This window comes from Myotis nattereri, assembly GCF_964212035.1.
Source record: "Myotis nattereri genome assembly, chromosome: 4".
Taxonomy (NCBI): Eukaryota; Metazoa; Chordata; class Mammalia; order Chiroptera; family Vespertilionidae; genus Myotis; species Myotis nattereri.
This window is the reverse complement of record NC_138079.1, coordinates 5,121,818-5,382,453: the sequence shown is the minus strand read 5'-3', so window position 1 is coordinate 5,382,453 and position 260,636 is coordinate 5,121,818. Positions and strand designations below refer to the sequence as shown.

Sequence of the window (260,636 nt, the reverse complement as noted above, 5' to 3'; positions counted from 1 at the left end):
TCTAGAATGGTGATATTCTGGAAATATTAATTACTGCTCCCTCCCTGCCCTGCCCACGTGTCTTCCTTCTCCTTTTTGCCCTTATTCCTTTCTCTTCGTAGAAGAGCTAGGCATTCTGAACTCTTGGCTCAGGGTGTTAGCCTAGTTAGCTAATTATTGATGGGCAAGGAAGCAAAGGGGGAGCCAGACATTATTGAGCATATTCACCTGGGAAGCGGAGGCCTGTTTTCTTCACCAGGAAGCTAGAGCTCCACACAAAGTGCATGGGTATTAGAGCATTGCCCAGCCAACTCTCCCCCCTTCCCCTCCTGGATTGTGGGGGTGTGGGGATGAGGAGAAGCAGGGGTAGGTAAGTACATGCACAATAAAGTCAAAATGGCACAGGGAGAGGTGCTTGACCATAGAGGCCTGTCAGTTTAACATGGGAAAGGGATCATTAGCCAGGGGTGGACCCCATCAGAAGTCCGAGAAAGTTTGGGAAGTTGATTGGTCATTTTGAAAAAACTCCTGGTTAAATTCTCAGATGAACAAAGAATCTCTCTCTCTCTCTCTCTCTCTCTCTCTCTCTCTCTCTCTCTCTCCCTCCCTCCCTCCCTCCCTCCCTCCCTCCCTCTCCCCCTCACTCATGAGAGCTCCAAAGGACGATGAAGCAAATATTCTAGATGCTGGCCCTTGCCTTGGCCTTGCTGAAGGCAAGATTGGCTTTTTCCCTGGCAGGAGGGAAGGGCCGTCACAAATAAATCACCTTGTCACCACACCACAGTCTCCCACGTGCAGATCCTTGAAATGGTTTTCTCTCAACCCCATGGAAGATCTATTTTCCACCCACAACAAGGGCAGGAAGGCGCTAGTTGAAAACACTGAAGAAAGTATCTCCTGGCTTTTGAATTGCAAAAGCCTGAGCCGTGAAGACAGTAAAGAGAAGAAGGCATGAAGAGAGTCACAAAAGTACTCTCACCTTCTCTGTACCCTCATATATCCCACTGCCCCTCCCTCCCTCCAGCAAAGGGTTTGTACTGGGGAGGAGAGAGTGGTGAGAAGGGAGGAAGGATAGGAAAAGAGGGCATGTCCCCAAGGCTCAGAGGGAGCAGCTCAGAGATGGAGCCCTTGCAGCAACCGGTCTTCCAATCCCTGGGATCTCTTCGCAAGATAACCCAGGGCCTCATCTCTCCACTATGGGGACCCTAGACACCACCATAACCCAGAGCGCTACCAGCCGTCCTTCCCATGGGGCCAGGGAAGATTTTACTTCAACATGGCCATCAATTTCCCCTCTGACTGCCCGCAGGGACAATGCTCTATTATGGCCTGGCTTTTGCCACAATGAAGTTTTGGGTGAGTGCGAAATGCAGAGAAGACACAAAGTACAGCCTTGGACATTCGGATAGGACTGGAAAGAGGAAGAAGAAATTCCCTGAACTTGAGTCAGGTCTGAGGGAGGAAAGGGGAAGCAATTTGAGTTGAGTAGCTGTTGGTCAATATTAACTTGGAAATATTAATGATCTCGTTTGCTCCTAAGACTTCATTAGGAAACCTAAATAAAGACGAGCAAACTAAGCTCCCTGAGCTTCTTTATAAAAAATTATTTCCATTTAAGATCCCTTTGGAAAAAAGTGAAATCCCACCAAACCGAGAGAAGAGAATTTGCAACAAGGTGTTGAGGATAGAGAGTTAGTTTTGGTAGTTTGTGTCTTTCCAGGAATTTGTCCATCATCTAGGTGGCCTGCTCTTTCATCCCTGATGTAGTAATTTGAATCTTTCCTCTTTTTCTAGATCAGTCTAGTTAAGGGTTTGTGTAAGTTTTTGACATTTTCAAATGTCTTTCTAATGTACCATAGGTATATATTTTTAAAGAAAATCATAAAAAGGAGAGAAGTTGGGAGGGAAATATCTTAGTGAGAATACTCCTTAAAGCCTCATTCTGATATCTGACTGGGGAAAGTATTACTAACGAAAGATTCACATTTTAGTATTCTAGAATGATTAGCTAGAATCACAGCACAAATACAAGAAGAAATGAGTCATAGTTCAGATGAAGTGATTGGAAGAATTAGATGTTGTTCATGGTAGCTACATGGTAGAAAGCATATCTGACTTACGATGGGACAAGATCAGTGTGTGGCCGGTTTTCCAAGGGCCTTGTGAGAGGCCTGAGTGGTCACATGTGGCTAAGAAATAGGTTTGAGTGTTGGTGGGCAGTTGGCTTCCTCTATCTAAACTAATAAAAGAGAAACATGCAAATTGGTGTCACTCCGCTACACCCACCAGCCAATCAGGATGAGTATGCAAATTAACCCAACAAAGCTGGCAGTTAATTTGCATATGCAGGGGTGAAGTGAAGACTGAAGATGACTGAGGACTGAAGAGGCATGGCTTCTCCACTGCGGCTGAACCAAAGGCCTGGGTCCCGGGTACTGGAGGAAAACCAGTGTCGGCAGCCAGGGGAAGGAAGGCTTATTGCACGAATCTTCGTGCAACGGGCCTCTAGTCTTAGAATAAAATGGCTGTTGTGTATCTGTGGAGGAAGCAGGGGCATGGATTCAGAGAGCTTGAGTAGCCAGAGAAGGGGCGAGGGACCACGGAGAGAGACCCTGGCCTGAACTGATGTGAGAACTGTCAAATGACATAAGGTTTGGGTAAACAGACTCTTAGGCTGTGTGATGGTGAATTGAACCATGTAATAGCTCTGCTCCAAAGTCCCAAGACATTGGCAATAAATTTTATATTAGTTATCAGTGCCTTCACTGTGGGTTTGTGTGTGTGTTTAGTGTGACTAATTTTAGACTGGCTTAAAGAAGGAACAAGACTGTGAGAGGTGTTTGATGGTTTTCATACCTCTGGGCCTCTGAGCTGGTCCTCAAGGGGACACTGGGACAGGGTAGCAATGGCACCACCTTCTTCCACCATAATTAGTACATGTCCCTGGTTAAATTTTCAATATATTGCCAACTCCCCTTTTAAAATTTCACTTTGAAGACAAAATTTCACTCTTCTGATGAAAAAACATGGGACTAGATGATCTGTAAGTTCATTTTTATGGAGTGACAGAATAAATATGACTAGATTAAATAAAGGAACTAGAAGAGAGCTGATCTTTGGAATTTTCTAGCAGTTTTCATTTTTTATTTTTATAAACAACAGGTGAAGGAGAAATAGTTGGGGCAGTGAAAACTCAAGAAGTGACAATTTACAATCTTAAAGAGGCAAAGTTTACCTTTGCAATGTATGAATCCTGTCTCTCAATTCTGTGGGACTTTTTTCTTTGTCTGATAGAAGCTTTGGCACTGCCTTTATTTTTCCATCTGCTTCCTTTGCATATTTTTTCTTGTTATTCAAAGTGAAGCTCCGGAGGTTATAGCAATATCAGTACATAATTAAAATGACCTAAGAAGGTGAAGTTCAGCCATCCTCTCTTCTTTTTCTGTTTAATATATTCTGTCCTGGGCTGTGTGAAAAGAGAGAGGAGAGACAATGACAATCTTGTGTCACAGAGCTTCCCTTACCTGACTACTCAGATTAACCAATTGTCTCTGTTTCCTTTACACAAGCTGCTGATACTTCAGGCCCACTGATCACCTAGGCATGCTGCTCTGACCAGTGGGACTGTTTATTTACAAAAGATAACTTTCATGGGTCTGCAAACTTATTTTTCCCAGATGTATTTGTTATTGTAATTACCCATGTTAGTTCAATACTACATAAACTGATGATCTATCCATATAATAAAAAGTCATTATTTCTATAAAGTCACATTTGAATTATTTTAAAGTTGATTTACTCATTACATTGAAATATGGTCATCAAACTAGGTGTGTAACAATTGTTAAGGATTGGTAAGAAAAAAAATCATCTACATGTAAAGGCATTCTTTACTCAGTTTCACAAGTATCCTTAGTTTATTGGCTAATTAAGAACAATTAACTGGAAATTATTGGAAAAAGCCTTCTGAAGACACGTAAAAAATAACACCAAACTCCAATTAGAGGACATTAACTAAAAAACACACACAAACAAAACCCTTAGTCTTCTATCAAGGCAGATAAATGGACATTAATTTGTCAAACATGCTTAGATTATGATTTTTAATGATTTTGCTCTTTATTCTATTATTTTTAGCTAACCGACCGACTCCTACTTCTGCTAGGAGAACTTCTCCAGTAACAGCTTTGGTGTTCCTTAGCCAGTGCAGGATTGTTGTGCTATGTATGCCTTACTTTAACAATTTTAAATGGTGGTATTATTCCCATGTTAAATTACCTAAAACTTAGAGGGGTTAAAAGACTCACTCAAAATTACATAACTAGAGTGTTCATAGCAAGAAATAAATAAATGAATACACTGCAGATCACATCAGAGTGGCGGAGAGAGCCTGCCTGGGGAAGCCCTCCCCTGAGTCTGTGTTCTAATTTAAAAAGTGCACAGAATGATGCTTTTGCCGAGACATGAACCTGAAAGCATGTAGCAGGAAATGGACATATAACAAGTATTCAGCAAATGTGGCTATTATTGTGGTAGGCAGTTAGGCAAGACATCAGCAGGGCACGGACGATGGGCCAGGTACTGAAGGTCACAGGGGGGAAAGGCCTGAGTGCCTAGCAAAGGAGAATTGTAGGTGGGACCTCGTTCCCAGGGTGACCTTTCTTCCCCTAGTGAATGCTGGTCATGCAGTTTGGATGCCCCACCCTTGTCCTCCCTAGAGATAACATCGAGGCGTCAATTGTATTTCAGCTCCAGGCCCAGAAAAGCAGCAAAACCAGACACGCCAGGATGCCATGGTTGACCTCTGGACCAGCTGCATTGGATAATGAACACCAGCCAATCAGTGGAGACCTAGACCCTGAAGGGAACACCTGGAAAACTGCTGAATATTTGATTGAGATCTTCCCCTGGGACCTCCCCTAAAATCTCCCCCTAAAAACCCTTAGGATGGAGGACCCAGCATGCTCTCCCTCCAGGGAGCAGGCATGAGTCTTTCCTCCCCACCCTGTCTTTAAGATGCTTTTAAGAACTTCTAAGCTCCAAGGGCCCTTCCTTTACCTCTATAACTTGTTTCCTAAGCCCATTTTTTTCTCAAAAGTCTTGCAATTAGCAATGGCTCCTCAAAGAGCCAAGATGATAACCCATTTTTTTTTCTATGAATTACTTTTGTGATTTTCCAAATAAATGTTCTGTTATAATTTGAGTCTTGGCTCTGAATTCTTCTTTTTCTCTCGGAATTCTTTCCTAGCCAGAACCCAAGTACTGAGGTTGCTGAACCCAGGTCCGGTCTGACCCCACTGGTCTAACACCAGGTGCTGTTCTTGCCACCACCAGCATAATCATTAGATCTGCGTTAGATCTGCGTTCTTTTTTGTCCTCAGCACCTCTGTTGGTTCTGCTATTGGTTTCCTTTGTTTGATTCCATGCCAACCTGGGCTCCTTCTACTCAATCCCCAAAGTCAGGCAATTCAAAATAAAAGCAGGCAAGTTCATCTTTGGAGGTCAGTCGCACAATGCACCGTGCCTTCCCTGTTAGACCAGTCTCCTGTCCTGGTGCTATGTGGATGCAGCCCTTGAGCATTGTCTCCCAAGTTAACCGGGTCCCAGGAGGTTAGAGAAGGGCAGCTGGGGAGGAAGGAACAGGCTGCTTGCTCTCTGAAATAATTTAAAAAACTCTTCTTACTGATGGAGAATATGAGTTCAATAGTCTTCTCTGCATTCCCTACATTTCTCTTTTCTTCTTACTTTATGTGCGTTTTTATTTGCCCTTCATTTGGCAAAAAAAAAAAAAAAAAAAAAAAAAAAAAGATGTTGGCTTATTGTCAGTTTTCCTGTATAGAGATAAAAGATTTTTGGTGTTTTTTGTTTCCTCTCTGTTCCCATCAATTTTGGTTCACAATTGTTCAGAATGTCTTCTCCTTTTTGGTCACCAAGATGATAACCCATCGTTGTGTTTCACATTCGCAAATGAACTAAGAAATGGGATCCAAAGTGGTATTTCACTATATTTAAAGTAATAGTTTTTTGGAAATTTAAAATTTCATCACTTGGAAAATTAAATTAAAAAATGTAGTCAAGATGATATATCAGAATGTTAGAAGTATGTTAATGCTAACCACTGACTCCAGACAAAAACGTCAACTTGAATAGTGTCATTTCAACAGTTTAGTCATAAAACATCACTTTCAGTCTTTCTCTGATTAACACTGAAAAAAATAACAACCCAAAAAACCAAAGCCACTACTCCTTTCCCTCAACTTTCTAGGTAGATGCTTGGCGATTACAAGAAATGTTTGTTTACGAAGCAATTGAGGGAATGACTATGATACAAAGTAAGAATCCATTATGAATGCCGGCAGGCAATTAGGCAGTGTTATGAGCATAGCTGAGAGGGGTGTGGAATCCTGAGTACATTTTTCAAAAGAAAGTCTGAGAGTTCTGAATGGTGAATGGAAAAAAGCCCCAGGCAGGAGAGAGAAATACAGCTCATAATAGGAAAAGGACCAGGTAAAACCAATTCATGGGAAGACCGCATTGCAGTGACGAAAGGGCACCCCTCAAAAGGCTTGCAATTAGCAAGGGCTCCTCAAAGGGCCAAGTGAATAAATGCATTTGCAAGGGGCCCACTATCCTTCATCATCATCATCATCCTCATCATCACCACCATCATTGCAAACGCATGCTGAGCATTTGTTTTATCTCATTTAATTATTTCAACAAACTTACTTAGTAGGAAACTAAGCCTTTGGGATTTTAAATAGGAATCTCCACAGAGTGATGCTGCTATTTTAAGGGGGATGCAGGTCTGTGTGATTCCAAACCCATGCTCTCAACTGCTATACTAATCTGACCCAAAGAACAAAATTTAAAGACGATATACCGTGTGAAGGGGGAGCAGAATTTGCCACTCCAAAATATGCCTTTTGGGATATAGACTATTTTAAGGCAATTATTTTTAAGAAACACAAGACTCAGGGAAAACCTTAGCCTTTCTCCCTAACTGCCTATGAGGAACTTAGATAGAGGAGCTGCCCCAGGAAGGGCGATGTCATCATAGTTAACTACAGTGTAATAGGAGCTCGTGTGTGATAACAGGAACCATTCAAAGCCCTCTGTGTGCCCCAGTGTTCGGATGGCCCAGCAAACATGTATTTACCAAACGCTTTTCATCTCCAGGTGAATTGCCTTCCTGTCTTTTGAAATCCCAAGCCTCAGCTGCAGATGGATTCTAAGCCTCAACTGCCCAGTGTTTCCTCAGGGCTCACATTCTCGTACATACTTATTAAATTTGGTTCTTTCCCCCTGTTGATCTGTCTCATGTTAATTTGAGTATTAGCCGGACCAGAAGAACTTGGAAAGGTGGAAAAGCATTTCTTCTTCTTCTACACTTGGCTAGGCCTTCTGTAAGGAGCAGGTACCCACTTCAGCTGTTTCTCTGCTGCAGTTCCCATAGCCTCCTGGGGGCTCGTGCAAATGAGGACACTGCTTATTAGTCAATGTCCTGCACTAAGTGAGGGGTCCCTGGAAGGAAGGGACAATGTCTTGTCCATTTCTGTATCACCATCATAGCACCAGCGACAGGGGCAGAACTAGAATGCTGGGGAACCAGCTGGAATTGTAAGAAATATGAATCAGGCTCTGTTAACTGTGAGTGCTTTGTTCTGATTAAAGAAGGCACATTCTAAGCTGGCTGGCAGCTGCACTCAGGACCTGGGAGCTCACCTGGAAATCAGCCCTTCCTCCCCATTGGAGCAGCCTATTATCATGGAAAGATGAACAACTTTGTTGCAGAAACCAGAGCCCTTTGAAGACCCCAACCCTTGCATATCACTAAGATCCCCAGCCCTTTGGCATACCTGCAGGCCTTTGCAAATCTCCAGCCTGCTTACCTGTTAACTGCCCATTTAGCATACCCTTTAACTACTTCCCCATGTGCCCAATATAAGCAGCTGGCTTATGGTGGGCTGCAGAGCAGATTTTTGTGGATGACCTGCTGCTCTCCCATGCTGCTGGCAGTATTGGCATAAATACTCATATATGATGCAACCCTATCTCTGCTTAATTGGCTCAAGTAGTGACAGGCAGCCTGGACCCATTGACTGTCCGGTTACACCAGGTATACTGTATTGAGAAGATGAATGCATGGTTGATTATTTTTAGCATTGATTGCAAAGTATGAGTCATGGAATCATAACTGTATGAAACGTCATTACAAGTTTTCCAGTTTAATTCCTCATAAATGTTCGCTGAGTAAAGAAAGCTTGAAAGTTAATTCCTTCATGCAGTGATTTAGGCTCACTTTTCTTTTGTTGAGGTCAGGACACATCAAGAATTGCAATACATGGGTGTTCAGAAGAGCCTTCACATACGTGGAGACCATTGGTAGGTCATATGCAAATCTCAAATCCTGTCCGAAGGCTTCTCAATGTCTGTTCAAGTTCTGCTGCTGCTTAGTCTAAGATCACAGAATGGGAGTTGGGGTGCCAGTAAATGCCTGCCAGCCCCAACTCCCTTGAAAGCGCTACCACATTTGCTAAAATTCGGAAAATACTCCCACACCTTCCATGAGGACAATGTTATTTCAATGAAACTTACAAGGAAAGAAGAACCTTCTAGGTTCTCAGGGACAGAGTAGCTTCTTATTTAAATTTTAAATGAGCCGACTTCAAGTTTAAAAAGAAGATTGAATTCGTTTATCAACCAGGCTTAAAATGCCCTCATAATTCTTATTTTGACTCTCAATGAAAACGAGCCAGTGTTCTAAGCATGCTTTTTGCACCCATCTTCCTTCTTCTCTGGTCTCTTCCCTTGTTTTGCTGCAGATGACACACGATTGGCTTAGTCCAGGCTGGCTGCAACTATTCCCATCTTGGTTATCTTGCTGTGAGTTCCGATATTAAAGAAGCAAGGTCTTAACCATTGCAGGCACCGTCTTGATGTTTCTTGATGATTTACCAACTTGCTTGCCGAACAACAAAAAAGGTGTTCAGGTAGAAACCTTTATAGAGATTAGGTTTTCCTGTTTACATGGTTTAGGCAATAGTTCTATCTTGACACCCTGGCTTTTATTTTTGTGATGCACCAGAAGTTGACGTTGTCTTAGCCACTTTGAAGCCGGGCTGTGTTCTGAGACTGACTTCAAACAAGTAGGATTAGATCTTGTTTTCCAGGCAATAAAAACAAAGTAAAAGCCGTGAGCCAATTTTGAATAGAAATTCAAAGGATTCTGCACCTTCCTCTTCTGTTTGGTTTCTGAAATCCAGTTTAACCCCTTTCTTTCAATAGACCTGCTACCTTTTGAGCAGGTAGCCAACGTACGGTGTAACTCAGCACTTCGGGCCAGAACCATGTTGATATCAGTTTTTGCTTACAGATGAAAATTGTTCTTGAACAAATTGTGGGAACAAAGAGCTTTGTTTAATCTGACACTCTGCTTGTGGTTTATAGGTGTTAAAAACATTTCCCCAATAAGAGAACACCCGAAATACATGCAATTAGCATCTTGGCAATTATTTAATGAAAATGGATGAATGTATGTTTTTCATCTGGATGATTCTAGAACTTGCAGACACTAGACCCTCCGAAAGCTTACTCTTGTGCCAGCTTGAGGTGTATTTCCATATGTCCTAAATAGAATATTTTATGTACAGAAAGGTCAGTATAACAAATGTGATACCAAGGTAATAGTTTACATGATACAGCCCCCTTGCTCCCCGTGCAAAAGAAAAACTGCCAAATAATTTGATCCAGTCCTGAAAACAGCTTTTAATCTAGAGGTCCAAAATGATTCATTCAAATATGAGTCATTCTAGTAAGATGAATCAAACTGGTCACTTTAGGGAGATAAGAGCTGACTAAGGGAGCAGTTTGGGTCTTAAGGCTAGTTCTTAATAAATCATTAAGAACACTGAAGGAGAAAAAAGGGGAACCTGGAAAGAGATATCTCTATCTGAAGAACAGGGTAGGATAGGGTTTTGTGGTAGCATTTTCTCTAATGTTGCTCCTGCCTGATTGAAGAAGTGTTTCCATAATGATTTTAATTCATGTTCCCTCTCAATACATGTTTCAGAGAAGGCTTATATAATTGGAAATAGGTCAGCCAGTGTTGGTAAGTGATTTGCAATTGGGCAACACATTCCCGTCAAAGTAGGGCAGGTCAGTGCCCTGCGAAGCACGATTCTACTTGTGTAAGTAGGAGTTCATTTTTTCACAATCAAAAGCTACGTAACATTTGAAAACAAAAGGAAAAAAGGTAGAGTTACAGAGCCCTCTTTCCACAGTGATGAACTATGAGTTGCAATCCAGCCAATGGAACTGAGAACCACAGTAACAGTAAAAATTACCTTTAAAGCAAAGTATCATTACTATGGCACCCAATACTTCCGAATTCTGGTAAATTAGGCACCCTTAGAGGCATGCTTCATTAGGAATCATCAATAAATAAAACACTTCCAGGATCAATACGTGATTGAAAAATAAAACAAAAAACCTGAGAGGGTGTGATTAAGAAAGGAGCTTCCTTTGCTTATAATTGCTTTAGAATCAGCAACATTTATATGTGAATTTGATATGGTTCTTATTTCATGCAATTCACCAACTCGAGATGACATTAATTGTAAAGTTCATTCCAGCTTCAGAGAGGCTCACTTTCGGGGAAGCCAAGTCCATCGTGTGGAAATGGCCTTGCATCAGGATGTCTTTTTTTCACTCTAGTTCCTATAAACACATGCCTTTAATATTTGTAATCAGTAGAATTATACTGCTGAGAGAGTATTATGCTGCTTACTCTCATCCTGAACTCGGAAAGGATTCCCTATTAAAGCAGACAATTACTATGTACCATGCTACGAAGTTATGAGGGGTGTGTGTGGAGGGGTGGGGCAGTCAAACAGCAAAACATAAGACTTTGGTGTTTTGTCTTATGTCTCATCCTGGGTGTCCCTCCCTATCCACATGTAGGATCACCCTACATGTCCTGCAGGACTGTTTAGCTGCATTCCGGGAACCAGCGACAGGTCTGAATTCCCAATGGACCTTACCTTAAGGTGCTGGGGAGGAGTCAGGATGGGCCATCATCTCCCTGGTGCCTTCTTGTCCCAGAGAGGCTGCTGCCTTGCCAGGGAGGTGGGGCTGAACACTTACTGCCCAGTGCCAGTTCAATATTGGTCTGGAAGGGGAAGTTCTGATGGGTCAGAGGTTATCGTTTTTCCAGATGCCTTGGTGATGCCCCCACCATCTTATTCACACAGGCTTGTCTACTTGGTGGAGGTGAGAGGGACGTGATGCGATTTGCCCAGGAAGACTAAATGTTTACACCTGGTTGGAACCAGAAGCCCCGAGAACACCAACTCTTTCTGACCCGCCTTAACAAACCACAAGTAAACAGTATGTTAACCTCCGACACTGTTGTGAGAAAAGTTAATGAAGGTGACACGAAAAAATGAGGCAAGGGAGATGGTCTGCTTCTCTTTCATGGTTAGAACTTTCTCCTTTGGGTAAGAAACTTCTCAGAAAAGAAAGAAGCAGACAGCAGATGTTTTGGATAGCTGGACATCTAGATATCTCATACTTTTCAATTTCCCATAAAAATAAACATTTTGGGTGACGTAACTGAATGTATTAGATTACATATATTTTCAGGTCAAATAACTTTGCCATTGAAGTCAAATTAAAATCTGTATTTTAAAAGGAGAAGGAGCTGGGAACCTATATTGTGCTCCATTTCTGAAATGGTTATAGCATTGCTTCAGACTACAAAACCAGGACTGTGGCTTGGAAACAAACTTTGATATTATCTGAAAGTCTTAAAAAAATGCAAGTGCGGCTGTATTTTTTTCTAGCTGTTCTGCTGTGTGTGTATTTTAAGTGTCTGATTGTGCTCAGATGTGGGTAAGTGGTGGGGAGGAAAAAATAATGTTTCTTAACTCTGCGGATAAAAGGATTTTAAATTTGGTGCATTTCACGTACTTGGGTCATCTGCCCTACATTCTGCCCCGTGATGTGGGGTAAATACTGCTAACTTGGTGTTTATTTCTTTGGAGGAAAACAAGCTTTGAAGGGAGCTGTTGTGGACAGGTGGTGATTACTGAGCTCCATAAAGGGGAATTGGTGATACCTCTCAATGAGGACCTCGGGGGCAGGGGATTCAGTCACAGTTACGGTGCCTACCCTTATGAGCAATTGATTTGGGGAACCCACCTCCTGTCCTCCCTGGTCATTATTGAGATACCAATCTTCACTCTGATTTTGTTTTTTCTGCTGAAAACAACCAAACTAGGAGATATCATGTAGTCACCAATGAGCTAAGCCTGGATTCTCACACATTCATACCACAATCATTATAAGGAAATTAAGAGAGGAAGACCATGTTCTGAGAACATTGGGGGGGGGGGGATGTCTCACATTTTATCTTAAAATATATGTGTAATTTGTTTTTGATGTCATACATAGGTGTTTGTTTAATATAAAATAGAGTTTTTCCAGTTTCTTTATATATAAACTACTTACATATACAATAATACTATCATACATGCTATTTTAACACAATTTTCCCCTCATTTTTGCATTTGTTTGCCCTTTTCACCCACAATCACATCCTGCCACCGAAATCTAGGCTAATAACTTAGTGTGTGTCTTCTCATTTTTCTACATCGTATAGAATCATATATAGCAGCACACACACATGTATATACACATAGAACACATGGTACACACATACATATGCATGTAGTTTTTGTTTTTTATTTTAAAAAATGGAATCATATAATACATGCTTTCCTGAATCTGGCTTTACTCACTCAACATACCTTGTGGAAATGTCTCTAAATCAACAACTTACCTCTGAAGTTTCTCTCTCTGTATATTTTTCCTTTTTTGTTTATTTTTTCATCTTTTTAAAATTTTCTTTTATTTTTTTTAATGATGACATAGTGTCCCCTGACCTGCATATATCATAATTAACTCAATCATTTCCTCTAGGAGGGCCATTTTCCTCCATCTGTTTCCACTGATCTTCAAGAATGGGATTGTTGGGTTGAAGACTTCAAGTATTTAGACTTTTAATAAATGTTGTAAGATTTCTTTCCGAAAAACATGTATTAATTCACACTTCTCCCAACATGTATTAGAGTAATGTAATTTTCAAGATGCTTGTTATTCAATGTATGCTCCATGGACCAGCAGCCTTAGCTTCTTCACCTGGGAGCTTGTTAGAAATTCAGGGTCTTAGCTGGACTCAGGACAAAAGATTTACTGAATCCCAATCTGCATTTTAATAAGATCCCTGGGTGACTCACATGTACTTTATCATTTTGAAATCAATGTTTTAAATCATTTGCAATCTGTGTAAAAGTGAGAGGGGGTGTATTTGTCAAGTATCCTCTCTGGAAGGATAATTAGGAAATTAGTCATAGCAGTTGACTGTTATGTGGAGCATTGTGGGACTGGCAGACAGCTCTGGGGTGGAAATTTGCTTTTCACCGTATATGTGTGTAACCTTTGTACATTTCCATGTGCATTATTTGTTTAAAAGTTGTTAAGAGCAACTGCTTGAAAATACAATGATTACTTTCCACCCTCAAGTCTACAGGGAGGTGGCAGCCCTGTGGCTCCAGGGGTTTCTATGGTTTGTTTGTTTTTTTTTGACAAGTAAACAACCATAAGCAACATTTTATTGAAAAATGATAAGATAGCAGGACTTTACATTTTAAAAACTTAGTGAAAAACATCTTAGCAAAATCTGTTTCCAGAAGGATGTGGCACCCAAAATGCACATTTCATTAAACAATTGAATATAAGAAGTGTCCCCAAAGTCAGAAGTGATGCTTTGGTATATCACTGGGCAGGCTCTCTCTTTAGTGAAGAGAAGCTAGCACAGGCAGCTGATGATGGTGACCAGAGAATGATTGCTGTTAAGTGGCAGGACGATGCTAAGCAAGAATCATGGGGGAGAAAGGAGAACCTGGCATCAAATTCCGGTTAAGGGAGTGGTTCTTAAGTTCTAGAATATACATTTAATTTCTTCTGCCATAATTACTTAAATAGGATGGACATTATTTTTAGGGTTAATTAGGGGAGCACACACCCGTTAAAGCATCTTCACAGAAAAGGACTTGGTCTGTCCTGGGAGTTAGTATATCACACTTTAAATTCTAGTTTGGGAAGCCTGGTGAGGCCTTCTCTAAGCAGCCCAGCTTACTTTTTGAGGATATGAAAATGTAATGATGTCAGTGGGGGTTATCTGATAAGGGAACATTTGGCAGGGCAAATGTCAAATGACAGAGTGAGTCAATGCCATTGGGCACCTCCCAACTATTTCTGCGACACCCCCATAGTGTGAAAACCGTGATCACCATCCCAAGTAACAGGAAACACACTGCGGCCATGACACTGTACTGAATCTAGCTGCTCTAGCTTCTTCTGTGCTCGGGGTACACTTTATCTCAGGATTTTACTTCTGCATACGGGCTTCTGAGTCCCAGACTGAGTTCCTGCTATACCCACAGCAGAAACTCCCAATTCATGAGAAGTAGTGGTTTCTTTCTGGTCTTCTCCATGGTCTAGGAAAACACCAAGTACCTAAATAAGATGGTCATGGCCAACCAGCTACCATCTAATCAACTCTTGAGGAACTTCCAGGGACAGGGACCAGCCAGCTGTACAGTCACTGGCTCCCACCTGGGTTCAGGCACTTCTTGCTCTCTCTCGCATGCAGACGGAATTAATTTCCCCTGTCCTCTGTGGGAAAGAGCAGCACGTATCACCTTCCAGGGAAGTTGAGGGAAAGGGGGCTGTTCTCCATTCTCAGGTCCCTGCAGCTCAGCTGGGAGGATCTCTGGGTATTGGGCGGGTGCTGGGGCAGGTGGGGAACCAGAGGACGAGAGGAGATCCAGGAAGTGCTTTTACCCAGAGTTCCCCTAGAATCAGTTAAGAGGTTTTCATAAAGTCTTATTTTCCTAAAGAGGAAAGGGGGTGGCAGTGCAAAGGAACAGGATGATGGGTGGGCATAGGAAACACATCTGACCAAGCTCTTCCACCTCTGGGAGTTTCTGCCAGGGGAAGCGGGTGTCTTATGAAGTGAGTCTGCAGTCACTTGGGAAGTAGATCCACCAGCTGTGGTTTGGGAACGACAGTTTGATCATAATTGATATGTGAGTTTTGAGTAAACGCGCCACCTCGGTAGCTTTGCCCTGTTTCTAGTCATAGGAGGAGGGGTGGCTACAGGAAGCGGTGCTGGCTTTTCCATTTCAATTCAGCCTTGCAGATAACATTGAGAGTTAGGTACAAGGTAGGTGCACTGCGATTCAGCCTCCTTCTGCAAAGGGACGCGTGGGCAAGAGCATCAGCAGATTGTGCAATGCGGTCATGTGCTTATTCTTGGACTTGGCCTAGTTCACCACTTCCAGGTTCCTTCAAGGCTCAGCCTTGTCCCACGCGATGTGCAAATCTCTCTTCTATCCTCCTGTGTCTAACGTGGATGGGACTCGTGGGTGATAAGAAATGGGCTGTAGACAGGGTTGTGCCTTTGATCTTGGTCTAGCTGTGCACCCTAGCCTCCTGGGGCTCAAATGTCTGACAGTCTAGGAATTGATGAGCAACAGCTGGAGAGCCCTGGTTGCTGCCTGCCTTCCTTCTTCAGGTTGTTTTTTGGTTTTGTCCTCAAGGCTTGAGTGTCCAGGTATGCTGGGTGGGGCCACATCAGGGCTGAGGAACATGGCTGGGCGGTTTGTGCACTGCAAAAATGCAACCAGTTGAGAGGAAAAAGGGAAAGGAACTCTCTTAGCTGATCTGCTGTGCCCTGCCACGTGCTGAGTGTCTGGAGGAAGGGACGTCTCCCCGAGTGTGTCCGTGGAGAGTCATGTGAAGGTGCTAGATGAGCGAGTGGTGACCCTGGGCACAAGGCTTGAACTGTGAGCACTGGGTTTGGCAGCCTAATCTTGCTGCCATGACCAGTCCTTCTGACTTGCTGGGAGTGACCCCTTTGGAAAACCTGATAGTGCAAAAGCATGAATACAGTCACTTGGCTCACACAGAGTTGGCCCACGGAGGGTTTAAAAGTATTGAATTAGCTGTCAATATTTACAGTTTAAGACATTTTGCATAAAGACCAGAATTTCTGGCTTCCCATGGTATTGCCATTGCCTGTGACATTGGGTGGCAGCCAGTTAGGGTGTGACAGTCCTCGCTTTGCCCAGTGGCCTCGCTAACACCAAGGATAAAGGGTAATCGCTGTTTATCATTGTACTTGGGCTTGTTTTCTTCAGTAAAATTAAGAAAAAAAGTGAAGTCTATCCTGTACTCTCTCTTTTTTAATCCCCACCTTGAGATATTTTCCCATTGCTGTAGGATAGAGTAGAAGGGAGGGAGGGAGTGGGGAGAGAGAGAGAGAGGAGAGAGAAACATCAATGTGAGAGAGACACATCAATTGGTTGCTTCCCACACATGCCCAGCCTGGGGCGGGGCATGGAACCTGCACACTTCGGTGTGCAGACTGAGGCTCTAACCACCCACCAGTGCTGGCCAGGACTATCCTGTGCTCTCTTTTAAAATTAAAGACAGACTGAGAAGCCAGTTTAAAAAAACACACAAAACAAAAACCTGACCAGCTAAGTACTTACAAAATGCCTGTCCAGTCCCTCTAGCATTTGTGTTTGCAGCCTGTGCTCTTATGGTCAAATCATCTCATAACCACGCCATCGAGGAAATGGGAGGAAATCCATTGAAAGCACATGAGTCTTCATTTGGCCATTACATTAAGCCACGGGGCTCACAGAAGAACTTGGCTTATTATGACTCCTCTGCAGTAGAGGGCTTACCCTGGGAAGTGTATTCTGGGGACTCATCTGTTCCAAACGTCCCCAGTCTAGAGTGTTTGTCAGGATAAAGGGTTTAGACTTGCCTGCTGACCTGGGAGGCCAGATGGTGAGTGGGCTGCATGCAGCCAAGTCAAAGGTCAAACAGCGGGAGACTGTGATTAGACAGGAGGAGACCCACATGGGGGTGGGGAGAACAGACACATTAGGAACACAGGGAAGGCCAACCAGGTGGCCACAAAAGGCGGGGTCTGTCTGTCAATGGAGTCAGATCCAATAAGCCAAGGCCCTGCTGGCAAAGTGCTGCCAGGGCAAAGGCGAGGCTCCAGGGCATTGAAGAGGCTGGTCTGTAGCTGAGGGGAGTGAGTGGGACTTTCCTCACGAGGTTATACCTTGTGATGCCCCTGCCTGACCCACAGTGGCAGGTGAAGAGCCCACATCTGGAGACAGATCCTTTCCCTCCCGGTAGGAGTCCTAGCCTCTTACTAGCTGTGTAGTTAGGTGGATCCCTTACCCCCTCACGCCTTTTGCTATCTAATGAGGGTAGTAATATACCGACCTTATACGGTTGCCTGGAGGTGAGAATTAAATGAGACAGTTCTTGGAAAGTGTGTAGAACAGTAGCTGGACATGTCAAATACCCAAGAAGTACGTATTGCTACCCACTGGCTACCTCTCTCACCGCCCATAGAAAATGTAATATTTAGGAACATGGGACTCAGCTTGGAGGAAGTTGCCCTTTGGGAGAAAGAGCAGCAGCATAGTTTCACAAGTGGCACCTGGCATTTTAAAGAAAATTTCCATATGGCACCATGGGCGAGCTTTATGAGGGGCAGCCAAATTCAGCAGGGAATTGCCCACATCTCCTGCAGCAAGAGAAAGCTCAGTGGTGTGTCCTCTAGTCCAAGGCACTGTTCCTGTAGACTCTTTGCAAGAATGGTGGCAAAGGCTCTCCTTGACTTAGAGGGACTTTACCATGAACTGGGCACAAACAGGGAGGCTGGCGGAAGCAGCAGCAGCCCTCAACCTTCGGGGTGCACGGTGAAGTCTGCCGTAGGCGAGGAGGATGCTGTGGTTTCGGCCTGGTTTGTGGGGGCACAGCAAGGTGAGGCTGTTCAGACAGGGCTTGGTGTCGCTGTCTCCCTGTGGTTAGCCTGAAGTGAGCAAAGACACAGCAGTGCTGGCTCGGAGCTCAAGTGCTCCAGGCGCTGCTTTGAGCCCGCATGGCCCTCTGGGGGCTTTGATCTGCAGCCACAGACTCTGGTGGCCTCTCTTTCCAGATTTGTTTTGACACAGGCTTGAAAACAACATGTTACTCTGTCCTTATGCTGACAATCTGAGAGTGAACGTGCTTACAGATTTGTTTATCCCTCTGTCACCAGCATCCTTGGTGATGCCACCAGTAACAGAGGACACCAGCTAAGCCTGTGTCAGAGAACATGACAGGAACACCATGGGAGACCACAGGAGCTATTCCATCAGGACACACACATTTGATATTCAGACAAATGTGCCGGTACAGTAGGAAAGGCAGATTAAGTTGGGCAAGGTGTAGGGGTAGAATTAGGGCACCTTTTTTTAAGAATATGAAATGGGTAGGGAGTTGAGAGGGGCCTAGAGGGAGCCCAGATGGTAGGGGCCACTGGGCTGACCTATTCGGGGGTTAGACCAGGTTCCAGGTCCTAAAAGCATGTTCATTGGCTTCCATGAGTCAGTCAGTCTCTAGCAGATGTGACTTCACTCACCTCTCGTCTCTAGAGCCGCAGGGGGGGAGAGTCAGAAAGAAGGAATGTGACCCCCCTTCTACCTGTACACACACAATCCTAAAAGGTTAAAATCAGTTCTCTCTATAGATTTAACATGAGAGATATATTTAAGATTATAGGAACAACTTTACTGCAAAAAGTTCCTCTCCACCTCCTAGAATTCCTGTTAAAAGGAGACATCCCTCTCCATTCATCAATTCTTTCCATAATTAATGAACATCTAACAAGTACCAAGGGCTGTGCTGAGTGGTGCTGTGTAGAGAGAGCCTGAGAAGGCACATGGGCATTTCTTTAATTACTGCCAGCTGAAGCCAGTGATGTTGGCAAAGCCACGTCCTGGAAACACGCTTTGCCAAAAGGCAGGAGTGTTGTCAGCTTGACCTTCAGCCCAGGTGCCAGGGGGTGGGTTTTGTTATTTAAATCCAGCCAAGCACCAGGAATGAATACAACTTGGGCCCACCCAAAAATGTGCATAATCTCCTTTGTCTTGACTTTTAGTAAAACTTCCTGTTTTTTGCTGTATAAAATAAACACTGTGTTGGCTGTATTGGCTCTGGGTCCCTGTCCCGGTCAGAAGACAGTGGTCCTACCCGGCCTCAGCTTTTTTCTTCCATCTCTGTGTCTGTCTCTTTCTTTCATTTTCTCAATCCCCAGGCGCCCCTACTCAGTAACTGGACTGCTCTCTAGCCGCGCTGGACTCGGAGAAGAGAGAGAGACATATTTACAGTACTGTGTGAACTTGAGTGTAAGGAAAAGATAAGCATAGAGTCAGATTCTAAATAACATGCTAACATGTAATTTGGCGAGCTGGCACCGCCATGGCATACTCAGCTCCAGGGTGCCTTATGTGCCACGCCAGCTCAGCCAGGTTCAGTGACCCTGAGAGGGGGCCGTGAAGGATGGAGAAAAGACAGACAAGAGAATGAGCTGGGTCTGGGTGGGACACTGCTCCCGGATGGAGAGAGAGCGCCCCGGACTATAAGTCGTGTCTTTATTTTATAGCCAGATTCCACAAGGCAAAGTAAAGGCGTGGTCAAGATGTTTACAACATTCTCGTGGGTTTTGATCCTACTCAACTACATGCACCTGAACTCTATTAAGCCCATATCACTCAGGCACGTAGGGCCACGTGTTCAGACCATAGGTTCAAGCTTACACCGATAGCTGTTGGCTATAATTGTGCTGAGAGGGCCCTGCCCTCGAAGCTTGGACTTGCACATGGCAATGAGAGGACTGTGCCCTCTCATTAGTCTGAGGCTTGAACCTGTCCAAATACTGGAGCCGCTCTCCACAATGTAATTTATTTGACAGCAAGGGACCAGAGGAAGGTTTTTAAGTAGAAGTGTGACATGCTTAAGCAGAGTTCTGGGAAGGTTATTCGGGAGCAGTGTAGAGGCTGGGCTGGGGTAGAAAATGCGGGCGGGGTGGGGGGGGGGGTTGGAAGAAGATGCAGGAGGATCTTTCAAGGTTCTACTACAAGTGTCCAGATGAAAGCTGTTAAGGGCTTTTAAAATAAGGTGGACACTGTGGGAAGTGAAAGGAGAGGAGAGATGAGAGAGACATTTATAAGGAGAAATCAATAAGACTTGGGTGTGGAGAGGGGGGGGCAGAGAATGAGGAGGCAGGGACTCACTGAAGGTTTGAATTTGGGAGACCAGAAGACCCATAAGCGATGCCCTTAATACAGGACTGGAAGGTAGGAGGAGGGGGTCTCCCCAGAGAACCTCAGAGATAGATGGAGCCATAAAGTCATCCACCAAATGCCCCATCCAATGTCTGCATCCCTTCTGATCCCATTGTAATCCCCCTTAGGGAACCACAGGCTGGCTTGGGCAGGGCAACAGCTAAGTGGCTGAAGACTAGTATTGGTCTCCATGGGTGGGAACTCTAGTGCAGGCAACTATGGGGTGCTCAAACAGTGGGCTAAGCCGAGCCAAAGTGCTCTAAAGAAAGGGGAGACCCACACACCATGGACACCCAGCTGAAAGGGCCCTTTGGGGAGGTGGAAGTTGGAGTAGCAGAGCTGAGAAGCTGATTCAGTAGAGAGAATATTGCAGTAGGAGCAGGACAAAGAGGTCAAGTTCTGGGCTCCTGTCATGGCTGCCAACTTCCCTGCCACCTGGTGTCCTGCCCCTCTCAGAAAACTTTCAGAAACAGGGAGCTTGGAGCTCCATGGGTTCAGCTGAAATCTGTCTTGCTGCAACCTTCACCGTAGTTTTGCTTCATCCCCTGGGGCTGCAGAAAAGAGACTTCATCTGGACAGCTTTGCAAATGGCTGGGATGGAAACCTCTCCAGTCAAGGCCCCGGCTGAGGGATTTTGAGTTCCCTCACTTCTGAAGGGATAGATCAGCTCGTCTGCATTTACGGAGTGTGCACATATGAGAGTGTGTGGCCAGGAGCCACACATGGAGTATCATCAGAGGCCTGGCTACCAGGGGTGGAGGAAAAGCTGTGTCTCCCTTCCTACCCGGAACTTGAGGACATTGGATTCTTTAGGGCCTGAACCACAGCAGACTAGATGAATTTACTGGGAACAAGCCTTGTGTTTTTATTGTGAAAGACTGCTAAGCCATACTTCCTCCATCCCGTGCTTTGAAATTGGCTATTTGTACCTTTATTGAGCAAACTGGGTAGGAGGAAGGCTTTGGGGATTATTACAAGGTTTCTAGTCTGTGTCTATTATTTACCAACTGTGTGACTTTGGGCAAGTTACACAATCTCTTGAAAATGTCATTTTCATTATATGTCAATGGCAAGCTGCTAGTAAGCATTTCGCAGAGTGGTGAGAAGTGAAAATTGAATGCCTGGGGTGGCTCTCGGCACACTGCCTGCCTCCTGGTAAACCCTCGGCAGTATTTGCTATTATTATCTATTTTTGCCTATTAGTAATATCTTAACTTGGTCATTGGGTCCTCTTTCTCTTATTAAACATAATTTAATTCAAATCTCTTCCAACATTGTGTCAACCATAATTATAATTTGCATGGATTCTGTATCTTCCTTTGAATTTCTTCGATGTTTTCTGTCACAGAGGTGAATAAGACAGACATAGTCAGTATCTCCTATAGCTGACAGTCCACTGAGGAAGAGACACACTAAATTATTCATGTGATAAGTCTTCTGTGCTTGCTGAAGACACTCCACTCCAATACAAATTCGCTTGTCTTTTCCCCCCACTCAGTCTGTATTGTTTACCTTGTTCCTGAGGATATATGAGGATACCAAAAGTGATCCAGTAGCATGCCATACTGATTTCCAGAGGAGAGTCACTAGGATAAGAGACCTCAGATCCATCTCACAAAAGCAACAGATGGAGGGGAGAGAGGGGGGAAGAAAAGAGGAGAGAGAGAGAGAGAGAGAGAGAGAGAGAGAGAGAGAGAGAGAGAGAGATGCTGAAGAGGGTGACAATTTGGTGGGTGAGCTTGATGAAGATGGAGAGAAGGCAGCCGTAGTTGACATAAACTTCCAATGAGGACAATGTTATGCTGGAAGGAGGTGGCTTTTTAAGCACTTCTTGCCGACAGCTCCTGGACCATGATTTGGAGGAAATGGTGACTCCCTTGCAGGTTTTCCCCAGGAATTCATCTAAAATATCAATCTTTATTATAGATGAAGAAATGGGTCTTTGATTTAAATGGCCATTGCGAGTCAGGTGTGAAGAGGGTGGAGACCTATTTAGGGAAAGAAAGAGAAGAGAAGGAAAATCCAAAGAGGGTTTCACTTTTTGGGAAAAAGCTGTCAATGCGCTACTGTAGGTCTTTGGTAAAAGATGAACTTCAGGAGAGCAGAGGGCATCCTTATGCCTCTGTTCCTTTCTCTGGAATAACTAGAATTATTTGACAATAACTAGAATGACATGTGAATCAGCTAAATTGTAATTGTGAAATCCCTGGTAGAGTTTCTTCTGCATTTCCCACCCAAGCATGCTTCTGAGTCATTAATCTTCATCTCAAAGACAAAGTTTTGGGAACGAAGCCTTGGGAAAAGCTTAGTCCATAAGCAGCAAATTTAGGAAATATGTCACTTCCTGGAAATAGACTATAATTAACACCTACAATAGAGACTGCTCATTGTTTTAGTGAGCAATCCAAATATGATATTTCCACACATTTTACACAAATGCATCAACACAGTTTAAAGCTGGTTATTATTTTACTCTTAGGTTCTGGGGCATAGCAATAAAGAAAATAACACAAAATCCCTTGCTTCCTGGCACTGACAACCTAGTGGAATGACAGACAAACAAAAGAGTAAATGTATAGTTTGCCAGCTGTTGATAAGTTCAATGGGAAAAAATCAAAGTGGGGGTGAGCCGTGTCGGGGTGGTGAGTCATTTCTATTGTGTATTATGTGTTGAGGGAAGGCCTTACTGGCAAAGTGTCTTTAGAACAGAGACCTGAAGGAAGTCAGGGACCAAGCCCAGATATTTGGGAGAAAGTCCTTCCAAGCAGAGAGAGAAAATAAAATAAAAAAAAAGCCAAGGTCGGAGGCAGGGGCATGCCTGGTGTGTTCCAGAATCAACAAGGTGGAACGGGCAGGAGGGAGAACAGCAAGAGATGAGGTCAGAGAGGTAGCAAGGGGTGAGATCAAGGTGAGGACTTGGACTAGACGCTGAGTGAGGTGGAGGCCAGTGGCGGATCGGAGCAGAGGGGTGACGTGACCTGACTTGCATTATTATAAACGGCTCCTCTGCTGGCTGTGGACATGCGCTTGTGATAACTATGACCTATCCATGTGGTGATCCAGTGGACGGCAAAGGAGAAGGGTGCCAGGAAGATGGGAATGGAAACTTCGGCACTAGCTTCTGTAATACCCGTACGTTATGGAAATAGAGGGGGCATCCAGGGATTGACTGTGGACAGAAAACACTGAACCCTGGAGACACAACAGTTTGGAGACCCAACAACATCTGTAAGAGGAGGGTCCAGCAAGATATCCTCAGAAGGAGTAGCCAGTGAGGAAACCCAGAGGGTGTTTCATAGGAGCCCAGCCACTGAGAATATATTATCACTCACTGAAAAAACAACAACAAAAATTTCTTGAGATAAGTATCATTGAATCGATTGATTTGCTAATTTATACAACTAAAAAGATGCAATTGTACATCCATCTCTGCAGGAAAGTATAATAATAATATTTCATCCTATTCTATGATGAAAGAATTATGACTAGACTACAGGAGCATGAGTGTACCAGCAGCTGATGAAGTAGCCTTCTCCTTGGCTAGTGGGATGAGCCTTGGACTTTACAGCACACGGAGCAAGAACCACAAAACGTCCACAGCAGCAAGGCCCTGGTGTGGAGCTTTGGGGGAATTTTGACTGCATCTGCCTCCTCTAGACACTTCTCATAGGGATTGCTCATGTGTGGATTTTTTTTTGGAATATCTTGTTCTGGTGCCTTCTATTTTTCAGAATCCCTTCAAAATGCATTCCTTCTCACTTTGAATTTTTGCTCAGAAATTTAAGATTTATTACAGAATATTGTCTGAGTTAAAGAAGCCCCCCTCATAACCTGGTAGGGGTCATTTCTACACTTACAACAGAAACATACATGACAAACACGGTGTTTGCATTGGATGTTGAAGGATTCATTGCCGAATTGTAACAATCACACTCTTTTGCTTTCATTTCCTGTCCTCTGTCAGTCTTGAGGGAGATCTCTCTTCATCACTTCCTTGTATATGCTCACTCCTTAGCAGAATCACTTTAATATCCTAAGAGAAGAGATTTAAAGGGAAGTTGTAAACATTTACCAATGACAGGATTAATGATCACCTAATACGTGGCAGTGATTAAAGAGTAAGGAGGTTTTTATTGTTTTCCTTTGATAAAATTGTTCTCTATTTAGTTTGAATCCTCTCCTGCTTTCCCTCATTTCATAGTGGAATTGTCCCATTAGCTTAAATCACGTTTATAAAAGCAATTACACGGAGTTTGGCACATAATGGGTAAGCCAAAAGATTATTTCCCTATTAATGAATAAAAAGCAGTACTCACTTTCTATTAAAGGAAAATCCTAATGCTACATTAATCATGTCTCCAGACTTGTAGACTTTTAGAACAGCAGATTACTGAGAAGGTGGGGATTGCCTCATTTCTTCACTTTTTTTTTAATACCAAGGATAGAAGGATCTGTTTTTTACCCACTTAAAATGCCCAGCTTGCTTACATTTTAAATCACAGATACTTTACCAATCTACTTGTAAATTATTATTATACTTGTGATTTTAAAAAAAATCTTTATTGTTGAAACTATTACATAGTTTTCCTTTTCTCCCCCCCCCCCCCTTCTAGCCTGCCCCCACTCCCTACCCCATGTTTTCACTACCCTATTGTTAAAAATAAACTTAACATACTCTCACAATGTACCAGGGATACAAACACTTGTGGAAAATATAGAATTATGTTTATGCGGTTTCTAGTTTGCTCCCCCCTCCCCTACACACACAGATTTAGGGAAGTTTCTTTTCTTTAGAGCTGAGTTCCAAAGGTTTCAGTTTGACTGTGGCCACTTCACTCACAAAGACATGAGCTAGTTCAGCCGAGTGACACACACGCAGGCTGCTTCTACATGTCACTGCCAGGAATCGTAGCGAATCGTTGTCTTGAGGAACGCTTCTTTGAAAACACAGATCTTCTCCAGTCAAAGGCCGACCTTCAGTGCACCGAGTGAAGAACTGAGAGAAGTCCACCAGCCAAGGACTCTGAATAACTTTAAATAGTGCATGTACCGACTGTCAGCTCGGGGGCTTAGGGATGAGCTGACCTGTGGCTCTCTGACCCTCCGTAGCATGGGGAGAATTGAAAACTCCAGATACTTAAACCAACCTGGGCTACGTTTATAGCTGAAATCGCAGGCCATCATGTTCAGGAGCAGTTAATTGAGAAAAGCTTGAGAGTCTGGAAATGTTTGACCTGGGAGCTTTGAAAGCATGAGGCACTGAAGCAGCCGTCACGTTTTGTTATAAAGGTAAAGGAGAGGTGGAGCCTATTTTAAAATCAGGTGCCTTGAAGACAAAAGAGCACGAGAGTCCCATCTAGTCACACTTACAGTTATAGGAATTTGGTCCTCATGTGATTGGGTCTTCACAGAAATTCTCTTCCGATTTTAACACAAGCAGATTTATCGTTATCTCCTGTTGAAAGGGAGCCTTAACTTTAAGGCTCTATGTTCCATTTAGAGCAGCGGTTCTCAACCTGTGGGTCACGATCCCTTTGGCGGTCGAACGACCCTTTCACAGGGGTCGCCTAAGACCATCCTGCATATCAGATATTTACATGACGATTCATCACAGTAGCAACATTACAGTTATGAAGTAGCAACGAAAAATAATTTTATGGTTGGGCCACAACATGAGGAACTGTATTTAAAGGACCAGAAAGTTGAGAACCACTGATTTAGAGGTTAGTTAAAAGAAATTTACATATAATCAGCATGTGTTCATGATAAGAAATGACATCTGTTAGGTTTGTAGAAAATCGTGTGTTCGCTTGTATTTTAAATATATTTGTCAGAGGAAATTAATGGACTCTACTCGCTAATAACCAAGTCACAATGCTCTCATTGGTCTTGTCACATTTCACCAAAGCATTTTCTTAATAATTTAGGAACCTTTCTTGAAGATAACCTTTTCGTAGCAGATTTATGAAAGTAGAAGTGAAATAAGTGACTCTACTTGAACAACTATAAAATCCAACATAAAAATATGGATTTTCCATGTAGATATTTTCCACAGGGTTGTTCCAGGGTTTGAACCTTTGTCTCCAGGGCCCTGCACCAGGGACCGCTTTCCTTCTTTCCAGAGCGGACACTGAATTCAAGAGGTGACATGTCAGCTTATTAGTCCTCCCACACATAGCGTTTACACAGCTCAGAAATATTTCCTGTGCAATTACCATCATACCCACTGATAATAATAGCTAGTGGCTAACATTTATTGAGCGATCTATAGCTGCCAACCACCTTTATATCTCTATATTAAGTAATTTAATCCATACAAGAACCCTGTGAGGTATGTGTGATAATTAACCCTGTTTTACAGATGGGAAACCAAGGCATCATGAGGTCACTTGCCCAAGATCACACATTTGTTGGTACGAACCCGACACATGGATTGGGTTCATCAGTGTGGTCCCGAGCGTGCTCTCCTAACCACAAAGCCAGGCCACCCCCAGCAGGAGCAAAATAAAACACACGAAAGTAATTATGCATCCTTGGTTTCTAAATATGCACTTTTAAACGCTGCTGCTCTCAAACACAAACCTTGTAAACGGAGTTGTTGCCCAACAGAGCTGTTAGGCAACAACCTTCGCTTCCCACTGTTGATAAGAGCAAACACTGTAAAAACCACACTCGAGCTTGTGCTCTATTATCTTGAGAGATCTTCACATAACACCACTGTGGGTAAAGTTCATGTTAAAATGCGATCTATTTACCTGCACATGGATATCTGGAGCAAAAATGATGGCAAGGCCTGTGCCTGCGTCTTCAGAGTCTTCTTTCTTTTCCTTTCTGTCTTCCTTTCCTCCCTCCCTCCCTCCTTTCTTCCTTTATTTCTCCCTCCCTCCTTTCTCTTTCTTCTTTTCTTTTCTCTTCCTTTCTTTCTTTCTTTCTTTCTTTCTTTCTTTCTTTCTTTCTTTCTTTCTTTCTTTCTTTTTCTTTCTTTCTCCCTTCCTTCCTCCCTCCCTCCCTTCCTTCTTTCCTTCCTTCCTTCCTTCCTCTCTTTCTCTCCCTCTCTCTTTCTTTCTTTTTCTTTCTTCTTTCTTTCTTTCTTTCTTTCTTTCTTTCTTTCTTTCTTTCTTTCTCTCTCTCTCTCTCTCTCTCTCTCTCTCTCTCTCTCTCTTTCTTTCTTTCTTTCTTTCCTTTTTCTCTTTTCTATTATTCTTCCCTTCTTCCTTCCCTCCCTCCTGTTTCTCTTTTCTTCCTTCCTCTCTCCCTTCCTCCCTCCCTCTCGCTGCCCCTCTCTCCTTCGTTCCCTCCCCTCCCTTCTTATTCTCTCTCTCTCTTTCTTTTTTTGCTTAGTGAAACTGAGAATAGAGCATGTTACTGGAAAGGAGACTTCTTTCATTTTAGAATAACAGAATTAAGCCTTTTCAGGTGGCAGGCTCAACTCCCCTTGATTCGCAGTCATGAGTGAGTCCTGATGGTGGTGGCCCACTGACTCTCCTTAGATGCCTCAGTGGCGTGACAGGGACGAGATGTGAAGGTCAAGGGGAGGAGAGGCGAGGAAGCTGACTCAGCAGAAGCACTCTGGCAGCGAGGGAATGAGACTGAACAGACTGACGACTGGCTGACAGACACACTCTCTTTCTGCTATTGGAGCGTCAGGCCATCCTGGTGCCAGAAGCCAAGTCACTGGGGTCAGACACCCTCAGCCAGGGAGACTGGGGAAGGTGCAGAGGTAGTTTGGGGGTCAATACATCGAGGTGCTCCTGGAATACAGTGGGTAAGGCCCCAACTGTTAGATTGCTGCCACACGGGAGACAGCCCTGCGCAAAGAGGAACCATGTCATCCAAGATGCCAGCAGGACTTCAGTGGAGGTGACTGCAAACTGATGAAACTCCCTCCAAATGAGGAAAAAACCGCCTTAAAAACAGCCTCCTGGCGGCCAGCTCCCAGGAGTGCGGGCACCGCCCAGCGGCTGGTTCTCCAAGGCAGCACTGCGCGGCCTTGTTCTTTCCTCTGCCAAGTGCCGACCAGCATCTTCAGCATCTTCTCTGCCAGTTACCCACCGCGGTGGCCAGTCATTCGGCGAGAGTAGGCGTGATTGCAAGTGGTCCTGACGTCGCGGGGAGTTTTCCTCCCATCCGGGACACCTGTGGTATCATTTTATGCTCCTACTTATTCTCGGCAATAGAAGATGAATGCTATTGTCCACAAGGCCAAGGCGTTTTGAAAAACCTTTTTGCTGGTTCAAAATAGGACTGCTCCCTGAAATGTGGACGGAACACGTGGGATGAAATGCAGTCTGAAGTCACGGGCTTCTGGAACCCACTGTACCCAGAAGGATGGCTAACAAGACGGAAAAAGGGGGACAGATCCCCACAGCTGATGACTCCCCACCCAGTGTGTGACACTCACTCACCTGTCTCTCACTGCTCCTTTATCTAGTCCTGGTGTGCTCCGTCCCCACTAATTCTAGGGGTGTCCTGACTTATGCCCTCCTAACCTGAAGTGGGGAAGAAAGCTGCCCTGTACTAACGAAGGAATAAAATAGAAGATGCTGAAAGGGACATGCGACATACTAGTTTCAGTGCAAACAGCAGATGCTTGTGGAATGTGTGAATAACTTGGAATAACGGCCAACTGTGTTTCCAAATATCTCAGACCTATTTACTAGTAAAGAAAGAGACACAAATAATTCTTAAAAGAGTCCTGTAAGATGTAGAGGCATAATGGCATGCTATGGTTAAGACAAAGAAACACGTAGGGACGAGAAATTAATACCCTTTCACATCCTGGCTCAGAAGCCTATATTCTCTCCCCATCGTGTTTCAAATCAAATCTGAACTTCTCCGGGTGACCTCTGGGGTCTTTGCTACCTGGCCCGATCTAACTGCTCTGATCTTACTGCTCCGATCTTACTGCTCCGAGGGCATCACTAAGCCCTTCACCAATGCCCGTCAGCCCGTCAGGCTGCTGTTCCTGCTCCTCCACACCGTTGCCCAGGCCTCGCCTCTCACCTGGGAGGCTGCCCCCGCTCCACCCCACAGCAAAAGCCAGGCGGACACCCGCTCCTCTCCCTCCACTTTCCCAAACCCTGGCCATCTTTGAGGACTCGCTGTCTAGCACACACATACAGAAAGCCCTATGTTTTGAATTCCTCTAATTGTGCGCTTGGGTGCTTCGCCTTACGTCATTCTCATGTGGTTCCTGCACGAAAAAGTTCCATGCAAACAGAAGTGTATTGCTCAGGAGCAGCAGCTGAGCTGGGTGCTCATGGTCCTTCTATGACAGGCGTCAGTGGTGAGTGCTGGGTGTTGACTAGTAATCACAACAGCCGTCATTTCTGTAGCGCTTGCCACGCGTCAGATACCATGGCAAGCGCTTCCGATGCATAATCTCATTGACTCCTCGCCACGACCCTTTAAACAGGAAGGGCTGCTATCCTCACTGAACAGACGAAACAGCCAGGACCAAGAGAGAGTTAAAGTCAGGTTCCAGGGAGTGGCAGACCCCAGACTCAGTCCCATGACTTTCTGATTCCAGAGCCTGTGTTCTTAAATGTTATAATCATGCTTTACTGCTAGCTCATTAGAGATCCACTTCAATTATTACAAATATAGGTAGTAACCTTTGTATGAGAAAGGACCACCAATTTAGATACAAAGATATTTAAGTTTGGATCGTCCCATTCCTGGGCGTAGGTAGTTATCACCGAGAAGTGAAGAGAAATGCATCTATATCACCTGTATTTTACCAAAGCTAAAGTGCTTGTATCTTAAGCTCAGCAAACGTGTTTTAGTCCAATAAACAACTAGCAGGAGCCAAATAGGAGAACTTCACGCATGTGAGAGGGTCGCAGCAACCTGCCACACCCTGGAAGGGGTCAGCCTCTGTCCTACCCTTGCTGCTGGCGAGCTGGGACTGGCCACGGTGGGGGTACATTCAGCATGTGGGTTGAAACTTGCTTGGTTACTGAGTGAGCTCTGAGGTGCAGCTCTTCCTTTCGTCCTTCCTTTCTTCTGCTGGTTTGGTCCAGTCTTTATGGGTTTCGTCCTCAGTTTCCCCATCCTGAATAATGTTTCCCGGATGGAACTGGCACCCGATCTGTCTCAGGCACTGTGACCATGTGTATTACATAGACAATGTGTACCATGGATATGTCAGCACTTGGCTGGGGATCGTGGTTTCACTTCTCTTCGGCAAGGGGGGATTTATTCTCCACACTTTACAATCACAGGCTCGGTCATTAGGTGGCGGGAATTATCCAGAACACAAATGCTGGCATCCATCTGGCTTTAACTATCATCTACCCCCAGCCTTCTGTTGTAGATCCAAGGTAATCCTGTGGTCCTGCTGAGGCAGATCCACAGCACCCTATTGTTTCTAGTTCCATCCATAGCATCGAGAGTACTATCCCTAGTATTTCTAGTATTATCTATAGTACTGAGAGCATTATCCCTTCTAGTTCTAGTACTATCTATAGTGTGAGAACACTATCCCTAATATTTTTAGTGTTAGACATAGTACTGAGAGTACTACCCCTAGTATCTCTAGTACTACCTGTAGTACTGAGAGTTCTATCCCTAGTATTTCTAGTACTATCTATAGCACCGAGAATATTATCTCTAGTATTTCTAGTACCATCCATTATACTGAGAGTACTACCCCTAGTATATCTAGTACTGTCCATAGCACTGAGTACTACCCCTAGTATTTCTAGTGCTATTCCTAGCATTTCCAGTACTATCCATAGCGCTGAGAGTACTAACTCTAGTATTTCTAGTACTACCCATAGCACTGAGAGTACTATCCCTGGTATCTCTAGTACTATTCATAACACTGAGAATACTACCCCTAGTGTTTCTAGTACAACCCATAGCACTGAGAGTACTACCCCTAGTGTTTCTAGTCTATCCATTACACTGAGAGTATTATCCCTAGCATTTCTATTATTTATAGCATTGAGAGTACTACCCCTAGTATCTCCAGTACTATCTATAGTATTAAGAGACCCCTAGTACAGATAGCTATCTGCACTGTGCCTGGCCTGCTGCCCTGGGGGATTGTAGGCTGGCTTATCTGGCCGGATGCCATTCCAAGCTCAGCTTCCCCAGACCCTGTCTGGCTGAGTCCAGCTTCTCCCCGCTTCCTGCTAGTCCACATCTGAATGCCCCACTACGCTCCAACCTGAGCTCAGCCGAATGAGGATGCCTTTGGGTGATACTCACAGGAATCCTATAGCCGGGATAACTGGAAATCAGGTCTTGAATAAAAGGATGCTTCAAAAGAACAGAGACTTCTATCGGCTCCAGATTCTTGGCACCCAGGTCCTCAAATACTTTTATGAAGTTCTTAAGAAAGATAAAATTAGTTAATCTTACAATTCTGCAAATGTTAAAAAGTATTTCTTACTTAATAAATTCCATAAAAATATGCTTCGACTTGGGGCCACTTTTCTTAGGCACAGGTTGCTTCCTTTACCAACCTCTAAGTAGGCGTTCTCGGCCCTCAGGTGGTGGGCAAATCTGTTGGCGTTCTGGGCTTTGTTTTGTGCTCGGAACACTTGGAGCAGTGTTTCCAGAGAAATCTTTTCCATGTTGATATTTTCAGGAATTTCTGGTTCCCTTCCCTCCCTTTCCTCTATGAATTTCCTGTACGCACTTAGGAAGGCCTCCTCTGGTTCAGAATAGTTCTGCAGTGGACTCTCGTCAGTAAAGAAGTAGGTCTGCACAAATAAATGAAGAGAACATGAAGTCAGACTGAATTCTTCCCAGGAACAGAGGCATTTAAAAAGCACCAACTCTGTCACCGATTTTTTACGCCATGGAATGATAGTGTCTACTACAAGCTAGCTCCACAAAGTCAAGAAGAGAATATGTTGGCCAAACTGAAAATCACGTCCAAATCCTAGCCCAATTCTGTTGGTAATTAAATCTAACTGGGGGGAGGGAGGGGGGCGAGAGAGAGAGAGAGAGAGAGGAAGAATTTTCTATCAGGTGAAGATTTTGGAATTAAGCACATCTATTCATCCGTCCATCCATCCATCCATCCTCTTCTCCATTTTGAACAGCTGAAGTGCTACATGGCATAACTGTGAAGCTGGCCTTGTCTCCACCTAGGAAGCCTGGGGATCATCACAGTGGCTGACCATCAACAGTTGCCCAGGGTAGTGAAATGCACGGAGAGGTGTGAAACCGCCTGCTGAGCGAGTGAAGAGTGAATGAATTCCTATTCAGATGCAGCAAAGGTGCTGGGTGGACACATAAAGACAGAGCCTGTGGGCGAGCCAGTGACTAGTCAGGTGAGAGCGGCGGGTGATACCAGAATTAAAGCGAGAAGGAACCTGGTCTCTCCGCACTATCTCCATGGAGAGGAACCAGCCTTTCCAAGGCCTGGCACGAACAGCATGGATAAATGATTTTTCAATTTTAGCTAAAGGGTAACAGTTGAATCCTTAACTGATTAGAGTCAGAGGATGCTCTTAAAATTTTTGTGGTTTTTGCTCTCTAGGGTGTTGGGACAGAATGGAACCAGTGGTTCAGAGGGAGGGGAGAGGGGAGCGAGGCTGAGATTGGGACCAGAGCGACTAGCTTGGCCTCCCGGCAGGACTGCAGGGTGTGTAGAGGGGACCTTCTCCAACACACATCTTGGAAAGACCACGGGTTTTAATGGAGGTGCGTGACCAAAGCCAGGAGGCGGGAGAGGAGAAGAGCCAGTGTGTCTGAATGAGCAATTATTAGAGGCATCAAAATTCTGTGTGCGTCACTTTGTCATCGTATTGTGGCCCTGGCAAATGCTATGTCACACTCCGAACGCTCAGAGGCAGCCCTGGAGGCCTCCCAGCAGATGCGTCTCCGGAATGGTGCCAGACCACGCGTTCCTATATCCAATCAGTTCATTCCCGCATCTCAGGGCGGAGCAGGTCACTAACAGGACCAATGTGGGCAAAGCATCAAAGAGCCAAATGGAATAAAAATGTGTGTATTCCCAACCCCAGGGCCTCCAAGGCTCTGCCAAGATGCTTTAACACGACTTGCAAACTCTGGGAGATTCAAGCGCATCGGTTACTCATTTCCAACATCAAAACCCCACACCGCATGGGTCAGAATGAACCATTTTCCAACGTGTCAACTTCCTTCAGGTTTCACTGGGATGAGGGCGTACTCATTCGTGCTCTGCTCTTGAACGTCTTTTAAATTACCCAAGAGGAAGGGGGGTCTCATTGGTAGGACTGTGCCACACCAACCGGAACAGCCTGCGTCTCAGAAGCAGAGTCAGAAAAGCTGAAACATCCGGGAGGTTTCTAGTTGTTTATGGGGAAAGCAAAAGCAGCTCTGATTCAGTGCCTTGGGAGTGGCTGTGAGTCTGCTGGAGGTGTGATTTCTGAGTAGGCTCATTTTGGCTTCCTGAGATGAGGTTGCCCAGGAAACTAAGAACACAGTTGGAAAGGGCAAAGGAACAGAGCCGCATCATCGGATGCAGGATGGCAGGACAGGGGTGAGCAAGAATGAGGGAGGTGGGTGGATCCTGTATGTCAAACCTCCTAGGGTTTACTCCAGCCAGGAACAGGCTGGTCCGTGTGGTGTGGGACACGTGCATTCCATGCCTGGCTCGTCTCCGGGTCGCTCTGCTGTTCCCTGGTTGTGGGTCAGTTCAGGTGCAGCGTCCTTGGGTTTTCAAAGAGCTCTTGAGAGAAGCCCTCCAGGGGAGAGCTGCTTCCTGGGTGGGGCAGTAGCTGACTCTGAATGGGTGATTCAGGGGTAGAGGGGATTCCACCCTGATAGCTGGCTTGGCTGCTACCCACCACGGCAGCTGTCTGTTGCTGTAGCAATAGCTCTAGCAAGGGCATCCTTTTTCCTGGTCTCTGGTTCCTTGTAGCCTCATGGCTCCTGTTTTTACCTCTGCCTGAAATAGCTGCTGTCTTCTGCTTTACCTTGGAGACTGGGGTCTATTCTTTCCCCTCTCTCTCCCTCCCTTCTTTCCTGCCATGTCTACAAACAGTTGAACACTTGCGATGTGGCAGCTACTTTGGGGTAACATGTTGTCCCCAAATCAAAGTAGAAATAACTTAGCAAAAGGGTTCCATGGATAAGCAACTGCCTTCCTGAATAACGAGCTCTCCTTCTTGCCTCTTTTGCGCCCCCTGCAGTCTGACCTCAACACCGCAGCCTGGGAGGGCCACACATTGTCCGTCAGACGGCCACACTCCAATGACTTCTGGTACCATCTCTTGGTGGGGCCTGCCAAGCCCTCTGAGCTCTCCCCCCACTTTCCTTTCCAACCACTCCTCCAGCTCACTGCTCTCCACTACAATGGTTGACTCTCTGTTGCTGGGCATACACTAGGCGTGACCCACTTTAGCTGCTTTCGCATTTACAGCTGTCTTCACTTGAAATGCTCTTCTCTCAGAGATCAGCCAGGCTCCCCACCTTCTCTGGGCCTCTGTTTATATTCTCTCCACAGAGAGACCACCGAGGAAGAACAGAAAGACAACAACATTCCGTCATGAGATTCACAGATCTATCCTCCAAAGATCAGGGCAAGCCTAAAAAGTCATGTCAATGGATACCTAATAAGGACATTAATTAGTACCCTGGCCTGGGGCTTTTTCACCGGAAAAAGCCCAGCAATGCCAATGCCTTAGAAATCTAAGGGGAACGTGGGGTCTTGTTAGATATTAAGCTTCTCTGTCCCAGGATGCAGGAGACACAAAGCACCTGGGTTTTCAGGTGGCTGGGCTTCGGCCTGAAACACTACCAGCGTCACAGACACGTGGGGTGTGTCTAAAGTCTGGGTGGGTGTTACATAGGGTTTCCATAAAGCCTTCAAATAGATTGGGCTGGCCCCAGCTCTTTCTCATTTATCAGGATAAGCACCTCATGCAAAAGAAAGGCTGTCCTTTACGGAGAAAACTTGGATTCTGCCAAGAAACTTTGAGCGATTTTTGACAACTACAAAAGCATTTTTTTTTGGGGGGGGGGGACACAGTGGAGTCCGATTGAATAAGGCTGATTGAAGACCTAGTACGTGCAACTTGGTTGTGTTAGTTACCCAGGAAAATACGGAAAGGCAAAGAACACAGTCCTCGTTAGAAGCGTAGGACTTGCTGGCATCCCCCTCCAGACCCCAGGGCTGCCCCATTTCTGAACTCAATTACCTTTTCTGCGGTAAGCGAAACCAATTCGATTGGCTGGAAGATGTGCGTCCCAACGGCCACGCTGAGGGCCCTGTAGACCCCTTCTTCAGCGTTTGAGTGGCAAGCAAAGTAAAGCAGCATCTGTGTGTAGTCAAGCAAGGGTGGCTCCTTCTCAGGGTCGGCGAAGAGCCTAAAGAAAAACTGCCACACAAAGGATTTCAGCCAAACGTAAGATGCACGCACTCCGGTTGTCCATGCACTCTGTGGACAGGCCACGCGGACGCCCTTGCCCAGCAGCCGTGGAAAACGGTCACTTTCTGGGGACAGAATCAGTAAAACTAACCTATAGTGCAGTGATGGCGAACCTTCTGAGCTCAGCGAGCCAGCATTTTGAAAAACCCTAACTTAACTCTGGTGCCGTGTCACATATAGAAATTTTTTCATCTTTGCAACCATAGTAAAACAAAGACTTATATTTTTGATATTTATTTTATATATTTAAATGCCATTTCACAAAGAAAAATCAACCAAAAAAATGAGTTTGCGTGTCACCTCTGACACGCGTGTCATAGGTTCGCCATCACTTAATAGTGAATGGTATTAAATGAAGAATATGCTAAATAAAATTTACAAACCCCATAAAAAGTAGGGCTTGGAATTCTAATGGCAAAGAAAACTGTATGCTAATCAATGGTATGAACATATTTAGGGAAAAAATGTGCTAATCAAATGGGGGGACCACATGTTAAGCAGGAAAAGGGAACCCAAGAGCAAGGACCCTCAGTCTGGGCTCAGCACCACCATGAGTCCTGACCATAAAGCTTCCGGTACACCCCTCCCTGTGTGGAGTGGGGAGAGGAGGAACGAACAATGCCCAAAGCCACTGGGACTCTCGCCATTAAAATCTTGAAACGGGCCCACCTTGCTCTGGACTTCGTACTGAATCTGCTGACAGTGACGTGACTTCTCCCCACAGGGGCTCACCTCCAGGGAGAGAGTGCGCTACCCACTGAGCATCCGTTGTTTGCTAAGCCTCCCTCTCATGCTGCGGACCAAGGGGGCAGCTGGCTCTATGCACAGTGTCTCGTGCATTTGGCAGCACGAGGAGCTGGTACGTGGGAACCTAACATCCTCTGGGGCCCTGCAAAGCTGAGGCCATGCCTGAGACCCACAGGCCACACCTAAGACCTATTGGACCTGTCTGGGGAGGTGACTGGCTCTTCTCAAACACGTGCATATGGTGACCTGGAGAATCTGTTCGAAGTACAGACTCTAATGGAGCCGATGGTTTGGAGCAGCCTGAGGTCCCGCCCGGGTAGCAAGCTCCCAGGGGGCTCCAGTGCTGGGGCCTGGCCTGCGCTGTGCAGAGCGAGGGCCTCGATCCGAGATACCATGCTGTTCTCTATCACCAACAATCCCTACAACTGTGGGCACATCTCCTGAGACATATTAGTACATGAAGACGGAAAAGGAAATTTCTGATATTTGGCAAATCTAATAAACATGTAAATAAAAATAATGTTTATAGGAAAATGCATAAAATTGGTTACTCTAACAAAGCAGAGAAGAAGCAGAGTTTGATGGGATCTGTAAGTTCATTCATTCAGCCACCCTTTCTCAACCGTTTGCTGAGTGTCGCTGTCAGCCAGGCCTGAAGCCAGGCTGAGACGCTGAGAAACGCCCTCTGATGCTGAGGCACCTTCGGTTTCTCAGGGGTCATGATCCCGCTCGTGGGTTCATCCAGGATCACGCATGTCCCTCTCCTCATCCCTTGCCTTTGAGCTACTTCAGGGGTTCCCAGAAGGACGAGGAGTGCAGGGGGCTGACCATTTCCTGCTTTGCTGCTACTCGGCCCCGGGGGCGACCCACACCCTTTGCCTTCTGGCTCTAGCGGCTGGGTGAGCAACTAAAAGGCTCTGCCCTCGACTGATATTTCTTTTTCTTTTTAAAAATTCAATTTTTAAAATTGAATTTATTGGGGTGACATTGGTTCACAAAACCATACAGGTTTCAAGTATACAACTCAACAACGCAGCATCTGCACATGCATCGCGCGCCCTTCGCTCCCAGCAGGGTCTCTTTCTGCCCCACACATCCTCCCCTCCCCCTGCCCCCACCCCCACCCCCTTTCCCTCTGGCCATGACCACACTGTTGTCTGTGTCTGTATGGGTTATGCATATGTGTTTTTTTGTATGTGTGTTTTTTCTTTTTTTTTTGCTTAATTCCTTCACCTTCTTTCATCCAGTCCCCTAACCACCCTCTCTTCTGACAGCTGTCCGTCTGCTGCATACAGCCAGGTCTCTGGATCTATTTTGCTCAACCGTTTATTTTGTTCATTAGATTCCACATATGAGTGAGATCATGTGGTGTTTGTCTGACATTTCTAAAAACTTCTGTCTGGAAAGGAAGGTGCTATCCAGTCTGCTGGTTTCTTGACAAGTAATGAAGGACCTGTTCATGTCTCTGCAGATTTGTTCACAAAATCGTTCAGAGACGGCCTCGCGAAGCTTTACAGAACTGATCTCAGTCCCCCAGGGCCCTGTTGTAAAAAACACCAACAACCCAAACAAAAAGCTGCCCCTGAAACTGCCACCTGTCTCGGGCTCCTGGTAATTCCGGGGTGTCTCTCCTCCCTGCTCTCCTGCTCGCATTTAGCAGACATGCTCATAATATGTCATTCAATGGAAGGAAATCGCTCCCTTTGAGGTTATAACTGGAGTCATGTTCAATTTTGCTTGGCAATTCTGGACTCGTGGTCGGCTGGAAATGGAATAATCGAGCTACACAGCTTGCTGTGGTGTCTAAATCTACCCTCCAGCCCTTCTCCTAGCTTATTGAGTTTGGCATATTTCCATATTTTCAACATTTACACTGAAGTCAGAGTCATTTTTAGATTTTAAGGTATTGCTTTCTATTGTGGCCTCAGGAATAGAAGGTAATAGCATGACTCTATTATTATCATCAGTGTTACCACTATCATTATAGTACTATTATGAATAGTTACTCTTGATATTTTAGATAATAATGAAAATCCAATGGGCCATGGCCAATGCCATATATGCAAACTGTCGGTATGTTATGCCATGTTAGTCAAAATCAGAAATGAACAAAAACATATACAGGTAAAATGACCGTTTTCATCCTAAGCTTTTTGAATTGCAAGGGCACTTAGAGACGGATGTGGTGAGTAACTCACTAGCTTGTTTGACAGATGAGAGGGAAGCCAGCGAGGTGGTGGAACTTGTCCAAGGTCCCCTAGACCAGTGGTTCTCAACCTTCCTAATGCTGCCACCCTTTAATACAGCTCCTCATGTTGTGGCGACGCCCAATTTCATTGTTACAAATTGAACATAACTAAAACATAATGATTAATCACAAAAACAATATGTAATTATATATGTGTTTTCTGATGGTCTTAGGCGACCCCTGTGAAAGGGTCGTTCGACCCCCAAAGGGGTCGCGACCCACAGGTTGAGAACCGCTGACCTAGAGGGTCAACAGTGAAATTCTACCTAAGAGTGGGCCTGTCTCCTCCCCAGGGCTCCTCTGTGCTGCCACTTAGAGAGTGTTCATCTTCCCCTGGGGGTGGAGCAGAGGAACTGGAGGGTGGCAGTGGTGTCTAAAACAAATTACACAAGTGGAACAAAAGACAAAGGAATTGATCAGTGTCAAAATACTCAATTTTAAAAAAATTCTCACTCAAGGATATGTTTTTATTGGAGAGAGAGAGAGAGCGAGAGGAGAGAGAGAGAGAGAAATATTGATGTCAGAGAGAAATATAGATCAGTTGCCTCCCTTACACACCTCTTCTGGGGATCAAACCCACAGCCTAGGTATATGCCCTGATAGGAAATCAAACCTGCAACATTTCGGTTATGAGATGACGCTCCAACCAACTGAGCCACTCAGCCAGGGCAAAGTGTTAGTTTTTTTTTTTTTAAGATCTTAGTAATTACCTGTATGAGATGCTCCAGCCTATGGAATGGCAGCGGTTCAAGAGGATTTTCTGGAATTTTTAGTTCTTCATCCTCTGTAAACCACAGACCAGCCTATACAGAAAATAAAAATTATTAATGTAGCATGCTGAGATACAATTATTCCGCTCAAAGCCACAGAGACTGCACCCACCTTGTGCAGGTGCCTGAAGTGGGCTGGAGAAACCTTGGAGATGCAGAAGCAAATACTAGAACTAACATTTGCATATATTTTGATCATTTGTAATTTTTATTTTTAAAAATGTAATCCTGTATAATAAAAGCCTAATATGCAATGTGTCCCCTTGACCAGGAATTCAACCAGGAGTTTGACTGGGGGTGGGGCCAGCGGCAGCATTGGTAAGTGGCCAGGGGAAGGGACCTCCCGTCCCCGAGGCCGGCAGCGGCAGTGGTGACAGGCGGTCTCTAGGGACCCTACTTGTGCACAAATTTTGTGCACTGGGCCTCTAGTAATGTCTATAATACATCAGTTGCAGTAGTACACATGTATAATTTACAAATGAAAATCCACAAATTAGGGATGCTAGCTGTGTCTGAACTTGGAATATGCGATGAGGCTTGAAGGTTACTGCCTAGATTTTGCTCACACAGCAATATTCTGGAGGGGACTGCTGCACCAGTGACAGTAGCTCGCATTCCACTCGCCCTGTCTGAGTTGCTGTCTGTTCTCAGAGCCCATTGTTGGTTCTGGAAAGTCTTTGTTGAGTAACTGACTGACTGACTGACTCAAGAGCTCAAAGGTCTACTTTTTACTGACCTTGCTGTTTCTCAGCCCGTATCTAACACCTATTATGAAATCCCTGGATTCCCATTTGGCGATGCCTTGCTCATCCCTCCCTTCCCACGGTTGCCATACTGGTGTAGAACCTCATTACTCCATCACATACTCCCCCCCTGCCCCCCGTCACCTCGGAGCTGGTTATGTGTCCAGTCTCCCTCTGATTTGTTTCAGCTTGTACCTTGCAACCATATCAACCCTCTCACAACTTTAATCTTGTCAAATCAGTTTCTGCTCAGACCGCTTTCTACTTTCTTTTTGACACATCTTCACAAATCTTAATGTAACCTTGAAATGATAAAACTGATTCAAGTAACCTCTCTGCATGTCTGACAATATGTAAAGTATATAAAACTGGGCACCCAACAATATAAACTTCACTCTACCTGGCATCCAATAGACAGTCACTAGGCATGCAAGAGAAGCTAGGAAACATGACCTGCAGCCAGGAGAAACATCAACCAATAGGAAGGAACACAGAAATGACACAGATGATAGAATGAACAGACAAGGTTATATTCACTTAGCGATTCTAAACATATTTCATTTGTTCAAGGATGTGGAGGAAAACATGCATATAATGAAGCAAGAAATGAAAGAAATTAATAGACCAAACATGAGCTTCTAGGGATAAAAAGTACAATACCTGAAAGGAAACATCCACGGGATGGTGTTAACAGTAGAGTCAACGTGGCAGAGGAAAGGTCAGTGAACTTGAAGACACAGAAATAGAAATGAAGATGAAATAAAGAACAGAGAAAGAAGACTGGAAAAAATGAGCCAAGCATCAGTACCTGTGGGACAATAAACATATGACTGGATTTTGAGAAAGCAGAGGGTGCAGAAAATAATATTTGGGAAAATATCCTGAAATTTCTCCAAATTAAACAAAAAACTGAAAAACCCATAGATTCAAGAAGTTCAATGAACCCCAAGCAGAAAAATCACTACATGGAGGAACATAACAATCAAATTGCTGAATACATGTAACAAAGAGGAAATAGTAAAAGAAGCCAGCGGGGGAATGAGGAAACAGGGCTAGGATCCCTCCACTTTCCTCCCTCACTCAACCAACTCTCAACTCCATATCCGATGGTTTCAGTGCACAGGAATCTTCCTTGATTTTTAAAACCAATGGTTCATTTAGATTAGTTTTCCAAACGTTTATAGCATTTCAGAAACTACAAAACTGTTTCAAATGTTCCACACTTGCCCTGGCCAGTGTGGCTCAGCTGGTGGGAGCATTGTCCCTTGCACCAAAAGGTCGCCGATTCGATCCCCAGTCAGAGCACACGCCTAGGTTGCAGGCTGGGTCTCAGGTCGGGACACATGTGGGAGGCCACTGATCGGTGGTCTCTCTCTCGTGTTTCTCTCCCTTCCTCTCTCCAAAACAATAATATAAAAACAACACCATATCCTTGGGTGAGGATTAAAAAAAAGTTTCACACACAAGAGGGCCACATTAGAAAGAACAAAAATAACCTAAATGGAAAACAACTGATGGTGTTAAAATAGTCGGTCATCCGTGAAAACTTTCACACTATGAAATGCTGACCTGAACCTGCATAGCAAGCAGGGCTGAAATGGATAAATCGAGGTTCAGGCCGCCACCCCCTGCCGCCCTGGCGAGTGAGGTGATTTCTCCTTGAAACATGGAAATGCCCTTGGAACTCTCTTGCTAGCTAGAATATGGCCAAAGGATTTTTTTCTTTCAGTGCTTTTCCTTAGAAAATAAATAATTATTGCACCACTGGGATCCTGGGACGCCTGACTCAAGAAGCCTGCAATACCACCACGCTCCCCGAGAGCAGGGGTGAGAGCTGAACACCAGAGAACTGCACACGAGAGTGGCCACACATGCACGCGAGACAGAGGCAAGCGTGTGACGGCGGCTGCAGGGCTGCGGGGAGCACAGGGGAACGGGCTTTCATGCTCGCATGCAAGGCTGAGCAAGGCGCGGGCCCTGACCTCACACGCCTCGCGCCTCCTCCATCGTGAGAGCCGGGAAATCAGCACACTCTCTCATGTGGCTGCTGTGGTGAACTCACAATTAGTCAGAAGAAAAGAAAACGACAGACAAAATAAACAGCGGAGGAGAGAGCCTTCCTCGCCCCGAAAACTTCACCTCAGCAGTGGGCTTAGAGTCTTAGACTATTGCCCCGTTGACATGACAACATGGCATTGCCATAAACCTTACAAAGTTTTGCCCTAGAAGCTGTTTAGACTTTTCCTATAGAAGAACTGTTTTTGCTGAGCTGGGGAGGCTGGAAACCTGTAAAAGTCATGACGGGGGATGGTCCAGGGCCTGTCCAGGGGGCCTGGCTGTTCCGGGGCCCCCGAGGAGTGGGAACTGTGGGGGCAAGAGGAGAGGGCAGAGCAGAAATCAGCTGCTCCCGGAACACGGGCGGGGTCCCAGCAAGTATTTCCGAGTCTCTCTCAGGCAGCAGCCAGCTCTCTCTAAGAAGCTCGCGCCTTTGGTAAAGCAGCTTGCTGGGTTTGGCTCAGGACTTCGGTAAAAGTCGCTAACACCCTTCGCTGGTCTCACGTTTGCGAAAAAGGATGTTTAAATTGATATCCTGTGTTAATGGGCGCGCACTGTAACCAGTGAAGGCGGGTGATTGCACCGTGCCCGCTTTTAAAGGTCTTGAGCCAAAGAGAAAAATCACCTTCACAAGTTGTAAGCCCGGGCCAGCTTGTTCAGAATTCATAAATGGCTCTACTTGGGACGTAAGCCAGCGCCTGGCCACCCGAGTGCTGAGCGCTGGTTTGATCAGCCCTGGGGGACTCTTCTTACCATGTAAGGGCTGTTACCTCCGGCTCAGTTGGGAGGCGTGAGGAAAGAAAGCGGGAGGGGTGACCTTTCAGGGGTGGCCTGCACTTGAGAGACAGGCCTCTAGGGGGTATCACCCACTTTCAAAATGAGCACCTTCCCAGCATGAACCTCTTTTGTGTCTGCCAGCAGCGTGACTGGTCAGCAACAGGGGGATTCAGTGAGGGGGCAGGCAATGAGCAGCGCAGGCCCTTCTCGGTTATGGGGTTTCCCTCCTTCCCTCACTCACACTTCTCAAAAATGAGTTGTTTTTTCTTATGTTCACTTTCGGAAGGCCTCACCATTCCCTCACTCTCTGCGATCCAGATTCTGCCTCTGCCAGAATTGCTCTGGTAAAGGTCCCCAGTCACATCGGACTTCTTAGGTGGAAAGTGGGCTGGGCTTAGTGCCCCTGGGCGTCGATAGCCACCTGCATATACTGCTCGTAAGTGACGGTGCCGGACTGCTCCTCGTCCACGGCCTTGAACCTCCGCAGGGTCTCCAGCAGCTGCTCCTCCAGAGGGATGGGCCATGGCAGCGAGGTCGCCAACAGGAATTTCCGCCAGTCCACCATCTCCGAGTCGACTGTTAATATAGATGTTAACTCCTGAAACTAGAAGAAAACAGGAGATGCCGTTGGAATGTTTGTGTGATTCTAGAGCAGGGGTCCTCAAACTTTTTAAACAGGGGGCCAGTTCACTGTCCCTCCGACCGTTGGAGGGCCGGACTATAGTTTAAAAAAAAACTATGAACAAATTCCTATGCACACTGCACATATCTTCTTTTGAAGTAAAAAAACAAAACGGGAACAAATACAATATTTGTATTTGCATGTGGCCCTTGGGCCGTAGTTTGAGGATCCCTGTTCTAGGGTGATGCTCTATCTGCGCATGTGTCTTGATAAGAGATTCGGGTAAAGGAAGTAGGATTTCAGCCCCTCTGCACCAGGCAGTCAGTACCTAGAGAGCGTTTCATCTTTCGCTTCTTTGACATTTGGGTTTCTGCCTACTGTTACGTGATAAATTTATACACGTGTCCCCAGTTGATTTCGCACATTTTCAATAGAGGCGGGAGAAAAGTGAGATAGGGGCTGTGCAAGGCATACAGCCTGTAGGGAAATACTCCTTAACCGCTATGTCTTCTGATACATTCTTGAGAAACAGAGGAAGATGAAAAGCAGGAACTGCCAGAATCATCTGCTTTGACTAGTCAGGACCGTCCCATCAGGTAGCAATGGACACAAGCTTAGGGGCTGAGCCTCATGGGCTCAATCATTAACCCTCATGGGCTAATCTACTGACTGTGAGCACCCCTATTCCTTCTCCAATACCGAGCATGTGTCTTACATTCATCCATGCCATCATTCGATTGTTATTGGTTGCCTACTAAATGTCAGATACGGTGTGAGTAACTGGTTATTCTTGAAATGATTGATTTATTGATCAAATAAAATTTCTCAGAGCTTTGAAACCCAAACAAAACAGATGCTTACTTCAGGTTGAGTGAGGTGCATCCAGCTGCTGGGAAGGCTGTTGGTTCCGAGGTTCAGCGTCACCAAGTCAAGAAGAATGTCAGTAAATGGTTTCGTTCCTATGATGCCTATAACACAATGAAAAATATTTTTTTCAGTTATGTGACGGGGAATCACTTTACTATTATGATGTAAAACAATAACCTTTAGAAAAACAGAAGACATTTTGAAAGCATAAACATAACGATCACTTTCTTGATGCTCTCCCATTATTTCTTTCCTGGGACTTCATATTTTAGTTGGGAGGGTTGTTTGTTTTTTTTAAACCTTTTACTCAGAATCGGTTGAATTTTTAAGAATACTTAAACTTTCCTATTATACAGTAGGATGCAAGAGTAAAATATTGCAGAAAATATGGGACAAAGGTGTTTCAAAGGCATGCAGATAAATCACCACAATGATCAAGGTAACACATTTATCCTCACTTCACTCTTTAGATCAGAATATATTTGTTTTATAAATGTAGGGATATTTGAATTATTAAATGATTAGATTGAAATTATTAACTCAATCATAAAATTGGCTCACTATTTCAAAATAGAATTTTTAAAAGATCACTACTAACTTTTTAAATGCTTTGCTCTTATATACTAATCTACTTTACCCTGTCCAGCAAAGATATTTGCTTAGTCAGTTTCTCATTTCAAATTGTACGTACATGCATTTAAAAGAAATAGGAAAGCAAAATAAGTGAATCTGCTTCAAGAATGTCTAACTCCCATAGCAGAGGTTCCTGCTAGAGCTGAAGAGACTCCTACACGTATTGGGTATCTTTCAGGTCCAGAATGTATGGCTAGTCTTTTTTAGAAATAGAAAGAATGAAAACTGTGGACATAGCATTTCAAATTTTTTGCTTTACTACTAAGTTTTTAGCATTTATAAAAGTCTAAACTAAACTTTATCATCTCCTTTAACCTTTAGGAGCATGCAGTAACTCATGCAAAATTTCAGTGGTTCAAACCAAATCGACAATTTTGAGATTTAGATGGTAACTTTCTGGGGAGCAAGAGCAGAATGTGTTTTTCTTTGATATGACTGGCCATCCAGCGGGTTGTTCAGAAATAAATTCTTTATCTTTTTTTAATCAAATCTGAATACTCAATTTTATAGAGATGAGAATACTTTTCAAGGTAGTAGAATTTTCAGTAAAACTATCTTTACATGGGGTCACATTGGTTTTCAGGTAAGTTAGAATAAATCATTCATGTTCCTCACTATAAAACCATAATAAAACCTCTTTTGAAACCATGAAGAGGCTTGAAATACTTACAAATTCTGGTAGATGTAGAAAATATTTCCACTGTCTCTAATAGCCATGGTGCAAGCAAAGTGTTGTAAGATAATACATTTTTTATTGGTTTTTTTTTTAGAGGGGAAGGAGAGGAGAGAGGAGAAAGGGAGGAAAGCAGAGTGGGCAGAGAGAGAGAGAGAGAGAGAGAGAGAGAGAGAGAGAGATGTGAGAGAGAAACATTGATTGCTTGCCTCCCAAACGGGTAGCCTTGACCTGGGGATTGAACACACAACCTTTTGGTGCACAGGAGGACACTCCAACCAACTGAACCACAATACTTCTAATTACATAGGAACTCTTTACCTGGGGACATTAGCGTGAACTGTAAAAAAGCTATTTTAATATTTGTCCTGTTACTTAGATGACCAAGACATATAGTGATATGATCTGTACACATAACTCTCAGAAAGATGACATCAAAATAACACCATTGCTTAGAAATATACACCTCCACCCAAAGACTGTGAAGGAATGTGTGGATATACAAGTAGAGTCAGAGTGTTATTGGAAAACCAGTTTTTGGATTTTTGCTTTGTATGTCTGGGAGATACCAAATGCCTTTTGTCTTTGATGCGAAGACCAGTGCTGGCTTTACTTTTATATTTCAGGCTTGAAAATAATTTTTTTGTGTCTGCTATGATCAAAGATGAAGTCAACATTCGTCATATTACTGGTCACTTCCATCATGGCGTCCTGAGTTGGATGAGCAATCCGAATTAGGTCTTGTGTCCCCAGCTGAAGATAGTGTTCTCATATTCCATAAATGGTTAGCTTTCCTGGGGTCAACGTTATTAATGTCTGGAGAATTCATTTGAATAGTCAGGAGATCTGACATGCCATCAGCCTTGACCTTGGCATGCCTCTGTGACTTGGTGCATTGCATCTGACGAAAGCCCCACTGAGTTTGCCGGGAGGGTCAGTACGAGGTCCACTGCGGTCAGGCTACTTGGATATCTGTGTAAGCAAACCGAAGTCACAACATCTCAGGTCCATTTGCGGATGTCCTGTAACCTAGCAGGGAAAGCGAGAAATGTGAAAGATTGATACTCCCAAATTTACCCTAATATTTATTTGTAAGGATCAGCATATTTGCTGATGCTCACCCAGCATAAGTCTCTAATTTCAGCACGCTCCCCTCAGTGGGCACTTCATCGATTTGTACATTGGCAGCTGCCAATGCTGGTCCACAGTGTGCCGTCAGGATGGCCACCTCTTTATCTTCGAATTCTGCCATCAATATGCAAATGGAAAGTTACTGATATAAAAAGCACTCACACAGACGATCAAAGAACCGCAGGCTCAGCGTCAGGGCATATCGGTTACCGTGATTGATCTTTGCGGGCCACGATTGAAAGCTTCCAGTCACAGCTGCCTCCACCACATCTTGGCTGGCATCTCTGAAACAGCCTCGCAGCCTCGTGATAAGATGTGTCAAAACCATGTTTCTCACACCAGAAAAGTTTCCTTTTCCTTTGAGGCAGTGACCATGAAAGTCTGCAACTGAAGCCGCCCCAGTTCTCTTGGCCTGGGCCGGGGAGAAACAAAATGCTCCACATCAACCATTAAATGGAAAAGCCCCTGGCAAATGATTTCCCAAGACATCATCCCCGACTCCTCACCTCATCTGATACGTTCGGAGCATTTCCCGTGGCGACTCCAAGGTAGCAAATACACCTGCGATTGAAGACTTTTCATTTTGGCTGACATGGGACAGAATGCTAGGCTCATTAACGACATCCACCAGGCCATGAACACATCTAACAGTGTCTGCTCAGAGAAGGAACTCTGGAAGTTCTTTGGCTTTCTCATGACCGGTATGACTTCTGCCTTCACCCGTCTGTACCACAGGTTGGGAATAAAAGAGTGGTCTATCTTTCTCAAAATTATTATTTCGAACTGCTCAATAAAAATATTTTCTATTATTCTGAAAAACTAAAACAGTGGGTTAGTTCCGAATTACTCACTGAACGCAGTTGCTGGACAATTGCAGGGTGTCCCTTGGAAAGGCCTGGAGGGCTGCCTGTAATCCTGCAGCCATGCCTGCCCCCGACCCCAGGAGGCATCACAGGATGGAGGCAAAGGCCTCTGAACGCAGTTACCGGGGAGCTCTTGCGTAGCGGTGAACTTGATAGAAGTGACAGGTGCTGTGGAGGAGGTCTCTGACACCGTTGTACGGGGGAACGTTCTGGAACTCCGCCTCATGAGAGAGTTCACGGTGATGTGCTGAGCAATACACAGCGAGCACACGTCGCTGGATTGCTCTTAAAAGCAGGGCCACCCAGCTGTTTTCTCCCTCGGAGCCAGAGGCACCATCGCTTCCAGAACCAACCAGCTTCCTTGCCCAGTCTTGGCCCGACAGCCTAAGCTGAAGACTGCTCTCTAGAATTTTCTCACTGGCAGTTTTGATGGCCAGAGGATCCTTTCTTTCTACTGTTGGTACCCCAACGAGCTGGCAGTGCACCTTCCGTGTGCAAACTGCCCATGGACCAGGTCAGCGTCCTCCATCGCTCCGGCTGAGAGCCCTTCCCTGAGGACAGAGAAAAGCTGACTTCTCTCTAGTTCCTCTCTTCAATCCCCCGAGTTCTACTTTAGCAATAAGATACGTAAATGTTCTTGCTGATTTGTTAGCTCAGAACACAGGGCCAATATCGACACCCTTCGTATCATCCAACTTGCACATCCAAATAAAATCTTGGAGGGGCCGTCCGGTCTTGGTGACAGCATGGCAGGATCGGAATAAGTTCCGGACTCTCCCCAGGGTTCCTTGGCTCGTGGTCCCCGCCGGCCGCTCCGCGGAGGCTCTGTTCACCGGAGGACCGTCTGCTGCTCCCGTCAGCGGAGCCCCGGCATGAGCCGTGCCGAGAGGCTGCGCTCCGAGAAACCCAGCCCTAACGCTGTCAGTGCCGTGGAAGAAACTCACTTGATTTCCCCTCGATTACACTCCATGGTTACGACACAGGCCACGGAACCTAAGGTTTAGGATCTCATCATATACAAGCCAGGGGTCTTTTTCTTTCTTTCTTTCTTTTTTAGCCAGATTTTCAAAAATTGATTGTTCTTCTTTGGAAGGTAGTGGTCAAGAGTCCATGTTTTTCTTTGTGTTTTGGTGACTTGACTCAGATGGTCTGCAGGGTCCCTGCCTTTAAAACAGCTCCACATTGTTATGTTAGTGTCCGCCAAAGTCTAACCCCAGTTTTGCTTAATACCTGCCCCCCCCCCCCCCTTCCTCATCGTTTCTGGAAAAGATCAAAGTGCGTGCTTACTACTTACCAGGCATGCTGGTTAGTGCTTTCATTGGCTTTTATAATTTAATCCTTATAATACAGCCTCTTTACTGTATAGTGAAGAAAATGGACTAATTACTATTGTCACCGTTTTCTGGGTAACGGAACCAAGGCACAGAGTTGCTGAATCTGTGCAGTGTCAGAGCGCTCGCAGCGGTGGAGCTGGGCCTCACTAGCGGGCAGCCCTTCCCCACGGCCCTCACAGTTACTCGCTTCATTATGACGGGGTTCTCATAAGGGCAAAGGGGGCTGCTCTTCACTCTGGAATCCATTTCTCCATGTGTTACAGGGACACTGCATTTGCTATCATTTCCTTTCCATGGTGAGAAGAAAGAACGACAGGGCATGCACAGCAGCGTGTCTGCAGGATCGGATGTGGGCCCTGCCGGTGAGCCTCAGCGGTTGAATGTCGACCCGTGAACCAGGAGGTCAAGGTTCAATTCCTGGTGAGGGCACATGCCTGGGTTGTGGGCTCGATCCCCAGTAGGGTGTGTGCAGGAGGCAGCTGTTCAACGATTCTCTCTCATCATTGATGTCTCTCTCCCTCTCTCTCTCTCTCTCTCTCTCTCTCTCTCTCTCTCTCCCTCCCTCTCCATTTCTCTTTCAGAAATGAATTAAAAAAACAAAGCCTGCCTTGGATGTATCTTGTCTCCGGCATCTCCAGCAGCCACGCAGCCACCTTGTTACAAAAGGGCGTCAGGCTTTGAGACCGGTCAGGTGGTTTTGTAAAGCAGCTGGGATTCATGCCTCTTGTTTTCCTTCCCCGCAAAGGTCTAATTTGTGATGATTTGTCAGAGGGGGAGTGTATACTTACCCAGATGGAAGCACACAAAAATTAAAATTACACAAAACAAAACCCTACAATACCAGCTTCTCTGAAGGCAGAGAGCCCAGCCCACATACCCATCTCCTCAGAGGCAACAAGCCAGGTGCCCTGGCTCCCGCCTCCGGGCTGGCCGAGGCTTTGTGGATGGAGTAGCCCCAGCTGCTCTCCTGGTCGCCTCCTCCTTTAATCCCTGCTCCTCATCCCTCGGCTCCACATGCCTTTGGTAACCCTCCTCTTTCGTGCCCTTTGTCAGCCACTTGAGACTTCACGACTTGACCACAGCCTCTTTGTGGTCCTCACCTCCTGCCTCTTGCCCCAGCTGGTCTGTGTGCTGTTCCCTAAATATGTCATGCCACCTCCAAATCTCAATGTCTGCCCCATGTCCCCGGTGCCTGGCATGCCCTGCCCCGCTTCTCTTCCTGGAAGCTCCTGTCCAGGCGTCTCCGGCCAGCGAACCCCTGTGCTGACCCACATGGGCGGCCATGACTGCTTCCTCCCTTGAGTTCCTGTAAGACCAAGGAGCTGAATGGGCGCGCTTAGCCACCACAGCCTGAGCTCTGACATGGTGCCCTCTGAGACAGTCCCTGATCTAAGGGTCTCCCAGAGGGGTTTGCGGAGGGCTGCTTGTCAGTTCTCAGAGCAATGCGAGGGGCCTTGGACCACTGAACGCTGCCTCTCCTGAGGAAGGAGTGAGGGTCAGATTTGCTGGACCTGTTCTCCCCAGATCACCTCTCAGCAGAAGCCCAAAAGCTCTGAACTGCATCTCTGCAGGCATTACGCAGAGTACGGACAGGCTTACGAGATAAAGGAGTTCTTATGGTTTAAATGGGGACAGAAGGCATTGCTAAAGTGTTCTAGTTTCTACAGACTCCAAATTGCTTCCACTGGATAAGGGCTGTCTTTCTGATGTGCTTGGCACTTGCTGTTTAGAGACAGGCTGTACCGACCCAGAGCCTACTGTCATACAAAAATGAGTGTTTTTGTTTGGGATGCTTATGGTCCCTGGGGAGCCACATACCCCATGGTTTAATTCTACCAGGTAATGTAATTTTTTTCTGGATGTGTTCTAGGGTAATGTTGCAGGTGCTAATAGGATATGTGCACCTTCAGGGTGCTGAGCTAAGATTTTGAATAATAATAAGAAGAATAGTTTACATCAATATTGTATAATGCTCTATATTTTCTAATACTATACTACTGTACTTATGTAATTAAATGTTTTATGTTACACTTAAATTGTACATTCTAGGTACCAGACACTTTCTAAGCAGTTTATGTATATCAATTACTTTAATACTCATAATAACCCCATTAGTTATTCATTTTACAGATGAGGAAAGTGAGATAGAGAGGTTAACTAGCCCAAGATCATATTGCAACATTTGACAAGAGCGGATTTGAAAAGAGCTGTCAGACTGCTCTTACCCATCGGTGAATCTTCTTACCCATCCAGCCATGCTAGCATGGCATAGCTTCTGATGCCATGTCAATATTGGCTTTTGTTATAATTCAGAAAAAACTCACTAAATCCCCTCTCTGTTGGGAGTATGCGCGTGGGAAGGATGCCTGAGACAGTCGATGGGACAAATGTCTTGCTGATTCAGGGGCTGCTTCTTACTTAAGCTTCTCTTAAGATACTAAAGGGTGCATGCCACCAGGCAGCAAGAAAATGCTAGCATGAAGGTTGTTTCATTGCATTTAGCATGACCTTGTATGATTATCACACATAAGGTCATTTTCCCCAGCCTATTTATGACAAACATATTAAGAAATGATATGTCATATCTAATTACTACCTTTACCAACGGAGACTTGGAATCGTCACAAGCAGCAGGATTTGACCAGGAAGGGATTGTTGACTATAAGCATTAGAGAATATGATACATTTTCCATTTTCCATTATCTTTAGTAAGAACTATTTTTTAAAATTGATTTTTTAGAGAGGGAGGGAGAGAGACAAAGAGAGAGAGAGAAACATCCGTCAGTTGCCTCTTGTACTTGCCCCATCTGGGGGTTGAACCCACAACCTAGGTATGTGCCCTGACCAGGAATTGAACTCATGACCTTCCAGTGCATGGGATGATCCTCCAACCAACTGAGCCACACTGGCCAGGGCTAGTAAGATCCAGTAGATCAGCTAATACTCAGCAGAAAACCCCTTAAGCTTTAGTTCTTGCCATTTATGTACAGAGAGTAACTACTCACAAGTACTTAAAGTATCAGTCACTTGTTTTAATCAAAGATTATCTATTTCCTTCTATAATTTTATTTATGTAGAATAATATTAACACCATTAAGTTACGCTTTATAACTATTTTCGTCATTCATGTAAATTTGGTAAAAATATTCTTACTGCAGGTCTAGTAACATAATGGCTGTTATGTGCAAATATGTATGCTTTTTTTGCCTAGAAAAAGAAATCCATCTGTTCATTTTATTTTTTATATTTTAGTGAGCTTGAAGTTTGCATTTGAAATATCCTGGGATGCTCTGGCATATATAAAATAGTGTAAGAAAAAGCTCCTATTTCTCTTAGCTTAGAAATAATAACAATTTTAAAATTCTATAGCAGGAAGTTCTGTCGGATCACACATCTAGAAATGTACCACCTTCTGACAATTGCTCCACAGTTTCAAATCTGTTATTATTCCCACTGAGATTGTCTTTTGATATCGTAGAGTTGTAGGGTAAATACAATGGAAAGTATCATAAAATATTGTTTTCTAACTTTTGGAAGGAATGTGACAAAGGATGTCATTGAAAAGCTAGAAAGGCATATATCATTTAAGGCACTGAACAACAGTGACAGGAATGTAGAGGGAAGGTGAAAGTCAGAGAACGCTTTTCGGGGCTGGGTGTGAGGGGGAGAAGGAGTGGGTGGCAATTGTTGGACTTGCTCAGGGTAGGGGTGGGAGCAATGCCAATATTGGCAGCCTGACTTGAAGGTGTCATGAGAGAACCTCTAATTCTGTGACTCTGGGGCACAGGAAGTGGAATAACTATTGTTTGCCTTCCCTTTATAACATTAGCAAAAACAACAGCACAGAAGATTACTTCTGTTGGTAGACTACCCAAATGCTGTGCGAAGTATTTTACACATGTAATTAAGAAGCAAAATATCCAATAGATATTTTCCCCCCAAATGGTACACTTGAGTTAATAATAAAGAAATGGGATTGAACTGCTTGCTCATAGACCGTAACTCATTTTGAACCATCAACATCCATAAGTCCCTCAGTATTATACAGCCTCGGAAATTCTGCATGAAGCACAACCAGCATCTGTAAACCGGGGTTAAGTCCCCAGCTCCGGTGGGTGGAGGTGGCTCCCCAGACAGAGGAGGCCTCCCCATCCGTTCGCCTGCAGCTCATGCAGATGGGGAAGGAGCAGCAGAGCAGGGTCCTGCCCTTTCCTGAAACACCCCAACTCATGCCTCATATACACACACTTCCTAGTAACTGTTCCCCAACTTTAAATCCCGCCCCCCCCAGTAACCTTGCCATGAAATCACTCTTCACTTCTTTCAGTTCCTCCCTCCAACTTGTAGTTGCACAAAATTTTGCCTGACCAACCTCCCTACACACTGATTCTCCTTCGCTTTTCATTCTTGAGTATGTTTATAAAGTTCATATTCTGTTCCAGAAAGAACCTAAATAGACGTTTAGGTCTCCTTCTTGTTCGCTTGCCTATGCAAATTTCACTCCAAGTCCCCAGGGCAAATGCTTTTCCTCTCACACCTACTTTGTTAAAAATATAACTCCCTCCTTCCCCCCTCGCTGCTTCCCTGTCTTCCTTCTCCCTTCCTTCCCCTTTCTACCGTACTTTGAAAGCTGCTGTACTCTACCATACTCTGAAAATAGATAACTCTATCAGTTGACATCTTTTAATCCCAAGGGTCTCTAGACTTAATCTGAGACATACACATGTCAAGTTATAGCTTCTTTTTTGTTATTTATTTTTAAACTTTTGGTTGAAATACAAACTCTGGTTTTGAGGTTGGATCTAAGAATGCATTATGGTTATCACCATAGCTACTAAGGTCCCTTCCGAAAGGGATTAAGAGTGGTTGATAATCTTCAATATCCACTTCCACAAACTCACAATCCCTGTACAAAGCCTAAAGCAGAAGCACACACGAAGCCGTCTCTCAATTGCTGATTGGAGCACGGCTCAAATTTACCAACTCACCGGCCAGGAATGATGATCACCACACGGCCGAAGAGTTGGTCACTGTTTTTCTTCCATTTGTTAAATTCGGATCGATGTTGTATGAAGCAAATAAGAGATGGACTACAACAAAGCCAGGGCTCATTTGGGGGCCGTGCAATCCCGGAGGGCTGATTTCGCTTGTGGGCAAGTGCTCACCATCCTGGCGAATCCTGACCTTCTTTATGCTCTTTACATAGCCATCGTCTTTCTTACCTTTGGGTGCTATATCTGAGAACTGTTCTCGCAGAGTGTCCAGCTGCTCGATGGTCAGGGTGCCATTCTCCTCCCTCTCCACGGGCGGAGGGCGGACCGGAGGAGGTGGGTCGGGGAAGACTTTTATGTCGCCATTAATGAAGAAGCCGTCCTGGTCTAAGTAAAGTTCGTTCTGAATTTTCGTAGCCGTTTCAATGTGATAGCGAGCTATCTCAGTTAGTTTCTCCACACTGAAAGTGGAAAAAATGAAGAGGGTTACTGCCAGCGAAGATCCCATGAAGTGAACACTGCCTGCTTATTCGATACACACAGAAAGTTATGATATTCTATGGCTAAGTTAGACAATTCAATACGCAAATTTAAAAATTCTAACTCCTCCTCAAATCCATTTCTGAAGAGGCAGGGTATAGATAAATAAACGCAGACTAGAATCAAATTACATGCTTGTGGTAGAGCTTACAGCCACGTGTTTTATATAAAGCTAAACAAGAAGGGATATTAAATATGGTTATATTTGTATTAGAAGATATTTTATTACATAAGCGAGATATGTCAAGTGATATATTTCATTCTAAGTATGAACCAGAATCTATACTAATAATAGAGGAATATGCAAATTGTCCAGGATGCCATCACATAATGAGCAATCAGGATGGGGGCAGGGCTGCGGTGGAGAGCTATCAGCACACCTGCACCGGGGGTCCAAAGGGTGCGGAGAGGAAGGAGGAGTACATAGGCAGTTAGGGGGATCAGGCCAGGAGGGGAGGGCAGTTAGGGGGATCAGGCCATCAGGGGAGCAGTTAGGACATCAGGCAGGCAGGCAGGTGAGCGATTAGGAGCCAGTGGTTCCAGATTGCGAGAAGGATCCCGGATTGGAGAGGGTGCAGGCCGGGCTGAGGGACATCGCCCCTGCTCCCCCCCCCCACCCCCACCCCCTGCCCCATGCACGAATTTCATGCACTGGGCCTCTAGTATGGTTATATGCCAGAAAAAAAAAACACACTTGTAATATATGACTGTTGGAATAACATGCTCATTTGGAATCAGGATAAATTATTAAGGGAATCAAATTTATATAAGCATATATAAACTGAAGGATAAGTAGTGATAGTTAGGGACTACTGTGGTCGCTGGGCTGAGCTCATTCCAGGCCACTCCCTAGCCATGGGTACTTGGGTTTCTTACTGAATTCTCTTAATACCCTTATCTTTTCTATGGGGCCAATCACACACAACTCCATACCTCATGGCTATAAAAGCAAAATCACATAGGGCATGGATTTAAGCTGCATTGGGGATTATAGTTACAGCTCTATTAAAGGCCAAAAAAGTTTTATACGTAAGTACTATCTCACTGTATTACTGGGAGGATTTTGTTCATAGCTTGCAACACAGATTGAACAAAATAGAAAAAAATGCATGTTTAATCTGTTCTTACAAAATTTAGGAATACCAAAACATTCACATACTGAAATTGTTAAAAAGTAGTATGAATTGCTTTCTTTCCAATGATACCCTTCACTTTAACTCCATGTTGGTGAGTGTCCATAGAGTGTGTTGTCTAATTAGTTTGGACTTGATGGTGTTAGTGTGCGGAGGGGCAAAGGAGGGCATTGGATGGCTGAGCCTACAACTGTTGAGTGGGAGGGACTCCAAATGCAGTCAGAGAGCAAGCCATGAGCAGGATATCATAGTAAGCAGGCCATCTGGTAAAAGGTTACCAAGAGCAACCTTAGCAAGAATGGGAGGGGAAAATGCTAGAAAAATGAAAAATGGGATTTGAAGTTCCAAGGATTCTGAAAGCTCTATTTTATTTATAATCTCTGAAGGATTTTTGCAATAACCAAAATAGAAAGTTCAGCTGAGCAGCCCTACGTTTCAACTTCTTGTGGCCACATTCAGAGATCAGAGATATGCAGATATATAATATGCACCTGAGAAATATGAGTAGATCTGATAAAAATAAAGAGCATTTACGTGTGATGGCTCATGGGTGAGAGCTCTGACTCCTCAGAATGAAGATGATGGGCTTTCATTGCTAAAGGACAGGCAGAGCACAGACCTGAGCATCAGTGCTCTGAGATGCTGATGAGTAACTGACTTGGCTGTTCAGTGAAATCATTGTAAGCATTACTACAGCAAGGTTACCAATGGAGTGAGTGTGTGTGTGTGTGTGTGTGTGTGTGAGTGCGTGAGTGTGTGTGTGTGTGTATGTGTGTGTGTGTATGTGTGTGTGTTACCATGAAGCAACAGATATAAACAGCTGGGATAAATATTTTACAACAGAACTTTCATTATGAGACAAGGATTGGAGAAAACAAGCCATAACAACCATCTCTTTTGCCTCTGAGAGTACTTGCCATCTGTATCCAGGACTTGCCATATGTATGTAGCAACTTCCAAATGTTTAGTTAATATTTGCTGCCAACTCTCGTGTATCAGAATCTATATCTAGTAGGAGCCTGGGAAATACTCCAGTTGGAGCGCTTCCTTTTACAGATGAAGCGGGCCCTACAGCGATTAGGCACGCTGCTCACTTGTGGACAAAGTGGGAGCCCAGGTCTCCTGAGGGCTATTTTCTCGCTGCCCAGATGGTACTTTACTCCTTTTTAGGGGAGAATTAAGAGGATGAGACTCACTGCCCCTCACAAGCAGCGAGAGTCTGGAAAGCCTTTGGAACCCAACAGAAAAGCAGAGCATAGCATTACCCTTCCCAGGGGACCAGCATGACGAGTAAAACATGTCATGACTTCTCAGCCTTCCATTAATTGGCCCTGACTAGTAATAAGCCTGGCATTAGAAAGATATGAAACATTACCTTACTTCTGAAAGATATCTAAAGATTACCTATACTCTTACCTTGTAAACTAAGGTCCTCATTGAGTAGTGGGAAAGCCAGGCTCTTCAATTATGTGCAAGACTGGATATTGCAATACAACCCTTTGAAATGTGATTTACCATTTGAAAAAAAGAGTCAATACAAAGATACTGTGATTGTCTAAAAGGTCAAAATTTCTATTTGTAAATGTAATTTGCATTTGTATACACCTTAAATTCTTGTCAATTTTGGTCTTCAGAAGTTACCGAAGTGTATTTTTAAAGAGTCCTGCAGTACTTTACCTGGCCATTTCACGCAAGTACCTCTCACCAAGCCACTTTTCCAGGAGTTTATATACATCAACGACCTTTGTTACTAGATCTTCAAGGTGAGCCAATGCTTTAATCTTTATTAGTTCAAGTCGGAACTGGGTGGCTATCTCTATTTAAAAAGAGGAATAAGTATTTTTTAAAATGTATTATTTGTACATGCATATTCTGATTATTTGAAGTCAAATTTTAAACCAATCATGCTTCGATTTGTGAAACTTTAGACACACATTTAATCTAAAAATATGGATAATACCTCATTGAATATCTCATTGAAAAGCAGATGTGGTAGAGTCACTTGACAGTTTATTTAAACCCAAACTGTAGAGCTTTACATTTATTACACCTCAGAATAATATACTCTTCGACAAATCGGAATGGAAAAACACAAATAGATAATGTCCTAATTTCTAAAGGGCGAGTCTATTGATTTGGGATGACAGTGCCATTGTCTTTCTCAGCACTGGGAAAACTAGGGTCAAGTTCATGGGTCCCAGTCTACCAGTTCAGCTCAAGCATTAATTCACCTCCTAGGAAGTCTTTCTTGACTTTCCTCCCCCCGCCCCCAATGCTCCCTTTGTCCTGTAAACCAACTTTCAATATCACAACATATTGGGTTTTAATTTTGTTAGTTTTGTGTTTGTGTATATACGAATGTGTTCCCGGCAGCTGTTATAGCGCTGGCATATCGTGGAAACCCAATAGACATTTATTGTGTGAACAAGCGAATTAACCACAGCAGGGCTCATGTATGAATGAACTGAAAGGTGAAGTAGACTGAACTACTGAAAGCAGAGGTGGAGATGGGCAGTGGGAGAGAAGATGTGTCCTGCCTTTCCTGACCCCACAGATCTTTCCATGTTCAACTTACTTCCTATGTTCAATTCACCTGCTGGGAAGGTCTTGGAATTATGGAAGCAGATGGTAGTGGGATGGGGGGAAAGGAGAAGAGGAGAGAAGCAAGGGATGGAAAACATCAATAATAGTTAATGGTCATTGAGCAGTTAATGTGTCCTAGCTGACCTAATAATGTAATGTTATTATTTTGTCAACTACTATATTTACCATAGTTCCTTTCCAATTAGAATACTTTTGCTCATTTTCCTGATCTTTTCAAGTCCCACTTAGCAATGCATTATAAGACAACTCAAGGGGCCCAGAGGAGACTGTCTTGTAGAGTCATTGCTATTCAGAGAGGAGGCCCTTGGACATTATTGATCCACGACTTGCTTTCCTATGGGCTTTGGTCCCAATAATTCACTTTCAGGGCCTGTTCAACTTTGGGTAGGTTTTATTTTTCTAATGAGATGCCTAAGTAATTCTTACTAGAATACCAAGCCATCTACCTAGCCTTCTTTCCATCTGTAAAATCACACCAACTCTAGAATATTCTGTGTTTCTATTCTTTGAGATTATACATTATTCCTACTCTCCAACCCCTTCCCAAAGTCTCATTGTTGTTGTTGTTCTTTGAGATCCTAGCAGACAATTATACAACCGTCAAATCTGGTCTTCCTATGGTCACATGAAAACAACCAACTGAGTGCTGTGCTTTTCAGTTTGCTTTGTGTCCCTGAAGACACAGTTTGAGCTGGCGGTGGGCTACTTGCCTACTGGTCTATTTTCTACTGACAAGGATCATCTTACTTCTTTCTAATTGTTACCTTCAAATTGCAGGGCAGCAATATGTTCCTCCTTTATTTTGACTCTCAGTTCATTCTTCTTCTCCATTTCGAGCATATCCTCTGGGGACAGCGCTACCGGAGTGGCCTCTGCTGTAGGTGGCGATTTGCCTGAGAGGCCAATGAAACCCAGTAAGCTAACAATAGACAAGTGTGCACACATGGTACTTGGACAAAATGAGTATAAAGTAAAATGTGTAGAGCTATAACCCTCTAGCAGTGGTTCTCAACCTTCCTCATGCCGCGACCCTCTAATACAGTTCCTCATGTTGTGGGGACCCCCAACCATAAAATTATTTTCGTTGCTACTTCATCACTGTAATTTTGCTACTGTTATGAATTGTCATGTAAATATCTGATATGCTAGTGTTTTCCAATGGTTGCTACCCACAGGTTGAGAACCGCTGCTGTGACTTAGAAAGGAGAAAACCCTGGTCCTGGGAGTGTGAGTGTGAAATATTGGTAGTATCTCCCTGAGAACTCTCCACGTGGCATCTGGGCTGGACACAGATAAAAATGCCCTGTTTGTGTGGCATGATGGGAAAATGAGGTTGTGAGGCAAGTGCAGACATGGTTACGGACCAACTCCAAAGAGGTTGCAATTCAGAGTATGGGGACAGAAATTGGCAAACCTCAGTGCACCGTGGATGCCATTAGCCACCTGTAGAAGAACAGCTCTATAAAGTTTACTTACATTAGCCAAGTGTTTCCAAGGTCTTCATCAAGAAAAGACCAGAGGATCATATGGCTGAAAGGTAGCTGATGGTCAAGAATCTGTAGTCTACTTAATTACCTTGCAACTGTCACTTAACTACAAGTACTTCAGTGATTGCATAAGAACATTAGAACCTGAGAGTTTGTCAGTATGGGAGAATTTGACAGTGTGATTCTTAGTTGTGGGCCCAGTTTACATAATTCTACTAAGTTCAGTAAGTAGTTCCTGGAGGACCTCCCGCAAGGGGTTTAAATCTTTTGAAGAAGACATCAGTGTAAACAAAGAAATTGTAATAAGATGTATCGATAACAACAGTGGAGCTATGTATAAGTTACCGGTGAAAGAGAGCTGCTTCATCTGCGTCTCTGTTTTATCATCTGTGAAATGAAGAGACGGGATGTGACTAGTGATTCCATGAGAGTAATTTGAAGCATTTCCTTCAAGTGTTGCTTATATCTTCTCTTTTCATCATCTGAGATGAACTGGTGTGTCCTTTATCGTGGTGCTACTCTTCCATTTGTGTCAAGTGCCACCACCCACACCCCTCCCTCCCGCCCATGGCTGCTTAAATGGACTCCATTGGGAAGTGTTTCCCTGCCCCTCAGATGGAGTGGGGTGACCTTGTACCTCCCCTCCCGAAGAACAATGAGATGCCAAATGCCCATCTCTGCTGCTAGACTCCAGTCCCATGGGGCGAGGGGCCATGCTCTGGTTTCTCTAGAATTCACTGTTGTGTCCCCAGCACCCATGGGAGTGTGTTTTACATAGCGGGTGCCTAACGCACATTATGAGCAACTGCTGAGTGGAGTGACTGTGTGCATGTGCGTCCATCCCCTCCTCTCTTGCCCCACGTCCCTGCAGAAGTGCACACGAGGAAGCATTCAGAGCGGGAGGTAATGCTGTGGCAGGGCTCATCCCCAAGGTGAAGGGGAGGTCTCTCCCGACCCGAGTTTTCTTTCCTCTTGACTCTCCAGGAGGCCTCGAGGAGAGAAGGACTTGCTTGAAAAAAACCTGAAACCTGAATTAAACCTTAAAGGCACATACACAGAATTAGCTTTTCACTTTCTCTTGGTTACTGCAGTGACTGTCAGCCACTTGGCACACACTTTTCAGACCAGAGTGTCATCTTGGAGTTCTGCTAGCATGTTCAAAACGGCCGCTGGGGTTAATTCTACCCTGGATATGCATGGCTGCTTGGATAAACAAGTTAGGTAGCACTGGCACTCAGTATGGTTTACCAACCGGAACCTCAGTTCCCAGGAGCCTGGGCCTCTAAGTTAAACCTATGGACCTCATTTAGCGGCTTAGAGGCTAGTGTGCGTGGTGAAATGCTGGGTTTCCACCATGTGAGGCTTAAGCAGCCACAGTTCTGGGTGCCCAATCCATGAATACCTTTCTCTTTTTTTAATGAAGGTTTTTTCTTGGGCGGTTCCTTTTTGGCTTTTTTGTTAGCGTTCGTCTGAGGAGATTTTTCTTTGGTTTCTGCTGGCTGGTTTTCTTTCTCCTCGTCCAGGAGCCTCTGATGAATTTCCGCAGCCACCTGGTTGTAAAGAGCAATATTTCAGTGAAATATGGGAACCTTTTAGCTTTAGTCCTCAGGTGAAGTCACCACAAACCACCATGGCCTGTGCTCAGGCTTTCCAGCGCGCACTGCGGCCTTCTAATGGATGGAAACCTGGCCAGGTCCCCAGAGGCAGCTCCCTGTGGTCTGTGGAGGCCGCTCACCTTCCCAAGCCCTGCCTGCAGTGGGTGCATCCTATGTCTCCTCATTGCCGCCTCCAGACCATGACAGCTCCCTGCTTATGCAAAAGTCCCCTTTGAAAAAAATCTCAGACCCTATGGACCTACCTACCCCTGTCCTCCCAAGTTCCTAGTATTTCTTGGCCTTCAATCAGGGGCATTCCCCTATATCAGGGTCTCTCAATATACATTTTATTATTATTATTGACCCCCTTTGGAATTTTTTTTTAAGATTTTTAAATTGACTTTTATAGAGAGAGGAAGGGAAAGGGGGGGGGGAGAGAGAGAAAGAGAGAGAGAGAGAGAGAGAGAGAGAGAGAGAGAGAGAGAGAGAGAGAGAGAAACATCAATGTGAAGTCAAAACATCATTTGGCTGCCTCCTGCACGCCTCCTACTGGCAATTGAGCCTGCAACCCTGGGCATATATCCTGACTGGGAATTGAACCAGCGACCTTTCTGTGCACGGGATGGTGCCCAACCAACTGAGCCACACTGGCCAGGGCTACTCCCTTTGGATTTTGAAAAATAGTTTTCCCATCACACACCCCGCCCACCCCCACCCCCCCATGATGTTTTAATACTGCAGGAGAGATTGTATCTGTCTCTGTATTTTATGCATATCTTTGTTTTATGCAGAAAATGGGTTAGAACTTTTCATGCTCCCCAAGTAGTTTTGGGAAGCACATGCTCTGTATGTATTAGGCTCCTGGACACTTGAATCCTGATCTCCATTCTACTCGAAGACCAGACGGCGCCCAGGAAGGTGCAGTGCTTGTGAGGCGGGCCTGACCTGCAGGCTCACCTCACTGCTGCTTCTTAGCTTCCTCGACTCAGGAAACTCTCAGTTTCTCTTCATCTCAGCAAACCTCTCCTTTCATTCTCACACGTATCTGGCTTTGAGAGATTTGTTGTGTGGCCACCCCACACTGGCTGATGAATGGGGAGGGCCGGGCGCTGCCAGGACCCGCCTCGCCTGTCCTCTCAGGCTGGCGCTGTGCTTCAGGCAGCGGGAAAAGCTTGTCTCAAGGCTTGGACAGCTGGGGCTGTGCCTACAGTTAGGAAGATTGGACCTTTTTAAAGGAGTCCAAGGGGCCCTGGAGAGGTGAAGGGCATTTCTGGGTGTCACCCTGAGAAATGAGAGCTGAGGAAAGACCCCCTGGAGGCAGGAGCCACATGTGATTCAACTTTAAAATCTTAAGAAGGCAACTGGTGAGGAAATGGCGGTCCACGGGAATTCATTTGTTTACTAAAGTGCTAAGCATGTCCAAACCTGACATTGTTGCTGCGGGTGGGTGGTGGGGGTTATTGGGTGAGGGGCCAGAAGGAGAAAGAAGAAGTTGGATGGAGGTGAATAGAGAGATAAGGCACAATCTCTGTCCTCAAAGAAGCTTAGTCATGGGGGCCAGATAGACCAGTCTATTCCGGCCTTCTCCAAATCCCTGCTGCACTCCATACCCTGTGGCTTGGCATATAACTGTCCCCAGCTGTTCCATGAGCGCGAAGTGTCACTCCACCCTCCGCGGGGGCTGGGAGGCTCCTGAGAGCCGGGCCAGTCCTACTTCTTGGCATTCTCCCTATGGCACTGTGCTATGCTCAGAAAGGGTGGCCAGAAAATGCTTGTTAGTTGATGGAATTTCTTTTAAGATAATCATATTCCATAGAATACACCCATAGCTTCTTCAGTATCAGCAGAACTTTGGAGGGATACAGAAAGGTTTCAAAGAGCAAGCAGGTATGTTTTTAAATCAGATGTTCTTTTGAAAAAAATGGACTTCATGATATATACTGTACTTCCAAATTCTTGGTAAAAGCTGAACGCAGGCTTGTTAACATTCCACCCTAAATTGCAAGCAATTCATTTTTTGAATCTGTTCTTGCAAAGCACCAAGTTAGCAATTTCCTTTAAAATTGGATTTTTCTCCCTTGTCAACAACCTTGTGTTGGTGGTGATGATGATGATGGTAATTATCATCATCTTAATTTTTCTACTCACATCTTTCAAAGACCTTTGGGTCTTTCTCAAACAACAACAACAACAACAACAACACACACACACACACACACACACACACACAACAACAACAACAACAAACCACATAATTCACAATCTATTCAGCAGTCTAGCTTGTAAGGCTGAAGAAACTCTGGAAATAATGCCTTGGCATCCTGGGCATTAAATAGGACTTGTTTCTTTGAAATCATTGCATACCTGCTAATTAGAAGGAAGTTTTCCTAAAAATTAGCACAGCATGCTAAACGAACAGCTCCTGGTAAGACTGCTGCATGGAAGAAAGCCTGTGTTACAGTGTTCTCTTTTCAGGGCACTAATCTCAGCTGGTATTGTTTTCCCTGCAACAGTTAACTGACTCACCTGGAACTGTCTCATCTCCGAGCCACACTGGCCAGGGCTACTCCCTTTGGATTTTTAGAAATAGTTTTCCCATCACACCCCTCCCTCCATGACGTTTTTATACTGTAGGAGAGATTGTATCTGTCTATGTATTTTATGCATATCTTTGTTTTATGCAGAAAATGGGTAAGAACTTTCCATGCTCCCCAAGTAGTTTTGGGAAGCACATGCCCTGTATGGACTGGGCTCCTGGACACTTGAATCCCGAGCTTCATTCTACTCGAAGACCAGACGTCGCCCAGGAAGGTGCAGTGCTTGTGAGGCGGGCCTGTCCTGCAGGCTCACCTCACTGCTGCTTCTTAGCTTCCTCGACTCAGGAAACTCAGTTTCTCTTCATCTCAGCAAACCTCTCCTTTCCTTGAGGAACTCACAATCTCCTTAAGGTCATGTGACATCAAAGTCATACATGCCTCTTAGAAACATAAAAGCAGGATTCGAAATAATTATGAATAATATTAATCCGCAAACAATCCTGTCTCCTGTGCTTTCTGTGTGTTTTTTCAAGCTCCACAAGGAAAGTAGTCCGATTTTGAATATCTTAACAAAATGATCTGTTACACTTAAAATTTCCAAAACACTTTCATATACATGATTTCATGAAATCTTTTCAACCATCCGAGAAAGAGAAGGTAGGTAGAATGTCTTCCATGTTATACATTGAAGGAATAGAAGACTCAGACTTTCCTAAAATCACATGTCTTCATTGGCTTCATCAAGACGGGTAGCCAGTGCTCTTTGTGCTGTAGCATATTCTCTTTCTAAGAGTGTTTTACAAATGTAAAATGTCTACGTGTCATATTTTAAAATGTCATTTCCCCCAGGTAACTTTAATGGGACTCACAAGACTTGCAAATTATGTTTATGCAGCTCCATTAGCAATAAAAATAATAATTCATAATTTTTTTTCCTAGAACTCCTAGCTCTAGCTCTGGTTTCCTACTTTCTGGTGCTTGATAGCTTTTGTGGTTTTTGTGGTGATCACCACTGTTATTGCCAGCATCACTAATATTCACATCAGTGTTATCGGTATGGAAACAGCAGCAGTTAGGGCTTAGGGCCATGTTAGATGTGGGCATTATCTAGGTGTAGGCTATATAACCGTTTTAGAATCTAGTTAGTATTCAAGAAAATAAAAAAATTAAAATTAAAACAATGATCTAGATCAGTGATGGCGAACCTTTTGAGCTCCGCGTGTCAGCATTTTAAAAAACCCTAACTTAACTCTGGTGCCGGGTCACATATAGAAATTTTTTGATATTTGCAACCATAGTAAAACAAAGACTTATATTTTTGATATTTATTTTATATATTTAAATGCCACTTAACAAAGAAAAATCAACCAAAAAAAATGAGTTCGCGTGTCACCTCTGACACGCGTGTCATAGGTTCGCCATCACTGATCTAGATAATAAGAGCCAAATGAATGGGAGAGGCAATAACTGTTAAAAGAATTGGAAGAGCACAGGTCATAGAAGACTAGGACTTCCGAAAACAGGCAACCAACTGGTCAGGAATCAAGGTATAAACTAGTGCTGAAGACTTAAAGAAAGTGTAGAATTCATGTGAAAAAAGGAAGGAAAAACAAAGTCTAGGAAAGAGAAATGGCATTAGCCAAGGCATTGAAATGGTTAATGCCCATTGAAAATATAGGGTGCGCTATCTAGTCAGTTTACTAGAGGGTTTGAATGGGAGAATAATCCCCTCAAAAATAATGAGGAAAAAAATAAAGTTAAGGGGAAAAAACACAAAGTAAAATGAATTAATGAAGTTGGAAGTTAGTTCTTTGAAAAGACTGATATAATTGATAAAGTTCTGGGTAAGCTGATCAAGGAAGGGGGAAGGCACAAAGATATTATCAAATAGATAATATACTGTGTTATAGTAACACAAACATAAAAATATATTTTAAAGAACTTCATGCTAATACTTTTGAAAATGTAGAAATGGAAAAATTTCTAGCAAAACAAAACTTACCAAAACCAACCCATGTTTTTTCCCAAGAAGACGCAAAAATAGAATTACCCTATATCTAAATGGATCCCTGTGTGGAGGGAGCAACAGAAACTCTTCATACAAACTTTCTACAAACTTCCTATAAGCCTAGGTGTCTAATTGGCAAATGCTACCAAACATTTCAAGGAGAAAAAATTCTAACTTCCACAAAAATTTTAAAAAAAGCTATATCCCAGCTCAACTTATGAGGCTAGTATTACCTGGATGCTGAAATTACTTGTTCAAAAATTTAAAAATCCAAAACAGGTTATTAGGAAGACAAATTTAGCAATGTGCAAGAAGGGCGAGGCTTCATTACAATGCTGGACTTATTCCAGGGATGCGATGTCAGTTTAACATTATAAAATTGATCAACATATTTCACATTAGCATAAAATGGAGAAAAAAGTCACGTGATAATCTCGATAGATGCAGCAAAAGCATTAACTAGCACAACTCATTTAAAAACCTTCATAGTAAGCTAGAAATGAAAAAGTTTCATAGCCTGATAAGTGCTATGAAAAAATAGCTACAACCAACATTTTCCTAACTCTTGACAAGCTGATGTGAAAACTTGTATGGAAAGGCAGAAAGCCTAGCAAAGCCAAAATGCTCTTGACCAATGATGGCAAGGTGGGAAGATGATTTGCTCATCCAGATAACAAATCAGTGTACAATATCGTGTGGTTTGGGTACAAGGATAGGCAGATAGAGCAATGCAGTTGACATAATTTGTGATATGTGGTGGCAAGGATGACACTGCAGGAAAATGGGGAAAGGCGCTCACGTTGCCTCTGAAAGCGGAAGCACTGTGTATACCACTGACATGGAAGACAGCACATATGCCCAGACACATGCCTCACAATGATGGGTGCACGTGCACATTAGGGGACAAGGTCAAGAATGTTCACAGCAGCAGTAGCCACAATGACATCCAAAAGGGAGCCCACATGTGTGCCTGGTTAAACTGTGATCTACTTGTATAATGCAGTGCTATACAGTGACGGCGCTGAACAGAACGCAGCTATGCTCAACCGGATGGGCTGAATATCACAAATACTTCTGAGCAAAAGAAGACACAAAGAGGCAGAAGGTAGGAGTCCATTTATTTAAAGCTCAAAAGCAAGCAAAGCTAAACTATGCTGCTTAGAGGTATAGACTTGGGGAATAAAAGAAAATCAAGGAAATGATTGCAAAGCAGGCAGGACGGAGGCTCCTGTTTGCAGGGATGAAGGGGTGAGGGCTGGGAAGGGGCACATGAAGGACTTGGCGGGTGTAGATCTTCTCCTTTCTCCCCATTGGGGGTCCCAGGAGCATGTAATCTGGACATGCAATTATAGTTCATGTACCTTTCTCATGTGTGTCAAAACGCACACTGAGTGGTTTTAAAAGGAAGCAAGACAATGGCAAGAGTTTACAACCCCTTTTGAAGGCAGGAAACAAGTAGGAGAACAAAAGAGAGGGGCAGGGGACAGAAGGGTGACACGGAGGCTGCTGTGGGACAAGGGCCAGAGAAAAGAACCCAGAAGGCAGACTGGCCAGGAGGGACTCAGAAAATGCCCAACCGGAAGCACTGATCGCTCGCCAAGAGAGACTGTCATGCAAGATCCTCTTCTACCACTTCCACAAAATCTTTTGGAAAGTTGGCCCTGCTTTCTGTTGGAATGGGCTAGTTCAGGGAAAACCGGAGAAGGCTTGGCACAGAACAAAGATGGAAACTGCATCGGTGGGCCCAGGGCTGGAGGATGAGGGAACAACGTAGACTGAGTTAAACTCCATGTGTGCCTTCTGTGGGGGTCGCAGCCTCGAACTAGATTACAGTGACCTGTATGCTCTTCCTTTCTCCTTTGATTAGGTGCAGGCTCAGTGCAGGCAGGACTATCATTACTTCACCTCCCAGGGAAGGAGAAGAGGACATGAACTCTGATGTCATACAGACCCAGAATCAAATCTCATGTTGACACTTACCTGATGAGTGACCTTGGGCAAGTTTCTTAATCTCACTAGACCTTGGTTTATCAATGTAAAGAGGATAGTGATACTCACCCCATAGGTTGCTTGTATAAAATGCCTAGCAGAGGTTATAAACTAGGGGCCTAACGGGCAGATGTGTAGTTCTCTTGTCTCTGTAAATCTTTAAAAATTTGACTTAATTTATAACATGTTAACATCTGTAGGTGTCATATAAAAATATGAATTTCTAACTTTTCTTGTAAAATTGAAAATCTGGTCATACCAGGCTTCACCCTTCAATGGAAAGTTGGTTCGGACCGAGTAGCCCATGCCTCTTGAGACAAAGGTGTGATTTCCACTTGGCCATAGTCCCACCCTTCCCTATTGCCTCACACTTGACCCACTTCATTGACACTTCTGATTGGCCCTGTACTTGGAACCCTGCCTGGCTCAGCATAAAAAATAACCTAAATGTTGGTTCATTCCTTTTTTGAGCACATATATTTGCTGTTTTAATTGTTTCATTTTATATTTCTTTCAGAAGAAAAAGTGGAGATATTGTATACAATGCTTGCAAACATGGTGTAAATTTTTTATTCATAACGACCAATATTGGCATTTAATGAGTGGGTATTACTGACATATGTAAACAAGCACAGCTTACCATGTGGGATATTGCTAAGGAAGCCTGCTGCCAGGTGTCCATTATCAACTTCTCATCTGTCTCGAAGTTGAACTCTACTTTCTCTAGCGAGTAATCAGTCTTGCCCTTCAGTATGGCTTTTGCTTTTGGTTTGGATACAGGTACGTCCGTAGAAATGGATACTCGAGAAACTAGAGGAATTCTTTGGAAAACAAACAAAAAATATAAAGACTTTAACAGAGTTTTATTTTCCATTCCCATGTTACTCTGTGAATTTTGTTGTCTTGCTTTACATCTCCACTTTCAAAGTTTTCCTGGTAGAGCTCTTTAAATACAGAAAAGACGACAGAAGACTGCGTTCACATCTTTGTGGTCTAGGGCGTCTTGAAAAGGAAAACAAGAGGAAACGGGAAGCAGACAATGACAAGACATCATTTTCAGGGTGTGTTCTTAGTAACTGCGAGGAGGGGGGTTAGACGATGGCAAGGAAATGCAACTTTGAAATTTATGCAGGGCATCCACTTCCAGCCAGGAGCAAGTCACCCACAGGAAACAGCGAACCATGCGGATCGGGCCTCGCGTCTTTCAGCTGACTCGCATCTGGCTTTCTGAGGCGGACGGTTAGAAAGCCGGGTGTGGCAGGGGTGGGGGGTCTGCGAGGGGTTCCAGGGGGCAGCCACGTTCCAGCGGTGAGTGGGGAGGAGTTCCAGCAGCCTCCCCACTCTTTTTTTTTTCTTTTTTTAAGTTGAGCAGCTTTTTTTTTTTTTTAAATTGATTTTTTTACAGAGAGGAAGGGAGAGGGATAGAGAGTTAGAAACATCCATGAGAGAGAAACATCGATCAGCTGCCTCCTGCACATCTCCTACTGGGGATGTGCCCGCAACCAAGGCACATGTCCTTGACCGGAATCGAACCTGGGACCCTTCAGTCCGCAGGCCGACGCTCTGTCCACTGAGCCGAACCGGTTAGGGCAGCCTCCCCACTCTTGCACCAGCGTGGCCAAGGCTGTCTCCTGTTCTGCAAAGTGATGTGGGAACACGGAGCTACATCTCCCTCTCCCTTCTGGCAACTGTATGGCTTCCATGTAGCACGTTCAGAGCCGCAGGGGAACAGTCCATCACCTCAGGGTCCCAGGATCTCAAAGACCAGCAGCGGCAGGAGAGAGCCTCGGGCAGGATGCTCGCTGGGCCTGGGGTCCTCTGGGTGAGAGTGAGCAGAGCTTTCGGCCTGGGCAAGGGGTGGGGAGAGAGGCGCTCCGAGGGTGCCTCTGCTGAGGCTGTGGAGGGGAGTCAGGAGCGAAAGGAGAACACGCATTGGGTTTGGCAGTCCAGCTGCTGGGGGCCAGAGCAGTGATGCAGACGGCGGATTGTGAGCCCCAGCAAACAATTAGCTGGCCTTGTTGTTTCTGCGTTGCTAATCCCCGCCTGAGGACATCTTCCCATTGATTTTTAGAGAGAGTGGAAGAGAGACGGAAAGACAGAGAGAAATATTGATGTGAGAGAAACACATCGATTAGTTGCCTCATGCACACACCCTGACCAGGGCCCTGGCTGGGGAGAAGCCTGCAATGAAGGTATGTGCCTTTGACCGGAATCGAACCCGGGACCCTTAGGTCTGCAAGCCGTTGCCCTATCCACTGAGCCAAACCGGCTAGGGCTTAAAGACATTTTGCTGTCTGTTCATAGCTTCTCAGGGTTTGGGATCTTGCCCCTCCCAGTCCCCACCTATTGGGTCTATAAAATATTTTTTATAAAACTTTTGTATTTCACACAAGTGTTTGGCTGAAAATATAGTTTTTGTCCCACCCTTACCACCAACTTGGTTTTCTTACTGGCAGGAATCTGATGTTAGACCATTAATGTCTTTTATTAACATCATAATCACAGATGACTGGGTCTTTACTATTTCTCAGTTTTCTTACCTGTAACAGAAGACTCATAACCCCTTCCATTTTCATGTACATAATATGATACATACACACACACACACACAGAGCAGCCCGAGATTTCGATGAAGCAGCAGAGGCTCACAATCCCTTACTAGAAACCCTTTGTTCTCAGAATTCAGAGTTCATACACACTATATCATTTCTATTATTCACAGCAGAGTCTGTGGAAACATTCCCTAACAAAACACACGCTCCCTTTGCAGCAAAAATGAGTAAATATTCACCATTAGTTGGATAAATAATGCATATCAATAGTCCTAAGTTGAAGTTAGAAAAAAATGTTCAGTTTTTAGAGCTTTTTTGGATTTTGGATTTGCAGATACAGGAGAGTCGTTTTTATAAGTGGTATTTGATTTAAAGTCTTAAAGCGTTATGTTCAGACAAATTACAGTGTGACATAATAATCTGTCTTACCTAAATTGGCTTTCCAAAATCTCTCTATTATCCAGTTGGACCAATGGGAGGCGAGTAAATTTCTTATTGTCTTCTACTGGGATTTTGCCTTCCATTCCCTTGTAATAATCTTGAAGGAGTCTCCTTGTATCTTGAAAACGGTTCAGTTCTGCCTTTAATAGCAAATATAATGTCAATACCGCCCCCACACAAAAAAACCCCAAGCTGATCTGTGCGTACTTTCTATATAAGCTCTGTGAGCAAGGGTGGGGGAAAAAGGAGACATATGTAATACTCTTTGTAATACTTTAAGCAATAAAATAATTAAAAAATAAAAATAAAAAATAAACAACAACAAAAATAAAGCATTTAGGTTGAAATCAATTTTCTGGAAATTAAGAAAGAGAACTGGCTACATGTATATGTGTAAAATTTCATAAAAGTTGAAGAAAACTGGTGGCTTTGCATTTTCTGTGCTTACTGAGTACTAGAGGCCCGATGCATGAAATCTGTGCAAGAGTAGGCCTTCCTTCCCCTGGCTGCCGGCACCAGCTTCCTTCTGGCACCCGGGACCCGGGTTCCCTCCAGCTGCTGGCTGGCACCCGGGACCTGGGCTTCTCTCACAGCCCCAGCTTCATTCAGAAGGTCATCCGGAAGGATGTTCAGTCTAATTAGCATATTATGCTTTTATTATTATAGATAGTCCACTAAAAAAAAAAAGAATATTTCTATGCCTCTTCATATTGTGACAAAAGACTGCATGATGTCTGATGTAGTGTAGTGTATATTATTCATTATTTTGATATTAAGAATTCTTTCTGTGCCCTGTATTCAAGCAATCAATGCATTAATAAACATTTTGAGTGTCTTCTGTCATAGGTCACATGTTTGTTGATTTGAGAGATACTAAAACTATTATAAATATAAATGTAAAATACAAACAACTGAAATACAAAGTAAGACTAGGCTTGGTCCTCTAGTTGTGGAAAGAGGATAATCAGGAAAGTAAGTGATGGTGGCAGTTCTCTTGTCACAGGTCCATCCTTGCTCAATCTGTAGGGTAAGATCACTCCTCCATGCTCCCGGCCACACCCTCTGCTGGCTTCGCCAGTAGGTGCCTTGAGGGGAATGGAGAAGCACAGAGGAGCTGGTGACGAGGTGAGCATCAGTTATTCACCAGCGGCTCCCTGCCAGCCAGGTCATTTCCCGTTGCAGCAAGACACACGTGAGTTTTCCCACCTTTGCTGCCATTAGGTGCCAGTCTTGTGGGCGCATCTGTGCTTCTCTTTGGTTGTGTAAACACGGCCTCCCGGACTTTGCTTTCGTTAGTGGGGCTACTTAAACAGGTACCTGAGGGTTTAACTACTGAAGCTCTCATGCAGATGTACTCCGTATAGCCAGTGCATTACAGAAGGCCTCTATCCTAAAAGGAATGGAGCTGGCCTAGTGTTCAAAGCCCTTAGCTGCAACTGACCCGAGGGTGTTCCTGAAGGGATCCCCATAGTTAGCAAGCAATTAATGTTGTCAGTTATTTCATAAGACAACAGCTTTCAAGAGACTGTCTTGTACAATCGTATTCAGTTTGGGACAAATGCATGTCTGCTCTGCATTGTCGTCTATAACAAAAGACAAGAACATTTCAATAAGTTTGTTTTCATCCCCCAAAGCTAAGCCGAATTGCTTCTGAAAAGCTGTCCTCTGCAGTAGCAAACTTTTCTAGCTAAAACAATGAAAGAAGAAGAAATTCATTTGGTTCATTCGAATCTATGTTATACAATAGAATTACCATTCATATGTTGTTTTAAATTATGGACACACTTGAATTACTCTTGGATTTTCAACATAAATATATATTTAAGTAACTTCAAACTAGCATTTTGAAATGATTAGGAAAACGAAACATTTTCCTTGCCAAGAAACCCAATTGAGTTTTAAAATATCCACATATGGACTAAATTTCACAGTTTGGCAGTAAGTGTTTGTACCTGTCGTGCTTAGATTTGCCGAAACAGTGGTGAGAAAATGAGTCTTGTAAACTATACTCATGTGAACCCCCACAAAACCCCCGGCAGTGAGCAGCATGCAAAAGTCAACCCGTGTACAAAATGGGTATTGGCAAATAATGTTGGGGAAGTGAAGAAATGTGTTGTGAGGTTATAAAAATCATTAATCATTAAACTATAGCATTACATTATTTGGTAAATAAATTGAGAGACCAGGAAATTATTTCCTCTTTAGCTTAGAGAACTGAACTCTTTCATTATGACTAAGTTTAGTGGATCCTATTTTACACCATTGCTATTTGGCACAGTGCTGGTATCAATGCTCTAGGCTAACATTGTTTTGTTATTTTATATAAGAGGGCAGAATTTGATACAGCTATAGCTAACCATAGGTTAGATGCCATTCTATATCCAGGATTCTCATATAAGCAGAATTGAACAAGACTCCCCTCACCTTCATGATAACTAGTAAATAGTGCTTTCTTATTATTTCTCTTGTCCTAAAATCTTAGTGACAGGAATCTTAGAAATGATCTAGGATAGCATTCTCTAAAATTTATTTGGTAGAAAATGTATCCTATAGGCCAATGATGGCGAACCTTTTGAGCTCGGCGTGTCAGCATTTTGAAAAACCCTAACTTAATTCTGGTGCCGTGTCACATATAGAAATTTTTTGATATTTGCAACCATAGTAAAACAAAGACTTATATTTTTGATATTTATTTTATATATTTAAATGCCATTTAACAAAGAAAAATCAACCAAAAAAATGAGTTCGCGTGTCACCTCTGATACGCGTGTCGTAGGTTCGCCATCACTGCTACAGGCTATCCTCTTTTCCCCATAGTTGCTTTTAGCTGTAGACTCGGTTTCTCAGAAAGAGAGAGAGAGAGAGAGAGAGAGAGAGAGAGAGAGAGAGAGAGAGCCTTAAACCTAGGTATTGCTGAGAGAGTTATACCATTTCCAAGTATTGCCCAGACTATTGAGAATGATTCACAAAAATTCTCTATTCCTTTTACCTGCACTAGTGGATTTCAGCTATTTCTGCTATAAGCGTTTGGCACACCTGTTCCAACATGCAGTCTCTGCTTGCCCAAACTCATGTCCTGGAATGCTACCCAGACTGGCTTTAGCTGCTTGGTTGTATCACTTTAATCTCTTGCACAATCCATGCCTTGGAAGTCCCATCAGGATCCCGGAGTTAGTCATTGGTGAGGTTGTTCCAGGCCAACTGTGGTCCAACCTCACAGGTTTCTGCAGATTTTTCAGGCCAACGGTGGTCCAACCTGCCATGCACCCGGGGTTTGTTCTGGCATTCACAGACATTTGTTAAAAAAGCATCCATTGAACACCTACTGTATCTTAGCTCCGGTGATTACCAGCTAAATATTCTCATTTTTGCAGTAGGTCCTCATGGAAGTGAATCAGCAGAAGCCTAGAAATGGCCCCCTTTCCATTCTCTGCCCTGACTGCTATTCGCTTAGGAAAAAGCACTCATGTAGACACAGCTTGACCACAACAGTCTTCTTATTCCCCTTAGGGAGATTAAATTTCAGACAGGCTTCTTCCTAACCCTAGGCTCGTAACCTCTCTTGTTCTTAGTGTATTTACTTTATTTACTTATTAAATATATTTTAATTGATTTCTGAGAGGAAGGGAGAGGGAGAGAGAGAGAGAAACATCAATGATGAGAGAGACTCATCAATCGACTGCTTCCTGCATGTCCCCCACTGGGGATCGAGCCCACAACCCTGGCATGTGCCCTGATCAGGAATCGAACTGTGACCTCTGGGTTCATAGGTTGATACTCAACCACTGAGCCATGCTGGCCAGGCAGTATATTTACTTTAGAAAACTTGTCAGTGTAAATCCTTTCTCTGTCCCTTTGAGCTATCTTTTGATAACCTTGTCGGTTTTCGAACCCAGGCTGTCTTTTTCTAGGAACTGGGAACCATCTCTTTGAAATGTAAGCATCAAGAAAGAGAGCCCTCTAGGTCTCGGTTCCTTTGAGAGGATGACTTGGTCCAAGTGGCACAACTTCCTCCTGTCTTGAGCATGGGACATAGTGTACTCCCCCTGTAGGCAAGGCTGATTAGAAAACCCAGGCGGCCTGCTAACTTGCTCCCCTCACCCCACCCCAGGTCTTAGAAACTGCCCTTATCCTTGGCAGAGCTGGGTAGCCACACGTGGTCTGTGCTCCCTTACTGTTGATAGTAGTCTGGGGGAATAAAAAAATCAATGTCTGTCTTCTTGTTCAGTGCAGCTTGCTACTTAACAGGCTGCAAATATGTTAATCAGGTTGTTTTCATGAATGGTCTGCTTTTCCTACCCAAGCATAACCTTTTCTTCTGGCATCAAATGCTCGCTGAGGCTGATCTGGCCCATCCTTCTGATCTGCTCTCCTGGGCTTCGGCTGGCCACTTTGGGTGTCCGCTGTGAGAGGCTAACGAGGGAACAGCCATCAGAGACACCATCTCTGCTGGCCCCTCCACAGCTCTAGGTGGCCTGGAAGCAGAGCTGGTTGGTGGGTAGTTGCTTGAGATGCTCCCAATTCTGGTGCTTGTTTGGCTGGAGCCAAAATGATTTCTTTCTGCTGACTTCCTGGGCTTGGAGCTCCGGGCGGGCGGATGCATTGAGTGAAATGAGCCCTGAACAGACCTCCGCATTCCCAAAGGACTTGTTTACATGAGGAACATGGCTGTGGCAGGCGGGGTTGAGGTCATCCCGACCGGCGCTCTTACCTGCATCAGCGAGAAGAAATTGTTAATCAGGATTGCAGTCGAGTCCTGCAACCAGCTATTGCTAATGATGTCCAGCCGCTCCTGCTCGGCCTCCTCCTTGCGGGCATCACAGATGTCCCACAGGCGGTCTCGTAAATCCTGGGCAGAAAGAAACGTCGCTGTTTATTACCTCAGTGTAATAAAACTCAAATCCCTTTCCTGTCTTAAAAATGTCCCTAAAGAGAATGTTGACTTAATACACGTCATTCAACAAATATTTATGTTGCTTCTATTCTGTCTGAAAGACACCAAGTCATAGGCCCATGTTTTTGCCTTGGATTTTCCCCTTGACTGAGGCACTAATCCCCCAAATATCCGCATGGCTCACTCAGCCACTTCTGTACTGAACTTGCTCCTTCTTGGAGGGCCTTCCCACAACCGCTCCTGAGACAGGCCATTTCCCTCTTCATCCTCACACCTCAGGGAAGCAAGAAGGGTATGGGCTAGGGGTCTGCAGTACAAGAGAGCGTGTGGCCCAGCAGCTTACATTCACTCTTTCGTGTAATTCCGCCTTTGTTTCCTCATCATCCCATAAGTCCTCAGGAAGAGAGTTGAAATCAGCCTGCCATTGAGATACAAAATCTTGCTTCTGATCTGGACGCCTTAGAAAATGCTGGAAACTTGTTCTGTCAGGCATGAAAAGAATGAGCTGGTACTTACGTGTCATGCCTGCAAACTACAACATTTGAACTTTGGCAGCTTTCCTTACCGAATCTCATACAAGAAGGCAAGCACCATGTGCTGGTCTTCTCGGAGGTTCCTCAGGACTAATTTGATGGAGTTTGCATAGGAATGTTCTATTAGTTCCCAGTAAAGTGCTAAAAATGAAGGCATGTCCTGTTAAATGGAAAAGCATACAAATCATCATTTCAAAGTGACATTCTGAATAATTGAGTCAAAAGAGCAATACTAAGCAAGAAGGTCAAGATGCAACTGCTAATATTTGAAAAGTCTCTGTGAAACTTCTTGCTCCTTTTTCCTTCCCCTCACCCAGCTAATTCTTGGGACTACCTGTCTCATAAAGCCAGGAACAATGGTTGTCTTACTTGAGACTGTACAGTTTTCTCTATAATTTCCACATCCCTGGGGGACAGTAGGTGCCCAAAGAAACACTGATTGATTGCATGAATGAATGAATGAGTGAATTGCATTGTCACAGATGTCACATTTTACCTAAGTTGGAAAATTGCCTTGTATAGAGAACACCTAGGGTTCATGTCAGAGTGATGATGAGTTACTTCTCTGAATTCATCAAAGAGATTTTATCTTGTTCTGTGCACCTTGAAAACTGGAAGTTTCTTTTATGTTATCTTGAATAATGCAAATAAATAATTAAGAACCAAGAAATAATCACAATGAAATAACACTGATGATCTTCAGTATAAATTTACTGTACTACTTATTCTCTTATTGGCTGTGCATTTAATTACTCAGGGAATCACACATGGGGTCATTTGACTTAATTTTCTCTTCAATTCAGAAATGCCAAATACTAGAAATAGATTATTCGGTCTCTACATGGACCTCGCTGATGCATTAAGCACGACATTCTACGGCAGCCCCCTACAGTGTCACACAACTCATGTTACTAGAAAATTCTTGTGTTGAGCAGAAATTTGCCTTCCCGCAGTTTATTTTAAAAAGTAGCATAGTTTGGCTTAGTGGTATCAGTTATACACATCCATAATTATATAACTTCATGTTCTCCTCTTCACATGTTTTCTGTGGTAATTTCCCCCTCCATACGAATTAATTAATTAAGGAGTTTATGTTGTAATTGGGGAGGTAAGCCATTTCCCTAGGAAACCTCAATAAAAACAGCAACACCCCAATCACTGCAATTCATGACTGAGTCTCAAAGGCCTGGCACCGATGGTCAGGTACAGGAAAGGCCAATCTGTGATTTTCCAAAGGTGGTTTCTCTATTAGGGCCATCAGATGTATCCAGGTGGCAACTGGGCTTTGCAGTTGTCAGAGAACAAAGAACTGAATGGCGCTTCCAGGGCTCACCTCGGGCATCTCCTCCCCTGAATTCGTGCACCCATTTACTAGTAAAGTCCTCAGGCCAGACAACTACCTGTTCTTTTATTAGCTTAGTTAGCTTCCAAACATTTCTTCTATTTCTGAACATCAGAGATTAAACTTCATTTGGAAGCATTATGATTAGTATGGGAACATGGGAAAGGAGCTATAATTTGCTGGGTATGTGCTCTGTGGAAGTCATTTTTCCAGGAAACTGCATCTCTGCTTGTCCCTGGGGAGAAAATGGGTCCTCACAGGACCCACTGGCTCCCCTGATTTCTGCACTAAGCAGCGGTCCAAAGCATGACTCAGTAACGAGGGAGTGGAGAAAGGACGAGATGTGGCTCAATGAATAGTCTTTAAAAATCATCTCAGTTTTTTGATGAATATATTCATCAACATGTATGGAATGGCGTGACTCTTACTGTAGACAATAAAAAGAATATGTTCTACTAGCTTGAATCTAAACTGCCATACCTCAGGAATTGGTTCATTCACGTAGACCCAGTCTTCCGATCCTGGCTTTGGTGGTGGTGGCACGATTGGGGTAGGTGACAGAACTGTGGATTCAGGAGGTGATTTCCTTCCTGATGCTTTTCCTCCTGACAGTTTTCCTTTAGTAGAACCTTAAACATGCATATAAATCATTCCACTACAAGTAGGTGAATGGGACCAGATTCTGGAGGGCGAATAAATATATGAATGCCATGGACTTCAGGCAATTCATTAACTACATTTTAAGCAACTCTGGATAGCATAAACTAATCAAAAATAATAAACCTCATTTTCTACAGCCCAGACATTAGCTAATAATACCAATACTAGTTTTTTTTTTGTTTTTTTTTAAGCAATACAACCTCTCTTGTTCGTTTGGCTATGACAAGCAACTTGATATTTTATTTTTATCTCTGTCCTTTCTTCCACAAGGAACATATAGTTCTTACAAAGTTTAGAGTCTAGAGAAAAGTGTATTTCATTTACTATTGCAAAAACTGGCACGTGAAACTCCTCACCCTGAATGAGAAAGAGGGCAGCTATACAGAAGTGGTTCTTGGTGTTCCTTGAAGCCCAGGGAAGGAGGGGAGGGGGGCGAGGGAGAAGAGGAGGTTATTGTAGGGGTTATCCAGAGCTGGTGAGGGATGCGGGGGAAGAGAAGAAGGCGTATGGTACCTCCTGAATAGTCCCACATTCCCTGCATGAGACATTGGGTTTCTGCGTGGAAAACTATATTCATTGCTGGAGTCAGGGAGTATGGATAAAGGTAATCGCCATGCCATAGCCTGGCTGAATTAAGGCATTAAAGAGACAGAAGAAGCGGAGAGGGGAGGACGGATGAGGGGAGAGAAGGGTAAGAGAGAGGAAGGAGAAAGAGGAGGAGAAAGAAGAGGAAGAAGAGACCTAATTTTCAGTTCAGCATCCAGATGGGAATGAGACCTGGTAAGTGCACCCTAATGATCTAAAAGGCTGTGACTGGCCAAGGCACCTTGATTCTGGAAGGACATGACTTCCTTAAAGGATCCAGGTTGTCAGAGTGTAGAAAGTCATTCTGTTTAAATTCTACTTATCAGTAATCCAGATTCTAGATGCAGTTTATAGATGCCTGTAGAATCGGGAGCACATTCTTTCCCAAAAATATATGTATGTAATGTTTTTTGAATAAAAATGCTCTTTAGGAAGTAAATATATCTTCTACTTTAATGCTAGTTAAAAATATATGGATTACATGTAGAGGGGAAATTGGCAATTGTATTTTGTAGGTAGTTTAGGTGAGTTCTACTTATTTATTTAAAAAGAGTATCCATTATCCACAGGTCTAATGTTGTATCTAGATATTTTTTTAATTTAGAAAAATTTAAGAAAATCTTTGTTCAGTCAATAACCAAAATGTTCATCTATTTTTTTTCTGTTGATAATTTTTCATCCCTTGACTGGACTCTCTGGTGCAATAAAAGTGAGAATGCTATGGCCACTTTAAGATAAATTTCTCTAAGAAAGATTGCTAAGAAGAACCTTGTAATTATCAATGTGAGATGGAATGAGTTTTATTTTCTTCTTCATCTATTTCAAATATTATTAAATACAATAGAATTTCAGTAAAATAAGAGCAAATTTTTTTGTAAGTCCCTGGAGTTACTTAAGTTGAACTAACTACATCACTCCAGTGTATGTATTTTACTGGTTGAACTTGTATCTGCTCATTGTTTGTTTAGAGTCTGTATACTTTTATGATCGTAGAGCATGTGCACTATTATGTCTAACGTGATGGTTTAGTACCTAATATGCATAGGTATAATTAACTCCTACTTTCGATGATTTTGTAACAATCCTTCATTTGATTTTGTTGATCACACTAAGAAAGCAAGGGATGAATCACGTAAATGTGAAAATTATTCTCCTATTAGTATAAGCAGGTGAGAGGTGAGCATAAGTAATAGCCTTTAACATTTCAGCTAAAATTTTTATGTCAGTGTTAATTCACCAAGTGGCTCTAGTTACATAAGCTCGTCAGGACATATGATCGGAGAAGGGTGATATTCTCTTTGAAATTCATAGTTATGTATCTTTAAATGCTGAAAATAAAGATTGTTTTTTAGCACTTCATTTTGTGAACTTTGCACACTCTTGGGAGGCAACTACATTGGCAATTTGTAATGAAAGTTAAACAGAGGTACACATTTCATGACAACCCATTCAAACGCACCTTGGAAAATGCCAATTGTCTGTATCCATAACTACTTTCAAGCTCTAATTAACTGGCCATTGCAGCAGCTTCAACATAAATCCAACTAACATGCTTTTAGAAGCGGCGATTTCCTTTCACCAACTGTCAATTACTTTAAAATATATACCCCTTATTTCACAGAAATAGTTAAGATAAAATAGAAAAAAAAGCATAAATGAAATTAGGGTCAGGAAAAATACAACTTAAAGTAGAAGGTCAATACCAGGGGAGGAATGAGAAGGCAGATACTGAGACCTAGGTCCCTGCATAGATACTAAATCTGAGTCGCTAATCTGCTCTAAACTTTTAGACAGAAAAATAAAAAAGAGGGAATGCTATACTTTAGCTAATTATCTAACCACTTAGAGGAAGAAAGATTTTCCTGTCCCTTGATTCTAAATGAAATTCCTCACCGAAGATTTCCTATAGGGGCCATTGAATGATGTAGTGGGCATGCTATCCCTTCAGAAGACATAATACCAGATTATTATTGGTATAATGAAAGTTTCACCTCCACTGCTATGTTATGTCATGAAGGTCATTGAGGATTTTATACCAAAGTGGTTATCAGTGAAAGCGATTCCATGGGACCCAAGAAATAGGTTCAGTATGTAGCTTTCTGATGGCATAGCTTAGCCCAAGATAACACCTATAATACCTGTGATGAATGGATATTCTGGATATTAGATGTTCTTGAAATTATTCCTTACAAGCATCACTTTTCTCAGCAGGACCTTTGCTAGGAGCCAGGCTGTGGAAACAATGAGGTTATATTCTCCGGCAGGGGTGTATGGCTTACAAATGCCTGAGAAGAGTATTCAGTGTATACCAATAGTCTAGCTTTTCACTGAGACAGTTAGAAAGTGCAGAATTATATTTAATCAGATATACCTTTTCTTTTGAGTGCAGTATCACCTTTCTTCCCCTTTCCTTCTGGAGGAGAGTCTTGCTTACCACGCGGGGGTTCTAAACAAAATTCAACACATACATATCATTTATGGTTTTCTTTAATAGTCTGAGCTATATGATTTGTAAGCAATCAAATGTTACTTCTCACAGATAAATAGTTACATTTGTGAACCCCATAACATGGCTCAGGCCTTTACCATGAGTTAAAATTCATCAGAAGACAGCCTGTGGTTCAGAAATTCTTGAATGACAGCCTCATTAGAACTATTCTATTCTGTCACACAGAAGTTTAGTCCTAGTTTAACACCAACATTTTGTAAGGGATTTGGTTGTAAATTCTTCACGGCAACAGACCTGTAGAGTTTTAAAAGTTAGTCACAGATCCATTTGAAGCGTATGGCTGTGTTTGGATTTATTTCAACTGAAGAATCCTTATACACCACGACAACTGAGTCAGTAATAGAATGATGTCAAAATACCTTGAAGAAGAGTTAAATAACCACATGTTTTCATATGGCGCATCCTTGAACTTCCCTCGACCACAGACTTGGTTACCTTGTGACTTCTTCAGTTCCATTTTGCGTTGACTATAATTAGCAATGCAAAGGGTAGATTGGATATATTTATCATGGATTCCCTGAAATCTAGTCCAAAATATATTGGAAGAGAGAAAATGGGAAACTGATGATCTGTACGTCAATAAGATGTCCCAAATAATAAATCGGTTCCTTGAAAAAATTTCACTACATCCTGCATTATTCAGTCAATAAATTTCATCATTTTTTCCCTTTATCCTGGAGCTACAGTATTTTTCTTCAGTAGAAAGATGAATATATAGGGCAATTTAAATGCCTGTGATGGAAAGAGACCCCATCTGAACCTATTCTTTGTATTTAGAAGTGACAGTTATAAGAATATGTAAATGCATAGCACATACCACTTAGATTTAAACATCTCAGATCCAGCAACCAGGAGTCGATAGAAATAAGACCAGTGTAGGACATAGAGAAGGAGTACCTTGAATCTTTGTTAACTTCTATAAAAGGACTGGATACGTCCAAATAGCTGACCTCCAAACTCATAAATAAATAAGAAATTCAAACATTTGAATTCATTTCTTTTTAAAGAAATAAGCTTAATAAAATAATGATGATGATGATGATGATGATGATGATGATTAAAGTCTACATATGCTTCTAGTTCCTTTCATAACATTATTCTGGGTAATCAACTGTTTAACTTGCTCTAAACTTAAGCTCAAGGCAACAGAGAAAAGAAGGTAAAAATAGAGGTACCTAAACACAACTTAAAAAGTATTGTGGGCAAGTCTAATTTCTGCTGGAACAGCATGCACTCTGTCCACATTTTTTGTTTTTTTTTAATCTGTTTTAAAATATATTCTGAAATCTCAACAAATATTCTTAACTCACAGCATGGGTGATTTCATCACATTGAGAATTTTAGTTTTAAATGGAATTCTGACATTCGGTAGTAGATTTGATACTAAACTCTTTATTAGACCATAACTCTGAAGTTTTCAAGCTTAATCCCAAGTGCATTTGCAGCAGATATATAAAATGCAGACACAGATCACTTAGTACTCACTATTCTATGCCTATGCCTCACTCTTGACCCCATTTCCACCCTGATTTTTTTTTTTTTTTTTTAGTAATTCTTCTTCTTTGCATCTCAACTCCTAAAGGTGATTCTAATTGGGTGTTTGAGTCGGGCATGTTCAGAGGCCTCAGACTTTTAGTTCTGAAATCTTCTCTTTTGAAAAAATTATAAATTTTTATATTAAAAAAAAAAAACCTGCTGGAAATTTTCCTCCTAAAATTGCTTATTCAAGCTTCCCTGAGCTTTAAGGGCAGCGAGGCTATTGCCCCATCAATGCCCCAAAGCACCACGATCTCCTTGCAACAGAGATTACAGTTGGAAGGCAGTAACTAGGCTTCTGGAGATGAACCCTTCTGTACATGTTTAAAGATCAGGCACCAGCCATGTCCTTGGTGGAAAAAAGAGACGGCAGATACAACCACTCTTTGAAGCAACAATAGCTTTATTATATCTCCAGTGCACAGTATTCAAGAACAATTTTAAATTCACAAGGAAACTTCAGAAACTCAGACTGAACTGTGTCATGACCAGAAACATCAGAGATTGGTTTGAGGGCCTGGCTCAAGTACATGGACCCTCCCACCTGTGAGCAGGCTGAGCGTGGGGGGAGGGAGAGCTGAGCCACAGGTTGAAGGCCTGTCTCACTTGAGCTGCTGTGGAGACTGTCTTCCCAGTTCTACCAGACGTTCTAAAGATTTCCATTTTTCCTCCAATCTCTGAATTGTTTTGTGGGGTTTTTTTTGTTTTTTTTTTTTTTTTAAATTCCCAGTGAGATAGTGGGGAAGGGCGTGCATTTAACTCACAGCTTTGTGCATTTCTTTTGTTTGGGTTATTGTTAATCCTCACCTGAGGATATTTTTTCACTGACTTTTAGGGAGAGTAGAAGAGAGAGGGAAAGACAGAGAGAAATATTGATGAGAGAGAAACACATCCGTTGGTTCCCTCCTGCACGCATCTGACCAGGGCCTGGGCCAGGGAGGAGCCTGCAATCAAGGTACGTGCCCTTGAGCAGAACTGAACCTGGGATCCTTTGGTTCCCAGACTGATGCTCTCTATCCACTGAGCCAAACCAAGTAGGGCACAGATTTATGTTTTATTGTTCATATGATAAAAAAAAACAAACCCTCTTTTAGAGTTTGTATATTTTGTCTTTAGTTAAGCCCCATTTTGTTGGAATATAATGGTCTTTAATAGACCATAGCATGTTGCCAAGTCTTTGAATTTATTTAATATAAATAAATTTAATTTAAAAATATTCAGGCCCATTTCAAATTTCCATGAAGCATGAAGATGATGGGGTTGGAAATACAATCATGAGACACTATCAAGAATATACCCAGGGAGCTCAGCAGGCGTGGCTCAATGGTTGAGCACCGACCTATGAACAGGAGGTCATGGTTCTATTCCCAGTCAGGGCACATGCCCGGGTTGTGGGCTCAGTCCCCAGTATGGGGCATGCAGGAGGCAGCCGATTGATGAGTTTCTCTCATCATTGATGTTTCTATCTCTTTCTTCCTTTCCCTTTCTCTCTGAAGTCAATAAAAATATATTTTTAAAATAATTTAAAATCTTTTTAGATATACTCAGATAGACTTGGGTAACTGTACCACCTGCCACTCATAAAGCTGAAACCAGAAACTACGGCCACATTTGTTCATGTATACAGCCCAAATTTATGATGATATTCTACCAACATCATGCATTTCAACAATGAAGCACTTTACATTTGTCATTATTTTCATTGTCTAACACGTAACTTAACAGTCCTTAGTGGTTAAGAATCTAGAAAAAATGTAAGCTACGAAATATTTTCTACACAAACTCTTTATCCACATATATTATATATTACATAATATACTTCTATCCTTTTATAATCATACTGCACTGAAGATTAAGTTACATACAAATCCTAGTCTCTAATGAGTACTGTTGATTTGTTCCCTTATTCTGTGGATACCTGCGTATGCTAATTCTCATGTCATAAGATGTTCTCACGATACATCAAACTACAGTTCAGCACACAGACGTCTGTCCTCCTGATCTGCTCTAAATTCCTGATTATCCTCTGTGCCTTTTCTCTTCCCATCTGTGGACTTATTCTAATCAGTAGATCTGGGTGTGAGGACTTCATGGTCCCCGCCCCCGGCACAGTGAAGTGCCTGGGCTTTGTGACTTTGTAAGGCTCTTCCACTTCCATCTGAGCATATGGCTTGTATCCACATGATTAGAGTTGCTCAAAGTCTGACTCTAGACTAGTGGACTGGGACTACCATTGCCATTCTCTTCTAAGTGAAAATGAGACTGGCGGACAGGATGGCAGATGGTCCCGTCAATCACCTGGTGGTGCTTTTCCTTTGCCAGAAGTTTTCGGGCGCTCATGCGGGGGATGCGTTTCCTTCTCTTTTTCTGGTTCAGGAGGTGGGGGAGGCGGCGGCGGCGGCAAAGGTGGAGACTCAGCCAGGAAAGCTTCTTCCTTTTTCGCAGCTTCCTTTTCTTCTAGTTCCCTTTTAACTGCAAAAGGACGATAAGAATGAACTTTGATTAGGAATCTCAAACACCTACTATTTCACTTGACCTACTATTAACCACCTAAATGGATATCAATTGTCTGTACTGATTTAAGGCTACATTTATGTTTTTGGGCTCTCCCTTAAACTATCCAGCTCTTAAGATTTTCAGCTTCACTGCTTGGTAAGAAATGTCATTTCCCTCTGATGATGTTTGTGGTGAGGCTGGGATGGGGATGGAATGGGGAGTGGGAGTGTGTGTGTGTGTGTGTGTGTGTGTGTGTGTGTATGGCTTGTTGAAGGGGTGCCAAATGTAAAAGCAACAATCTAAACATAGCTAATGTGGTGGAATAGGAAAAAGGATTATTTCAAAATTTCCAATGGAAAAACAAGATTTAAAAAAAGTGTAAAGAGAAGGTGAAGAGCAATGTGGTGGAGGAGATGGGGGTGGGGTGGAAAAGGAAGGAGAAGGAGATGTCAGCACCAATGTATATGAGTGAATAGATGTAAAGCGCTTAGAATAGCACATAGTACGCCACTGAGTTTTAGCAGTTCATTCATTCATGTAACAACCATTCACTAAACCTGAATTGTGCCTTGAAAGAAAGGGCTGTAACAATAAGGTAAGACTACCACTACCCACCACCAGCTGCTACTATTCCTACTGCTGCTGCTGCTACTACTATTACTGCTAGTACTACACTACTAACTACACTACAAACAACACCAGGCACAGTGCTGGTTGCTGAGGATACAACAATAAAACGAGAGAGAAGCATCGCTGCCCTGTGAAGCTTGCATTCTAGCGGTGAGAGGCAAACCAACAATGTGATGAATAAGTTAATTTTTTTTTAAATATATTTTTAATGATTTCAGAGAGGAAGGGAGAGAGAGAGAGAGAAACATCAATGATGAGAATCACTGATCGGCTGCTTCCTGCATGCCCCACACTGGGGACTGAGCCCACAACCCAGGCATGTGCCCTGACTGGGAATCGAACCGTGACCTCCTGGTTCATAGGTTGGTGCTCAACCACTGAGCAGTGCCAGTGAATAAGTTAATTTGTATGAGAGGTTTGGAAGGTGATAAGTGCTAAGAAGATAAATAGAACAGAGTACAGGGGATTCGAAGTGCTGTGGGGCAGCCAATGAAGTTTTAAATAGAGTGCTGAGCAGGGCAGGCCCATTGAGAAGGTGGGGTTTGAGCAAAGACTTGAATAGAGTCAGGGAGCCAGGCCTGTGGGTAAGGGAGGGAAGAGGGACCTGGCAGAGGGGACAACCAGCCCAGAGCCTTGAGTAGCAGAGCGTGGCGGGCTTGTGTTTTCCCAGGCTCCTGTTATCGCTAAGGCCCTTTGGCTTTCATGATTCAAGTTCACCCCTTCTAGCACACTGTCCTTGCCCTCCCGGACCTTCAAGCCCTCCATGCTGGAAATGGCCACAACCTTACGGCCTGCACCCCTGGCGATGAGTCCCTACACTCTCGTATGGCTGTTTCTCTTTGGACATCCTCCCTTTGCCCTTAGATTATTCTCTGCAGTTCAGCAAACAAGGAGGTTTCATTCTAGGAGATTTTTTTTTCAAAGTAGAAATTAACTTTTTCTCTGATTATAAAGTAATATAATTACTATTTTTTTAAAAAATCAAACAATTTAGACAAATAAGTAGAAAGGGAAATTGCCTGCTCAGGCTCCTTGCCTTTCTCCTTTCCTGACCATCAAGTACTGCATAGGTTGCCGGACTCTTTTCCGTGCATATTTAAAACATAGACACACTTTTAAAACAAAAATGAGATTACTTACTGTATAACCTGCCTTTTCCTATTTAACTACATATTATGGTCACATTTTTGTGGGCATCAGAATATATATAAAAGCACCACACCCTTTTATTTTTTAACAGAGTACTAAGTAAATGTTTAGTTTATGATAAAATATTTGTTAAAATAACTAACTGATTGGACTGTAGATCTTAGACAAGTGGCAGTTCAGTCTGCTAATGTAATCGGCGATTAGAATGTAAAATCTTTAGGAAAATGTTAAAGTGAGACGGATAGCTGAGAGAAACAAATTGGTTCTAACCCGCAGGTGTTCGAGGCTACAGCTTAGAATCAGTCTGGTTTTGCCTCCCAGCCCAGACTCTGAGATGGCTGTGCGAGGTTTGTTCTTCCTCTCAGCCTAATACCTGACCTTCCAATAACATGCTAAGCCGCTTAAATAATCGACGGGTCTGGTTTTTATTGTGTCTGAAAGCTTTACGTGGGTGTTCCAGGAGCTTGTCTTTCTAAGCGGGAGGTCCTAGCCCCCAAGGTGGTTGTGCCTGATACCCGGGTGCTACTTCAGTGCCAGGCAACTGACACATGATGGTAGGTCAGTCGCAAGTCTAATGGCAGGGGGCAGCTGGCAGTTTTAGAATCCTTGTGATACTAACTTGGACAATTTTTTAATTAATCCAAGAAACTGCAGTTGCCAGTGTAATTAGGGGTCATTGATAAAAGGGAAACATTTTGCAAATCATTTCTCAAGGGTAGGATTCCACTTGAAGTCTGGCATTGACAGTGGATCACTCCTCATCCCTTTCAATAGGAAGTTCCAATCGTGCCATGGAACAATTATTATTGGTTAGATGAGAGACAAGGAGGTCAGGATGGTTTGACCGGGGTAATATGTATCCCAGAGGCAGGCATGTAAGTCAGCAGTTCCTAGTCAGTGAATTCACACCGACAAGGGGAGATGGAGGAAAATAAACTGCCTCGTGTTCCCTCCCAAAAGGAGGATTCACGCACTGCTCCCTTAGAAGGCTCAGGTTGACAGAGTGATATCTTTACCCTTTTCTATAGCAGCCTTGATTTTAACTCTGCTATTATTGTTTTTCATATGAAAACAATGGTTTCAGCTAGATGACCTATTTTAATTAAATTAAAACAAAGAGAAAAAATATTTTATTTAGAAACATCTGTGGCAGAAAACTAAAATCAGAGGTATAAGACGTTTGTAGATGGCATAATCCAAATCCAAACTAGGACTTTGTCACCACACTCTCATTCCCTCCTAAATTCATTAAAACCATACATTTTGATTATATGAGCTCAAAATTATAAAAAAAAGTATAGTTACCTTTATTCTCTTTTTTAACCATTTCATTCGCAACCACTTCTTTCACTTTTTGGCATAATGACTCTGTATCTACTTCAGCATTGATTTTTATCAGAATATTTTCCGGTTCTGTAAACCATTGCTCCAATAAAGGCCAGTTGTCCAAGAAACCTATAATTCTACAATATCAAAATATTATATAAACATCACATACTGATTGAAATATTCAAGTAACATTATGCATGATTTATCTCACGTCCATAATGAAAAAACACACATTGCCAATCTAGTTAAATCTGAAAGACCAACTTTAAGAACTCTGCAGGTAATGGAAGAATATTCACTTTAAAGAAGAAATTACTTAATACCAAAAAGCCATATTTTTGAGGTGTATGCAAGAGCCAAAGAAGGTTTAAAACAGAATCATTTCAGGAACCTTTCGGTGGCAGTTCAGTTCTCTAAGGATCCATGGCCTGCACTCACAGGGGAAGAGCTGAGTGCGCTTTTGAGGGCAGCTGCAGCCTGAGCCGCCTGCATCATCTACTCTTTTCTTACAAGATAGAAATTGAAGAGGTTCCGACTTACTTGCCTTACTCAAATATATTCTTGGAATGATTCTTGAAACTTTCCTGTGTTCCCTGAGAGGCAGTAGGTTTAATTAATGCCACTCAAATTACTTGTCCCTGGCTCACTATGTATTTTTAGACTCCTCAAGGTTTCATAAAATTGTTTAAATTTTCTTTTCCAATGAACAAATTGCACGCAACCAAAATAATCATTTCTTTTTTTGAAAAAAGCTTAACTTCATTTTAGCAAACCAGAAGTAGTTTTAGAACTACACTCTGTAGTCTGCTGCCCAGTTCTTTGAGATTTTATGGTTTTCATCAGCATTTGCTGACTAGGGGCTGGATTAGGATTCCATATAATGAACTTGTAAGTTCCTGTAACCATAGAGGGAGGTGCTACCTGATTTAATTCTTCCCTCCCAGGTTATGGTGACTGGTGCTCTGACTATATCAGCAAGCTAGCACGCAACATCAAAGCTACTTAGCTTTGCTCTACCTGTAAAAGACTGAATGCTAGGAGATACATCTTTTCCCTGGATCTGATGATCCCAAAGGGACTTGTTGTCAGTCTGTTCAAAGGACAGGAAGCAAGGACACTGAGTTTTATACTAACCGATGCTGAATTTGGTCTCTTAAATTCTGGTCACCACCCGTGTCTGATGTTCTAGCAGCTACATACTGATCGGCATCTTCCTGAGAAGTCTCCGTTGAAAATGCTTTAGCTGTGACATGAAAATTACCTAATTAGATAATTTGCAAAATGAGTCAAAGTTGCTGACGCGCTGTTAAAATGTATTAGGGTGACCTGCCCTTACTCTTTCCTGCTTGGACATGTTTTCTGAAATAGATGTTGTTAAAAGCCTTTTCCCGTAGCTTGGGGCCAGCAGAGGTAAGATAAGAAGTACACCCTCTGCCTGTTGGACCTGTGCATTCTCCTCCCTTGACTCCCTTGAACAACTCATGCACCCACATCCTGACCCTCTATTGCATAGTTTTACCCTAAATAAGAGGATCTAACCCCCCTCTTGGGGCTGACACCGACACTGGTCTCAGCCCGCTGTGAGAGAATGCAATAACATTTCTTAAACTCTCACAATGTCTCTTGGCCTGGCTCCTGTCAGCGTGGACATAACAAAATGTACTGATACAAGAAAGTCAAATAGATATGGCCCCACCTTTGGTCCAAAATGACTGAAAATGCTTAATAAGATGTTGAAAGAGTGTAGTTTTGGGATCAGAATTTAAATTTCCCTTGGAAATTGGAGAAAACATAAAATACAACAATAAAGAGGAGTTGTGGTTTCAATGGAGAGGGTCTCAGGATTAACTATGAAGAGATGACAATGAAAAATGATGGGTCATTGTGAATAACAGACTAGCAAATGATTAGAAAACCACCACCAGGATGTAAAAATTAAGAATGAAATAACAGGGTAGACATAAACTCAAATATGAATACAAGTTAGTTGTCAGTATTATATTACTAATAAAGTAATTTATCTTTCTTTATAGACTCTATGATCTTTCCCTAGGGTAGAATAATTATAAAGGAATAGACCACAAGAGACCAAAAACAATAACAAAAACAATCTCAACAGCTCTGATTGATCCCTATTCAGAATTAATAGTATAAAGCCCAGAACACTCATAAATTTAGAATAAATAGAAAATCATGAAGAGGGGGGAAAAGCCTTGTACTAGATTTTAAAAAAATAGAATTACTCAGGCAATACAAAAGATCATTCATTGGAGAGTGAATTAACGGTGTTCAAGAAAATGAAGGACCCTCACAGGATATAGCAATCTGTTTTTTTCTATCTACATTCATGGCAGAAAAAGAGGAACTGGATTTAGAATACAGAATAATGCTGTGGTTATTTATAAAACTCAAAGATGACTGACATCAGTAATGGGTGATGGAAGGAAATTGTGGGAGCTTTTCTCAGGAGATGCTGCCATGCACCATCTCAGGGTCACTTTCTTGTGTATGTCAAGGCCTTCAGCACATGGATGAGCATTGCTCTCTCCCCAACCCTACTCCTCTCTCCTCCGGCGCTCACTGCCATGGCCACATCTAGGATTTTGTGGTCACCTTGAATGGCTCCAGCTCTGCAATCTTAACGATTTATACTCTGATGAGCTGTTCAGTACTCCCATGTCACTGGTGAACTTCTTTGACAACAGTCATTCCCTAAACATCCTTTTCCACCAAATTAGCAGCATTATCCTGGCTTTGCTTTATTTTTTAGCAAACCAGAGTTGCATGTTTGAACACTTCAACTTCTCTCCCTCATCTAATAACTTTACTTTCTGTGTTTTGGCTTATACTAATATACTAATATCAATAGACATCTTTGAAAAAAAAACTCTGAAGAAGAGACCCGAAGAGCTTCTGGGTTGATGAATGCATCCACATTCTGGGAGGAGGGTGCACTCCAAGATGCACAGGGACACTTCCAGACCTTGATCTATGCACCCCTTTATCTGGCCATTCATCTACATCCTTTATAACATCCATTATAATGAACCAGTAATCATAAGTAAAGTGTTTCCCTGAGTCCTGTGATTCATTACAGCAATTTATCAAACCCAAGGAGGAGTCATGAAAGCCCCCACATCTGTAGTCAACTTAGACAGAGTATTATTAACCTGGGGATCCACTACTTGAGATTGACATCAGTAATTGGGTGAAATGTTGTGGGAATGAGTCTGCACTAACTCCAGTTAGGTAGTGCCAGAAAATAGCTAAATTTTAGGATACCCAGTATCCTAGAGAAATTTAAATTGTAAATAAGGTCATTAAAGAAGGAGAAGGAGGAGGAGGAAGAGGAGGAGGAGGAGGAGGAGGAGGAGGAGGAGGAGGAGGAGGAGGAGGAGGAGGAAGAAAGGTGTCCAACTTACCCATGGTGTCATTCATGCGACCCAGTGAGGAATTATCTGAAACGTCTAATAATATGACAAAATCAAATACACCTGGGGAAAAAGGCACATCTTTGGCAGTTATAGGATCAACAGCCAGTGTGAATATTCGTGCTTTCTTTTCCTCCAGTTCCATGAGGTTTCTGGTGCAACCTGTGAGAGCTTGCTCCAGAAGCTCTGCTTGGTTCAGTGTCATTGGAAAACCATCGAGGATCCAGCCTTGATCCACAGGTATCTGACTAAATTGAAAATGGACAAACCATGAACATGGCGGTAGGCATAAGTATGTTAGAAATAATAATACAATGAATCTTTCCTTTATCTTTCTTTCAACTTCATAACAATCTCCTCCTGTATGAATATTATTTATCTACTAGAGGCCCGGTGCACAAAAATTTGTGCACTTGGGGTGGGGGATCCCTCAGTCCGGCCTGTGCCCTCTTGCAGTCTGGGACCCCTCGGGGGATGACCACCTGCTGGCTTAGCCCTGCTCCTCGGGGGATTGGGCCTAAGGTGGCAATCAGACATCCCTCTGGCAGCCCGGCAGCCCTTGGGGGATGTCCACTTGCCAGCGGGGAGCAGACCTAAGCTGCAGTCGGAAATCCTTAGCGCTGCTGAGGAGGCAGAAGAGGCTCCCACCACCACCGCTGTACTGGCAGCCATCAGCCTGGCTTGTGGCTGAGCAGAGCTCCTCCATGTGGGAGCTCACTGACCACCAGAGGGCAGCTCCTGCATTGAGTGTCTACCCCCTGGTGGTCAGTGTGTGTCATAGTGACCAGTCATTACCAGTCTTTCTGTTGTTGGGGTCAGTTTGCATATTACCCTTTTACTATATAGGACAGAGGCCTGATGCATGAGTGGGGGCCGACTGGTTTGCCCTGAAGGGTGTCCCGGATCGGGGTAGGGGTCCCACTGGGGTGCCTGGCCAGCCTGGGTGAGGGGCTGATGGCTGTTTGCAGCTGGTCACACCTCCTTCAGGTTGGGGGTCCTCACTGGGGTGCCTGGCCAGCCTGGATGAGGGGCTGATGGCTATTTTCAGGCTGCCCGCACCCCCTTTAGGGTGGGGGTCCCCACTGGGGTGCCTGGCCAGTCTGGATGAGGGGCTGGGGGCTGTTTTCAGGCTGGCCAAGCCAGCGATGGAACCTCCCAGCCTCTCTTTTTCTTCTTTCTTTTTTTATTCTGGGATTTATTTACCTTCTATAATTGAAACTTCGTTGCCGCTCCAGCTCTGAGGCCAGGGCCTGCTGAAAGCAGGTATCTGGGGTTTGTTTAGCTTCTATAATTGCAACTTTGTTGCTTAGAGTGGAGCTCAGAGCCCGGGCGCAGCAGGGAGGAAGCTTGGTTTCCTCCATCACTGGAGCAAGCAAGCCTCCTGCTTGCTTCAGCTGCGTGGCTGCCAGCTGCCATCTTGGTTGGGTTAATTTGCATATCGTGCTGATTGGCCAATGGGAAGCGTAACGGAGGTATGGTCAATTACCATGTTTGTCTATTATTAGATTAGATAGTAAATTTGGGTTAACTAATCATTTACTTGCTTAAAATCCTTCTGTGGGTACCTGCTGCCCTCCAAATCTATTCTAGAGGCCATGACATGGTATTTAAAACTACCTGGACACAACCTCCTTACCTATCTTCTCTCTCATAATTTTGTACTATTTACTTCAAACAAAGTGATCTCCTCACTGTTGTGTGAGTATGAATTAGTTTGCACTTTCTAGATTGTGTTCCCAGGCAGTTTCTCCACTGAAACTATTTCCTCATCTATACAAAGTGGGATAGCATACCTCACAAGGTGGTTGTGAGAATGAACTGAAATGATACATTTTAAGACCCCAGTACATAATGGATACTCACAATGCCAACCTGGGAAGTTCTTCCTACCCGACCCAAGCCAGCATGGAGTCATGACCGCCTGATCTGAACTCATCTTTCATTCACCTCACCACACAACTGGTAATTATCATATTTCTACTTAGAAAAATTCAAGTGAGTCTCATTTATCTCAATTAAATTATAAGTTGGGAACAGACCCTCAGTGTAGTATCCTCTATAGAGAATGGGTGGTCTAAGAATTATTTTAATTCTTTAAATTGGGAAACAGTGTGAAAAGGGTATAAACTTTAACTTTGTTCTTCTAAACCTCTAAATCGTGCACAGTTGAGATTTTGGTGTTTGGATTAAAAGTTATAATCTTGTTTCTTTTTCTGTTAGGACTATAAAAAGCAGGAAAGTACCTCATTTTTGCTTTTATAACTTGTCCAGAGTTTGGTAAAGCACTACATAGAATCGGCTTGTTGGCCTACAATGGATGTTTCTTGAGCACCTCGCCAGCTCTGTGGGATCCCTCCTCCACCCACAGTCTCAGGAGCTACTTCAGAGGGAGGAGGTGGTCAGGGTCACACTTGTTCAGCTGTCGTGTGATGACATCAGGTGACATAGGGTGAGAAGACCTGGGCGTTGGCTCTGGCCACCCTACTAACCAGACACGTGACCAAACTGCCTCATGGAACTGCCACGTGCCTTACTTTCCTCATGGAAAATGGATGAGTTTGGACCAGATGAAAGAATTTCAAAGTGACAGCAGTCCTCTGAAGGCATCTCAGGAGCAGTGGGGATGGTGGTGGGAGGGCAGTGAAGAGGGTAATGTGCAGACACGAGAATGCCGCTGAAACCAAAGCTAAGATCTGCTTTATATAGGGTGTCCCAAAATTCACGCAAGAAGTAATTTTGAGAGAAAAAACAGGTTTATAATTGAAAATTGTAAATGTTTTATTAATTCATAAAGTATACAGTATAGGGTTATGTATGAAATAGGACATCAGGTAAACAGCCCCCACGGTTTTGCTGGCGCATACGCAAAGCCGTGGTCTTCATTTTCCCTGCTCCTGGGCCATCATTGGTACTTGGTAATGCTTATCAAATTGAAGGGATTGAAATCAAAGGGCAACAGATATTAGAATCTGATTCAATAAACCAAGTAAAATTAGGCTTTTATTTTGTTGTTGTTGTTGTAAATGCTCACGCAAAATTCAAATCTTGCGTGAATTTTGGGACACCCTATAGCTGTTTTTTTTTTCATACACAATGTTTTAAACAAGGAGTCCCATAGGTTAAACATAGTTTGCACCACTTCTGAGAAATGTTACAACCAGTCGAATGAGATCCCTTCCAGCTCTGAGGGGGAGCATCCCTGTGACCCACTTTCTTCAGTACTGCATTCCAGGAACAATCATTCCAAGATACATCACAATGGAGAAGCAACTCAAACCTTTAATAAGGTCTTAAGAAAACACTAAAGGCAGAGTCCATTTCAGATGCAGAGCACAACTTCCCTAAAACCTCCTTCCCTTCCTCTCTCACGGGCCTCATGTTTCTTATACAGCACAGCTACCCCGTTCTATTTCCTCACCCACACCAGCTCTTTCATGGTAGCTTTTTGATTCTTTTTTTTTCCCCATCCTTCCAAACCTCATCTCTTTATTATATGTACCAACTGAGCTTTCATGGCTTCTTTTAATTTGCCCCTTTACTGTATTACAAAGAAGGCCTATGGAGAATTCTCCTTCCTTAGAAAAGAGGAAGATTACAGAATTACACCCTATTTTGGCTTTTCTTCATCCCCTATCACATGTCACCTCCGTGTTCTGCACATAATTAATTCTTGCCTGTGCACCTCTACATTCTCACCACCTTCTTACACATCACTGCTCAACCTTTGGATCCCTAAGTTCATACCCTCCTCCTGAAGAACAAAAAGAGGAAGCACATTGGCCTGTGAAGAGTCTCTCCCGTCCATAATCCGTCATCCATTGGCTTTTCTAAGTAGTACCCAATTTCTCTTTGAATGTCTCACATGCTATAGAAACTGACCTGAATTAGCATCTGGGTGAATAAAATACAGTTGGTAAATCAGAAAGTGAAATACAGGCATGTAAATAACAAAATATATCTTGATCTTGCTGTGTGTTTTCTTACATAGAATAGTAGTAGGATTCATTAGATATTAAATATAAAATTTTTCTATATTATTTTTATAATCTCTATATGGTAGAGAATATATTAAATAGATACACAAATAATACTTACTTAATAGCATTTACCATGATATTAACTAGCAATGTGTCAGAAACGCTCTTTCCTTTCTTCAGCAATTTTTCGGATTTTGCACCAAGTAGAGCACGCACCGTGAACTATAAAAATAAACAATGGATGGTAGAGTACAGCTACTTTAAAAAATAAGATTCTAAATATTTGGAGAAAAAAAACATGAAATGGAAATTTTCTCTGATGAAGATTCCAATCATTTGTGACAATTCCGGGGTCAGCCAAGCATTTAAGGAAAATGTGTATGCAGATTTTGAGGTTCCTCCCTTATAGCTCCCTCCCTTCCAAGATCTTCTTTAATTTTCAGCATCCCAAACTTCATCCTCTAATAATTCAAATCAGAAAGATGGAAGCTTTCTGCTAGAGTTCTAGCAGCTCGTGCCATGTAGCTGGTATGCCTCTGGTATGACCTGCAGAAGCGTGGCTCCTGTCCAGTGATGCTTTCTTCATTCAATGGTCACATTCAATGCGTTTCCTGCCTGGTGTGTGGTCGCCGCTTTGCTTTATCCACCTGCTGTTGGCCCTCAAATACTAAGCTTTTCTATTTTGGCCAGCTTTAGAATGTCATCTGTAGAAGGGCTAGTCCAACAAAGCTACTCTATCAACTTCCCTTATGCCGCTTCGTGACTCAGCCACCAGACTGAGCGCTTTATAGGTTAAATGATACTACATCTCTACTCAATACCCAGCAAAGACTCCCCCTTTTACTCCATATGTCCTATCATTGCCTGAAAGGCCCTGATGGCCTGGCTCTTCTCTCTTCCTGTGCACCTGTCTGGTCTCATCCCCTACTCCTCCTCCCATGGTACCAAGCACCTTTCTGCCTCATGGTTGTCATCCAGCTCTTCTCTCTGCCTGAAGTGCATCCTCGGGTCCACTTGGATGACTCTCTCAATCTTCCTTCAATCTGCTTAAACTTCACCTTCTCAAGGAGGACCACCCCATGTGAAACATCAACTTCCCCTTGTTCCACCATCTGGGTCCCTGATCCCCCTTGCTCTACTCTACTCTACTCCTCTCTATTCTACTTTTTCTCTTCTCCTGGCATCATCACCATCTAATAGACCATACAATTCATTTATTTATGTGTTTGTGGTTTATTTTCTGTCTTCCTCTATTAAAATGCAAACTTCATTAGGTCCATAAACTCTTTTTTTTTTGTTCAGTGATATATCCCAAATCATTACAACAGTGTATGAAACAAAGTATAACCTTTGACTTGAACTGAAATACGGACTCTGGGGGACCTATAACTCAATAAATGTAAATATAAAAACACACTTAGCCTTTCTGATAATTTATATTTCAAATACACAGAGTAAAAATTATAAGGCCCCCTTTATCATTTTCTCTATTGGTCATTATGTTTACAGTTTGGTATATATCCTTCCAAAACTTTTTCTCTCTTTAAACAGTTTTGAAATCTAAAACATTATGAAATTATTTTCCATGATGAAATGCATAAAAAAAGTAAATGAAATTATACTTGATTAATCTGGCCATTCTATTTGAGCACATACAGTGAACTGTGAAAATAAACAAAAAATGTTTCCATATACAGGAAAGCAATACTATATACAGAAATATTAGTTTCCACTAAAACAATAGTGAGTGAATTGTTGTAAACATTTTTTCAGAGGTTAATAAAATATTCTGTAGAGTCACAAATAAGGCAAAGAGTTAATTCTGGGAAAATTCTTTAGAGGTAAAGAGAGTCTGAAAGAAAATAAAAGTCATAAATTGAGTGGTAAAGAAAAACACATAAATATAAATTTGGCATAAGTCTAAAATAAAAGAATGTGTTTACTTTCTTACTTGGCAAAACTGAACATAAATTTCCACTGCTTTAAAGATAAATAATATAAAAAAATATAAAGTAAACTCAGATTTAGCTTATATTTTACTCTCAGATTTACTTTAACCCAAAGAGGAACACATTGCTATTTCATTCCACGTGAAGATACTCCTAAGAGCAGGGGATCATGATACATTCCAATATACCAGCAACCAAAATTAGATTACAATACTTACTTTAGAAACACTGTCACTTGACTCGATTTCTTCAGCTTTTGGTGTTTTATTGGTTTCAGAACCTATCAACAGGAAAAAGGGGTAAGAACAAACTCCAGTGTTTACAACGAACAACCATGTTAGCATCTGACCATCTATGGTTTTGGATTGATGGGCCATTGGATCCAGTTGTGCCTAATACTCAGAGGAAGGAAGTAATAGAAATACCACAGTATGGCTGTTACCCTCATTCCACAACATTAAGATCCTAGCCACTGTGTGGCTTGGTGTTTCCTACCTCCTTCCCTCAGTATGGCGCACTCACAGCAATATCCTTAGAAATACATTCATATTGGGGTTTTCTTTTCAGAAAACAAGCCAAGTTTCTCAAGAAAATGTTAATATTTTTATTTTCCTGGATTATCTAGTTATAAGTAACAAGTCTAAAAGTAGAAAATGTTAGAAGACAGAGGGGTTTTGGTTAAATTCTATGAAAAAATACAGTTTTCAGAGTCCATTTATAATCACTGTACTTTTATAATAAAATAGATTATACAGTATTTAGATTAAAAATTAATAAAAATATCTGGAAGAAACAAATACCCCAAATAAGGGACAGATTATCTCCTTTTAAATGATGGAAAACTCGGCTGCTCTAGGGAGTTGCATGTTCATAGGGACTCTAGGCATTGTCCAGTGCTGATGGCGATTGTGATGATGGCACAGGAGGATTTGAACATTATTCTAGAACTAGAGGCTCGGTGCATGAAATTCGTGCATGGGAGGGGGGTCCCTCAGCCAGGTCTTCACCCTTTTGCAATCCGGGAGTGCTGGCTCCTAACTGCTCACCTGTCTGCCTGCCTGATTGCCCCTAACCACTTTTGCCTGCTGGCCTGATCGCCCCCTAACTGCTCCCCTGTGGCCTGATTGCCCCCTAACTGCTCCCCTACCAACCTGATCACCCCTAACTGCTCCCCACTGCTGGCCTAATCTCCCCTAACTGCCCTCCCCTGCCAGCCTGATCGCCCCTAACTTCTCTCCCCTGCTGGCCTGATTGCCCCAAACTGGCTCTGCCTCGGCCCCTGCCACCATGGCTTTGTCCAGAAGGATGTCCGGAAGATGTCTTGTCTAATTAGCATATTACCCTTTTATTAATATAGATATGAAGAAATTATTGAGTATGGAAAAGCCATCATTAGCACACATAGAGAGTATATTTAAGACTTAAAATTGCTTTCTACCAGTGGTTCTACAAAGGATCTAAAGAACTGGAGCTAATTTCTCATTAGGTTTGGGAAGCTTCGTTCTATTTGCTTGCCCATGGTTAGGAATACACTGAGCATTATCTAAGGTACCACTGTTCAGGTGGCTTGAAGAGTCCAGACCCTGTAGCCTCCCTCAACACTGTGAACAAAGCAGTAGTACACGGAGAGGGCCCCAGTAATACTCACTCACCCAGACCTGCATAGGTGAAACAAACAATGAAAAGCCAGGAAGAAAGGAGGATAATATATTCTGGTGGTCTTGATAACACAGCCAAACTGAGCAACTACTTGAAGAAGTGTGAAAAAAAATTCGTGTTATTTTTGTCTCTTATCCCTAGTTGTAGACAAAGGTTAGGGATCTCTGTGTTTATCTTGTTCTGTCTGTCAAATGACCATGGAGACAATTATGTGAGACTCTCCTGCAAGCACATCTGTGCTCACATACATGTGTTCTTACTGTTTCTCTGTCCCTCTAAATTAAATGATGGATGATATATATATATATATATATATATATATATATATATTATTGATTTCAGAGAGGAAAGGAGAGGGAGAGAGATAAAAACACCATCAATGAGAGAGAATAATGGATCGGCCGCTCCCTGCACATCCCTAGTGGGGATTGAGCCTACAACCCAGGCATGTGCTTTTGACCAGAATTGAACCTGGGACCTTTCAGTTCACAGGCCAAAGCTCTATCCACTGAGCCAAACCAGCTAGGGCTGGATGATATGTTTTAATGTCTTACTTACTAAGTATAGTTTTATCTTCTCCTTCTGGTAAGGCTTCCTCTGAAAGTTGATCAAGTGAAAATTTACTTTGAAGATCCTTTGGGGAGAAAACACACACACGGACAGGTTTTAATGTTGTCATTTAATAGCATTATAAATTTCATTTCTATAAGTAAGGTTTGAAAAAAAACACTATTTGTAACATTAAAATATAAGTGATATTTAGAGGGACTGAATAACTTCCAGAAAGAAACAAAGTTTGGTGATAATTGTACTTATGGAAATACACAGTAACCTGTGGTGGAATCTGTCTTTCAATTGGCCTTCAATTACTATGTAAAATACAGCAATTGCCATTTTGAAAACACAATGGAAGCTGAGAAGAGGTAGAGTTTATGGAAACCACCTGAGAAAGAACAATCCTAGATATGTCAGTCATAGCTAACCATAAGGGAAATAAAGTGAAGATGTGTGTTATCTGGCACCCAAAAGGTTAGAATATGAAGAGTACCACAACATGGAAGACAAAGCATCCCACAGTGAAGAAAACTTGGTTATTTTCAGAATCCATAGTTAAAGGATACTTATTTTATAGCTCATGCCAATGATCTGGATTAGATTCTCTGCTAATTCATTCAATTGCAGAGACAGCATAAGGTAGGGGAAAGAGTTTTGGGTTTAGAACCTGGGATCCTGATCACAGTCTAGACCAGTGATGGCGAACCTATGACATGCGTGTCAGAGTTGACACGCGAACTCATTTTTTTGGTTGATTTTTCTTTGTTAAATGGCATTTAAATATATAAAATAAATATCAAAAATATAAGTATTTGTTTTACTATGGTTGCAAATATCAAAAAATTTCTATATGTGACATGGCACCAGAGTTAAGTTAGGGTTTTTCAAAATGCTAGCACGTCGAGCTCAAAAGGTTCGCCATCACTGGGCTAGACATTACCAAATCACTTATCCCAATCAAACCAATTCATGCTTAGGGCTTCTACTGTCTCCCAAGGTGGGGCCACATTCTCCTATTTCCTGCACTAGAACCTTCATGCAATAATGTGCCGGGGTCCTGCCCCAGCAGGTCCAGGGGTCTTCAAAGGTGTGGATGGAGTTGGCAAAGAAGGAAGGACACGGAGACAGGTTCAGGTGATCATCATAGCTGGGTTCTCTTGTCAGGGTCTCTAGCCAAGTTCTGTTCAGGATCTCCACCGAAGTTCTGTTTAGGATCTCCAGCCAGGTTCTGTGTCCATGGTCTCTTGCTAGGTTCTCCAGCCAGGTTCTTCAGGTTCTCCAGCCAGGTTCTGTAGCCATGTTCCCTCGCTAGGTTCTCCAGCCAGGTTCTGTCCAGGTTCTCCAGCCAGGTTCAGTCACCAGGTTCTAGTCAGGTTCTCTTGCCAATTTCTGTAGTCAGGTTCAGTCCAGGATCTTTTGCTATGTTCTCTCCAGCAAAGTTCTTCTGTCTCTAGAGAACGTTCTGTGTAGGTTCTGTGCCAATTTCTGTCTCTCTCTCTGTTCTTGCTGTCTTGTTACGTCTGTATTTATACCAGTTGATTCCAATCCTATCAATCTCTATTTCAAAGGTTAGGGCGTTTCTTATCTCCATTTCAGGGAGTAAAGATTATGTAGCTTAAGCATGATTATTCGTAGTTAAAGTGATTAATTACCCGCCTGGCACTTAGTTAAGGGATTTTATTCCCTCCCTAACTTCAGGGGAAAATCCCTACTTGGGGAAACAACCTTTCTCAGAGAGGCGACCTTGGTTAAAACACATAGTGCCAAGAAGGTGAGCAAACATATTAAGAACAGTATGCCATATATGCCAGGTCCCTTGAAACAGCAAGGATGGACTGGCTCCCGGCAATAATGTAGCAAGATGCAACACTGATGAGAATGTGATGCTGGTAAATCTCCCTTCAACCCCCCACCTCCACAAATTGAGGTCTATGAGTTTAGATCAGAGATTTGGCCAACAACAAGCATGGACCAAATTTAAGGAACTATTTTTATATGGTCCGTGGGCACTTAAAACTCCATAAGACACCACTGTGAGCCTGGAGACTAAGCCGGGTGCCACCCTCCACCCCCTGTCCCTGCTCAGCTCTAGCACTGGCCTTGACCATTGCCCAGGGCTGGCTTTGGCTCCAACTACATGACGGGGACCCTGCTGCTGGCCACTGCAAGGCTCTCAGGAGTTGAATTTCACTCTGGGCGCTGGTGACTTGCTGAACTCCATACAGCACTCTTATCCTCTCCCCTCCAGCCCTTAAAATTCAGGCCCTCCACCCCCTCACCAACAGCGGCTCTTTCCTGAGGAGAATGCCTCTAGCGGAAGGTGACTGGGCAAAGAGTCAGACCATCACCTTGGATGGACCACCCAGGGAAACTGGTGGTGGGGGGGTGGATTTTCTCTTGTGGTATGTAAGGACCCCATAATATCCTTGATTTTGCCTCTTGACCCACAAAATATAAACTATTCACTCTTGGGACCTTTACAGCAAAGGCCATCCATCTCTGGTCTAGAAGATCTTTTAGATTCCATCTAGCTTCAAATCTCCTGTATAAGATGCAAGAAAGATAACTAAAATCATGCTTGCCTGGCTCCCGCTACTGTGCAGATCCAATAGAGCCTTTTCTTCGGTTTCATGATGAATTAGAAGGGTGTCACTGACGGTTTCGTTGTCATGATATGCTCTGATAGCTTCTTGGAGAAGCGTGTCGATAGAAAGTACCTGAATAGGAAAGTCTAAAGTACAAAAGGCAGCTTTACTGACAGCTTCTCATGTAGAACACTGACATCATTGTCTGGTGCTGGGTTCGCTCTCTCATACTGTCTTAAGGGCCCCCAAGAACTGCGGTCTGGATCAAGCTGCTTTTTAAAATTATTATGTTAGAATTCACAGAACATACAGTACCCATTTTGACCATTCTACAGACACACTTCAGTGCCATTTAAGTTATTCACAATGTTGTCCAACCATCACCACTACCTTGTTCCAGAAAAATTTTATCATCCCAAAAGGAACCCCTGTACCCATTAAGCAGTCACTTCCTCACCCTATCCCTGTCCCTGGCAACAACTAATTTGTTTTCTGTCTCTAGGGATATTTCTATTCTGAATATTGCATATCAGTGGAATCATACAACATGTGGCCTTTTGTGTCTGACTTCTTTTACCCAGTATCATGTTTTCAAGGTTCATTCATGTTGTAGCATGCATCAGTACTTCACTCCTCCTTATGGATGAATAATATTCCATTGTATGGATAGATCATATTTGTTATCCATTCATCGGTTGAAGGACATTTGGATTAGTTCCAACTTTTGGTTATTATTAATGGTACTGCTATGAATATTCCTATACAATGTTGTTTCTTCTTTTTTGAACACCTATGTCTAATCTTTTTGGCATATAACTAGTAGTGGAATTTCTGGGGTCATATGGTAATTCTGTGTTTAACTTATTTGAGAAACCACTAAACTGCTTTCCATAATGGCTGTACCACTTGACATTCCCACCAGTAATGTGTCCCAATATCCCTACTTGTCTTTTTCCCACTAAAAAAAATTACACCTGCCCAGCCAGTGTGGTTCAGCAGTTGAGCACTGACCCAGGAACCAAGAGGTCACCAGTTAGATTCCTGGTCAGGACACATGACTGGGTTGCGGGCTTGATCCCCAGTGGGGGCGCATGCAGGAGGCAGTCGATCGATGATGTTCCTCTCTCATCGATGTTTCTATCTCTCTATCCCTCTCCCTTCCTCTTTCTCTAAAAATTGATAAAAATATATTTTAAAAAATAAACCTATTCTAGTGATGTGAGGTGGTATCTCACTGTGATTTTGTCTAGTTGCTTTTTAAGGAGGGCTCTTTGACATCTCAATAATGACCTACCCTTCTTTGTCTTAGATTGATGCAGGATGGCCTGGCCTCAGTGCAAATTTTGAGCTTTCCCATGAAAAAGGGAAAAATATAATGAATAAAAATGAATTAAACAGATGAAAATCTGTGATTTTGCCTCTAACTGAAAGAACTTCTACAGAGAAAGACTAAGGCTCATCAAAGACAGAGTGAAAATTCAACAAATATAAAGAATGAAAATATTTACATTTTTTATATTATATAATTTTCAGTGGATTTCTCTTGTACTTGTGACAAATTATTAATATCCTACTCCATCTATTGGTAAAGTAAGTAAAATTTATGAGGAAAGTTTAAGACTTGTTATTTCTAGTTATACTATGCATCATGATAATATAGCATATCCATATAACCAGGTTTGCCTGGGACAGTCACAGTTTATGACTCTATATCAGTAAGTGTCTGACTTAGAAATAAATTATTTGATCATTCTATTATAAAATTCTTGATGACAGATTTTCCTAATATATCAGCAGACCCTCATGTATATTTTCTACAGACATAGCCATTTGCAGTTACAGTCAATGTTAAGATAATTTGATAAATACAAATATAAAAAGAAAGAAATTCTACCTTTTTCTAGAGCCTTTAGAGCAGTTGTTTTTCCACTAAATGTCTTCCCTAATATGCACCCTTTAATAGCACATGAAGGCAATTCAGATTCTATTGATTCAACTTGAGGGGGAAGAGATTTTTCAGTTAGTCTGTAGACCACATGGCCCAATATGCAATTGTTGGAGGGTGGTACATTTTCAATCATTTCTTCTGGTAAGGCCCACTCTCCAACCATCTTCTGTGAAAGTAGCAATGAGACAAACAAAACATAATCTTCTTAAAAGTGGAATTTAGGCATTTAAGGATATTGAAAGCAAATACAAATTATAACAAACAAAAGCTAATCAATAGGTCAAATTATTATCTATAATAATAAAAGTGTAATATGCTAATTAGACCGGATGGCTGAACAGCAGAACAACTGTCCAGACGACCTTCCAGATGACCTTCCAGATGAAGCCGGGGCTGTGAGGGCTGAGCCCCTTGCATGAATTTAGAACATCGGAACTCTAGTATTACATAAATGGCTAATAACGTGAATACTTTCATACTAGAGAGCAAAAAATGAGCTCGCCATATAAAAATTAAGAAAACACACACTAACCCAACTCTAAAATCCATAATAGTTTAGAAAAGGAGGCATATTGAGTTAACTGAGGCAAATTAAAGTCCAGGTTGAGCATTAAGATACTTAAATTAAAACTATAATCAGTAAGCAGATAAAAAACAGTAATAGTTTTATCTGCTATTTCATGCCCAATATGGTGTCTATGTTTAACTCCTAAGTCTATGTTTAACTCCCAGTTTTTTCCAGGTTCCTTGCTGAAATGATCAATTAAAGGGAAAGAAAAAAACAACACTACAGACCACATTCTCTGAGCTCTGTGTAATAAAACTAGAAATTGATGTTTGAAAGATATGAAAAATATAAATTCTTGACAACTAAAATCAGTCTTTTTGAGTAATTCTTGATGCAAGAAAGAAATTAAAAATATAAATGTCCAAAAAGAACATTAAATTTATTTATTAAAAATATGGGATGGGATCAAACTGTACTTAGAGGAAAATTCATAGTTCCTTAGCATAATGCCTTGACTTAAAAAGAAGGGAAATAAATAAACTAAGCATTGATAATCCTATCTAATAAAAGAAAAACATGGTAATTAGCATACGACCGCTACCCTTCCCATTGGCTAATCAGGGCGATATGCAAATTAACTGCCAGCCAAGATGGCGGCCGGCAGCCAGGCAGCTGGAAGCGAACATGAGGCTTGCTTGCTTCAGTGACGGAGAAAGCCAACGTTCCCCGCCTGCCTTGCCGGCCTCTGAACTTGCAGTTTGAAACACTGTAACAAATATAGAAGCAAAACAAAACCCCAGAAACCTGCTTTCAGCCTACCGGGATCTCAGAGCTGGAGTTGATACAGTGTTTCGATTATAGAACGCAAACAAACCAGGTACCTGCTTTCAGCAGCAGAGGCCTCAGAGCTGGAGCCAGAGCTAAAGCTGGCCCAGAAAAAAAAAGAATAAAAGGAGCGGTTGGGAGCTTCAGTCACCCACCAGCCTGAAAACAGCCCTCAGCCCCTCACCCAGACCGGCCAGGAACCCCAGTGGGGACCCCCACCCTGAAGGGTGTGTGACCAGCTTCAAACAGCCATCATCCCCTCACCCAGGCTGGCCAGGCACCCCAGTGGGGACCCCCACCCTGATCCAGGACACCCTTCAGGGCAAACCAGCCAGCCCCACCCATGCACCAGGCCTCTATTCTATATAGTTAAAGGGTAATATGCCTCCCAGCACTGGGATCAGTGGAGCCGCGAGGCCTCCCGGCACCGGGATCAGTGTGACAGGGGGCAGCGCCCAAACCCCCTGATTGCCCTGAGGCTCTGTGTGTGACAGGGGGGCGGCGGGGCCACAACCTCCCTATCCGCCCTGCTCAATTCATGACAGGGGAAGGCACCCCAACCCCCTGATTGGCCCTGCTCTGTGCCTGATAGGGGGGAGCTCCCCAACCCCCTGATCGCCCTGCAGCTCTGTGTGTGACAGGGTGCGGTGCCCCAACCCCCCCCCCCCCCACGGGCCCTGCTCTGTGTGTGACGGGGTAGAGCCATAACCTCCCCATCAGCCCTACCCTGAGTGTGAGAGTGGCGGCGCCCCAAGCCCCTGATTGGCCCTGCTCTGTGGGTGATGGGGTAGAGCCATAACCTCCCCATTGGCCCTGCCCTGAGTGTGACAGGGTGCGGTGCCCAACGCCCTGATCCGCCCTGCTCTGTGTGTGACAGGGGGCGGTGCCCCAACTCCCCTATCGGCCCTACTCTGTGAGTGACAGGGGGGAGCTCCCCAAACCCCTGATCAGCCCTGCTCTGTGTGTGACAGGGTACGGAGCCCCAACCGCCCTGATGAGCCCTGCTCTGTGCGTGACAGGGGGCAGCGCCCCAACCCCTCTGATCGGCCGGCTCTGTATGTAACATAGGTGGCACCACACCCCCCTGATCCGTCCTGCTCTGTGCGTGACAGGGGGTGGCGCTGCAACCTCCCCATCGACCCTGCCTTGAGTGTGACGGGGGCGGCACCCCAACCCCCCAATCGGCCCTACCCTGGGCATGACTGAGGGTGGCATCGCAACCTCCTGATCCGCCCTGCTCTGGCATGACAGGGGGCGGCGCCCCAACCCCCTGATTGGCCCTGCTCTGTGCATGACAGGGGGCGGCGCCCCAACTCCCCAATTGGCCCTGCTTTGAGCCCGACCAGGGGCTGCACCTAGGGATTGGGCCTGCCCTCTGCCACCCGGGAGCAGGTCTAAGCCAGCAGGTCGTTATCTCCCAAGGGGTCCCAGACTGTGAGAGGGCACAGGCCGGGCTGAGGGACCCCCCCACCCCCCCGTGAGTGCACAAATTTTTGTGCACTGGGCCTCTAGTATTAAAATAAATTTAAAAATAAGGAAGAAGGGGCTCATAAAAATGGAAATTGATAAATTAGAGAGCAAACTATTGAGATACCTGTTATTGATATATTCCTAGATTTGTCCATGATAATCCTGAAAATAAAATTGCTATTAGTTCTGAACAAAGGTGAAGAATAGCAAGTATCAATTTTGTAATATAATAGAAAGAAAGTAACAGATTTTAAGAAAACAAAAATTTTTAAGAAAATGTTATGTATAACTCTACTATAAAAAACTTGTATTTATTACTGTATGGTAAAATGATATTTTAGGAGAGTAAAAATGATACAATTTTTAATTTAAGTGGAGTATTTTAAAGATGAAAACCATGAAAAAAATTGGAAAAGTTGTCAAAGAACTATATCCAGAGGAATCTTGAAGACCATAATAGTCTACCATAATTAACTGAAATATAAGTGTTGTTTAGTTTTCTAGAGAATGGAATGAAATAGAAAGCTTTCCAGTACACCTGGCAAAACTAGCATAACCCTGATACCAGAAAGATGTCAAAAGTAATTGACAAAAATAGCATCCAAGAAGAAAACTACAAGCCAACCTCACTTGGAAATACTTTATAAGAATCATGCCTGAAATAGTAAAAGAATTAGCATTATATTAAGAGACAATAAAGATACCAATTGACATTTACTATACAGTATGTGCCATATACTGTTGTTTTTATGTATTATCTCACACGATTCTCACACAACTCTTACAAAAGTATTCTTATCTTTCTGATTTTTCAGAAGAAAACACCCAGGTATTATAGAAGCTAAATTTCTTGTCAAGTGTTCACAACAAATAGTAATGGCAGAACTTGGATTGGAACGCAGGCAGGCAGATTCTAGAACATGTGCTCATAACCTCTACACTATGTTGAAGTTGTCTTGCCATAACTAAATCAGAGTTATTTCATGAACACTGGGAAAGATAAATATTAGAAAACCTATTACCATATCACATTAATAGGCTAATTTATTTTTTTAAAAAGCCATGATCATTTTGACCAAGAAGCATCTGATAAAATTCAAAATTCATTTCTGATGAGAAAATATATATAAAAATTAAAATGAAACAAAGCAAATCCTCTAATATGCAATGAATTGAAGATGACATCCTTAGCACTTTTAGGATCGATATGTAGTGGTGAACAAAGATGAATGATACATTTTTCCATTAAAGGCAGGAATAAGAAAAAGATATTTATCATTAGCATTAATAGTTACACTATTCTGGGAGTTCTAAACAAGTAGTTCTACATTAAAAAAAAAAAGAAAGAAGTTGCAATGTCCCTAGGGAAGTAGAGGTGGCTGTGCAATTGAGTCCCTGGTATAGAGATGGTTGCTGCTGCTCAGAGGCGCCAGAATAAAACCTCTTCCATCACTGAGTTAGTGTAGAATGTGGCAGAACACAATGGGACAGAATGTTGACCATGAAGAGAATGGAATGCTTAGATTAGATAAAGAACGGAGGCCTGACCTGTGGAGATAAGCAAATCAAGGTTTTTTTTTTTTTTTTGGGGGGGGGGGTAGGGGGAGGGGACACATTTTTCAGAACCATCTTAAAAACACAGCTGAAGACCAAGAATAAAGGGTAAGTCAAGGTAAACATCTCAAGTTGGAACAAGAACATGATGAGTGAAAAAGAGGTCAGAAGAACTAGAAAAAGAGGTAAATTCAGACCAGAATGAAGATTACTAGTTTCACTCCACTGAGCAAAAGAGATTTTCTAGTTCATTAGTGAAGAACCAGGTTTCTCTTTTACATAATTATATAATAAAATTATACTAGAGAAAATTATATAAAATATTTAATTTTTACTCCTTCAGGTACTGTTATAAATAGACATCTAACTATTAGTTTCAGGACTCTGATGCCTAGAGTGGGCAACACCAGGTAAGTGTCACCTGGTATAAACCAGTACTTTAGTAAGACACTATTTTGTGTGTAAATGTGCTCCTTGGTCTTAGCACTAATTCATGTCAACTGACATGCATGTATAATGAACAATTAACATCTCTTTATTTTTATTGTGCCTATATAAATACCATCAATATGTATTTTTGAGAAGGTAAAAGTGCAAGACTCAAGATCTATCAACACCTCTTGTCTACCTACACACAAAGATCATAAAAGTACAACAGAGTAAACAACCTCTGACCTTGGTTAAAAGTCATAACCTCTTTGCTAGTAGTATTTTTATTAATTGACTTACACCGACCTTTCCAGAAACTGAATTCTGAATTCCTGGGACCATGGTATCTCCCAATTCTTCCTGTTTTCACCGAAAACATGGGCCTAACAATATGCTTACCGGCCAGGATTCAATACACTCACATGGTTCTCTATATCATGTTTTCGCTACCTCAGGTTCCCTAGTCTTCTGATTCTGGTTACATCCAGTCTGTCATATCCTTTTGTGTCCTGTGGCCTGATAAGTCCTTGTCCTTGGTCCCCTTGTTATTAACTATGGCTACAAGTATCATGACCGTGTACAGAAAGACTTGATTGAGAATGGTGTGTTTGAGTGTTTTCACCTCAAAGACACACCTAAGATCTCCCACGTGACCAGCTCACTGGATTCCCCTCCTCGACTGCAATATTGCCCAAGTGGCTGGATACTGCTGCTGGTGGAGAGGCATGGTTTTCTCAACATGCTTTGCTTGCTTCTCTGAACATGATTACGCCTGGAGCAAAGCAAATGCACCTCATTCTCACTTCTTCTGAAGATCCAAGATGGAGACAGAGCTTTCTCATCTATCCTTTTAAAAGGGAGGGGAGACACGGTTCACTTCGACGAACCTGTGTTAATGGAATCTGGACCTTGAGAAACATTCAACTGTCACGTGAGTTCCACTAGCACGATACTCCACACACACACATTGGGTTATGCCAATGCTATCTAGTAGCAGCCTTTGAATGTGGCCTTTGCAGAGTGGCGGTACTGGTTTGAAAGTACACACAACCCAGCGTGTGTCTTCGTCAATGGCTAGACTTTACCAACGTCTACATGGCCTGAAGTTGTCCAGCTATTCCCAGTCTGGTGAGCTCCAAGCGTCTCACAATTCAAGCCCTAAAGCATTCATACCTGCCAGTTTCCTTGAAATGCCATCTTTTTACCTAAAGATACTAAAACCCAACAACAGACATATTATCTGGTTACAGTGGCCAGAAAACGAATGGTGGAAGCTTCTAATAAACTGACCTCGAAAAATGCCACATGAGGTAACTCCACAAAATGAGGCTAGGCCTCCTTTAGAGTGCAGGCCCAAAGCACCACAACTCCACCCTGCCAAGGCTTTGGAGCTGCATGGATTCTGCATCTACTACGGCTGGCTTTTCTTGCACACCACCCAGCAGAAAGTGAAGGAGAGAAGATAGTCTGTGATGGCTGAAGTACAACTGAGGCTTGTAGTTGCAGCCTCAGGGGTTGTCGTAGCCATTATCAATCCTCAAATTCCCTAGAACATTCTATTTTTGTCATCATGATGACCTTTTCTTTAGCTACTTGTACAGGCTTCCTTCCAGGTCAACCACTTCACCAAATGTCTCCATTTTTTATTGTTATGAACCCCTGTGGGCACTCCTCCCCCTGCCTGGCCTCTATTGAAAAATAATTACCAATTGTACTGCATCTTCCAGGAAAGTGGCTTTCAGACATTTTGGCCAAGGGCCCTCCATAAGAAATGCATTTTACATTGTTGCCAGTATTTGTGCGCAAGTACGTGTAAGACAGAAAAAAATGTTGTATAAAATACCTATCCTTACTTTAGCTTCTATTGTAGACCATTGCATCATTTCCATTATGTTGTGCTTCTATTTTTAAAAAATAATGATTATGACCTATGAATTAATTTCATAATCTATTCTCAATCCACTGCTTGAAAAACAAAACAAACCAAAAAAATACAGGATGTTCTATTGGACAAGACACCAGGTACCCTCAGTTCTGATTTCATGTGTCTAAGTACCATCTTGGATTCATCTCTTAAATAGGAAGGATAATCCCTTAACTTTATACTAACAGTGACTCAACCCAGGGAGTTACCAAGTGCAGATTTACCAAAATATATTTTAAAAATAATAACATAATTCTAGGTGCAATTTCTCATAATTGGTAATCATTTAAAGATCCGGTTTATTCACCTTTTTTTAGATCTTATGTGTGTGGTTGATTTTAGATCTTACTTTCCCAAATAAGATTGACAGGCACAACTCAACCCCAAATCTAGATCAGGAAATGTCATCATTACAGATAGAAGTCAGCAAGAATCCACAGGCCATGTACGAAATTAGCTAGTTCTGGAAGCATTTCATATATATATATATATATATATATATATATATATATATATATATATTTTATTGATTTTTTACAGAGAGGAAGGGAGAGGGATAGAGAGTTAGAAACATCAATGAGAGAGAAACATCGATTATCTGCCTCCTGCACACCCCCCACTGGGGATGTGCCCACAACCAAGGTACATGCCCTTGACCAGAAACAAACCTGGGACCCTTCAGTCCACAGGCCAACGCTCTATCCACTGAGCCAAACCAGTTAGGGCTGGAAGCATTTCTTGAAGTCAGGGTTTGTAGTATGAATTTTGAGAGAGCTTCTCCATTAAATCAAGGCATCTTTTTATGGCAGCAAAAAGCATCCCAGTTGAAATGTAATAAATTATTAACAACCTATATGTTTGGGACTTGGCAAGAAGCGCTGCCAGAGACTTTATAGTGTCCTGGAATGGGTAAGAGCCGCCTGTGTGAATGGGCACGGAAGAGGTGATGTATGGAGAGCTGTTTGTGACCTGATTAGTTTCATATTCCTAACTGGATATTTGCCTTGGGTCTCCTAAACTAGGTTGATGCAACCATGTACCACATGACGGGCAGATAATAAAAACAAGGGGCAGACATTCCAGCTCTGTTTGTGGCAATTGCCTAGGGCCTCCTCACTTTGCTTCCAAGCCTTTAATCCGCGTCTTCTTCTGTTCCAGCTCTGCCTCCTTTCCACCCACCCAGCTTCATTTTCATTCTCTAGTCTGGTTCTCACCAATCTCAGCTTTGATCCTTGGCCTACTGAAAGGACTTGGCTTGAGCCCACCTCTGCCGCTTCCTGTTTCTGGCTACTTTCAGATAAACTATCTTGATCATCTTGGTTCCAGTTCAAAGAAATGAACCTCTGGCACCGGCAATCCTGGCTGATCTTCTGTTTGGATCTGTCCTGTCTCCTACCAGAGGTAATCAGACGTTATAGAAACACACTTATTACTATGGCAACATGGAAAATCCAGGGGCTATATTCCAATTACTGGAGTTTGGTATTCAGAAAAAAAGTCATACTCCACAATGGAGTACTAAGGTAAAACTTCGTAGCTTTCAGAGCTTCTGTTCTTTGCCTTTCCTTCCCAGGCTTTTTCTCCTCCAACCACTCAAAAACCCTGAGGGAATCTGGGGAAACTGCCTAAATTTGTAATTCAGACTTTTAAATTCCTGGCAACTGCCCATGATTCTCAGGAGAAGCAGAAAGGGTGGTTGGATATTTTGCATGATGGGGAGTCAGCTCATGTAACCTGGCAGCCTTATATGGTTTCTTAACCACAGTGTGGAACCTTTTTGATGGCCAGGTTCCAATGAGAAGAATGGATCCTGCCCTGTGCAACCCTTAACAAGGAGGAAGAGAGGAGAAGTCAGCAGCTGATGGACAACTAAATTCTGACGTCTCACCTTGGAACTGTCATGGAGTGGGCTCTGCATTGGGACCCGATTTAAAGGTCTCAGAGCAACTAGAAAAGTTGAGCCGGCCCTGCTGAGTGAGCTTGGCAGCCTTTCTAAGTCACCTGACTTCCAGTCATGTCATAGGATGGTTAGCTACCTGGCCATACCTTCCTGCCAGGCTTGCCTGTAGATTCCAGAGGAGCTAAGGGCATGGGGATGTACAGCTCTCACTGATGTTGGCAGGGTAGATGCACCTCCAGAGAGAAGGTATGCCTCCATGCACCTCTATGCTAGAGTGCTCAGTCTGAGCCCCCTACCTATTGTCAGGAAGTGCATACGTAGCCCATGGTAAGCAGGGAAAGACAGGTTAACTCTACTTCACCCACAATGCTGAGCTGAAGACTGTCCTGGCTACAAGAAGAATTGTGAGTAGCCAATGCCTGCCTCTCAGCAGATCCTGCGGTTAATTCTGTCTCATTAGGAAATGTGAAGACCTGGTCCTAATCCTAATAATGGCTTCCACTCAGAACCTTATCACTTAGTTCCTAGCAGCAGCCGTCCCCAACCTGCCCTGACCTAATGCCACGGAAACAGATGTTTAGTTCTAGCCTATCACAAAAGGAGGCCCGGGTAACAAATTCCACCTACTTTGTGCCTAATTTGAATCCCCCTACTTTGAGGGAAATTCCAATTGGCCTTGGTCAATTACCCAGCAGGTGATGAAGATCACCGTCAAAGCCGAGAGGCCTACACCTGAGAGGGCCTGGCTCCTCACTACGCACAACCCAACAACTCGAGCTTCCCACGGTCCGTAAGCTCAGCAAGCCCGCACTGGCAAGAAGGGACAGGCTTCTTTTTCTCACTTATAGATCCGGCAGCCAGATCTGGGCTGACATTTGGCTTGCAGGTCTGATTACCAGGAGCAACGGAAATGAAGCCGCTTGGGGAGCTCCTCTGTCCTGAAAACGGATATTTCTGTGCTGCTGAAATTCAGTGACAAGTCAGCGGCAAACAATGGGCAGGGGCTTCTGCGTGGCACTCTGATGCCAGACGTGCTCAAAGTGACTCAGCGGAGGAGATCCAGGGAGGAGTAGCTTATTCAGCCCAAAAGGACAGGTCCATAGTCCTGGTTCCCTTCTCTGCCCTGGCAAACACCCCGGCCCTCCTGGGGCATTGAACGCAGCATGTTGGGGGTTACAGCACCTGTGCTGCTAGTCCAGTGCTTTTTACAGCCCAATTGCCTGGGTCTGAAACAAATTAAGACTCTAAGGCTACTGCAGTCCTCCTGACCCCCAAATGCCCTTGGGACATTATCACACTGGACATTATATCAGCTCTCTCCCTGTGAAAGGACCACCAAACAATTCTAGAGTTGGTAGTCCTTCTAATAAAAACAGTAAACAGTATTTCTTAGTTGGTCAAACTATGCTTTATTCACCAGGGAAGTGGTGTCTCCCTCAAGATCACTTCGATACCAACTGCTATGGTCTTGCTGCTCAAAAACTTTTCCAGAAGCTTCTACATCTGAATTCACCTACCTGCTACCATCGCTCAGCCAGGGACAGTCAGAGAGACAGACTGGGTTGGAATTTCTCTAATGCCACATAAGGTTAATACCTCAAAGGGGTGTAGACCACTCCAAAAAAGCTTATAGGTGGCACTGACCCAATATATCAAAGGCAACTCTGTGTCCAATGTACCAAAGTATATTGCTGACAGGCCCTGGGAACTGGACAGCAGCAGTGGGGGAGGGAGGGTTCCTTCAGGTGGGAGAGTTCTCAGCCCAACGCCTCTGCCCCACACCAAAATCCAAAGACTTTCTTGGATCCATTCAAGTTTCTTGAGATCTATTGGGCCCCATGACCAAAGTTCCCCTTCTAGTCCCTCTACTCCATAGACTCAAGACCTCTTGCCAAACCCCCTCCAAGTCCTCTGAAATCCTTGGCCAACAATAGTTGGAAGGTAGCCTTGTTTCTTGATAACCACAGGGTTAGGATAACTACAGCTCCCTTTGAAAATCAATACATGAATATTCTACTTTGTAAATCAGTATCACTATGTTTGGTTACCATAAATCAGTACTATAGGACCTACTGGTAATCCCACTAAGACACCGCCACACAATGGGGCCTACCCTGGAAAAGCCGGCTAGCTAGCCTGACCAGTACAGGAGGAATTTAGAGAGCTGGAGACAAAACTCTAAACAAATAGAGTCATTAAGTGCATAACATAAAAACGAAACTAGAACCGTGGTGGGAATATTCCTTTCAGTACCAACCTTCCTTCCTAGCTCCTATTTTAGAGGCTGATGGTTATTCTTGTTACCTATCTTGGGAAATGTTTGTATATCAGCAGATGCCTCTTGTGTTTTAATCCAAAGAAGTGATAATGTGTGGCAGCAGGTACAATGGCAAACAGAACTTTTAAAGTAGGAGGTCTGACAGATTATTTCAACTTCCATCATGTAAGCAACTGCTCACTCAAAAGTAAGCTATACTCCCACAATGCTCAAAATAGAAGATACAAACATCTTCATAGTAAAAAAGGTATTTTAAGACTTCTTTCTCAGCAAGGAGCAAAAAAAGAAAGCGATGAAACAGCCATTTCATTTGAATTCAAGGAGTCTTGCACTTGAGGTATTACCTAAGCTTGCACTCTGAGGTATCTCATAAGTGTCCTGAGTAAACAGGTATGTTACGGACTCTATTGTGTCTCTCTACAGTTCATATGTGGGGCCTTTGCAAGATAACTAGGCAATAAGGTTTTGACAGTGGGGGTCCCCATGATGGGAATAGTGTCCTTTAAAAAGGAAAGAGACCAGAGTTTGTTCTCTCTCTCTCTCTCTCTCTCTCTCTCTCTCTCTCTCTCTCTCTCTCTCTCTCTGCTCCATGTGAGGACACAGTGTGAAGGTGGCCGCCTGCAAGTCTAGAAGAGAGTCCTCACTAGGAAACTGAATCTGCTGGCACCCTGATCTTGGATTTCCCAGGAATGTGAGAAATACATTCCTATATTTTGAAGCCACCCAGTCTACAGTGGCAACCTGAGTTGACTAATGCAATAAATATCTTTTAAATATTTTTTTTTTTGAAAAATGGGTATTTACAATCACTTACCTGCTACTGAAATCTATCACTGTGCTTGTGTCAGTTACCCAGTGATTTCACTTGAGTGACACAGGCTTCAGATTGATATTCTGCCCATAAGAAAATTTGATTAAATAATAAGCTATGAAGAATAGGGCATTCACTGGGAAGCCAGGGAGCAAGGCAGGGGTAAGCTGGCGTGTCCACTCTTAGAAGCTGAGTCTGAAGCCACTGGGTCAATACTAAAGGCTGGAGTTGAGAGTAAGAACAAGGCAGTGTCTGGAGCCGCTCAGTCAGACAAATCAGATGAGACATAGGAAGGCAACCCCATGGTTCATTTAGTCCCTCATTCCTATTCTCCAGTGGAAAAGACTTGGCAATAAACAAATATATAAACAATGTATAAACAAACCTGGGGGTCTGCTGAGAAAGAAGGTGTGTATACATCTGGCGTAGTGACAGGAGCATGAATGTTAAACCACAATATATACAAATGCATCATAAAGTCTAGTTAGTAGAATATCATAAGCCAACAGTGTATGTGCATTACAACATACACTCTAGGGTTAGCCCAACCACAACAAGCTCAAGTGATCATGAGCTTAAACAGTAATTTTTCAAACAAAAATAACAATGACAAAACTTTGGACGACTTAACAACATGATATACTGGACACAAAATACCCTTCTTTCAAATTGGGGGAATTCCAACTAAAACTTGTTTGTTGGCATGCACAGTAGAGCTCTGCGAATTGCCAAGTGTGTTGTGGCGGAGACTTCCTGAAAAGGACTTGCACTGGGGAGAGTTTGGGGTTTACCAGGAGGAGTCCAGTGTGTAATTGAGAACCACTGGCTGCTGTGTGAGGACCGTGCCTCCAGAGAGCTAGAGAGGCTGGGCTCCTGGCTTCCCCTGCTGCCCAGGGTGCACTGGGTTTTCAGGGCTCTTCCCTGCTCGTTGTTTTCCTGTGGCAGTTGCCTGGGAAGCCCAGAGGGGCCCCACTGTTCCATGATGCTGTTACTGCCTCCTCCCTAGGAGTGGTAAGCGAATGATATTTCTGGCCATACCATTCCTGGATGATGGAGTGTGATGATGTAGGAAATAATGTTAAGAAATAAGAGACATCCCTAGCCGGTTTTGCTCAGTGGATAGAGCATAGGTCTGTGGACTGAAGGGTCCTGGGTTTGATTCTGGTCTTGATCCCTGGTGGGGGGCGTGCAGGAGGCATCCAGTCAATGATTCTCCCTCATCATTGATGTCTCTCTCTCTCTCTCTCTCTCTCTCTCTCTCTCTCTCTCTCTCTCTCTCTCTCTTTCTCTCTCTCTCTCCCCCTCTCTGAAATCAATAAAAATATATTAAAAAAAGAAATAAGAGACAAATTGTTGGCAGCTACATATGATGCATACATGAGCAAAATTGTGTTTCATGCCAATTTCTAGGAGTAATATTTAAAATATTTAAGCATGATAGTTCTCTAACAGAGCTTTAAAAGTGTGGGCTCAAAACTGGGAGATATTAGTTATTTAAGGATGGTGTTTATGGGCATCAATAAAGTATGCTAAGAAGGCAAACCTTTGGAAGACTAATTTCTGAGTTATGCATTTAATCCCTAAGGACTAGAAAGGTTGAGCAAATTTAGCAACGATAAGTATCGACAGCTGCTTCCTTCAGCTAAACCAGGCTGTGTTGTCCCCCTAAAGCCAAATAATATATTTTACAAGTTGAAACATTTATTTTTTGCTTGCAGGCAGGAACAGTTAACAAGATCCCGAAGAGACAAAGAAGCGCTAACAATAGGGAAGGAGTAATGTAAAACATCTGCATATTATTTTCCATCATGTGGTCAAAAGGAGCAAAGTATATAAACACAAATCAGAAATCCTAAGGTAATTTTCATTTCCCGAAAGACAGTAAAGGCTATAAACACAATAAACTGCCCTGCCAGACGTTCACACACACACCTAACAAAAGTTTACAATTTCCTACAAAGGATGTGGGTAAGACGACCGTGTTCCTGTGGTAATGATTTCCCAAACAAGAAAAAAAAGTTAAAAAGACAAATCTTCGCTAAGCTGCAGGCTACCCGGTCTCCTGATTTATGAGAACAGCAAGAATAGAGTAGAGCTATTTAAGAAATAAGTTAGAAATCAATATTCCATGATTATAGATCTGTCAAATAAAATGACAATTTACAGTGGAAAGAAATCCCTTTCATAACTCGATATTGTCAAAAAATCTTATTTTGTAGCATGACACCTTAGATTGACACACTACCTCTAGTATATTCTATGGTCAAACGAAATAAAATATGCACACATATCCCATAAGATTCTACTCAATCCTTAATAAATAACAGTTCTCTTAGTAATACAAATACAGATGCATCCAATTAAAATATGGTGTACATTTAGTTTCTCATAATCTCATTTTCTTTCCTTGCCTTTTTGCATATTCTTATCTTCTTTCAGTATTTACATATTAGTGCTATTTTACACTTTGCCCGGTTCATTGCCATTCATTTACTTCATTCATGCATCCTTTCAACAACTATTTAGTGAGTATTTGATGGCTTCAACAAATGATTGTGCCAAATCATTCATATTGCACTTATTGCCCTTCTGGAATTAATTCAATATTTCTAATAATAAAAAGCCTCTTATTTTCTTCCATTGCTGCTGATCAACCCAGAACTTCTATCCAATAGCTATTAATTTTACAGTTTCCTCCTAAAGGTGAGATGAAGTTGGGTGAGGAGTACAAGGTGGTGAGGCAAGAAACTGATATGTATTATTTGCATCCAACACGCAGCGCACTTGGTTAAATGTTCAATATGTGTTACCTTCAGCCCAGCCAGTGTGGCTCAATGGTTGAGCATTGGCCCAGGCATTGGCCCGAGTTGCGGGCTCTATCCCCAGAACGGGGTGTGCAGGGAGGCAGCCAATCAATGATTCTCTCTCATAATTAATATTTCTATCTCTCTCCCCCTCCCTTCCTCTCTCTGAAATTAATAAAAACATGCACTTTTTAAATGTATTATCTTCACAACAACAAAATAAGGTAGGTATATTATTATTGCCATTTCACAAATCAGTCTTGACACTAAGGGAGTGGCTGCCTGTGGTCTCACAGCTACCACATGGCAGTGCCAATGATGAGCCCTTGGTTTGTCTAACCTCAAAGGCTTTTCAGCAGCTCATCTGAGGAAAACAATTGGCATCCAATACAAAAAAATCTTTGAATAAAGTGTGTTTAAATCTAAGCTACTCATAAAGCTCAGACTTTCTCCTCTTTCATTTGCCACTAAGAACAATATATCTTTAGATACATTTTTTAAAGAAATACCCTTTAACAGGGGTTTTTTTAAGCAAAGGTAGTTAGCTCATACAAAGAAAAATGCGGATTGATAAAAAACATTTTAAAATTCTGCAATTTATTTGCTTGCTTATTTTCAGACCACTCATAATATTAACTGGGAGTAACAGGTAATAGAGCATATGTAGTTAGGCATTTACAAATGAGTATTTTACTACACATTAAACCAAGGAAAAAATGCAAACATAAAATCCCATTTTTATTAATAAGAATAAAATAATATCACAAAATTAATGTTAACAGGATGTTTATTATGTTGCATTCACCTTAATTACTCCATTTTTGTTCGTACCTTATATTCTTCATAATCATTGTTGTCTAGCAAGTCCCTTTTCTCCATTTCTGTAAGTTGCTCTGCAGAAGGCCTAGCTGGCAGATCCTTAATAGAGGCTTGCTCATAAATGGGCTTTCCATGAAAAAACAGTTCCTTCCAATCATGCATAATTTTATGTGGAATCAGACTATCGCAAAAGAAAAAAAAGGTAGAGATGAATCAACGGTTAGTCATACATACACCTTAAACTATAGTCTTTCTATTATTATATTAGAGGCCCAGTGCATGACATTCATGCACTGGGGGGAAGGGAGGTTCCTCAGCCTGGCCTGCATTCTTTTGCAGTCCGCGAACCCTCCAGGGATGTCCGACTGACGTAGAGGCGGGCCACGGTGCTCACCAGCCATTAGTCTGGCTTATGGCTGAGTGGTGCTACCCCTGTGGGAGTGCACTGACCACCAGGAGGCAGCTCCTGCATGGAGTGTCTGCCCCCTGGTGGTCAGTGCGTGTCATAGCAACTGGTTGTTCTGCTGTTGGGTCAATTTGCATATTACCCTTTTATTATATAGGATACATTCTCCAGGGTCTGCTGTTTGAGACCAGGGATTCCAACTTGCTGTTATATTCTTTTTTTATTATTATTGATTTTTCACAGAGAGGAAGGGAGAGGGATAGAGAGTTAAAAACATAGATGAGAAAGAAACATCGATCAGCTGCCTCCTGCATACCCCTGACTGGGGATGTGCCTGCAACCAAGGCACATGCCCTTGGCCAGAATCAAACCCAGGACCTTTCAGCCCACAGAGCGACCTTTTATCCACTGAGCCAAACCAGCCAGGGCAATTCTTAAAGCCTAATAAAATGTCTGGGGCTTAGTAGGTTTGAATAAATGAATGTTACTTAAGGACACTGCTCTTCAAACTTTCTATGAACTAAGAACAATATATTACAAAATGATTCACACTATCGTAATACTTAGGTTTTTTATTCCCAGCTGTTTTGTTAAATGGCTGTGTGATTTCAGGAAATAATTTAAATGCTCTGGCAATAGTGCCCTCCTATACAAAATGAACAGGTGGAGGCCCCTTTAAGAAGCCAGTTGGTTTACATATTTTCATATTAATGTATAACAGAAAGATCGACTGTATGGTTTTCTTATTGTCACTGAACATTTGTTAACCTTTAAGATGATTTATCAGTAATTATTTCTATTTAAATCTGAGGGATGACTAGAGGAGGTAATCAGACAGAGTGATGGGACAACAGTTCCAAGATGAATGAAGCGGGCAAGGAAGGAAAGAGACTGACATGACTCAGATACCGCTCTCTAAAAGCAGCTGGACTAGAGCTTGAAATTACAACGTAACCAGCAGTAGTTCATGTATTTCATTCTGAGACATGGCACCACATAGGTGAACCTTGAAGACATGCTAATGAAATCAGCCAGATAGGAAAGGACAGATGCCCCATGTTTCCACTTACACGAGGGACCTCGCACAGTCATATTCATAGAGACGGAGAGTAGAACAGTGGTTTCCGGGGCGGGGGAAGGAGGGAGGGTGGAGTTATTGTTTAATTACCCAGAGTTCCAGTTTGGAATGATGAGGAAGTTCTGGAGATGGATGCTGGTGATGGGACACAACAATGTGAATGTACTTAGTGCCACTGAACTGTGCACTTAAAAACGTTAGAGTGGTACATTCTTTATTTACCACAATAAAAAGTAGTATTTAAAGTTACAATTTAAAATATAATCATGTTTTCCATGAATAAAATATTAATAGTTGCTAAAGATTGCTTTATGGAGATATGGAAGTTTAGAAATTAATAAGCTCAGGCATAGAAATAACACCAGAATTAAAGTGTCATTGGCTTCTATGATGAATAATTAAATCATTGAATTATATATTGCCCAAACTTAATCTTGCAGTTATTGAGCTAATAGCCTACTATTTGAATATTAATAATTTTGTTAAGGAGCAGTCTTAACAAAAGTCAGTTCATATAAATAGCTTGATACCAAAAATATATATACTGATATCTTTCTTAGTGCAGAATATAGAGAAATTAAAATCAGTTTATCTTGATTGTTAATCATGTAAACTAAAAAAAAAATCTTAACATACAGGGGGTGGCAAAAGCAGGTGTACTGTTGTAATACAAATAAGTAATAGAATAATTAATAAATAATAGAAGAATTAAACTCTGTTTTGAGTACTCACAACTACACATCTACTTTTGCCCACCCATGTTCATGTGCAATTATCTTATTCAGTTGCAATTAAAAGACACATTTTCAAAGGAAAGCCTCCCTAAAAGTTATATATATCAATACTTCTGGAACTTTAAAATTTTATGTATTTTTAAAATTATAATAAAAATAGCTTCATGTAGGCAATATGCTCTCTATATTAATTTTCATGAAGCAGGACTTAAGAGTAGTAAGGGGAAGACTAGTATATGCCTCCGTGAAATACTACAATAATCAAACTAATGCATATAGGAAGTCTTGAGCTTGCTAGAGAGTTGTGCTCTGTAAGTGGGTTTTTAAGTCATCTATTTGACATAGAAATAATATATGTTTCCCTTTTGCTTTGGCCACCAGGAAACTCAGATAAAATTTGTAGCTCAGTTGCAGTAACTGGCAAACCTGCTGCCCATATAACTGTGCTTCAATGTATCCCCTTGTTGTTAACTTTCTACTTATATTTAGATTTTCCCTTGTTCTTATTTTGGCATAGTCTTAATATTTCTTGTTTTGCTCAATATTTTCTTATAAATTGCATTAATTATTAGTAAAAGAATCTTTAAACAATTTCCGTCTCTTAGGAAGTCCGGAGTGTTTCAAATAAATTATCATAGTTGTCTTAGTAAATTGTAGTAAATTTACATACATTTAAATGTCAAAGACCTATAAGTGCGTGTTAAATAAGGCGAGTCAGGGGTGAATTAAGTCAGTATCCAGGTTCTCTGGACCCCACTTCTCAACCTTCCTTTCATGAAACATTTTTCTCTCTCTTCCCCACCCAGTGTCTGCTTTACAATCGTAACCTTTCTCATTCTCTGGGGTGTCTCTATTGTATTAACTCTAAGGAAACAAGACTTACTTATTTGTCAAAAGCCGGTATTCTGCCACTTTTGTGGACAAGTCAAGTATCTGATCCAGAATCTCCGTGCATGCTAAGTAGTGCTTCTGGTAGAGGGCTTGTGCTCTCTCCACGGCGATCTGCTCGTGAATTTCCCGCTCTCTGATGGCTTGTTCTTCAAACTCATGCTTGGCTTGTCTTGCCAAAGCCTAGGGTGACACAGACATTTTTAAATCACCGTGACTGGGCAGCGGTTGAAAAGAAAATAATGTCTTCATTTCGATAATAACAGAAATAAATCTCTAAATAGAATGAAACCTCCTTTTACACCAGGAAAAAAAACAAAATGATAAAGAGTCCCTTCTCATGAACACGTTAAATACTGAGAATGATGGCAAAGACAAGTTTGGGAATACTCCCTTAAAAGCTTACTGATCGGCAAAACCGAGTACAGATGAAACTGGGCTAATCAGGGAAAGCCCAAAGCGGACTGATGATAAGTTGGGTCTTAAGTGTTTTAAACGAAGTCCTGATCTCACGGGTTTCAAGTCGTCAGGGAAGAGAGAGAAACAGGCACCTTTGCCCAGCCGGTGTGGCCCAGTGGCTGAGTACAGCCCCATGAACCAGGAGGTCATTGGTCCCATTCCTGGTCAGGGCACATGTGTTCCTATCTCTCTGTTCTTCTCCCTACCTCTGTCTCTAAAAAATCAATTAAAAAAAACCCCAACATTAAAGGAAAAAAAAAAGACGCAGGCACGTCAGTGCTAGACCTCAAGCACGTCTGTCCTCTTTGTACCCGTCTAAGGGCCTTGCTCAGACACAGCTGCTCGGCCAGTGCCCTTCGTGGGGGAGTTCTAGAATACTAATTTAGACGTAGAAAATCCTTTGGAAATCCCCTGATTATGCTGACCTGAAAATACCGCACATTTGCTGACAAACGTTACATGTGCTTAGACATCAACAAAACCTGCTGCTGTCGCAGCCTTAATGCATCGATAACATTCATGCCTACAGACATGTATTTCTGCAGAAAGCAACGAAGTGCTTAAGCAGTTTGTCATTACCCTCAGCTCGGTTTGCACTATTGGTTTGTTTAAAAAAGCCTTTCTTCACACAAGTACGAAGGTTGAACTCAGCACGACCAAATACCACTTTTCAAGCAGCTATCCCGGCTCCTGGAGACATTCTGTCCTGTGCTAACCGGCTCCAGAAACAAGACCTGCCTCCTGTGCCGTGACCCAGTGAGGGCAAAACGGAGGCGAGCTTGGGCCTGGATGGCACTGTGATGGGATCTGAGCCCCGGGTTCGGTACAGGAGTCAAGTACTAGCTGTGAACTTGGGCCAATCAGGGCCTGGGCCTCCCTCTCCCTCTGTGGACAGCGCAGATACAGAGGGGCATTGACTTAGGAGTGTCCTGACTAACGAGTTTTTCGAGATACGAGCCGTCTCTTGGCTGATTTTTTGCTTTGAGTTGCGAGCTAAAATTCGGGTTACGAGCCAGCTTCAGATACCCCACCGCTAGTTGGCGCAGCGAACGTCACAGTGAACGCCACAACATCAGCCCAGCACCACATGTCTCACTCGTTCACTTTAATGATTTGACATATGAGTAATCTGAGTTATGAGCTCCGTCATGGAACGAATTAAACTCGTAAGTCAAGGCCCCACTGTATTAGGAAGATTTGCCATGAATAGGAAAACTGACTGAACCGTCTTGTCACAGCAAATATTTCTTATCATGATGCTGTTCACACAGGACTAAAGGCATGGCAATAACTGTGGCTGTCCGCTGAACCAAATGGGAGGTTCTTTTGTCTTGTTATTGTAGTCCTGCTTGTTTTATTGTTGCTGGGAAAGGGGCCAGGCTGTGTGGCCTCTGAGGCCAGCCCTGTCCCCGTGGCCGGCTGAGGAGTGACAGCAGAATGCGTTATCCTCGTGCTGTTCTGCAGGCCCTGTTTTGTAAGAAAGCAAACAGCTGAGGTACAAAGCTTTATGGCATGCTTTAGGAAGCATGAAGAGTTCTGGAGAGAGGAACCTGAGAGAACAGTAGTTAGTAGAGAATTTATGGAGAAAGTGACGGTAAAATGGGTCATGAGCTTGGTTTACTACAGAGTGCCTGGAAATATTGGAATACTTAGGGTGCGATCAAACCAAACCTGAGGGCAGCAGTCACACAAATCCACTGACAATTATGCACTATACGCGTCACTAGGGAGAGACGTGGGTGTGAGGGTCCATGCAGCAGCCTGACCCGGAAACGCCATGTGAGGGGCTCTGCAAGATGACTGCTAGCTGGGGAAAGGCAGGTGGGAAGAGGGGAGAGAGAGAGAAGTGGCTTCTTCAGGGTCCGAGAGACCAGTGTGGTCGGAGTCCAGGAGATGGAGGGGACAGGTCGGAGCAGGGATGTGGTGGGCAGGAAGCCAGGGCTGGGTCCTCTTTAGTGTGAGTCACGGCTGTGGTCACATCTGAGTTACCAGTATTCCCCTGGCTGCGGCGCAGAGAGCAGTGTGGGAGGGGATGAGAGCAGGACAGACAATTTGTATAAGCTCAATCTAATTTTCTCCTTTCTTTATTTCTAACAAGTTATCCGAAGTCTCATTAAGTCCTGCATTAGGGAATTTCTGCAGATGGAAAAGATGAACTGGTGGAGGCTCCTCCTCACTTTAAAAGCTACATCCGAAGGCAAGTGAGTCTGAATTACTCCGAGAGGACAGAGGGAAAGGTGCTGAGAACACGGAGAAAGAGAAAGGGTGGACCCCACTCCCCTGCAGCTCCTGGGTAGCAGCAAAGCCTCCGAGGGGAACATGTGAGGGACCCACAGAGGCCGGCACAGCCTCCTCAGAGACCTGTGTGCTGATGGCCACGTGTGGGCTGGCGTAGCTGAGTCTCAGGGGCAACAGGCTGGGCTTGTGCCCGGTGGCCGACACGTTTCCCTGATGACTTGACCCCGTGACCTGGCCACCGTACCCCCCTGTGGGCAGCGGTGAGCTGTTGGAGTTCAGCTGAGGTCGATTTGAAAGATCTAAATAATGTTATGATCTTGCACACGCCAGCTGTGGTTGCCAGTGCATAGCCAGCAAACGTAGAGGAAGGAGACCCGGCAGCAGGAGGAGCTGGGGTGGTGGTGCTGGCCTGGAGGGAGATGGGCAAGCTGAGGAGATTTGTATTTAGTCCCTGAAATCAGCAGGACTAAGTGATGTGTGGGATATGGAGGAGTGAGGACTAATCAGACTACAAGTGGGCCTGAGGTTTGGTTGGAATACGGAACCTTAAAAAAGACCAGTTTAGAGACATGGGTCATAAATTTGACTTTAACGTGTGATGTGGATGTGAGATGTATGAAGAGAGAGGTCAGGGACGCAGCTGGACACATGGATGCACATGTCAGAGGCCGGAGACATAGATGCGTGCGTCCCATGCTTGCTGCAGTAATTCCACCCCGTGGCCGTGGAAGAGACTGTCTGAGGAAGCAGCAGAGGAGAGAAGGGGGAGTGGGGGGCAGGACTCGGCTTTAAGGACCGCGTGAATGCTTCGCTATTCCAGGAGAACGTCCTACACGAGAGCAGAGGCTAAGCAGCCAGAGAAACAGGGGGAAAGCCAGGAGTGTTCTCAGCTGTGCTCAACAGGATTGGCCAGGAATGGGATTGGCGAGTCCATCCCACTCACAGTAACAGTATGAGGCACTACCAACCGCTCATGAGCACCGTGAACAAGCTTTAACATTTTTAATAAATGTAAAGGTACTTATCGAATTCTCCCACCGTAAATCACAACAACTACAAGAACAGTTAAAAACTAATTTTAACAACTTCCTGTGCCTTCACAAAGGGGAGGGATAATGCTGTAGAAAGCAAAGGATGTTTGGTGTTTTTAGTGGATATTACCGGAAAGAAAAGGTGATAGCGTTCCCTTGAAAAATTCAACTCTTCTTTATTTCCTTCCTCCTTGTGCACTAGCCACTGTTGATGGAGGAGGGGATACATCCAAGCTGGGGAACTGGCCATCTCGAAGGGAGGGGCTTCGGGGAGCAGCTACCTCAGCGTTAGGAAGGGCAATCCCGTGGAGGAAGGGATGCGATTGTTACATCCCTGTCTCTGAGGCTGCAGCGGGCCTCCGTGGCCCAACCTTCCGCAGGCTGTTCCAGCCCAGGTGAGGAGAGGGGACGCTTCTCAGCCCAGGGAGACCAGCGCTGCTACAGCCACATTACTAACCTGACCCTGATTAACTGGGCTTGTGAGGCGAATGTACTCTACAAACAGGCACCTGGAAAGATGAGCTAAACACATCATTTCCAGGGTACGCAAATGCGCTCGATCCGCTCAGCTTCACTCTTGTCAGAAAAGGAGGAATGAAACTATTATCCAGGCAATTCCGCTCCTGAAGAGGACACAGAGGTTAGTGCCCACACAGCCACAGGACTGTGGAGAGCGGTAAGATCTGCAGAATCAAGACTAAAGGGGAAGGGTAAAGGATGGAGATGCTGTGTGCGTTTTCACTGGAGTTGTACAAAAGTAAAAAGGGGGAGATAATGGAGAGAGATCATTGATTGGCAGCCACATGCCTACAGCTTTGTTGACCTTGATAGGTAGGAAGAAGCAAAAGTAACCTCAGAAAGATTTGTAAGGGAGATATTGTTTACCGCTTCTCGATCGAGAGCATCCTGGAAATCTTTAAGTCGCCTCTCCTCATATTGCTTTTCTCGGAAAATTCTGTTTTGCCATAAGACTTCCTTCTCGTGGCGGACGTGCATGAGCTGCACGGCGATCCTGCGCTCCTGCTGGGACTGCCGCATGAGCCGGTTGATCAGCTGCTCCTCCCGGTAAGCCTCCTGAGAAGACCATTGGGGGAGCCAGTCACTGTCAAGGTCATGCCCTAGTTTCCCACTGGGCTAAGACCCTGGCTGTAAACAGTGTGGAAAAGGTATAGCATTCATCTGCATCACTTTCCGCCACTTGGTTTAAATTTGAACATGGCAAACATCAAGTCATAAAAATAAAAAATTTCCAACAAAGGTTGCATACTTTGGGTATGTAGAAGAAGCATTACGGATTTACTAGTATAGCTCCCTATTATTTAAATAAATTATTGCCTCATTTAAAATTTGAAAAAAAATAAATCAGGTGATTGTTTTCAAGGTTTTATAAACAAGGGATCTGATTCTCAATTTTGAGTATGTTTGCAGAAACGTGGAATTATGCTGTAGGTACTCTTAACGGAAATGCTAGTTGTGAAAACAAATAGAGGCGCTATCTGGCTGCAGATGGTGGATCTGATTAGTTCCCTGAGGGGGCATCTCTACACCTATTGAGTGAGGAAAGGCAAAAACGGAATAGAACGGGAAGACCAGGGAAGAGGCTAAGGAGAAAGGACCCACAGCTTATCCTAGAAGATTGTAATGGTTGCAATCTGGAACACAAAGCAGATGCATTCTCTTGGTTCTCTTTCAGAGAATTAAAGGGGAAGCAGTAAGTGAACAGTGGACAGAGCATGGAACTGGGATTCAGAGGCCCTGGCCCATGCACCGCTGTGTGTCCTAGGCAAGCAACTCGGATTTTCGGGGTCTCCTTCTGGACAAGTAAAATGAGGGGTTTAGGTGAAAGGTGATCTCCAAAGCCCTTTCAAGCTCTCTCACTTGTCTAAACAGAGACATCATGTGGAAGGGTGAGGTAATTCAAGTCCTCAAGGGGGAAAACTCAAAAGAATGCCTGAGAATTGGCGTTGCCCATTTAACACTCAATAACCCAATTATTTAAGAAGCAAATCTGACATCATTAATGACACAGTTTCACACCACTTCTCCCACTTTGTGATTATGAGAGGAATACTGCATACCTTTTCAGAATCAAGATACAAATAACAACAATACTGCGGCAAACGCCACAACTTGAACCGGGGAATTATGTAAAAACGTAGGTAAATGTGAATCTGAAGTGGGAAATAACCTTTTAGCACAAAGTGATGTTATGATGTCCCATTGATATCTGAGGCAGAGTGGCAGATGATACGTAAGATACCATAATGTGCATATGAAAGACTGCATTTTGCGACATTTCCAACAGAATCATTTAACCAACATCCAAATATCTAACCTCTTGTGCTTCGTGGGCTATCAGCTGGTCCATTAACAGTCTCCGGCGTCTTTTCTCCCTTTGCTCTCGTGCAAACGCGTCTTCTTTGAGGCGCTTTTGGATTTTTTTAATGTAGTCGTCATCCGAGTAAGTGCTTAACAAATCGGCAGTTGTCTGGGCTGCTGAGTCTAAAGAAGGCTTGGGTGTGCTGAGGACAAGAGTTTTTATTTTAGATTCAAAACATAGTATGATCACAGGCCACTACCTGTGAGCATGGAGGAAGAACTCGGGAGAAGGGCCCTCGGAGCCCTCTGCTAATTTATCATTACAAGCATGAGAGTGAATACTAGAGCTTCAGTGTGACACTTCAGTGTGGTCAACAGGTTCCGCTTTGCCTCCCCCCTTTTCTGGACTCGAGCTCTGGGGGGTCCCTAGCGTCGCCTTTTCTCTAGGCCCATCAACTCCTTGTTCTTTCACTTCGCATGATCTTCTCTCTACCCAGACACTCTGGATGTCTCTGCCTCTTCTTCCTCCTGGCTCTAGGCCTCTTGCTTTCCCTGTTTTGAGTCAACAGTAGCACACTATTGGCAGCCCAAGTGTCAGGGGAGTCACAGGCATACTAATGCCAGGACACAGAGTACTTCCAGGGTGGTTCTGTCCACTGCCACCCTCTCTCACCTATGCACGTGCAAGCTGCTCTAGGACCTCCCAACTATCGGACTGTTGAGGGCAGTGGCCCAGCTCCTGCCGGAAGCTCTGCAGTTGAATGTTGACTTGCTCATCCTGCCACACTCACAGGCACAGGTCTGACCTAGCTTCTCCACCGAGTCCTGGAGACCCAAGATGAAGAGACCTACCTCGGGGATTTGTCCTACCTCATGTCCACAATTAAAGGCTCAAGGAGAGCTGGTCTCACCAACACAAAGCACACACACTCAGATGGTGGCTTAGAAGAGAACTGCTAGATTCTTTCAAAAGTTATCATTAGAAGATGTATTGTTATGTCTATAAGGATCAAATAACCAATTCCCATCCTCATACCTCTTTAAAAAATAAACAATGGCCCTAGCCGGTTTAGCTCAGTGAGTAGTACGTCGGCCTGTGGACTGAAGGGTCCCGGGTTCAATTCTGGCCATGACTCATGCCTGGGTTGTGGGCTTGATCCCCAGTGTGGGGCGTGTAGGAGGCAGCCAATCAATGATTCTCTCTCATCATTGATGTTTCTATCTCTCTCTCCCTCTCCCTTCCTCTCTGAAATCAATAAAAATATATATTTTTTAAAAAGAACAAAGCCATCTCTCATAAAAAATAAATAAATGAAAAATAAACAATGTAAGACAAGGGTATAAGATATATCATAATATGGCTTGCCAAGAAATCATGAATTTTAATATTAGGAATAATTATGGTTTTTAATATTATAAATTATTAGTGTATTTATTTTAAAATATAACAATTTTACTTAAAAGACAGGACACATTATCATTGTGTGTAGGAACTCAATGGTCATCAATTCTCATACAGAGAAAGGTACTCTTGCAAAAGCACAGCTAATGCATGTTCAATGAGGCAGTAACTGCATGTTAGAGTATAGATCACATTATATTATAGTTTGTTATTTCTAGGTTTGCTGCTCCCCGCTGAACTCTGAGCACATAAGAAAAGTATCCAATTTTCCACCTCTCCGTACTTAGGCCTTGTATGCCTGCCGTGCAGCTGATGTTTGCTAAATTTCAAATGATATGCTAAGAAGTATAATACACGTGTGATATAATTTTTAAAATTACACACTAAATTTCTGGTTATTTTATCAGCAGGGGCTCAGCCTTCAGTTCATTCTGTCACTGAGAGTTGCTGAGCAGAAATTGAGTAGCTGTCAAAGTCTCAGTAATGAAGACAAAGTTTATTCCAATCTATATCTCAAGATTTAGTACAATTAAGTATTTATGAAAATTATGTAACATAACTTTTTTAGATCATTCATCAAAATTCTTGCCATATTTTTACATAAATGTGTTGTTTAAAATATTTTTTTCCTAGATTGAGCATGGATTAATGGCTCTTTTGACAATGTATTTATGCTACCAATAATATAGCAAATATACTTTTCCTCCTTTATCAGTCAGTTCATTCATCCACCCATCCATCTGTTGTCTTATTACAATAAAGGTCTGAACAAAGCTATATGATACTTCCTTGAATGGATATTCATTTTACTAGTATGGATTTATTGAGGGCAATAATTATGTTTTCTTTTTATCTGCTTGCCAGGCTTCCATAGAGTTAGGATATGTGTGAATTATTAGTACTAGGAAACTTGGCCAAATTTGTAAATATTAAAAACAGCTTGTTAGGGAGAACCGACGGGAAATGTGTGAATCCAAATGTCATGTTGCAGCAGCCAGCAACCTCAGCTACAGGAGCAAATAGCAGGTCACATTTGTTCTTTGTCTTAAAAAGTAAAGACGCACATGTGAGGGAGAAGCAGCCTTGGGAACCCTTGTGCTGCTCCCACTGAGACCTTTTATTCTTCCACGAGGGGAACAAGAAGCACTGGGAGGTGACATCCCCGAGGACCTGTCAGGAGCTGGCTGGGAGAGGATTGCAGTGCTTTCGGGCATCAACTGGTACGGTTTCACAACGAGCCCAGAACATGCTAGAGTCTAAGCTAAGAATTCAGAATGTCTCAAAAAAAAAGGAGCGATTGCAAAAGGGGCTTCTGAAGGACCGTGCTGTACCATAGTCTTGGTTTTCTTTCAAGGTTTGCTCTAGCCCAGGGCCTCCCAACATTTTCCACTTTAGGCCATCAGAGAAAATGCTCTTTGTGCAGCACGTGGAAGGGACATTCAGTCTCTGATGAGGCTGGTCACGGCGAGGGGGACTGGTCCAGGGACTCTTGCTGCCCGGGCCCTACCCTGCCTTTCTGAGAAGGGAAGGTGCATATTCATGGTGCCCAGGGGGAAATTTCTAGCAAGATGAAGAAGAGGCTCTTGCAGAGAGAGGACTTGTGACCGACACTGCTCTGTCCCTCCTTTTCCCCTCCAAACCCAGCCCAACTTTTATTCAGAAAAACACAATGTCCCTAGCCAAAAACTACACTTCCCAGCCTCCCATTCTGCTGCGTAGGACAGTGTGACTGAGTTCCAGCCAATAAGATGTGAGCAGAAGTGTCATGTGGGCCTTCTGGAGAGGCTCATAAAAGGAGCCATTTAAGACTGGAGATAGCTACTTTTGCCTGTCTTCCTTCCTGCTACTGGAACATGGGCCAAGTGGCCGGAGCTCCAGCAGCCATCTGTGCACGTGACGGTGAGGATGCAAACCACACAAGGGGACAGTGGAGCAAAAGGCACCGAGGAGCTCAGTCCTTGAGGACCTTGGAGCTGCAACACACACCTTGAATGCTCACGCTCTGATTTCTGTGACACAGGAACGAAGTAAACATCCATCTACTTCAACCCACTCTTGTCTGGTGGTTTCCAAAGCTAACTGGTAGAGAGACCGAGGCTCAGGTCCAGTTAGCAAAGGCCCCAGAAAGCAGGGTGCGTGTCTGCAGCCAGGCTGTACAGAGATGATCTCTGAATCATCTAACCGACAGGGCAAGGTCACGAATCAATTGGAATGGATGCTGGGGCAGGGGATGGGAGAGGCTGCCGTGCTTGGTGTCGCCTCTGGTTGCTAACTTGTGTGGTGTCCTAGGAAAGGAGCTGGCCCTGGGGCCACAGAGACCACCATCCACCAGAAAGTAACGAAGTACTCCAAGATGGCCGTGCTGGTGGATGTCATGTGTTTATCGCTCCAGAGCAGGGATCCTCAAACTACGGCCCGCGGGCCACATGCAAATACAAATATTGTATTTGTTCCCGTTTTGTTTTTTTACTTCAAAATAAGATATGTGCAGTGTGCATAGGAATTTGCTCATAGTTTTTTTTTAAACTGTAGTCCGGCCCTCCAACGGTCGGAGGGACAGTGAACTGGCCCCCTGTTTAAAAAGTTTGAGGACCCCTGCTCCAGAGTGTGTGGCTGGTGAGGCGAGTGAAAGAGTTGGGAGAAATGCAGTGGTTTCATGGGCCAGTCAGGTGGTTGTGGTGGGTTCAGGCGGCGGCCACCTGGGTGTGTGGGCATGGACTGTGTTTTCTCATGGAGTCGGGGCAGCACTGGAAAACGGGAGTGGGAACCATGGCTGGGCATCGGGAGTTTCAGCAGAGGGTGGGAGGGGAAGTATTGCATACATTCTTCATCCGGCTTTACTTTCCTGCCACATCTGACTTCTGCGCCACTTTTTCCTAGCTTTTTCTTATTCCTCCTCATCTGACACTGTTTCCTTCCCTCAGAAATATTAATATGGAACTGAAGTATATAACTTGTGCCTTTCTTCTTTGACAAAGATTTATTTCAGTCTATAAATTTAAATTCTATAGGTTGAGTAGAGTTTGATAGTTTACATAAAAAAAAGAAAAACACCTCAAGCTGCTCCTATATTATACACAGTCCTTAATCAGTTATAGTGAGTCAATGAGCCCCCCCCCAATAGAAGATCCTTATCTTTGGGCAAATGAAGCCCATTAACCAGGCACTTGTTCAAGAAAGTCACCAAACTGACTTAGTGACATTTGGTCAACAAACTGATTCAACAACTCTTTCTTGAATCCCTGTGTTAAATGCTGAGGAGACACATGAGAAACCAACTAGCATCTAATAAAGGTTTTACTGTGACAAACTTAAACTTGAAACAATTTTAGTTTAGAAAATGTTAAGCAGAGAATAGAAAAATAATTGAACTTCGCATTATAATAGCCATTTTCCCTCTTGAACTTCACAAAAGTTGTTAATGAACCATTAATCTGAACTTTAAGTCATTTATATTCTTTCGTGTACTGTCATAATGAAGCATCTACAGAGTGAAAAGGTCTTCGGAACAGGTATTCCAGGTACACTATTCCAAATATTCAAAACCTACAGCTTAAAAAGAATGTAGCTTTGTGATTATTAAAATAGTTCATATCTCACCTTTCTTTTGCTTGGAGATCCTTTTTTAGTAATGCTTCAAATTCCTTAATCTCATTGGCCACATCCTTTAAAAAAAATTCATTATCAGTTTTCTGCCTCTAAAAATCATTGAAAACTGCCACATACCCTATTTATTCAAATTTACAAGGTAACATGCACTACTAACTCAAGCTAATTAGGAAGTGAGATTGGAAAAGCCACACTCCAGCAAATTTCTAAGATTCTGATCTGTTACTTCTACTCTGGACTAAATATACCTAAAAAATATGAAAATTGCTTAACCTGAATCATTTAGCTCACATTTCAGCTCTTAATTTAGTAAGAGTTAGGACACAATTATTTTTAAATTTGAAAACATTTATTAAATTATAGTTGAGATTTTTAATTGCAATTCTTATAAATGAAGATACGCATTTTTGGATATAGTTCTTTAAAAGTCACTGTCTCATGCAGCCTCATTTACATTATTAATTTGCTCTCTATTAGTTCATCCTCTGTCTACTGCATTTATTAATAAAATTTAATCAACTCTAGGAAATATAAGAATTATGTACTTTCCTAAAATGGGGTCAGAAGAAAACATCCGTGGGTAATATTTCTTAGAATCCACACACGGGATTTTTTAATTGAAAAAATAAATGTAGACCTGCCAACTCTTCTTTGCCAGCATTGTGAGCTTGAGTAGAACATGCCAGCTTTCTGAGTTCCAGTTTCCTTCTCTACAAAATGGGCAAAAGAATAGCCTACCTAGAGAGTTATGTATAAATTAAAGATCATGTCAAGTGTCCAATCCATAGCTTGACATATAGCAGATGCTCAATAAATGGTAGCTGTTAATCTTCTTCTTGGGTCATTATTGTAGTGGTATGCAAACTACAGGAATTTGTATCAAAATATACTATTATTCCCCCACAGAACAGAATCAGATGGCATCCTTTGGCATGGATCGCTAGCAAAATCTCACTTGTGTAGGTAACTTAAACTAAAATATACTGAAAACAAGCAAATCACTCAACATGTTTAGGATTCATAGAAAAATAGTGCAGCCTGGCAAGGAGCAACTGAATGAACACATTAGGGAGGAATAGCACAGGAATGGTATGTGCGCCTCAGCTGGCCCCTGTGCACCCACGGGAGTCATGCTGACAGCATCCGTTCTGGCCCAGTTCTTTAGCGATCACAGAACCCTCAGCACGGGCACTCACACAGGTGCTGTCACTTAACCAGAGTCTGTCATCTCTGGCCCAGAGCTGCATTTTCTGTTTCTGAACAAATAACAGTATGAAACGGACTGAATGTGCATACCATGGAAGCATTTTCATGAGAAGGGACATGCCAGAGATAATTTGAAAAGAAAGTAAGCAGTTTTGGGAAATCTCTCTATATGTTTTAAGGAACGATCATTCCTTTATTAAGATAAACACAACCCCGTATTAAAGGACTATCACCTACCTCTGCCTCTCTTTTCTTTTTCATCATCTTTTGGGCCTCAATTGCTTTCAGAGTACGATTTGATGTCGGTTTTGGAATCTGTATGATAGCCGCTTGGATTTTGGCCATTATTTCATTTTGTCGTCTTCTGCTCAAGCGTTGCTGAATACCCCATAGACATTAGTTTAGTCATTCAGTTCATCAGACTAAGAGGCAATGTCACACACTCATAGGAACACATACACACAATTTCCCCATTGAAGCTTTCAGAACTCATCAACTAACCAATGGACTGGGGGTCACAACTGTATGATGTTACAAAGCAGGTGTCAACATGACTTAGTTTGGAAAGTATGATATTAAAACACAGTTTTGGAGTCCCCAAGTTATACCAGTCAATTGTGTGTATTATCATTCTGGGTGCTAAAACAAAAAGGAATGTAAAGGTTTCCCACACACAAACACGAGTACGATCCTTTCCCAGTTCCACCTTCATGACCTGCCCGATAGTGGGAAGAGAAAGTTCTGTCTGAAGATGATCTGAAGAGGAAGCTCAGTCTAGGCCAGTGATGGCGAACCTTTTGAGCTCGGTGTGTCAGCATTTTGAAAAACCCTAACTTAACTCTGGTGCCGTGTCACATATAGAAATTTTTTTTATCTTTGCAACCATAGTAAAACAAAGATTTTTATTTTTGATATTTATTTTATATATTTAAATGCCATTTAACAAAGAAAAATCAACCAAAAAAATGAGTTCGTGTGTCACCTCTGACACGCGTGTCATAGGTTCGCCATCACTGGTCTAGGAGAAGGTTTTTAGGAGGACTCCTGGGTACTCAATAGAAATGACAAACTTCCCCCAAACTCAGTCACACTGAAACACTGAATTCATAAAATACTGAATTCATGTCACGTCACTAAGTCATGTAAGATGATTACAAAATCATCTCTTCTCTATGTAGGCAATAATTATTTTAAGAAGACATAAGCAGAAGGGCATAATTAAAAAAAAAATTAGGTAAAATATTTTACAAATAAATGATTTAGGAGGTAACGTGAAACTAATCATGACTTTACTACTAAAGCAATATATTAAAACGAATGAGATCATTAGTACCTACATCTAAAGATAAGAAATGTCAATAAGAAACAAGTCAGAAATAAAATAATTCTAAAATTTTCTTCAGTTCCTTTTCTAAAATGCAAATTGTTACTTAACTGCAATATGTTTATCCTTTATCTTAAGAAAACCAGGAAGAGCTAGGCTCTCCGTTTTGTCCTATTTGCTTCTTATCATTTTAACAGTTTATTTCAGGATATTTAAAGTTGTTTTTCCCAATTTTCTTCGAAGACTTTCTGCAGGAGCCTCGGCCCATCAAGGCTGGGCAGGCTGGTTCCACCTGGAGTCCCAGCACCCGCCCCAGCCTAAACACTCAGAGTGCCTGTCTCCTCACCAGAAATGCCCCGGGAAGCCCACCCCCTTTTCCAGTCTGTGGCAAGTAATGTGATCCTAAGACTTTCCAGAATTCGTCCCTCATCCTTCCCTCCCTCCTCATGAGGAGCTGGCTACATTCAGGATATATTAACTTCTTATCATTTTAAATATATGAATTTATATAAAGTGAGTTACAGTGTGCAATGTAATTATTTTGCCTGCAATTTACACATTCCATACACACAGCCCCCTGCAATTTTCTGCAAAGTCTGTGATGACTCCATCATGTCAGAGGAGATCACAAAAGACTTCCAGAGAAACAGGAGAAGCAGCAGGGAGTCAGTCAAAGCCTGAAGGGCCAGGAAGATGCTGAGAGGTTTAAGGGGGCTGGGAAGGGAAGCAAGCCACATTGCCAGGAAGAGAGAAATGGGAGAGGGTAGGAAGGCCAAGGAGTGGCAAAGGAGGAAGAGGAGAGAAGAAATGTCCACTCTGTCTCCCTCAGTGGTGACAATGGCCACAGCCTTTGCTGAGGAGCCAGGAGCGCGCCCCCGCCCCCCCCCCCCCATCACTAATGCATCTGATTCACTGATTTCTACCAGGCATCTTATAAAGCAGTGGTTCTCAACCTTCCTAATGCTGCCACCCTTAAATACAGTTCCTCATGTTGTGGTGACCCCCAACCATAAAATTATTTTCGTTGCTACTTCATAACTGTAATTTTGCTACTGTTATGAATCGTAATGTAAAATATCTGATATGCAGGATGTATTTTCATTGTTATAAATTGAACATAATTAAAACATAGTTTTTAATTACAAAAACAATATGTAATTATATATGTGTTTTCCCTTGGTCTTAGGCGACCCCTGTGAAAGGGTCGTTCGACCCCCAAAGGGGTTGCAACCCACAGGTTGAGAACCGCTGGATCAAGTTGTCCTGCCATTCCAGAGAATGGCAGTTCTCGCTTCTTAGCTATGAGTGGAGGTGACAGTGAGCAGAAGCGGAGATGGCGACAAGGGGAAAGTGAAGGAGAGAGAGGCAGGAACAGGCAGAGCGCGGTCGCATCGTGCCTCAGCAGCATGCACCTTGGGCTATGTTAATGCGTATGCAATGTGTACTTCAGGCATCAATCACACAGTATACTATGCACTCATGAATTTTTGTTAAAATTGTGCTAGAGAACCTTTTCCATATTAAAACATCTTTGTTGTTCCTTGAGTTTTTGAAATTTTTCAAGTTTCTCAGATTGCATGCGGACAACATCTTCTTTCATGTGTACGTATTTTTCTTGAAACTTGTGCGTAACCCGCATCAGATTGAAATCGGTTTGACGTGGTATCAGGTTTCTAAGTCTCTAAGTGAAGAAAGCATTTCAAAAGATGCCATTATTAGAGAATAAAGAGTATATCGTTGTTATAAGCGCACATAAAATTTGTCTTTGAAATAAAATTTCTATAAGATACTATTGTTGGTTGCTAAAATAAGCCCCATTCTAATGACTCACATCCTTAATTGATGTAAGGAGAGAATACAAAAATATGACTCGAATTCTTTCTTACAAAATAATCTGATATATATAGTTGTATAGTAAATTTTTGTCCTGAGTTAAATTTTTAATAAATGGTATTTAAATTATTGGAAATATAGTTTTATAAAAATAATTTTATAAAACCAATTTCAACAAGTGAGAGAGAATATAAGTCAGGTTCTTTCTATCACTTGAGCCTCTCTCTTCCTAGTAACAAGTGAGGAAACATTAAAACTTCCAGGCCACTGGAGAATGCGATATTATAAGAAAATAAACTTTTAAAGATGATTGTAAAGTGGGACACAGAAACATGGACCATGTATTTAACTAAAACTTTTATATTCAGGAGTAATCTCCGTTGAAACTAAAGACTTACTGAAAAAAAAAAAGAAAGAAAGAAAAGATAACATTGGTTCTCCTAATATGGCCTCAGTGGGTCCTGCCACTTACTCAGAAGAATGTTTGAGGACCTTTGAGCTGACTTTAAGCTCCTCCACACCTTCGGCCCTTTTCTCTATGAAAAATGGCCTGTTCTCCATCTCCACAGGGACAGCAACAATGGAAGATCCTTGATCAGCCTACCTCTCCGCTTCAACACATATCTATGTCTTCAACTTCATTCTTACTTTCCCCCCAACCCAGGAAGTACCCACGGAGATCGCAGAGAGCCTACTGTGAAGTGTGTGGCTCCTAGAGTCAGATTGTTCAGGTTTGAGTTTTAGCTACTTGCTCTGTAAAGCTGGGCAAGTGTTCTAACCCCCGTATCTCAGATGCACATCTGCAAAGCGGGGAGATAGAAAATTCCTATCTCCTAGGACCGATGCGAAATAATATTCGGCAAGACAATATACAGAAAGCACCTGAAACAGGGCTTGGCACTTCATTAAAATTAGTGAGTTTTGTTATTTCTACATAATGAACAACCCTGTCTTCCTCCATCTGGGACTGAAGAGTGCCATCTCTACTCCTTCAACTGAACCCCTGCCTCATTCCTCCTCCTTCCTCCCAGAGGCTCTCCTTCCACTTCTTCCTCACACCAGGCGTCTCCTGCCACTGATTTCCGTCACCTCAACCGGCAGGTTGTCCCAGTATCTCTATCCATAAACAAAGTCTCACGCTTCCCTCAGGCTTCTCTCCCACAGCTATTGCTCTTATTTCCTTTTCTCCTTCACCTTCACATTTCTTGAAAGAATAGTCTATGGCTCCCATCTTTCTCATCTCCAATTTATTCCTCAACTCACTGCAATCTAACCACTAAACCGAAACATTTTTCTCCCCCTAAAATGTAAGCTCTAAGCGGATTCAGGTTCATTGTGCAAGTGCCTGGCTTAGAGTAGGAGCCCAACAAATATGGGTTCAATGGATGATTGGCTGACTCTGGTAGGTTACCCAGGGCCAACATGAAACCCAATGGTCTCTAGTCTGGCCTCATCTACCCAGCTCTGTAGAATTTGTTACTGCTGCTTATCTTGTACTTTACAATGTCTTGTGTATTGTCTTGAAGTTAAAAAAAAAAAAAAAAAAGCCTAACTCTGAAGTAGACAGAGACAATCATCATTGTTTTTACAGTTGGGATAATTAAGACTGTTCTAGGGACTGGCCCAAAGGTAATCAGCTCGCAAGTGAAGAACGAAAGATGCAATACTGTGATTCAGCTTTAAGCCTAATCTAATTTCTAGCTCTCATGGGTCCTGACTTCATTCTGTTACCAGGCTCACAAGGCTGTCCATTAGCATAGACATAGCTAAAAGCAGAACTGTCCCTCACATCTATTATGTCACTGTTGCTTCATAATTAAACTAAAAATTTTAGTTACTTCCATTTCCATGAGGTGCAATTGCATCAGTGCAGCACTCGCCATTATCCTAGAGACCTGGAAAGGTTAATGCATTTCACTGACCATAAGGAAATAGTGCCGGAACTGAAGGTGATTGCCACCTAGGAAGTTCTATCAACTTATCAAAACATGTGTAGTGAGTGGTCAAAATGTTGAAATAAAGCATGGTACTAGGCATATCCCTTGAATTTGAAAGACTGAAAATCTTATGAGGTCATAAGACAAATCAATATTGAAAGTCAGCAGTGATATCAGGAACAGAAGGTTAACACCAGAGAGTGAGAATTACCTGTCCCCAAGGAGGTGCCCGTGAAGAGCCCATATGTCCTGGGAAGGCTGCACAGGAGATGGAGCAGATGGAGAGAAGTGTGGGGACAAGGAGAGATGAGAGGAGTCAGCTTGGCTGAGAAAAGGAAAGAGTAGGAATAGACAAGCAAAGACAGGCTGCCAATCAATGCAGAAGCGAGACTTCCTACTGAGGACTATGAAGAAATAATGTTTACAAGACAGACTAAGAACATTTAGTGAAAGCTGTTGCTTGTCAGTCTAAATTGGGAGAAAGGATATATGTAAAACAGAAGGTTTGTAAGCAAAAGAAGAACCCGGTGAAAGTGGAATTTAGGGACAAAGCCTGAGGCTCAGGAGTCATGTCAGTAGGTTCATAAGCAAATATGGCTACACTTAGAGAGAGAGGAGTAGGCATAAAAGCTCAGGGACTTAGGAACAAACAGAATTTGATAAGCTATTGGAAATGTGGATAGCATGAGAGAGCTATTAAACATGGATAAATGCATTGAAACTATTAATATAAAGTAAAACCCCACTATAGCCAAGCACATAAGGGCCGCAGAAGGGACACGTACACCCACTGGGGCTTCTCGCGTTTCCTTCTGTACTTACATCTCGGAAAGCCTCACTTTTGATGTTCTGAAGTCGCATGGTGATCAGGGGCTGCATGGTTTGCATTTCCGCCCCAGTCAGTCCACTTTTCTTCTTTTTCTGGAGAGCCGTGTACAACTGATATAAGAGTTTCGTTGCTGCACCAGGTTTTTCTGTGATAATGTTGCTAGCCACTTTCTGATCAAACTGCACACCCAGGAGGTGAAGTGTTGGCTCCAAGCGAGAAAAATTATTCAGCTTGGCACTCGAAACACTAGGCATTAAAATATTTTACATATTTAGACACTGGCATTGGATTAAAAACAAATATCAGAGATACTATCGCGGTCCAATCGCCTGAAGTATGCTGTGTTCATTTTAAATATATCATTCCTCTCTAAAACCACTCAGTCGTGCAAACACATTGAGCTCTCCTATTGTCCTGAAATTTATGCATTTCCGAGTATTTCTCTTCAATGGCTAAATTAAAACTCATTCATTTTATACACTTTCCTGCTAAAACAGATGTTGGAATGGTTATAAGAAGTCAATCCAAAACCAGATAACTAGATTCCTTCTCCTAAGGGAAAAACGAAACAATGGTTTTGAAAAATACCACTACTCAGAAGTCAAAATAACAAATTAAAAGTCCATTTCTTCAAATGATATTATTACTAGAGTCTGAAAATAGCCCTGAATACTGCACTGTCAACTCAGATGTTTTTGAACACAGAGAAACCACTGGGACATCGTTGCTCTGGAGACAGAGTATGTGATGTAAGTCATGACTCTAAGGAAAAGAACTGAATTCTGGGAAAAGTCTTCTCCCTCCCTATTTGCAGTTCTAATTTGCCAAGGGATTACCTATCTCCTCTTCTTGCCACTCGGTGAGGGAATACATGTTTCAGAGCAAGTAGAAGCCGCCCTCTCCGGGGTATCTGTGTCTCTTTATTTTTCATCCTTTTAAGTAATCTGTTCATTTTCCACCTTTTGAGACAGACTAAAAATATTCTAAAACTGAGAATTCTTTCAGTGTTAGGTGAGTTAGGATTTAGATTTTTCCAAGGCAAATAACTTAGTTATTAGCAACATATACTTACTTTATTGTTTACATTTTAGTGTAAAGCAACTAAAAATTATTAGACAAAAATCCCCAAAACATGAGCTCTGGCCCTAGACAGCTGCCCCCAAATAGATTTTAACAAAGAAGGATTCTCTCCCCACCAAATACACTAAGTACAAAGGTCATATCCATGGATTTACTGGTCCTTGCCTTCTTTAAAAGACTGGTTGTCCTGGGAAAAAAGTGGGCTGTTCCACAAACTAAAGATGGAGGGTGTTCCTTTGTCAGGAGCAGTAGGTCTCCTCCCCATCTTGGAAATTGCGATGGCTCTCATTGGGAAGAGAGTCCTCTGCAGTGGGGAAAGCAGGCTATTACCTGTGATGATGAGCAGGGCGCACACCCATCCAAGGGTGGGCGAGGTGGGAAAGCTGCCCTGTGTTCAGGTTGCCAAGCCCTAAACCTGGCACGAGCCCTATCCATCGACTTTTTCATAATTCTGGAAATTAGTCAAAGGCCTGTAACAATCCAAGTAGCATTGATTTAAAAACAACAGCTGCAGCAGCAGCAGCAGCAATAGCCAATCTCAGCCAGCAATGAGAGCTTTCAGTCATTTTCTTTCTTTCTTTTGTGTTAATCCTCACCTGAGGATATTTTTCCATTGTTTTTTTTTAGAGAGAGTGGAAGGGAGAGAGAGGGGCAGATAGAGAAACATTGATGTGAGAGAGACACCCTTCACACACAGCCCAACCAGAGCTGGGGAGTGAGCCTGCAACCGAGATACGTGCCCTAGTCTGGAATCAAACCCGGGACCCTTCAGTCCCCAGGCCGACGCTCTTTGTGCTGAGCCAAACACTTTTCGTCATTTTAACACGCCCATTACCATTCCCATCTTCCCCGCTCCATGGTAGCCTTGAAGCCCAGCAGCGTTGCCACAGAGAAAGCTGTAAAACCCAGCAGCCGCCTGAGAGGTCAGATTTAAAGCTCCTCAAAAATATGTAAAAATAAGCAAGAGCCTTACAATCCAGCAATTTTGCTCGTTGGTGTCTACTCAAAAGAACTGAAAATGTATGTCCACACAAAACCCCGCCTGTGGGTGTTTCCAGAGGCTTTATTCATAACTGCCAACTCTTGGAAGCAACCACGATGCCCTTCTGCAGGTGAATGGATACATCAACTGCGTGACAGGAAGACAGCGGGATGTTATTCATCACTTAGAAGAAATGGGCTCTCAAGCCATGAAAAGCTTTCGGGGGACCTTAAGTACACATTACTCAGTGAAAGAAGCCAATCTCGAAAGGCCGCACCCTATATGATTCCAGGTAAAGGACACGCTAGAGTGGGCAAAAATACGGAGACGGTAAAAAGATCAGTGGCTGCCCAGGGCTGAGGTGGGCGAGATGCACAGGCAGCACAGGCGATCTGGGAGCAGGACTCTGTATGACACTCTAATGGTGGGTTCATGTCATTACACGTTTGCCCGGAGCCACTCGGATGGCTGCGATAAGACAGGCAATAAACAAGTGATGAGGAGGTGGAAAAATTGCAATTTCGCACGTTATAAATGCAGGAGGAAGAGACAAGTTCCACACCAAAGGTGTTCTTGCTTGGTTTAGGCTTTAAAAGGGGTCTTGGGATTGATGATTCTTAAAAGTTACTGTTGGAGGCTAAAACCATGCAAATGCCAGAGGAATTGACCCCCTTTTTAAGTAAGAAATCATCTGACTCACTTGCTTTGGGAAAATTCTGAAAAGTCATCCTGGAGTTCAAATTTGTGCAGAACTTCTCCAATGAGATAGCCACTGGAAAATGCCTTTGCAAAGGACTTGGGGCCTGAATTGAAGCACAGAGATTAAAAAATCAATATGTTGCACATAAAGTCTATATATTTTAATTATTTATTTATAGAGGGGAAACTCCATCATTTAATTTGAACTCAAAATTCCACAAAATTAATTCTAGAAATATTATTTTAATAAGCAAATAAAAAGATTGAAGTTTAACGGTAGACGTCTTCTAAAAACTCCTGCATAAACATATATGAATACTCGGTGACATATGAAATTTTGAAAGGAAAGACAACTTCTGACCAAATTAAAACACAGCCAGTAAAATTCATCACCTTATGTTTAAAAACAAACCTTCCATGTATTTTATAAAATCACGCTGTAGCTCCTTAGTTATCAGTACAACCTGTGGGTGGTGATAGCACAGTATTCTGACCAAGCAAGGTACAATATAACTTTCTAAAGCAAAATGAAGACTCAATTTTAACCTTTTTACAATGGGCATTTCACAAAACCATCTGCACCTTCTTAAATACAGCCAACTGGACACAGTCAAGCTTCTCCTTGGTGCTACGGAAGGCGACTCGGGTCCAGTTGTTCTGTGTAACGATGGAGAGAGGAAAGCAGGCTTTGGAGCCAGAGACACGGATGTGGACATCTTGGCTCTGCCCCTTAGTAGCAATGCACTTCCTGAGTTTCTCATCTCTAGAACAGACAGGACATATCTACGCCTATCTTGGAGACCTATTTTAAAGATTAGAGGTCATGGTAAGAATCGCCCTTTATTCTCTCCACTTCCTGGATAAGATTTACGAAGGTGCCCTGCCATACAGATGCCTATGCTTCTGACAGTTTGGAACTCAGAGCAAAGCACCACTTCCTTGAATCCTCCTCAGAAACACCTAACGCCAGTACAAATGCTTTAAATCCTTTCTCACACCCTGTCACTGAGATGCCCCACAGCTGTCAACCAGACAATAAACCTGACTTTGTTCAACTACAGGTGTATACTGCCGTCTTGTATAGAGGAGACTGGCCATTTATTTTCCTCCAGTGTGAGAATAGGGTGGCCAATCTTCTCCTTTGAAGACTTGATCATATTTCCCAAGATTTACTGTTCAAAATGCAATCTCTGTGTTATTATATCCTCCTTTCATGGCTTACATTTCGGGCGACATTCTTTTCTTGAAAATTCCTATCTTAAAATTTTGAAACTGATTTACGCAACAGCCTTCTGTTACTAGATTTGCTGTCTCAATCTCTAGTCCAAAGAAGCCAAGTTTTAATGAAGGGAAATGCTGCTGAGCTAGCCAGAAAGTATCAAAATCTGTGGTATTATGTGAGGAGCAATATATTTCCTAATGACTCTGAGGGGTGAAGCATGAGAAAGATGTGTGGTTTAGTGACACCAGATTATAAGAGGAATGAATTCAAAGTCAGCAGACTCAGAATCTACTGCTAACTTTCTACTACCAAGCTGTATAACCCTAAAAAAATCTCTAAACATATCTTATTTATTATCTTATATGCCAAAGAAGAATTAAATGATGTCTGAGATTCCTTTTCAGATCTCAAGTTCTATGAATCTTTGATATTGTAAGGTCATCATAGGCCAATAATAGTCACCACAATCTATATATATAAAAGCTTAAAGTGACCGCTATGATGCTCAATGCAAGAGCTGCCCCCTGGTGGTCAGTGCACTCCCACAGCGGGCGTGCCGCTCAGCCAGAAGCCAGGCTCACCGCTGGCAAGTGCAGCTACAGCAACAGGAACCTTTCCTGCCTCCGTGGAGGTAGCAGCAGTAGGTGCAGCGGGCTGGGATGAGCGGGAGCTGCGAGGCACCCGGCCCCGGCTCAGGCTCCTTCCCAGCCACCTGCTGCTTCACACACTGGTACATCCCTCAGGGAATGTCAGAATGCTGGTTTCAGCCCCATCCCCATAGGCCCTGCAGGGATAGGCCAAAACCGGCAGTCCGACAACCCCTGAGGGATCCCGGATTGCGAGAGGGTGCAGGCTAGGCTGAGGGACTCCACCAGTGCATGAATCCATGCACCCAGGCCTCTAGTATATTATAAAATGTATATAAATAGTCTATAAAATATTTTAATAGCTCCTTTTAAAAAATAAAATTTGATACTTTTGAAAGGTCTTGACTTAAGACCTAATCAACAAAGTCTAGGTAGTGCACAAGGAGACTCAAGTAAAGAATGCAAATAGTAAAAAATGTCACTCTCTAAAACAAAAATTACTAAGATTTAATATGAAAGAACAAAATTAGCCACCTATGGAAACTCACTTACACAAAAAAAATTAACAGCCTATCTCTTATAACTGTATCTATTTAATTTTTTTTACATATCATGTAAACTATAATCTTTGGATATATTAATTAACCTTATTAAGAATAGAGATTTGCTGCAATGAAAGAATAGACAAATATTGTAATTTCAGAAACTTTTGTAGTAGTAGTGACACTGGAAAAGTAACATTGAGCAACAGAGTTTTTCCTGCGCTGGTGGGAAAAGAGGAGGAGGAGGAGGGGGAGGAGGAGGAGGAGGAGGAGAGGAAGGAAGGAATCTGACTCTAATAGAATCTAACCTAATCTAATCTAACCTGTCACAACTATGTAGATACAATATCTGTGGAGCAGATAAGTAAAACAAATCAAATATTAGCTTAATTTGAGAGCTCTTTTGATAAATCCTAATTTCTGATTGTCAGTGAGCAATCTGATCTATAAATTTGCTCTTCTCCCGAGTGCACACGCCCATTAAGATGGTGCACTGCTCAATTGCCAGGATCGGTTGTTCTGCTATCATTTCCTCATGATAAATTGGTCCCCTGGTTTATAAAATCAGGAAAATGCGATTTCAGTTAGTAGGACACAATTCCCAAGAACTTGCTTAAAATAGTAAAACAGCTTCTGAACTCACTAAGCTGAGGGTCAATGTTTCCAGGGTGACCTTCTCAAGATGAACAAATCCATAAGATTCAGCCTATTATCTTGCCTCCCTCGCAGACTTTCAGGTAATAAACAATTATTTACTAAATGCCACCACATCACAGGCACTGTACTAGGCATTAACATAAAGTGAGAGACAGAAGGATTGTTGAGATATTTTTTCAGTATCTTAATGTAGTAGATATTAAAAACTGTGGTAGGTATTTTTCATTTGCAACCTCATTTAACACCCTCCCAACTACATAGCAATTCTTATTCTTACTTTAGGTATAAAATGGGGATCTAGAGATTATTATTTCTATTTTGGATACTGCAAAATTTTCAACATAGCCACACCCAGAATCCAAAAGATTTTGCATGGACTATCTTGTACATCCATCTTTACAAAGGATCTGACTGGTACAGTACATGGAATTCAAAGGTTTCTACTCAATTATTAAGAATGTTCACTTTTTTTGTGGAGAATATTCTGATGCTAGTTTCCTCCTATGATGAATTCATAAGAGTTTTGTAAAGCAGAACCAATGTTTATTTTTGAAAATAATGGAGTCTCCTTAACATTTTTTACAGCAAATTCCTTAGTAACATTACATTACTTGTTTCTCATTATGAAAATAATTGCTTGAATTTCAGGTGTCATTTTGTGTTGAGCAACTTTTGTGTCTTCTAAGACATTTCATTAACATACACATCTGAGCACCATTTTCTAGGGGAAATGGTCGGGTTACATGTAACTCACTGAAGATCCTTAGCTTTGGTAACATAGATGTGAATCTGCATATGTTGGGACTTCACAAGTTCCTAGTGACTCCAGAAACCTCCCTCCGGTAAGAGGAGGGAGATTTCTCAGTTAAGGATCATTGGAATTCTTTTTCTTTACAGCTGATATTCAGGGCAGTCCAGGCAACACAGAGGTCAGTAACGTGCTTTATCCAAATCGACTCCTGCCTTTCAGAATGATCCAGAAATCAACGGTCTGTAGCTGCCTCTGAAAAAGGACTGAACCATTATTCAACCTCGTCAAGGAAGCGCGTGCACTCCTGTGGCATTCTTCTCCTGTTCTCTTCGTCCCAGCAAGTAGCATAAAGACAGAATCACTTCTAAACAAACGCTAATAAGTCTACCGCTGGCACCTAACCATCGAGGAATTAGGTTATGCCCTGTGAAGGTACAACAGGCCTCGGTGGATGAGTCTCTGTATTTCTTGTGACTTCAAATTGAACAATAATTCCTATAAAAGGAGCTCACATGAATAAATTTGGGGGAGCTGGGTTATTTAAAAATATATTCCCTACATATAAAGTTGTACAAGATAGTGCCGAGGAGCACAAGTCAAAGATCTAGCTTTGAATTCTAGCTGTGCGACCCTGAGCAAATCTCCAAGCTCTCTCAGCCCCTTTTACTCATCGGTACACCTGGGACAATGTCTCTTAGGGTTTTTTGTTTGTTTGTTTGTTTGTTTGTTTTTAGGATTAAATAAGAAAATCGACATAAAGGGCTTAGCACAGGGTCCGATGTAAGTGCCTAAGTGTTCAATGAGAGGTAGCAAGTTGGTGTTATGCAAGGGTGTTTCTGGGAAAACAGCCTGAAATGGTTTGGGCTGAGAGCCTCTTGCCTTGAGCCAAAACAATCCCAGCTGGAAAACAAACGCCTGTTTTTGAAACAACAGAAAGATGCTGAGAGGGACCATGGTGCTGAGCTGGGATTCCTTGGCTCTCACGGCAGATGCCAGCATGTAAAGCCGCCTCTGTGAGATTTAGAGACTTTGGGTGGCAACTGCTTGGCTGGGAATGAAGTCAGGTTAGAATAAAGTTAGCTTTGGGCAAGAGTAAACAGTCGTCAGCTAATGTCTGTAAATGTGGGGCCGAACCTGCGAAGTGTGTACATGTCAACATGTTCTGCATTAACTCACACCTGATGGCAGGTGTATGGAGAGGATGCCTGGGGTTTACTTTACACTGGAGGCAACACACTCAGAGAAGGCACTGCTAAGGGTCCAGGAGCACACACATTTCGTGGGCTTGCCAACACAGCAGGCCAGGGATGGCACCGTGGGGCTGGGGGGAGCCTGGCCCTGTCTGGGGCGAAGGAAGAGGGGGCCGCTGCACAGGCACCCCACCTGCGCAGCTCGCGCCAGCCTCGCCGCCTTCCATCGGCGGGGCCCCGCTCGGCCCGACCCCGCTCTCCGGGGCTGTGACACTCACTCACGGTCTGGGACGTCTTCACCTCTTGGTTGAGCCACTCGCACAAGATCTCCGACATGGTTCAGCCTGGGCCTCCGACGGCCAGCGGCGGGGAAACCAAGCCTACCTGTTCGCGTCCTCCTGTTGCTACGGGCAACCCGTTGCTAAGGAAGCGTATCCCGGCCGGAGCTCAGCAACAGGCTAGGTCAGAGAAGAGGGGTGACCGAACCCAGGCGCGGAGGAAAGAAAATCCTGGCCTGCCCCCTTCTGGCGGGTATGACTGCGATGTGCGCAGGCGCAAGATGCTCCCCAGCACCTGAGATTGGCGGGTAGGGAGGACTGTTCAAGAGACCCCTGGGGTTTTACAGGAGGGGAGCGGTGCCTGGCCTAGGTTTCATCACAGGAAGAGTCTTTGTCAAAATGCAATACAAAAATAATTACCTGGAAGAAAAATCTGACCAGAAAACAAAATTTCATTAAATATTTATCTCTCAAAACATTTTAGAGAGTTGAATTCCCTATCTCAGCCAGCACTGCCTGTCCTCCAGGTCTAGCTCATCAGTCATCACCTTCATAAAACCTTCCTTCTCCCTCCATCTTTCCGATCCCTTCACCCTTCTGAATGCTAAGAGCAAGTCCTTTCCTTTTAACGTTCATACTCGACACCTGATCTTACCAACCACCCACAGCTTGGCCAACAACTCAGTTTTGCCATCTTCTAACATGTTTCTCAACACTTTTTCAAAGAGCATTAATTTAGGCTCTCAGAGACAACCCTGTATCTTGTTATTTATGGCAAATAACAGTAGCACGGTGACAGTTTCAAAATCCGTGGAGTCTTTTATGCTAAAGCAGATATGACCCTTTCTACTATTTGTCTTATTTTCCAGGTTCATGGGATTTGTCTTATATATGGCTTGTGTCTTTCGCAGACACACACTTACATTTTCAATCATAGAGAACAATCGGATTTGAAACAAAATCAAGTTAATAAAACAATACACTTGGTGCCATGTGATAAAAAGTGAGTCATATATTCTATACCTAAGAAAGAGTAACCCAAGTTCATTTATCAGAATTCTTGCTCTAATTTCTTATTTTCCCATACTGAAGTTTTCAGAGAAGCCAAACCACACGTTAGTATCACAAACGTAGAGCCCTAAATTCATGTCTTGTTCCCGCCTCAGCGCAAAATTAACATTACCAGTAAACACTCCTTTTTTTGCTGACTGTAATCAAATTGTTCCTATAGCAATAGTGTGCTTGTGCAGATAGGCCTGCAATTTTATCTTTCTCACGGATCATGCTTTATGGAAAACTGGATTTTTATGAATGCCAAATTTTACAACTAACTCTGCTGCAATTACTCTCTAAAAACATTTATATATATTTTCCAGGGAATAGGGTTTTGTTGAATTACTAACTCATAAAAAAAAAAGTCCATATCCACTATACTTTGACTTTTGATGGGAATCTTTTTTTTATGCTCCCAACGTTTCATATGTAGACAACGATCTAGCCTGTATTTCTGAGTACAGGATAGATCACAAAAAAGGAAAATCAGTAGCACGATTTTCCTTTATTGTGCTATTCCTCATACCTTATAAAATGTCAGTGGTTTCTTATTTTCTATAAAAGTATATGCCAAACTTTTCAGACATTCCATAATCTGATTCTATTTTTCTCTGTGAATCTCCAATTTTACACATTCCATCAGGAATAACAATATACCATGCTAATTCCTGTCTGTATTTTTATGACCAGTTGTACCAAAGTCTACTCTTTAATTCAAGTCAAATTACTTTTGTAAAATTTTGTTGACAGCCCTAATTGACAGCCTTTTCATCTCAACTCCAGTGGGTAAGATGCACCAGTAGAGTCTTGGCTATCTTAATACATGGATTGCTTTTCATTTTTACATACCCAGAAACTAGAACAAATTTCCACATGCCCAGATCTAAAGCAGTCAAAATAAAATTTGAAAACAAAGACAACAGCTATACAAAATGTTATAGATATTTTAAGGATGTAAATTAAAATATGGATGTAATATGTGGACAGATCTGGAAACCCAGCCGTAAAATAAAAGCTATTTTATAAAAAACCCCAAAACTGATGGAAGGTCTATATCTGAAAACTCTTTTGATTAAAATGTAGAATTCATTGGATGACTTACAGTAAAATGGAGACTGTGGAAGAAATGAATGAACTTGAAGTAGGACACTAGAAACTATCCAAACAACAAAAAGAGTAAAAAGTCTGAAAAAAATAAACAGAGCTCCATGACTTAAAGAGCAATATCTTGTGTAATTGAAGATCTAAAATAAGATGAAAGAGATATTGGAGTAGAAAAAAATCTTCGAAGACACGATGACCAAACATTTTCTGAATTTGATTGAAAAAAATATATACATACATATCTTTCAAACAAACCCAAACAGAAAAAACTACGCATAAGCTCATTGTCAAACTGTCATGTTGTCAAATGCATAACGATGAAGATTAGGAGAATACCTTAAAAAGTACAAAGAGAAAAAGCATAGGTTGCATATAGGAGAACAATGAAAATGACAACTGGTGGTATAAGAAACAAAGCAAACCAGAGAACAATAGAAAATTTTTAGATTATTGAAGAAGCATTAAATCTATAATTCCATATCCAGCAAAAAAAGTTCCTCAACAATAAGGGCAAAATAAAGGCATTTTTAGATAACAAAGGCTAAAGAAGTTTGATGCCAGCAGACCTACACCATGAGATCGTTAAAAACAAACTCTTCAAGTTTAAGGAAAATAATACCAGATGATAACTCATCTATACTATACAATAATAGCCTAATATGCTAAGTGTCTGGTGGACCGGTCAGCCGTTCAACCAATCAAAGCGTAATATGCTAATGATATGCCAAGGCTGCTCAACCACTCGCTATGATGTGCACTCACCACCAGGGGCAGACAGTCAACTGGTTGACCAGTCTCTATGACATGCACTAACTACCAGGGGGCAGACACCCTGACCAGTAGGTTTGCTTGCTGCTGGGGTCTGGCTGATCAGAACTGAGCCAGATGTGTCAGACACGCCCTTGAGCCTTCCCGCTGTCCCTCCCCAGCTGGCCAACCTCCTGCAGCTCTCCCCAGCCCCAATCGTGCACCGGTGGGGTCCCTCAGCCTGGCCTATGCCCTCTCACAATCCGGGACCCCTCGGGGGATGTCAGAGAGCCAGTTTCAGTCCGATCCCACAGGCCAGTCTGAGGGACCCCACTGGTGCACAAATTTGTACAACAGGCCTCGTGTGTGTGTGTGTGTGTGTGTGTGTGTGTGTGTGTGTGTAGATAGATAGATAGATAGATAGATAGATAGATAGATAGATAGCTAATATGCAAAGTGTCCCCTTGGGAGCTCGACCAGGAGACTGGCAGTTCAATCTCTCTCTATGATGTGTACTGACCCCCAGGGGCGGCGCAGAACAAAGGAAGGCCCCAGCTGGCAGCTGGGGAAGGAAGGCCCCAATTGGCCCTAATCACCTAGGGACCCTACCCATGCATGAATTTCGTGCACCAGGCCTCTAGTATCAACATAATAGAAGGAAGAACACTGGAAATGGGAAACATGTGGGTTAATATAAAAGACTTTTTTTCTCATTTCCTCTGTTTTTTAAAAGAAACTGATGAATGCATGTATAATAACAATATATTTTTGTATTTAAGACATATGTAGAAATAAAATATATCCCAAGAATAACACAGTGAACAGGAGGGGACTAAGTATAATTGTATTATTGTAAAGTTTTTAAAATAACCTAATGTGCCACATAATCTATTTTTCCAAATTTTATAAGAGTTTATTTGACCAGGGCGGGGGGTGAGGGCATAAGTAGGGGTGTGTGTGTGGGGACAATGGGGCGGGGGGGAGGGGGGGGGGCTAAGGACACATATGTAATACCTTAATCAATAAAGAAAAAAATTAAAAATAAAAAAAGTTTATTTGAGCCAAACTGATGACATGCTTGGAAGCAAGATCTTGAATGATCCTATATAATATTTTTAAGGTATATAGCAACAAGTTCTGGTTACATATTTAATCCCTAAAGCAACCCACTAAATTTTTTTTTTTTATTGCTTAAAGTATTACAAAGGGTATTACATATGTGTCCATTTTATCCCCCCGCCCTAGACAGTCCCCTAGCCTCCCCTATCCCCCAATGTCTTATAGCTGAAGGTCTGGTAAAGAAATTATTGAAAGCATATACTGAAGCCAACAGAATGCAAGAAAGGAGTAAAAAAAAGGAATAAGAAAAAAATGGGACAAATAAAATAAGTGGTAATATGATAGTTTTAAATTCAACTGCCACCTATAATTTCATTGTGTATAAATTAACCGAACACTTCAGTTAAAATGCATAGATTATCAAATTGGATTTTTAAAAAAGCAAAACCCAACTATATACTGCTTAAAAGAAATGCACTTTAAATATAAAAGACACAGATAAGTTAAATTTTGGAAAAACACATTACGTAAACTACAAAGTTTAAGTAGCAATATAGATTCCTGACAAAGTTGATTTCATGATAGGAGTATTACTAATATTAAAGAAAAACACTAAGAATATATATATAATAATCTTATTTGTTATACACCTGAATAACAGAAGGAAAACCCTACAGAACTAAAGGAAAATTAAAATTACATAAACTTAAAAGTTTATAAAACTATAATTGGAGATTTTAACACTTCACTCTCAATAATTGATAAACTAGATAAAATGTTTATTAATGATATAGAAAACTTGAAAAACACTGTATTGACCAGATTAACAAATTGATATTTAGAAAACAGTATACTCAGCAATATATATTTACTGCCTACCTTGGAAGGAAGCAGCTTTTGAAGGCTGATTGTTCAACTATGTGGTAATACAATTAAAGCCAAAGATTCTGTAGAAGATTATATTGACTCCTTGATGACTTCAAAATCATATGAAGAAAGTTATTCTCATATTTCTTCCTACCATGAACTGTATTTGCATTATGATGCATTGTGTTATATTCAGTTAAGTTCTCATTAATTTTTCAAACTTCATCTGTTCACATTTTTAATTTTTCATTAGTTCCTTTACACATGTTAGAGAAGAAATTACCATTTCATAATGTAGCCATTGGATTACAAAAAAAGTTTACTGAATTGTTATATTTTTTATTTCAAGGAAAATCACAATACTAATTTTATAAGGAATATGATATTAGAGGTAAAATAAAATATATATTTTGGGAGCATTTTAGCCATATATCTACTCGATGAAATAAGCTATACTATAATCACATTCCTTCTTGATTATTTATTTTTAGGGTTTTTTTTGTTCGTTTGTTTTTAATGGATGGGGTGGAGATAGTGTCTTTGAATGGCCAGAGCAGTAACATAAAACTACATTTCTATGGAATGGTTTATAAAACCAGATGGTAATTGCTTTTATTCAGCTAGAATGAAGGGAGTGTGTATGATTCATGTTGAGTAGCAATTTCTAAACTCCTGAGTTTGATCAGCTGGCAATATTCCAAAAGCAAATTGGAAAGCCAATGTAAGGCTGCACAGTAGTTTTGTCTTTTAAGTAAGAACATAAAAACAAATCTATACTTCTCTGGCCGTCATGTCACATAAGAAAGAACAATTCACACCAAAAGAAGTAAGAAGCACGAAATGTGAAAATAAACAGTCCTTTAAACTGAAAAATAGGCTTTATGAAAATCCCCAGTATGCCATAATAGTCTTGTGAATGTCTTGATAGAGTGGACCTATTATCATCAAACTCTGTCCCAGAACCCAATACCTAGGCTGTACCACTTTAGGCTCCATGATACTTGCAGCCCTTCCTTCCCCACTGGAGTGTGTGTGTGTGTGTGTGTGTGTGTGTGTGTGTGTGTGTGTGTACATGTGAGGGCACCAAGTATCTGTATGTGACTTCTTCAGCCTACGCCAATTTCTTCTTTCAGGGTACCACCTATCTTTCTATGCCTTCTGAAAGAAAAAAATATAGTTAGATTTTTAAATTAATTTTTTTGTTGATTTCAGAGAGGAAGGGAGAGAGAGAGAGAGAGATAGAAACATCAATGATGAGAGAGTATCATTGATCGGCTGGCTGCCGATCCAGGCACATGCTCCAGGCATGTGCTCTGACTGGGAATCTAACTGTGATCTGGTTCATAGGTTGATGCTCAACCACTGAGCCACGCTGGCTGGGCTATAGTTAGATTTTGTTTGTTTGTTATGTTAATCCTCACCCAAGCATATTTTTCATTGATTTTTAGAGAGAGTGGAAGGGAGAGGGAGAGACAGAGAGAAACATCAATGTGAGAGACACATTGATTGGTTACCTTCTGCAAGCAATCCAACCAGGGCAGGGGGACCTGCAACCAAGGTACATGTCCTTGACTGGAATTGAACCTGGGACCCTTTGGTCTGTGGGCCAATGCTCTATCCACTGAGCAAACAGGCTAGGGCAAAATAGTTAGATTTTTAAGGAAATATTTTTATTGGAGATGGTGATTTATAAACTTTAATAGAAACTATAATAGGAGGCCTTTTTCTATAGAACCTATAGAGTCCACACCCAAATTTCACTTGAGAATTCTGTAATATAGGCGAGAATGGCCCTTCATAAGTCAAGTCCTCAAGAAGAAAAAGTTTTCCTTCAGATCATGTGACCTCTGGGACATTGCTAAATTCTTGTAACACTAATCTGGTGCTTTAAATCATGCTGTCTTGAATTGTATCAGGAAGTCAAATCCAAAGTAAGATCTGTATTTGCTTTGGATACTAGCAACTTCCATATCACATTCCTACATATCTGATCTGAGCATGTGATTAAATGATCAAATCCTCTTTTGTGACAAAAGAGGGGAAAGTTTGAGAACAATGACTGAATCAAGCTGTACCCAAAAGAGTTCCAAACATCTAAGGGAAACACGAAGTGAGCTTCAGTTTCCTTACTTAGTCATCAAGCACTGTATTTCATCAAGTTAATAACAGGGCTTCAAAAGTTTTATTGATTCTAAATCACTCAGATGTGACAAAGGCAACCTGTTATGAAATTATAATGAAAATGCATCTGTATTTGTTAAGAAACTTGATTTTTTATGCCTAATTAGTTTTTGAAAAGGGGAACTCAATGTTCAAGTACTATTAATTTGATATATCTACCAGATGGATTTCTTTTTATGTTAACTTCCTGCTAGCCTCACCAAATAATCCCTATTAAACATACTTAGTGCATCCCCAAAGACAGGGCAAGATTTTGACAGCTACCAGGAAGTTAATGAGTATAATATATGCTAAAATAGCAATGATGTGGTGACCAATAATTATAGTAAATTCTATTACTTAGAAAGTACCTTTATCTTATTAGTCAAGGTAGAATTTTTATTCTAACAAAAAGGTTCATGAGGACAAGTCCACAGGGTATACATTTAAATAATTTGCAAGTCAAATAATGGAAATATTCTGTATCAGGAAATCACAGGCAAAAAAAAAAAAAAGGTATATATTTATCTTCCCTTACTAGCCCTGAGCAACCTCCATATTGTCTTCTTTGACATATATATCTATACCGGAGGCCCAGTGTGTGAAGTCACATGGCCCTGCCCACTGCGCATGCCCCACCACGCCCACCGCCCCTCCTACCAGCCAGCCCCCAGCCTTGTTGCAATAGGAGGCTGTGGGCCATGAGGGAGGGACCAAGCCACGCAGTGTGAGCCACAAGCCCCGCCCTAATGCTGCAAGTGGCTGGCAGGCTGTGGGGAGGGACCAAGAGGTGCTCCATGCACCTCCTGGTGACTGGTCTTTTTGTTGTTTCAGCATTACAGCATTATGGCTACTGGCCTTTTATAATATAGATATATAAATATATTTATATATGTGCATATGTATCAAACATTACACAAAAAGTGGAAGAGCAAATCACTGTGCTTATTTCTAGCGCAGGTTGAAAAGACATGAGTATTTGGAAGCAGAATACACCATCATTATATGAGAAATCCCTATAAAATAGAAACCCAACACCTGTCATTTAACTCCAATGCTGCTTTTCTTTGAGCCTATAAAGTTTTTGGAAATCAGAGCCGTCTAATCAACTTGAAGACCATTGGAGATTTGAGGTCAGATTTTACAACTTATTTCACTTACAAGATAGTTAGCTGTTAATATCTTACGAGTGATTGGCAGGAGTGACAGGAAGGGGCTTGTAGATCAGCTGGGTATAGTGAAAGAGATCACTATCCCAGAAATGGAAGGGGGACTGATAAGGGGAAGGTGGGAGTGGAGAGATCAGTTTTCCTTCCACCCCAAATTGACAGAAGGTTAAGTCTAACCTTTAGGATAAACTCTGGGGGCCAGTTGTACTACGTAAGAGAAAAATCAAGGAAGTTCTGAATAAGATGTACTTTTAAGATTTTCAGAATTGATATCCATTTTGAAGTATCATAAATGACTCCATGGGGTGTGGGGTAGGAAGGGAGGCAAAAAAATTTCTGATGGGGAATGGGCAGAAAGACTTGATGATCAGCGCTCTAATATAGCTTTTATTCCATTACAGTCACAAATGAAAGAGTGAAAGATGTGACAAAAGAGGTGAAAGTCAAAAACCAGATGAAGGGAAAAGCTATTCTTTTTTTCAATTCACACAATTACAATATGATGGTGACTTGGTCTTTTTCTTACATGCCTTACTCATATTATGGAAATAACTAGTGAGGGATGAGTCCAAAGATGAAAAAGCCTGATATGGGTAATTTCCTTTTGGTGATAATGTCAGTCATGTACTCCATTGGCAATTTAGTATCTAGAGATGACTGAGCTGATTTCATTTCTGGATTTAACCAAATTAAACTTCTGAGTCTGAAAAAGAGAAGAGGAGGAGGGAGCAAAGGAAGAGGAGGGGTGAGTACAAGAAAAGAGAGGAGGAGGAGGGGGGGAGGATGAGGGGGGGGGAGGATGAGGAAGCAAAGGAAGGAAAGAGAGAAAGAGAAAGAAAAATAAAGTAGAGTGAAGAAAAATATCTCTGTGATCCACAGCATCTGGGCTATTTGATCTTGAAGCTAAGCATGGGAGTTAATGTGCTACCCTCTGTCAATCATACATGTCAGATATTTCATAAAGGACACCAATTTGAATAAGGAAAACTTATTCTAACTAAAGAATATGGAAAACATCAGATATTTTTTTTGGTATTTGGTATAAGTATTTGGATCATACACTTATAATAAAGTTATAATAAAATCACATTCCTATAAAATACTCTAACGTGTCCCTTTTGTTGATTTAACTATGATTTAATATTTCTATAGACATGGCACTATTTTCCTGCAATTAACTTGAATTTCAGGAAAGCACTAAAGAAGATAATTTAATGCTGTAGCTAATTTGAAGAACTAATACTGAAAAGGCTTTAGCTTTAAACATTTGTAAATTTGAGCTTTAATATATGCAGTTCCATTTTGGTTAGCAATTTAATCATTAGGGTAAAACCGCAGGCATAAAGCTTATAGGAAGGGATAGTAGAATAACTTGGTTAGCTATAAAAAAAAAGCAACATTATAAACTGTTACTGTGGCTGTTTAAAAGACGTGTGCCTCCATTGCAAATAAGGAGAAAGTGTTGGAATTAGAAGATGCATTGGTGTTAGATAACACATATAAATATAAATGCTCTAGCATATTACTGTAGTAAGATACTACTTCAGAAGAATGAGAACTTTAAAAGCTATACTAAAAAAAAAAAAAATGGTTGGAAGTTACATTTCCCTCTGCAGGCAATATTTTCTTTGGAACAAAACACCAGAATGAGGAAGGTTTTTTTGTGAACTTGAACCAGTAGCACTAGATTAGTGTTAAAGTTCGTTTGATGATGCTTTTCCAAGAGCCTAAATAACATTAGGATTATGCATCTCATGTGACAAACACTGAAAGTTGCTCCTTACTCCCCGCCCCTCCAACCTACAAAAAAAAATGATGATTTGATGTGACTGGTAAATGCTTAGATTATGGTTGAGGATCCTTTGATAATGGGCAGATAAAACATAGGGACATCATGGAAAAACAGAAAAATGAAAAGGCTTTTGGGTTCAAGAGGACTAGGAGATTAGAAATCACATTTCCCAGCTATGTGGGAGGTTCCAGTACAATCTGGGCTGAGAGCTGAGGCATTTGAAAACTACGTGAACACATTTTCTAGAACTCAGATCCTGAAGAGATAGAGGTTAAATGTGATCGTGCAGACATGGGGATTAAAAGCTATTTTTAAAGAACACAGAGAAGTCAGTAACTGCATTGAAACAAACTTGGCATCTCACGCTGGAGTTTTCTATTTGCTCACCTGGGCACTGTCCCCAAGAACATTACCATCTGTACTATCATTATTCTGCCTCTCTAGACCTCATTGCCCAGTGAAATGTTTGTGATGTAGACTTTTTCCCGGGGGGGCGGGGGAGGGAGGGGGCAGTCTTACCTCTGGCGATTAGGGGGTTTTCCCTTCCTGGTATGAAGGGAAAGGAAGGGAAGGGGAGAGGGAGAACACCTTCACTAGGGGAATGTATGATCTGTCTTCCGGCCTATAGTGGGACAGCAGAGAGCTCATCCTGTGTTTGCTTTCTCTATTGCTTTGAAGCTCAAAATAATCTTTATGGCAAAATGGCATATTTTGGGGTGGAATATTCTGATCTCCTACAACCTCGTGCTATGTTAAAGAACTGTTTTAAGTTGATTTGAGATACTCCTACTGAAATGATCCATGATCACCTAATTTCTAGAGCTTTGAAAAAAAATAAGGTGCTATGAACTTTATATAACATATAGCCATCTTTGCTCAGAGCTGTATTTCCTAGTATTTCCTGAAGTGAGGCCCATGCATCCAGTGTAATACACATGAGGATGTAGAAAATTTATAAATTCCTTTTACACATTTTTACTGGATACTTTAATTTATTTCTTTTGGTATTTTCAAATATTCATTTTATTTATTTAGTAAACATAAATGGTGAGGAAGTTCATGTCTACCTTGTATAAATAAATAAACTGGGAACCTCTGATTTATTTTTTTTAAACTATTTAGGGTTTAGAGATTTGCCCTCCAGTTCTTTTTCTTTAAGTGACTACATATTGTGTCTTTTGTGGCAAGTCACTTCACCCTTCTAGATTTTGATTACTTAATATGTAAAATGAGGAGTTTGAAAAGTCCATCTATCTTTTCAGGTTTCTACTTTTCCAGGGCCCTGGGGAGGCAACACTGTGCCTAACATAAAATTCAACTTGAAGATTGCTGTAATGTGCTTGTTCGTGGACCTGGAAACTATCAAATTAGATCTACATAGCGCATGACATCATCATTTTCATTATTATTATTACTAGAGGCCTGGTGCATGAAATTTGTGCATGGGTAGGGATCCTCGGCCTGGCCAGTGATCAGAGCCCATCGGGGCCTTCCAGCTGCTTGCTGGAGCCTTTGTTCCATGCCGCCCCCTAGTGGTCAGCACACATCATAGCAAGCAATCAAACTCCTGGTCTCCTAGTCAAACTTCTGCAGGGACAATTTATATATATATACATATATATATACTAGAGGCCCGGTGCACAAAAATTTGTGCACTGGTGGGGGATGGGAGGGTGGGGTGGGGGGGGGGGTGTCCCTCACCCCCACTTGTGTGCTCTCACAGTCTGGGACCCCTCAGGAGATAACGACCTGCTGACTTAGGCCCACTCCCGGGTGGCAGAGGGCAGGCCCAATCCCTAGGTGCCTGCCCCGCAGCTCCTGGTCAGGCTCAGAGCAGGGCCGATTGGGGAGTTGGGGCACCACCCCCTGTCACGTACAGAGCAGGGCGGATCAGGAGGTTGCAATGCCACCCTCAGTCACGCTCAGGGTAGGGCCGATTGGGGGGTTGCGGCGCCACCCCCTGTCACGCACAGAGCAGGGAAAATCAGGGGGTTGTGGTGCCACCCCTGTCAGGCACAGAGCAGGGCCGATCAGGGGGTTGGGGAGCTCCCCCCTGTCATGCACAGAGCAGGGCCGATCAGGAGGTTCTGATGCCACCCTCAGTCACATTCAGGGTAGGGCTGATTGGGGGGTTGGGGCACCGCCCTCTGTCACACTCAAGGCAGGGTCGATGGGGAGGTTGCGGTGCCACCCCCTGTCACCCTGTCACCCACAGAGCAGGGCTGATCAGGGGGTTGGGGCACTCCCCCCTATCACACTCAGGGCAGGGCCAATGGGGAGGTTGCGGCTCCACCCCGTCACACACAGAGCAGGGTCCATGGGGGTGCTTGGGGCGCCGCACCCTGTCACACACAGAGCAGGGCCGATCAGGGGATTGGGGAGCTCCCCACTGTCAGGCACAAAGCAGGGCCGATCAGGGGGTTGGGGCGACTTCCCCTGTCATGAACAGAGCAGGGTGGATAGGGAGGTTGTGGCCCTGCCCCCTGTCACACACAGAGCCACAGGGCGATCAGGGGGTTTGGGTGCTGTCCCCTATCATGCTGCTCCAGGGGCCAGGAGGCCTCGTTGCTCCTCTGATCCTGGTGTTGGGAGGCATATTACCCTTTTACTAAATAGGATAGAGGCCTGGTGCACGGGTAGGGGCTGGCTGGTTTGCCCTAAAGGGTGTCCTGGATCAGGGTGGGGGTCCCCACTGGGGTGCCTGGCCAGATTGGGTGAGGGGCTGAGAGCCGTTTTCAGGCTGGCTGGTGACTGAAGCTACCAACCTCTCCTTTTTTCCTTTTTTTTTTTTTTTTTTTATTCTTGGATTTATGGCTGTCACTGGAGCTGAGAGCTGGCTTTAGCTGTGAGACCTCGCTGCTGAAAGCAAGTTTCTGGCTTTGTTTACCTTTTGTATTTGAAACTTTGTTGCGACTCCAGCTTTGAGATCCCAGCTGGCTGAAAGCAGGGATCTGCATTTGTTCTATAATCGAAACACTGTTTCAACTCCAGCTCTGAGATCCCGGCTGGCTGAAAGCAGGTTTCTGGGGTTTTGTTTAGCTTCTATATTTGTAACAATGTTTCAAACTGCAAGCTCAGAGGCCGGCATGGCAGGCGGGGACCGTTGGAGTCCTCCGTCACTGAAGCAAGCAAGCCTCATGTTCACTTCAAGCTGCCTGGCTGCTGGCCGCCATCTTGGCTGGCAGTTAATTTGCATATCGCCCTGATTAGCCAATGGGAAGGGTAGCGGAGGTATGGCTAATTACCATGTTTCTCTTTTATTAGATAGGATTTCTAGTAGTAGTTGTCATAAAAGTAGCAGTGTGAAGTTCAGATTGAAGTCAGCTCTCTTGCTACTCTCTTGCTATTCCCTTTCAGTGTGTTCACAAATAGTTCCTGAGTAAATTCCAAGCACTCAAAGCAAAAACCTTTTCTCTCTTTAGAATACTTTTTCTCGGGAAATTTTATAACTCTTTTTTAAGGCATGTTATAGATGTTCCAAGTTACTAGGCAACTTGTCCTAGGGAACATTGACTGATAACCTTCTTGTCAAATCAATATCAGGTTCAGGTACCCAAGGAGATTCTGGTCTGAAAGAAAAGTAAGACAGGCTCTTTCCTTTCCCTTACAAGTAAAAAGTAAATTTTAAAAATGCCTTCTTTTTTCAAAGTTAGAGCAAAAGGTCACAGTGCATTTTTGCTCATAATGTAGAAAAGTCTTTCTTAGCTTCCTCTTCATCTTTTCACTAGGACATTGCAAAGAAGATGAATGAGAGCTTGGGAGAGGATAGTGGAGAAAGCACTTTTTCTCTCTTCTTTCTCTCCAGCCTGCTCTCTCTAAAGCAAGGGTTCTCCACCTGTTGTCTGAGACCCTTCCAGGGGGTCTGTAAAGTCAAAACTATGATCCTATTAACACTAAGACATTATTTGCCTTGTCCCTCTTATTTTCCTATGAATGTGCAGTGTAGTTTCCCAGAAGCTATGTGACATGTGCTGTCATAGCAGATTAAATAGGGAAGGATATACAAAAATCTAGCTGTCTTCTCATAAGCCAAAGATTAAAGACATTTGCAAAAATGCAAAACGATGCCACTCTTCCCACAAAATGCTTTTGTCTTTGAACATGTACTTTGCATAAAGACATGATATTTATGTTAATATGTCATGGATTTATTATTATTATTAAAATAAGTTACTCAGTGAGTATTTGAAAAATTCTCCATTTTAATTTTAAATGTGGTAAATATTGATCGATACTAATTTACATAAAGAAAATCTCTTTATAATATTTAAGAATTTAAAGAGGTTCTGAGACCAAAAATTTGAGAACCACTGCTTCAAGTAGTTTCCTCTGTAACTAAGAAGAAAAACTAGGAAATAGATGAACCTAAAATCCAGAGAAAAAGACCAGAGGCACTGAAAAGTTGAAATAAGTCAAAAGAATAGGATATAGTACTTGAAAAACATCTCCCAAACTCCATAATGGGGTAGATTCAATGTGAGTAATAAATGAACCCTTTAATTCAAAGTCATGTGAAAGATTAGGGCCCTGGCCAGTTTGGCTCAGTGGATAGAGCGTCAGCCTGCGGACTAAAGGGTCCCAGGTTCGATTCCAGCCAAGGGCACATGCCTGGGTTGTGGGCTCGATCCCTAGTAGGGGGTGTGCAGGAGGCAGCTGATCAATGATTCTCTCTCATCACTGAATTTTCTATCTCTCTCTCATTCTCCCTTCCTCTCTGAAATCAATAAAGAAATATATATTTTTTTTTTTTAAAAAAAAGAAAAATTAGGCTGGAAATAATAAAATAAAGGCAGAACTAAGGATAAGTGAGAAAAAGCTCAAATTGGGCTCTAGATTTTTAATGCTCACTAAGGTGCTCTTACTGTTACCTTAAAATATAGTATTTGTTTAATGCGCCACAAATTGGTGTGTCTTCGATGTTTGGATTGCTGTGTATATGGCATCTGTGTATTTGGCTTAAAGTTTACTGTTTGGAACCTGCTGTTCTCTCATCCAATCCTGGATGGGAATGTTACCATAAACTTACAGGTTCAGAGCAGAGATTTTGGAATCAGGCTGCCTGGGTTCAAATCCCAGTTTTTCAAGTTACTTGATTTTCTCATCTACAAGGTGGTGTTGATAGCAATAGCAACTCATGGAGTTGCTATGAATTTAAAATGAATTAATACTTGTTACAACGTGATAAATGCTTAGCATGGTGCTTCTTAATGCAGTGCCTGGCCCATAGTATGTGCCATATGCATGTTCAGTTAATAAATGAGTGGAACCTGCGATGCCCAGGTTAGATGCCATGAAAAAGCAAGGACCTAAACTGTGAAGCAAACACAATATTGGGAGCAGATCAGAGTGACTTACTATGTGGGTTAGAATGAGTCCATAAGGCTAATCTCATGTGAAGTCAAGAAAAGCTCAACCAGCCAAAGAGGTTTTAAAACGAGAAGAAAATAGGGTTGGTCCAAATGAACCCTCATGAGAAATGCCTCACGGGAACTGAGCTCCTTTTGAAGGTCTGAGGAGGCTTTGCCCATACCAGCTGACTTCTGCAAGTGTGGAAGCCATGACACTCTGAACCCCAGCATTCACTCCTCCAACGATAAAAGATCACCACCACTGCTTGATGGCACTGCATTCAAATGGCACACACAACGGGTAACCATTTCCATTGCTAGGTCTCTTCTAAAGTCTGTTCCAAAGCACTTAAGAAATGTGTTTTAAATATTTTGAGATTCAGAACCAAGATGGCGACATAGGTTAACGCCGGAGTTTGCTGCCTTGAACAACCAAATCAAAACACACCTAAAAGACGGAACGGACATCATCCAGAACCACAGGAAGGCTGGCTGAGTGGAAATTCTACAACTAGGAGGAGAGAGAATATCATACCCAGACTCAGAGGAGGCGCAGTGCTGAAGTGAAATACTGAGGTACGGAGTGCATGCGGAGTGGGCTGGAGGCGGAGGGCGTGGTTGGTGCTTTTAATCCGGAGGGAGTCTCAGATTCTGAGCTCCAGATCCGGGCGAGTCTCTAGGGACCCAGACTCAAACGGGAGAAGCGGGACTGTCTGGCTTCAGTCGGAACTCGAAGGCAGCTTTCTCTCCGAGGTTTGCAGCTGTTGCTGGGACTCTGTGAGGCAGAGCCCCTAGGGACGGAACTGAGAGCCACCATAACTGCTCTCTCCGGCCCACCCTGTTGATCCCAAGCCGGAGCGACCCACCCGCCCCACCCAAGCCCTGCGCAGAGCCATTTGCCAGGTAGCCTCAGGCAAAGGCTAGATTAGCACCTCCCTAGAGGACAGAAGTTTTCCCACTGCAGACATAGCTGATTCTCACAGCCAGCTGGCCTGGAGGTCAAATCCCCCTAGTATTAACTACAACAATCAAGGCTTAACTACAGGAGGACTGCACACAAAGACCACTAGGGGGTGCACCAAGAAAGCATAAAAAATGCGGAGACAAAGAAACAGGACAAAACTGTCAATGGAGGATATTCAGTTCAGAACCACACTTTTAAGGTCTCTCAAGAACTGTCTAGAAGCCGCTGATAAACTTAATGAGATCCTCAACAAATCTAATGAGACCCTCAATGTTATGATAAAGAACCAACTAGAAATTAAACATACACGGACTGAAATAACGAATATTATACAGACTCCCAACAGCAGACCAGAGGACCGCAAGAATCAAGGCAAAGATTTGAAATGAGAAGAAGCTAAAAACACCCAACAAGAAAAGCAAAATGAAAAAAGAATCCGAAAATATGAAGATAGTGTAAGGAGCCTCTGGGACAGCTTCAAGCGTACCAACATCAGAATTATAGGGGTGCCAGAAGATGAGAGAGAGCAAGATATTGAAAACCTATTTGAAGAAATAATGACAGAAAACTTCCCCTACCTGGTGAAAGAAATAGACTTACAAGTCCAGGAAGCACGGAGAACCCCAAACAAAAGGAATCCAAAGAGGACCACACCAAGACACATCATAATTAAAATGCCAAGAGCAAAAGACAAAGACTCTTAAGAGCAGCAAGAGAAAGAAACTCAGTTACCTATAAGGGAGTACCCATACGACTGTCAGCTGATTTCTCAACAGAAACTTTGCAGGCCAGAAGGGAATGGCAAGAAATATTCAAAGTGATGAATACCAAGAACCTACAACCAAGATTACTTTATCCAGCAAAGCTATCATTCAGAACTGAAGGTCAGATAAAGAGCTTCACAGATAAGGAAAAGCTAAAGGAGTTCATCACCTCCAAACCAGTATTATATGAAATGCTGAAAGGTATCCTTTAAGAAGAGGAAGAAGAAAAAAAAGGTAAAGATACAAATTATGAACAACAAACATGCATCTATCAACAAGTGAATCTAAGAATCAAGTGAATAAATAATCTGGTGATCATAATAGAATCAGGGACATAGAAAGGGAATGGACTGACTATTCTTGGGGGGGAAAGGGGTGTGAAAGATGCGGGAAGAGACTGGACAAAAATCGTGCACCTATGGATGAGGACAGTGGGTGGGGAGTGAGGGCGGAGGGTGGGGCGGGAACTGGGAGGAGGGGAGTTATGGGGGGAAAAAAGAGGAACAAATGTAATAATCTGAACAATAAAGATTTAATTAAGAAAAAAAAATATTTTGAGGTAGAAAGAAAGTGGAGAATTTTTTTTAAAGTCATACTAAGTTTTTTCCCCCCAGGGGAAATTTAATTAAATTTGAAAAAAAAGGGGAACTTTTATTTGCTCTGGCATTTAAAGTAATCTGTTCTAATCTCATTAAGTAATCAGATGCTTTTGAAAACACCATCATTAAGTACTTTATAATAGTTAAATTTTAATTAAATGTACTATTTATTTACTAATCTTATTCAAAAATAGGACCTTGCAATACAAATTTATAATTCAATTTGGCACATATGGTTGGATAATTCTCTTTTAAACAACAAAGGCTTTTAACTATTGTGTATTCAGAAATAAACAATGGGTTTAATATTTTAAAGTTAGACACAATTTTATTTGATGTGGTTAAATATTTCACAATAGCTAAACTTCAGATTTTCAATGGAAATTATTTTGTTTCTATGAAGGTTTAGATCATTGACCTAGAATGGATTATTCTCTGAATGCAAAATGCCTATTGTCTGTTCTATTTGAATAGAAGCTCAAATCACCGTCTTTAAGCTTATTATATAACTCCAGAATGGTAGGAGTAAACTTCTGGAAAAATTAACACTCTAGTGTCCAGTCAGTGTGGCTCAGTGTTGAGTGTCAACCCATAAACCAAGAGGTCATCAGTTGAATTCCTGTTCAGGGCACATGCCCGGGTTTCAGACTCCATCCCCAGTAGGGGTGGTGCAGGAGGCAGCCAATCGACATTTCTCTCTCATTGATGTTTCTATCTCTCTCTCCCTCTCCCTCCCCCTCTCTCTAAAAATCAATAAAAACATTTTAAAAAAATCAACACTCTAGTATGTGCACTTCACCTTGCAGGAATCCAATAAGCATACAGGTCATGACTATAATGGATGTCCTTCGTCTAGAAGCAAAGTTGAGGAGATAGCTTTTCAGAATTTCCAAATAGATCCTTCTCTGTGCTATTGTATAAGGAACACTGATGTAGAAGGGAGTGGCTTTTCTCCTGTTCCTCTTTAAGAACAATGAGGAAGAGTTCAGTAGATATACTCGCTTTTGTTGAGAGACGAACGTCAGTTGAATACTTTGCATTTTTCATGTGACATCTCTGTTGAGAGTCCCTGAAGTATTTTGTAAATATAAAATTGTAGGCAATCTCTGGAATGGAACATAAGAAACACAAGGATTACGAAGTTATAGACATGCCCCTCAACTCTTTCCAAAGATAACATTTTTAGAGAGCTTACTAAAGAATGCATAACACCAGAGGAGATAGGCAATTTTTTTTAAAAGGTGGCTTTGAAAAAGGAGATTTCTGAGCAGAACAGAGTAAGTCCTCTGCTGCCTACGTTGATCGGCTCATTTCAAATAGTGACAGGTGAAAGCCGATGCCGGATGGAAGAGCCTGAGTGGGGACCACAGCTCGGTTAGAACTGAGGCTAGATTGTGGAGAAGATTGTTATCACAGCGCTTGGTGTGCAATGAGTCCTCAATAGCAACAATATTAGCATGTGGTTAATTATTACCTTAGAAGGTGAAGTCGGTGGTAGTAACTGAGCCCATTCCTTCCTATTCCTTAGTGGCCGTTCACCTACCTCCTTGCCTCAGCGGTGTTAATTCATGTATTTAACGAATATTTAGTGGGTGTCTAGTATATGGTAGGCACTGTTTTAAGCACTAGCTGACCATCTTGATCTTACCTGGGCCTAGAAGACAGGCTCCTCCTGGAAATCACCCCCACCGTTTTGTGTTCCAGGAAACAGCTCACTGCAAAGAACCATCCTTCCTCTTACGACTTAGATAAGACTCAATGATGACCCTCTTGTTTATCTACAACAAGGTCAGACCCTCCAAATTCCCATTCCTTATCTCGTAAGTGATTAGCTGAACCGTTGGTCCCCATTGACCGATGCGAGTAAAATGCCCACTAACCCGAGTTTTCCAAACTTAGACAGGCTTCTCTCCTTCCTTCAGGAAAAAGGGAACTGGACTCTGGTGTGCCCTTGAACACAGGAATGTGGAATAACCTCTTGCCGGGAGCCGGTCCATCCTTGCTGTTTCAAGGGACCTGGCATATATGGCATACTGTTCTTAATATGTTTGCTCACCTTCTTGGCACTATGTGTTTTAACCAAGGTCTCTGAGAAAGGTTGTTTCCCCAGGTAGGGATTTTCCCCTGAAGTTAGGGAGGGAATAAAACCTCTTAACTAAGTGCCAGGCGGGTAATTAATCACTTTAACTATGAACAATCATGCTTAAACTACATAATCTTTACTCCCTGGAATGGAGATAAGAAACGCCCTAACCTTTGGAATAGAGATTGATAGGATTGGAATCAACTGGTATAAATACAGATGTAACAAGACAGCAAGAGATAGAGAGAGAGACAGAACCTAGGCACAGAACCTACACAGAACGTTCTCTAGAGACAGAAGAACTTCGCTGGAGAGAACATGGCAAAAGATCCTGGACTGAACTTGACTACAGAAATTGGCAAGAGAACCTGACTAGAACCTGGTGACTGAACCTGGCTGGAGAACCTGGACAGAACCTGGCTGGAGAACCTGGAGAACCTGGCTGGAGAACCTAGCAAGACAACATGGACACAGAACCTGGCTGGAGATCCTAACCAGAACTTCACTGGAGATCCTGACCAGAACTTGGCTAGAGATCCTGGCTAGGCTGCTGATCAACTGAACGATGCCTCCATGTCATTCCTTCTTCGCCGACTCCGTCCACACCTTTGGGGACCCCTGGACCCGCTGGGGTTGGACCCCGGCAACCTCTCCTTCCCTCCTCAGTGACAAGAATTGGTTAACCCAGGGTAAGATATTCACTGATTGACTGTCCTGTCACTCCAGCTGCTCATCTCACTTCCCGCTCTTGGTTTTGTCTAGTCTCACTTACTCCTTCCTATCAGAAATCCCTTACCGATCTGACCTGTGAGATGCTTGCAGATACCATGGCTGGAGCGCTGCCCTGTTGCAAATGTCCCCACCATCCCCTCTGGATTGCCATAGTCCCCTTTCCTTAATTGGAATGATCCTTTTGAATAAGGTAAAATGAAATACAAAATTCCAAAATGTTTTTTGTTTGACAGACAACACAGCAGCAAACGAAACATACAAACCCCATGCCCTCATGATGGGAGAAATAGACAAACAATAAGAGAAAAAAAAGCATTTGTCCTCTTGTGAGATTGCTTAGGAGAGAAATTTAAAATGTTAAGAAGTCAGAGGGTGAGGGCATTTTTGGAGCCCTGGTAATGGTGGTTGGCAAAGAGGTGATTTTGCACTAAACTCCCTCTTAACTTCCCTTTGACTTTGTTGAGGAGACTATTGAAGAGAAGATCCCTATTCAAACAGTGGGACCTAAGGAGTCAGTTTTACCTTCAGGCACAGTAGTAGTTCAAAGCCAATGCTTCTGATTTTGCAAGGGCTTGGTATACATAGAAGTTGGTCCCAAACCGTAGATTGGAAGGAGGATAGATGAGATGCCAGGTGGTCTTGCCACCACAGACTAGGTAAAGGTCTTACTGGCTTGGGGACATAAGGGAGAGGAATAAGGGAACACAAACAGGAAGTCCCTGAACCCTGGCCCTCTTTCTCTTGTCTGGAACTGAATCCCTGTGTATGATTGAGTTAAATGATAAACCTTTGCATAAGTTTGGGAATCTGAGGTCAGAGGGTACCTCACTTTCATTGTGAAGTCAGGAGAGATGACAAACTCCTCATAGTAGCCCCTCTGCCACCCGTTCCCTCACACCCAAGCATGCAACCACAGAAGAAACCCTATATAATAAAAGCCTAATATGCAAGTGTCCAGTTGTCCGGTCATTCGTTCAATCAATCAAAGCATAACATGCTAATGATATGCTAAGGTCTCTCAACCTCTTGCTATGATGTGCACTGACCACCAGGGGGCAGACGCTCCGATAGGTAGGTTAGCTTGCTGCTGGGGTCTGGCCAATCGGTACTGAGCGAAATGGGCCAGACGCGTGCTGAAGCCCTCCTGCGGCCCCTCCCTGGCTGGCCAACCTCCCGAGTCCCTCCCTGGCCCTGATGCTGTACCAGTAGGGTCCCTCAGCCTGGCCTACGCCCTCTCCCAATCCGGGCCGAGGGACCCCTCCCCCGAGTGCACCAAAGTCGTGCACCAGGCCTCTAGTGGTGGCATGATATGTTTAGGCAGAGAAGGATGAAGGTGTCTCGCCACAACCCTCCCACCGACACACACATCCCAGAAAAGAACAGGAGAATGAGCAAACTTTTCTCAGCCTCTGTGAGTTGGGAGGAAGTGGCTGAGAGGACCACAGCCCTGGAGTGGCATCCATCAGGTTGAGGAGGACACAGACATTCAGAGGTCCGTCCCTGGAGAGCAGAGGGGTTGGAGCTCTCTCTGCATGTGCATGGGGACTCCGTGGAGGAAACGACAGGTGCCAATGTCCATGCACAGACACCTCTCTCCCAGTGAAGGCAGGACAATACGCGAGCTAGAATTTAGGGATCTTCCAAGGAAAAGAGGGCCAGAAGAATTGGAGGAAGCCTGATTTTACTGAATTCATACCAGATACAACTGAGACAAAATCCATTGCCATGAATTGATCGGACGAGGTTACTACTGTCACATGAAATCCAACCTTAGAGGTTAAGGTTTCATTTCCTGAGCATATGATTTGAAATACCAAATTGGTTCCATTATTGTACAGTATTACTTATTTGTAGTATTTTTAAAAAATATATCTTTATTGATTTCAGAGAGGAAGGGAGAGGGAAAGAGAGATAAAAACATCAATGATGAGAGAGAATCATTGATCAAGCCCGCAACCAGGGCATGTGCCCTTGACCGAATCGAACCTGGGACCCTTCAGTCCGTGGGCTGACACTCTATCCACTGAGCCAATCTGGCTAGGGCTATTTGTAGTATGAATAAGCAGTGAAGCCATCCCACAGTGTAGCTGTTTCTGTTTCTACATTTTATTTCCCGTTATCTAGCAGAGCACCTCTGGTACTGATGTTCAGCTCTTTAATTTGGGGCACTCAGTAAACATGTTTTTGTTTGTTAGTCTTCTTGTGTCTTCCTCATGAAAATTCCCTTTGGGTATCCCTTCACATTAGCCTGAAGAGGAGAGGCGCCTTCTAGTTAAGGAGAATGAAAAACGCCATCATCTCACCAGTGTTATTTCACTGCACAACTCCAGGGGGCGGCATCTACACCGTAGTGCATGTAAATGGTGCTTCCTTGAGTACCACAAGGTGAATTTCACCACTCGTAGGCAGCCACTCTTTAATAACTTGGGTATATTTACTTTCACCCAGCATTTAATGCATATTTTATACCTTTTGTAAACATTATTTTAATCCTTGCCTAAAAATTTTAAAATGTGCTAAGTATGTCATAATTTACATAATAATTTCTTCATATTTTTTAGACAACTAGTATGTTTACTAGTATATTTTCCTATAAAAATTTAAATGGATAACTATTTTGTATACAATTATTTCTTCACATTTTGAATTGCTGCTTTGTTTTTTGTTTTTTTGTTGTTTTTTTAAAATATATTTTATTGATTTTTTTACAGAGAGGAAGGGACAGGGATAGAAAGTTAGAAACATCGATGAGAGAGAAACATCGACCAGCTGCCTCCTGCACACCCCCTACTGGGGATGTGCCCGCAACCAAGGTACATGCCCTTGACCAGAATTGAACCTGGGACCCTTTAGTCCGCAGGCTGACGCTCTATCCACTGAGCCAAACCGGTCAGGGCTTGAATTGCTGCTTTGTGACAAATTCTCAGAAATAGGTCAAAGGGCATGAACATTCTCAAGACTCTTAATACTCCTCTAAAAAATATTTTCCAGGAATATTCTTCTGACTTACTTTCCCATTAATGGCTTATGAGAGTGGCTTTTTCACAACTTTGCCAGCATTAAGCAGTCCATTTATCAAATGGCAAATTGGCAAAGATGAAGACAGTGAATGAGCTGGAGGGAGTATATATATCTTGTACATTTCAGGAGGACAATTTGTCATTTTCTGAAATGACTTGAATGTATGCACGGACAATAGAAACATCCCACCACTGAATGAATAACATCAATGACAAAAGTTTTTTGTAAGAGAAAATGGGAAGCATGTGCAAAAATGAGCACTGAACAATGTTTATTAAGATGTTGCAAAGTAGTGAAAAATGGAAGCAACTTAAATAAATAGATTATTGAAAAATTATAAAGTAACTGCATGCTAAAGCATTATAAAGCTACTAAAATGTTGTAGAAAAATATTTAACCTGGAATGTTAATGAGTTTAGTAAAAAAAAATTAACCAACATATCAGAAAAAATATTTTTGAATTCTTTAAAAACTATATGTTGATTTAAAAATAAGAAGTGCTTCTTATTTTTAGAAAGAGATATCAAAATATTAACAGTAGCATTTGGGGTGATTCTGTTCATTTGTTTTGTTTTTCTCACTATGCTTTATTCTATACTAGAATTCCCATATGTGGATAATTCCACTTATTTTACCATTGATAAACATTAATCGACTCTTTAAAAATTAAAAAGTTTTAAATTCATATAAATGTGTTAGTTACTCTTGGAAGTCCATCTGAACAAATAGCACATCTCCGTAAGTCCCCTTTCCCGATGTCTCCCCTCCCAGTCAAACCTAAGTATTGCCAAGCTAATGTACCCCTTTGCTCCTCAAAATGTTGTCTGTTAAGCAATGGCCACCGCATCTTCAGGGAGCTTTTGAAAATGCAAACTCTCCAGCCCCATTCAGACCTCCAGAATGAGAACTGACAGGTTCAATTTCTCTATATGATTTGTGTTCCCATTAGCATTTGAGAGACGCTGGGTCAGGAGTAATGAGAATGAATGCTCTCAATTTACTTCTTTTTTGTTTTTGCTTTTGATTTAAACCTGACCTTGGGGGTAGAGACAACTATTATAGGACCATCTGCCCAGCTTGAAACAAATTTTATCTTTCAAGTGCCGCTGTATGATTTCAAACCAAACAAATCAAGATAAAGTTGACGTTTTCCTGGAAAATTCAGATGGGGGGGAAATCTCAGACATTTGCTTAAGTATATCTGTCAATGAGATCTACTGTCCAAGAGATGCGATTCCTTCTTCGTAACCACAGACCTCACCGAACAAAAACATAGATGCCTCTACATGAGCAAGTTTTACCTCACGGCTCAGGGAGGACATGTTCTGCTGCCAGGGCCTCTTTTTTGGTGAAAGTGGCTACTTTCTTTTCTTTAAGATTTATTTATTAATTCATTTATTTTCTTTATTGATTAAGGCATTACATTTGTGTCCAAAGTGGCTACTTTCAAAACTACACTCCTAAACATATGAATATTTCAACTAAAACAATTCAGAAAAATAACATGACCGCTTACACTTATCACATCTGGTGGGAAATAATCCCCCTGGTTTGAAAGAGCGGATGGAAAGTGTTTTCCTGGAGATCAACGTGAATAAAACAATCTCTTCGATCCTTGCAAGAATTCCCCTGTGGGTGCACCTGTAACAGAGTTCCAGGGAAAGAAGGACAGAGCCCCGTGGGAGCAATCGAGTCTCCTCCTGTCACCGACGAGGAGCAGAAAGGAGAATCTCTGAAACAACTCTCCCTCTGCTGCTGCTTTCCTGGGTGGTTTCTGTGCACATTCTGAGAAGCTGCGGACGTAGCTCATCAGCTTGGGGCAGGCGCAGATGGCCACACCAGGTCAGTTCTTTGACTTTCCTGGTTTCAACAGGTGGCGTCTAATGCCCCTCTCTTTGCCGTTGCGGTGGTTTGGTAACCAACAGAATTCAGAGAAAGTGGCATCGAATCCACTTCAGGGCTGGCTAGGAGGAAAGCCATGCAGCTCTTGCCTGGCCCCTGAGCAGCCAGGCTGCTGGATGCTTCCCCGGGAGTCGCTCCTCTGGGGACCTGGCAGGCGTGCTGTGAGAAGCCCAGGCCATGTGTGATTGCTCTGGGGGGACACCCCGCTGACAGCCCCGGGAGTGAGTCAGTTTGCTGTCCATTGCAGTCGATGATTGATGATTGGAACCCCAGCCAGCGTCTGACTGCGACAGCATGCGAGGTCACAGTGAGAATCACCAGCTGAGTTCTGCCTGAATTCACGATCCCAAAATTATAGCAAAAGAGCTGTGTGAGATGCGAAATGTGAAGTAATTTCTCTCACAGCGACAGACAAAGCACCAACAAGTGCCCGCAGCCCTGTTGTGGAGACTGCTCTCTCTCTGTCGCCCATGTCACTAATAGCTTTGCCTGGTCATCCGTGATGACCTCAGAGGGCTAAAATGTCATTTTCCCAGCTTCATTTTGTTTTTCAAAACTTAATTACTCAATTGAGCCGACTGACAACAAAAATGAATTGCGTTGTTGCTAGGATTGCATTTGTAGAATGAAGGCAATAGCTTTGAGTACTTGAACCCATTAGAAAGCTAGGCACCAGCTAAAAGGAGGATTACCTAAAAGGTAAGGAAAAACTAGTGAACAAGAGAATAAAAGCACAGTCAGTTGCTTTTGCAGAAAGCTTTTAAAAACATGATGTTGTCCCACAATTGTTCCAGAGCCAAAGTTTTCCCCAAAACTTTAACAAACATTTATTTTTTTTGTTAAAAAAAATTGAAAAACCAACTATTTTCAATTACTAAAACAGGTTGATATCCAACACATGGCTAAAGGGATTTCTAATTTAAAGTAAAAGTTTCTTGCTTGGGTGGCAGGTTACTTTCAGTCTACAACTTGGTATTCTTGACTAAACAAAAACTGAAATGTCTAAGGTAAAGACCTCAATCACTTTATGCCATTTTTAACTAGAGTCCAGGGACAGCTTTCCTGCCCCTACAGGCCAGCTTCATCCATCTATTCAACTATCTAAATACAGGATACAATCTAAACTTGTTCCTTCTTTGATGCTCACCCAGGCCATGTTTTGGCATATTTGAATCGGGCATAGGAATCCCAGATGTTGTCCATAGATGTGTGTTTTTCAGAGCTGAGGGGGAGAGGATTCCATGATGCTATGATGGCCAGAAGATCCAGAATTACTGATTTCTACTGTGTGGTCCTATGTCCTCTTATCTCCCTGAGGAGCCTGTGGGATTAATACACTGAATGGGACAATGACAAATGGGAAATCAAGCATTCACTTTACTCTTAGCTGGACTTCTGCCTGATACCATAATATAAGAATTCCCCATAGAGTCGGATTATGCAATTTAGGCTTATGGCAAGCAGTCCTCTCTTTCCCCCATGGGTCCCCAAGTCCGCTGACAATCCTAAAGTAAGGCAAGCTCCACGGCGTCTAAGTAATGTTTAAAAGAAGGAAGAGGCTCTTGGGTTAATCTACCCATCCTGCCGCACAGAAGCAAGAAAGTAGAGGGAACCAGAGTGAGAGTAAGAGTTAGGGTCATGCCAACATATTTTAAAGAAGCCCATGGAAGCCGGAAGTCATAAAGGTGGTGTGCTGCCACCATTGTTCACTCACAGTGGCCATGCTAACGGGTAAAAATGGCTCCACTGTATTAGCAACTTCCCTCATGTTATCACCTGCACTTTTCTGCAAGATCATAGCGGAGTATGAATTCCCTGTAGGACTTGATAACAAAAGTCTCTTAACAGATAAACCAACTCTATAAAATGGGAATTTCAATACCTGTAGCGGAGGTTTGTGAGAAAAGGTGTGCACATTTCACACAGTGCTTGTGAGGTGCTCAGTAGATGTCACGATTGTTATAATGGACAGTACAATTAGTGGTAGCAATCTCCTAATATTTTAAGATAAGAAAGTTCCAACTAGAGAGGATAAATGACTTGCCCACAGTGAATAGGTAGTAAGGCAGGGAATGGACTCAGATTTCTAGAGTTTCACAAACAATCAAGTATGCTTTGCCCCTCATTGTTATGCCTCCTATGTTAGAAAAGTATCTTTATTAAGGGGCCAACACATACACAGGCCTAAATTTTATAGTTTCCTGGTCACTTTCTAAAATAATGGAACACTAGCCACTTCTTTGATTTTATTGTAAGAAATTTGTTTTACTTTTCAAAAACTCACATTTATCTTCACATTTTCTCCTGAGGAAGTGGAAAAACAAAATGAAAACCCTAAATTCAATTTTAAGGGATGGAAAATTAAAAGCAAGAAAAGAAAGACAATGTATTTTGTTTTCTCAGATAATAACTACCATGTCTTTCAACTCGCTTCTTTTTTCATTTCACTGTATTTTCTTTCAATGAAAAGAGAGCCAGGAAATAAGAAGTTGTACCCCAAGGGGAAAGATTGGAATATGGGGTAAGTCCAAGGATAGTAGGGAAGAGACTGCCTCATGTTGTCCCCCATTTACCCTAATTTCCTAACTTCTCCACAAATGGAAGCAGCAGATAAATGTTTCTGGTGATGTCATAGGTGTCTGGAAAAAATTTATTTCCTATGAGTTTTGTTTATAATAGATTGATTTTTATGTTTTGTCCTGACCTTATGGTTTCAGGACAAGACCAGTTGTTAAATCTCACAGCATTTCCTAGTGGCCTTGTGCTTTGCAAAGGGACAAAGCCTAAGTGCCCATCAGCAGATGAGTGGATTAGAAAACTGTGGTACATCTACACAATGGAACACTACACTGCGGTAAAAAGGAAGAAATTCTTATCATTTGCAACAGCATGGATGGAACTGGAGAGCATTATGCTAAGCGAAATAAGCCAGTCAGAGAAAGATAAATATCACATGATCTAACTCATTTGTGGAATATAATGAACAACATAAACTGATAAACAAAAACAGATCCAGAGATAGAGAAGCATTGATCAGACCATCAAATCTCAGAGGGAAGGTAGGGGAGGGCGGGGGTAAGGGGGAGAGATCAACCAAAGGACTTGTATGCATGCCAGAAGCCTAACCAATAGACACAGACACCAGGGGGGTGAGGGCATGAGTGGGGGGGGGGGAGGTGGGAGGGTCAATGGGGGGTTAAAGACACATATGTAATACCTTAATCAATAAAGAAAAAAAAGGAACGAAGCTTTCTCTGTCCACTTAACTGTGTGTCACTGTGCATCGGGAATCATGCAATGTGCTCTTAGACTTTCATTCTCCCATTAACATTTTAAAATTGCTTTAGAGATTTAGGGCATTCGAATTGCCTGAGAATTAGACAAGCTGAGAAAATACTGTTCCTTTCAAATCATCAAAAGCTTATTCAGTTAATAAGTTAATGTGTCCTCATCTTAGTTCCCTGCAATTTCGGATGCAGACGTTCGCTTCCCAGCACCCCATTCCAAGTAAACCAAGGGAAGAATAAAATCCTCCTGCAGAGCGGATCACATCTGTTGATATTTGAATGATTGATCTTCCCTAAACCTACTCCATCTCTGATACATAGGCTAAGGTAATAATGGGAATGCCTTTTCCCTAACAGTGGTTTAGTCTGGGCATGGGTATGTGGTGCAATTAAAGCAAATGAGACAGAAGGCGTCGTTAGATGGAGGTAAGGGAATAGGGGGAATCTGAGACGATTGAGATGTAGCAATTGTATGCTAGGCTGAGTCCTGTAAAGAAGAGTCTGAGAGGTGGGTTCTTGTGAAGGATTGAGAATGTTCTCTCTGGAGAATGAGAGTGAGAGAAGCAGAATCGAGTGTAGAAAAACAGCTCAGTTACCCTGGCCAGGTGGCTCAGCTGGTTGGAGTGTCTTCCGTACACCAAAAGGTTGTAGGTTCTATTCTCCGTCAGGGCACATTACCTGGGTTGCAGGTTCAATCCCCAGTAAGGGCGCATATGGGAGGCATCTGACCAATGTGTCTCTCTCACATCAATGTTTCTCTCCTCTCTCTCTCTCTCTCTCTCTCTCTCTCTCTCTCTCTCTCTCTCTCTCCAATTAAAAAAAGAACAATAACATATCCTCAGGTTAGAATTTTAAAAAAAGAAGGAAGAAAAAAAGCTAAGCTATAGTGATTAAATAAGTACTGTGTTGCAGACAGGAAAATAGACTTAAAGGATGGTGGGCAGAGTCGGGCAGACATAGTTAGAAGACATTTTATTGCCCAGGTTTAAGCTAATGAGCGACTGAGTCAGGACATGGCATGGGGAGTGACAGGGAGAAAGAGACCTCAGAAACAGCTGAGAAGTGGGATCAGCAAAACATGGCGATAAGATTACTTGGGGTTAAGGCAACAGGAGAAAACAAGTACCATCCCACAGTTTCCAGCCTGACTGCTGTGGCCACGGATGAGCCAATAAGAGATGAGAGTGACAGCAGAATTGAGAATCTCAAGTTGGGTATCCTGCGTTTATGGTATCTTTGAGGCATTCATGAAAAAATAGAGGTTAAACGTTGGGCCCTGGAAGTCTGAGATCTGTGAGGATAAACTTGGGCTGAAGATGCCTATGCAGTTGTCATCAGGGTATTTATTGTGGGTGGCAGGCAAAACCACAGGAGTTTCCCAGAAGAAGTTGTGTGACTGTGGTCGATAAATAATGATCCCCCCAAAGATGCCCACAGCATCCCCGGAACCTGTGAATATGTTACCTGACGTGGCAAAAGAGTCTTTGCAGACATGGTTAGGTTAAGAAACTTGATATGGGAGGTTATACTGGATTATCCAGGTGAGCCCAGTGTAAGGGGAAAGCGGGAAGGTCAGAGTCAGGGAACAGAAGCCAGAGATATAGAGAGATTAGAAAATGCTGCACCACTGGCTTTGACGATGGACTATATAGGAAACCAGATGAGGAAGCCAGCAGGCGACCACTAAAAGCTGAGCAAGGCCAGGAAAAAAATTCTCAGATCCTTGGGAAGAAATCCGTCCTCCTAAGACCTGAACTTGAGCCCAGTGGGACTGAGTTTGAGGTTTTGACCTCTAAAACTATAAAACAATAAATCTGTTGATTTAAGCCACTATATATCATGGTCATTTGCTACAGCAGCCATAGGAGGCTAATATAGTGAACTTGTGTGAGTCACCTGACCTCTACAAACTCCAGATTGTTCTATGCTTCCAAAAATATGTACTGAATAGCTACTCTGTGCCAATGAGTAGCCTTTAGAAACTAGCAGATTCCTGGAAGAGAATAATAATAATAATTGTAAACACAGTGTGAAAGGAACTGAAACAAATAGTTCGTAAGAGAACCATGGGTTGAAAAGGTGGAGGGGTCAGTTCTCTCAAGGATAAGGAATAGGGAAGGTTTCACAAGATAGCGAACCTTAGCTGAGTACCACGGGGTGTCTGCAAAAATTACTAGATGATCTCAAAAAGGCAAAACTCTGAAATCAATGAACTCTTTTCAAATGGAGTAACTAATTGGAAGGCATCTTGGGAAATAGGCAGCCATTCTTGATTGATATAACTGATTTCCTCAATTACTCTTTCTGAACTTCTCTGATTGGCACAATTTACACTCATCTCTCCAGATGATCACATTTAAATATAGACTGAAATTCTTAACAACACAAATGACTAAAATTAATAATACTTCTATGCTTAATTGTTTGTCTTTATTTATTAATGCATTAGTTTCCTACCAAAAACTGTGTGGCTTAAAACAACAGAAATTTATTGTCTCACATTTCTGAAGGCCAGAAGTCCAAAACCAAGGTGTTGGCAGGGCTGTGCCCCCTCTGAAGGCTATCGGGGAGCATCTGTCCATGCCTGGTAGTTGGTGCTTGCTGGCACTCTTTGGCATTCCTTGGCTTGTAACTGCCTCATTTCAGGCACATGGGCAACTTCTTCCTGTGGGTCTTCACATGATCAACCTTCTTTCTGTGTGTCTGTCTCTGATTCCAAGTTTTCCCTTTAAATAAGGACACCCTAATGACCTCATTTTAACTTGATTCCCTCCCTAAAGATCCTATCCCAAATAAGGCTTTTTTTTTTTTTTTTTGAACAAGGGATTAGGTCTCCAATCAATCCATCACCATTGATGACTTCAGTTCATTTAAATATATGAATGAATTTAAAAGGAGCTAAGAATATTGAAAAGCTACTTTGTCCTCTCGAAACTATGTAGAGGAGAAACTGTAAGGTAAAAATTTGGCAATAAATAGGGTAAGAGTAAGAACAAGAAGACAAAAATCAGAAAAAGATATGCAAATAGTGACACAATTTACTTTGCTTTGTTTTAAACTTGTTAAATTTTCTATGTAATATTATTAAAAATTATTTAACTCTTTTAGAAAATTGTTTATATCACCTGAATATTATTATACTTACAAGTTATTTCATAAGATAATCTGCATCAGAAATCAGTTTAGAAACAACCACTAGTGAATGTAGAGTTGTTTTCACATAAGGGAGTAAAAAGGTTGATCATGAGGTTGGGCAGTTGGAGGAGAAAAAGGGGGAAATGATCAGCAGGATCCCCTGTTGCTTTTCTCCCCCTAGGCCAGTGGTTCTCAACCTTCCTAATGCCGCGACCCTTTAGTACAGTTCCTCATGTTGTGGTGACCCCCAATTTCATTGTTAAAAATTGAACATAATTAAAGCATAGTGATTAATCACAAAAACAATATGTAATTATATATGTATTTTCCGATGGTCTTAGGCAACCCCTGTGAAAGGATCGTTCGACCCCCAAAGGGGTCGCGACCCACAGGTTGAGAACCGCTGCCCTAGGCTTTCCCACAGGAAGGGGGAAGAAGGAATCAGGAATTCAGACAAGCGGTCAGCTAGACTTTGGGGGATATTCTTTTTCAGCAGAAAGTTATTAAAAAGTCTCTCAATATGACACCCTGTAGTAACTGTTAGTCATTACAGCTGCGAGGGGGCTGCCAAGCTGGGCTGCTTCTGAAGGCCTGGGCCACCCGGAAGTACGAGGGCGTGGCCAAGAGGGGAAGGCAACTCCAGGTACATCCCACAGGACCAGGTACAGGCACATGCTATCAGGTGTGCTCTAGATCGAAGTGAAATCAATATAAACATAGTGAAGAATCAATGGCAAAGACACTTCAGTTTTAATTTTCTTCCTCCAGTTTGCTTTCCAAAGTTACACATTTTTACCCTTCAATATGCATGCCTTCATTTTATTTTAAAATAATGAGAGGAAAATATGCAAACATGTAGTCAACTTGGAAAAATTTCAGACTATTTAAAAGTTAAGGTCATCACCAAGGCACCATTTATCTTCTGTTGTCTGAAGTGCCAGTGAAGTAACACGTGATTTCTTGAATATGTATTCGTTTCCTGTGGCAACTGGCATTCCCTGGCTTGAGGCCATATCGCTAATACCTGACCCATGTTCACGTGGCTTTTTCTCCTTTGGTCTGCGTCTAACATTCTTCTGCCTCGCTCATACGGGTCCTATCTCCAAATAGGGACATGTGATTGCATGAGTAATCAAGAATAATTACTTAATTGCATCTGCAAAAACCCTTTTTCCAAATAAGGGCACGTGTACAGGTAGGAGGGATTAGGAACTGATGTCTTTGCGGGGGACATAATTTAGGCTATTACAAATACAGACCTTGCGAAACTAAAAACACCACATAATCGCAGTAAATACGCAAGGTAATATTGAGTGATGTTAAATTTGGTCCACTCTGGTGTCATACAGACTTGGGTTCATGTCCCCACTGTACTTTTATTACCTGTGTGACTACGAGCGGGTGACTGAACCTTTCTGGACCTCACTGACCTCACTGGTAAAATATTACCACCTCCAGGAAGGGGGTGAGGAGGCTAGGTGAGATAATACACGTCAACATTTAGCTCATGGCTTGCACATGGCAAGCTTTCGAGGTGACCTATGGATAAAGTAAGAACAGGAGTGGAGGAGAACTCTGTGACACTTCCAATACTATCGTCAATTGTGTTCTTTCGCATTTAAAATTACTTCCTCTTGAATCGAAGATAAACGTAAGACAACTTGAGTGCTTTGACTCTAAGGAAAAGACATCGCAATAATCTTTATAAAAGAATAGAACGGATACCCAGGAGCAAGAGGTGCCACGGGCAGGAACACGGACCCAGGACAATGGGGACCTCAGTGGGCCTCACAGCAGCCTGAGTACAGAATTTATTCCCAAGGAAAAGGACAAAGCAAATAGCAAAAATGCTTTGGAATTGGCAGACATGATTGCTTAAAGGATGACCCAAGGGGAAGTCATGATTTTAAATGAAAATAGAATAACATGGATAGGATTGTTAGTCCCAGGGCCCCTCTTCATGCCCGCCACCATTCTGTTTTTTAAAACATAAGAACTCGTATCACCAAAGAGAAAGATCTCATAGAACTCTGTCGCTTTTGTAAGACAGCAATTTGTGACGCCCCCTGGGAGGGAGCATGTACAGCAGGCAGAAGTGTGTGCTGCTTTCGCTCTGGCAAAAGTGCTTTCCCGCCCACTCCTTTTTTTAAAACTTAGAGTTGAAGACAATTTTGAGAGAAAGACCTATTTCACATCAACTGTAAATTCTATTTTGGAGAGAAGAGTGTGGATGAAGTGTAGGTAAACATAAAGAACATCAAGATTAGAGGAAGAATTCTCCAGAACACCCCCCCCCCCCACACACACACACACACGCACACACGCGCACACACACACACAAATACTCAGAATAACATAATTAGCTAAATATCTTTCCTTGTCAGTTTCACAAAATGGTTGCCATCTACAGGAAGTCCCGTTTTCTCCTGGAATTAGGGTGCATAGCTGTGTGTGGCTGGAGAACAGGACCCACCTGCTTTAACACCGCCCCCCTCCCCCCCCCCCCCCCCCCCATCCCCGCGCTGCGATCTGAGAGAAGACTTCAGCAATCTTCTCTCCAGGCTGATCTCAGCAGAGGTGATGGCTTCCCATGTTCTTTTCAGTCCACTGCCGTCACTTCTCTGACACTGAGTGCTCGTGGGATACTTATCGCGTCCCCATAACTGCCTTATTGAAAAGCCCCCTGTCGGAACCATCGCACACGCTTTTGCTATAGTCACCGTCACTGCTCATCCTCACAGGGAAGGTCAGGTTGGGAGGAAACCTGGTAACTTCTCACGTTGGGAGAGTCTGACTCAGTAGGCTTGCCTTGGCCTCAGGAACTTGGATTTCTTAACATCTTTCCAGTAGCTTCATTTACATGATGCTTCCTGGTCACTTAAGAAAATGTTCCTTTTCTCTGGAAGAGAGAATAGGAAGCCAGGATAATTTTGCCCCTGGGGTGTTTAGTGCTCTGGGTGTGGTGCTGTTTACACCGCATGTGTATGTGTGCATGTTTCCGGGTGTGTGCATGTGTGCGCATGTGTGCGGTTTAGAGTGTATGCAATAATGCCTATTTACTTCCAAACATTTGGAAAATTCTTGACTATTAGTGCGAATAAGAAAGCAAAAAGTAAGCTCCTTAATAACTCCAAAACTTGAAAATTACTTGCGACTTGATTATAATGCTAATGACAGATAGATAATTGAAGATGGAATAAAATAACAAAGAAGTGATTCGTTAGTCTAGAATATAACTGCACATGTTCTTAATCTCTTTCACTTCCTTCTAATTATAGCATTTTATGAATTGCATAATCTTTGAAGCCCATTTAAATCTTTTGTTAGAGCAAAGTTGCCAATAACTAACCATAACAATGGTAACAATACTAGCAACAGCCGATATCCATTTAACATCTGTTAAGTTCCAAGCCCTATGGCAAGTGCTTTACATATAATTTATCTAAATTCACAACTATCATATTAAAGTAATATTATTAATTTTCCTGTTTTACTGATGAGAAAATCGAGTTACCAAATAGTTAAGTCCCAAACTGCAAAGCAGTTGAGCTGAGGTGACTCCATGAAATCTGATTTCAAAGCTTGACACCTCTATTAAATAAACAAAGCTGTTAACATTCAAAGAAATGGCATTTCAGAGCACAGCTGTATTGTAACTTCAGCAAAGTGTTGCCTCGGGACATAAGGCCCCAAACCGGTGTTTCATTGGTTTATCCATTAGGTATACCAACCACATCTGCTTTCCGAAGGAACTTGAGTTGGTTCACAAGAGTAGACACCAGAGTGAAAAAAATCCAAGAACCAGGATCTTTAACAACAGGAGGGGGTGTGAATAGTTCCCATCAGAAGACCTCACTGAAATGAGGTCACCGTGATGGTAGAAGGCAGAACTAGGATTCGAACCCAGGCTGCCTATGCTTCTAACTCCTATGCTCTACTGCAGGTCACTGGCGTCTCCGAGCAGCGCTGGAACTGCAGCTATTTCCTCTGAGCATTTCAGCTGTGTGGTAGGTACAGGGGAAATTGGCCTTTTGCTCTGATAACTCACTACAGCATTTGGGACGGGGATTTAGAGAACTGGATACTCGTGCCTCAGCAAAGACATGGGACCCAGAAGACTTGAAGGCAGGACCAAACTTTCTAAGTTCCAGGACTTTGCATCACCCTTTCCTGGGACTAGAGACCCTCCCAGGCTTCCCTTCACACTCAGACTGTGCTCCGGAGCCTCCCTCCGCCTGCCAGGCTTTTCCTGACCTGACTCCCTGGGACCTGTTCCTCCTGTTTGCCTGAAGACCCGATCCTTCCCCATTCCCCGGTCTGTTCCTGCATCGGTGGCCCTCTGCCTGAGTCTGCCAGTGGCAGGCGCTGGAAGGAGAGGGAGGAAGGGAGGAACTAGGACATGCACCCCGTCTCTCTGACCTGTCTCCTCCGTGGCTCTACTTCTGTGGGACAAGTCCAGCTTCCGCTGAGGGGCCCTGACTTGGGCCCCGCTTATCACACACCTTCCCCTAGTCCTCCCAGCCCGGGCTGCTATGGCTTCCTGCCACTTCTAATCTTCGATTGCCTCACCCTCCCACTGGCTTCTGATCTCTTCTACCACCCATGCAACCAATTCCATACGTTAATTCCCTTTATTTAAATGCAGTAGCAGTTTTTGTTTTTTTCTCATAGATGTGACTGAGACATCTCTATTTATCTGCCTCCACCACACTGGACCTCTTGCCTTCCCTTAAACGCAGGCGTCTTCCTGCCTCAGGACATTTGCACTAGTTGTTGACTCTGTGAAATGCTCTTCTCTCCAATGGTCTCCTGGCTGACTCTGACATGCCATTTCAGTCTTGGCAAAAAGGCCACCTTCTCAGAGAACTTACCTGGCCATCATGTAAAAAGCAAATGTCTCTTTTCCTCACATTTTTTTTTTCCTGCTTAATTTTCTCCTAATAGTCATCACCAGCTAAAATGATCTTGATTGTGTATGTTTACTTACTCATTGACCATCTTCCTACAGGAGGATGTAAGCTCCGCCGGAGTGGATATCTTGGGTGTCTTGCTCACTGCTGTGCTTTAACACAATGGGTAGAGTGATGTCTGACTCTGAAACATTCGTTGATGGACAGACTGACTATCTGACTAAGTGATTGGATGAATAAATGCAGTTTCAGAGTAATGACCACAGGATGGCAAACAGGTAATCTGATCAATTAGTAACGTCTGCAGGGAATATAAACCATCCTGGCCTGGACGATTTCAAGGGTAAATCTTAACAGTGATTTCATGGAACCTCAAAAGAATTTTAATGTGGTGCCTGGAGCAGGCTGGATTCTGAGAGTCCATTACCACAGTGGGTGCGCTGGGCTGCGCTAACTAGAAAATGCACCTCCAGCTGGCTGAGTGGCTGTCCACCTAAATTCTGGAAAACGTCTGCCCGCCTCAAAATAATAGTTTCCGTTTTATATATTAGCTGTTGTGCTGCTTCTTCTGCTTCTCAAAGCAGCCCGTGAAATCTAAAGCAGGGTATGCATGTTTCTATTTGCTGCTGAAGCAGAGAATGTGCATGTTTGTTCCAAGCGATACCTGTTGATGGCAGAAAATTTAGACAATGCATAAATCTCAAACAAAACAAAAAAAGGAAAATCATCCAGAGAAAATCGCTGTTAGTAATTTTGCACAAAATCTTCCAGTATCCTTTTGTGCACACATGCATTATATTCACAAAACTATTTATTTTATGCATACTGCTTCGTAACTTACTTTTCCCACTAAAATAGGTTGTGTACATTTCCCCATGCTATCAAATGATCTTCTAGCATGCTATCATAAGAACTGTATCATTATTCGTCATAATGCTATACATCACAATGAGTTTAATTATTTTCTTATTGGTGGATTTAAGGTATATTCATTTTGTAACTGTATATATATCTTGTATAATAAAGAGCTAATATTCAAATTGACCATCACGCCCTCGTACAAGATGGCCACCCTCATGTGGTCACAAGATGGCTGCCACAAGATGGCCAGCAGGGGAGAGCAGTTTGAGGCAACCGGGCCGGCAGGAAAGGGAAGTTGGGGACAATTGGGCCAGCAGGGGAGCAGTTAGGCATCCATCAGGCAGGCAGGTGAATGGTTGGGAACCAGCAGTCCCAGATTGTGAGAGGGATGGACAGGGAGGGGGCACTGGGAAAGGGAGTCAACTGTTAATGGGTATGGGTTTCTTTTCTTTCTTTTTTTAAATACATATTTTATTGATTTTTTACAGAGAGGAAGGGAGAGGGATAGAGAGTTAGAAACATCAATGAGAGAGAAACATCGATCAGCTGCCTCCTGCACACCTCCCTCTGGGGATGTGCCTACAACCAAGGTACATGCCCTTGACCGGAATCGAACCTGGGACCTTTCAGTCCACAGGCCGAAGCTCTATCCACTGAGCCATACTGGTTAGGGCAGTATGGGTTTCTTTTGGAAGTGTTGCTAACATCCTACAATTGGCTCCTCTGAGGGGATGTGGCTAGGCCCTGGGGGCGTGACTCTGGGGGCAGGATGAGCCAGCTTAAAGCCTGGGCTGAGGCGCAGCGGCCAGCCCACGCTGTGGTGGCTGTTCCTCCTGGAGGCATGGAGGAGTGCACTTGCCTCTGCGTCGTGGGCTCTTCGCGGGGATGTCGGTGTCATCAGGAGTGCCAGGGCCCAGCTGAGACTGCAGTGGCCGAAGGCAAGCCGGCCCCGGCCCCCGCCCCGGCAGAAAAGCACCTCCAGGCTGATGCGGCAGCGTGGTGCTGTGCGGGGAGAGGAGGAATCGCAAGCCCTATGCCACCCCGCTGCCCCCGCACTGCTCGCTGCAGGACCTGCTGGTGGACCTGCTGGTGGAGATCTTCGCCTGGCTCCCGGGCACCCATCTGCCCAGCCTGGCCCAGGCCTGCACCAAATTCCACCACATCCTGCACATCGACAGCATCTGGAGACGGCGCTGCCGCGAGGAGTTTGACGTTTGTGAAAACTTGCAGAACCTGGAGACGATAGGTACGTCTTATTGAGAAGTCTATACGAAGCTGTTCCACCCGTACAGACACATTTTGGGATTGTGGCAGCTAGATACTGAGGGCTATAGAACACTGCTGAATGTCGTGGTGGACGGCTTATGCATTACTGGACATTTGGGTCTTGCCTTAACACCCATGTGGATGGCCCAATGCAATTCAAGCCCGCGTTCAGAATTCGCCTGACGGAGCAGAAATCAGCCGCGGCGGAGTGCCTGGAAGGCCGCCACAGCAGGCCCCACAACCGCCACGTGCAGATTCCGAAGGACAGGCTCACCACCCTGTGCAACAAGGCAGACCACCGAAAGGATTCACCGACGCGGCTTAGGGACGAATGGGGGCGGGGCGGGTGCAGGAGGACGGACAGCAGTATGACTGCCTGACCTACCGCCGCCTCTACCTCCCGCCGAGCCACCCGGACGACCTCATCAGGCCAGGCCTCTTCCAATGCAACTGCGATGCCTACGGCCTAACGATTGCCATGCTCAGCTTCCATGGGAAGTATGCCAGGCCCACGAAGGTCACCGGAGACTCCAACCCGAGGTTAGAGATCTACCTCATGCGCCGCATCCAGCTGCCAGATGGCGAGATCTTCCGCAACTTCAGCGAGCTCTCCCGTGTGGTCCAGGAGATTGACGAGCAGGTGATCCGGGAGCAGCAGCAGCAGCAAGAAGACGGGACTGAGGAAAGCGAGGGCCATGGCTGGCAGAGCCCTGCCCAGCCCAGCGTCGGGGAGCCCGGGGATGCAGCTTCCGAGGAGCAGCCTGTTCCGTTTGTTCTGCCTGTGACCAGAACTACCCCCGAACCTGCAGGATGTGTTTCTATGGCGTGGACACTACTTTTCCTGTTACCTTATATGGCTTCGCCTACCCCAGGCGCTTCCCTGGAGTCTTCATCCTGTGAACCACTTCGGGTTCATCTGGCTGGAGCTGAAATACTTCATCCTGTTCGGCAGAGTCCAGAACACTTTCCAGAATGTGGAGGCACCGTCCCCCCAGGCCTTCCTGGAGATGCTCAAGAACATTCAGTCCGGACCCCCTGGGAGGAGCAGCTTGCATGCACTTTGAAGATTTGACCTTCTGACCAGGTTACCCACCTTTGTTTGTTTTTTTAATCCTCACCCGAGGATATTTTCCCATTGCTTTTTCTTCTTCTTCCTCTTCTTAAAGGAAACCTTTCACCATTTCATATAATACTGGTTTGGAGGTGATGAACTCCTTTAGCTTTTTTTTTTTTTTTTTTTTTTTTCTGTGAAGCTCTTTATCTGACCTTCAATTCTGAAAGATGACTTTGCTGGATAAAGTAATCTTGGTTGTAGGTTCTTGGCATTCATCACTTTGAATATTTCTTGCCACTCCCTTCTGGCCTGCATGGTTTCTGTTGAGAAATCAGCTGACAGTCGTATGGGTACTCCCTTGTAGGTAACTGACTGTCTTTCTCTTGCTGCTTTTAAGATTCTCTCTTTGTCTTTTGCTCTTGGCATTTTAATGATGATGTGTCTCGGTGTGGTCCTCTTTGGGTTCCTTTTGTTTGGGGTTCTCTGTGCTTCCTGGACTTGTAAGTCTATTTCTTTCACCAGGTAGGGGAAGTTTTCTGTCATTATTTCTTCAAATAGGTTTTCAATATCTTGCTCTCTCTCTTCTTCTGGCAACCCCATAATTTGTATGTTGGTACGCTTAAAGTTGTCCCAGAGGCTCCTTACACTATCTTCATATTTTTGGATTCTTTTTTTTTTTTTAAATATATTTTATTGATTTTTTACAGAGAGGAAGGGAGAGAGATAGAGAGTTAGAAACATCGAAGAGAGAGAAACATCCATCAGCTGCCTCCTGCACATCTCCCACTGGGGATGTGCCCGCAACCCTGGTACATGCCCTTGACCGGAATCGAACTGGGACCTTTCAGTCCGCAGGCCGACGCTCTCTCCACTGAGCCAAACCAGTTTTGGCGGATTCTTTTTTCTTTTTGTTTTTCCAGTTGGGTGTTTTTTGCTTCTTCGTATTTCAAATCTTTGACTTGATTCTTGCAATCCTCTAGTCTGCTGTTGGAACTTTGTATAATATTCTTTATTTCAGTCAGTGTATGCTTAATTTCTAGTTGGTCCTTTTTCATAACCTCGAGGGTCTCACTAGATTTCTTGAGGGTCTCACTAAATTTATCGATGGTTTCACTAGACTTATTGAGGGTCTTACTAAATTTATCAGCAGTTTCTAGAAATTCTTGAGAGATCTTATGAGTGTGGTTTTGAACTCCATATCCAGTAGTTTGCTTTCCTCCATTTCTGTCATTCGTGACCTGTTTCTTTGTTTCCACGTTTTTTATGCTTCCCAGTGTTGATAGAGTGGCTTTCTGTGCTAGGTGTCCTATAGGGCCCAGTGGCTCAGCCTCCCCAATTACCTGAGGAGGACACTCTTGGTGCACCCCTTTGTGGGCTTTGTGCAGTCTTGTTGTAGTTAAGCCTTGATTGTTGTAGGTATCACTGGAAGGAATTGACCTCCAGGCCAATTGGCTGTGAGAATCAGATGTGTCTGCAGTGGGAGAACTTCTGTGCTGGAGACACCCTTCTGGGGCAAGACTTGCTTCAGTGGGGCTTTGGTGCTCACTGAATCTGCCCCCTGAATGTGTCCCTTATGGATCTGAGGAGTTGTAATCTGGATGGTCCCACTCTGACCACTGGGTACACTGGCTCTTGGATCTCTAAGGAGGTGCTAATTTAGCCTCTGCGTGAGGCTACCCAGCAGGAGCTATGGAGAGATCTATAGATTCCTCTTCTTTGTTTGGGGTTTGGAGGTGCCCAGATGAGGCCCAGCTGTGAAGCAATGCAAGCTGCTGTGGGGCCTAGGGCCTTCTTTTGGAAGTTCTGGGTCTCTCTGACCCAGCTGTAGTTTGTTAGGTAATTTTCAGATTGCAAAGGGCCAGGCCTTTCATATGCAAAAGCCTCTGTGAACAGCTTGGGTGGGGCAGGGGTCTCAGGGGATCAACAGGGCAGAGCAAGAAGCGATGGCTGCTCCTCAGTCCTACCCTAAGAGGCCCCTCCTCTCAGTGTCCCAGTAATTGCTGCAAGCACCTCTGAGAGAAAGCCGCCCTCGAGTTCTGACTGATGTCAGACAGTCCAATTTCTCCCCGTATGAGTCTGGGTCCCCAGAGACTCACCCGGAACTGGAATTCAGAGCAGTCAAGAGCTTCAGACTCCCTCTTGATTGAAAAAGACAACCGTGTCCTCAGTTGCAGACCCTTTACATGTGCGCCTCTGTACCTCTGCATTTCTCAAACCCCCAAACATCTACATGGTGTGTGTTTTTTTAAGAGTTATCTCAGTGTGCTATTCTCTTTCCTTCTAGTTGTAGAATTTCCACTCAGCCAGCCTTCCTGTGGTTCTGGATGATGTCCGTTTTGTCTTTTAGTTGTATTTTTGAAGTGGTTGTGTGAGGCAGGAATTTCCGGTGTTTACCTATGCCGCCATGTTGGTTTCTCCTGTCAGATGCACTTAGTTGTAGATTCTTTTTCATTTATTTTGTTTAGAGAATAGATAACTCTTAAAAAAAAAACACACTATGTAAATGTTTGGGGGTTTGAGAAAGTTTCTTATCATTATTTCATAGTTTTTGCTCTTCTCTATGAATATTTTTCTTTTATTATATTTTCCTTCTCTATTTTATATCTATCCTCTTTCCTTCCTTGGCATTTCAAGATAGCATCTCAACCCTCTATTTCAGCTTTTCACTCATTATTTCCACCCTTTGTTCCCTGCAATGTGGGATTTAATGTTTTTATTATCTTTTTAGTTTCTTAGTAATTGCTCACTGTCTTATTTTTGTGTGTGTGTTTTTTGTTTGGACTGTTCTCTTTTTATTTTGGTCTTTTTTTTCTTATGCCTTTTATCTGTTTCAAAGAAATGATATCTACTTTTATCTGATGAGACTGCCAAAATATTCTTAGAATTTTCTTCTGAGATTATTAGTTCATGACTTTCCACCAATGTGCTTTTCTTTCTAAGTCTTCAGAAAACTGATTGTTTTTCATTTTCTTCTCCATCAAATCATAGATACAGGTTTTTCCCTAGTTTGTTCTCTTTCAACTTTTGTGCCAGTCAAATTCCATTCTCAGATTTGAACCTGGGTACAAAGACGTAGACAAGTCCCAGTCCAATTACCAACTTTTGACAGATATTTACTTGGTTTTCAGTTTAGTCCTATTCTCCTTTTTCCCTACGTATGATTATTTGATAGTCTGAACAACTGAAAGAGATGAAACACTATGTCCTACTGCCTGTTCTTCCTGTGTGTACCCTAATGAGTTAGCTTCCACTCCAGGAGACTGTGCTAAGTTTAGAGCTGATGCATTTAAAGGAACCTAGAACTAAGGAGGGATGGGGCAAGACATACTTCTCTCTCAGTTTTTTAAAAGCAAAGCCTTCATAGAAGAAGCGCTGACGATACGCAGTCTTCTGGATAAAAAAGTCCCTGGTTCTCACCTGTTTCTCCCCCAGAGAGGCTAAACCTCAAGTCAAACTGAACATGCCAGAAGGTGAAGTCCCCATGCGTTTCCTCAGTATCATCCACCTGTCTTATCAGTACAGGCGAGTTCTGACAACGTCTGTTTTTAGGATGTACATTTGACAACATTCAACAGTGCCGGGGTCCAACCCCAGCAGGTCCAGGGGTCCCCAAAGGCGTGGACGGAGTCGGCGAAGAAGGAATGACACGGAGACAGCGTTCAGTTGATCAGCAGCCTAGCCAGGATCTCTAGCCAGGATCTCCAGCCAAGTTCTGGTCTGGATCTCCAGCGAAGTTCTGGTTAGGATCTCCAGCCAGGTTCTGTGTCCATGTTCTCTTGCTAGGTTCTCCAGGTTCTCTAGCCAGGTTCTGTAGCCATGTTCCTTCGCTAGGTTCTCCAGCCAGGTTCTGTCCAGGTTCTCCAGCCAGGTTCAGTCACCAGGTTCTAGTCAGGTTCTCTTGCCAATTTCTGTAGTCAGGTTCAGTCCAGGATCTTTTGCCATGTTCTCTCCTGCGAAGTTCTTCTGTCTGTAGGTTCTGTGTAGGTTCTGTCTTCTTTCTGTCTCTCTCTGTCTGTCTCCTAAGTTCTGTCTGCTGTTGTCTTGTTTCAACTGTATTTATACCAGTTGATTCCAATCCTATCAATCTCTATTCCAAAGGTTAGGGCGTTTCTTATCTCCATTCCAGGGAGTGAAGATTATGTAGCTTAAGCATGATTGTTCATAGTTAAAGTGATTAATTACCCGCCTGGCACTTAGTTAAGAGGTTTTATTCCCTCCCTAACTTCAGGGGAAAATCCCTACCTGGGGAAACAACCTTTCTCAGAGAGGAGACCTTGGTTAAAACACATAGTGCCAAGAAGGTGAGCAAACATATTAAGAACAGTATGCCATATATGCCAGGTCGCTTGAAACAGCAAGCATGGACCAGCTCCCGGCACAACAGACATTTATCAAGTCTGCAATATGGCAGTGCTGTAGTGGTTGCTGGTTTAACAGTCGTGATCAAAACAGAAAAGGTGCTTGCCTTCATACAGCTTAGCCTCTCATTTGTTTGTAAATTTTAATTTTTGTTGTGAGGTGTGGGGTTTTTTTTCTATGTTCCCTTTGGTCTTATAATGGAAAACTGTGAGATGCCAGAGGTGGAAGGAGGCAGAGGGTGGGAAGTGCTATTACTTCAAGACCAATTTGAACATGAAACCACTTTACTTTTGTATTCACTCTGTATTGTCTTAAACCCCTGGTTTTGCCATTCCACATGTGGATTCCAGTGTAACAATTTACAGAGATAATTACAGTACAGTGGGATGTTCAGAAATGCTCCTGTATTAGTTGCCTATTGTTGCTATAACAAATTACCACAAAATGGCTTACGACCACACAGATTTATTACCTTATAGTATGCCGGGAGCCAGTCCATCCTTGCTGTTTCAAGGGACCTGGCATATATGGCATACTGTTCTTAATATGTTTGCTCACCTTCTTGGCACTATGTGTTTTAACCAAGGTCGCCTCTCTGAGAAAGGTTGTTTCCCCAAGTAGGGATTTTCCCCTGAAGTTAGGGAGGGAATAAAATCCCTTAACTAAGTGCCAGGCAGGTAATTAATCACTTTAACTACGAACAATCATGCTTAAGCTACATAATCTTTACTCTCTGGAATGGAGATAAGAAACGCCCTAACCTTTGGAATAGAGATTGATAGGATTGAATCAACTGGTATAAATACAGATGTAAGAAGATAGACAGAAGAGAGACAGAACCTAGGCACAGAACCTACACAGAACGTTCTCTAGAGACAGAAGAACTTCGCTGGAGAGAACATGGCAAAAGATCCTGGACAGAAACTGGCCTCAGAACCTAGAGACAGAACCTAGCGAGAGAACATGGCAAAAGATCCTGGACTGAACCTGACTGCAGAAATTGGCAAGAGAACCTGACTAGAACCTGGTCAGAACCTGGCTGGAGAACCTAGCAAGAGACCATGGACACAGAACCTGGCTGGAGATCCTAAACAGAACTTTGCTGGAGATCCAGACCAGAACTTGGCTGGAGATCCTGGCTAGGCTGCTGATCAACTGAACGCTGTCTCTGTGTCATTCCTTCTTCGCCGACTCCGTCCACACCTTTGGGGACCCCTGGACCCGCTGGGGTTGGACCCCGGCAATAGTACTGAAGGTCAGAGTCCAAAGCTGCTTCCCTGGGATAAAGTCAACCTGTTGGCAGGAATGCATTCCTTCTGGAGGCTCCAGGGAAGAATGCAATCCTGCCCCTTCCCAGGTTTGAGGGGCCGCCTACATTCCTAGGCATGACTCTTCCTCTTTAAAGCACAGCACTCAGCCTCTCCTGCCATTGTCACATCTCCTTTCTGACTCTGCTCCCGCCTCCCTAATAAAGGACCTTTGTGATTACTTTGGGCCCAACTGGATAATCCAGGATAGCCTTTCCAGAGTGAGAACCATAATCACCCTTGCGGAATCCCTTTTGCTACCTACAGGAACAGATTCACAGGTTCCATGGATTAGCATGTAGACATCCTAGGGGACCATTTTTCATCTACCTCCACCCCTTTGCCTGACTTTTCTAGGTAAAATCATGCATAGAATATTATCAAATGTACCCTTTCCCCAAATCTCCATTTTGTTGGTACAACTGTTTTAGATCTCCATTGCTGCATAACAAATGCCCCCCAAATTCAGCAGCTCACAGCAACAAACATTGATCATCTCACAGTTTCTGTGAATCAGAAATCTGGGCACCATCACCTAAGGATCTAATCTCACCTGAAGGTTTGACTGAGGTGGGACCCACTTCCAAACTCAGGTCTTTGTGTTTGGCAGGCGTTCGTCTCTCGCTCTGTGGGTGTCTCCACAGGGACGCCTCACAACGTGGTAACTGGGTTTTCCAAGAGGAGCAATCCAGGAGACAAAAAGAGAGAACATGCCCAAGATGGAAGCCACATGTTTTCCTAGCCTCCTCTTGGCCATATTCTGCTCACTAGAAGTGAGCTGATTCATCCAGCCCATATCCAAGGGGAATAAATAATGCATGACAATCAGGAAGCTGTTATCCCTGAAGGACGCCTTACACTCAGGCTGCTTACCACAAACACCCTCGTGTGTTGAACCGGAGGGGACTTTCAATGCCAAAATTGTACAAATCTTCCTCTTTTTCCAGTCTCACATCTCTTGGCTTCAGATATTAGGTAATAATTCTACAATATTTGAAAATATTTTTAAATGCAGGACTTTTTTAACAGTCTGGGCAATTATTTAATTTATTTGTGAAGAATATGAACAAATTTTATCCTTATGGATTTCAAACAACTTTATTTTAACAGTGCTTTATTTTATTTGACAATAAAGGCTGGAGAGAAAAAAATACTGGAATGAAATTATTGCCCCAAATTTAGATACTCTAGTAGATATGCTCAGATAATAGAGTCAAATGAACAGGGGAATGTCTCTCTCACCATAAGTATCAGAATGTCCGGTGCCAAAATAAATAAATAAATAATGCTGCATTTCTACCCTACAGTGACATGAACTACTTGATTATTTTAAATAATGGATGACACATTTTGCACATTTCTCTCATTTCTTATTGCTTTTCTCCCCTTTTTGTTTTAAATAATGCAAATCAACATACGAATAATTTTTTATCATTACAGTAACAATCGAAATTCCAGCACACAATTTTTCCAGTGCATTAACAAGAGTTCTTCCCTGAAGAATTTCTATGCCCATGCACCAAGGAAAATCTGTCAGTGATAATTGATGTTGTTTATTCAGTGTTAGTTCTACCGAATTGGTTCTTCCTCTTGGAAAATATAATCTTAGCATTTAAAGTCAGTACATTAGGTCTGTTTAGATATAATTTTTTTCATTACTAAGGAAATAATTTTAAAAAGCACAGTAGCGGAGAAACAGGCGTTGGGAGCTTGAAGATACAACATATAAAATGATAAACTTGTTCACCTAGCTGAAGTCAAGAAGTGAAATGTGGAGAGGTGAAATGAAACAAAGATGGCATAATCATTGTAACCTTTCATAAATCTAAATGTGCAAAAGGAATCTTATATTGGAGCTGTTGGTTAGATGCTTGAGGAGAGGAATGACCTGCTTTAATTTTAAAGAAAAAAATGAGTTCTAAGAGGCATTTAAAATTGGTAAGAGAAAGGGTGCATGAGGGGAATGGCCATGTATCTGTATTATGTCTTAGAACTTGTGTAGGTTTTTAAATGAAAATGTTTTAATGTTGACACTATTACAGATGGCCTCCATTTCCCCCGTCCTTTGCCCACCTCCACCCACCCCCACAGTCCCCTCCCTTGGCCTTCAGCACACTATTATCTCTGTCCCTGGGGTATGCCTACGTGTTCTTCAGCTAATCCCTTCACCTTCTTCCTGTCCCTATATTCTGCCTGTTATCTCCCTGAATTATTCAGGCCACACCTAAACACCTCCAGGCACAGGGCAGTCGGTACCTTAGAAGAAAGTGACTCTGTAATAAAACATTGATTCTATATAACCAAGCATTTTATCCTGTAACTTCAACTGATAAGTTCTAGTTGCCTTAAATATACATTTATAGAAAATAGACTCTTATGACCTAACCCAGGGGTGGGCAAACTTTTTGACTCGAGGGCCACAATGGGTTCTTAAACTGGACCGGAGGGCCAGAACAAAAGCATGGATGGAGTGTTTGTGTGAACTAATATAAATTCAAAGTAAACATCATTACATAAAAGGGTACGGTCTTTTTTTTTTAGTTTTATTCATTTCAAACGGGCCGAATCTGGCCCGCAGGCTGTAGTTTGCCCACGGCTGACCTAAGCTGAGCCAGGTATTCTCTCTTTAATCCACTATGTGTATGAGGAGGGTGGGGTGCTCACATTATATTAAAATGGGTGACATCAACCATGTAACTGAAGTGAGAAGGGGAAAGTGGAAGAGGGTAATTTCCCAAAAGGGGGGGGGGGGGGTCTCCAAACCCAGATAAAGAGGAGTTTGGAGTAAACACATTCCTACTATAGCATACTATCCTGGAAAATATCTGACGATAACCATCAGGTTTCCTATGAGTCTTCCAGTTCCCAACTTTTCACCTTGAGATTTTTTTTTACCATTTTCACACTAATTTGAACCCCTTATCTTTTTTTAAGCTCTTCAAAATGTGTACATATTACATAGAATATACAGTAAAGTCAATGACCAACATAACACACAATTCTATATACCTGTCTAATGACCATGTAGGGCATTAAGCAGAAGAGTGTCCATAACCTCAACACTGCCAGGACTTCCTTTTTCTTCCTTTATCCCCCACAGAAAAACACTGTTCTGAATTTTAAGGTTATTCTTTCTTTGCTTTTATTTGTTTACTTTTGGGTAGTTTATTCACCTAACTATATAACCCTAACTAACTGTATAACCTTTAGTTTTGCCTGAGTTTTTTTTTGGAGGGGGAGGAGGGACTTTGCAAAATGAACCCATACAGTATATAGAGTCAATCATGTCTTCATTGCTTTACTCAACAGCTGATTTTAAAATTCATGCCTATTATTGCGTGTAGCTGTATTTTGTTTGCTTCTAATTGTGTTCTGTTGAGTGAATGAATATGGTACATTGCTTAAAGCCATTCTAAAACTGAGGCACATTTAGGGACTTTCCTCGCTGGGTATTGTACACAGTGCTGCTATGAACTTTCCAGATCACGTATCCTGGGGCACAAAAATACGTGTTTCTCCAGGGTACGTGCCGAGGAGCAGAAATGCTGTGTCCTAACTCACACATCCTGGGGCACAACAATACGTGTTTCTCCAGGGTACGTACCCAGGAGCAGAAATGCTGTGTCCTAACTCATACATCCTGGGGCACAACAATACGTGTTTCTCCAGGGTACGTGCCGAGGAGCAGAAATGCTGTGTCCACACGTCTTCTAAAGTGGTTACACCAGTTTACTCCCCATCCCCTGGCAGGATCTGAGAGTTCTTGTTGCTCCACATACTTACTGTGACATAGTCACCACCTTTTTTCTGGTGACTGAAAGGGCAAGTCATCGCGGGGCCTCGCCGCCTGGCTTTCTTCCCTCCCCCCACCTGGGCGTGGGGGGTCGTCCAGCCAAGTGGGGCGGGAGGCGCCTCGGACCTTCCCCTGCGTTTTGTTGTGGTCAGCTCCCCGCTTACCCGCACTGGGGCCGGGGGTCCTTTGGGCCCTCGAGGCCCGGTCGGAGAGGCCGGGGCCTACATGGGCCGGCCGCCGGGCCCCATGAGGCACAGCCTGACCATGCTGCTGGCGGCCTCGGGCACAGACTCCCCAGCCTGCAGCGATAGCCCGGCACAGGCTGCCACTCGCCTGCCGCCCCCCGGACCGGACCCGCGCAGCAGCGGCGGCGGAGGAAGAGCCAGTGGCCTCGAGGTCTCCCTGCATTGAGCAGCCGCGCAGCGATGAGGCCGAGCTGGAGGACCAGAGGAGGGGCCGCGGCAGCGGCACCAGGCGCGGTGGCGCGCGCCTGTAGTCCCAGCTACTCGGGAGGCTGAGGCTGGAGGATCGCTTGAGCCCAGGAGTTCTGGGCTGTAGTGCGCTATGCCGATTGGCTGTCCGCACTAAGTTCGGCATCAATATGGTGACCTCCCGGGAGCGAGGGGGCCACCAGGTTGCCTAAGGAGGCGATCGCTGGCGCCCCCGGGGACGAGACGGAGGACATGGACTTCCTGTCTGGGCTGGAACTGGCCGATCTGCTGGACCCCCGGCAACCGGACTGGCCCCTGGAGCCCGGGCTCAGCTTGCCCTAAGAGGGCGAGGACTACGCCCTTCATCTTACCCTGGGTCCTCCATTTTTGGGCAGAGCCATGTGCTCAGTAAGGCTTCTTCCCGGAAGAAGCCTCTGCTAGCCACACCCAGGATTTCTCTGGACTAACCAATGATAATCAAGGGAAGTGCACGCCATCACTATGACCACATCCTGTGTAGTGAGACACCGACTTGCGCCTGGCCAATCAGTGGGGCCCACAGTTCCCTCTCCTGCCCTTACTCCACCCTCCTATAAAACCCACAGTCCCATCAGGCCTTGCTCTCTCTGCCACTTGGCTTGCCGTTGTGTTGGTGAGTGTGGTGGATGGGGAGCTCGAGCTAGCTTGAAATAAAGGACTCTTTGCTTTTGCATCGGACTCGCTGGCTCCCTGGTGGGCTCTTGGGAATCTTGAAATCTGGGCATAACAGTGACTTCGTTGTCAGAAATTCTTGGTTAGATGTTACAGGTGTTCCCATCTTAAGTTGCCCTCAGAATTGCACCTCCAGGTGTGAGCTAACTAGAGTGCTCCTAACTCATTTATTATTTAAGAGTACACATCTGTGCTTAATCTGATCACATCAATTGTGAACTAATCTACTAAACCTTGCAGTCTTATTAAGTCATGTCTCTCAGATGATATTTTTGCAGTTGATTTTTTTTTCCAGTGAAAGTTCAGTACTTCATACTTATTTTCACGTTATCCAATTTGACCTATGATGTTAGTTATTAAGATGATTTAAGATGATATTAGTTCTGTCATCAAAAAATATTAGCCATCTCTCTGCTTCAAGCAAGTTTTTACCTAATTCATTGTTCTGTCGGGATGCAATCACTAAGCTGTTGAGAAGAACCTGGTCCAGAACAAAGTCCTTGAAAATGTACCAGGAAACTACCCTCAAGTGGACTCCTACCTGCCCTGCAGCCCTCTCACCACCTGGCTAGACAGTCAGTCATAAAAGCTTCCCTGTTATTTTACTATCCAGAAGTCTTCACTTTATACCTATGACTCATAGACTTTGGGCTGCTATCCTTTGCTCGTTGTAATATACTAGTACGTGCAAAGAGCCACATTTTACTGCGTGAACTTTTTCTTCCAGGACTCAGGTCATCCTGAGCTTTGACCACCCCGGCATCTTTCTGTAGTACAGTTGTCCCCCTTATCCACGGTTTTGCTTTATGCGGTTTCAGTTACTCACAGTCAACCATGACTCCAAAATATTAAATGGAAAATTCCAGAAATAAAAAATTCATACGTTTTAAATTGTGGGAAGCTGGTCTGAGTGGTGTGATAAAATCTCTTCCCCTCCTGCTGGGTCCTGCCTGACAGTGAATCATCCCTTTGTCCACAGCATCCACCCTGCACGCCATCCCTGCCCCTTAGTCACTTAGGAGTCATCATACAGCTGTCACCGTCTCACAGTGCTTGTGCTCAAGTGACCCCTCTTTTACTAGATAATGCCCCCAGGACGCCAGTTCTGAAATACCAAAGAGAAGCTGTAAAGGGAAAAGGTAGGCAAGTATAGGAAAAAAACAGTATACTTGGGTTCAATTCTATTCACAGTTTCGGGCATTTACTGGGGGTCTTGGGTCACATCTCCTGAGGAAAAGGAGGCGCTCCAGCACTGCAGGAGGCCCTGACATTCCCCTTTGGTTATACGGCTCTATCTTATATAAAAGTCCTTTAAAATCTGACATCATCTGAGGAGCTCTGTGTTTTCAATCGGCATGCATTCTTTTTAGATGTCCACCCCTAGTTTTTACCCTCCGTTATGAAATCTGAGTTAAATTTTCAAGAACTTCTCAACTCATGGAAATTGACTTCATCGATTCGTGTCATGAAGTGATTTTCTCTGATTTTCCTTTACGCCCATCCTTCTAAAATCTAGACCATACCTTTTATTGGCTACTATGAACTGTGAAATGAGTATTTTCTGCCAGGCCCCACTATGACTTCTTTGGCAAAAAAAAAAAAAAGTCTTCCACGTTGGCAGGGCTGGCTTCCAGGGCATGTGACCTGTGCTGTTGCACAAAATGTAGTCCTCAGAGGGCCCCACTTCTCCCAATGCCCTGCTCTCACCATCTTTACATTCTTGAGTCTTGAGCAAAAGGCCCATAGTTTCATTTGCTTGGAGCTCTAAAAAGTATGTAGCTGGTCCTTGTACCGGTCTGCATTCATAATAGGAAATCACTTCTCTGCTGTCTCTATTTCCTTGGAAATAAAGTTGACTACAAGGCAAGCTAGAATATAGGTTTTGATTTTTTTTTTACTCACTACTGCTTCCAGAGATACTCACTCTATTAAACAACTTACTCCCATAACCAGACCTCCGAGCTTTTGATCAAGATCCATCTACAAAGAATTTTCTTAAAAAAAAATCAAAATTCCTTCCAACAATAGAATCACACATGTTTATCACAAAAAAATGAAAAATACAAAAAAGACATTTCTATAATCCATAAACAAATAGCTTTAATATTAGAGTTTCTAATGATCTAGTTTTTAGCATAATTATGGTTATTCGGCATCTACCAAGTTCTGTAAATTAATATTTTAAATATTATTATTTTATTATAAATATACATAAGATCAATTTTTAAAAATTGAACCCATCAAATCATAAAGATGTTTTTAAAAGTTGAAAAAAAATTTCAAAGGATTCTCCACTCAGAAATAGCAACTCTCATAATTTTGAACGTTTTTCCTATTCTCTTTTTGCCTCTGAAGATTTTTAAATAGATTGTGCTGTGTAACTGCATTCTAAGCAAATGAATAGACACGAATAATAAATCGGAAAGCATCTCAAATGGGCTCTGTGAGAGATAGTACTCCTCACAGAGATCTTACCCGTCAAAATCTAACTTCTTAGGTGCTGCTCCCATCCCCTCTGACCTCTCGCTTACTTACACCTAACTCACCTTTTTGACCACAACATGTTACTACCGGCATCTATAGGTAGAGGCCAGGCTTTGCTGCTAAATATTCTACAGTGCGCAGGAGAGCCTTCCCTTCCCCCGCCCGCTGAAGGTAAAAAACTCTGGTGTAACGTAATTCTGTACTACCCAATACAGTTAGAAAGGACAAAGAACTGAGAAGCATGAATACTGGAGAGAAGACACACTTATTTTTGTGGAAGATACGATTGCATACTAGTCAAGCCAAAGAAGCCATTTACAACACTATTGTAAATGTATTGATGATAATTCAGAATAGAAAAAGAAGTCCTACTCAGAACAGCCAAAGTGCTGTGCATGACAGCTTATGATAGTTTAAGATTTGAAGGCAAACCAAATGTGTACCAATAACGAGAAAATGTAAGAATGTATTTCTTTTTTTATAAATTGTTACTTTATACAATCATTTCAATGTTTATTCACGTCGATGTTTTGGTCAACAAATGGGTTTGGAATTTCAGTTTCCTGCAGGAATGTGCTCTGATGGTGCAACCGCAATGAGAGGAAGCATTCTAAAGTCGTCACTCAGGTTCGGGAACTGCCAAGCAATCAGCATCCTGCTTCCTTCACTGGGAGTCCTGCTATGAAAAATGTGAGCTCATCTACGTCGTGCACTTACTGATGCTATAAAATCTGTGAATTGCATAAGGCTAATGTGTTAACTTTGAGATTATTCTCCTTATTCTGTTTCCCATATGAGTTGATCATAAACAACTATTACTGCACGCTTACTTACAAGGGTTATTAAGGTAAAATTTTCTGTTGAGAATATCTGAGCTAGGAAAAATATCTTAATGTTTTTGGTCCCAACATTTTAAAGATGCAAAATGGACATCTGGACTTACTTTTACCCTAATATTTCTATAAATACACATCTTTCCATTCGGTATTTTAATGTTTAATATGTCCATGCAAGAAAAAAATGTGCAGCATGCTTTTCAAAGGCAGTTAAAATAAAAGAGCAAAAATGAAAGCAAAAGAAGTTGTAAGAATAATTTCTACAGACCACTGTGACATTTTTCATAATTTAACAATGATTAACCATGAAGGAGGTGATGATTTGAATATTGCACACTTACAAAGAGTAATCACGGAAATCCTTTCAAATGGTAGGATGCCTTGAATTTTATCTTCTGTCAAGAGAAGATTCATTCCAGGAAATTTTGTTCATTTTTCATTTGTTCTTTCATCAAAAGATATTGTACATTTGTAACCTTAAAGATAAGTTTTAGAGCTGAGTACTGATTAAAAATTGAAGATGGATTTTGAGATTACAGCTCTATTTCTTCATTTTGAGAAAAAGTGAAATATTCATATTGAAAACTTGATACATTTGCTTCAGTATCTCATTTTCATTCCCATCAACACACTTCTGAGAGATGAGTTTCTCTGCTATGAATGCTATTAAAGCAGTTTGGACATACTTGCCCCTCTTCCCTCTGCACTTAGCATTATTGTCAACCCAACCTCGAGAAGATATAGCAAAAAGCATGCCATTGATCACATTCAAAACTTAATGTATTGAGATATATGGTGTTCATTCAAAGTACATGTATAAGTGTTTAATGTGGGAAATAAACTGTGATGAATGACTGATCCAAAAAGAGGAAAAGATTTAAAAATTTATGAAAGAAGTTTTCTCTCAAAATATGCTAAATCCAAGTGGTTCTCAGAGGCATTCCTTTAAACTCTTAAGGAACAGATACCTGGTGTAATATTTAAATAGCCCCAGGGCATAGAGAAAAAGGAATCACCCCGATTATTCTTATGAGATGACAATAACCCTGATATAAAAACTTAACAAATAAGACAAAATAGAAAACTATATTTTAAAAATATATACAAAAACTCACATGATATGGATTATAGGCATATATTAAAATGACTCCAGAGTGCAAAGATAATTCAATAGTAGAAAAACTATTAATATAAAGAGTATAATTTATGTACCATATTAGTAGGTCAAAAGAGAAAAAAAACACATTATAGCAGATGCCAAAAAGACATTTGACAGTGTTGAAAAGCCATTATTAATTTTTTAAAATTAGAAAATAGTGATAACTGGATACTTTTTAATATACATATACTACCAGGGAAGTCAGACACACACACACACACACACACACACACACACACACTCAAGTCAAAAGCCAGCATCCTGCTCAGTTATAAAGTGTTGGAACTATTCTCATAAATCAGTAACAAATCAAGAACTTCTGTTACCATTACTATTTGGTGTTGTTCCCACAACTGTCTTGGAGGGACTGGAAGCTTTAATATAAATGCTTGTGTAGTAAACTGAATAATGGGCTTCCACAAAGGCCCTTTCTCTAATCCCTGGAAGCCGTGAAAATGCTGTAGAATACATGGAAAAGGGAAATTTGCAGGTGTGATTAGAGGTACAGAATTTAAATCAGAAGATTATCCTGGATTATAAAGGTGGACATAATCTAATCACACGATCCCTTACAAACACAGAACAAGCAGTCAAAGAGTGTGAGAAGAAATTGATGCGATTTTGCTGGCTCTAAGATGGAGGGGCCCCCAGATGAAGACCTGAGAGAGGCCCCTAGATGCTAAGGGTGACCTCCAAGTAATAGCCAGACAGGAAATAGGGAACTTTCACTGCGAGGAATTGGGTTCTCCAATCACTGAAGAGCTGAGAAGCAGACACTTCCTAGAGCCTCTTTGTAAGAACCCACCCAGCAGTACAAGAGCATGATTTCATCTTTGTGAAATGGAGAGCAGAGAAACCAACCCAGATTTCTGACCCTCAGAAGATAATACATTTGTGTGGCTGTAATTTGCTAAATGTGTATGATTTGTTATGGCAGAGTTATGGGCTGAATGGCGTTCCGCAAAAGTCAATTGTTGAAGCTCTAACCCCCAAGGTGACTACATTTGGAGATAAGGTCTTTAAGGAGGTGATTAAGGTTAATTGTGGCCTTGAAATTGGGATTCGCCCTAGTTGCATTGCTTACATGGAGGGTGGTCCAACACCAAAAGGCTGCAGGTTCAATTCTTGGTTGAATCCCTGGTCTGGGTGTGTATGAAAGGTAACTGATTGATGTTTCTCTCTCACACCGATGTTTAAACTTAGAGCTTAATATTTTATACAATATTATTTGAATAAAATAATGTCTATTAACAGGCTAAGGTTAAATAAATTATGTTAAGCAAATACAAAGAAATATTATAAAGCAGTAAAACTAGTATATATGTTTTGGGCATAAACATTATTGTTAACTGGAAAAAGTTAATGACAGCAAAATTTGTATCTTATGTATCAAAACTATACATAGATGGATAAGGGACATTTGGGGACTTCTTATGTGCTGATAGTGCGTTGTGTCTTGATTTGGTAGTTTCTTGGTTGTTATATTGGAGTGTGCAGTTTGTGACAATTTATTAAGATGTAAAATTATGATATGCCTACACTTGTGCTATATTTTAATTAAAAAGTTTACTTTAAAACAGTACCTATACACATTTGTATCGGTACATGTGTGTGCATAATTTTTTAGAAAAAAATTAGAAATAATCAATTATTAACAGTTGTTTCTTCTGGTCAGAGGAGTGGCATTTGGGGAACAGTGAAGGGACTCTTATTTTTTGTTCTACATATTTTGCATGTGAATGTTTTACAATGCATATACCACATGTATTATTTTATAGGCAAAAAAAATCTCCCAAAGACATATTTTTAAAATTAGCTGCACATTTATTAACTTTATCTTTGAAATTTATTTTTACTTTACACATTCAGCTGCCTCGTGTTCTACTTGCAATTCCAGCTTGCGGGGGGTGGGGGGGGGGGGCGGGTTCATCCCCCTGGGTTTTGCAAGCACCATGACAAAGATGACACAGCTGAAATGTACCATCTGAGTGACAGCCTGCTTCAAAGGAGTCTCATTTTCTTTAAAACAAAGTAAATTACCCGAGTGGATGCAGATCCCATCTTGTGGAAGCTTTGTTGAGAGGTGAATGAATAATTGATCAAGAGACTGTGGGCCTCTGCAATGGCCCTTCCTCTCCCCCTGGGTGCACTTGGATAAATATTTCAGCTTTAAAACATTCTTGAAAGTTAGTTTGAAACAGTGTCTGGGCTCTGGAGACACAGAGTACTTAAGTGCTATGTCCAAGGCCGTCTTGATGAAGACTCCATGGGGTCTAAGGGAGAGTTCGTCACAGACCAAATTGTACACATTTCTTGAGACTCCCAAGCTAGGTTTCATCCACCTGGGAATAGGGTTTTAACCAGAGCTGGTGCACACAGCTGTGCAGTCATGCTCTGAGGCCAAGGTGTTGAGCGGCTGAAATCCAGCTTTTGTTTCTCCCCTGCCAGCTGCCACCTGGGCCCGGCCGGGGGAGGTCCCATCTCCTACTTCACACAAGTCCCTATGTAGGGCAGTGGTGGCCCTGCTCGGACCAAGCCTACAGGAAGCAGGACAGTCTCTTTGGCCTGGTCACTAGACTGCCCTTTGGAAGGAACGTGACTTGAGGCCAGTACTTAAGACGATGTTGAATTCGGATCATCTTTATTTCTGACCCTTTTAGAGTCTTCCTAAGACTTTTGGTTACTTAGCTCAGCATATAGTAAAAACACAGGAATATCTGGAAGCATTCTTCTTTACTTCAGCATTGTTAATTTTCAAAGCAGTTCTCAGGACTGCCATTGAAACTCTTTGATGTCTGGAATGGTAAAAGCAGTTATTGTACTTCTTAATCCTCTTAAGGCACATCAATAATGATTAGATTTTTATGAAACCAGGCGGCACTGGGCTGGGGGTCTGAAATTTGTATTTTTATTCTGCCCGCCAGCCCTGGCTTTAAGCTAAAAAGAAGTCTTCACTCTCCATACCCTGGACGACACAGCACTAACCTCTGGCTCTTTGGAACCCAACCTGTGGAGAGGCTATCACAGAATTTCTATCTGCTGGGAACTCTGGCTACCGTCCTTGGCTTATGCATGAGGAACGAGGTTGCAGATGGAAGCAGAGAAGCCTGTGGAGTCCTCTTCAGGAGCAGCTGATGATGCTACAATTGCCAAAAACTTGGGGATGTGCAGGGCCCATTAAACTCTCCCAGGGCTCGGGATCCCTGAGAGAAGGCAAGGGGTGGCCAAAGCCGCTCTCCCTTTCGGAGAGAGGAATGCGGACGGCTGGTGCTTCCGTGTACAGCTTGCATTCCCCAGCTCTTGGAGGTGGAGTGGATGAAGGAAAACAAGCTCTTCTGTCTCAGTCCTTCTATCACCCTCCTTCTGTCTGGAAACCACGTATTGAGGTGTTGGGAAATTGAGTTCTGGGGTGTCCCATGACCCTCATCTCCCGGGCTTTCATAGGCACGTGCAGGAAATCTCCAGGTGACTGCTATAGTCCAGAAAATGTGTGTCCCACTCAGAGAAGGCATGGCTGCTGCTCCGTCACTGAGCTGAGCATACTGCTGCATCTGAGCCTGGCACCCCCAGCTTCCCCATCTGGGGCAGGGCACTGCACACAGGCATGAGCCTCAGGAAGACGGTCAACAGCGTTGGAAAGCAGGCAGGATGGTGGTGGTTCTTGCTGCCCTGACCGCCGGCTTCTTCCCTCCTCCCACCTCCACCCCAGGGCTGATGCTGGCTTGTGTTTTATCTAGCCTGGATCTAGGCCTCCAGATCTCTAGGTTACTTTTATCTCTGCCTCCTCCCCCCCCCCCCCACCACCACCACCCCTACCACCCCCACCCCACACCTCCCGCCAACTCCTATTTTTACTTCAGGCAACCTTGCCTTCTCATCTAGCTGCAGAAAACCTCTTCCAGTTTGTTAAACCATCAATCTTTAGTCCATCTCACCACTCCTGAAAATCAGCCTGGCTTGCAGTTCATGCCGACCACCACCGCTGAAATTCAATTCGAAAGTTATACAAAATGATATTGAATGTGAACTGTAATTGAAAAATAAAATTTAAAACAACAACAATGAAAATACCAGAAAAAAAGACTTCACTCACATTTTGTGTAATTCTTTTAAAGTTTTCACTGCAGTTTCGAAAGTGCCAAATTTGAAGGCTTGAAAGTAAAAACGTAATAGTCAAGAAACCTTGAATTTCAATAAAACTCAACAAAAATACTCGTTGTCAATGTTTAAATATAGTGTTCACGGGGACGTTTTACTCCTCTATTTGTTTTTAAGTGGCAACATTCTATAAAGATAATAAACTCTGTAGTAATAAAAATCTGGTTTGACACTCTGCTTCTCCCCTTAATTCTGCTCAGTGAGGAGGGCCATTCACTGGTTTTAGAGTTTGCTTCCTGACATCTAAAACAATGACATTGTAATACCTACCTTGAAGATTTCTTTTGAGGATCAAATGAAATAGCAAGGGTCATATACCTGACACAGAGTAGATGCTCAATAAATGTTAGTTCCCTGTTCTGCCCTCACCCCAGGATAATGTTTTTGCTTAAATCACTTCTTAAGTGGAATAGTTAATGAATGACTCTGCATAATTCTGGGTTCGTACCTTATCAATCACTGATGTTGTCATTTCTCTTTATCAAGTTACCTTGCTCAAAGTTAGGCTTCAAACAGTGATTCCATTCATTGGAATATTTTTTTTCTTTTGTTGGTGTAAATTTAATTAATAACTTTACCTAGTCATCAGTCTACCCACATACCCTAAAACCACTTGCTTTACAAGTAATCAAAGAGTTTCATTCACGACCCTTTAACAAGAACAATAAAAGTTAATAGTATTTAGGGAAAAAAAGGTTTTTCTTAATTTTTTTCTCAAAATTATAAGTGAAAGAATTATGGCAGAAAAGATATATTAAGTACGATACTTGTTATAAACACAAAGAAGAAAATGTTAAAAGTAATTATATTCTGTAAGCAAAGGAAAATTTGAAATTGATATTTTGTTAATCGGATTGACTTTAGATATTCATTCTTGATCATCTCTGAGGTTCAAAGTTGATGAGAGTAAACTAGAACACTAGGGAGACCCAGAGCTGAGCTGTAACGTGTACAATCAGCATTCAAACACATGCAAATGCTACTAATGTATTTTTTAAAATATATTAAAGTGAGGCGCATGGAAACAGATAAATGGTCTGATTTTTACTTTTCTCACTTTGTATTCTTTTTCATGAGTCCAAATGCACTACCTAAATTTATTTCTCCACACTCAAGACCGCACAAGTTATCTCTGTTCCCTTTGCTGGCTTTGTAAGTCGAAGATCCTTCAAATTTTATACCATCTTTTAGGACAACGATGCCATTAGAAACTTTCTAATAAATGTAAGAAAGTGAATTAAGACAAGGAGTTCTCAAAGGTGCACAGAGTACCTAACACACAAAGGTGCCTGTGATCAGGTCCAAGAGTGAGGCTGATGAAGGCGAGGTGTTTGCAAATTAAAGATATAATTGCTTTTCAGATGCTCCGTGAGGATAAGGGCTCCAGCTGTCTTCTTTATTCTCTGAGTTCAAACCCTCTGTATTTAAAAGAGTACCGTTCTACTCCCAAGATGCTGAAGTTATGCGAGGTCATGGAACTGCATTGGGAACATAGTAAATGAGGTCATTGAAAGGTCTGACTCAGCAGCCCTCAGACGAAGGTCAAGTCAATTTTTCTACCACAATGTTGAAAATGTAAGTGGCTAAATTATGGATGCCAAAGAGATCCGCTCTTACTAACAATAATATTAGCCTATTAACGGATGACTGTAATGCAGACATTTGCCTTCCTCGAGAAGCAGAAGGAGTTGCTGCACTCCAATGTCCAGTCTGTTGGTAAAAGATTATTTGGGGTAGGAGGCCCCACAAAGCCAGTTTATGGTTTTGGTTCCATTACAGCTTTTCAATTAGATAGATAAGAAGACAGATAAGAAGATAAACATTTATATCCATGTCGATCCATATGTGAATCAAGAGAGAAAGAGAGATTTATTCGAAGATATGGACTCACACAATTATCAAGGCTGACAAGGCCCAATATCTACAGGTGGCAAGAAAAACCAATGCGTCAGCCTGAGTGCAAAGGCCAGAAAAGACCACCATCCCACTGTGGGCGCTCAGGCAGGCGTTCCCTCCTCCTCAGACTTGCTCTTCTACTCAGAACTTCAACTGATTGAATGAGGCCCACGCAGAATAGGGAGGAAAATCCGCTTTCCTCAGTCCAGACCAGAAGACATAGAAAGAAGCTGATGACATGTGGGGAATATTTTGAATCTTAAAAGGCAGACTTTCCTCATTCATGGCCAAGGCTCATGGGGCAGCATCCCAGGTAACAATCCTTTACCAGAAGTCATGACCAAGATGCCATCAGTCACATTGCCCCTCGTGTCCGTGGTCATCAGATATTGTAGACTGCTGTTTATTAAAGTGTGACCAAAGGGTTAACTGAATGAGATCCTGGGAGAATAAGAACACAGATTCTGGGACCTCACCCTAGACCTACTGAGCCAGCTTAATCTCAGATATGTCTATGGCTTTTGAAAGTGAAAATCACTTATTTTCTAGACCTTTCCTTCAGAAAATGGCTTCAGGGAAACAGAGGCTTAGCTAAAAGCTCTGAGCCAAATTGCCCCTGATTGTTCAACGTGGAGGGTGCCATCGATCTCATGTGACAATGAACAAAGAAGAGCATACACTGGGGATACCAAGATCCTTGCTCCAGAAATTAAATTCTGAATACCTTTTCAGGAAGTGGGTTCAGCAAATAAAATGGTTCACTTGGGCACTTTTGCTTCTTGTACCTGCTGAGTCAGCAGAGCCTCCTGTTCCTTTGTAAAAAGGAAAATAACCTAATATGTATTGAGTTCTTAAAATAGGCTAGGCTCTGTATCAGCTACAATCACACACAGTACTGCTTGACTTAATCCTCACAAAAGCCCAAGTGAATAAGATATTATTAAATATCAGTGCAACTCAGAGATTCACGTTGCTTGTCTGAGGCCATACAGGCAGTATGTTCTAGAGCCCCAAATTGAAAGGCTCTCTGACACAAGGCCCAGGTTCTTTATGCAGCACATAGTGTTGTCCTCTTAGTTTAGAGGACAAGCGAGTTTGGAAAGTATTTATGGAGAGAATTGATCAAAAAGTATAATTATCCTCATGTAAAGAGAGCTCTTTGAATTGGTGAATGATACGTGTCTTTCTATGTTTTGGGGGGAGGAAGTATATGGGTGAATGCCTGTGAGAAGCACTGTATTAAACTGTTTGATATTTTTTAATCACATAAAACCCAAATACTGGAAGAAAGTATAGCAAGAGCCCAAAATGGGACCACAGAAATAGGAGTTTCTCTCTGGAAGTCCTGAGAAGTGCAACTAGCTCATTGAAACAACTGCATGTGAACTGGCCTATACCCGTTGTCCTTCTCTAATTTGGATGTGTACTTGAAGTCAGTAGAAAGGATTAATATTTGGTGAGACATGCCCTCAGGAATAAAGCATAAAGCAGAAGTGAAAAGGTAGTTTCTAGCCACCAACATTCAAGAGGTAGGAATAATAAACCAGAGCTGTAAGAATTTTGTGAAATACAAAAGGTTCTAGAACGTCTTAGCTTATGGGAATTTGCTTCCCTTTAGCTATTTCTCCACAATGATTAGTAAGAAAACTCATAAAAGATAAAAGGCCTGTGTACCTGTATAGCCTATGCTACAGTAGCTTCAGAAAAATTCTAACCATACAGCCCCGAGCTTCTGTTCCAAAGGAATGTCTAATGATGCTTCTTTAGAAATGGAGCCCCTTCTGGTTTTTGCCCAAACCATTCAGAATGAAACTCAAATTGTACTGTTTTTACAAAAAGGAGAATAATTTTAAAAAGTGCATAAGCAAACCAAAGAACTTTTTTCCGGTTATTACAAAGGTCCTGAGTAAGGACCAAGATGCTGTTGCACTTTGGTGGGAGAGGAGAATATTGTAGGACCCAGAAAAGATCAATAACGATTGGAGGAAAAAAAAAACTTGGACCAGAAAAATCACAGGCACTGTATTCTTAATGTTTAAGAGTGTTCACCAACTTCTCATTTGAGAGGGAATTGGACATTAATGTCAAATGACCACTATATTGAATCTATGCTGAATGTAATTGTTTAGCATACGTTTACCAAAAAGATAAAAACACACACAGAGTTTTGCTTTTGTTATCTTCCAAATGTCTTGAGTTGAAGCATTCTTCTGGATATTTCATAGGTTAAATAACCAACCAGCTTCCTATGCTTGTATAAAGAAAAAATCTGACAAGCACTAATCCTTCAAAATGTTGCTTTAGTGGGTTTATTTCTTCCTGGATATTTTGTGCAATCTTTCCAAGGTAGGAAGGAAATTAAGAGCTGTAGAAAGTACGGTTGCAGCCAGAAAGTATCCTGTTGTGTATTCCAAGATAGGGTTGGAGTAAAAATCCCCAGAGACGGAATGACTCAGATTAGCATTAAAGCCAGTAGGAAAGCAGATAGTGTGTCTAAGGTAAAATTTCGGGAGGAAAATAATTCCAAGGCAGTTGTCCTGGGTCTGAAAAGTGACCCCATGGACCTAATAACAGACTGGTCACTGGGTATTAAAGCCAACCAAATAAACATTGAAGGATTTTGAGGCAAATTAGGGTAAGTAAATTATTTTGATACTTTTTCCAGTGTTGAAATAAATGGAAATAATTTTCATAGATTCTTAGAGATCACCATAGGTAGATTCTAACCAATGAATTCGGGTCTTTTCTTAAATATCCCACTGGCAAAAGTTGGGAGCAGACCAATAATTCACTTACTCAGCAAATATTAGGTAGGAAACTAATTGCCTAATTAGCTCAACTTGAGTCAAGTGCCCATCCCTAAACCAGTCAATTATAATGAGGAAAGAGAGGATCACTATGTATGAACTTGGCTTTGATCATAACGTTGAATGGGGAGAAGGACATTTTCTATGTTGCTAAGTAGGCAACTCCATGTGTTCAGTGTAGTACATGTAATGATTTTTTCAATGTCCAGATGGTCGAATTTTCTATCACTGCTCTATTGTCTATATCAGTGGTTCTCAACCTTGGCTGCACATTAGAATCACCTGGGAATCTTTTTAAAATCCTGATTTCTGGGCCTTATTCTGGAGGATTGAGGTGATTAGAATGTGCAGGTGATTCTAATGTGCAGCCAAGGTTGAGAACCACTGGTCTATCTAAATCTAGTTCCTGAGACTATGCAAATAATTTTTAAATACTATATATATTTTACATCATTAAAGAATATACTCAGTTCTTGATTCTATACAGAATTCAGAATTGCACACAAGGAATGTGCAAATCGCCAAATCAAGGGTAGATTCACCTTAAAAGGTATGAAGTCTATTGCCAATGCAGAATAGAAGTGTGACTTAGGTTCATTACCAGGTCAATGTTAGTGCTGGGGATCTAAGTTGAGTGGCATATACAACAAACTTCCTACTCTATTTCCAAGATTGGGCCAAGTATCAAAGTGAGGAAGAAGGATCCTGTAGATTTCATTGTGGGGTAGGATGGAGAACAGTGTGATATTCAAGAGATGCCAAAGGGAAACAGACAGCAGTGATAAAGATGGTAACGGTAAAATACATTTAAAAAAATGCTCTACAGATTTTATCTGCCTTCACCCACTTAATAAAAACATGGGCTTATTTGTTATGTTCATTAATTCCTGCCACATAATAGGCACTTAATAAATATTTGTTGAATTAACCAATGAATGAATGCAAGGGTAGATAGAGTGCAGCAAATGTAATAGAACAACATGTTACATATTATGGATGGTTTCCTCTGAAAAATTCCCTCATGAGTATCTATTGAAAATATTTCTCATCCAGAGTGAAGTGCTAAAGAAGAATGAAATTTGTGCTTCCAGCACTTTCATGTCACTGGGGTCTCCGTGGAAACCTGAGCATGTCAACAGCATGGCTTCACCTCTTGGGGGAAGTTGCAGCAAGAACTCATTTCTAAAAGTACTTACTGATTGGAATTCATTTAAAATCAGAGGGTGAGGGGGCTTCCTTTGGAGAGAACAGGAGGATCCTTTGGGGTGCTTGTTTCTAAAACTAAATCTTCTGTTTACCACCCTTGAAGAACCTATTTGTTTTTTCCTCTTCCTTTTCCCTGACTTCCCCACACACTTTAGTGGATAGTTCCACACTTGAGACATTTTAATCATTTACAGAAGGATCTAACGCTGGGAGACTGGCTTAGCTGTTCATGAGTTTTTCGCTAGCATCTTCGTTTTATGCTTTTTTATGTGTCACATCCTGGGAGTTCTATATTTTGCTAGTTCATTTATCGCCCATCATTCATTGCCAGAATTTGAATTAGCAAATGTATTTTTTTGTTGTTTAATCCTGTCTTTTCCCCCCTTGTCATTCGCTGTGCTTAATTTCGAATAGCAAATGTATCGTAGTGCTTTATTCTTTTGGTTCTAATTCATTGACAACATGGCTATAAATTTCCATGTTGATGAAATTCTTGTTCATGCTTGTTTTGGTGATGGTCAATTTTCCATCATTTCATTACATGCCACAGTGTGTTGTGGAAAGAGTGAGGGTTAGAAGCCCTGATACTCACCCAGGTTCTGCAATTTATCAGCCCTATGAGTTTAAACGATTCACTCAAACCCTCTGCGCTTTAGTTTCTTTACCCACCCAATGAGCATAATAATACTATTCTTATAAGATTGTTGTCAAACCAACTGAAACAATAGGCTTGTAATGTCTTCTGGAATGCACAAAGCACTTTATCAATCTAAAGCATATGGCCAGATGTCCCTTAAGTGAAGTTGCCTGGTCACTGATTTAGGTATGAGTTTGAGCAAGAAACTTAGTCCTTCTGTGCCTCCATTTCTTCAACTGAGAAATAGGATAATAAAATTACTCATCTCACAATGTTTTTGTAGGAGTTAAGTGAGATAATACATGTAATGTGCTATCTGGTACAGAATGACCACTCAATCAATATTAGATAGTATTTTTTGACAGGGTAATTAATCTTAGTTTTTCCATAATCTAACAGAGAACCTGGTGGCTCTGAGAGGATTAATAGAGGATCACTGGGTAGATAGGAACTCAGATTGGACCATTATTTTAACAGTGGGGAGCTGTATAATAGATGCAATGTTTTGAACTCTGGTAGCTGTAATTCCAGGTAACTTATTTAATTTCTCTGGGGGATCATTTCTTTGCTTACCAATAACACAAAAATGTTAGCCTACCTTCAAGTTCTAAAAAAGGTCTGAGAAGAAAGAATTACAGGGAAAAGAACTATTCAGAGGCAAAACCCAAGTAAGAATATAATGGAAAAGGTTTTGAGTTCAGCAGACAGGAACAACAGAGATGATTACCTTTTGAGTCACAATAATTGACATCGCACAGTGACCTAAACTGGCAAGGTAGTTTGAAAGGCTTCTGGGTCATGGGAACTCTGAAGGATAGAAAAATTAGCTCTAAGTGTCAATTTCCTGGATTGTTGAGTGGATGAAATGACAATTAATTTTAAAGTGCTTTGAAAAAGATACAAGGGCTTTAAAAATGTGAGGCCATTTTAATAACGAGCAGATTTGCTCCTTCAATTATAGGTACTTAAAACTGAAAACAGTTGTGCTCATTCCACCAGCATCCTGTTGGTTTTGGTTGATTTAAGGTATGGCATGCATAGTCAGTCCTTCCTCGTTTACGGTAAACTTAGTACCCAAAATAACTTACGTTGCTTAAATAAATATTCTTCTCTTCTTCTTTTAAACAGAATATTTAACCTTTGATGTGGTTATAATTTTTTTTTTAAAAAAGCAACACATTTTTCAATGCAAATGAGTGTGATTGCTTCTTACTCTCATGTCATTCCAAAGGTTTAGGAAAAGTTGTTTGTTTTATTTGTGTGTGTTTTTTACTTGATATAAATCTCCATAATGAGACAAAGAGGAGTTGGCGAGGGGCAATGAAGACACATGCCATGGGCCACTGAAGAAAACAAGGCACTTCACTAGATGAAGAGAATTTGACGGACATTTTGACAGTTGTGCATTTACAAATTATTCTACGACTCTGACCCACTTTCATGTCTTTTAAAATAATTCAGAAATTGTCAGCAGTGGTATTCAGTGAAGGTTTGGTTGTGACCAAAGATCTAATTGTGCTGCTTTTACAAGGGAACATTTTCAGTTCCTAAGACAGCATTTTCCCAGAGGCCCTACACATGGATATTAGTAGTCAATCATGATTTTTCCAGATGTCTAGAATTGGCTCTTGAATATTGTCCAGGTATTGAGATTTCCTCAAGCTATGAGAATAGACATCTAAAAAAAATCATAGCCTGGCCAGAGTGGCTCACTTGGTTGAGCATCATCCTGTGCACCAAAAGGTTGCCAGTTGATTCCATCAGAGCCCAGACCTAGGATGTGGGTTTGATCCCCAGTTGGGGAGTGTAGGGAAGGCAAATTGATTGGTGTTCTTCTTTCATATCAATTTTCTTCTCATCTCTCTCTTCCACCTTCTTCCTCTCTCTCTCTCTCTCTCTCTCTCTCTCTCTCTCTCTCTCTCTCTCTCTCCCCCCTTCCTCTCTCTGAGCATGTCCTCAAATGAGTATTTTTAAAAAAATTCTATTTTGTCAAACTGTCCATTCTAGTACTCCTTGACATTTTTAAGCCTATATTAGCCTTTGGATTACCCTTTCATGTCCCACATTGTGTCCTGTTTCGGTCTAATACACATGGGATCAGACTTTGCTTTCCCTCTACATTAAGGTTATAGAGATATGAAAGGAACCAAGAAAGAACGAGTTTCCCAGAACTTCTAAGTCATTTGGGGGGGGGGGGGAATAGAAGGGTCATATGATTTGGGTCCTGTCCTCAAGGAGTTAACAACCCAAATGGGGGAGGAAGTTAGTGCAGAACACTGAGTGTCAAATGGTATTTACAGGAGGCAGCCCCCTCCCCTCCATGATGGCCCCAGAGACGGCCCTCCTGGTAACATACCCTGTCTTGTCCCCTCCACATCATACCAGAGTCAGTCTGTGTATCCAGCAGGCTATGACAGGGGTGATGGCACACTCCTTCTGAAATTAACTTATCAGAGATAGTGTGCCTCGCATCTTCATTGCTCACTTTCTCGTCCTCTTAGGTAACGCCCTAGGAGAGAAGGCAGATGCCATGTGGTCAGGTCAGCCCCTCCACAGAGAGGCCCACAGGGACCTGCGGCCTACATCAGGAGCCACATGAGTGAACTGACAACAGGATCCCGCACCAGCCACGCCTTCAGAAGGCTGCAGCCAGCAGCTTGACTGTAAACTCCTCAGAGCCTCTGAGCCAGGCCCACCACCCTCAGGAACCGGGAGGTAACTAATGTTCACGGTTCCAAGCCTCTAAGCTTGGAGGCAATTTCTTAGGCAGCAACATCCACCTACTGCCCTGTTCGTCAGACGAAAACTGCTCTCTAAGTAAGAGAAGGCAGAAGTCAGCGAGACGTCAGCTCCTGTGGACAGGCAGCTTGGAGAAGGTGTGACAACAGAGAAGGCATTTCAGAGGGAATAGATCTTTTCCCTGCCTCTCACCCCAGCCTTGTGGTTCCTCTGTCCAGGAAAGGCCCTGTGGCTAGTTTCTTGGATATCTCCCCAGCACAGTCTGAGCATTTCTGATGTTTTATTTTACAAAGAAGGAAACAGACTCAAAAAGGTGAAGTGACAGGCCAAGGCATAAGGCAAGGGCATGGATGAATAGCCACATACAACCTTTGAATCTAAAGGCAACATTGCTCAACATTGCTTTCACAGGTTACAGTGTCTCTCAAAAACAACGCTTGCCATAATAACTTTGTTTTCATCCACTTATATGCCCTCTGGGCTTTTAATGATAATATACCTTTGTTAGGAGACAAATCTTTCCATGGATAAAATGACTTCATAACTATAGATGCTTCAGTTAGAGTAAATGTTCCTGGAGCCTCATTGCTTCCAAAACCTGTATGTGATGCTGCATGATGATCCACTTCCTATGCTTGACATGGATTTCTTTCTCCTTTTCAGTCATCCAGCAGAGCCCCTGCTTAAGCATACTGAAAATCAGATAGAAGATAGACAAAACTCCCTTGCTTGAAAATTTGATCCTACTCAATTTGAAAAGAACTCTCAAGCTTTGACAAGCAGTTCATGTTATATTATAAAAAGAAACCGTCATTCATTATACTTGGCTTTATACTTAAGAAACCCACCAATAAGAATTAAAAGGGAAGGTCAGGATGGCCCACGAATGTGACTTACTTCCTGAAGCATGTTTAGACAAGTCTCTGGCACACAGAAATGCCTTCCAATGTCATAGCTATATAAAATTCATTTTTATCTGTTTTGCCTCAAGTTTGTTATGCTGTATTTGCTTGGTGCTTACAGGGCTAAAGAATAACAGAAACCAGACCAGAAATCACTGCATTTTGTCTGGGCTCTAAATGTCATGTGTCAGAACAGTCACTGGACTCTCACCAGATTGTTGATTGGATTCACATTATGTCCTCCCCCCTTGTTTGATTTCAACTACCCTGAAGACATGAGCTCAGCAGTACTCCAGGACAGCTGGCACGCTGTGTCAACAGCCCATGCTCAGAACTCAGGAAAGCTTCACCAACGGCCTGAGGAAACTTCTAGTACAAAACCACTTACAGGTTGGAGGAAAACCATGCTTTCGGTCACTCTGGGGAAAGCATTTGCATTATTCATTACAGTTTGTGTGAACTAGACAGAGAAAACATGTCCTAAAGGATTATCCAAAACACTTTAAACCGAGGTGTCTCCAAACAGTATGTTGGGCTACACAACTGTTAGAGATTTTAAAATGTAGGCGATTCTTACTCCTTCCTCTCACCTCCGTCTTCCAGTTAGTTTACTTTCATGTAAATATAAAACTATTCTAAAATTCAAAGATCAATAAAATTAGTATTTTTTTAAATCAAAGACTAGAGAAATGAGGTACTTGTCAATAGGTAAGGAAAAGAAGGAAAGGAAGGACATACCCAGGCAACGCGGTTGAGTCTGCTGTGACGTTATGGAAACCTGGAGAATATTGCTCAGGGACATTCCTGTCCGGGAATGTGTGCTGCCCACAGAAGCTCCTCCTAGAGACATTTCACCAGTGAGCGATGGTGCACGGTTGCGCGTCAGAAAGTAATGAGGAAGAGATGGATGCCAGGAATACCACCTCTGCCTCCGCAATCTGTGAGTGGTGTTTACTAATATGAAGATTATGGGCAAGATTATGGGCCATTCTAGGGCTCTTAGTCTGATTCTGGGAGAAAGCCCCTCTGGGGTTCTTTCATAATCACTAGCAGCTGTTGAACATCTCCTAGGAGTCAGGAATGGAAGACACAGAGGTGAGCAGAATGAGGTCTGTGGTCCTTGGTGTGGAGAACTTCACGGAAGCGTGGGGTTGGGCCCACAGGGCATCATGAGAATTGCTAAGATAGAAGTAAAATCGCTAAGGGGCCGTAAAAAAGAAGCTTTTAGATTGGACTTGGGAGTCAGTGAAGATTTGAGCTGAGTGTAGAAAGATGACTTAAAAATAGGCTGGGGAAGGGCTGGGCCTTGCGGCAAGAAGGGGTAGCTGAGCAAAGTCATGGAGACATGAAACTGTGCACCCCACTTGAGAAGGGCAATGAGACCTCCACAGCCAAAGAGCTAAAGAGTGAGCAGAATAATGGCTTGAGGAGTGAACTAAGGACATGAACTCTTTTAGAGCATTACAAGCAGGCTCCTCACAGCCTCTTATAACCCACTTCTCTACCCACTGGGGCTTTGTAATAACCCATGGAATAATCAATCCGACAAGACAAATGGAGAAATAACATAAAGTTGACTAGTGTTATAAGATGACAGACTGCAGACTGATGTTCCACTGTCATTTTTATTCGACTGCATATCTCAATTCTATCATACGGAATTTATTTTAAAGGAAGTAAAAACTCTTGTGATGATGAATGTACAAAATCTCTGCCTCATGAAGATGATAAGTATGTGCGTGTGTGTGTGTGTGTGTGTGTGTGTGTGTGTGTGTGTGTGTGTAGGGGGAGGGGAGAATTCCTATACCAGACAAATTGCATCATAGAGCATCTTTAGAAATAATACCTCCTTGACATTCTTGGGATAAAGACCTTGCTATTCATCTGATCATAGGGTTACTTTTTCCGTGGACTATGCATATTCTTTGCATGCCATCAGGGCTCAGAACTGTGTACTTTAACTGTGTACTTTAACGCCCTTAGCAAAAATATAAATGTTGTTAGAAGTAGGAATATTTCTCTTGAACAAGAGAAGGCGGAGGGGCAGTGTTTGCTGAGGGCTCATTTCCTGGGGATCACCATCCGTTGTGGGGGGAATGGGAGGGTCCTAAGGGCTGCGCAGGAGCTTTGTCCCTCTCATTCACCCTGTATCCTCAGGGCCTAGCAGACGGCCTCACAAGTAGGAACTCAGTAAGAACTGCTGCATGGCTGGCCAATGGACGGCTGGAAGAAGGGCGGAAACATTTGGGGGTGCCGCCGCTAACTGCACAGAGTGGCACTCCGGGCAACAGTAGGGGAAGCCAGCTGCTGAATGCCTCCGTGACGCCACAGTGCAGCGCAGTTCTGAAATCAGGCCCCGTGGATCTTCTGTCTCTGTCTTTTCACAGCCCGGCACGGGCATGAAACGTCACCTTTTTGTCCTAGGTTTCCTCATCCGTAAATGAGGGATATTAAAAAACATAAAAATAATGTTTTATATAATGATTGTGAGCATTATGATATAAATGTTATGACTTAATATATGTGGTATATATATATACACACACATATAAAATCAGCATACACACATATACACAAAATTAGTTGTAACAGCATCTGACACATGGAATTCACTAAAACACCAATATTTTTTATGTTCTGCCTTTCCTTCTAAGTACTTAGACTCTTGGATACTAATAACAGGAGAAAAGGAGAGATAGACAGGGGAATATTACACAGTTTTCCATCCTTTATTCACTGTATCTTACTCTGAGTAAGGAGGGATTGAGTGGGAACCATGTATTCTTGAAGGAATACGATAACAAGTCAAAATGAACCTATAAAACTCTGAAAAGTATGGCATGTCTAAACTAATAAACTAACTTGAACTTTTCAGTTTGGTCAGCTGGGTTGGTTTGAAGTTGAATTCACATGAACAGAAAATGGGAGCAAGATAAGTGATGGGAGATTTTCAACACAGACCAGGGCAAGCAATATACTTTCTCATCTAAAAAGGAATCTTTCCCTCCCTTTTCCTCCTTGAAGAGAAAGAGGAAAAGAAATGGCGAGGGCTGAAAGGCCCAGGTAGGAGCTGACCTGGGCTTTCCCTCAGGGCTGAATTATTGACGGGCTTACTCATCCTGAAGTAGACACTGTCCTCACATCACAATGATTCCGGGAATTTCTCAGCTCACTAGGAAGCGGGCACATTATCTGTTGCAGGTGGTGACTGAGTCCACATGACACTCAGCACTAGGCTATTACAGGGAACGCTCTCCCCACTCAGGCAGTGATCGCCCAGTTCTCATCACACCCAGCTAACTTCGCATCCCTCAGCCTAGACAGAAAGTAAGAAAACTGTGATTGGGGCTTGCTGGCAAATCTCTGATTCTTGGAATTGTTTGGCAGGTGGATTTGCCGAACCACTAATTTCCCCTAAACGAAAAGTAAGAAGAAAGAAAAGGAACGGCTGAGATCCCTGGCATTACCTCCATGTTGAAGGAAGACCCTGCTCAGTGTGGCCCTAGGAGTAGGCGCTGCCATGGGTGGTGCTGAGTGACTTCCCAGGCACAGTAGCAGGTCGATGTAGGCATTTGCTGTGCACAGTGGGGTCGTCTCCCAAATATCCAACCCATTTTCTTCACTGAATGCCTTTGGGAGAATTGAGGAACTGACCTTCATTTTAAAAAGGTGGATTTGGCCCAAGCCGGTTTGGCTCAGTGGATAGAGTGTCATCCCAGGTTCAATTCCAGTCAAGGGCACATGCCGGAGTTGTGGGCTCGATCCTCAGGAGGGGGTAAGCAGGAGGCAGCCAATCAATGATTCTCTCTTATCATTGATGTTTCTCTCTCCCTCTCCCTTTCTCTCTGAAATCAATAAAAATATATTATAAAAATAAGTAAATAAAAAGGTGGATTTGTTATAAGGTTCAGTTATAAGATTTTCCCATTCCCTTTGCCAGTGATTGGTGTTGGAATGAGCATAGAAGCATTTGCTGGAGGCTGTGGCCTCACCAGACTTAAAAGACTCAGCCATCTAATAGCTTGGAGGGGAGCCGGCTGATGCTGTGGATGGACAGGTGCCAGAGGGAGGCTGAGCCCTCTATGGCACCATGGAACTTCTGGAGTAGCCTGGAGCCTCTCCTACCTTACAATCCCCTCTTATGGAACCCAATAAACATCTTTGTTATTTCTAACCATTTGAGTTTTCTCACTTACTGCTAAAACACCTTTAAAATACAGAAATCCACTTAGAATATATAACTTGTCTTTGACATTGCTACATTTTTATGTCAACATATAGGATCAGCTTCAAAAGGAACACAGGGTTTCTGAGTGAATGAATGGATGAATGAATGCTGGATGAACTATCAATTTTAGTTATTAATTTCTATATGTCTTAGTGGAGTGTCCACTTGGAGTCTAGCATTATGATTGATAGTGAGGGTAAGTGGGTAAATAAGACTCTGCCCTCGACTTGCTCATGGATGCTAGAAGACACAGATGTAGAAAAAGAATGCCATGTAATAAATGTGATCAAAGATCTACACAAATATTTCTGAGTTCCAGAGAATTAATGATGCCAGAACTGTGTCTCGTAAGATAACCGGGAGCTAAGTCAGGTAGAGAGAAAGCAAAGAAGCATTCCAGGGGTTGAAGACATTATGAACCATGACATGGCATCCATTCTCAGACTACAATGTAAATGGTAACCTTTAGAGCTGTCCGATGCACAACCTCTACTACTGTATGCAGCAACCTTCCATAAAGACAAAGGAAAGTAGAAAACAATGTGAAAATTCACAAAACTATAAACTGTCATTCTTGTAGATGGGTCCTTCCAGGAGAAGGTTGGAGAGGCCTTCAGAACTGTATATGAGTCACGTTCCTTACATAACATGTTAAGGAAAATGAACTTGATCCTATAGCTTACTATTTCTCCTAAAGTATATGTATCAGCATCGTCCAGGGAACATTTTTTTTTTCAAATGCAGACTTGCAGATCCCACTCCCAGAGGTGATCCCATGAGTGTGGGGTGGGGACAGGGACCTGCATCTTCAACCTGGCCTCCAATGGATTCTTCTGCCTCCTAAAACTGGAAGGAACAGCGGTGAAGGCAAAGTGATGTGGAGTCACTGAAGGAGGTCAGCCAGTGGAGTGACACAGTCAAATTGGTTTCAGAAAAAGACTTTTCTGGCTGCTATTTGAGGAGTGGATTGGGAGCTGGCAGAGTGGAGGCACTTAAGAAGATGTGCAATAATTCAGATGAAACGTGAGGAGACAAGGGCGGTGGGGATGGAGAGGAAGCCAAAGATTTATGCAGCTCCTGCGGCAGGCCAGATGGCCCCAGTGCCAGAGGAGCACTGTGACCCTCGCTTGTTTTCTGGATGAAGAGCCTTATTCAGAAAACTCCTTGCGACTGTTGGAGCATCCCAAAAGCCTGTGAGACATTCCTGAAATTGACTGCACAGTCCCTGCTGTGGACATGTCTGCTCAGGAGTTGAGGCTGAGGGGGTCATTAAGTACTGTGGTCCCAGGCACCCTAAGCACCCCCATGGATCAAGAACAGACAAATCATGAGTATGACTAAAAGTATTAGCAAAATACCCCTTCAAATGCCAATTGGGGTAGCACAAGCTGAGTAGTAAAGTGCTGTGAAAACTAGAGGCAGAAAGAAAGAAAGAAAGAAAGAAAGAAAGAAAGAAAGAAAGAAAGAAAGGGAAAGAAAGAAAGAAAGAAAGAGAAATGGGGAGATAGGAAGAGTAGTGAAACCCACAATTTTCATCAGACCTCTCCCTACCCCATCCCCAGGAGTCTGGTCAACTAGCTGAGGAGATGAATGAGCCATCTAAAATTAAGTATTTAAACACAACTCTGCCACCCTGTCAGACTTCAGGGGAATTATCTAATCCTCCTGCTCAGTTTCCTCACCTGTAAAATGGGAACAGTAATGTACCAGCTCAGAGAATGGCTGTAAGTAATAAATGGATTCGCCTCTGTAAAGCTCTTAGAAGAATGTAAGCACATTGTGCAACAGCAGGGCAACAATTAGCAAGCCCATGGAGGTGCTTCTTACGTTTACTTTAAATAAAGTATATTTAATAAATCATATTTAAGATAAATTACATTTGAATTTAAATAAATGCGCCCACTACGTTAGCAATGAGTGCCCAGGGCCTGGGTTGAGCCAGCGTCTCTGCATTCTAGCCTTCACTTCCCTGCTGGGACTGATGCCAAGGCTCATAGGTGATAGTACCACACAACATTCTACTTACTAGACGCTGGTTAACTATAAAAGGATATAACCCAGGAACGGTCAGGTAGAAGAAATGCATAGGGCATTGTATGTGGGAAGGGGTACAGAGCTTGCATGCTCTCTCTGTGTGTGCCACTCTTTCCAAATCACCTCATATTCACCAACCTAGACACTCTCTGAGCCTTGTCCTTTGGGTGTTTATGGAGGCTTCACTACATAATCGTCCTATATAATAAAAGCCTAATATGTTAAGTGTCCGACCGTTTGTTCAACCGTTTGACCAGTCTCTATGATGCGCATTGACCACCAGGGGGCAGACGCTCCGACAGGTAGGTTACCTTGCTGCTGGGTCCAGCCAATCGGGACTGGGCGGGCGAGATGGGCCGTACATGCCCTGGAGCTCCCCTGCGGTCCCTCCCTGGCCCCAATTGGACAAGAAGATCCAGACACACCCTGGATGAATCCATGCACTGGGCTGGTTTTGGCCCGATCCCCGCAGGCCAGCTGGAGGGACCCCACCGGTGCATGAATCCGTGCACCAGGCCTCTAGTGATTAATAAAATCATTGGCCACTTGCGATTTATTTAGCCTCCCAGCCCGTTTTCCTCTCCTAAAGTCAGAGGTGGAAATGAAAATTCCAACCCTCTCGACACATGGTTGGTTCTACTGGCAACCAGCAGCCTGTCCTTGGGTGGGTTCAAAGGTCACTTTATTAACATGAGACACCTTTTTTCTCTCTCAACATTTAAGAAATGTCAAGGGTTTTAGGTCTTCTGTGCCAGAAAGGGGACTAAAACCAAGTAAATATTTGTTGTTATTGTGGACAAAAGGGGCCACAGGCTGACCTGACAAGCTCAGGGGAGGCCTGCATGGCAGTCTTGAAAACTCAAAGGATGGTCTGAAATTAAACTTTAACTAAAAGCAGTGATGGTGGGCAGTTACGTCCTAGGCCGGTATCTTCACTGACAAGGTCAACCTTTACCTTCACTGAGCCTGTCTGTCTTTTTGCATCTATGATAACATACCCTTGAAATGTCTGGGTAACTTGTGACTTCCCTTTATCTGGAGCCCCTGGGGCACAACCAAATGTGCTGGGCACTAGGACAGATACCACAAATTCCTTCATCATCATGTTAATTGTTCCTGCACCCACCTAAGTATGTGTCCATCATTTTACTTTTTATCCAATCCCAGGGGTTTCCCTGCTTTGCTTTATCCCTCCTCCTTAAATCTGTCACCAATGAATTTCATGTAGCCCACCTACGTTCCTCCTTTGATTGCAAATGTATAAATACGGATGTAACCCCGCAATTCTCCGGAGCACTATTTCAATTCGTTGAGTTTCTGCTTCCTGCCATATGTCGACAGTTTGGCTCAAATAAACTCACCAAAAATTCTTTACAAGTCTCAATGGTTTTTTTTTTTTTTTTACGTTAACATTATAAATGACAATATTATACCGCCACACTGCTTTCCACAGCAACTGCATCATTTTGCACGCCCACTAGCAATGCACAAGGGTCCAGTTTCTGCACATCCTCCCCTACACTTGTCATTTTCTGTAGTTTTTATTAAAGCCATTCCAGTGTGTAGGACGTGGTCTAAATAACTTTTATTATACTTTGGAATCACTCTGCATTTGTTCTTGGAGTTCTATTATATAGGGTAACTTCCTTGTGCATGACCTAGGAGCATCTGGGGACCTGGATGTGATGAACTTTTTGAGGTGATGACTCAATCCTCCTCTGGTGAGATTATGTTTCAGAAATTATCACAGTGTATGTTGTGGGCAGGGAAACACTTCTTCCTAACTTCTGGTGTTTCCTTCCATGTGAGAAACTTCATGTAGCTTAACACGCCAAAGCCTGTGCCCTCTTAGACATAATTGATGATGGAGCTTGAATGGAAGGAGGAGGCAAAGGTCACTGAGGTCCTTCCTTTGCTTTTCTGCTCAGGAGCCAACTGCTCTTGGTGAGTCAGTCTCCCCTCTGCTCCTCTGGGAGGGGTCCTATCCCTGCTGACAGGAGTTCTCCCCTGCTGGAGGCTAATTCCAGCAGGGCATAATAAAATGTGAAAAGTCCTCAAAGGGTTGAATGGACTCTTTCAGCAGGGCTGAAAATCTGCATGTTATTACCTGTTGCTGGAACAGCCAAAGGCAGTTCCCCAACCTGATAATCCTTTACTGTTTCTCGGGACCTTACCTTTGATATGTGTATCTGCTTTGCTAAAGGGAAAAATGTGTGGATAAAAAGCCCTGGGTCCAGAGATTGAAAGAGCTTAGTCACTAGAACTAAGTTTCTGTCTGGCACCCCAAAATGCTTCCAAACTCATATTTCTTCTCTAGTCTCTTCTGTTCATTTATGCACAGCCCTTCTCCAGATTCCTGAACCCTTGTAGATGCGGAAAAGACCCCGGCACTCCCCCACTCCCATGCTGATTTGTAAGTTTGCCTCACCTCGGGGTTTAGTATGAAAAACCCCACATGCTTACAGATGCCGGCCACGTTTTCTAAAAGAATCTCTTCAACAAGGAGTTATTTTGGTCTCTGCTGATCCCTTTCTCTTACCTCAATTACTTTAGAGCTTAGGCTGGGAAGTGAGATGTTCTTAATTGCATGCATTACTTGAAGACATCTCTACACATATACTTCATATCATTCTATCAGTTTTACTTTATGATTAATTTGATCTTGTTAAAATACAAGAATGCATGCATTTGTTGAATATATTTTATGGATGTGAGTGATCCACCTTATTGGTTGATTCTATTGAATAGAGAATTGATTCCTAGGTGTTTAAGCTGTTTGTTTAATGCATTTAGTAGCACATAATGAACAGATGGATTGGGTCTGGGCTATGGACAAGTATTATAGTTGTTATTGTTCAAGTTTTTAAAACTGTTTTTGTAGGATTGGAGAAATGACCTTGGATGAGATTTTTCTCCTCTAAAATATAAATGCTGCTTTTCTGAAATAAAATGAAGAATATGAAAAACATTAAAAAGTGAAAGAGTTCACAAGATTTGTGGGCAAGAAGAGAAAATCTTGAAGGGAGAAGTGAATTTGATTTAATCTTTCAATTATTCAGTTTAAACTGATCCTTCATAATGTTAATGCTTGAAACTATTGTAATTTGATAAGAACTCTTCTTTCATTCATTCCTTCATATCATTAGTTTTCTATTAGCACTAATTATGCTTTTATGATCCTTTTATGATCCTTCCCTATTGATGAATAGTGTGCATCTTTCTCCTTTAGCAACTTTTGTATTGCGACAAGGTTTTTATTTAATGAAGATAACTTATTCTCTAGATCAGTGACTATCAACACTTTCAGAGCCAGCCAGTCTACATATTTGTGTCCCATGTGAATATGCCTGTCTCACATTCCGGATTCTTCTATTTCAAGGCCTTTATAATTTTCCACCATGAGTATCTGAAGCATAAAATTACAAAAATTTTGTTACAGGAACACTGTTAGCCTAGGAATTAATTATAGACAAAACAAAAAATACAACAACAAAAAAAACCACCTTTATTTACAGTTGTCCATGCATATTGAATCCAATCTATCCATATTACAAGAGTATATCCATGGTTATTAATCATTCTCTATTATTTTATTTTGCAGTTTAAATTTTATTTTTATATAAAGGCTTTTAAATTATTTTATTAGTGTATTATGTTATAATAGAGCAAACTTCATAAGTTTATAGTAAGGGTTTAATGAGTTAATACATGTGAAGTATTTAGGACTTTTTCTAGCTGTTATTATTATTATTATTATTGTTATTAACTAGAGGCCCGGTGCACAAAATTCGTGCATGGGAGAGGTCCCTCAGCCCGGCCTGTACCCTCTCCAATCCAGGACCCCTCAGGGGATATCTGACTGCCGGTTTAGGGATCGGGCCTAAACTGGTAGTCAGGCATCCCTCTCGCAATCTGGGACCACTGGCTCCTAACCGCTCACCTGCATGCCTGCCTGAGTGCCCCTAACCAATCTGCCTGCCTGCCTGATCGCCCCTAACCATTCTGCCCACTTGCCTGATGCCCCTAACTGCCCCTGCCTGCTGGCCTGATTGCCCCTAACTGCTCTCCCTTTGTGGGCCTAATTGCCCCTAACTGCTCTCCCCTGCCGGCCTGATCACCCCCTACCTGCTCCCCTGCCTGACTGATCACACCTAATTGCCTCTGCCTCAGCACCCACCATCGTGGCTTTGTCTGGAAGAATGTCTGGAAGTAGTACAATCTAATTAGCATATTACCCTTTTATTAGTATAGATTATTATCATTTGCCTTAGCTTTGGGGTGTAGATTATATTATTTTTATTTAATCTTGAGGTTATAAGTGTGATGTGAGCCTGAGTTTTAACCAAGACTAACCAGCCACATGAGTTCATTAGTTCAGCTTGGGCTGCCATAACCAAAACAGGCTAGTGGCTTCAACAAGACTTTATTTTCTCACAGTTCTGGTGGCTGCACTCCAAGCTTTGGCCTGATGAAGACTTAAGTGGAACAGATTTTTACTTGGTTGCAAAATACGAAGGGAAGACCCTAACATGATTAAGCCAATCCATTTTTTTCTGTGTGTTTTTTTTATTATAGTTGGCCCTTTGAATTCTTGGGTTCTGAATCTATGGATTCAATCAAGCTTGGATCAAAAATATTTGAAAAAGAGTTACACTATTGCTGATATGTACTATGTAGTGAGGCCTAAAGTGATTGTGTCTGTACTAAACATGTACCAACATTTTTTTTGGTCATTATTCCTGGAACAATACAGTACAACAACTATTTACATAGCATTTACACTGTATTAGGTATTATAAGTTATCTAGAGATGATTTAAGGTATACAAGAGGATGTGTGTAGGTTATGTGAAATAAGGTATTTGTCATTCATTTCATATATGGAACCTGAGCATCCTCAGATTTTGGTATCCAAGGGGAGCCTGGAACCAATCCCCTAAAGGTGCCAAGGCATGACTGTACCTAAATAAACTGCTCCACTGAATTTACCCAGTGTATTCAATTTATGTAACACATCATCTCCCTATAAATCCTCTATTTTAAAAAATCTCTGAAGTCCAGCTAAACAGCTTTACTGTTATAAAAACTCTAACATTGCTTCTGTATAACACGCATCAGTTAAAAATGAAGTATGATGTACCACATGCTAGTCTGTTTCTTATTAAAGTTTAGCAATATTGATCAAACTGTCTAAATTTCATAGACTCGAAGCATTTCCCATTGGTATAGTTACTAATAATTGGCTTGCTTGGCTCTGGACTATTGCTTCTCTTTCTTTTTCCTTACAAAGTGTTGTTCAAGGTTTGAAATCAAAATTACTGATTGTTTAGTGAATAATACTTTTTATAATTCCCACTGAGTGATGACTTGGGTTATGTTTCTCCAAGGAAAACTCACTAGCATTTAGAATTCTTTTTTAGAACCCGCAGACGCTCCCAATTAAATGCATACAGATGGAACTCGTTAGGTGATTTCCTCTGGGAGGGAAATGTTTAGCTTATTTATGCTGTGTGGTAGTGAATGCTATGGTAGATTCCACTTCATGTGACTGTAAGTTTTTATGAGTATGACCCTCTTTGCTTGGAAAGGCTATGCTAACTTTGTAGACTTGCACCGTTGAGTACAAACAACTTCATCCTGGTGGTTAAAAGGCCTGCTCTGTACTTACGAAGCCTTTGTCTTGGCCTCTTGCCATGATGTCAGTTATGGCTTGTTTCTTCTGTACCAGTGTCATGTCAAGGTGCCAGTTTATGACCGGGAAAGAATGTTCTTCAGATTATAAGTGCTACTTCATTTAGATTTTAAGATCATAGCTTTCCATTGAGTTTCCTATGAAGTTGTGTCTGGAATACTCTGGAGCCAAAGCTTTTAGAGACACAGTCCAAAAAATGGTTTTGCAAAAATAGTGTAATGGTCACTTAGTGGCGAATGAAAATAGATCTGGCCCAACTGGAGGACATTCTAAATGCTGTATTGTGGCCGAGCAGTATGTCATAGATGATTGAAAACTTAGGCTCCAATGGTGTGGAGAAGTTGGAGTACCTGGCAAACAAAGGTAGCCCACCTGACAACTTGGAAACAAGGTGTCAGGATGACACTGAGATAAAGAAGATGAATCTCACCAAGCTTCTAATTCTGCAACCACAAGGTACTATCCTTTCCCACTTGTTCATTCCTCCCAAAGAATGTACCTGAACACCTATGCTGAAAGCCTGTTAAGCCTACCGAGTCCTTCCAGGGGAACACTGAAAAGGCCCTTCGCAAACCAACTGCCCCTAGAACGTTACTGCCTTAGAAGTCCCCTACTTAACTAGATCACCATTCTAGAAGGAAAATGAATAGAAGATTATGATAAAACAGGAACTCACTGTTATCGAACTCACTGTTATCAAACTCTCTGTAACAGTGTGCACTGTTATGTAAACAAACTAATTTCAACAAATTTAAAAAACGTAGACAGAGCCCTAGCTAGTTTGGCTCAGTGGATAGAGCGTCAGCCTGCGGACTGAAGGGTCCCGGGTTCGATTTCAGTCAAGGGCATTTGCCCGGATTGCAAGCTCGATCCCCAGTAGGGGGTGTGCAGGAGGCAATCAATGATTTTCTCTCATCATTGATGTTTCTCTCTCTCCCTCTCCCTTCCTCTCTGAAATCAATAAAAATATATTTAGAAAATAAATTTTTTTAAATAAAAATAAAATACATAGAATCACAGCCGCCATTTAAGTTGCTTCTCGGCAATCTGTATCGAGTTTTATAATTCTTTTTGAAAGAGGAAAATATTCTTACTCTTCATAGATGTTGGAGACATGTATTTAAGACCTAACCACAAGCACGTGTAGCCATTTCAGGGTTCCATGACTGGGGCATGGAGCTGTGCCTCCTGGTATTCATGGATATTGTACACCATGTGACTTCCAAGGCTAGGCCATTAAAGGCATTGAAACATCTGCCTTGCTCTCTTGGATCACCTGGGGAAAGCCAGGTGCCATGTTATGAGGACATACAAGCAACCCTCTGGACAGGTCCTCATGGTGAGTATGTATGGCGCGTGCCAACAATCAGCATTAACTTGCCAGCCTTGCAAGTGAGCCACTTTGGAAGTGGGTCATCCTGTTGCAGAATACCAGAGAAAAAAATCAAGCAATGCTTAGAGAAATGGAGTTACACTTTATTATTATTACACCAGCAGGCTCAGAGAAAAAAATGTCTTTCAAATTCTGAGCAACAACATGGAGGAAGCTGTCCCTTTTTATATCTTTCCCAGTCCTTTGTCTCCCAAATATGGGGTTTTCCGTTCCCCTTTGCAAGTTCTTAAAGAGCCCCATGTTCTGGGGCTTTGAGACCTCAACCAAAGGCCTGGCCTGGTACCAGCACTGATAACTTCATCTAGGGATGGTTTATAGCCTCTCTCAAACAGGAGTAAACAGGTCTTGCAGGACCAGACAATGAAAGGGGGGGTGACTAGATTCAAATTGCTAGCCCCCCAAAATGTCTCCTTTCCCCCCATCAATCCAGCCTTCAGTCACATGCAGGTGACTGCAGTCTTGACCACAAACTCAAGAGAGACCCTAATCCAGAGCCACTCAGCAGAGCTGCTCTCTAATTTCTGACTCACAGGAACTTTATGAGATAATACATGTTTATTGATTTAAGACACTAAGTGTTGGGGTAATTGTTTATACATCAACAGATAACTCATATAAATGTGTAATGTATTGCTCTCCACCAACATAGCTTATCAAAAGTTTGCTTCTAGCCAACACTTTCCATAACACTGAAGTCTAGGTAGTAGATGAGGACTGATGGCAAAAATGGGGACAAGGAAGCATCATTCCAACTCCACTTTAGACATTTGGTCCCAGTGATTAGAGTACTCAGAAACACCCTGCTGGTTACTCTGCTTTCCACACTCTCTGTGGTTATGAACACCATTTAAATGGCACCTGAACTGCAGGGAGGCATGAGCTCTTCAGAAAATATCAAACTGAAACATCAGTGTGTATTTTGCTTAGAATTGCTAAGTAAGCCCTGACCAGTTTGGTTCAGTGGATAAAGCGTCAGCCTGTGGACTGAAGAGTCCCAGGTTCGATTCCAGTCAAGGGCATGCACCTTGGTTGCGGGCACATCTCCAGTAGGGGGTGTGCAGGAGGCAGCTGATTGATGTTTCTCTCTCATCGATGTTAAAATATAGAGAAACATCGATCAGCTGCCTCCTGCACACCCCCTACTGGGGATGTGCCCACAACCAAGGTGCATGCCCTTGACAGGAATCAAACCTGGGACCCTTCAGTCCACAGGCTGATGCTTTATCCACTGAGCCAAACTGGTTAGGGCAATAAAATACATATTTTTAAAAATTGCTAAGTACGGCAATGGTTTGGAAGGTTAGTTGACTACCTTGGGAAATAGTACTTTACTTCTCATACGAATGTTGGCACTGTGGATTCTAGACCCTTTGTTAGGCCTTTGACTGGCTATAGCTACCTGAGAAGCGTGCTAAGGCAAAGTAAGAAAGGCCATTCTGCTGGTTGCTCCGGGCTTGCCATTCCTCTACCCAACCCCCATCCCAGGAGAGCCACTGTAAGGAGACACTCAGTTCTTCTCCGTCTGGCTTTGTGTCCTATGAGGCATGACCCTGAAACCTGCAATCCCTGGGCATCTTTGTTCCCTGGCTTCCCGTTGGGTCTGGAGGGAGGCCTGAGGGAATGAGGAGAGAGAACGGGATAGTTTTTCCCTGCTCCTTTTCTGCTTCAGCACCTAGTTCTGAGAGTGTCTGTGATCATAGCTCCTGCCAAGTTGCCCTCTCCCATAACCAGCTTTAGGAAATACAGTCTTTACTCCCTAAATTCCTCATGCCTGAGGAAGGTAACAGCTTTCTGCTATTGCTAGACCCTGGGACACTCCGTATCACTTGTCCGTCTCCTTAAGTTGCCCATAGCTCTGTATGTGGTCTTCTTATTAATCCACTTTTAAGATCTTAGCTCAATGAGCCCCTTGTTTCCTTCCAGAACCCCTGACTGATGGAGTCACTCTAAAATATAAATGCCCCTTGGAGTTTTAAAAAAGCATGACGTTATAATCAGGGTTTCTTAATCTCAACACTACTAATGTTTTGGGTTGGATAATTCTTTGTTGTGGGAGACTGTTCTGTGCACTGTAGGATATTGAGACAGACAACCAAGATTTCATATTTTCAGAACCGTGTATGCTCTGCTCTAGCTGGTAATCTTTTCTGTGCTGTTACTGGCTTGCTGTATGAGGCACTGCATTCCCACATCTCCGATAAGTTTCATGGTTCATTGAAAATATTTACAGTTCTGGATGGTGTGGCTCAGTTAGTTGGGCATCTTCCCTTGCACCAAAGGTTGCCAGTTTGATTCCTGGTCAGAGCACATGCCCAGGTTGTGGGCTCCATCCCTTGTCAAGGGTGTGCAAGAGACAGCCAATCTATGTTTCACTCTAATATCGATGTTTCTCTCTCTTCCTTTCCCTTCCTCTCTCTCTAAAAACCAATGTAACAAATCTAGATCTAAAAACAAACAAATAAATTAGCCCATGATCCAATTAATCATACCACAGATTGAAGAAAGTTATTTCAATGTAATTGAAAAACAGCACACAATACTCCCAAGGAAATAACATTATAGACCTTTATAGCAATAAAAAGGAAGCTGTCCAGCATCTAACAGCCCAAAGAACTAAAAGTCAGAGTAAGAATCATCTAAAAACGTTTTTATTTGGTTCCTGGGGGATGGGCTGGGGGCCTTTTCAGTGAAATCTACTCCAGGAAAAACTCAGGCAATTTAAATAAGAAATAAGCACAGATGCACAAACATCAAATGAGTGACAGCTTCATTTTTTTGTGAATCCCCAACTAGTTGATGTTTTTAAAAATGGATTTCTCCTTTATAAAGATTTCTTCTGGAAAACAGTTACTAATACAAGGACCCTTAGAATAGTACTAAAATTATGGTAATTAAAACGAAATCCTAGGACAATTTGACATTGCTGATTCCTTAGTTTTGCTCTTAGTTATGATAATTTAGTGGGGGGTGGGGGGATTGCTTAAAAAATTAGATGAAAGCACATTTGAACTCAACAGTAAATATGACAAAATAACCATCAATTATTTTTCCCCAAATGCAATAACTGAAAACATGAAAGCTTACGTTTTTATAGCAAGTGAAAAAAAAAGTCTTTCTTTATTGAAGACACACAAGCAATCCATTCTCAATTTTGTATTGTAAAATTTTTAAAATGTAACATTTACTTGATGATTTCTAGTCTGATTTTGAATTAAATGCATGCAATATTTCTCAGTACTGCTCGTTAATCTGCATTAAGTAGTATGAATTCAGAGGTCTAGAAAAGTCTCATTCTTTTATTGGATAATAAACAGTGTAGTATTTTAGAGAATTTATGCCAAAGATAAATAGAATCCAGCAAATCCAATACTTCTTATTAATTTTTTTCCATTTTGCTTGGCTTTGTCCAAAATTAATTCTGTTAGCGTAATGATGCCAATCATAAATTCTACTGTCTGGCCTGTAGGGAGCAGCAGAAGGAGCTTTCTTGTCAACAAAAATACCACTTGGGAAGCTTCAAGCCACCGCTGTGCTCAATGAAATCATGTGGTTGATTCAGATGTAGTCACCAAATATTGGCTGAAATTATTGTGATCGCTAAGGAAGAACACCCCTCCACACTTCTCTTGGACACCCTTAAAAGTACACAGAACATTTCAGTTACATTTCCTTTCAAGAATCTATAGCTGAGCTACAGATATTTGCAGTTATTAACAATTACACATATGCAAATAAAGGAAAAAGTCCAGAAAACATTCCCTTTGACATTTAGTAATTGCAAAGTGAACATTTTTTAGCAAAGTGATTTCTTTTTTTAAATTCAATTTATTGGGTGACGTTGTGTAATTAAGTTCTATTGGTTTCAAGTGTACCATCCTATGATACATCGTCTGTATATTGCATTGTGTGTTTACTACCCAAACTCCAATCTCCTTCCGTCACTCTACATTAGACCCCCTTTAACCTTTACTACCTCCCACTCGCCTTCCCACTAGCAACCACCATCCTATTGTCTGTGTCTATGAGTTATTGCTTGTTTGTTTGTCTTGTTTGTTCATTTGTTGTTCTCTGTTTTATATCCCACATATGACGGAAATCATATAGTTTTTAACATTTTCTGATTTATTTCGCTTAGCATGAAATTCTTAAGATCCATCCACGTTGTCACAAATGGCCATATTCATCTTTTCTTACGGTTGAGTAGTATTCCACCGTATATATGTGCCACATTGTCTTTATCCAGTCATCTGCCGAAGGAAACTTTGGTTGTTTCCATGTGTTGGACACAGTCAATAATGCTGCAATGAACATAGGGGTGCATATATCTTTGTGAACAAATGCTTTCAAATTTTGGGGGTAGATACCCAGAAGAGGTGTTACTGGGTCATGTGGTGTCTCTGTTCTTAATTTTGAGGAACCTCCACAGTGGCTGTACCGGTTCACATTCACACCAGGGGGAGCAAGGTTTCCTTTTTCTCCACAACCTCTCTAACACTTATTGTTACTAGTCTTATTGATGATCTCGACAAAATCAACACTTTTCTAGAGAAATGTGAACACCTTCTTCCATGCCTGGTTCACATTAACTGGGGCTTTAGTATATGCAAGACTGTGTTCTAAGCACTTTATAAATCTTAACTCTATACTCACAACAGCACTGTAAGGTAACCATTGGCATCTAGTTTTGCATAGAAAGAAACTGGGGCTCAAAATTATTGCTATTTGCCCGAGGTCATGCAGCTAATAGAAGGGAGAGCCAGTAGCTGACTAAATGACCACAGGAAGCTGCCTCCGTGAAGTGGAGGACTTCCGGCCTTTACTAACACCGTATCCAGTTTGTCTCAGCCACAAGGCTGCGGTCATATATCCGCAGCCAGGAAGCCCACGTTAAAGGTAAGTTACATGTGCTGTTGGTCCCAAAGAGCTCTTTAATTCTTCGTGTTAACACATCAACATGGGATTCCTGGGAGTTGCGTGAAGGCAGAGAGAGCCAGACTTTCTGCATGTCCTGTTTACCATAGCTACCTAACCATGAGCAATTCAAAGGAGAGATAAATGGAGGCGTTTTCTTTTCTCCCTTTATGTCTCCAATCATTTAATAAACATTTATAGAGCTGTACTGTACACTAGGAAATGGTCTAGCTTCTCAAGGCCCACTGGTGGCTGAGAAACACATCCTGCCTTCAGAACACTCAAAATCTAGCAAGGAAGCCAGAGAAACAGGTAGTTTACCAAGATGTGCAGTAAGGCTATGCTATGTTCAATGGCTACACCTAAGAGGAAACTAGATTTTTGGCAGTGAGCATGCAACAGAGTCCCCAGATAGTAAATTATAATGTGACCTGAAATTTATATAATGCTACCTCCCAATATTAGCTCTATCAATTTAATAAAAAAACAAATGGGGGGATTCTTTTTTTTAATTCTAAAAGAATGGGAAAAAATACAGGCAGCCTCTGCAGGAATTGCTGACCTCTTAATTTTCACCCATTCAGACCAATGTGGGACTTCTAATCTGGAAAATAATAAATTTGGGTTGTTTTAAGCCATGAAGTTTGAGACAAGTTGTTACAAAAAGCAGTGATAGAAAATTAATACAAATGTTATCAGGGTGTTATAGAATATCAAGACTTGGGGGGAAAAATTGATTCTAGCTGCAGTGTGCACTGAGGTAACACAGTTAACTGCATGCCACTTACTTTGAATTTTGCATAAAATATTACAAATCCTTAAAAATGTATACAACTAACTAAACGTTAAGGAAAAGAAAAGAAATTTTTTTGGGGGGAGAAAGAAATAAAGAACTTAAAATCAGAGGAAAATCTCAAAATTGGTGGGATTTTGAACCAGATACAAATATTTTACTGGTAGTCGGAATAAAATGTTCCAGGAAAAAAAAAGGAGAGGGATTAGTTGTACCGAAAAGCTTAAAGGGAACATAGATTGGGCCCAGATTATGCAGTCTTGGATGTCTTCCTAAAAAGTTTTGACTCTCTTATAATCAGCCAAAGGTTACAAACTGAATGTGTTTTAGTTGGCTCTCATAGTATTTTGTGTGTGTTAAGGTTTTTGTTTTGTTTGGAATTTGAATTACAAAAAGGATAATTTAAAAGTTAGGAGACTTAACATAAAATTCTAGACTTCCAGCTTCTCTTGGGAAAACAAAACAAACAAACAAAAAATGATTAGGCCACTTTGGGCCACACTTGACCACAAATGGCTAGAGCTTCGTAGTGACTGACCCTTAGTTTAGGCATGTCCTCTCCCGACAATTTCCAAATTCCCTATCTCTCCCTACTGTATTATCTGTATTATCACTTCACAACTCTTTGTTCTTCCTGAACTGCCATAGGCATTTGGGTTTGCTGTAAGCAGGTAGTAACCATTAAATCATTTAAAATCAAATCCGTGCTTTGGGAAGAAAACCCTAACTGCAACTTTAAGATGCTCGTTATTTGTATTTCTGTCATTACACTTGCCACATTGGGTTAAAGTAATCTATTTGCATGTTTGTCTTCCCTGCTAGACAGTGAGATATTATAAAGGCTCAGAAATGCTTTGAATTCACCTACGATTCTACGGCCTACTCGCAGGGGTGGGCAAACTTTCTGACTCGAGGGCCACAATGGGTTCTTAAACTGGACCGGAGGGCCGGAACAAAAGCATGGATGGAGTGTTTGTGTGAACTAATATAAATTCAAAGTAAACATCATTACATAAACGGGTACGGTCTTTTTTTTTTTAGTTTTATTCATTGCAAACTGGCCGGATCCGGCCTGCGGGCCGTAGTTTGCCCACGGCTGGCCTAGTGTCATGTGAGACCCAGTAAGCATCCTAAGGAAATATGAGGACCTGAATTAAGATGGGTCAGAGGCCATGATAAGAAGGATACCATTGCTAAAGGTATTTAGAAAGCAGAGTTACTTGGATTTGGCAACCAGTATGAAGGGTGAAGGAAAAAGAGGAATAAAAAGTAGCTCTGAGATTAATGTCAGACATACCATGTGGGGTAAGTTATCATGATTTACTGCTCACCAATCCAAAAAGAGCAATTATCCCACCCACGGGCTTGGCCCTCTCCTATTGCATTAGGATATAGCAGATACAGAGTGATCCTACTGAGAAGGTGTGGAAAGGCTTGAGGCTAGAAATTGGCGGGTCAGGACTGATCCAGCCTCAGGTCCCCCTCTTACCATGTGGCCCTCAGCAAATAATTTCCCTGATGATCAACTTCCTCATCTGTAAATGATGATCGCCTAACACCACAACAAACCTATGTATATGGCTGCTTAAGGCTAAAGCTAGTTTACCTAAAAGTACTGTGTAAACCATGTTATATTATTCAAATAAACCTCACCTGCTAAGCCTGTATCTAGTCAGTGGGGATGCAAAAATTAATGAGGCACAGAAGCAAGTATGCAGTTTCAAAGAAGCTGTGACATTTCATTTAAAATGTAGTTAAATAAAATGAAGCAACATTTAGATATGTGGCTGAATACAAATATATTTAATACATTTTCATTCAACATTTTCTTGGAATTCTTCCTAGAAGAATAATTTTGCAACTAACATTTTACATCCTAGAACCATGCGCTATGGCCTAATTGAGGTTCCTTGGCAGATGTTTGTATTTTTCCAAATTTGGGCTACTGCTTTTGCCAAGTTCACTGAGGTGTAAACTGCGGATGATATTACTGGATGGTTGTACAATGACTTCTAAAGATTTTAAAGCACTAGGGGAATGTTTAATAAACATAAATGCACAAGTCTTACTTACCCAGATCCTTCTAACCACAAACAGATCCTCATCTGTGGCAGCCACCATGCTATGTACCTGGCAGTTCTGTGACACTGTAAATTCTGGTACTAAAAAAAGATTGAAATGAGCCATAACAATGACATTGATTTGTCAGAGTAGATGTAGGTACTCAATTCACTTCCCTGGTCATTTCTCTGCCCTCTGCCATAGATAACACACAAATACATTAAAATCTACTTAGCATAAGAGCTTCTCAGATAATACTGTGTTGTATTGCTTTGGCAATTATATAGGGAGTGAGAGTAGCTTGATTTCAAATGGCTGGCCCATTTAAAGCTGCAGATAAAAATGACATCAAGTGAGAACAGGGCCATAGTACTAACAGATCACCCACTCAGCTAAATGAACCAAACTACTTTATAATTTTAATAGAAAAATAAATTTTAGATCACTTAGCCACAGAGAAATTCACATTATTTGAGGAGTAAATTGAAAGGACGGCTAGAAAAGTAACCCTGCCAGTCTTTGAATTTGCATGTCCAGGGTTACATAGGAAGAACTCACTGGCCATTTCCAAAATATGAATATGCAGTAAGACTATGTATTTATTAAACATTGATGCATGTCTTTTAATATATATCTATATATTTCTTTCAGAGAGAAAGAAAGAGGGAGATAGAAACATCAATGATGAGAATAATCGATCGACTGCCTCCTACACGCCCCCTGCCTCAAGCCCACAACCCAGCCATATGCCCTTGACCCGAATCGAACCCAGGAACCTTCAGTCCTCAGGCCAATGCTCTATCCACTGAGCCAAACCAGCTCAGGGCTATGCATGTTTTGTAAAAGAAACTTTTAAAAATTCTGAGGCACTTAGAAATGGAATCTTTTCTAATGTAATGAATGATAATTACTTTTGGTTTGGGAATACAAAAGATTACAAAACAAACAAACAAACCCCAAAGCCTCAAATACTCATCAATCTGTAACTACACAGTGCAAAAAAAGTATGCAGCCATAAGAAATTGAGGAAGATCTTGATATGGATAGGAAAACATCCCCCACAATATACTGGTTCTGGATAGTGTATAGTAAGTAGGCCTGGAGTGCTCAACCACCTGGTTTGCCCAGAGATAAGAAATTTCCCGAGACAGGACTGTCAGTGCTGAAACGAGAAAGCCCTGGGCTCACAGGAACTGGTGGCCGCCCTGAGTGACTCTAGCCCCTTTCTTCTTTAAGAGACGTGGGAAGTAGAACACAAATTAATCTGTGTTTATGAAGCCGGCAGAAAGACAGGAAGAAACAATAATCCTTGTTTGTTTTATCTTTGGTGGGATGGGCAACGGGATAGATGCCAGACTAAGACTGAAGATCATTATTTCATTTTATGTATATTCTAAAGTTTTTGACTGATGTGGATTTGATAGCTACTCAAAAATTAGCAATAAAGTAAAATAAACCACATAAAGAGTCAAAAATATAAAGGCTACCTTTTTTTTTTTTTGAGGGGTTGTGGGTAGGGTGAGATATGTTTTTTTCCTAAGTGGAGAGCAAAGGGTATGGGTCATTTGTAGATTTGAAAGGTTTGGAAACTTTCTTGCAAAATGCAATTTTTGCTAAGCTCTGCCAGTCAGCTTTGGGGTAATGGATGCAAAGCAATGGCCTGAGAACAAAGACTTGCGGCTGTCTTGCCCGTCTTGCCCGGGTCAAGGAGGGCAAGTCTGAGTTTCCCTTCAATTTCGGAACTGACCAGACAGTCTGACACAGGCCCATCCAACTACTGCCTGAAAGAAAGTAAACTGTATCAGATCAAATCAGCCTGTGAATACTGCACATTGCCTTCCCTTTGAAAGTGCAGTCTGTATCACAGATTTTGCTTTTAATTTATAAATTAAATTATGCCATTACTCCATTCATGCTCATTGCCGTATAGCTCCATAAACACGTTGTGACGTAAAACGTTCTCTATAAAAGTTAGATTTATTTGAAAATTCGTAGTTTTAACAAAATTGTTTGTTTTTCTACTCTTTTGGGCAGCAGAGAGGGAGGGGGGCAATAGAAACAGTAGAAGCAGTGCCTAGAGGCCATACGTGGGTGAGAGAGAGAGAGAGAGAGAGAGAGAGAGAGAGAGAGAGAGAGAACATTCTTGCTGTTGAAGCAAGAGCACTCCTGGAGTAAGTCCCTGTCTCAATCAGTCCAGCAGAGAGAGAGTGCATTTTCCTATGATTCACCATTTTTGTTCTATTCAGACCCTAAATCCAATAATCACCTTTTCCTTTGACATGTGTGATACTATAAATACCTGGGGGTTTTTTCCCAGTTCTCTGGCTGTTCTGGGTTTATTAGTTATAGTATTCTTTTCCCCACGATTCCTTCAATGATTGTATCTCTGTGTTTGGTATTTATATCTCTAGTACTTAACATAGAACCTTTTACCTAAGAGCATTTGATATGTCTATTTTATTAGGAAAATGATTTGCATTTTTAAAAAGTGTAAGGAGGTATATAAAACCACTAACAAATATAAATAAGTGGCTTAATTCTGTGATTAGAATAGAAACAGGCCTGCTGGTACCAATACAAAACTAGCTCTTTTTTTCCAGAGGAAGAAAATGAATAAAGAATAGAATTGGTGCCTGGGGCAGGTTTGTGGCAAGTTAAGAAAATCTGAATGTGGGGGCGGGGCACAAACTAACTGATGTGTTTTATTTTTATCTTCTTCAGTGATTTCCAGTCAACGGGACTGGAAGCTCCAGATGGGAGTTTGAAAGGGTCCATGTTCTTTGCACCAGTAAAGAGCTTTTGCATGGCGCTTAGAAGTATGCAGTAGGGAAAGAACCATGCTTAAATTTATTTCAGAATACTCCAAAACTTTTGATTAAAAAAAGAAATCCCTTCTTCTCATTAACATCTATTCCTTTATCAGACATAGATACATACCATTGCTTTAAGGACCTTCATAGAGCTAAAGAGTAAAAGAAGTCAGCTACATTGAAAATACTGACTGCTGAGTCTTTGTACCTTGGAAAATACCAGACTATACTAATATCAAATACCCTCTGAACATACCTCAACCAGGGGATGGGCAACGCCCCAAAGTCATACCACAAGAGGACATCCAGTACGAGGCTAAAATTATACCATGGGTCACCCCTCCCCCCAAATGATAATTGAATATATGGTTAATATTCTTAAGATTATCAATCTCATGGATTATTAACTGTAATGTCTACTATGTGCTGGCACTGTGGTAAGCATTTTACATATGTTTTTTTCACTTAAATCTCAACAATCTTATGAGGTAGGTGTTACTGTACCTGTTCTAGAGAGAAAATTAAGGCTTAGAGACTGTAGTGTAGGAGCAAGTTCCAGAAACCAGACTCCTGGAATTAGAATCCTGGCTATCCCCCTTATTAGCTGTGTGATCTTGGGCCAATTACATAACCTCCCTGCCTCAGTTTCCCTTGTAGAAAAAGAAGATAATAATGGTACATACTTCAGTGTCAAGCAGCTGGCAAATAGTAAGTGCTTGTATGTGTATGACATTGAGTAACTTCATGACAACGTGCACAAGGTCACACAATTAGTAGCTGACAGAGCCAGAATTTCTGCCTAGATTCCAAAGCTGGTATCTTAACTGACATGCCCCCGAGTTACCCCAAATCAGATTGTAGTCTTTCTGGAACATTTAGCTAACAATTAGTTATGTGTTTTATTTGGTTTCACAAAACTCTGTAAAATAGCATTAATTGTTCCCATTACTGACTGTTTATTGAGAGTTTATGGCCCAGAGCCAGATGCATGAGAGACAATGAAGAGCTGACCAAGCCCAGAGAGTGTCTGGAGCTATGCTTGCTGAGCATAAGTAAACAGTCACTGACTCACGGTCCCCCGGGGCCCTCGATTTTTATAAGGAAAGATATATTTAGAGGCCAGACAGCTGCTCATAAACTATTTGCTTCACAGTAGAAAAGAAATAAAACAACAACAACAACTACCAAAGTGAAAAATGCAGCCTTCTTTTCTCTGCTTTCACACTTTATTTACATCCTCACCTCTGGTTCTGATGTGCAGAGCCGCTGGCATTGGTAGGATAATGGAGATTTTTACTTTACGGGGAAGTCAGGGAAGTGATACTGGCGTTGCTTGAGCTCTGCTTTTGTTCCCCATGCAGAATCAGACCTGTTGCCCAAAGGGGGCTGGACATTTTTAGGGTGTCTCCTCGAGTTATTTTTAAATAGCTCTTTCTTGTTCCAGAGCAAGTTGGCGGTAAAAGCATGATCGCATCAGGAGAACTGAAAATTTCATCTCTGTGTTGTCAGGGAACATTGACATAATGTGCATCACATTATGAAGAAATGCTGGCCCCGAATGTTCGGATTGTGGCCGGATGGTAAGAAGCTAGGAAAATCCCTGGGCAAGTGGAATAGGGAAACTGAGACAAGAAAACTAAACAAAGCCAAACAATTGGAGCAACTTACAGCCAGCAACTTGTGAATTGCAAGACCTTATCTTCCCTAACCAAGGGCACTTGAGAGCAAATAGTTTATACCTACCGCCCTAGCCGGGAGAATCCATAGCTAAGTCACCTGGTCTGGGAAATAAGAGAACAAAGACCCAATTAATGCCATCTGCGTCAGCTAAACACAAGGACAGATGAAGTCAGGGGAACAAGTAGCAAACACCCCAGTAAAGCCAGACAGGCCTAAGATAAAATTAAAACAATAAAACAGACCAAAGAATGATGCCAAACTCCCGTATGCGTTCATTTTGATGCATCAGCACATTAAAAATGCGCCTAGGAAGCTGATGAATATTCTGCTGAAACCCTCCCCTAAGATGCTCACCCTTAGGGAAAAAAATATTTTTTAAAAAAGCCCTCAGGACAAAAACTCAGCAAGGGCTCCCTCTAGAGCACACCCATGCCCTTTCTCAAGCATAAACTTTTTTTCATGCAAGGGTGCTTTTATCTTTATGGGATAATTTCTCAAAAGTAGGATTGTTCAGTGTGTATAGGTAGCAGTACAGAGATGTGTATTGAAATATCTACTGGAGAAGAAATAACCTGGAAATCTAAATGTTAATTAGTAAGTAAATGCTTGAACAAATTGTGGTACATCCGTACCATGGAATATTCTCTCAACACTAAAAGAATGTTAGATCTACATCTGCTGATCTGAAAAGAGGTTGGTGAGAAAAACTGCAAAGTAAAAGGTGTAATATAAAACACACACACACACACACACACACACACACACACCCATGAACTTTTTACTTCTTCCTAAACTCTAAGGGTCCCCAGGAGACTTGCCACCAGGAGAGCATGGGACAGCAGCAGCTAGTCCAGGGCGTACCCCATGATCCTATCTCCAAGGCCCCCTTTTCTCTGACTTCCCAGAGAGCTTAAAGCAGACCTGTCTTGTCTCACTTCTGTCACTGTGACCACTTCCCAGTGAGCTGACAGCAGCCCCACCTTGGCTCACTGCTTTCCTGTAGCGTTTCTAGGGAGGTACAGCAGGGCTCCGCCTCGGCTCTCTAGTTCCTTCTTCTGCCCCAAGTCCTTCCTTTGTGTCACTGTCCCCAGTGTTAATAAACGTACTCTTAAAATCACCTGTTGTGAAATCTTTCTACCCGAAGTCAACAACCCACACACTACAGGCCGGCCTGCGACAGACCCACTCGGGGCCAGGCTCTGTCCAGTAACATTCTGACCAAGTCTGTGTTTATCAGCACCAATGGCTGTGACTCTGGAGGACTGACATTGTAAAAGAGGCCAGACAAACAGGCCTGGCTGGTCTGCCTCATTCCAGGTAGGAAGCAATGTCCTCATCACACCTCGCTCAGAATCCTGGGCTGGCTTCCCTAGCCTCCTGAATGCCTCAGTCTTGCTTGGAAGATTCTGGAAAAAATAACCCCAAACTTACGGTCCACTATTTCATCTCTTGAACCCTATACTTGAGGCACACTGGACAACTTGTCCCTTCCCCAGATAAGTTTCTCATTGTCTTTTTTAAAATTTTGTTTCATTGCTTAAAGTATTACAAAGAGTATTACATATGTCTCCTTTCCCCCCCCCCCCCCCGACCTTCCCCCGACCTCCCCTGCCCCCCAGTGTCTTGTGTCCATTGGTTATGCTTATATGCATGCATACAAGTCCTTCGGTTGATCTCTTACCCCCACCCCCCACCCACTCCGCAAACCCTCTCCGGTCTGCCTGCTGTAGTTTGACAGTCTTTCGATGCTTTTAAACCAGTTAGCACATATTTTGAGAGCACTGTTTGAGGCATTGTGTTTGGTGATGGAATTGTAATAGAGTTGCCCTTGTAGAGCCTGGAAGGAAAGACTGACATTCATTACAAGTGTGTTGGGTTCTAGGAAGTAAGACAGAGCACTCTAGCAGGATAAAACTCTGGAAGCAATCCGGCGTGGGTGTCAGGAAAGGTGTCCATGAAGAAATAACTTTCCGTTATAAGATTAATCAATTGTGGAGACTTAGGGTAGAGCATGGTGATGATAATTAATTGTACACTTGAGTTTTACTAAGAGAGTAGATCTCACCACACACACACACACGTAAGTATATAAGCTGATGGTTAAGTAATTACCTTGATTGGCATAGCATTTCACAATGTACAGCTATGTCAAAACATTGAACTATGTACCTTAAATATATGAGTTACATATTTGTTGATCGATATTTGACAATGATTATTTGTTAGTCATACCACAATAAAGCTGAAATACAGAAATAGAAAAGAGTTGATCCTAGCTATCTTAGAGGCAAAATTGTAGGTGAGTTGCCCTTCTGGTTTTCAGATTCGGATTCTGTTTTCTTGCTTTGCAACACTGCTTTTCCTTCTTATCAAACAGTGAGTTGGCTGCCAGGGCCTGTCTATATCGATGACTTACAGATTCATGTGAGGTTATACTGCATTTAGAAAATGGTAATAAAGCAGTATTTCTATATTGCTTGTGCACATTTTTCTCCCTTTAACTCTAATTTATTTTTCTGATGGGCTAATTGGGAGAAATGGGATTAGACCATTTACTCCCACTTTGAAGAAGAGCTCTCTGTCTCCATGGAGAAGTATAGGAAACCTTGTTTGCCTGGAATTATTTTGGTTCCCTACTACTATTCAAAGTCTTCTTGAAAACAACATAAAGTAATAGCTTTTGTGCCCGGCTATCCAGAAGCCTTGACACCAGATGAGTCTGTGGATGCCGTAGCAACTGCAGTTTTGTAGTCATGGTAACAGCCTTGTGGCTCCAGACGCAAAACCAATGAGCGTTAAGCATCACTACATTCTACCTAAGCTCCTCTGACTTTATCAAGAAGCAACAAGATCTGTATGTTCTCCCAAGTGCACGGGCCCCTCAGCGGGAGGGAAAACTGCATAATGTGCCTGATTTAAATGCCATACTTGAATTATTCAAGCAAGTGAGTCCTTATTCTAGTTTGATGGATTAAATGGTAGGTGTTTTCGTAAAAAAAAAAAAAAAACTAGGTTGTTGATTTCAATTATCCAGGAGTATTGTTATGAAACCGGAGCACATAACATGCATATTTTGAATACTGGGATTAGTACACATTTCAGAGAAGTAAAACATGTAGATTTTCTTTCAATAACATAAATCAGAAACCCCATGGGACCGGGAAAATAATTGTTTTCTGTTTTGTTGAATGTTTTCCTCTCATGGAGGATGATAATAAGGACCAATATCATCTTTCAAATTAATACGTCACACTAAGGTTGCAGTAGCAAGAAACAAATCACAATTCAACCTGTACCTGGTCTGCAATGTCTTAGAAAGGCTTATGACTTCCCCCCAAACACTTTCTTCCTAAAACTGGGCTAGTAAACATAGTCCTCATGGCTGCACGTTCAACTTTCTCAAGTTCAAAAGCATGAAATGGAGAGGGCAAGCTAAGCAACCCATTCCCAAAAGGGACATAAATACTCCCCCTTTCAGTTACTCCTTCCTAGCTGTTAATGGATATATTACATATGATCACATAACTTCATATGCAAATGTGTAATCACAAACCAAATGGGTGTCCCAACCATGTTTAACTCTAGTTTACTGGAACTGTTTAACACTTCACAGCATATTTCCTATAACAGGAGATAGGCCAAAAATTAATCTCGTAATGCTATTTAAATTACATTATCTTTTTATTTTTCCAAGTCCATTTTTAATTCATTCTGTTCTGCTAGTATTTCCAGTCCAGGCCAGTGTAAAACAAAAAAAAACATCCCCAAGGGAAATTGCCCTTCAAAACCAGTTCTACTTAGATAAATTTCTAATGCTTCTAAAAGATCCCAATGTACAAGAGTAACTCTTTATTTCATATATTCCACTAATGTGTATTAAAAGCCTCTATGTTTTATGTGAAATTCTGTTGAAGACACAAAGATGAACAAGACATGGCTCTCACCCTCAAGAAACTTGCTAACTACACTTGATTGTAATGGGACTTCATCTTTGGGGCTGTACAGTCCAAAGCCACCAACAGTCCTATCTTCAATTCCAACAAAGTGTAAGGAGAACTGAAGGTTTAATCCCCATGGATTTTCATGTTTGTTTTGTTGTTTTCATTTTGCCGACTTTAAGATCTGAAGCCTTTTACATTATTTTTTAAAGCAAGCTGCTGTGTTTGAGAGAGAGAGTTTGTTACGGTCATTTTGCAATCATGTATGTGCTCTCGCTGAGGATTTCTTATCACCAGTTTATAAACAGTTATCTTAGATATTTCACTGGAATGGAAACTTTTTCTACAAGGGGGGATCACAGTTGTTGCTTCGTGGCATCTTGGGTTCCATAGTCTGTACCAGATGTAGAAGGTGTCTCTGGTGACTATGTTGGAACTGTCATAACATGGGCAACAAAGAGGAGATCTTAAATGAAACTCAGATTCGGTGAACTAAAGTTAAAAGAACTTGTCCAAGAAATGACCTCACACCTCAATTTGGGCTGATTGTATAAAAAAATGAAAGCCAAATGGAGGACACTGAACTTGTTACTTGGAAAATGATCTGACCTAGCACTCTTGATAATTTAGAATTAGATGCTTCTTCATTTAATGATATCATCATTTGGCCAATCTTTGCTAATACCTGATAAGCAGAAACATTTAAAAAAGTTACAGAATCACAAAAATAATATGGCTGAAATGGACATTAGATTTGTGCAGTCCAACCTCATAATTTTGTAAATAATGAAATTGATGTCTCTAGGTTTCCTTCCAGATGAAAAAATGTCAGATTTTGCTATTTCTTGACAACCCAACCACACCGAATAATTGCTTTAACTGTGTTGACTTGCAGTCAGATAAAAGTTCTCTGCTTTTAGGAACCATTTGATTTACTCATTTTAATTACTTTCTCACTTTATTTTTTTTTCTTCAGTTCATTTTATTTTAGCTTCCGCTGAGTCAGAGGACAGTTAAAGTTTATGGAGAGTTATTAGAGAAAACCATGGGAAAGTACTCTCCAAGGTGACATAAGCTTAACTTGCATTGATTGGGATTTGAGTTAGATCTGGGAAAGAAACGAGTAACAGTGGTATCAGGCTTTTTTAAAAAATGCTTTTTTTTTCATTGTCTAAAGTTTTACATATGTCTCCTTTTTTCCCAATTGACCCCCGGCCCTCCGCCAGCCATTCCCACCCTGGGCAAGCCCCCACCGCCCAGTGTCTGTGTCCAGTGGTTATGCTAATATGCATGCATACAAGTCCTTTGGTTGCTCTCTAACCCACCCCCTCCCCTACCATTTGTCTCTGATCTATTCTTGTTTATCAAATTGTGTTGACATTATATCCCACATATGAGTGAGATCACGTGATATTTATCTTTCTCCAAATGGCTTATTTCGTTTAGCCTAATGCTCTCCAATTCCATCCATGCTGTTGCAAATGGTAAAAGTTCCTTCTTTTTTATAGCGGCGTAGTATTCCATTGTGTAGATGTACCAGTTTTTTAATACACTCATCTGCTGATAGGCTCGGCCAGCGTGGCTCAGTGGCTGAGTGTCGACCTAGGAACCAGGCGGTCATGGCACATACCCAGGTGACGGGCTCGATCCCCAGTGTGGGGCATGCAGGAGGCAGCTGATCATGATTCTCTCTCATCATTGATGTTTCTATCTCTATCTCCCACTCCCTTCTTCTCTGAAAGCAATAAAAAAAATTATTTTAAAAAAGGGGTATCAGGCTTTTTAAGAAATAGTTTGACTTTTCTGAGTCCATGATTTCTTCTGCATGTAGGAATTCCTTTGTTTCTATTATCTTGTGGCTAGTCTCCCTTGCTTTCCTGTTTTCAATGCATTTCCTCATGAGGGTCTTAGTAGCCCAGCGAGATATCATTTAACTTTCAGTGTCTGAATATGAGTATAACTCATGGTAACTGTTCTGATTCTGCAGAGGAAATTTGAGAAAACACACACACACACACACACACACACACACTGATACTGTAGCTAAGGGACAAACAATCTCTTCTACAGCCAAATTACGATTTGAGAAATTTTGCCTCCAGCATCCCTTTATCAGCACCTTCATGTTTTGCTTTGCTTTGGGGGTGGGAGGGGCCCCGTTGAACTCAGTGACCACATGGCACCATCTCTTTATTTCTTTGGAAACACTATGGAGGAGTTTCCTCGTTCAGTACACTATGCTCTTGCACTTTCCTACTTCCCTCCTCCCTCGCCCCTTTGAAAACTTATTTCCTCTGGATATTATCCTCTCAAAAGCCTGGTCTCTGAAACTAGCTACAATCTTCTAAATGATTAGTCCAGAGACATTAATGGAGGATAACAGCTTAATGTGCATCTTAAAAGGGCTCTTTAGTGCTTTCTCCTAAATAAGCCAGGAATTTCTAATACGGTGGTGTGCTGGCTGGGGATATTTTAAGAATTCATACTTTGCTGTGTATGCCTTTTATTTCAGTCAGTGAATAGTTGCTTGCCATCAACTGTGAGCCAGTCTTGTTTACCCAGTTTAGACATTTATTATGTGGTGTCTCAATGGAAAAACTAGCAATAATTACTCGCATCCATCAGGAGTCTATTAGAAGCCTGAATTAGTTTGCTAGAACTGCTGTAACAAAATACCACAGGCCGGGTGGCTTAAGCTACAGAAATCTATTTCTCAGAGTCCTGGAGACTGAGTCCAAGATCAAAGTATCTGCAAGGTTGCCTTCTTCTGAGGCTTCTCTCCTTTGCATGCACGTGGTTATCTTCTTGCTGTGCCTTCACGTGATCTTTGCTCTGTGTGGGCCATGTCTGTGTCCCCATCTCCTCTCCTTATATGAAAGAATCTACCTGTCATATTAGATTAGGGCCCACACATATGACCTCATTTTACCTGAATTACATCTTCAAAGGCACTATTTCCAATACAACTAAGTGGATGGTCTTAGATCCCAGCAGAAAGGAGAGACTGGGCTGGGTGACTGTGAAGAGTTAAACAATTTAAAAGCATGTTTGCGTCACTGTCATTAGAGGTAATTTTTATTTGCATACTCTCAGCATGTACTGTCTTTCTGAAAGTAAACAGGTGCCTGTTACGGGCTGTATCCTTTTTCTCTCCTTCAATATTTGCTTCCTTCTCCTTTTTCCCTCAGATGATGCCGCTGGAATCTTCCCAGCAGAGGCCCACTGTTTGTTCTTCCAGGCTATTGTGTTCTTTGCGGGTAGCATGACACTGGCAGGCAAGAGGGTCAGGTCACCTCTGGCTGATTCAGTAACTCGGTCATGACTCGGTCTGGTCCCCTGCCCTGTTTCTCTCTTCCGTCTCCTTGAGCTCCGTGCCCACCTGCTGCTCACCTCCTGCTTGCAGCCCCGCTGCTGGCTGTCTCTGTTGAGCCAGTTGACCAGAGTCTTTGCCACCAGATCAACTCCATGTGGCTAGGCTATCTCCTGTCTTTCTCTTCAGATTGTAGGATGTCTTGTTTTTATTTTTGAGGTGGGGATGGCATGCATTATAGGCCACCATGTTGGGAGTGGTAGTTGCATGTTGGTCATAAGTAACCTTGGATGCCTTTCGCTGAGGCATCAGTAGTAAATGCCACGTTATATCCTGGAGGCCACTATGCCATACGCTTTCACCCTGGATAGTATCTAAGTAGGTAGACATTGGAAAGCAGCACCAGAAAATGGCAAAAAAAAAGTGTGTTGTTGCTGCTAGAGCTGCTGTGGATACCACAACAGCTTTACTCTCAACAACTGCCCATTCACTGTATGATCCAGACTCTTGGCCCTGTGAGGACATTTCCAACAGGAAAACAATGACTGAAATGAACAACGGACAACGGGCATCTTGCCAAACAAAGCTCCTTGCTTTGCAAATGTCAAGGCTTTGCCTCTTCATATTTCTCTTTCCTCCTTGAAAATATTCTGCACCCAAGTGCTCTGGGAAATGACAAAGACTCTGAATTTAATACCCGGGCTTGTGAGGCTTGCTGGGTGAGGTGATTCTAAAAAACCTTTAACAGTTTCCTGCATGGCTGTAGTAACTGTCAAAACTATTATAGACCCTCTTAAAAAATAATGTTGGGAGGAAATGCATTCGAAGCTTTGGTATTTCTGATTTATTTGAAAGCCATCAGACTCGACCATGTGGCATTTAGTGATAGCAGTCTAGTGAGGCGTCGGTGGGTTACACTGATCAGCTGAAAGATCATGTAAAGACATCATCTGTTAGAAAGCTGACTGTCCAGCTAAATTTAGAATGGTTCGAGAGTTATCTTCCTGCCTGTAACATTTAGAGTGAAAAATAATGTACTGGCTGCTGAACACTCAACTGGTAAAACTTGATAGCATCCAGCTTGTTCGAAATGTTTACAGAGATGATCACTTCTGATGATAAAAAGGGTAAGAAAGACCCCAGTCAAGAAAAGAGCCCATATAAAGTTAGTGTCGGGTGATTTTGCTTGTTGGTGTTAAGTGTATATGTGTGTATGCATGCACTAAATTATGGGGTAAACTATAGTTATGCTTACCAATCATGTTGTCTTACGGCAACCATTGGCTTCAGCCTATAAAAATTCTAATGAAATAATTGTAATTGTAATCTGATAAATTCTTGTTTTTGGGTTTGTTTTTTTTTTTTAAAAAAAGGGCTAATTACTGGGGCCCCTTTTCTGTTTCACTATCTACAAGGGCATTATAGTGATTAATCCTATCATCTCAACAAGGCTGGAAGACTGAGTGGATTGGTAGCGAGCAGAGTGGAGATTAGCCTGAATATCTTAAAATCCTTAATATCCTTGATATTGAAAATATACCCAAACTCATAACAAAGCCATGGTATTGTATAATTCTGATGGGCACTCTGCTATGTTTATTTACCATGTAATACATATAAAAACACAGCTCCACAGAGCTATGGGATGATTTGGTACTTATTCTTGAAGAATGCTATGGGTGTACTATAATAGTACTTTCAGAGAGAATTCTTCATAATGTTCAAATCAAGTAAGGTAATTAGTTCATTTTTAATTGAGTGTTTTCTTAAGTGAATTACCAAACCATGAACTCAATGTTATAATCTGTATTTTTAAAAGAAAAAGAAGGAAGAGGAGGAAGAGAGAGAGGAGGAGGGGGAGGGGTAAGATAGAAGGGAAAGGACCACAAAATTCATAGATTGAAAAAAGAAAAGCCTTTCAAAGGGCAGTCCCTGCAATGTAAAATGTAAGATGAAAACTTGGTGATAAGGGCCTCATGGTAAAACCAAGGCAGGGCAGAACAGTGATGTAGCTGGATTCCTGTTGACTTCTTAAAATCAGTTGGTGCATACAAGGAAGACTCTTACCTCAATACTTAATAGCTGGTGGAATAATAGTTTTTATTTAATGAACACTGACCATATGCAGATACTATGCTAAACTAAGAATGCATAGATATCACCTTACTTAATTCTTGTAATAACTGTAATCAATAGGAACTACAATTACCCTCACTTTTCATAGGAAGAAACTGAGTCTGAGATTAGGGAAGTAACATGCCTACAATCACCCAGCTAATCAGCAGTGAAACAGAGTTCAAACCCAGGCACCTCACTCAAGAGCCTGTATCTTCTAACATTGGGTTGTAAAGACTCTTGGGATATTCGTCCAAGGTGAGTTTGCTGCCGCCTATGGTGCCACTGTTGGATCCAAGGCTTTGATTTCCAAAGTCCCCTTTGTTTGTCCGATAGCCAGTCTTTCTTTCCCCAAGCTTAGGCAAAAGGGTACCAGGTCATCTTAGAGGGACAGGGAAAGAGCAGGAAAATGCCCTTCACTTTGGCATTGGCATAAATTAAATTTAGAGTCCAAGCACCTTAGAAACTCTTTTAAGGCACAGGCCCACATGCCTAGGGTAGTGCTGGCCATATGCTATCGAATCAATAAATGTCTGTAGATTAGTCTAATTTTCCTGATTATTTGTGGTGTCTGTGTATAAACATATATGTGTCTATGTATAGTGTGTCTATGTATAAACATATATGCATAATATACCTTATCAGCATCAGGTTACAGTGTCAGATGTGTTCGAGCTCATGGACAGTTGGCTATGAGCAAAAAATAAATTCTAGACCTGGTCAATAAGTCAATTTTTCTAGTATACAAGGAAACATTCATGAGTGTTGATTTGTGGATTGATATTTGGCTGGTATATGTTCATGAAAAGAGCATCTAAGGTACATTAGCTCTGTGGGCACATATGATTTTCACTGTGGATTTGTGATGTGGTCATAGTCCATAAATAATGAAAACATCTTTAGCAGTCTAGAATGGACTCCCTATCACCGGTCCCATCTCATGAGATCAATAATGATAGATGTGTCAATTTTAAGAGAGGATCAAAACTGAGCAAATAGTCAAGCTTTAGCCTCTCTCAGAAACGATTTCTCAGAAGAGTATTTAGAATTATAACTCTCAGCATGTCCAGTGGGAAAGTAATATGAAACTAGTGCCCAGCACAAAAACTTAACTAATGCTCATCATTTCAATATAACTGTGACTTACAATGATTTAAAATCTTTCTTTTAATTTAGTCTGGAATATACATCTACAATTTTACCTGTATCGGCAGTTCCCATGTACAGCCTGAACAAATGTTAATATTTATTCAGTGCGTAAATAGCATTCCTAAGTCTGTAACAGGCTGACATTCTTTTGTTCAGCTGTGCATGGTGATGGAAAAGAAATTGGTCTGTGTAGCTCAGCACTGTCTGATAGAAATATAATGTGAACCACATCTAGAGTGTATAATTTTAAAAATGTGGGTAGCCACATTTTTAAAAATCAGTGAAATTAATTTTAAAATAATCTAAAACTGCATATCCAAAGTCTTCTTTCACATGTGGCACCGTCCACTTTTGAGCGGCCACCATGTCGGACAGCACAGTTCTAGATCCACTTCGTCTAATTTTCAAATCCCCAGACCTCTCAGATGACTCTTGGTAAAAGGCTATCAAAGAAAATAATGACAATTTTAAAATATTTTATGGGCCTAATAGAAATGTAATCAATATATATACAAAATCTTCCATCTCTGGAAACAACAAGACGAAACATACTAATGGGAGATGTCTGGGACAAAAGAGATAAGAAGGAGGAGGAGGAGGAGGAGGAGGAGGAGGAGGAGGAGGAGGAGGAGGAGGAGGAGGAGGAGGAGGAAGATCCCCATTAGAGGTGGCTGTAAGTAAGAGCTAAAGCTTATTTGAACACATAGACTTTTGGCAAGTGGCTTCATGACTAATCTGAGGAAAAGATTGTTTCTGGGTACACAGAGACAATTGTAAATATATGTAAATATATTTTATTAAAATGAATGAAAAGGGAATCTGCGCTTTTACTCAGATGTTATGACTAACACAGCGTGGCCTTGTGCTGAATCTTTAATGAAGCCTGGCTAAAAATACTGTTGTTGATTTAATCAGATGTTGCTATGCTAGTAGGACCTGTTATTCTCCTGTAAGTAAGATGAAACCTACATGAGGAGGTGGGGAAATGAAAGATGGCTGATAAATAATCAGGAGTCCATGAATTTGAGGACAGAGAAGAAAATTGGCCAAAGATGAAACATCTGCAATTTCCATACAGGTCTCAGAGGCTCACAAATGAGGCTTTTCTCCCCAAACCCCACGTTTCATCACCTGCACCTCAATATTTGTATTAGGAAAAAGTTTTGCCACCCTACTTCATTTCTCCATTGTTAGATAGGGCCAGAGTTCCCTAACCTTTTTGAACATTGCGGAATGGACCATACACTATTCAGGATCATAGCCCCTGGTGTTTTGGCCATTCTCTAGGACTGGGGCTTTTGGGCTTGGTTGACTTCAGTCTTCCATTGTATTCCTCAAATAATTTGAAAACCTCACTGAAAGAGGTGTCTCCAAGCCCCTACAGTCATTATTACTGAACTATGAGGACCTGGATTAGTTACTGCTTCTGTTTTCTTATCTATAAAGTAGTATAATAATGGCACCTATTTCATAAATTTGTCGTGCGGATTAAAGGATATAATCACTTAACAAAATACTTCATAAAGAGTAAGCATTTAGCAAATGAAGCATCTTGTAGCCATTTTGTTTAATATTGTATCTCCAATGCCAAGAATAGTTCCCAGCACATTAAGTAGGGACTCTATCTGTTGGACCAATGAATGAATCATCTTCTTTTATATCAGGCATAAGTTTTTTTGCTAAGGTTGAATCATTTGATCATGAAAAAAAAAAAAAAGAAGATGAGAAAAGAAGGCTAGCAAGGGATGGAGTCTGAAGGCAGCATATAACCTATAGAGCAGTAGTGCCTAGTCTTTAGGGCTTGTTGGGTCCTTTGAGAGCTGTACACAGTCCACACATGAAGTTTTAGATAGTTGTAGACACAGATCCAAGAATCTGCAAGGCTACCCATGACCCTCATGTGAACTCCTGCTCAGAAATGTAGGCAGGTCAGGAGAGTGGAAGGGAAGATAGGCATTAGAAGGACCTCAAGAAACTGGATCTTTCCCCTCTACTCCGCCTTCACACACATAGTTTAAACCAGGCAGTTCTAAAACATGGGCCCGAGAGTGCAATTCCAAAATTCTGAGTTAACAAAAAGACTGTAAAAAGAATAAAGACATACAAGTCATTTTAATAAAAAAAAAAAAAAAAAAAAGACATGAAAACTCAGGTTTTGCTTAAGGAAGCTCCAGAATTGGGAAATCGGCTCATCTCGTGACCAGGATATGTTGTTAGGATGAGCACCTGGAAGAAAATGAACCTCAGCCCTGGGGGTACCTGAAGATTTCCAGCCAAAACCGAGGTGCTGGCGTTCCCTGTGCTGGTATTTTAAGTGATGGGTTCCAGGTTCTAAGCACAGAAGGACTCGTGGGCAGGAGTTACAGATGCTGGACGTGTCAGATGTCCTCACTGCGGTGCTCATGCCCTGCCCTCACCTTTCCCCTAAGACTCTGTTCAGCTAAGGATCAGAAGAGCATGCTGTTTTCTGGAAACCAAGGACAGAGGGACTGTTACTATCTGCCTTCCGGACTTGGGACGGCTCAGGCCCCGCCTCAGGTGAATCAAGATCCCTCAGGGTGTGTTGGCTTGTTTTCCATTGTGGTTTTACTAAGGAGATTTTTTTAAATTAATGTTTATAATTTCCTTCTCAAAGTGAGCTTGAATTTCTACCCCACTGCATGAAAAATAAACCCAACTATCATTAATCATCTTTCCATGTCTAAAGGTAAGGTTTTACATTTTTTAAAAGTTTTACATTAACAACTATTTGGGGGAATACAAAAAAATAAAAAACAAAAACAATGAGAACATGGCCCTTGTCTTTAGATTGACAATAAGTCAAGTAATGTTACTAAAGCAACTACTGTGTGCCAGGCTCTATGGGATACAATGGTCCTTGAGATACAAGGATGCACAGTGGGGATGGATTAAATTGCTACCATAAACAGAGTTCATGGCCCAGTTGGGAAGTAAACAAGCAAGTGTGGTGAGTGCCACTATGGAAAAGCATAGCATGTGATGGGAGCATATAATGTGGGGGCCTGCTCTAAATTGGAGGTGAAAGGTGTAATTTGGGAAGACTTTCAAGAAGAATTGAAGTTTAAATTCAAGAAATTCCTGTTCACTGGAGAAAAGAAGTGATTGTACCTGATGCAATATAGGACTCTAAGGTGGAGTACATACAGTGAGGACCAAATTGTGTGCAAAAGGGCAGACCAAAGGAGAGATGGAAGAGCGAGAAAGATCAGGAAGGAAGGCGGGACTTGAGTTTGTTTTTGAGGAGAGGTAAATGGAGACAGAAAGGGTTGAGTTTTTCTGAAACAAAATGAACTAAGATACGGCCTAAGAAATAAATAGAATGTATTACTAGAAACAGAGGGTGATACATAGAATTACTAATATATAGAAATCCAATCTGAGGAGAAGTAATAAGTGCAACAGCGATATTGTAGATACAATGAAGATTCCTGAAAGCCACACAGAAAAGTAAGACTTAACGGGCTGGGAAACAGAAAGCCACTGAAGGTTGTAGGGAATGACATGATGAAATCAAGATTTTTAAAAGCAGAAGGTAGATTTGATTGATAGATGATAAAAGAATCTGTCTGAAGCATCTGTGTACGAGAGGATGAGGTTCTAAATCATGGAAATGGATAAAACTAAGGAAAAAGTGTTTCATGATCAACTTGATTGTGTATAAACCAAGAAGCTCATTAGGAGACTTCAAGTACCCTGGCCAGTTAGAAGGTGGACTCAGTGTAATAGCCAGATTTGGAAAAGGGGTAGGGGAGGCCTGAATAATTTAATTTAGGACACTGTGTGTTTAAAGTTTACTCTTATTCACTTCTTTGGTAATCCTTTGTTTGACTCTCCAATGACAACTTCTGTGAGGCACGCTCTAATTTGGGGAGTAAGGAAAGGTCTCTTTTGTGTACTATAAATGAAACTATAAATCCTCCAAAATGAAACAAAATTTTATGAATTTTCAGTCTTTCTCGGGGTATAATTGAGTTGATCTCATACTGTATGTGAAATAATTAACCTGTTATTTTTCCCTACAACTCAGAGTGCATCTCATACTGTATGAGTGCATCTCACATTTACACTAATAAAAGAGAAACATGCAAATTGGTGTCACTCCACTATGCCCACCAGCCAATCAGAGTGGCTATGCAAATTAACCCAACAAAGATGGCGGTTAATTTGCATATGCAGGGCAGAGCAAAGGCTCTGGCCAGCCTGAATGAAGAGTGAAGACTGAAGAGACTTGGCTTCTCCGCTGCGGCCGGACCAAAGGCCTGGGTCCTGGGCACCAGAGGAAAACCGGTGCTGGCAGCCAGGGGAAGGAAGGCTTATTGCGAGAATCTTCGTGCAACGGGCTTCTAGTATATTATAAATGTCAGCAAATTTATTTAAATACTAGAGGCCAGATGCACCAAAATTCATGCAAGAGTAGGCTGTCCTTCCCCCAGCTGCTGGCACCTGCTTCACTCCCACCCGGCTTTGTCCAGAAGGATGTCTGGAATGACACCCAGAAAAATGTTCAGTCTAATTAGCATATTACCCTTTTATTACTATAGATGGGGCACATAGATTGGAACTATTTTTGTTTGCTGAAGGGCAGTTTTTTGAATGAAAAAAAGACCAGGGTTTTTTCATTTGGTGTTTTAATCACCTTCTAATTTTGTTTTTGTGATGACCATTCATTGAAATGTCTTTGTTCTTAGTGAAAAGACAAACCTGAACTCAGACCTACTCTGAGTAAATTAGTGATGTTTGACTGAATAATCAATTTCTTCTTACAAAATAAAAATAAAGTAAAACCAACAATAAAAATTTAAATGTAAAACAGGATTCACATTTAAACCAACAATTAAATAACTAACTTCTTGTACTCTACTCACACTTAAAGACCATATGGGGTCACTCTAGGACAGCTGGGGGGCCCAGCGGATCGCTGCTCCCTGCCTTTACTCAGCAGATAAGTCTACACTGGAAAGGATAATTATTTCATTCTGAATGCTTTTCTTGAGAAATTTGAAGAATTTCTGAGTAAATTTTTATGCTTCATACTTTATTACATCCCCTCATACACTTTATTATTTCTACAAATTAGGTCTCTAAAGACCTCTACTAAGTGAAAGTGTTAGCCTAGTTACAGTTTTCTCTTCTTAGATAAAAATTTAAAATTTCATGAAAAAATGCATACATATTTAATTGAGGCTCTTTACTAATTCAAAACGAGTCTTCCTAAATTAATAGCAATTAATGAAATGTGTTCTCTTTCTAAAAAGGATATGGTACTACCCTAGCCAGTTTGGCTCAGTGGATAGAGTGTCAGCCTGTGGACCAAAGGGTTTTGAGTTCAATTCCAGTCAAGGGCACATACCTTTGCCAATCAATGTGTGTCTCTCACATCGATGTTTCTCTCTGTCTTTCCCTCTGTCTTCCACTCTCTCTAAAAATCAATGAAAAAATATCCTTGGGTGAGGATTTAAAAAAATAAATAAACAAATAAAAAGGATATGGTACTTATGTTCTCATGTATTGGAAAAACTTTTTAAGTATGGCATAATTAAGCATATAACCTAAAACATAAAAGTAGTTGGCCTGAAGCAAAAATAAATTATCAGAATTATCAGACATAGAGACATAAATAATGTAATTTAGTTCAATAACTTTACACTACTATTTGAGATAACTATTGAAAAATTAAGAATTTTTAAAATAGTCATTCTATACTAGTAGATACTATATTCATTTGAAAAATACTGATATTGCCTGTGAATTGACACTGGGTTAAAATGAAAAAAAAAAAATCGGAAGGACAAAATCACTAGGAAACAGTTAACAGACCAAGAATTAAATAGGATGAAAATGGAACTGAGATACTGTACTGGGAAAGAAAGGAAGAC

At 42.3% G+C, this 260,636-nt stretch overlaps 1 protein-coding gene and 1 pseudogene across 2 annotated transcripts; one reads left to right on the top strand and one right to left on the bottom strand.

Annotated features, from left to right (window-relative positions):
• Positions 1 to 23,937: 23,937 nt before the first annotated feature.
• On the bottom strand, positions 23,938 to 149,454 carry SPEF2 (sperm flagellar 2). Its single transcript, XM_081089403.1, has 37 exons — positions 149,325 to 149,454; positions 144,099 to 144,201; positions 141,330 to 141,582; positions 135,651 to 135,791; positions 134,199 to 134,263; positions 129,213 to 129,399; positions 127,763 to 127,951; positions 123,145 to 123,332; positions 120,056 to 120,224; positions 104,668 to 104,887; positions 102,771 to 102,919; positions 100,192 to 100,267; positions 98,193 to 98,254; positions 96,144 to 96,247; positions 92,040 to 92,296; positions 89,752 to 89,860; positions 88,594 to 88,751; positions 85,312 to 85,485; positions 81,340 to 81,414; positions 78,204 to 78,352; positions 76,414 to 76,541; positions 76,192 to 76,330; positions 75,666 to 75,803; positions 70,943 to 71,094; positions 68,602 to 68,782; positions 61,235 to 61,382; positions 60,178 to 60,219; positions 59,110 to 59,238; positions 57,419 to 57,557; positions 54,300 to 54,529; positions 44,438 to 44,544; positions 43,376 to 43,558; positions 39,320 to 39,412; positions 35,384 to 35,563; positions 31,712 to 31,951; positions 31,455 to 31,577; positions 23,938 to 24,273 (listed from the first exon to the last, which is right to left on the bottom strand). Exons 1-37 carry the CDS (start codon positions 149,380 to 149,382, stop codon positions 24,184 to 24,186), a joined length of 5,328 nt encoding a protein of 1,775 aa, XP_080945529.1. The 5' UTR covers positions 149,383 to 149,454; the 3' UTR covers positions 23,938 to 24,183.
• A 38,268-nt stretch (positions 149,455 to 187,722) lies between these two features.
• Positions 187,723 to 189,211, top strand: LOC308518681 (F-box only protein 31-like; annotated as a pseudogene). Its single transcript has one exon. The product of its transcript is annotated as an F-box only protein 31-like (transcript).
• The last annotated feature ends 71,425 nt before the right edge of the window (positions 189,212 to 260,636 follow it).

Excerpts from the sequence above, each read along its gene's own strand:
- SPEF2 (XM_081089403.1), bottom strand. The coding sequence starts at position 149,382 with ATGTCGGAGATCTTGTGCGAGTGGCTCAACCAAGAGGTGAAGACGTCC. Across the intron at positions 71,095-75,665 it reads ATTTCTTCTCGCTGATGCAG|GCAGAACTGAACCGTTTTCA; the intron begins GTAAGAGCGCCG and ends TTGCTATTAAAG. Across the intron at positions 35,564-39,319 it reads GGCTGGAGCATCTCATACAG|TTTTTCTTTAGGCTCTTCGC; the intron begins GTAATTACTAAG and ends TTTGTGTGGCAG.